The 255000-nt window shown below is 39.5% G+C and overlaps 8 protein-coding genes across 11 annotated transcripts; 4 read left to right on the forward strand and 4 right to left on the reverse strand.

Annotated features, from left to right (window-relative positions):
- Window positions 1–41746: 41746 nt before the first annotated feature.
- On the reverse strand, window positions 41747–75500 carry xylb (xylulokinase homolog (H. influenzae)). Its single transcript, XM_084398459.1, has 19 exons — window positions 75356–75500; window positions 74370–74452; window positions 73925–73994; window positions 73687–73767; window positions 72333–72419; window positions 71078–71206; window positions 70932–70997; window positions 70392–70464; window positions 69968–70086; window positions 69804–69885; window positions 68166–68206; window positions 67262–67377; window positions 65306–65421; window positions 64294–64367; window positions 63039–63135; window positions 56588–56646; window positions 56387–56474; window positions 51005–51099; window positions 41747–42576 (listed from the first exon to the last, which is right to left on the reverse strand). Exons 1-19 carry the CDS (start codon window positions 75407–75409, stop codon window positions 42520–42522), a joined length of 1587 nt encoding a protein of 528 aa, XP_084254585.1. The 5' UTR covers window positions 75410–75500; the 3' UTR covers window positions 41747–42519.
- A 1074-nt stretch (window positions 75501–76574) lies between these two features.
- LOC311284381 (uncharacterized protein) lies at window positions 76575–79549 on the forward strand. The gene is made up of 2 exons (XM_084399378.1): window positions 76575–76816; window positions 78341–79549. The coding sequence occupies exons 1-2, from the start codon at window positions 76654–76656 to the stop codon at window positions 78778–78780; spliced, it is 603 nt and encodes a 200-aa protein (XP_084255504.1). The 5' UTR covers window positions 76575–76653; the 3' UTR covers window positions 78781–79549.
- A 451-nt stretch (window positions 79550–80000) lies between these two features.
- On the forward strand, window positions 80001–113385 carry LOC311283989 (NEDD8 ultimate buster 1-like; the record flags this gene model as incomplete). The annotated part of the gene is made up of 15 exons (XM_084398802.1): window positions 80001–80015; window positions 80196–80305; window positions 80473–80680; window positions 80785–80949; window positions 81032–81087; window positions 83532–83596; window positions 83676–83843; window positions 84538–84626; window positions 84885–84991; window positions 108603–108780; window positions 109050–109157; window positions 110343–110495; window positions 110572–110718; window positions 110874–110928; window positions 112787–113385. 15 exons carry the CDS (start codon window positions 80001–80003, stop codon window positions 112945–112947), a joined length of 1785 nt encoding a protein of 594 aa, XP_084254928.1. The 3' UTR covers window positions 112948–113385.
- Window positions 113386–121340: 7955 nt separating this feature from the next.
- LOC311284074 (NEDD8 ultimate buster 1-like) lies at window positions 121341–131365 on the forward strand. 2 transcript variants are annotated; one of them, XM_084398906.1, is made up of 15 exons: window positions 121341–121416; window positions 121585–121800; window positions 122036–122203; window positions 122279–122343; window positions 123176–123240; window positions 123320–123487; window positions 124254–124342; window positions 124598–124704; window positions 125621–125807; window positions 125907–126014; window positions 127479–127631; window positions 127708–127854; window positions 128422–128490; window positions 128582–128768; window positions 130788–131365. In XM_084398906.1, the coding sequence occupies exons 2-15, from the start codon at window positions 121684–121686 to the stop codon at window positions 130946–130948; spliced, it is 1791 nt and encodes a 596-aa protein (XP_084255032.1). In that variant the 5' UTR covers window positions 121341–121416; window positions 121585–121683; the 3' UTR covers window positions 130949–131365. The 2 variants fall into 2 exon arrangements, with proteins under 2 accessions (XP_084255032.1, XP_084255033.1); XM_084398907.1 differs by having other exon boundaries at window positions 121345–121416; window positions 121620–121800.
- An 858-nt stretch (window positions 131366–132223) lies between these two features.
- crygn2 (crystallin, gamma N2) lies at window positions 132224–136018 on the reverse strand. Its single transcript, XM_084399398.1, has 4 exons — window positions 135210–136018; window positions 133885–134133; window positions 132718–132863; window positions 132224–132467 (listed from the first exon to the last, which is right to left on the reverse strand). The coding sequence occupies exons 1-4, from the start codon at window positions 135228–135230 to the stop codon at window positions 132332–132334; spliced, it is 552 nt and encodes a 183-aa protein (XP_084255524.1). The 5' UTR covers window positions 135231–136018; the 3' UTR covers window positions 132224–132331.
- Window positions 136019–140464: 4446 nt separating this feature from the next.
- Window positions 140465–158563, reverse strand: rheb (Ras homolog, mTORC1 binding). The gene is made up of 8 exons (XM_084399399.1): window positions 158287–158563; window positions 150768–150839; window positions 148816–148883; window positions 148077–148159; window positions 144841–144897; window positions 144479–144526; window positions 142172–142253; window positions 140465–141250 (listed from the first exon to the last, which is right to left on the reverse strand). Exons 1-8 carry the CDS (start codon window positions 158336–158338, stop codon window positions 141158–141160), a joined length of 555 nt encoding a protein of 184 aa, XP_084255525.1. The 5' UTR covers window positions 158339–158563; the 3' UTR covers window positions 140465–141157.
- Window positions 158564–173526: 14963 nt separating this feature from the next.
- Window positions 173527–176687, reverse strand: LOC311284311 (uncharacterized protein). Its single transcript, XM_084399288.1, has 3 exons — window positions 176636–176687; window positions 176293–176361; window positions 173527–175173 (listed from the first exon to the last, which is right to left on the reverse strand). The coding sequence occupies exons 2-3, from the start codon at window positions 176310–176312 to the stop codon at window positions 173592–173594; spliced, it is 1602 nt and encodes a 533-aa protein (XP_084255414.1). The 5' UTR covers window positions 176313–176361; window positions 176636–176687; the 3' UTR covers window positions 173527–173591.
- Window positions 176688–177365: 678 nt separating this feature from the next.
- Window positions 177366–192330, forward strand: LOC311284194 (uncharacterized protein). Of its 3 annotated transcripts, XM_084399094.1 has the most exons (4): window positions 177366–177409; window positions 177697–177763; window positions 182815–182886; window positions 190355–192330. In XM_084399094.1, exons 3-4 carry the CDS (start codon window positions 182840–182842, stop codon window positions 191952–191954), a joined length of 1647 nt encoding a protein of 548 aa, XP_084255220.1. In that variant the 5' UTR covers window positions 177366–177409; window positions 177697–177763; window positions 182815–182839; the 3' UTR covers window positions 191955–192330. The 3 variants fall into 3 exon arrangements, with proteins under 3 accessions (XP_084255220.1, XP_084255221.1, XP_084255222.1); XM_084399095.1 differs by lacking the exon at window positions 182815–182886 and having other exon boundaries at window positions 177366–177417; window positions 190355–192324; XM_084399096.1 differs by lacking the exon at window positions 182815–182886 and having other exon boundaries at window positions 177370–177409; window positions 190355–192324.
- The last annotated feature ends 62670 nt before the right edge of the window (window positions 192331–255000 follow it).

Here is a 255000-nt window from a genome sequence, read left to right on the forward strand (position 1 = left end):
TGATACGGCATTGATGCGCTTGATTCCACCACGTCTCTTATCAGTCAGGAAAAGTCATTTCATCAGGGCTGGATGCAGTCGATATGTGATTTACAGTCCAGAGAGAGGAGAGAAAGCAGGAATAAAGCGCCACAGTAAAAAAATTGGGTCAACTTAAAAAAATAAGGCAACTTATCGCAAGCTCTTTTTTGAGTAAACTCCACGAACAGTGACTGAAGTCCACACAACTCAAAAGATTACGTTAAAATCATAAGTTACCACAACATAAATAGTCATGTTTACCTAATGAATAACAGAACAAAGCATTTTTAGTTGGCTGAACACAAATAAGTTGATCGTTGAGTTGATGTTGTGTTTCCTCTGAGGTCTGACTGTGTTATAAATCGTGGAGCTGTTGACGGTGTTGTGCTGAAGATGAGACGCTTCGGGTCGAACATTAGAGAACAGAACATCGTCCCCTAAGGAGTGAACCGAGTGAACCGGGCCGTAAATCAGAGTTTCTGTCCTTCTCCGAGTCTGAGACAGCAGATGTGTGTGTAAAGTGTGCCTAAAGTATAATTGCAATAGTTTCTGGAAAAATTTAATTTCTGGAAAACTTCAGTACAAAATTAGTTGTTCCAATTAAGCAGACTTAAAGTATACCTATTTAGTTCACTAAAAGTACAATTGCAGGGTATTTATATTAAGTACATAAATGTAAATGTATTTGTAGTATACTTAGCATAAAATAAATGTATTTCAAATTCACTATAGGGTAGTTTGCCTTTTATTTTAATTGTGTCAGACAAATACCATAACCAAGTTTACTGTATTGTTCTTCCCAAATATTTCCTCATATTTTGATGGTATAATCAAACTAGCAAGGTCATCAAAAACAAATATCCCATCCAGATATCCCATCCCATCCACAATATATCACAATTTGAAATATTCAATAGCTGTAATTGTTTTGGGTGATTTGCTTGTTGGTTTTGGTTAAGGGTTAGTTGCATGTAATCATGCATGATTTACTGTTATTACTACGGTAAGTACATGAAACATGTAACAAGGACACTGTAAAATAAAGTGTAACCGTGAGTTATCATATAGTGATAATGACTGACTTAAACACCACTAAATAGCCTAGAATGTTTGAGGAAAATCAATACAGTGTTTAGTCAGCATTTGCTATAAAAAGGCACTATGTATATTTGGACTCTGAAGACTTGGAAACACTATATGAGCTTGAGCATTATTTTCGATTGCACTTGTTTGAGTAAACACCCCGTGGCTTTCACATCGAGCGTGCTTCTCAGTAAACACTCGTCCTCCGAGGTTTATTCTGGAAACAGATGCTATCAGAGGAGAAGATTCCCTCCAGAGACTCTGTGGCGTTAATGGATTTCATTGTACGACGGATCGCTGGGTGTTTTCGCTCAAATCCTTATCGGCTAATCAAAGTCAAGTTCATTAACCAATGGTGCTCCATCAATTAGTGGGAGATTGCTAAACAGATAAACAAGCTAATTAAACTTTAATTATTCGATAGTGGGTTTGTGCAAACAAAGTGAAGATTGTGTTGCTTCTTCTGGGCTGTTTTCTCTGTCGTGTGGTAAATAATATCCACTTACACAGATTTATGTGCCTTTCAAATAAAACAGATTTAATCAGTCTGATGTTTACGTCTAATAGAATTTCTCCAAAGTTATTCGCTTTGTGCGGAAATAAAGAGTGTTGATTTGTCGAATAAGCGTGAGCAAAATGAATCAGCATGGAAATGATCTCAGAACGTGCTTTTGTATGAATTCATTACAGAAATGATGAATATGTTTCCAGCAATCACACGATGAGCTCATTTAAAACATTCACAAATATGAAAAGCTGGCAAAACACCAAATGCGAGCAAGATAAACAAACAAACAAACATGAGGGCGAGTAAATGATGTACAATTTACATGTACAACAGGGAAATGATAAGAGAGAGAGAAAGACACCTGTAGAGTTTAAGAGCAGCAGATGGGTCAAAGTTCAGTGCAAAAATCCTGTGTTTTTCCTTCAAGAAACACGTAAGTGATTATGTTGCGGTGGGAATGAACTGAAGGTCTTAATGAAGGCATCTGAAGCTCATCAGCCCCTCAAACGAGTCTATCGTCTACTAATCGCCATCTCCAATGAGCCGAGGAAAACATAAATTGGTCGTTTTTTTTCTCATTATCATTTTCAGCGAGTTCGACGGTCCCACACACAGTTCTTCCTTTCATCGCGTGAACTTGAGAAGGCTAGACCTGCGAAACAGAAGCGGTTAATTAATCTACCGGCCTGAAATGAGTCTCATGCATAATTAATGCAGGTTTGTTCAAATGAACAAGGTGAAGTCATGGGTATCATTGTCATAAATGATGGAGGACGGGCGAAGATCTGGATTTTCTTCACTGAAAGGTAGGCTAGGCTACAGATTTGTGAAAAACATTTATATTTATCCGCGTCGTTCCGATGACCTTTTAATCAGCAGGACGGAGAAAAACACAGACATTAGAAATAGAAAACATCTTTTAATCGTATAATCTCGTCGTGTAACCACAATTTTTGAACTTCTCAAGCCCCGCCCACTGAGACAGAAAGAGAATGACTGACATGTAAAGTGACCAATCACAGTTCACTTTGTTTAAACATGGGATTTACTGGCTTCTTTATCTGAAATAGTTTGTTGCTTTATAATTGACCATCATAAACAAATTGAATGCAAACAATTGTACAAATCACTTAAAAAAAGAAATCCCAACAGATTATTTCTCAATAGCCTACTGTTTGACAAGATTTTGGTCAAATATTAAAATTATTTTTAATTTTATAAATTAATAATTTAATGAAAGGACGCACTAAATCGATTAAAAGTGACAGTGAAGACATTTATAATGTTACAAAGGATTTCTATTCATATAAATGCTGTTCCTTTGAACTTTCTTTTCATAAAAAAATCCTGGAAAAACAATTTATCACTGTTTTCACAGAAATATGACCTGTTTTCAACATTGCTAATAATCATAAATGCATCAAATCATCATATTAGAATGATTTGTGAAGGATCATGTGACACTGAAGACTGGAGTAGCCTAATGATGCTGAAAATTCAGCTTTGATCACAGGAATAAATTACACTAAATATTCACATAGAAAACATTTTAAATTGTAAAAATATTTCAATTTTTTTTCCTGTAGTTTTGATCAAATAAATGCAGCTTTGCTGAGCAGAAGTTTCCAGGCAGATTTGTAAAAACACCTAAACCTGCAGGTTTCTTGACTGATCGAGCTGTTTGATAATCCTCAGATGGACTGTTTTCTGAACCTGAGACTAATCGCTCCCTGAGAAAACCATCATCATCATCATCATCATCAGGGGTTTGTGTTTGGGGTTTGATTAGTCCATGATAAGCCTAACATAAATTGATTCAGCTGCTCATCGATACACAGACACACACCCTGAGGGCTCGATCGATCACAGAGTTTGACAAACACACAACCAGCCTGAGAAACTACAACGGACTCCATTTCCTTTCATCTGTTTCTCTGTGAATAATTCCTCAGTGCATGTCTTTATATTCTTTCATCTAAAACTTCACTGACAATATCGCACGAGAAAAAAAACTCAATTGACCTGAATAATTTACAAAGTCTTTTTAAAGCTGCTTTACGGCTGAAATTGTGTTTCATAATTGATGAATTTTGCAACATTATTGCTGTCATTTTCCTGTTTATTACCGTGAAGCTGCTTTGAAACAATCTGTTCTGTAAAGATGTTAAAAAATAAAGCGTCCAGAGGGGAAGAACAATTTGAAGAGCATTTTAATAATTTAAAGAACCCTTTTCCACTATAAAAGATTTCATGGATGTTTCATGTTAAAGGTTCTTTATGGAACCGTCAATGCCAATAAAGAACCTTTTATTTTTATTTATTTAATAAATGTGACTTGACTAATGACTCGCACAATGTCTGAAACTACTTTCCTTTTTAGCTGATGTCACTATATGTACAATAATGTTCTGTTTACTCATTGTTTAAGACTAGTTAACAATAATTTAATGCTAGTTACACTGTAAAAAAATTGCTGTAGTTATGAAGCTGTTTGCCAGTAACTTACTGTAGATTTAAATGTATGCTATTTACTGGCAACAGTTTGTTCAAAGTTAAATTAACATTAAACATTAACAAGTCTTTGTCTTTACAGAATAAAACTATAAAATAACAATCTAATGCAAAGCATTCTGGGAACCAGAAATCTACATCAACCTTTTTCTGTTTTATTTCCTTCAGATTTTGGTTCCCAGAATGCTTTGCATGAGGCTGTTATTTTAGTTTTATTCTGTAAAGATAAAGACTTGTTAATGTTTAATGTTCATTTAATTTTGAACAAATTGTTGCCAGTAAATAACATCAATTTAAATCTACAGTAAGTTACTGGCAAGTAGCTGCCAGTAATACTGTAATTTCTACAGATTTTTCTAACAGTGTATGTTACAGTAATAGTTCACGTTGGAAAGCTTATGCTGCAATCAAATGACATTGTTCTTGTTTGTGAAGTAGATCCACGTTTCAAGGTGCTTTAGTTTAAGAAGAAGAAGAAATTTCATCCAATAACTCCATTGAAGAGCTCAGCGGCTGCTAGAAGCGGCCAATTAACTCCTGCGGTACCTCCTCGTTTAACACGGTAAACCTAGAGGAGAACAGGATTGCTTTTCCTGATTGCACATGAAGGATTCTGCAAACCCACCCGACAAACGAGAGCTGAACGTGTTACAAAAAGAGTGTGAAAGAGCAGAGGACACCCATCTTTTGCAGTGAGTTATTCACTTTTATTTATTTATATAATTTTTCACAGAATATTCAAAATTTTGGAGAAAATCTGAAGGGATAGGCTAAATATATTAGTATAATTATTTATTTTATGAAATTTGTTAAATTGCAGAAAATGAAATGTTAATGTTTGAAATAAATAAATGTGAATGAATGAATATATGAATGAATAGGGTTGTGACAAAATCCGTGTTAAAAAAAAACTATTTATTTATTTATAAATGTTTAAAATAATTACCTCAGCTATACTGTGCAATTCACATCCCAATTTACTTACATAATGTGAAAAAAGTGAAAATAATACAGGAATAAGAGTTTGATTTTATCCATTGATTGGAATTGACTGGATGTGTCTCTAAAGTGTCTCTATTTCAAGGTGCACTGAAGAAGAAAAAAAAGAAAGAAAAAAAAAGTGAAATTTACGGTAAAAAAACGGTAACAACCGATTATGTTTTACGGGACTTAAATTTACGGTAAAACCCCTGATATCAATGAGATTGAGTTCAGCTGAAAAGAAAAGTCGTTTCAGACAAACATTTCTTTCTTTTGAATAACACCACTGTTGAATCATTCACCATCCCAGCCAACAGGGAACGTTCTCAGAACATTATAAACAAACATCCTTCCAGTAACCTACTTTTTTTTTTTTATGGTCAGAAAACATTCAAAAGTAACGTTCAGTAACGTGTTTGAAAAACTATAAAATGTAATGTTGCCTTTTAACGCTTGCAAAGGAAACCGTTTTTTAAACATTTAAAAAACTGGATGCTTTGCATGTTCAAAGAACTTAATATGAATATTAGCTAAACATTCTCAGAACATATGTTCGCTCGCTGAGATAAAACCAAAAACATGAATTAAAGTAAATCGAATCAAAGTCTGTCATGATGAATCTTCAATAATGCGACAGTGGAAAAGATTGTAAGCGAATAACATTAAAGTCTTTTCCTAAACTATCGGTAACACTTTATTTACTTGTTACATATGTTACATGTACTTACCATAGAAATAACAGTAAATTATGCATAATTAAATGCAACATAAGGATGTACAGTAGTGTAACGACGAATTATTATTTTTTCCGAAGTGTTGACAACTTAGTGTTAACTAATAATTGTTGCAAACTGGTACTACCAACAAAATATTAGTGCATTCCTGGAACTGGGCGTCGTTACACTCCATCCTTATGCATCGCTTTCTGCAGGACTTTTACAGGCTTTTCCCAAACCCCTGAAGTGACGTCGACGTCCGGGTTAGCGGTAGCATTAGCCGTCAGGCAAGTGTTATTTAAATAAACTCCTGATGTACTTACAAACTTTCCAATGCCTTGTTTTATGAGTACAGAACCTAGTTTGGTATCATTCTGGGCATTATTGGTGCGGTAATTTACCAGATACAGCAATTTACCAGAGCCACTCCATTAGCGCCTGCACTGAGCCATCCGGCTGATATCTCTAAATAAGCTCTAACTTTAATAATGTTCAACTAAGGGGAAAAGGCTTCTGGGGGGTGTTTGGCTCGAGGTCATGGTGCAAAGGACCCTAGGTTGATTTTACTCTGAACCATCCCTTTAATATTAAATATAGTTACACTGTAACAATGACACATTAAAACAAAGTGTAACCAAACTATCATATAGGCTAGACTTGTAATACAGCACATGAGTCATAAGGACTTCAGTTATGATATTTTAACGGTTTGACGGCCTTAGAAAAGAGCAGCATGAAGATCCTCCAACACTTCTGAAAGAAAGCCACACAGGGTTGAAATGACATGCAGGTGAGTAACTGAAATAAATAATTCATTTCCAGGTGAATTATTCCTTACCAAAGCAGTTCCAGTTCTCACATTTCTTCTCCTGTCGCTCTCAAATCTTGAGAATCCATCAGTTATTTCCAACGTTCATCTGCTGGAATATCAATAAATATCAATGCGTTCGTGCCATCACTAAATGGTATGACATTTCCCAAGGATGTTCGCTCTGCGGTGTTGCTTACAAGACAACGGAGGTCTGTGCTTCAGTCAATACTCGCGTCCGAGGACAGATCAACATGTTTCCTCCTACAGAGATGAAGGATGCTCTTGAACAGCACTATATATATATATATATATCTCGCTCTCTATATCTATATCTATATCTATATCAACAATAAAACTGCTTTCTGTGACTCACGGTTCATACACAGACATCTTTCTCCAACATGAACGTGGGCCTGATACAACAGATCTTATACTTTCTGTAGCTCTTTATACTTTCAGTTCTTAAAGATAAGAATCGTCAAGATGACCTTTCTGTCACAGAACGAGAGATTAGTAACGGTATATAACAATATATCATATATGCTGGAAGTCTGACAGATCAGTGAAAAACATTTTAGTGTTATGAAACCAAAAACTCAAGACTAAGAACAGCCAAACTAATAGTATAAAATGAACAGTTCTGGATGAGACGCATTCAAACAGAAACACCATCAGCTGGAATCAACATTAGTCAGGATTGTTATTAACCGCCGTCTTCGGTAAATGAAATAAACTTGAAATTAAATATAAATATTACATGAACAACTTAAACTTGGAAAACTAAAATAAATAAGTTGAAGTACTTAACTAAAACTAGAACTCAAATAAAAATAAATTAAAAATAGATATAAATATTTAATAATATTAATAATAAAGCTCATAACAAAATCACTACAACTGTAAACTGAAATTAAAATGAAAACTGAAAAAATATATAGAAATGAATATTATAATTACAAGTTATAATATAATTACAATAATTATAATTGCGATTAATCGCATCTAACATAAAAGTTTGTTTATATAATATACTGTATGTGTGTGTATATATATATATATATATATATATATATATTTGTATATATTTTGTATATGAGTGTGTGTACACACACACACACACACACACACACACATATATATATATATATATAGGCTATATATGCATAAATATGTGTGTGTACAAACAAACTTTTCGGTTAGATGTTAATAATCGCTATTAATCGATTTGATAGCACTAATAAATACATTAATATACTATATAAATATTAATCTAAAATAGTAGTACAATTAGTATACAAATAAAACATGACCTGAAGTGGCTTACTGCTTCATTTTAATATTAAACGCATTTCTACAGTCAACAGTTCAGTTTCTGTTTGATACTGACAGAATCAGAAGTATTATGGAAAATGCAATAACATGATTTAAATATGTTTGATAGTAATATCTGTTGCGTTTTTCCATTTCTCTGTGTGTTCAGGAGAACATCTTCAGTTCAGTCGTGACTTCAAAGCATCGCAGGATCTCTCAGATAAATAATCCCATCAAACGCTCTTAATTCGCCGCATTTGTAAACATGTCAAACTACATTTCTTGATGGAAAAACAGCATTCATTCTAAATTAATTCATTTACATTTGGCGGATGCTTATATCCAAAGCGACTTACATTGCATTTCAAGTACACATTTACTGTCTTATCAGTTCTTGCTTTTCCTGGGAATCGAACCCATGACCTTAGCGTTGTAAGCGCCAGCACTCCATTGGTTGAGCTACAGGAAAGCTATAATTCATACTCATAGTGATTAACATGAAAGTAGTGCTTTATGAACTGATTCATCACATCCGTGATTCGTTTCATATGTTTACATTTCCAGAATCCACTGGAGTGTGTCATGTGACCTCGACGTCTGGTTTCTCTTTCCCGAGGCAGTGATGCTTCTGTTGACGTTTCGCTCGAGCCGATGATGTACGCGTGACTCCAGGTGTCAGATATGTTGTCTGAGAATCTTCTACATCGGGGTTTCTCCTTTGTCAGACTGGCCTTGAGCAGATGAAGTTTATACTAAAGTAAGTTTTCATATGACATTTCTTCTGGAAGATAGATGTATTTATAGCATTTTTGTTGTTTGTTATTGGTCTGAAATGGTTGGCTACACTAGATATGATTATGTTTGATTAAATATTGCCTTTCCTGTGTGTAATATATGCTGTCTGTGAATGTAAAATGTCTGCAAAGTTTAAAACATCAAAGTTGCACGACAAATAAAATGATCGAATCGATTCTGAACTGCCTGAAGCGAGTCGTCTAATTCCACTCTTACTTCCTGTTCGAATCTATGTAGGTTTGTAACTCATTTGCATAATGCCAGTCTATGGTTTTCATTGGCTGCCGGCGAACAGCGTCTCTTTGCCCCTCAAACACTGTAGTTTATAGCCGCTTTCCGACTGGAGGAACCTTTTCACAGTTCCTAGAACTATTGGCTAAAGTACCCGGATGTCGGCGTGTTCGCACCGCAGGAACTAGGAACGATTTTAGTTCTAGGAACTCCATTTATAGGAACTAATTTGGGTCCTACTTCAGAGTAGGGTCTAAACCAGCACTATAGGAACTATCCGTGACGTTAGTGTACGCTGATGACCGAACGCACGCGGAACACCAGCACCCGCCATTTTTAAAACAGCTAGAATGTAAACACACAGATTATAGCCTATATATTTACTCCATAAACTAACTATACAAACATGGAAAACAGTGATAGATGGGCCTCTAAACCTTTATGCTGAAGAGAAAATCCAACGCAACTTTGAGGGGACCAAGCCAAACATGATTAAGTTATGTTTATCTGCCCAGCTAGCAACACTGGACATCAACCACATAGGCTAATAACCTTTTTTCATATACTGTCTACTTTCTATTACAGTTCTATCTAATAACATATTAAACTGTACTGTTAGACAGATTGCTAACTAATAAACACAGAGAATGCGAGCATTGTTTGCTCTGGCGTTCTCAGCGCCGCCAAAATAAAGGTCCGTCGCGCCGTCAAAATAAAAGTCACCGTGCCTGCGTCACTCCCTTACTCCTCCTACCAGTTCCTATGGCCACTTGGCCAGTGCGAACGCAAACAGCAAAACCGAGTTTAGGGGAAAGTAGTTCTTAGAACTGTTTAGAAGTGGACAGTTCCTAGAACTAAGTTCCTAGAACTACTTGGTCGGAAAGCGGCTTATCTGAGACTGGAAGAGTTTGGTTCGTGTTGTTCGTGTCGAGAAGACGCTGTTTTCTGCTGACAAAGCAAATCCACTTTGATGAGATTGATACGGTAAAACCCACGCCATCGTTACTGTTCGTATCACTGTGATCAAGAGCTGAGACTCAGATATGATCATGAGCGTTTGCTTTCATGAGCTGTAAGCGGTTGACCAATCACAACAGACTGGGCCATCTGACCAATCAGAGCAGAGTAGACCAATCACAACAGACTGGGCCATCTGACCAATCAGAGCAGAGTAAACTCTTAGAAGGGAGGGATTTAGAGAAACTGAATCTACGAACGAACTGTTTTTAGACTCTTTGAGAAATGAGAAGTTTATGAGAAAATTAAAATGAAAGTGCTTTTTGACCTTGGATGCATGTGAAGTTCACATCCATATTCATTGTGAACATATTGTAGGAGACTCCAAAACAACATTAGGAACATTTAAAATAGCATTATAGGGGGACTTTAAATGAGCGTTTAATTCATATATGATAATCTATAGCAGGGATAGGCAACTCCGGTCCTGGAGGGCCACTGTCCTGCAGAGTTTAGCTTCAGCCCTGATAAAAACTCACCTGCCTGTATCTATCTAGTAATCCTGAAAACACTGATTGCCTTGTTCAGGTGTGTTTAATTAGGGTTGGAGCTAAACTCTGCAGGACAGTGGCCCTCCAGGACCGGAGTTGCCTATCCCTGATCTATAGGGTGATCATACAGAAAAAAAAACTATATTAAATTCAAGTATTATTTTAGCTGGAAATAAAATATTTTTTAATTCTCTGTATATGAAGCAATATTATTTGTTAAAAAAAAAAGTCAAATTTGAATAAGTAGAGAAAATATGTTTTTGAAAAAACTGCCAAAATGTGATATTTTCTTTTCTATTTTCTTTATATATATCCAGGTTACCAGGATGAAGCAGAAGGAATTTCTTCCTCCATTAAGATCTTCCCTCCACCGCGCTCTTCAGATTTACGACTGGCTGTAAAAAAAAACTCCCTGTGAGGAAAAAACTCTGAATTTATGAGCCATTCTTTGAACTTCTGACTCTGCTAATGCTCCTGACGTGACCGTAATTTCAGCCCGGATAGATCTGACGGTGACGAGTGGGTCGTCTGTGTCGTCAGGCCTGAGAACATGTAGAGGTGAATTCAGGTTGACTGGGACACTTTTTCCAAGTCATCTCAATGGCCAAAAGTGTCCCATGAAATCACCTCTACACCCGATTAATCGTGCGTAATTAAGCCACACTGTAGATCAAACATGATTTTCAATGGAGAATCAAAGATGATCACATTGAAATATTCCTGCAGATGGAGATATGAAGACACGTAACCACGTCTAACTCTACAATTCGACTGAATAAGCGAAAGAATCATCATAGATTGATTTGGCGTGCTCACTGATGCATTACATGAACCGGCGGATATGTCACAAAAATGTGTGTGTAACTTTGAGCCGCCGCGTCTCAAGATCAGCTGACACACATTTGTGGATGATCTGTTGAAAGATCCAGGACGAGATTCATGTTAAAACTATTCAAAATGATGTAAATGGAAACCAGCGGCCTCTTGGCATGCGATAAAGAATCAGAGGAACATGCAGATCTTCTACGGGTTCTTCTGGTTTGGAGTCCACAGATAGTCTGATACCGGACGGGAAACGCTGTTAGAGGAGAGTCTCAACTCAAAGTTTGTGGTCAGCAATGATGAAAAAAATCCTGAAAAATAAAATGTATCACGGTTTCCACACAAATATGAACTGTTTTCAACATTGATAATAATCATAAATGTTTCTTGAGCATCAAATCATCATATTAGAATGATTTGTGAAGGATCATGTGACACTGAAGACTGGAGTAATGATGCTGAAAATTCAGCTTTGATCACAGGAATAAATTACACTTTACTATATATTCACATAGAAAACAGATATTTTAAAGTGCAATAATATATATATATATATATATTTTTTTTTTTACTGTATTTTTGCTTAAATAAATGCATCCTTGCAGAGCAGAAGAGACTTTAAAAAAAAATCTTACAGACCCCAACTTTTAAATAATATTGTTCTTGATGTGAAATATATATATGTAATATTATCTCATATTATCTGTAGAGTCTATATACATATAGTCTCTACTTGAGAAAATTATATAATGGTATATTATTTTTAAAATAATAGTATATTAATGTATTATAATATATCAGTATAAAATAGTATACCATAAGAAAATAAGCTTCACAAGAGAATGTTGGAGCGTCACAAACTCATTGCTGTGGATTTATTTATGTGCTTATTATTTATGGATATTGTATAAGAGATGCACATGCCCTGCAGAAGTTCCTCCGTTGAAGTTTCGTGTGCGATTGATGTGCGCCGCAGATCACATGACTGTCCCTGCTGTGTGAACTTACACACACAGATCCTGCTCTATGCATTATTTATGCGTACAGTCGCAACACATGCACTTTGCAGAGAACATGACTTGTACTGTTTGGCGGTGAGTTGTGAAGGACTTGATTTCCCAGGAGAGCCGTTTCGTCTCTGCTTGTGCGTTTGCTCGGAGAGGGAAAGGCTCCTGGAGAAATGGTTATATCCCTCCATAAAACGGCGTATTGTTATTTTCTCTTGAAGGCTATTAAAATAGACATCGTTTCAAATGCATAATTACAGTGCGGTGATTGACTACCACGCATTTAAAGCAGCTCTTTGCTCGTAAAAATCATTTTAGCTGCTATTTCACAGCAGGAATAATATTTGGCCTTCGACTTATTTTGTAAAAGCGTAAATCCAGCCTGATTAAAGGCTAAGTGAGCGCTGATGGGTTCAATCTCAGACGTCCCTTTACAAAACCTCTGAAAATCACAAGCTTCAAGCTATGGAACCTCATACTTTGGTAAATCATAATTATGATATTAAAAACTTTATGAGGTAAAATGTCAAAATTATGACATGCTAAGTTCAATGACAACCTTCTGAATGGTTTCAGTTATTGAATATGGCAATGTTAATGTATTCGGTCTTGCGGACCTGCTGCTGCTGATAGATACACAGACACACTGCTGTGAGTGTGTAACATGTGCTTCTGCTTCATAAACAGACATACATGAATCCTGTAGCAGATCTAGGCAGGTGGAGCTGGGGGAGGTGAAGGGGTTCAGAGGAAACACTGAAAACACTGAACCAGACTGTTTAAATGTTGAGCAAGCAATCTCTTAACACGCGCTGGCAGTATGTATCATTAGCATGTTGCTAGCATGATGCTTACATGATTAAAATGTTGCTAGCATGTTTGTAACAAGATCCTAACATGGTTAGCATTTTGATAACATGATGCTAACACAATTAGCATGTTGATATGTGTTTTTAGTGTAACAGGTACAGAAAGTGTTCTGTTAAAACATGTGTATTGATTGTTATAATTCTCACAAAATTGTTTTTCACATGCACCTGATATGATTGCCTAAGTGAGTTGAGTACGTTTCCCCTTTAATTGCTGTGATGTCACCATGAACCTACATAATTTCCTGTTTTGCCGCCGCCTCTTCCTCTTGACATTGTTAATGTATGGAAGAGGTGGGTTATTTTTGGCTCCTGCTAATCCTCATTAATCTTTATTTTAATCATTGCTTTTATGTCTATATCTTCATTGCAAATTATGTGTATTATGTTATTTTACTTACCTGTGTGGTTATTTTTGTCATTTTGCCCAATTTAAGTTATATTTGTGTCTTTGGCCTATATGTGGAGATGAAAAGCACATGGTAATTAAATCTACGTCACATTTGTTTTATAGAGCAAAATAAGGGTGATTGTACTCAGAGGCTGCTTTTATTTGTTTTATATCAGGTATGTTTCTCTGTATTGCTCTTGACATTGTTAATGTATGGAAGAGAGCAAAATAAGGGTGATTGTACTCAGAGGCTGCTTTTATTTGTTTTATATCAGATCTCAGAGTAAAACCCAGTGAAACCGCCGCCTGTTGTCCCGTGTCTGTCTTCACAACGCAGAGAAAAGTGATTTTATAACTGGTGTCGCGAGCCACCGGTTACACGTGGTGCCATAACCCTTCGGATTTCGCATGATCGTCTGATTACCGATCGCCGGAGCTGCTGCTTCAACAGACGACGGTGTGCCGTGAAAGATCGCTGGATGTGAGAGTGTTTCGCTGATCGCGGAGGCCGCAGCTCATTTCATCTCGTCCGATCTCGTCATCAGTGTTCTATCTTCTGTTGCGCATATCACAGACGGTAAAGGTTGAACGGTTGCCTTTTACGAGGTGTGATGAAAAACTGGTTTGATTTTTATTAATGACGATCGCCGTATGAGCTTTGATGTGTTAGAAAAAAAAAGGGAAAAAAAAAACGTTTATTTTTTTGCTGCTGCACGCTCCTCAATGACAGTGTTTTTGTGATCAAAACTGGATTTTTTTTTCTCTTTCTCCTCTTCTCCGTGCAAAGCTGTATTGAACTTTTTTTTTGCGCTGCTGCACACTCGATGACTGAGTGTTTGTGATCGTCATATACTTTGTTTTCCTCCGTGAAACGTCACACTGAACTGTTTTGAGAGTCTAAATGAGTATTTCTGCAAACTACACTTATCTGCATATTAAGTGATTTCAGTGTTTTGTTCTTATTTCTTTCTCATTTTCTGAAACTGTTATTACATTGATTTATTTTTATTTTTATTTTTTTCTCTATTCAAACTGAGTCATGTTTGAGGACACTGTTAGTCAGGATAATTATAGCCCTGTGCAACGGCCTAGTGCCATGTTCCCAGTAGGCAGGGGTAGTGGGGCTGTTCTTAATCGTCCTGACAATATGTCTGGAGTTTCACCTCGATGTTTTGGGAGAGGGAGGACATTCTTTAATGCAGAAATTGACAATGTACTTCCATCTGATTCAGCAATTGGTACCTCTGTGAGCCCCGCTGCTTGTTCTACCCCTTTTGCACGCCCCAACACTGATCATGCAGTTACCCCTGAGTCTTTGGGGAGTATTATTTCTGATTTGGCACAGAAAATTGGTGAAAGCATTTCAGCCAGTCTCAACTTAACGCAACAGCCCAGCCCAGTGCAATCTAAGTCAAATGTACAGCATTCAGGCGAATGTTTTGATGCTTCTAATTTGAAAGTCATTGTCCAACATGATGTTGCGCCTCCACCATTCTTTAGAGGTGATCAAAGTGATTCATTTACTGTACATGAATGGGAAGATTTGATGTACAGTTATTTGAACAGAAAGAAATGCACTGATGAAACTGCCTCTGATCTCATTTTGAGCAGGTTAGCTGGAAAAGCGAGAGATGTAGTCAAAGTGTCCTTGCGCAGCTTCCCTGGGCCGACTGCTGCAGTGCTCCCCACCACCGTGTTCGATATACTGAAGCGCAATTTCAGTGAGTTGATGTATTCAAATATGCCTATGTCTGACTTTTATAACACCCTGCCTAGGGCGGACGAGAGCCCAATGGACTACTGGATACGGCTCAATAAGGCGATTGATGTGGCTGATGAGTGTTTGCGTAGACGGAACAAGTGTGTTGAGGACCCTGCTACTGAAGCTGTTATGATGTTTATCTCACACTGTCCAGATCCTGGCCTTGCTTTGTCTTTTCAGTTCAAGCCTGCTGAACAGTGGAGTGCTGCTGAAGTTCAAGAGCGACTGGATAGTCATCGCAGGACTCTGAAGAGAGCTTTTGCTAGAACTTCACGCTCATTGCCTGTGTCTGCTTGCCATCAGAACACTGTAACTGTCTATGACGATTCTGTGTCAAGTTCTCCCAAACAGCCTGAACTCTCAAGTCAGATACCAAGTTTAACTGGTCAGTTGAACCCCAACGCTGCACCTTTTACTCCTGATGCTAGTATGCAGCAGTTGGTTGGCATGATGGACAAAGTCTTATCTCTCTGCACTGCCTCACTGTCCTCGTCCACCCCAAACTGTCCTGTCAGAACTTCAGACCCCAAGCCCAGTCTGAGCTCAGCATGTAGAGTATGTCAATCTAAAGAGCACACTACACATACTCATTGTATGCGCCAGAGGCTTTGTCGTAACTGCTTCAAACCTGGACACTTTAAGAGCAATTGTCCTAGGACGACAGGCCTTGAGCTGCCGCCTTCAGCCATTCAGTTAAACTAAATAGCCCATGTGCGGAGGGGGATAACATGGGCAGTGGCGTATTTCCCCTAAAAGATGAGTCAGACCCACATGAGATTTTTGTAAATAGTTGCAAATTGTTGCCACCCGACAAAACAGTGCTGTATGTGGGATCTCAGAAAATTGATGGAGCTGGTGAACTCTTTTATGCTCCTGTGACTGTCGGTGGCCAGTCCGTGCTGAATGGTATGCTAGATTCTGGCAGTATGGCTTGCACACTGAGTATGGAAAGTGAATCCAAGTTGCGTGCCGATGGAGTTCTCCCTCAACCCTCAGTGATTCCTGGTAATGTGGTCCTGGTGGGCTGCGGTGGTCTGACTACTCAGCCTAAGTGCGCATATGATCTGGAAATCGAAGTCTACGGGTTCAAGTTTGTCGTGCCAACCTTAGTAGTGCCTGGAGAGAAGGATGAGTTCATTATCGGCAGTAATGTAATCAAAAGTGTGCTTCAGAAGATGAAAGCCGAAAAGAGATACTGGGATCTAATTTCCTGCCAAAACAGCAACCCTGAGTGTGAAGAATTTCTTGAGCTCTTGAGCGGTGTTTCTCGTTGGTCTGGTCCCCAACAGCCCGCTAAGCTCGGCACAGTTAGGCTTCGTCAGGCCGTTACCTTGCTTCCCAGGTGTGAGCACCTTGTCTGGGGAAAACTACCAGCTAACACTAATGTCTCCCCAGGAAGCTCCGTCATCGTTGAGCCCACTACGTCACGTTCAGCGCCACGTCATGTTCTTGTTGGACGTGTGGTGACTCCTATGTGGGGTGATCGATGGGTGCCGATGAAGATCTTAAATCCCACCCAGTCTCCAATTACTCTTCGACGTAACGCTAAGCTGGCTGATGTGTCTCCTTGTTTAGCAGTGGAGGATGTTACAGTGTCACAAGATGTGTGCAAACCTCAAGTTTCTGATGCAGCTTTCCCCAAGTCTATTCCACCTGTTGACCCTGTGCGGTCACTGCATGAGTATGGTTTGGAGGACATTGATATCGAAAAGTGTGAGGTCTCAAAGTCATGGAAGGAGCAGTTGACGAGTCTTATCGTGTCCTATCAAGATGTTTTCTCCAGAGACAGACTCGATTGTGGAGAGGTGAAAGACTTTGTCCACCGAATTCATCTGAGCGATGAGCGTCCGTTTCGCCTGCCATATCGCCGAACCCCTCCTGCCCACTACCAGAAGTTGAGAGAGGTACTTTCTGAAATGGAAGAGAAAGGCATCATTAGCAAATCCGTCAGCGAGTATGCATCTCCTTTGGTAATGGTATGGAAGAAGGATGGATCTCTCAGAGTCTGTACGGACTTTCGCTGGCTTAATGCGAAGACCATTAAGGATGCTCATCCTTTGCCTCATCAGGCAGACTGCCTGGCTGCTCTAGGAGGCAATCTTTTCTTCAGCTCTGTTGATTTGACGTCAGGATTTTACAACGTCCCGCTCCATGTTTCTGATCGTCATTACACAGCATTCACAACACCAATGGGCTTGTACGAATACAACCGTCTTCCCCAAGGCCTGTGTAACAGCCCAGCATCCTTTATGCGCATGATGCTCAGTGTGTTTGGAGATCTAAATTTTTCTAGCCTCCTTTGCTATCTAGATGATTTGCTGGTTTTCGCCCGCTCTGAAGAGGAGGCTTTGAAACGCTTGGAAGTAGTGTTTTCACGGTTGAGAGCTAGTAATTTGAAGTTGGCTCCGAAAAAGTGTCACTTTCTCAGGCGCTCCATCAAATTTCTGGGCCATGTGATCAGCGGATCTGGAGTTTCCGTGGATGAAGACAAGGTAGCAGTCATTTCAGCCTTTCAAAAGAATGACCTGATGAAGGAAGATAATGTCACACCTTCGCCAAAGAAACTAAGATCATTTCTGGGCATGGTTTTATATTACCAGAGCTTCATCCCTGGCTGTACACGTGTCGCAAAACCATTGTTCAATTTGACGGCCGGTCAAAAACGTTTGGCGAAAGGCACAAGTAGCCGTAATCGATCTGGCACTTATCGGGAGTTGTCTCCCCAGGACTGGACTCCTGATTGTGATGTCGCCTTCGAGGAGTTAAAGAGAGCCCTTGTCGAGAGCGTGGTCCTGGCACACCCTGACTTTGAGCGTCCATTTATTCTCTGCACTGATGCATCATTGGACGGCCTAGGTGCAGTACTTTCTCAAGTTCCCAGTGGTGAGGACAAAGCACGTCCCATAGCCTTCGCCAGCAAGTCTTTGAGCCGCAGCCAAGCCAATTACCCTGCACACAGACTAGAATTCTTGGCCCTCAAGTGGGCAGTGTGCGACAAGTTCAGTCACTGGCTTAAAGGTCATGAGTTTACCGTGTGGACGGATAACAATCCCCTTACCTACATCTTGACAAAACCTAAACTGGATGCATGTGAGCAGCGCTGGGTTTCAAAACTTGCCCCGTACAACTTTAAGATCAAGTACGTTCCTGGAAGGTTGAATGTCGTGGCGGATGCACTCAGTCGTGACCCGTTCGTCTATCCAGTGAGTCAGCGACTCCTGTCCGAGCCTTACTCTGAACTTTTGAAGTATGTTCAGAGTGTGGAAGATGATTCTGTTCAGAAAACATTCCATCTCACGTGCCAGCCACAGACACTTGAAAATGGCCTCAATCTAAGCTCTGAGATAAACTCTTCCATGACTTCTGAGGATGTGTCGTCTATCTTGTCTGTCTGTGATGATTGGGATTCAGGAGCTGCATCCAGAGCAACATCCGTGGGTGATCATTTGACTTCTTTGATTCCCGACTGTCAAGATGTAATCCATGCCTTTCCATTGTCTGAACTGCAGTGTCAGCAGCACAAAGATGCAGTTATTTCGAGGGTGGCTTTCTATGTCAGCAGGAAGCGCAGACCTACCAGGCGTGAGCGTGCGAATGAGGATTTGCTAGTTTTGAGGATTTTGAGGCAGTGGGAAAAACTCTGTTTGCTTCATGGCATCCTGTATAGAGCTGTCAAAGATCCGCTCTCTAAGCATAAAAAGTTTCAATTCGTCCTGCCTGCCTCTATGAAACCGCAAGCACTCTCTGGTGTTCATGATCTGGCCGGTCACCAAGGTCAGACCCGTACCCTGTCTTTAGCCCGCCAGAGGTTCTATTGGCCGGGAATGGAACGTGATGTGCGTGATTATGTCAAGACTTGTGCCCGTTGTGTCCTGAGTAAAACTCCAGAGCCAGCAGCAAGAGCGCCCTTGGAGAGCATTAAGACCACTGCCCCATTGGAGCTTGTCTGTATTGATTTCTGGTCTGCTGAAGATAGGCAAAATAAATCTGTGGATGTCTTGGTAATTACAGATCACTTCACCAAGTTAGCTCCAGCTTTTCCTTGCCGGAATCAATGTGCTAAAAGTGTTGCCAAGAAACTGTGGGATGGCTTCTTCTGTATCTATGGATTTCCCCAGCGTATCCATTCAGACCAGGGTGCAAATTTTGAGAGCGAGCTGATAGGAGAGCTTCTTGATATTGCCGGCGTTGACAAGTCACGGACCTCACCGTACCACCCAATGGGGAATGGTGGGACTGAAAGGTTCAACAGAACGTTAGGTAACATGCTGAGATCGCTTCCACCCAGATCCAAGCAAAAGTGGCCACAGTTGGTACAAACAATGACATTCATGTATAACTGCACTGCCCATGAAACAACTGGGTTTGCCCCTTTTTACCTGATGTTCGGGAGGGTGCCGAGATTACCTGTTGACCTTATGTTTCAAAGCGTGCTTCGTGATGAGTCAATCTGTGATTACAATGACTATGTTCAATCTCTTGTCAGTGATCTAAAGTCTGCTATGGCGCTGGCCCAAAAGAACTCTACTGCAGAACAAAAACATCAGTCTGATCAGTACAATAAGAGAGTCAAAGGATTGCCTCTGTCAGTTGGTGATCATGTTCTTATTGCCAACAAAGGCTGTAGAGGTAAACGGAAGCTTGCCGATAAATGGGAACCCACCATGTATTCTGTTGTTGCTTCCAAACCTTCACTGCACATTTACAAGATCCGTGACAAATCTGGTCATGAGAAAGTGGTACATCGGAATCTATTGTTGCCAGTTAACTTTCTTCCTTTGCCTTCAACTGAGTTTTCTGTTGGTGAAAGTGCTAGTGGTGGTCCTTGTTCCACACCTTCTCAGTCTGTATGTGATGTGGTTGAGTCAACCTTACCTGTCACTGATGATTTGTCACATGCTGAGTCCATGTCTGTCATTTCTCACATTGCTGTTTGTGATGATGATCGTACTGCTTCTTGGGTCTCATCCCATTCTTCTCAAACTGTTTCTGAAGCACAAAATGAGTTTTCTGTTGACCTTGACACTGTAGCTAGTGCCTTTTCTACTGTTCCTGTTCCTGACAGTTCACGTGATCCTTTGGTTGACCATAACTCTGATGATCGTTACACTACCAGGTTTGGTAGAGTACTTAGACCTGTTCGTAGGCTGATTGAGTCAATGGTTCAACTCGAAACCTTACTTGGTGTGGAGTCTGTATCTCCTGTTATTCATGTATAGGTTTTTGTGTTTTGTGTTTATTAATCCTGTTTATGTACCTGGTCTGAGTTTTTCAAAGTGTAATGGGCACTTTGTGTATGCCTACAAAATGTGTAGAAGTTTGGCCAACTTTCTCCATATTTGTATCCCTTTTGGTTGGGTAACTTTCTATGTGGTGTCTTCACTGTTTTTAAAGTGTGGACCATGTAATTCAAGTGACCAGTGTTTTATTTGTTATACTCTGAGAATTTTGTGTGAATTCTGGGGGGTGAGTGTAACAGGTACAGAAAGTGTTCTGTTAAAACATGTGTATTGATTGTTATAATTCTCACAAAATTGTTTTTCACATGCACCTGATATGATTGCCTAAGTGAGTTGAGTACGTTTCCCCTTTAATTGCTGTGATGTCACCATGAACCTACATAATTTCCTGTTTTGCCGCCGCCTCTTCCTCTTGACATTGTTAATGTATGGAAGAGGTGGGTTATTTTTGGCTCCTGCTAATCCTCATTAATCTTTATTTTAATCATTGCTTTTATGTCTATATCTTCATTGCAAATTATGTGTATTATGTTATTTTACTTACCTGTGTGGTTATTTTTGTCATTTTGCCCAATTTAAGTTATATTTGTGTCTTTGGCCTATATGTGGAGATGAAAAGCACATGGTAATTAAATCTACGTCACATTTGTTTTATAGAGCAAAATAAGGGTGATTGTACTCAGAGGCTGCTTTTATTTGTTTTATATCAGGTATGTTTCTCTGTATTGCTCTTGACATTGTTAATGTATGGAAGAGAGCAAAATAAGGGTGATTGTACTCAGAGGCTGCTTTTATTTGTTTTATATCAGATCTCAGAGTAAAACCCAGTGAAACCGCCGCCTGTTGTCCCGTGTCTGTCTTCACAACGCAGAGAAAAGTGATTTTATAACTGGTGTCGCGAGCCACCGGTTACATTAGCAAATGCTAACACAATTAGTATGTTGTTCACATTGAGGCTAACATGATTATCATGTTGCTAGCATGATGCTAACAAGATTACCATGTAGTTAGCATGTTTTAACAAGATGCTAACATGATTACCATGTTGCTATTTGTTTTCAGTTAGATGCTAACACGATTAGCATTTTGCTAGCACATTTTAACATGTTTTATCATGTTTTAACCCTAAGCAAATTGCTGTTAACATTTAGCTATTCACTGTTGCCTTTGGCAATTAGAGTTTTTGAGTGTTAAAACAATAACTAAATTGTTAAATTTAGCTATTAATTAACATTACTGAACAACAACCTGTGCAGTTTCAGCCTAAAAATTAACTCGTTTCAGAGGCGAGCAATTTTTTTATAAAATATTTTTTTTTTTTTTTTTTTTTTTTGCTTTAATGTGCATTGAAGAATCTTTCAAAATAAGATCAGAAACATGCATTAAGAAAGAAAATCGAGTCACTTCTTTATTTCTAAAACTGGCAATAATGGCAAGGTGAATAAAAACCAGCCGGCAGCAGATGGTTCATATATTCAGTGGTTTGTTTCACATGCAGATTTGCATTTGTAACCTGTCGAAGTGGGCCACGCTCCTGTAGAGCTCCAGGAACACACAATCTCTCATTCTGCACATCTTAAACATGTTACATAAGCCACGCATCTGCGTTACATAAGCATTCTGAATAATAACACATCGGGGTGTAGACAGAACATGCAGATAGTGTCTGCAGTGACACCGCTGGAGTCTGAAGGGGGAAACACTACACATACACACACATACAGTCAACATAATAACTATCGTTAGGAATATTTCAAGATGAACACCTACTGCATTGAATCCACACGTACCGGATGTGGGCCGAGGCTATGTTTCTATCTGGCAGGGTATTATTTACCCTGATGATGAACACTGAAAGCTTTCCTTTCATAACTCATAAATAGAATAGCACTTCGATGTTTCTGCGAAAGCTTTAGCAGCTTCTGACTTTCACACACACTCTTGTGATGGAGCTTTTACAGTGAAGTAAACTTTTTTTTTTACAAGAAGTAAACTTTTAAAGTGTTTGAGCAAACATTCATCATTCATGTATGTGTGAAACGAGTGCTGAATATCTGAAAAATATTCCGTAAAATTTACGGTAAAACCGGCAGCTGTGGTTTCCAGAAATTTACTGTAAAAAATACGGTAGCAACATTTTAAGTTTTACAGACTTAACTTAAATTTACAGTAAAAAAAATCATTTTTCATATTCTGATATAATGTTAATTTACTGATCTATTGAAGTACTAATATGTGTTTTGTACTATCGTAATACACTGACAACCACCAATCACAGTGGTGATGACAGTCACATGATCAATCAAAGCTCATCACAAGCAGCTTTTCCACACGCTGAGAAAGATCATACTAATATACAGAAGCTGCATTCACACAAACACTAAACACCATCATGGTAAAACATGAAATTTAAAAAATACGATAAACATTAATTTAAAACCATTAAATTTAGCATAAAGCCTAGTGTACATAATTGTACTGTAGAAACAACTAAGAAAAATACATAAAATGTGAAGTGTCACGAAGGGAATTGTGGGTTTTTTACTGTAAATTATACAATGACTTGTTCTTTTTCACCTCCAAAAACTGTAAATTTAACAGTGTCTATTTTACTGTAAAATTACATTCAATGTACGGTTAGCTCTATCACAGTTATTCACCGTATATAGTACGGAAACTTTCTGTTAACCAATTAAAAGTTTTTCACCCTGGCATTTTTACAGTCTTTTACCGTTAAAATCACGACCTTTTTTTTTTTTTACACACTGACTATGAGCCACAAAAAGTGACACAAGTAAGAAGAAAAACAAGTAACTGGCACTTTATGAGAGCTTGTTCATGCTTTGTTGTTTTACAGCAGGAGGTTTTACACTTTACAGCCTCAAGAAGACAATCCTGCAACCCTTAATGTAATATAGACAGATCTATAGAGTGATATCGACAGAAACGGAACGAAACACAGTTCGGCGTCAGTGATCTTCATGAAGAGCTCGTCTAACTCGGACTGGTCAAACTGTCCTTTTGTCCTCGAGATTTTACAGCCTGTTTTATTGCCGGAGCATCCGTGTTTTTTAATGAGTTCTTTAAAATTACAGTAATAAAGAGATCACGCATGCAGAATTTCATGAGAATGGCATACACGTTTCATTGCTGGTTATTAAGTTTTGATGTGGAAATATAACACAGCTTTCATGTCACCCGACCTAAAGCCCACACTATGAATATTCATGCTTTTATTAATGAGGAAGACGAGCGTCTGACCTTTCTCATCTGATGGCCTCATGATGGTAAAAGATCAATTCTGTGTTTTAATGACGACAAATCGGAGTCGTTCGGCAGCATTAATTTATTATTTACTTACAGAAAGCTTTCTCAATAATCGTGATGCAAAGATGTATGTAAAATAATCCTGCTGTACAGCATTAGAGGACTAGTTAATGTTACACAGGATTTCTCTGCTCTTCTGAAGCATTAACGGGTCATTCAAAAGCAATTACCTTTTTCGTGTGAACTTTAAAATGAAATGTCAAGATCCGGTGTACATTAGGCTAATGTGGCGTCATTATAATCTCATCCGTGTTCTTGATGGGAAAGAACAGAAAGTCAGAAACTTTAAACAGTTTGACCTCCAGCAGCACCTCGAACACTGAGAGCTGTTAATCTGAGCCCGAACGCTGTTCATCATGCTTCTATCAGCACTCGTCTGTTCATGTGTGTGTACATGCTCACATATAATGGCAATGTAGCACAGATATTAAAACCACATGCTTTAGAACTTTAGTGATATAAAAATGTTAACAAACTCGCACACACACACACACACACAAATCGTAGAAAATTCTTCAGATTGTTCACATGCACAGAAATATTTGCAGACACACACACATGCTGTTGAAACATTTATTTTTTACCAAACAAGTCAATGCAACATATGCACAGCAGATATATATACACTGGACTGAACACAAATATGCTCACAAAAAAAACAGTAAACTGAAAAAGATTAAAGTGTTAACAGTTAATCATTGAGGTGTTTGGTCAGGTGACACGTGTCGGCCAATCAGATCATGGAGTGTCATTTTGAGTGGCAGTGTTTTGAAATGGCAATCATGTGACTTTATGTCAGATTGTGTGTGTTACGCAGATAACCGTGTTCAGTGTGTTTAAAAAGTGTCATTTTGAATTGCAAAATGTGTGTAAAGCAGAAAATGTGTTTATTAGACTTTTGGAGACTTGAGAAGAGGTTTTGCTCTCTGTGTGTGTCAGTGTAAATAACTGTGCTGTGCATGTCAGTTTAGAGTGTTAGCAATTGGAAAAAAACCCTGTAATTATGACACAAACAGTAAAAACAATCAAGGTGTGATTGGTTGTTTAACCGTAACACGTCAGTCAGGCGTAACTTTTATACCTAAATGTCCAGTTTTATCCAGAATAAGCTGTAATACGCCACATCTGTGGATGTGAGATGGAGAATTTGTGTCAAACGGTGGTTTTTAACACTATAATAGGCTGATTCCTAAAACTAGAGCAGAACCTCCATTTCTCCGTGTGGAGATAAAGCATGTCGTCCACATGAAGCGAAAGGAGGACAGCTTTATCTCTCAGATTGATGAACAGGCGTCCGGCCGGAGGAGAGCAACACACTCCATGTGGAAATCATAAAAGTGCCGGAAATCTCTGAGGAAACCCATCTTTATCAAGGTCACGGCTGATATCAGGGGTCAGAGGATGACAGTGTGTGTACAGCGTCCCGGCAAAGGTCACATGTTGTTAAAGAGAGTTTTAGAGAGAAAGAAATGTGAGATTTCAGCTGTAGAACACATATAAAACACTATTTTCTGAGGAGAACGTGAGTGATGAAATGTCTGAGTGTGTTTTAGTGCAGTTATCATTGACTGCTTACACACTAAATCAGACAACACAATTTCACAACCAGAAACACACACACCGAATCTGCAAAACCATACACTAATTCTCGGCCTTCGATTCGGTTTTCAATTTCATAAAACACTTTTTGCAAACCAGTTCTCTACGTAACACACACAAATCTAACTCGAAGTCTCTTGATTTCCTTTTTTCAAAGACAACCTATCAAAAACACCACAGTAATTCATCAGAGCCTCACACACACTCCTGTCATGTGCACACACTCATTGCTTTACTGAACACAAACCAATCATGGCTTTAGAATAGGCCAAAGGTCAAGTTATAGGTTTTTCGGACTGTGTAATACCGTATTCATAACCACAAATGCTTACAGTAAAAAAAAAAAGATAGTTTGGTTTCAATCTTGCTTTTGTGTTTACCGTGAATTGTTCAACATCTCTCTGACAATTACAGTTTTTTCCAATTGCTAACACTCTAAAATGTCATGCACAGCACAGTTATTTACACTGACACACACACAGAGCAAAACCTCTTCAAGTCTCCAAAAGTCTAAACACATTTTCTGCTTTACACACATTTTGCAATTCAAAATGGCACTTCTTAAACACACTGAACACGGTTCTCTGCGTAACACACAACAATCTGACATAAAGTCACATGATTGCCATTTCAAAACACTGCCACTCAAAATGACACTCCATGATCTGATTGGCCGATACATGTCACCTGACCAAACACCTCAATGATTAACTGTTAACACTTCAATCTTTTTCAGTTTACTGTTTTTTTGTGAGCATATTTGTGTTCAGTCCAGTGTAAATATTTCTGCTGTGCATATGTTGCACTGACTTGTTTGGTAAAAAATTAATGTTTCAACAGCATGTGTGTGTATCTGCAAATATTTCTGTGCATGTGAACAATCTGAAGAGTTTTCTATAATTTGAACTATTTTTATATTATGGCAAAGCATACTGAAGATGAGAGTGCTGTTCATTATGACCAACAGTGTGTAGTTGGTTAGACAAGAATAATGAAGTGTGTGCCATTTCATGCAAAAGTTTGATTTTGATAATGCTATGTGTAGTTTTGTTGCAGGATATATTCGGTATTTTGCAGTTTGGGTGTGTGGTTTTGTGAATTGTGTTCAGTATTTTGATAAAACCAGCCTAGTTTGCAAAATTGTGTGTTAGCAATTGGAAAAAAACTAATTTCAGTCTTGTACAGAAATGTACAGAGGAGCTCATGAAAGAAGAGCTTTAAGAAAGAAGAACTTGCCTTGCCTTTAGGTTTTGAATAACTCTGTGAATATGATATATCCAAAAATACAATATTATGGCAAAGATGTTTGCAACGTAAGACAAATGTTTGCTTTTGCGGTGTGTTTGTGATATTTTGAATGTAGTGCTTCATTTTTGCATTTTGTGTGTGCAATTCTTGGATTTGTGTGTAAAGTTTGAAAAAAAAGAGGGCAAAGTTTGGAAAATGTGTGTAAGCAGTTGAACAAAACTGTAGTAAACATCTCTGATACACAGACGAAACCCGTACAGTCTCACACACACTGAACACAGCGGCACACGCGCGTCTCCTCTGATAATGCTCTTCTGTGTCATCGGGAACTCTTTCTGCTCACGTATGAGCCAGACGAAGGTTATGGCGGAGTATTAATTGTGTTAATGTGCTGACCTGTGATGATATGGACCGGGTAACTCGAGGTAAGTCAAAGATTCTCACACACTCGGCACACGGTAATGGCCGTCATTATGACACAGCAATCTACGACCATTCATCATCACTGGAATCCAGAGCGCACGTCCTCGTATCCTCGTATCACCCCAGTCCGGGAACACACTGACGACAGTGGCGCTGATCCGTCTTGATGGATGTTCGCAGTCCGGATAGTTGACGGGCCAGCGCTGCATCATCACGAAAACTTTACATTTAAATATTCAAGATCAAGAAGATGCGAAAGGAAACTCAATAACTCAATTATTATTCAGTATTAGCGCGCATATCCTGAATTTAACTCTCTTTCACGTCGTCTTGTGCTTGAACAGACATATTCAAAGAAAATCATGTTAAACGCCAAGTTTCGTCTTAACTGAACATAAACAGTTGAGAGATAAAACGCATGCGTATCAGTATATTGGATCCGTGCATTCGCTCTTAAAGTGACAGCAGCCTAATAAACCTGCTGTTGTCTATGTTTTAATGTTAATCAAACAACAAGACAAAGAACAATCACTCACTGCTCTAGGCTGAATAACTTCTGTAACTTTGATAAGGATTAACCTGTGTTTCATGGCTTGTAAAAAATATTTATGTCCAGTAAAGTTTAAGCCACCAGCCATTGGCAGAAAAGTTAGTTTTAGGCCCAGTTTGAAGTGATGTGTTCAAGCACGACGAAACAAAAGGAGGTTTGTGCGCTTAAAGCAACACCAAATAACTTTTCCTCTTCGGTCCCCTACAGGTTGGAAGCGGAATTGTCCATTACCGCTGTCGTAAATATTTTCGCCGCCCACAGCCTACCGTCACACACTCGCTGTTTATCCGGCGCTGGCTTTGGAATGAACGATGTCCACAGACAAGGTAGAGTATGTTGCATGATTTCATGAAAGTATGATGTATTGCGACATCAGAAACGAAGAAAAACAAAATAATGACTATTGTAACGCTTGCCGTAAAGCAAGTCAGATTTGTAGTTTCTTATGTCTCATTCGAACTACAGAAACGTGACCCGATCTGGCAAACTTAGACAGTGTGGTTATAGCAGATATAGGGCCGCAAAGCGAATCCAGAAGTGCCTTTCACCCTGTAACGACTTGATGAACCACTGAAACCATTTTGGAAACATTATTTAAAGGTAAAAAATTATCTTTAGTGTTACTTTAAAGCAGTCGTCAAAATGTATTCACCCTTGTGTCGTTTGTTCCTTCGTGAAACATAAATGCAGATGTTTAGCAGAATGTTCATGCTGTTCTTTTATATAAAATTCATATAGATCAGATACAGTAGAGCGTCAGTCATGCACTGTAAAGTGTGATTTTCCTCCTCAGTATTTTCGTCTTGTTTTCCCGGACAAATATCTAAACATTCTTAAATCAAGACACAAAAATGTATCAAAATTAAGTGTTTCTATGCTTCTTAAACAAGAAAAATATTGCAACATGGTTAGAAAAATAATCTTGTTTTCCCTCTGAATTAAGTTAATTTTTCTTGTTTTAAGCACAAACTCACCAAATTTGGATGCATTTTTCATAAACCAAGACTTATTATTGCAACATGGTAAAAAATAATAAAAATAATCTTGTTTTCCCTCTGAATTAAGTTTATTTTTCTTGGTTTAAGCACAAACTCACCAAATTTGGATGCATTTTTCATAAAACAAGACTTACTATCTTAAGTAATTTAGGCTATCTTGATTTAAGATAGATATTTGGAAACCAAGACAAAAATATAGATTTTTGCAGTGTGGGATTGATTCACAGTGAACGCGTGAACTGATAACATGTAAAGGCAGGTTGCTTTGGATAAAAGCATCTGTCAAAGTCATCTAGAATGCAAATAAATGAGGACAGATGCTGTTGGACAGAAAAAAGAAAAGAAAAAGACCCCTTAAAATAGCATAAAAGTAGTGAATATAGCAGTTTTCTCTAAAGACTCTTCTCTAAAGTCACACAGGTTTGAAACAACACAAGGGTGGATAAATGACGACAGAATGATCATTTCTGAGTGAAATAACTCTTTTTTTTCCCCACTGTGAAACAATAAGCATTCCACAAAAATGCAAAGCAACTGCAAAAGCAATGAAAAGCACAATAAAGCTAGAAATACTCAACAAAGAGGAAAACAATGAGGCAGAAAGAGCATTACTGAGATCTGTGGTGGTCTGAAAGTGTGCGGCTTCTCCTCTAATTTTCAGGAACTGAACTCAAATTGAATGCCTCATTTCCCATTTCCACAGTGTCTGTTAATGAGCAATACTGAGTTTGCCATTTCTGTTCAATTACTGGCTAAAGCCAGGAACAGTTTTAGAAATGTGATTGGTTTATGAGATTTAACAGCGGCTTTGATTTGTTCTCAAGCAATGGGCAGCATGATGAGAGATCAACCAAACTGTATATTTCCATTGGGGTGCATTCAGCCTTTGAATGACAAAAGCTGTGTGTTAATGTTTGTGTACCTGAATATGAGTGTGAATGGCTTATTTATGCTCTCGTTTAACTTCTCCTGATATCAAAACGACCCTATGAAAGTCAACATGGAATTAAAAGTGACTCAATTCATGTTCATGTCGGACTGTGAGTTGATTCATACACTCTAAAAAATGCTGGGTTGTTTTAACCCAGGTTTGGGTCAAATAAAAACCCAAAAGTTGGGTTAAAAATGTAATGAAAAATGTAAAATGTAATTCTTTGTCCATATTTGACCTGACAACCCAGCATTTTTTTAGTGTAAATCCACCTCTAAAACAATTCTCACCATCCAGTTCACCTCCAAAATGAGTTTATAATGTCACTGAGAGGTTTGATGAATATCCGCATTCGGTTTGCCAGCTTACATCGGTCTGCCGTAATCTCGACACGGTTCTGTCTGAAAATACAGGTGGACTATAAATTATATAACAGAATAAATATGAAATGAACCTAAAACAGATGCAAACACACAGACAGAAACACCAGCAGACAGTATTTGTTTCTGAAAGCGTTTTTTGATCTGCTAACATGCAAATCTTTGAAGTCTGTTTTCTGAGGCTTTTCCTTTATAGTTATACATAGAAAATGATGACAGGTTTCATCTCTTCCTCTCTCACACCAACGAGGATATTCCCGATCCTCTCCGTTCAAGCATTAATCCAGAGTCGCATCAGTTCCTCTAAAATGAATCCAGAAACGCTGAAGTTTGTCACCAAATGCTAAACTTTAGAGTTATTATAAGGGCCATTAGTGGACGTCTCTGACATCCGCAGAAATGAAGATCAGTCCGTGATTTACAGCTCTCAGCCAGAGGGAAAGTCTTTTTCATCTGTTAATTTGACATCCTCTGGGAAAGCGATCAGGCCAACAAAATAAAAGTTCATGCATCAAGGAATTATTTGGCATGAATCTGTTCATCACGTGTGCAACTCCAAATAGAGTCAGTTTTCCTGTCAAGGTCAAGGTTTATCTGGTTAATTAATTAATTAATTAATTATTATAATTAATCAATTAATATTTGCTATTAAAGACATACTATTTATTAATGAATGTAAATGTTAAAAATCACACACCGGTAAAGAATCTTTAATATTAATATTAAACATTAATTAGTATTACATACTACGATTTTTTTTTTTTTTTAATTAGCCTAAATATGTTTCACTAATAATTCATTTTAATGTTAAGAAATGCCCACTGGTAAATAATTTTTATATTAAAATATGAATATCAAATAATTTTTACTATTAAAGATGTACTATTAATTAATTAATATTAATGTCAAAATCCCCCACTGGTAAATCATCTGTAATATTAAATATTAATATAATAATCAAATAATATTCAACTATTCATATTTAATAATCCCCCCATCTGTGGTGCTCAGTCTTTAAACACACACAGATCTGTTTGTTCTCGTGTCTCTCGCTGTCACTTCTCTTCCTCTCTCTCTTCCCCTCTCTCTCTCTTCCCCTCTCTCTCTCTCTCTCTCTCTCTCGCCTCTCGCTCTCTTCTCACTCCCGCCAACAGTGATGATAAACAAACAGTAGCAGCGTTTCAGAGTCTCTGTGTGTGTGTGTGTGTGTGTGTGTGTGTGTGTGTGTGTGTGTGTGTGTGTGTGTGTGTGTGTGTGTGAGAAAGAGAGCTGAAGTCTCTCAGCGGGTCACCGATCTGTTCTTACCATCTTTAAGGTCACAAAACTCTGGTAGTTCCTATAGGATAAATCCACTAAAGGAGGGAGAGCGTTTTTCACATTTGGCTCCTAAACTCTGGAATAGCCTTCCTGATAATGTCCGGGGCTCAGACTCACTCTTTTATCTATATACACACACACAGAAATGAGTCTGAGACGCAGGAGAACGTTCATTTGCTCTCTGATTGCTGTTTAGGAGACACAGTTGAGACATTACAGAATCTCATGCAGGATTGTTCTCTCCTATGGGAGAAGCTTGCGTAATAAACCTGGAAAGCGATTTTCTCGTTCTCTTCCACTTCAAAGATGAAGTTCACTGCACACGCTCTGAATTCCTGTCAGGAATCTGTGCTTTTCTACATTGTTTGCAGCAGCAGAGCGGATGAATCTCCCTCAAGACGCCGCCTGCCATTACAGCACCAGTTACTGCAGTCGCTTTCATTCTTCTTATACGTCTCACTCCCTTTCCCCCACGCTCTCTTGGGTCATTCCTGCTATTCAGAGCCATGAATTATCATTTCAACTCTGTAACTTTAAACATGAATATGCATGAGATGAAATTAAAGGAAGCATTTCTATGAAAGGGTTTAAAAATGTTAATAAATCAGCTCTGGTCAAGATCAGACACTTCAAGCTTAATAACTTGATTATTTAAAGTAGCCTATGGCATGAAAATGATCGAGATGAAGTTAGTCATTGCTTTATGAGAATAAGTTCAATTACATGTACAGTAAGTACAACAAGACACATGACACATGAAGTTTCATTCATGTACTGGAAAAAATAATTTAAGTAATTTAAGTCATAGCAACATAATTCATCAACTTATGTCAAAAAGACTTTGTCAGTGCTTTGAATACATTTTGTATGAACTTCAAAAGGAAACGGACTCGTTACTGTTCATATCACTGTTTGTATTGCCTGACCAATCAGAGCAGAGTAGACCAATCACAACAGACTGAGCCATCTGACCAATCAGAGCAGAGTAGACCAATCACAACAGACTGAGCCATCTGACCAATCAGAGCAGAGCAGACCAATCACAACAGACTGAGCCATCTGACCAATCAGAGCAGAGCAGACCAATCACAACAGACTGGGCCGTTTGACCAATCAGAGCAGAGTAGACCAATCACAACAGACTGAGCCATCTGACCAATCAGAGCAGAGTAGACCAATCACAACAGACTGAGCCATCTGACCAATCAGAGCAGAGTAGACCAATCACAAGTGGGCTGCGAAACGTTGCACAACGTTTTTTAAACAGAAACGGTGATGCGTTGAACACACTGTTCTGATGACGCAAGAGTTGCAACTATGGCAGCTGAGAAGGCCATTCTTTGTGAAGAATTTTCTGAGCCTGATGAAGTCGGTATAAATATGTGTTTAATACTACAAAATATGCCCGATGTCACAGTTACTGCACTTGCCGCCCAGAACAAAAGAGAACATCCCAATCGAGTGAAGGGATTGCTGAAACTGAAATGGAAGCACACATCTTACCTAATTCAGACTAAAACACATCTATTTAGCCTCACATACTGACTTTATTTGTAGTTCATACTTGTCACGGTTGGTAAACCCGCTGTCTCATTCTAGTCTAGTGTGTGTGTGTGTGTGTGTGTGGGTGTGTCTCGTTACGTTCATTGTTTCGGGTGGGCGTGGCCGCCAATCATCCTGATCAGCGGCAGCTGAATGTCATCTAGCAGCCTATTTAAAGCCCTCTCTCCTGTCTCATGTTGTCAGATCGTGGTTTGAGTATTCCTGTCTTCGTGCCTGTTCCCTGTGTACTGGATTCTGGATTACTTCACCTCTGATCTCACCGTGGATTCACCATCACCATCACTCTGCACCATAGGATTTGCCTGTCTCAGTCCCTGCGTCACGCTCTCCTGCTGTTGTGTTCCTGATCATCGATCTTCCCCTTTGAGAGACTGCATTCAGCGCTGGAGTTATTATTGCATCGATCTGTCTTTACCATTGAGTATTTGTTATCGAATAAATACATCTTTGCACTTGCATTTGCTTCCGTCCAGTTTATCGTTACAATACTGTTTTAATACCCTGTATTTTCTTTCTCATTTTTAGGAAAAGCACTTAATTACCATTGTTTATTTCTATGCCAAATGTCATACACTTGCAATGAAGCTAAAAATATATACAACTACATCATTATGTCGATATCCTATATTTTTACAATAAAACTTTCGACAAACGTGTCTTCTAATATCCTCAGTTGTTGCGTATACCGAGCTGCATCGAACACATTTGTAAATGACTTTCCTTGAACCCATTGTGCGAGTTCACTTTAATACCGCCTGCTTTATATAGCCTACATGTTGCTGCTGATTGGACTGCAGTTCTGACACACCCACCAAACAAGAGAAAACGTATCTCAAACCCTGTTGCACACCGGTGCGCGCCGTCTCCAGGAAACATGACGTTCAACCCGGAAACCGTAGCAAAACGTTGCGCACCGTTTTGAACTTGAACGTGCCCCAGACTGAGCCATCTGACCAATCAGAGCAGAGCAATTGTAGACCAAATCATTGCACAAACAGTCGGTCCCAATCTTATTATTTAGTGTTAAAAGGTTTGTTCAAATCACTAACATCAAGTGTGTGTAAAAGTGATGCATTACTCAAACACAGCTAATTACTTAATCAGTGCATAGAAAACAAAAAGCGAAAGTGTGTGTTTATTCAACACCATACAGCACTGATGCTAATCAGATGGAGTCACATGACCGGTCCTGCAGATGATGGACTGAAGATGAAACACGGGCGGATGTGTTTTGAGAGCGAGTCATGATGGGTATTTCTGTCTGTCGGGAAGGTCCTGACACACTCTGACACACTCGATGAAGTCAAAGAACCCTGGTCATCAGTGTTTCAGTGATCGGATGAGCTGACACACACACTCCTGCACTGAGCACACTGTTTCTGAAGAGGAGCACTTCAGAAGGGAATACTACTCAGTGAATACTCATTTTGAATACTGTGCAGTTCACTGGAAAACAATTAGTGTAGAGACAATTTCACAAATAATTGCAAAAAAATGTAATTTTGAAGTAGAAAGTATTGTCTTGTAAAACGTACTCTAACGAACTTTGAAAAACAATTTTGTTTAAAAATTTTTTTTTTACAATATATATATATATATCGCATACTACAGTGAGTTATGGAGAACATATTATTATACAGTAAACTAGTATGCACCATTGTCACATGACCTCATCATGTTTAATTTAGCGAATGGCATTCAGTTATCATCTTTAAAATAAATATAAATATAACACATCTTCTAACCCTAACACATTTTATGATGTATTATGTATTACTTTATGTATATTGTATATTATGTATAATGTATTAATGATTTAATTAAAAAAATAACGTATGTACATTATATATAATTGTCAATTATTAATTCAAGATAATTTTTTCACACTGGAAACAGAAGGTCAAACTGAGCATGATACAACATTCTATGCATTTGTAAACTGCATATTTCAATGCTAATGTAGTTGGTAATGCGGGTATTTGTGCATTCAGATTCAGAATACTGCAGAATTTACTATATCCTGATGAGCTGGATCAGTTATATCTTCCATACTACTCATACTCCAGTATGCAGACATGCATATCTACGCAGGACGGCTCATATAGCCTACGTTTGGAAACAAAGCAAGAGTGAATGATTACTGTAATTCATCTGTGCAATAGAAAACTCGCACTAGAAAGTCAACAGAGCAATTTCAAAGGTGAATTAGTTAATAACTGTTTTCCTGGCCAGATCTGAAGAGTTCGCAGGGTTTCCCCGCTGGAGCGAGTCCAGTAGAAACGTAATTCACTGAGAGAAGGAGAATAAGAGAAGTCTGAGTTTCAGTCGTGTGTCTCAGCGTGTGTTTCCGCGGTTCTGGAGCGAGAGTGTTTCTGCTGCATTATTCTTCAAACTGACACAATGACAATCCAATGTGCGGCGTCAGCTGACAGTGATTTATCCAGAATGGCACACCGCCTCGTCTCACGACATGCTAATGCATCGGAATCAAATCAAACCTGACACTTTAATTGATCTGGGAACGTATAATTGGGAAATGCAAGGACAGGCGTTATTTTCTGCAACACTTACATAAACTGCACTGCAGACACAGAACCAGAACCAGAGCCAGAACCAGAGAACCAGAACCAGAGAACCAGAACCAGAACCAGAACCAGAACCAGAACCAGAAAACCATAACCAGAAGCAGAACCAGAGAACCATAACCAGGAACCAGGAACCAGAACCAGAACCAGAACCAGGAACCAGAACCAGAGAAGCAGAACCAGAGAACCAGAACCAGAGAACCATTACCAGAGAACCAGAACCAGAACACCAGAACCAGAGAAGCAGAACCAGAGAACCAGAACCATGGAACCATAACCATATGTTGCACGTCACCACGTAGGCTCACTATTGGCCGACGCTGGTCATGTGTGTGATACGTGGTGACGTGCAACACAGACGCTACACTTAAACACTACGTGAAAAGACTCGAGGCCCAGTGAGAAGGAAATGAAAAGTGGAATAAAGTCGTTTTTTTTTTTGTGCACAAAAAGTATTCTCGTCGCTTTATAAACTTAAGATTGAGCCACTGGAGTCACTTGGACTATATTAACGATCTCTTTAATACATTTTCTGGGCCAGCAAGTTATAATGTCTTAGAAGCCTATGGAGGAGTGATCCAGCTCTCAGATTTAATCAAAAATATCTTAATTTGTGTTCCGAAGATGAACGAAAGACTTACGGGGTTGGAACAACATGAGGGTGAGTAATTACTGACAGAATTTTCATTTTTGGGTGAACTAACCCTTTAAGGAAAAATATAATAGCATCCAACGTTCTTATAATGTTTATAGAGTTAAAATACATTCTCGTAACGTTGAGAGAAAAACGTTCTTAGAACAAAGTTTTTAGAACGTGCTTGTGATGTTATTTGTTCTTGACTGATGTTCTCATACTATTAAGAGAAAACGTTCATAGAACAACATTCTCAGATACAAAAATATGTTCTTAGAATGTTTTTCTAACATTCCCACTAAGTTATGAAAACTTTATTTCTGAATGTTATGTTATGCAAACATATTTTTTTCATGTTTTCTAAACGTTCAAAACGTTTAAATGTTTTAGGAACGTTTTGTCTAAACATTTATACAGTACATAACTTTTAAAGAACGTTAGTGAATGTTATGGGAACGCTCTCTTTTGGTTATAAAAAAACTATAATGTGCAGGGAACGTTCTGGGAAGGTTTTCCTTATAAAATAAAACCTGCAGGGAACATTCTCAATTAAAAAAACTGGACGTTTTCAATGTTTAAAAAACATTCAGAAATAACGTTTTTCTAACCTAATGGGAATGTTACATCACACGTTTATAAAAACACTAAGCATGTCTTACTTTATAAAGTCAACATTATCTCTTAATTTAGAAACTTAAGATCTTGAATTCATCAGTACAGGTTATAAAAAGAAAAAAAAAACTACATTTTCTTCTAATCTGTTTCTTTCAGAAGTAAATGACTTGATTGGCATTTCATGTTGACTTGAAATCATAAAAGCAGAGATATTATGATATTTGTGCTCCGTACAGACAATAATATAATATTGGCTAAGCACATGAACTAGAATTCCCTCAAATCTACAGTGAAGATGTTAAATTGGCATCAGAAGTGTGTTTTGTACATTAATTAGGAGGCATATTAATTGTATGAAATGAATCTGCTGTGTCCACGGGGGAACACACGAAGACGAGAGCGAATCCAAACCAGATGAAGTCATTTCACACAATAACGCAGCAGATTAACCAGCAGATTGACGAGCCAAATGAAATATAACTCACTAATGAGCCGTTGGCGGGAATGAAGAGCGGATTAAACGAGTTCCTGCGGCGAGAGGAAGCATGTGACCATCGAGATCTTGTGTTGGGTGTTAAACACCTCTGATGTGTTACAGGACAGATTTAAACATGAAACAAACCAGATGAGAATCACATGTGTTAGTCACGTCAGGGTCAGCGTGCTTCATGCACGTGATGCGTTATGAATCTGCTCGGATATTAGAATATTAATTAGTTTGCCTGAAACACATCATCAGTTACGGCCAAAATCTTCCTGAATCAACATCAGGAAATACAACATTTTATTTTTTATGCATTTGGTAGACGCTTTTATCCAAAGTGACTTACATTGCATTTCAAGGTACACATTTTTTTTTTTTTTACATTCTTAACAGTTCTTAAATATTATATTACTGCAAATTTGAGGATGTTCCATAAGTCAACATTTTTGATTAAAACGTCAATGACGTCAGAAAAATAAATTGAATTAAGTTTATTTTTTCTTCTTTTAAAGCTGCAGTCTGTAGTTTTTCCTCTTTGTCGCCATCTCTGTTCGAAATCTGCAATTGCATTAATAAGTGGCGTTATCAACTTTACGTGGGTTGTGCCAGCGCGGATGAATCCAGTGTTTTGAGGAGAACGTGCAGCTGTCAGTCGCCGCCGGTGTGGATACTGGCATTCACAATCACAGATTATACTTTTGGGAAGTATGACCAACATAAGAATTTTCACCGGAAAATGTTCTGAACAAGTAACATCCACTTTTGTTCTGACCAACTAAGGGGAAAAAGCATTGCAATTAATCGCGCTGATTAAATCTAACGATCGCTTATCATATCATATCAAACCGTGCAAATTATACTTTGTTCTCAAATTGTTAATGTTAACAACATCAGCATTGCGTGACTACATTTAATGCCCTTCCGATATTATCCTTGTATTTGCACGGGCCGGTTGCAGTCTCTTTTTTCCTGTAGTCACTCTGAAGTCCGAAGTCTTTTGCGTTTTACAGCGGGTGAATCTCCAGTTGATGATTGTCGTTTGAACCTTTCTGGATCCGCCATCAAATTGCTAAGTTTAATTATATCAAGTGCTGTGAGAAAAGGCTATAAATCTCCTCTCGAATTTCCCGCTGAAATCCACCAGTAGGCCTACCACTGGAATTAAATACATTATTACAAGCTTACCGTGTTGAATCGAGCTACGGCAAGCAGAGAGTGTTGAACACGGCCAGTTATGTACTTGCTCAAAAAAAAAAAGTTGGATAATTTTTAACCCAAAAAAGTTACGGACTGCAGCTTTGAATTTAAACTCACTTAATTTTTTTTGTATATGCTGTATATATATGTATTTTTGCTTTAAATGTATGTTGACTTAAGAATGTTTCTATATTTGTACTGGAAAATAAGACAAAAATATTTTTAAAGTTATTAGTTATAAAGACTAGCATTAATTTCCATGCTGGTTAATACTGTTAAAAATAGTTGAGAAATAGACCAAAATGTGCATAAATGTCTTGTTGTGAAGCAAATGTTGGACCTGGAAACCATGAGAAGCGTCTTCAAAATAAAGCTAAGATTATTGCAGTAAAATACTATTTCAGTGTTTCTACTATGTTTTCATTTAATTCTATGCAGGGTTATTATCGTTACCTAAAACTCGTCTGGAAAAACTAAAACTGATACTAAAATAAAAAATAAATGAAACCTAAAAAAGTTCAAATTTAACAAGAAATCTAAAAATGAAAGATAATTGAAAATAATCAAAAGTAACACTGCTTCAGTGGTGTACTCGCTGTATGTCTGTACTTTACAGTGATCACTGAGTGTGAACGCGTGTTTTTCCCTGCATGTGTTTCTGAGGCTCATTAACATGCAGCTGCTTCTGTTCATTATCATGTTAATCTCACGTCTTCACTGTTGACTTCAGTCTGAAATCATAAAAACAGATCCTGGCTCATACACACATTACAGCCCAGCGTGAAGCTCTTTATTCACAGATCCACTCGGACATGCAGAACAGCATCAATAACTCAATCAGATCTCCACACTTCAGCATCAGCAGAATAACAGCGTTTTACACACACACACAAGCTTCACCAACACGTCACACACACTCACTGATCCTTTATATCAGACCAAAATGGAATATGACGATGGATATATACAGTCAAACCAAAAATTATTCAGACACCAGATAGCATTTTTGATATTGTTTCACTAGTGTGTGCAGGACACTATAGTTCATTTCTGTAAGTGAGGAGAGCAAAATAAAGTAAACTGTGACATATTATACCCAAACATTCTTCATTCAGTGACTACCAGTGACATTTATACAAATTTGGGAGCAAAAATGATTGGGACACTTTGAGCTGATCATGTTTTGCTGAAGTGTTTTGTCTTTAATTGCTAATGCTCTTTTTACACACAGACTGAACAAAATGAAGCATTGCTTGGTGATTGGTTGAGCTAAACTGGTATTATCTAATTGTGTAGTTAAATTTAACAGCTGACAGATATTCAACATAATTCATGTGTGAGACAGTCTAACAGAAGGACGGACAAAACCAGTCAAATATCAGCTGAGTTCTGCTCATATTTCATTACCATTTTCTAAACTATAGCGAATAAACTGATAATGTGAGAAATGTTGAAGGTGTCTGAATAAGTGTAGGTTTGACTGTAACTCACTTTTATGCTATATAGTAAATCTCAACTGTTTGATTCTTTATATCATTGCAAAATGTAACTATATCATCGTCCAGCTCTAACGCATGAAGATATGAAGATGTTCTAAACACTAACATCATGATTTTCTGCAAAGCTGCTGTGAAACGGATATAATCGGACAGGTCTGAGAGACGGTGTACCACATTAGTCCGAGGGTAAACGGTCAAACCTTCCTCAGATCTGTGTGACCCTAAACGCTGCGGGACAGTGTGACCCCTGTAGAACACACCATCTGTGTCCCTGCACTCAGACATTACACACACAACTGATGATCTTCACAACTGCAGGAGGACAGTGAGCTGTGCTGCACATTATTCAAACGTGTACTTTAGTCAGATATGAAAAATATGCTCTAAGAACGTTTGCAACAGTTTTTGTCTTGGTTACGCGAACATTCCGTTTTGTCGTTCTTCAAACGCTGTTGGAATGTTACTTTTGAATGTGCTCTGAACATTCCGAAACTAGTAACATTTAAAAACATTAAAGTCCTCCTGTGTGAAAATCCAGCTTTTAATGTTGTCTATGTGGTGTTTTTAATATGCTTTAAAACAAAGCATGTGTAGATTCATAAGTCGACACCATTGCTGAGTATTTCCTCCTTAAAACTGCAGTGAACCAAAGACAGTCTCAAAAACACGCTTTGAAATCGCTGGTGTTTCTGACGTCACAAACTACCTTGTAACCAATCAGATCAACGTGTGATCGTCAACCAGTGGATCTCTGAGCTGAGTGAGTGAGTGGAGGCGGGGCTCATTTGCATATTCATAGAACCACGCATACTAAATGAGGCGAGGGTGTCGAGTTACATTCAAGATATTTTAAGGAATTTTTTTTAAGGAAAAAACTTTTAAATATGTCATTTTGGTGATTAAAGATGAGTTTTAAGGGATAAAATAATTGACTACAGGGGGACTTTAAATGAACATCCATCTAAATAGTTCCATGAATGATGTATAAATAAATCATGTTTTTGCGCTAAGGTTTTGAGAGTTTTATAAAGACCAGATATTTGATGTTACTGGAAGAACGTTTGTTCCTAACTGTGAGAGAACGTTGGCAGTGAGCTGAGGATCTTCTTAATGCAGATGAAAGACAGAAACAGAAGTACATGGCTGTTGATTTGAGGACTCATGTTCGTCTGACGGTGTGTGTGTGTGTGTGTTGTTGAGTGTCTCAGTGTGGAAGCGTTTGATCAGATCTTCACACGGATGCATTCGTCACTATCACTCTGCATCTTTGAAGTTCAGCATCTTTGTTCGTGCGGTTGCAGCTCGTGTTGTTTTACATGAATATACGCCAGTGTACGAGACGTGTATAAACCACAGCAGATCCGAGGCTCCACAAACTCTGTCAGTTTGATGAATTTGAGTTTGACAAACTCAAAAGATTCACTGATTGTGGAAATGGAAATGTAACACATTTTTCATTTGTTAAATCCACAGACATCATACAGTACGATCATCTGGAGCTTCGAAAGTCCAGAAGGAGCACGAATCAACATTAAAGTCACCATGAAATCAAACTGGAATATTGCAGTGTTTTTTTCCTAAATGATTTATCCATGCATTGCACATCATTATTATTATTATTATTATTTTTAATCCTGTTTCTGGTAATCTTGAATCAGAATAACTTCATCTCTTCTCTTCTCTGATGACGAGGGCGGGGCTAGAACCTGTCACTCAAATGAGATCCACCAATAGCAAACCGTCCAATTACAAAATCAAGCCCCGCCCACATCTGTTCTCGTTCCAGAAGCGTTTCACTCGGGATATATACGGAACAATAGGGAATAAAAGGCTATCACAATTTCACATTTAATGTGTTCAATATGAGACTCTATGATCTACTGAACCAGGATAAACTATTCCTACCAGATCACATGATCAAAATAACCACAAAACTGGAAGAAAATGACATTAACATGTGCAAAGTTCACCAGTCTTCGAGTTCCTTGTTCTCGCAGAGATAAATCCAGCCAAACACACGTGAACATCTTCAAACAGTCTTTTATAATGACATCAAGTCCCTTTACAGAAGCTCATGAACAATGATCACATGATTCACGCGTTTATTGCCAGAATTAAGGTTTATTAAGGAATATGGAAAATCGCGTCTTCTGTAGTCGAGCTGCTGGTAACTGAACTGAACTCGTTGCATAATTGATGAAGTTTGAGCTGAGTTGAGCAGAATAATGCCACTATTGTCTGAAACTGAGGTGGTGTTGCAAAATTCATCACTTATGAAACTGTTATTGTCCTGTTTATTACTGTGAAGCTGCTCTGAAACACTGTATTGTGTAAAGCGCTTCAGAAATAAAGCGGTTCTCCTGATCTCTCTGTTGTTGTGGAACGTTTCAAACCTTTCAATGTTGCTAGAGTCATGTATTTTACACAGTCGGGTAAATGTTTTCATCTGTAGTTAAAGTGTTAATGCATTACTACAAAAATTTGTCATTGCAATTTATTATTTTAATAGTCTGGCATCCTTCATTTATTATGCAACTATGCATAATGCTAAATAATATTGGAATAGTTGTATAATCTAACTGTATTGTAGATGTTTCTGAGTTCACAGCAGAAGTTGATCTTCCAGCGCAGTGTATCTGAGCAGCAGCGGCGCATAAACCTGCAAACACAGAAAACACACGTCACACACTCACACACACCATCCAGAGCTTCAGCATCTGACCTCTCAATAACACTACAGATTAATGCATTAGTGTTTTACTCTCTCTCTCTGAGGTTGAGATGATGACGTCCACATCCAGCTCATATTTCTGTGATATCTAAAGCATAATCAGGTTTTGGATTTGATACGGCATCTTCAGTTCTCCTTTATGGTTGAGTTTATTACAACCATATGCTAATATCTCGTTGAGCAATAGGAAATATGATAAAAACACCAATGATCAATAAATAATTAAACTGGTTAATAATAATAATAATAATAGCATTAATAACAATTATTATATGCATGTTTGATTATTATTTATAATTATTATAGTTATTTTAATAATTATTTATTATTATTATTATGTTTTATGGTTATTTATTATAAATGTATTTACAATTATTGTATTTAAGTTGAATGAATATTAATTATTCTTGTTATTTTTCTTATTATAAGCATAATCATTATATTTAAGTTGAATGATTATTTATTATTATCATTAATATTATTATCCTTTAATCCATTAAAACATTTATAATTATATCATTTTTAATAATTATATGTATATTTATTATATTCATGATTATTTATCATTCACTTTTTATGTATTTAACCTTAATGATTATTACTATGATTATTTTATAATGATACTAATAATAATTATTATTGTATTTATGTTTAATTTTTTTTTCTATTATTATTTTTAATTTAATTTATTTATTGATATGTTATTAACACTTTTGGGCCTTGAATCAAACACGAACTGATTTATAATCAGCTTTTCTCTTCTGTCACATTCACCAGCGTGACGCCTGCAGTGCTGTCTATGTAGGGCGCCGCAGACTCTTCACTACACAGGGGTCCAGCTGACTTTATATCCCACTGAAGTGTGTCTGGATCAATACTAGACAAGTACAACGACTGGAAATAAAATGATCATCAGGATTTATGATCCATCAGATGATGGAGAAGAGCACTGGTCGTGTCGTGCACTCAGGGAAGGGTTTGTTAGACCGTCTCCATCATGTTTTCTCCCTCGGAAAATTGCTTTCCGGCCCTTGACATGATCCATTGATTTTGTGTGCGGGCAGGAGTGTGTGTAACATGTCAACAGCATTAACACGACAGTGTGACGCAACTGAGGATATGAGGAGAACAGGCCATTACAGTTCAAGAGCAAAAGACAATATTACTGAGTCAGCCAAAACTCTGAAGGTCACAGCAGAATCAGCGCTTCTGTAACACACGTCATCTTAATCAACAACAGCACTTGTTTTCTTTCAGCGCTTTATATACGGGGACTAAAACACTTTGGGGTCAGTAAGATTTTTAATTAACACTTTTATTCAGAAAGGTGACAGTAAAGACATTTATTATGTTACAAAAGATTCTATTTTAAATAAACACTGTTCTATTCATCACAGAATCCTGAATAAATGTATCAGTTTCCACACGGTTTTCAACACTGATAATAATCATAAATGAGCATCAGATCATCATATCAGAGTGATTTCTGAAGGATCATGTGACACTGAAGACTGGAGTAATGATGCTGAAAATTCAGCTTTGATCACAGGAATAAATTACACTTTACTATATATTCACATAGAAAACAGCAGATTTAAAGTGTAAAAATATTTGTACAATATTTTTGATGAATTAAATGCAGCATCGGTGAGCGAGAAGAAGCATTAAAACTTTTGAATGTTAACTGTGATTGGCTAATAATCAGGACTAAAAACTGATTCAAATTAAGAATGGATCTTGTGAATCAATTCTGTTGACAGACTCAGGAATCATCCGTCTACGTCTCGCAGTTTAACAAGGCAAGGCTAGTTTATTTACACAGCACATTTCATACACTATAGCAACTCAAAGTGCTTTACACAGAGAGGAATAAACATAATCACGAAATAAATGGAACGGCACACGTTTCTTTTTTTAAACGCATTATTGTTCAAAGCAATCATTCCCCCGTATGAGCCTCGCAAGCAGAGTGACTTCATCTGTTTCTGCTGCTTTAGGGCAGGTTACTGTCACACACACACACACACACACACACACACACTTCCCTACAGAAGTGCACATTCAAACACACTGAACGGTAATCCGCGTGATTGATCCCTCTCTGCCGATCTGATGTTTCCCACCGATCAGAACTGACACGATCCCACCGGAGTTTGAAGAGATACAGCACTAACTATCAGAGATGCACTTACAGACACGAGGAACTGAACAAAAGAAAAATAATAATAATAAAAATACAGCAATTTCTGCTTTTAAAGTAAAGCAAGTACTGCAAGATTTTCACAATAATTCACCTGAATAAAATGTTACATATCACATTCAAAGGACACTAAAGTCAACATGAAATCAACATTAACTCGTAATTAATTCATGTTCCTGGTCTTACTGTAAATGATTCGTCAGTCACATTATTCTAAAAATAATGTTTCCTCATAATCTTTCATCAAAATCTCTGAAACAGTTTGGCTGATGTCACTTCAGTTGTTTTTATGAATTATTGGTTAATGGGTAACACTTCACACTGAGGTTAACTCTAATTAACTGCACTAAACATGAACAAAACTAAAGTAGGCTATGTGTTAACCTTCGTTCATTTCAACATTTACTAATAAAATCCTAAATTGTATTTGTTAACTGCTGTATTTTCATATTTTGCCCTATTTTCCTGCAAATATTCGGCTTAGCAAAATAATTGGCTGTCAATGTCATTTCATGTTGACTTAAAAAAGTCACCTAACCATTAGTAGCGTTTACTGAAGCGTGAAAACAGAAAACAAAGAGACACAACTCCAGCTCTTCTTAAGGAATGAGATACATAAGCGATATTGGAGATATAATCAAGGTCCATTTGATTTGAATATGAAGTTGATGTAGGCGCTTCAGGTCAGAGCGAGTTATTACGGTTATAATAATCCAGAGCCCTGAGCACGACACACGCTAATATAATCAAAAGCATATCTGTAATTCATGTTCCTCGAGCTACTCCACACAGTCGACGGAAGCCCGTTTCAGTCACACAGGGACAATATGCTTTGGTGAATTCATTATTAGGAGATGAAGGGAATGTTTACATGACAGCGATGTATTAGAAGGGTAAAGTTTTTAAAAAGCTTTGTGTTCAGACATAACGCTCCCCGTTCACACGGATCCACGGAAACGACTGAAATCGCTGTATTCTGCTATCAGGCCAGTAGATGGCGATAAAGAAACCACGCACCTATTGACTGAACACGCGTGTGCATGACGTCACCGTTTTCACACATTTGCATGTTTGTAGATTACGATAACGGTATGGTGTTCAAAAACTTGCCCTTTGAAACCCGTTTTCAAAACGCAGTTGTCATGTAAATGAACGGACAAAATGCATCAAATGTTTTCCGTTTTTCGATGAAAACGCTGTTGTGTAAACGACCCATAAAAAGTCATAATTGGCTAATCAAAATTATGACATTAATTATGACATATTAAATACAAATTCATGACTTATGACATAAGTCATAACTATGAGATAAAAAGTGTCAATATTTGTATGACATACAAATGTCAAAAATAGAATATACAATAAAAATATTGTAAACATAATTACAATAAAAAGTGGAAAAGTCAATTATCTCTTGAGATAAAAGTTCAACTCTTAATATAGGTCAAAATTATGACATAAAAAGTCATAATTAAGATAAAAGTAGAAATGATGACAAACTAAGTAATAATTTATGACATAAAAAGTCACAAAAAAAAAGAGAAAAGAGAAATTAAGGCATTTAATTTCATTATTTTCATTATTCAGTCACAATTTTACTTTTTCTAACATAATTTCGAGTTTTTATTTCATAATTATGATTTAGAATAAGTCCAAATTATGACAAAAGTAAACTATGAGACATAAGTCAATTATGAGAAAAGTTAAAAATTCATAATTTCAACTTTGTATCACAATTTTGACATTTTATATCATAATTTTGACTTTTTATCTCCTAATCATGTCTTAGTATGCCATAATGTCAAGTTTTAATCACATATTTGTGATAATTGTGTCATAATTATGATTTACCAAAGCATGTATTTTTTCATGTGGCAGAAAAGGGCTTCCATACATTTCACATGCGTGAAGTGACTAAACAGTTTTGGAAGTTAGAATATGTTGCATTAAAGTACAATGAACTTTTTATGGAAATTTCCATATATTTCACTTTGTTTCTGGATATTAATATGTCAAAGACGTTAACAGAGTAATTGATCTGAAAATGATAATTCTGTCATCACTTACTCACTTAATATGACTATTTCATTTGTGTGGAGCTCCACCAGAACAGCAGGACTCTCTCGACTCTTTACTGCTAGTCTTCTGGAGTCCGAGGCTTTCAGTGGACAACGGCTTCAGTTTCAGTGTGCAATACAACACACAGCTCACATATAGATGATTGTATTCACATTCTGCTCAACATCTCCTTTTGTGTTCTGCAAAAGAATGTCTGATCTCTAATACACATATTCAACCTTCAGCAACAGCATTCAGAAAGAAAAACAGATCGTAACGTTTCCTGTTGAGCTGTCAAAGCCAAACTCATGCATAGTAATGAGGTTTAAGCCTGTCACCTCATTCACAGAGCATGATGGGAAATTTTTGTTCAATTTGCCTTTTGCTAAATAGAGCTGTCAATCTTAGCTGTAATTGGGAAGGTAGTTAAAACGCTTCTGACAAGTAAACCGGACCACCAAAAAACAAAATATAATATAAATGGTTCATAATAACAAATCATACTTGTACTTTGACATATTAATATCCAGAAACAAAGTGAAATATATGGAAATTTCCATAGAAAAGTTCACTGTAATTTGCAACATATTCTAACTTCCAGAACTCAAAACTTCCTCCCCTTCCTCTATTATTAAATAGAATAATTAATTCAAACATAATTATTTAAATAATATACTTAGAATAAAATTACTTGAATAATATAATTATAATAATATTATTTAAATATAATTATAATAAGCATTTTAAAATAAATACATATGTTTAAATGCAGTTAATAAATACATTCAATGCAATAAATATATAAATAAATAAACTATTTAAATACATTAAAATGCAATTAATATATAATTAAACTTAAAGGGCACCTATTATGCAAAATTCACTTTTACATGGTGTTTGAACATAAATGTGTGTTGGCAGTGTGTGAACACAACCACCCTATAATGCTAAAAATCCACCAAGTGCTTTTTTAAAAATCCCCATAAATCATAAGCACTGTCTCAGAACAAGCTGATCTCAGATTCTGGGCAATGTGACGACACTTTGCACAGGCCCCTCCCACGACTGTTGATTGACACTGCAGTTTGAGCACAGACCCGCCCTGAGTGAGCTGGACACAGTCCGCCATTGTTTCCACGCTGGAGCAGCTGTAGACAAGAATGTCTCCTAAGCGATTGAGGTGTGCTGTTGTTGGATGTAAGAATGAACATAGCAGTCTTCATTTACTCTCGCTGTTACTCGAGGATGGATCTGTACTGTTCGTGATTCAGCTTACAGTCTTCAGAGCGACAGGACTAACGTTACTGATCACGGCGTAAATGAAAGTGAGAGCGCGCACTTTATGACAGCTCATCCAGTCGTGGATATACAGTTTACCAGTTGATTAAGCACCCACTGAGAAGGTGTGTATATATTTGTTTACTGTTAGTTGTAACGAGTGTTTTGTGTACTTCGCTGTGTATGTTCCATGATAATGAAAGGGAGAGAGAGAGAGTTTATGGATAAGACTTTAATGCACACTTATATACTGTGTTTATTCAGCTCTTACAGTGATTTTCTGGAGTAAAACTAAGGCTTCATCTTTTGTGTGAGGTACAATAAACTTCACTGAACTCGTCAGTATATTTTGGTCATCATTCGGACGGGGTTTGCTACAGCAGGCTTGTGTTAATAGTGGATAAAAGCAGATGACAAATAACTGTAATTAAACTAAACTATACCTGTTCTATCTCCATACAGCATAATATTCTCTGGCTCTGTGGGCATTATTGTTCGACTCCGAGTCGAAATGAACACCACAACTGAGAGTTTCTGTTTTGATATTATCAGATGAGATTGTCCTAGCTCGTGAGGCTCCGCCCCCTGGGCCGGCAGCAGCAATTCATTTGCATTTAAAGGGATACACACTAAAACTGTGCGTTTTTCTGAGCCCCCAAAAAATGACAATTGAAACATGCTGTAAAAAATGATCTGTTGGGTATTTTGAGCTAAAACTTCACATACACACTCTGGGGACACCAGAGACTTATTTTACATCTTGTGAAAAGGGGCATAATAGGTGCCATTTAAATGCATTTAAACAAGTGCATTTAAATATATTTCAACAAATTACTTTAATAAAATTCAAATGCATTCAAGAAATACATTTAAATGCAATAAATTAATAATTAAATAATTAAATAAACAAACAGTTTCTGCAAAAATAAATATAAAGAAATGACCGATAGTGTGCATATGTTTGATGTTGAATTTTGAGAAATGAGGCAATTTGCACAACGACATCTGAATCCACATATGGGTTAGCATAATATACAGTAATGAGGAAACACACACACACACACACACATATATTTATATAAAGCGTTAAAAATTATATTAGGGTGAACTTCAATTCTCTTGACTTCTGTTGTTCAGGATCATGTTAACTCGACATCGATGCATCAGTCTTATATTTTCTGTTAAGTATGAGTGCTTTATTATTTTTCTCCTGCGGGTTCATGAAATCTAATAGTGTTTGTAAAGCTTTATAAGATCCAGCGCTCAATGAAAGAGTCCTTATCTAAAGTCAGCGCTGTTCGGCTCGTCCCGGACTGACCCTGCTGAACGAGCGGAGAGGAGAGCATGTCATTTCCTACACAACCCGTCTCTCTAAACGAGAAGAAGCGCTTAATGAAGACGCAGTGACTCATAACGCAGAGTTCAGCGGGTAAAAACACAGGAGACACGCAGCGTGAAGAGGTCACAGTGACTCCAGTTTCGCTAATAACAGCAGATAGTTCTTGTCAGGACTCAACAATAAAGAGACACTGTTATTACATTATATATGTGGATTTAAAGAGGTTGTTGTTTGAGCATGAAAAAGTTCTTCTCTATATCAATGTCAGTGTTTCTGAACTCCTGAAACGCCTCCATTGTAGTCTTGAGTTTCTTCCGGGAACGAACACGTCACAATATTCCTCATTATAATAATTCATACGCAGAATAAAGGGGCGGGGCCTGGTTGAGTTAGTTAGTAGTGTGTTAAACTGGCGGTTATGGTAAGGGGCGGGGCTTTCCCAAACACACTCGAAGCGCTCGACCAATCACAACACACTGCTCCAGCCGACCAATCAGAGCACAGTGTGCTTATCAGAAGGAGGGGCTTCATAGAGACAGGAAGTAAACAGAGCGTTACTGACAGACTGGGAAGAGAGGAGCCGCAACAATGGAGAATATGAGGAGAATAATCAACGTTCAAGCAGGAAAATCTGCTCTAGTAGAGACTAAAACAACATCACTCTGAATAAGGAATAATATGGATATTTAAATGAGTGGAATTTACAACAACAATGTCAATCCATTATGTCGAATTCATAAATGAATTATTCCTTTGAGTCGATGAATCAATCCCTGCGAACTGAATCGCTTAGGGTCCCAATCTCGGGTCAACGACTAAATGAATTTTAGTATTGTTAATGACAAATTATAGTTTGGTTCTGATAACTATGCATCATGTGCTGAATCACAGCTCAAACAAACTGGATTAAAACATCAAATTACAATAAACGCTATTGTTAATGCAACTAAATCGATATGTAATAAACAGCAGTGTGTTCCTATATCAATTTTTTTTCAGGAATGTCAGTGAAATAAAGTAATCACTAAAACATTTTTTAATTGATTCTTTGAAATGAACAGCTGAAAAGAACTGATTTGCAGACTTTCAAATATTACAATACATCACAGAAACACTAAGCGATTTATTGACCTTGAACATGTGCAATAACATCATCAGTGTAAGATTTTGTCAACATTGAGACTTTTTTATTTTATTATAGTCTTTATTTTATTTCATTATAGTTATTATAGACATGCAGTGATGGAAAGCTGCAAATATTCCAGCTAATATATGTTAAGAACCTGAGACGTTTGCGAGACGTCCACATCTTTCACTGCTTTATATCTGAATCAGTTCACAAATGACTTCACAGAACTGAAAGATTCTGAAAGCGATGACAATGCTGCTGTAATGCAACAGCACAGTGTGATCACTCCTGAAGAGAAAGACTGTGAAGTGTGTGTGTGTGTGTGTGTGTGTGTGTGTGTGTGTGTTTGTACCTCGAGAGCTCCTGGTTCGGGTCTCACGGCCAGCTGTGGATCCGGAGCGCTTCGGGTCGTCTCGGAGAACGATTGTCCTGTTTCTGCCATCAGGCCTGAGGAACACAGGAACACGTCACTGAACACACACCATCACTGAACACACACCATCACCGTCACTGAACACACACCATCACTGAACACACACCATCACTGAACACACACCATCACTGAACACACACCATCACTGAACACACACCATCACCATCACCATCACTGAACACACACCATCACCATCACTGAACACACACCATCACTGAACACACACCATCACCATCACCATCACTGAACACACACCATCACTGAACACACACCATCACCATCACTGAACACACACCGTCACTGAACACACCATCACCATCACCATCACTGAACACACACCGTCACTGAACACACACCATCACTGAACACACACCATCACTGAACACACTCCATCACTGAACACACACCATCACTGAACACACACCATCACTGAACACACACCATCACTGAACACACACCATCACCATCACTGAACACACACCGTCACTGAACACACACCATCACCATCACTGAACACACACCGTCACTGAACACACACCGTCACTGAACACACACCATCACTGAACACACACCATCACTGAACACACACCATCACTGAACACACACCGTCACTGAACACACACCATCACCATCACTGAACACACACCGTCACTGAACACACACCGTCACTGAACACACACCATCACTGAACACACACCATCACTGAACACACACCATCACTGAACACACACCATCACTGAACACACTCCATCACTGAACACACACCATCACTGAACACACACCATCACTGAACAGACACCGTCACTGAACACACACCATCACTGAACACACACCGTCACTGAACACACACCATCACCATCACTGAACACACACCGTCACTGAACACACACCGTCACTGAACACACACCATCACTGAACACACACCATCACTGAACACACACCATCACTGAACACACACCATCACTGAACACACACCATCACTGAACACACACCATCACTGAACACACACCATCACTGAACACACACCATCACTGAACACACTCCATCACTGAACACACACCATCACTGAACACACACCATCACTGAACACACACCGTCACTGAACACACACCGTCACTGAACACACACCGTCACTGAACACACACCATCAAACACTGAGGAGTGAATGACAGGATCACACTGGGCTATATTCAAAATATTGGGTTTGTATGTGTTTCATAAAGAGTTTAATGGAATAATATAAATCACAATCCAAATTTCATTCATTTTATGGAATAGAGCAGCTCAGACAAAAGCTAACTAACTAAATATATACAACTTTTATGGTGCTTTTTTATCCTTATTTTAGAGATTTTAACTATAAATCACAATAAGGAATAGAGCAACTCAGAAAAAACTAACTAACAAACTAAATAAATAAAGTTGCTTTTTATCCTTATTTTATAGATTTTAACCATAAATCATGATCCAAATTTAATTTTATGAAATAGGCATACAACTTTTACAGAACTTTTTTAGAGCTTTTAACAATAATCCCCATCTAAAGTTGATCTAAATTCACCCTCTAAATTCATACAAAGAAGTGTTCATGAAGTTTGCAATCTACATTTCACTTCTATTACCAGTTCATTTGTAAATATCACAAAAGCACGTTCTCAAGTTTTCATGTTGCCTGGAGAAAAGCATAATTTTCCGGTCGTTTTATATCATTAATAGCCGCTACTTTTTCCATTGGGAAAATTGACTGATATAAAAGAAAAAGCACTTTATATCTGAAATCAAAAATGTGTGACGGTTAAAATCTGTGGTTTCATGACATGTTGTCCACATCAAACATGAAAAGGTCTGTCACACAGTATTTTTTATACATTTTTGTTGGGTGTGATGATAATCAACAACTTTCAGACCCACAGTGATATTCATCTGATGTCTTCACGACACAATGCTCAAACTCCAGTGAATCACAGGCATTATGGCACTGAGAAGAGCAGAATAATGAAGGAGCCGTGAAGGCCTGATACCGCGACTTCATTTGAAAGGATTATTGAGCCGAGTGATTTGCTTCCGAGAGGATGCAATGAACCGTATCCAGGAGACGGGCGTCCATATGATGTCATGTGATATTAGAGGCAAGAGTTGCTTATTAAATCATAGACAAAAGCAAACAGACTCAAAATAAGGACCAGCACATCTTACAAAGCATCGCATCACTGACCTTTCGTAGGAGTGGACGGATCTATCGGCGTAATAGGCCTGAACTCTCTCTCTCACGCACACACACACACACACACACACACACACACACACACACACACAGTGACGGACAGGCGGTCAGTGTGTTAAAAGTGTGTAACGGTTTCTCAGAAGTTGCTTCATCTCGTGTGAAAGACTAATGAGGCTTTACAGCAACTAACACAGTTTCTCTTCCGGCTCGCAGTCGTTGCGTCATCATCTGAGACGCTGTACGGACGGTACACTCCATGCTCAATACACACCAGATTACATCTGACTTTCATACGTCCGATTTCAGACACTTTATCTTGACAGACAAGACTTGAAAAAAAGTGATTAAGCTTCAAACACACAATCATGTGAATACAACAATATAACATAATATTATGCACTTTGAATCTTTTATTTTTTTTCATTATATTATTTTAAATATTATATTAAATTACATAATTAAAATAAAATGGATTTAAATTATGTAATTGTAACAAAATTAAATAAATAAAATTATTATAATACAATTATTTGAATTATATTTTTTAGAATACATACAAATAAATTTAAAAAAGAATAAATAAATGCATTTATCCAAACAAACTTAAATGCAATTTAAATGCATTTAACCAAATAAATGGAAATGCATTTAAACATAAATGGTTTAATAAATAAACAAAGGCAAACTGATAAAGGCAAATAAATATAAATAAATAGCTCACGTGACTGGCTCATTTGTAAGGATTGCAGCATGCAGGTTGTGTATTAATCATATTAATATTATGCCAATCATACTAATGGCAATGCTAATGTCTCACTGCAGGTGTTACACACTCGCTGGTTTATTCTCCAGCATGTTCAGTTCCAGCAAACGCAGCAGAAACACTGTTCTCACTGCAGCGACTCTAACTGCCAGCAGCAAACACAATAAATCATGACAGGCGATTAAATCCAGCGGCAGACGGAATGAAAATGGACTTGTGTTGACGTGAGCGAGCGTTGACTGGAGTCAGAAGACCAGCGCTAACTAAAGGCCTTCAGTTACCACAGATCATCGGGTTCAACGCTCGAGGCTTCGTTTCTTTACTGACTCACCACAAGAACGCATGATTGAACGCATGATTAATCCGTCTAATGGATCATAATCTAACAGAGTTTGGGAAACTGATTCAGACCACATCCGTCATGAACTCAATCTCTTATCCTGATAAAAAGGTTCTTATGTTTCACACTGCAGGCAAACGTTTGTCTGAGAGGAAAAGCAAAAGCACTTCAGATCTGATCAGACCTTTGACTGTTCGCAACACGTTTTACTTCTGTAAAGATTTAATAAAAAAAAGCATGCATTCACACACATGCACTATCATGCATTCACACACATGCACTATCATGCATTCACACACATCCACTATCATGCATTCACACACATGCACTAGCATGCATTCACACACATCCAATATCATGCATTCACACACATCCACTAGCATGCATTCACACACATCCACTAGCATGCATTCACACACATCCACTATCATGCATTCACACACATCCACTATCATGCATTCACACACATCATGCATTCACACACATCCACTATCATGCATTCACACACATCCACTATCATGCATTCACACACATGCACTAGCATGCATTCACACACATGCACCAGCATGCATTCACACACATGCACTAGCATGCATTCACACACATCCAATATCATGCATTCACACACATCCACTAGCATGCATTCACACACATCCACTATAATGCATTCACACACATCCACTATCATGCATTCACACACATCCACTAACATGCATTTACAGGAATCCAATGAAGGAAGTCTCTCTCCATATGAAGTCTAACGTCTATTAAAGAAAGCGATGACCCAGGGTCATTAATGACTGTTAGTAAGAAGCAGAAAGTCTTCATCATCCAGACAGAGATTAAAGTCTCATCTGTGTGTGTTTGATTCTGGTAATGAAGCACTGAAGAGCGACTGGCTTTTAAACGACGCTCTCCATCACATCATATTAACATGATCAGACTGAAGCGTCTGTCTGAGTTTCGGCCCTCACACACTCAAAAGCAAAAGACATCATTAGTGGAGTAAAACGAGCTTCCTCTGTACGAGCAGATCGATGCGGGACGTCAAAGAGACGGAGACGGTGGAGGCTCAACTGATGGACACACAGTTGTTCAGATACTCTGCTCAGTTAGTGAAGCATCGCCCTGTTCCTTCAGTCCGAGGTGCCAAATATAACAATTGTGTCAGATTTACCTAAATACATATTTAATAAAACATTAAAATGTCTAATTTATCATATATATTACATATTATATAATGTATCATATTTTATAGTATGTATATTATATTATTATAGTATGCATATACTGTATATTATAAAGTATTTTCATGCATTAGTATTTATAAATTAAATAAAATAAATAATAAAAAATAAATAAAAGAAAAATAATAAAAGAAAAAAACTATTACCTATAAATATAAATCCTAAATCTATTTCTATTACATATAAAAAATATTTAAACAAATGCAAATGAGTGAAAACTTATATTTATATTTAACATTTAAATGAAAATATTAATTACGTTTATATTAAAATATTAAATACATTAATAATACAGCATTATCTTATAAAATGTGAATCTGGTACATCATCCTTCAACTAGCATATATAAAATAAAATAAAATAACATAAAATAAAAAATAATAAAAAATAAACTATTACATCTAAATGTAAATATTATTAAAATAATATTAATATATGTAAATAAATAAAAAATCTTGAATATTAATAAAAAAAATTTAAATGTTAATTACATTTAATGATAATGACTTGTATATTAATATAATTAATTAATTGATATATTCATATATTAATTAAAATACATTTGAACCGGCATTATCTTATAAAATGTAAATCTGGCAAATCACCCTTCAACTAGTAGATCTAGTGATGACATGTACACTAAGGTTAATAGTTGTGTACTGACCAATCAGACGACAGGACCAGAATGATCTGTGTTATAATAACTATAAGCACAATCAGTGTTTACCGTGCAGAGCTCTGTAAGCGCCGCCCAGACAGGCAGAGTTCGGCACGTCGATGGTGTAAACCGGAGCGTTGAAGACATCAGACAGAACCTGTAGAGTTGAGATGTGAACGAACATTACAAGTCCTGACATAATGATCAGATGCATCATGACGGGGATATTACGCTATAACTACACACTCATATTTGATCCTAAAATAATACCTGTAAAATGTCCTTGTTAGATGACGCTCCTCCAGTGGCCAGCACTCGAGTGCCCTGAACTACAGGAGAGAGAGAGAGTGATTTATAGTTATTTATCATCATAATCTATGTGACAACTAACTAGATTAACAGACAGATCATAACAGAAGAGCTGTGTGTGTGTGTGTGTGTGTGTGTGTGTGTGTGTGTGTGTGAAGCATGCCAGACATCAGTCATGTTAACACTGCCATCACAGGCTGAATGAGACATAAAACATTATGTTATGCTAATTAAAGCATAATTCAGCCTGCATAAAGCATATAAACAAACGTTATGCAATAAAATGGCACATAAAAAGGAAAATCACTGCAGATCCAAACCATAAAATTATTGCACCTGTAAAATTTGAGTACCATGAGGAACAGATCTGAGATCAACAAACTGCATCTTTATAGAGAACAAGAACCTGATAATCAGACAGAAAGTGATGGAGATAATAAATAATAGATATAAATATAAAACAACACATGCAGTGGATCGCGGTGTGATTCTTCATAAGCATGAGCAAAACAACACTGCAGGTGTTTTCTGGAGAAGTCTCTGGTTTGGCTTTTTCCCAGCATTCCTGCATTTCCTCCGCATAAAAAGACTGACGGAATGATTAAGATCAGCCTCATTTGCATTCATTAAATATTCATGAGACTCCTTCCTAAGAGCGTGTGTGTGTGTGTGCATGAGGAGAAATGCGCAGAAACACACACACGCTCAGATCTACAGGTGCTGCTGAAGACGGACACACACACACACACACACACACACACACACACACACACGACCTCGCTGTACAATCCAGACTCTATCAGCATCTATTGTGTTACTCCTACACATGAATATAACACCAATCATTAGAAAGAAAGAAACCCAGGGTATATTTACATAACATTTTAAAACCTGCACATCATTACCATAATAACAATAATAATAATTATACATTTTTATTTGGGGATACAAATAACAGTAATACTGTATAGTTTTGTTTTAATTCACTTTTATGCATTAGACCGGTTTAAAATTTCAAAAAGCAAGAGACAATTTCTAAATCTTAATTTTTAACACCTTTGAAAAGTGGATTAAAAACATTTTGATGCTAATTACGGCTTTATTTTTACATTAAGGCATTTTAAAACTTTAAGTATCCGTGGACACCCTGAAAGCAAGCAAGAAAGAAATGAATATTACAAGCAAAAATATATAAAAATAAATATAAATGCAACTAAAATATGCAATAAAGTTCTTTTAAATGTGAATGCCTTCCATTTGGATTTATAATTAACATCCGGATCATTAAAATTTACTTTCAGGTTTATATGAAAGACTTACACATTTTATTTTTATTTTTTAAAGAATAAATGTTTTTATACAACACAGATATTCCAGCCTCAGAGCATCAATATCCTCATTAATCACATCCAAAATAAAAGTTTGTGTTTACATATATATATATATATATATTGTATGTATTTTATATTTGCATGTATATATTGTATATATTTATATAATATATAAATATTTCATATATAAATACATTTTTCTTAAATATATACATGCATGTGTGTGTATTTATATATACAAAATAATTATACACAGTACACACACATATATTAGTAAACACAAACTTTTATTTTGGATGCGAAAAATCGCAATTTTAGTGAGATATGCTAATTTAGTGAGATCTCCATCCATATGAGTCAGAGTAAACTGTGAGGGGGTGTGGCCATCTTCATCATCTTCATCATCATCAATGCCTTCTCACAGGGATGCATTACAAAAGCACATATATATTCAGGACAGAGAGAGTCACACGGACGCACACAGAATGAATCACATGGTTATTTATTGATCAATAATGCAAATGCGCTCTGCATGCATCTCATATCCTGAGCCGGCGCCGTGCTTCTCAATCAACAAGCTTCTGATGTGGTGTTTTCATGCGCTGAAACGCACCCATGCGTCTGCAGTCTCATTGAGATGTTAGTGTTGACTACAGAGCCTGCATGTGCATTATTAATAACTATTGACAGACGTGTCCAGCGTGACTCTGGTTAAACCCTGGTCAGAACACCGCTGACCTGCGGATGAGAGCGCGCTCACATCACGCCATCGCCCTGCGGCAACAGCAAAAGTCAAAACACCTTCGGCACAAATCGACACGCAGCGTTCCTGTCTGATAAAAGACTAATCGAGAAACTCCCTCAGGTCTGGAAATATCAGTGTGTGGAAGAGATGCTGGCGCTTAGATTAAAACAACTGCAAAAATAAAATACAAATTGTAACTGAAGTAGATTATATATTTTTAATGCATTTAAAATTTAGATATACCTGCTATCTATTAGAATTAATTTAAGGCATGCATTTTATATTTTGGGTATTAATTTCTGTATTTTTGAATGTGTTAACTGTAGATTACATTGAGTAATCGGCAGCATGTAATTTTTCCACTTTTTTCTCTCTTGTTTGTTATTTAGTCTTTTTTCATCTTCTGTTGTATTGTTGTAAAAAAAAAAAAAACCTTCAAAAACCCTTTCCAATAAGATTTCATTTGTTAACATTAGTTAAAATGACCTAACAATGAACAATACTTCTACAGCATGTATTAATCTTAGTTAATATTAATCTCAACATTTAGTAATATTATTAAGATAAAAATTTGCTTCTATTATTATGAAAATTTTTATTCACCAACATTAAAGGGACAATGTGTAGCTTTTTAGGTATTTTATTATCTAAAATCAATATTTTTATTCATAAATATGCCCTCAATGGTGTACAAATACCTATGCCAATGATCAGACTAATCCTCGTAAACGAAGAATTTATTATCTTTATATACATGGGACGGGTAGGTCCACGGAGGCTTCCATGTAGTTCCGCCATCTTGAAAAACTATAATAGCAGAGAGGGACAAAAAGTACTAGGCCAACGCGTTTCCACAACTCGTTTCGTTCAGAGCCAGCGTCACGTGACTGAAGCCAGCAGAAGCGGAGGAGCAGAGCAGAGAGAGACGCTTGTCACTGTCGCGGCAAGTTTAAAAGGCTGCACTGCACGGTTATTTATACACCGTTCATTCATACATATGCTGAGTCACGAGTCCTCGTCGTCGAAAAAGTCCAAAATAGACCGTAAAAGGAAACGTGACCGGAGATTACAAAAACAAGGGTTAATGTCGGGATAGCTAATGCAGGAGAAAGCTTTCAAAAGAGACGCTGAAGTTGCCTGCTTTCTTCTCGACAGGTAAGTCAATGTTACGGTCTTAATTACAAGCTTTTTTTTTTTTCATTGCTTGGTTGTGTACTTTATTATATAGACAGAAGAACATTTATAGTTAAAAGTTAAACAGGCTCTTTGATGAATAGCAGCTATTGAGTAAAGTAACATTAGAGAAGGCACGGATGATGATGATATCTAACAATGCACGTACTTCAAAAAATATTACGAGTAAAGAAGGCATTACTACTAATTACCATAGTTAATGTTTTTCACAGTCAGTAATTCATACTATAACATTCTTTTTTTCGTTGTTTCAAGTTTCAGTTTGTTTTAAATAACAAACCTGTTCACCCGAAGGAAAACTCGAAGTGCTATTATAAGACATCCTGTCATAGCTTTTTGGTACATAACGTCTACCGTAGATGCAACGCGCATTTGAAAAAGTGAGGCGCTGGAGAGCATTATTCGTTTGAATGCAAAATACAATTTCACCACTAGATGGGAGAAATTCCTACACATTGTCCCTTTAAAAAATGTTAAAGGGATAGTTCACTTTGAAATTAATTTTTGATATGTTTTAGCTTACCTCAAGGGCATCCAAGATGTAGGTGTCTTTGTTTCCGCAGTAGTTTCAATTTTGATATTTTTAGGTCAAACCGTTCTAGTCTGTCAGTCATATAATGCAGGTAGATGGTCACTGTCTCAAAACACAAGCACAGAGTCCAAATTAAAACAATTCCCCATCGTCCAAATTAAACAATTCCCCATCATAAGTACACATTGATGGCCTAAGACACGAAACGAGCGGTTTGTGTGAGAAAACGAACAGTATTTATATCGTTGTTATCTCTTGAAAACAGCACACGTCCAAATGATCTGACGGCGCGGGCGGGTATAGATATATACATAGATGTCGCCTTGGCTACTGCAGTTCATTGGAACGAAACCGTAGCCAAGGCGACATCTAGTGTATATATCTATACCCGCCCGCGCCGTCAGATCATTTGGACGTGTGCTGTTTTCAAGAGATAACAACGATATAAATACTGTTCGTTTTCTCACACAAACCGCTCGTTTCGTGTCTTAGGCCATCAATGTGTACTTATGATGGGGAATTGTTTAATTTGGACGATGGGGAATTGTTTAATTTGGACGATGGGGAATTGTTTTAATTTGGACTCTGCGCTTGTGTTTTGAGCCAGTGACCATAGACCTGCATTATATGACTGACAGACAAGAACGGTTTGACCTAAAAATATAAAAAATTTAACTACTGCGGAAACAAAGACACCTACATCTTGGATGCCCTTGAGGTAAGCTAAAACATATCAAAAATTAATTTCAAAGTGAACTATCCCTTTAATTAATGCTGAAAAAAAGTTATTTCTCATTGTTAGTTAATGCATTAACTGAAGTTAACTAATGAGACTTTATTGTAAAGTGTTACCAAAATATTTCATTTAATGCAGCGAGATAAAAATGTAAATTCTTTTGAGACTAAACTTCAAAACACGAAGTGTCTGATGTCAGACAGTCAAACATCAAAACATGATGGTCTGCATTTACACATCAATGACGCCTAATGAGTGATCAGAAACCTTGATCTAATATTTATGCTGGATCGCAGGAAAAACATTAAATTCTAAAATGGTTAAAAAAATGCATGATGCCATGAAGAGTATTTATTTCATTTATATATAATATACACTATCAGTCAAAAAGTTTGGGGTCTGTACCATTTTTTAAATGTGTTTAAAACCTCTTCCGCTCAACAACGCTGCATTTATTTGACAAAAAATACGGTAAGAAATGTGAAATATTATTACACTTTAAATCAGCTGTTTTCTATGTGAATATTATAGGAAAATCTAATTTATTCCTGTGATCAAAGCTGAATTTACAGCATCATTACTCCAGTCAATTTAATGCTTCCTTGTTGTATAAAAGTATGAATTTTATTTATTTTTAAAATCTTACTGGCTTTAAACTTATGAATGGTTTAATATACAGCATAATAATGTTTAATCATTTTATTTCATATATGTTTAAAAACGATCCCTTCAAAATAATGCCAGGGACACATGAGACCTAAAAATGGTATTAATTATGTAGTATTGATGTGCAAACACACATCTGCATAAACATGAGAGAATATTAGCCATGATGATTGACAGGTAAGAGTTTAGCGTGGTGCAGCTCTGCTCCTGAGCGCTGGTCTTCTGCTAACAGTGAGCCGTGAGCGGGTCAGACAATAATCAGGGGAATTTCTTTCAGGCGAGGAGGACATTCCCCGTGCTCAGCGGCTGATGGGAGTTTAATTAAAGCGTGTTTGTTTCTGCAGCTCTTGGCAGCCAGAGTCTCGCTTCATCGTATAATCACCCGCGCCGCGCTCCCCGCCACATCGCTCCCCGCTCGCAGCGACACACACATGGGTGCGGAGATACTCAAATACAGTAGACACTCATTCAGCAGTGAAAAGAGCAAAGAATAAGAAGAACCCTGAATACATGTGTAAACTCCAACAAAAGCTAGTAAAGTTTTTTTTAGCACGTTACTATGTGGTTGCTAGGGTGTTGCTATGCAGTTGCTAAGATAATATAGGTGGTTTTAGCACGTTGCCATGTGGTTGCTAGGGTGTTGCTATGCAGATGCTAAAGTAATATAGGTGGTTTTAGCATGATGCCATGTGGTTGCTAGGGTGTTGCTATGCAGATGCTAAAGTAATATAGGTGGGTTTTAGCACATTGTCGTGTGGTCGCAAGGTTGTTGCTATGTAGTTGCTAAGGTTATATAGGTGAGTTTTAACACATTTTATTGTGGTTGCTAGGGTGTTGCTATGCAGTTGCTAAGGTAATACAGGTGGGTTTTAGCATTTTGCTGTCTGGTTGCAAGGGTGTTTCTATGCGGTTGCTAAGGATATATAGCTGGGTTTTAGCACAATGCCATATGGTTGCTAAGGTGTTGCTATGCGGTTGCTGCTGCAGTTTCAACATGTTGTTGTGAAGTTGCAAAGGTAATATAGGTAGGATTTAGCATGTTGCCATGCAATGTATAGGGGGTTGCGTTTTTAGCATGTTGCTATGCAGTTGCTAAGGTAATATTAATGACTGGCAAAGGAAACAGCACTGCAGTGTCAGGAGAGAGATAACTCAGTTTAAGACGAGCAGACAACAGCGAGAACATGAGATGGAGATCAGACACTTACTGATCTTGTAGCCCAGCTTTTCGGCATGAACTCGTTTGGCCAAGAACTGTCCTTCAACCAGGGCTCGGATTTCCACCTCACGGTCAAAGGCAGCTACCTGTGCAAGAGCGAACACAAAGACGGGCTTCAGGTAACCAGAGACCGCTCCTGCTCCCATAAAGCATTCTTTGAGTCTGACGCCAACATTCCCACAGATGAGCACTGAGCTGAACTCAACTGACACCGCGAGCTGTCAATCAAACTCAGGATGAGAACCGAGTTTGTGCTTTAACCGACCCATGCTGGAAAAATACAGATTCTGCTTAGAACAGAAAAGGTTTTATATACAAGAAATGATTATCTAGTTCTTTAGAAAATCTGTGTTCTGGTGCTTAAAACCAAACACATCAAGACCTTGTCTACACAACCATAAAATTCAAGAATCCTTAATTTCATGAACATGTCCGGGTCATAGTTTGCCTCAAAATCACAGAAATAATAAATATATATTAGATTTATAGTTAATAAAAAAAAAAAAAAAAAATCACAAGACATTATTTTCATGACAATTAAACAAAACCCCAAAATCGTCATTACTGCAATGCAATAAATAAATAAATACATGCTAACTTAATTTTTTTTTTTAATATCTGAGTCATATTAGAGGATATGTTAGGACGTCCATCAAAGATGCAGTATACCAATTTTCAACTTTATCGATCATATGGTTACAGAGCTACAATGTTTTTTTAGGTGCAATTTTCGTTAAGCTTGAAAAATGCATTCAGCAACTAATTGACTCAAGGATTCTGAGGGAGAAAAGAGAATTGTTTCTAAACCTTAGGGTTCCCAAATTATGATCCAAAATGCAAATAGCCTTATTATAGCGCCACCTAGTGTCGGATGTGTGTCTGTGTGCCTGAGGATCAATGCACCTGCCATTTTTTTCCAGAATTTTTGGTATCTGGACCCCTAAAAATCCTAAGACTTTAGGGTGAAATGTGACCAGCATGTTTTCATGAAAAATAGCTGTTCAGAGTAAAAACACTGTAAATTCCACAGAAAGAACAAACTCACAGTCGGTGCGACTGCTGGAGGGTTAATGAGCATCTTATTGCAGGTGAACTGAACTATGACCCAATTAGCACAAATTAAGCAATTATCTGATCAGTGGCAATATTTGCAAACCCGTTCAGCCGAAGTAAATGAAGCTGAAAAGGGCAGATCAATCTGTAGCGAGTGTGTGTTGTTTACAGCACACACACTCGTGACTCACCCTTTGACCTTCAGCATTAAACCTGTGAACGCCGACAGCGGGAGGCGTAATCTCCATCACGTCGAAATACATGCCTGAAAACACACAGACGGATCAGGACAAGGACAAACGGCTCGGCTTCATCAGGCCTCATTGATTAAACACCCACGTGAGACGGCAGGGTCGTGAGAGAAGCATATGGACCCGACATCACTAATGTCTCTGAACACAGACGATCCCGTCACTGGCTGAATGAGACGGTATCATTGAGATGCTGTTTTTTAATGTATTTTTAAAAATATATTTTACATATTATTTATATATATATATATATATACACACACATATATATATATATATATATATATATATATATATATATACACACATATATATACACATGACAAAATGACAAAAAAAGTATATATATATATATATATAAATAAATAAATATATTACTTTCTATTAATGTTACAATTTAATGTTACTGGAAGAATTCTTTTTTATTTTTGTATTTTATTTTTGTATTTTAAGAAAATGAATATTTAAAAAAACTTTTTCATTTCAGTTATCATTTATTTTATTTCATCACAACGAAAATGTTCTTTATGGTTTTAGTAATTTTGCTGTGTTTTTGTCATTTTTATTGTTTTTTAAATATGTATATTTGTTATAAATTTTATTTCAGTTTAAGTTTTAGTTATTTTAGTACATTAAGTTCATCTAAATGACAATGAGAAATGTTGCTCTGGAAAATGAGCTGAAATAAAATAAAATATAAAAAATGTTAACTGATTTTATTTACTTTTTTTTTTTTTTTTATCTGTATATATATATATATATATTATTCATTTTTATTTCAGTTTGAATTTTAGTTATTTTAATACATCAAACTAAACAAAATGAAAAATGTTGCTACGAGCAACGAGCTGAATGTATTTGATTTTATAATATTTTTTAATTCAAGTATCGCAAGTGTTTTTTACGGTTTTAGTTAGCTACAATAACCCTGGTATCTACAATATTTAATCACCTAAATTTCCATTGTTTCCCATCGGTGTGGACCTCAAAGCGCTGGAGAAAAGTTCCCATGATCCTCCAGCACATTCATTTCGGATCCTCTCTCGTGTGAAAGAGCCGTTTTTAAAGCTGTGAGAGACACAAGAGAAGAGTTTCAGATGAAACACAAATAACCAGTAACTGTGACGCTCTTCACATCTAACATTCAAACTAAAACGTTCTTCCTTTGAACGCTGTGAATGCGGCTCTTCTCCTCGTCTGACAGACTGACGTGAGTGAGGCTGTAAATGAGGTCAATCTTCATTACATCTAGAAGGAGAAGCGCAGCACTTATGCGAGCCGGATTCCTTTCAACTCAGGAAACAATTTCACATCTTCAGGAAAAAGCACATGACTAAAATCACTTTTTATACATTCAGCATTGAAAGGTAAACCACCACATCTCTCCCGTAAAGAAAAACACTCAAACGTCATTTAAAACACTGCAACAAGGTCAGTGGAGAGAGAGCTGTACAGAGAACACAGTATTTACATCCTCAAACACTGAAGTGAAGACAGTGTTCAGCTGCACACGAGGACCTGAGACTCGAGAGTTATTCCTCAAACACACTGAATTATAACACAACATCAGTTCTTCTGTCAAACACTTATAGACATACACTATTAAACGCATACACAGAATCATCCAAAAAGCCAAATCTCACTAAGAAATGTCATATTTCACCCCAAAATCTAGAGAAAAAAATAGGGATGTACCGATAGGAAAATTCTGGCCGATACCGATCACCGATATATTAGCCGATACATCTAAATCCAATTTTTTTTAATAGGGGTGGTTGATTATGATTTGACTTTTCTAACTTTAGTTAGTGTGTAATGTTGCTGTTTGATCATAAACAACATCTGCAAAGTTACGACGCTCAAAGTTCAGAGCAAAGGGAGATATTTGCTTTTACAGAAATCGCTTTTTAAGGACTACAACAAACGGCTGGTAGAGACTACACCACATTCCTCCCGGGTTAGTGACATTACCAACCCTAGAATTTACATAAACCCCGCCCCCTGAACACGATTTATAGATTATCATGACAGAATATGCTAATCAATGACTAGAAGATAACTACACATAAGCTACTAATCATTCAGAAATGTCCTGTTGCTTCTACATGTTGTCACTTCTTCTTGAGTCTCTCCATCATTGTCTGACTCCGGTTTGAACATAAAAGGCTAAAAGTTTTAGACATTTTCAGTGCATGTGTGTGTGAGGTAAAAGGACACGAGCTGTTGAAGCTCCGCCCCCTGTGCCGGGAGCAGCAGCTCATTTGCATTTAAAGGGACACACACAAAAACAGTGTGTTTTTGCTCACCCTCAAAAAGTGACAATTTTAACATGCTATAAAAATATCTGTGGGGTATTTTGAGCTCAAACTTCACACACACACTCTGGGGACATCAGAGACTTATTTCACATCTTGTGAAAAGGGCATTATACCACCACTTTAAATTTTTGAGAGCCTGATTACAAAAACAAATTATTTAAATTTAAATTTAAATTATTATACCATTAAAGCATGTCCCAATCACACAATCGTAATGTTCTCATTATAATTTTATGTAGCCGATATGACTGCACATGTTGCACTGAACCTTATTTTCCTTTTTGAAGTTATTTCAATCATATTTCAAGCAATTCAAAACCATCATGTTGAACATCTGAAGTGTCTCAGCTGAAGGAAATAATACATTATTTATCGGCTTTAATATATCCGCCAAATTACCGGGCCGATAACGATAACATTAAAAATGAGCATATATTGGCCGATACCGATATGGTGGCCGATATATCGTGCATCCCTAGAAAAAAATAGATGCAATTTTGTTGAGAAAATATATAATTGTATTATGATTGTATTATTTTGTCAGTCTGACGGTAACGTACGCCCTGTTTACCGCGGATTACATGTTTTACCATATCAAAGCCATGTACGCGCTGCAGTCCACCGGGTTGCAGAAGATGTGGCCCTCGACCGTGGGTTTGGGGTCCTGGATCCACAGGAACACCGTGTCACTGGTGCCCAAACTGACCTGGAGAGAATCCAGAACAACAGCACATCTCTAACAGAGTCTGAGAACGCTTTACTAACGTTCCTATGACGTTATGAAAACGTTTTTAATTATCAGGACATTTTAATTCTGAAGTGAACTAATCCTTTAAATGTTTTTTATTAATTTGTTTTGGTCACACTTTATTTTAATGTGTCAGTATTACAGTGTAATTATACATTTAAGCACTGAGTAATAATAATTAACTACATGTACTTACTCTAGGGTTAGGGTTTGGTTTAGGGTTAATTGCATGTAATTATGCATCATTTACAGTTATTACTAAAGCAATTACATGTAACAATGACACTGTAAAATAAAGTGTTACCATTTTTTTTAAATAGTTTATATAGTCGATATAGTTTTTATTCATTTTATTTCAGTTTTAGTTATTTTAGTAACTAAATATTAGTTCATAGTAAAATTTTTATTTTAGTTAAACTAAATGAAAATAAGTAAAGTAATGCTTTTTAATATTTTATTTTATGTCATTTAAAGTTTATTTTAAGCAACCAAAATGTAATAGCGAAAACAATAGATTTAAGATTTAACCCCAAATTACTAAAACGATATTATTCAAAAGCAATAAGCAGATATATACATGTTTATGTTGTGGGGTTGACCGAAAAGTGGCCAGTTGTGAATGTGTGCAAAATATCATAACTTTCCAGCATGTCTTAAAGTGTTCGCTAGGTTTCAGCACAGCACATTTGGTGTTTAGGCCCTAATAATGTTTAGTATTTTCATAAGTTTATTAGTAAAACACTCACCGCTAGATCTCCTTCTTGTAGCCTCATACCAGCCAGAGACCCTGGAACGACACAACATTTCTCATCCTTAAAGTGAACAAATAAAGCGTCTTCCCTAATCCCTAGATATCTGCTGTTTGAACACAGACGTCACAGAGCGGATGAAGAGTGTGATGGGGTTTTGCTAACACAGTTACACAGTCATGCTTTAATCTGGAGCGCAGAGAGAGGAAGAGGAGAACACTTCAGATTTAATCACAGGTGGTCAGCGTTATTCTTGGCGGTCTTGCAGAAACCAAAAGTTCAATAAATCACCCGAAACGTCAGGCTAACAGGAGCTTCAGCGCCCGAGAAAAATGATCCCGGAATTCTAATTTCAATACAACAGGAAAAAAACAAGGAAAAAAAAAAACATTTCAGCACTTTCTAGAAAAATGAAACTTATGCTGTCAATGCGCACTAACTGTACATCAAATTACATGCAGCTGTTGGATAAAACGACTTATAGTGCTATAGTATTATTGATATATTATTATAGTATTTATTAATATTTAATTTTTTATCTTCATTTTAGTTTGTTTTAGTCATTTTGCTATGTGCTAATAATTAATTAAATAATCATAATGTCAAATTAAAGTAAATAATGTTAAAATAAAAGCAATCAAAATAAAAGATGAGATATATCGTTTGTTTCCGTGCATGTGCCCATTAACCAGCGTCAGAGAACCCGTGAACATGCAAATGTGCTGTTCAATTATTGAAATATTAAATTAAAATCTCAGGGGGACTCCCAAGAAAATATTTGAGCTCAAAGGGGTTCGGCTGACAAAAACCGTTTGGGAAAAATTAATTAATATTAATTCACCTCAGCGGTCGTTCTAGGCACTTTTGTGCGAGGTATTAATTCCACAAAATTATCATGACCACGGGTTCAGAAGACACATATATTTGTAAATCCACCAAATTACAAACTATATTTCTAATATAATTTATATTCATTTAAAAAAATGCATATATGACTATATATGAATATATTGAATATATATTATTACATACATATATATATATTCAGTATATAGTAAAAATATATAAATTCATATTAATAATATTAGTAACATAAATTGTTACTTTAACAGTTATAGCTAAAGTATTTTAATATATATAAAATAATAATAAAATAATAATTTTATTATATACAAAATATTAATAAAAATGAAATAGTAATAAATATTCATATATATATATATATATATATGAATATTTATTACTATTTCATTTTTATTATTATTTTATATATAAATATATCTATTATTATTATTATTATATATATATATTTTTTTTTTTTATTACTTTTTTACAATCGCATTTTTTTTCTGTGTTCATTTTTAATTCAAGTCAATGTTTTAGTAATTATGTTTTTGTAATTTTTTATTAGTTTTAGTTTTTTTTACATACATCTATGTGATTTTTAATTTTGATTATTGTTTTATATATTATATACAGTATATGTGTGTGTGTGTGTCTCGGAATGGCTGCACATGGAGAGATGTATAGTGTGTTGCTGCTGCCATCTACAGTCAGGAAGAGCTCATCATTATTCTGATGCTGGTCCGTCTGTAACACACGATCACAGACACACAGAACATGAGCAGGCTTTACCAGGGTTGTCTCCAGTGAAGGCCACCACTTTACAGCTCTGAGGAAACCCGTAGCGTTCAGTGTAATACGGAGACACACAACCCTGTGAAAGAGACAAACTTCATCACTTCAGGCCTCAAAACATCAAAGTCAGACATCTTTACAGTAATATCAATCTAAATCACCAGAACATCTGTAGACGGCGCGAGATCACCGAGTCTTTCAGCCAACTCCGGCGCTGTGGCGTCCAAACACGCCTGAGACCAGCGCTTCTCACTAATGTCCATCAGATTCATCCCAGAACCTTCACGTGAAGAGAAACACACATGATCAGACTGTGTGAGATTCAATGCAGTTTAGTTATAAAGACTTCATGTCCAGAAAGATCCTTCTTAATAATTCACACTTTAATACTCCAGCTCAAGCTTCTTCATCTGATCACAGTTTTATATTCACAGCTGATTCAACTGGGACAATATTCTACAGGAAAGTCATCAGTGAGTTATTTATAATGCATCATTTCTTGACATAGCGTGAGCGATCAGAGGACAGAGGACAGAGAGGTCGGAGGTCAATCAAACACAGTTTCACAGTGAAGAACGAGCGTACCGTCGCTGTAGTCGATCGCCGCGTACTCGCCCAGGAACAGCGATGAGGCGAAACTGCTGATCAGTGATATCCTCTGAAAACATACACACATTTACATAAAGTCTATATATAATTATAATTACACACACACACATATATATCAATCATGAGAAACATTTATTAAATCATGATGGATATTTATTTATTACTGAAACAAATGTGTTTACAGCTGTTCACTTGAATATAATTAAATTACTATTTACATAATAAAAAATAAAAAATATATTTTATCAACAAAATAATTATTTTAAATTCTATAATAATTTTTTGATAAAAATATACTTTTCATATAAGATTTAATAATATAATTTTTTTTAATTTACATAAATTCTAAATAATTATAATTACACACACACATATATATTTATATCATAATTCATATTTAAAGTAGTTTGATGAGCAGTTTCTTTCCTGTGTTGATTTATTTCCTACTGAAACATACATTTTTATGTGATAAACAAACTTTTCCCTTTATATGTCATTCATTGATCAGAGTTTTACCTCCGACTCGCTGAACTCATTCGGCTTCAAGCGAGAAATCTTTGCGATCTGATTTCCAGTGAAGCGCTGTTTGACAAATACAGAAAATGTCAAGTAATTAATATTATTTATTATCATTATAGATAATCTATATAACACAGATTTACCTCATAGGCTCGTGAGCCAGTGATGTCAGCAAGCCTTTGAGCGCCTCCTACTGTCTCCTCCAGGAACTGACACTGAGCGGACGTGCTGGAGTCCATCCAAACCGGACTGTCCCGCAGCGCAAAACTGTCCTACAGCACACACACACAATACATATATGTGACCCTGGACCACAAAAACAGTCACATGGGTACATTTTTTGATTCATACATCATCTGAAAGCTGAATAAATACACTTTCACCATTGCTGTATGGTTTGTTAGGATATGACAATATTTGGCTGAGATACAACTATTGATAATCTGGAATCTGAGGGTGCAAAAAAATCGAAACATTGAGAAAATCTCCTTTAAAGTTGTGCATTTATGTTGGCGATTGTGCTGCATTCACTCACACAAATAAATGTACAAAATATCTTCATGGAACATGATCTTTACTTAATATCCTAATGATTTTAGGCATAAAAGAAAAATCGATAATTTTGACCCATACAATGTGCCACAGATATACCCGTGCGACATGTGACTGGTTGTGGTCCAGGGTCACATATACACACCCAGCAAGCAATTCTGCGTTTAACAGACATCTAATAGCCGTCCAAACACAGCCCTGACATCTAGGCTAAACAAGACGAAATTTGGGCTGTCAGTGAAAATGTAATAGACGTCTAACCATCGCCCTAGAATAGACTAGCTATCAGATAGATAACACAGAAATGAAATGAGTGAAGAAATGAAACCAAACGCCTTGTAATCTCTGTTTACTTTGCTTACATGATGGAATCTCATAAATCTTGCAAGTTATTTTGGCAAAAACGACATGTAACCAAATTCAAGGTTATTTTGGCTAGAAGCGGCCGGACTATATCGGGTCTAGTTGACCTTGATGGGGAAATGATGGCTATTGCTTGCTGGGTATACACTACTATACACACAAGCTCTAAATAAGCAATGCCACTATAAAACACTTCATATTTATGTGGACTGAGGGTGTTGTATCTCCCACTTCAACATGCAATGTAAGATTTTATACAGAACAAACACACTGTTCCACAACATCTGGCCTGTGCATCAGATAATCTCTGGAGGCTTGTGTCATCAGACATCAGGTGGAGTATTAACCATTACTGATGGACATTAGACCCGAAACAAACAGTGTGAGCGCGAGGACAGTGAGGAGAATCGCACAGTTCACCGTGTCTCAGTAATCCTCAGAGCAACACCAGTACGTGAGAGAAGGGAAACTGATGTTCGTCACCTGTAGAAGGACGTGTAGATGTTTCTGCGGGTCCAGATGATTGAGGGTTTGTCTCGTGCCCTTCCTCCAGAACACACTGCCGTGTTGCTGAAACATACATTAAAGAAATGAGATTAAACATCAGTCCAAACATGCAGTAAAATCCAGGCCTGAACTGAAATCAACAGAATTGTATATATATATTCTGTAAAAAATATTTAATGCAGCATCCGTTTTTAGCATTACTGCATATGATCACGAAAACAATAAAAACAATAACTAAATGTGACATTTATAATAATGGATTTATGTGAATATTGTTTTAAGTTTACTTAAATTAAAAGTTGTTATATTTTTAAAGCCAATTAAATAAGGCTTTCAATTATACTGTACTGTTGAATGGCAATAATTACTTAAAATTACATAAAAAAAAACGTCCTTATGCCTTTTCTACATTCATTTGGAGATTCAATGTGAATTTGTGCATTTCAATATAAAAAAAAATGTATTTTAGGAGTGATTAGATAGATGGATGGATAGATGGATGGATTTGCTAAACACGTCGTAAACATATGTTGCAGTCTTATATTGAATATAATATAATATGTAATATACTGTAATAAGTATAATATTTATATTAGTGCTATTTTTTTTTGAAAATATACCTGTTTTTTTGTTGTTGCTATGACTAAAATTTAGAAATGTCTGTCAATCACAAAGTTCATGAGTTTTCTTTTCTTTTCATGAGTGTCAGTTTAATAAATGTTAAATGTTTTACACATTTTACCATGTTCAAATACAGAGAATCCCGAAAATTCCCCCCAAATCAACACTGAAAATTCACATTTAAAAAATACTGATCATCATTATGAGGGACGATTTATTTCAGATAATCAAATAGTATATGTGTGACCCTGAATCACGTCTCCAGTCACATGTCGCACGGGTATATCTGTGGCAATAGCCAACAATACATTGTATGGGTCAAAATTATTGATTTTTGTTTTATGCCAAAAAATATTAGGATATTAAGTAAAGATCATGTTCCATGAAGATATTTTGTAAATTTTCTACAATAAATATATAAAACATGTATTTGTGTGAGTGAATGCAGCACAATCGCCAACATAAATGCACAACTTTAAAGGAGATTTTCTCAATGTTTAGATGTTTTTGCACCCTCAGATTCCAGATGTTCAATAGTTGTGTCTCGGCCAAATATTGTCCTATCATAACAAACTATACATCAATGGAAAGCGTATTTATTCAGCTTTCAGATTATGCATACATCGTCAATTTCATACAATTGACCCATGTGACTGGTTGAATGGTACAGGGTCATATTATACTACATAAATAACCCATTAAAAGTCACCTGTCCACTGCCTGAGACGGCCTTCACTCGAGAGAAGTCAAACCCAGCGTTCCTCATTTTCTCCAGGAGAATGTCAAGCGCCTGGAGTCCGAACACACAAACAGCACAACAGATGTCAACACAACACAACACACGAGGAATCACTGTAGGTTAGACATGTTCTTCGCCACTGTCATCATGTATTATACAGTATATCTAGCCCTCTTCTACATGTGTGTTGAAGGACCCGTCTGTTTACCTTCACCCACATGAGCGCTGGAGACGTGACCGTCAGCTGATCCGTGTGGATATGAACTCCTCCATGAGTCCTGCAGAAACACACAGGGAAAAATCAGGATCCTGAGGAAAACAACTGTGTTACTGGACACAAAAAGCATATCAGGAAATATAAAAATTGTGAATTCCAGGCCTGGAAAACTAATGGACATCATCATTGACATCACTATACCAAATATAATTGTGTGTATTTATGCTTATCTAAAAAACTTTATTGCTTATAAATTGTTCTTTATGAGTTTTTATATTGTTCTTTATTATAATAATTCCTTATCCAGTCATTAATAATAATTCCTTATCCAGTAATCATGGATCATGGGAACCCTGTACAACAGAAATTTGATATATAAAAGTATAATAAGCAGCACTTTGGCGCCTTCAAACCATGAAGTGAGTGAATGTGATACCTGAACTCCGGCAGCTCGCTGTCGAACTGAACACTGCTCTGATGAACAACCGCAAGCTTTCCATCAATCGCGACCACTTTCAGCTTAAAAGATCAAATCAGGACGTTACGTTTCAGTTTAAAACGGTCTGCATCAGTTTAATGTACAGTTATATTCATGCATTTGGCTGATGATTTTATTCAAAGCTATTTTCAGTGCATTCAAGGTATGCATTTTATCATGAACCCAAGTTTTATGATGTTATTAATTCAATTGCATGTGTCCTCTTGCCCACCCCAGGCTCATTTAATGATTTTGTTGTCAAATTCACACTTTTTGAGCTCTAGGTGATCTCTCATCCGGATCTGTGGGTCAACACAAATATCTGACCAAATATTCAAGATTCTGAGGGATCAAAGGTCACTGAAAAGCCACTGATTGACCATTAATCTTAGTGTCGGTGCACTGATTACACTCAGAGGCAGATTCTACTAAATGTGAATTTAAGAGTTCTTTCTAAGCATCTTCATGATGATTGTCGGCACTTTACTGTTCCTCATGTACATACATGTACATAAGGATAAGGCTACTTATTACAATAACTGGGTGGGTAATAATAACTAGGTACTAACCCTGAACCTACCTCTAAACCAATGTAGTTACCTTATATTAACCAGTACTTTCTAAGGTAATACACTGTAAGTATAACGAGTACAATGAAATATCATGGTACTTTTTTTTCTTTCTTTTTTTTTAACTTGTAGGCTACCATAGTTTTACCGTGATATTTTTAAAATAACTGTAAGTACCACGTAAATATCATGGTAAATCACTGTACTATAGTAGTACTACACTGCTTTTTGTAAGTGACTCATCATGCAATTATTTCTCCAGGACGTCTCTTATAAAAATCTAGACACTGACATGTTTATATATAAACACCCCTCTTCATTAAAAGCGTGCGTGCGTGTGTGTGTGTGCGTGCATGTGTCTGTGTGTGTTTCTACCTGTTGCGTGCTGAAATCAAACCCAAGAAAACACGAATCTGCTACTTCAGCCATTCAGATCACAAACATCCCGCCATCGAACGCTACAGTAGCGAAGGCTTACATCATTAATATTCATGAGGACGCTAACGCAAACTTCCTGGAGCGACAGTCATGTGACCTACTTAATATTCATAAGCTCAACCTTCACCATGGCTGGATTCGTCCATCCACCCGCTGACTAGAGTTCCACTCACCAATCACGTCGGCGAACTGCATGTAGCCTAATGAATATTCATGACCTGAGCGAGCATGTGATATTAACAGGTACAGGACGCTTAAAGGGACTGCGCATCTCCGAAATAACAAGTTGTGCAAAGTTTCATGAACTTTAACCTGTAGCCCAAGGCATGTCCGTTGTGTATTTAATGTCATGTGCTTTAGAAATATGTATTTAAAACAGCTCATTTACTATTTTTTTCAGCACATAATATTCAGAAACAGGAAACTAGCCTAATTAATGTCTGAGACAATTCATGGAAGTATCAGAGGAAGTGAACAGGAAAAAGAGAAGATTAAACATGCACGTGTAAAAATATTGATAACGTATTCACACCACAGTCATTTAAGTGTATGTGTGAAATAAAGCAGCCATGCAATTTGAGGTGAATTTAAATTACTGAAGTGTTAAATTGTATTTTGTCAAAGTGAGTTGGGTGTTGGATACTGTGTCATGTAAATGTATATTTTAGTTTAAATGAAACACATTTCAGCTGAGAGAAAGAGAGAATTTAAGGCATTTTCAAACGATATTTTTTTTGTGTGCAATGATATTCATGTCTCAGTTAATTACTAACCATATTGCATACATGATTTATTTCAATTTTGCACGCAATTCACCTAAACAAACTACAATCTTACTTGGCCAATACACTTCAACTTTAACACAAGTACGTGCTAAATGAGTTCACCTCACCCACTGCATCAACAATACTGTGCAAACATGCTGAGGAACTGGATGATTAATGAAATTATGAAGTTTAACCGCATAATTTTCTTTTTCTAATGTCATTCTTTTGCCTTATTTATTTGTCTCTCACACAGACTTTGCACATCATATGAATATTAATATATAAATATTGCACATGAATATAACATTGTCTTTGCAAACAGAACAACCTTGGATTGCCCTGGTTTGTTTGCACTTTGATGCAACTCTTGAAGGAAATGCCCACAAAGCACACATCCACACGAGATCTTCTGCTGAGGGAGATCAAGCTGCATTTATGATCATACTTCAATAAAAGTGTGTTATCAGGATGAAGCCTTGCTGTTGCTCATATTCAGATGTGTGGGGGGAGATGAGGACAGTTCACTCGGAGCACAGCAGCGTTAGGATGGACATCGCACTGTTAACAGAGCAATACAACTCCATCAGAGACGAGCAGAGACGGCAGACACGCGTGCTGTGCTTCAAAACAGGTACGAATGTTGTTTGGGTTTACTCAGCTAACAGAGAACGTTCTCAGAACGTTTAGAGAACGTTCAAAAGTAACGCTCTGTTCGAAGAATGATAAAAAATGGAACGTTAAATGTTAAAAGAAAAAACGGTTTTAAAACAGTTAAAAAATTCGACGTTATGTAGCCTATTCCAAAACACTAGAAATACAATAATATTAGTTGTATGAATTAATTATCCTATCGTGCGTGCATTTGTTGCATCTAAATGTTAAACACAGGAGAATGTCTTTTAAAGGTTATGTTTATGTACCTTATCACATAAACTTGTCCGGGGCAAGTTGTCACACACTTTACTTCATGGACTGAACATTTCTCGGGGTGGGCTATTATCAAAACTCAATAAATGCATGGACAGAAATGTTGATATATATATATATATATATATATATATATATATATATATATATATATATATATAGTGCTTTCACTATCATTACCCATGTAGGGAGGAAAAAATAAAACCAAAATGCATGAAGAAAAAAAAAAATCATGTGGCAGCCCCACCCTGGTCTTATGTGAAATCCTGTAGTGCAATCTTCTTTATTTACAGTAGCTTTTGTCCTAATGTTTGTCACTGTGGTTTTATTATTTTCACTCATTACTCAACGTACAAAACCACTGATAGAGAAAACAGACATTTGACCTTAAATACCCAGCGATCAAAATATGTTCTAAGATCGGTTTGCTAACGTTGTCATTTAGTTATGAAAATGTTATTTATATTATTTCTTTAATGCAACTCTTTCCAAGATTCCATTTCGTGATTTTGCAAACATTATGGGAACGTATTACTTTTGAATGTTCTCTGAATATTCTGAAACAAGTAGCCTATTAACATTTTTTTTTAAAACATGTCCAACTAAAATATTTCAGAAATAAAAACGCTCCATGAACAATGTATAAATAACGTTTTGAGAGCATAATTAAAGGCCAGATAACAAGTCATGATTTAGGCCTACATTCATATTTAACCCCTTATCTTTCCCTCGCGTTTTGTAACACACTTTCCCTCGCGGGTCACAATGTTTTTTTTTTTTGTCTGTCCAGAAAGCTTAATTTATTTCATTTTGATAATATGTTTTCTATTTTTAATGCAACATTTATTTATTTTTTCCATTTATTTACCATTAAATTACTAGATTTAAGCACATTCCTCACATTCTTTCAATCATTCATTCAAAATAACTCACAATTTCGTGCCTAAACCTTTTAATTCAGCTCTAAATATTGCATTGGGTGTCTTTGCCGACCTCTTGTGGGAAAATATTAACATAACATGATATTTCAGGACTCTTGCCACTTGATGGCGTTAAAGCTCTAAAGTGCGACAAAAGTCCTAAGGGTCTTGAATCACTCTGATAAACACTCAATTTTTATTTTATTTTTTCTTCAAAATTGATCTCCGGGTCATATGTCCCGAGGGAAGAATGATGATCATATGATGTTGTATATAATGACAAATGCTCTTCTTGTGTTCATCTACAGCACAAAACAGTGAAGAGATAAATGGTGAACATCTAGTCGACGTGCTTCCCGTGTTCCAGGTCAAGCGTTCTCCTTCAGTGCAAGCACCGGTCAGTGAGTTTGCAGTGGATTGCGCTGGCGGTCAGTGGCGCACACATCCGGACGCTCACCGCCTCACACACACCACATCTGGACATGCACACAGGAGTCACGTGTCTTCTGAAGCCTCCAGCACGAGCTCAGACTCAGAACGGCTCTCGGACTCTCTCGATCTGAGGATGAAGAACGCCAGTGCTCTGAACCCCAGGACGTGTTCTGCTCCAGCGGTTCTGACCCGTCAGATGAGCTTCGGGAGTTATCGCTCCACTCCTGCAGGATCCAAACACCAGCCGTTCCCTCAGAGGAAAAGCCTGAGGAAGTCTGAGGCCGCCAGGAGACTCGGCCTGTACGCGTCATTTTAACCAGGATAAACTGTGATGATACAAACCGACAGGAGCGTACATATCGCTTTACTGTATAATTAAGTAACCCTAATTTCTTAATTTATCTTTGTAAAGAAACCTCATTGATTAACTGGCTACTCTCTGCTGTCTCAGACGACGACATCACTTCCTGTCGGCCAGCGTAACTTCTGTTGGGTGCAATTCGCAACCTCACCACTATATCCACTAGAAAAATCACACACTGCACCTTTTAGAACATTCGTTCAAAGTTATCTGGTCTCTAATAATGCTCTCAAAATTCCATAATTCATCGAACTGTTCTGAAACGTTGTAGTTTGTTTGACATTTTTAAATGTTACTTGTTTCGGAATGTTCAGAAAACATTCAAAAGTAACAATCGAACGTTCTTAACTTCATGGGAACATTCTTAGAACATGCTTTTGGCAAAAAATGTGCAGAAAATATTTCATACTTTTATTTGCTATATACCAGTAGTATTTTGACAAAAATGGTCTGACAACAAAAACAGTGGCTTTATTTCATTGACTGAGTAGCTGGTTGATACTTATGTAGCTTGTGAAGAAAGCTCAAAACATTGTTACATATTGATATGCATTGGTTTATAACACATAAACATTGATATTACTCGAGTCAAGTTATGGAATGATGAGAGACACCATGATTTGCATCATATCATATGTTTCCTTTGAATAGTTTGCACTATCACTAATTGTCTAATCAATGTTTGATATACACTGTTATTTTTTTAAATAAAACAACAATACTATATCAGTCTTTCTACTTCAACATTTCATGTTTAATTCATTGTGTCACTTCTTGTTTCTTTGTAATTATTGGTGAAAAGTTTGCAAAGTAAGTTTCAGTGTAAATAATGCAAACACAATCAGTCTGTGTAACCTGACACTGATATTTATGTAATATAAACATTGATCATTTAAAAACATCTCTATTGAATAATATATATTAATTTATAATAATCAAATTGTAATATTAGAACAAAGTATACAATAGTATGCGAACATATTTTAAAAAACAGAATCTGTCACACACACACACACACACACACACACACACACACACACACACACACACACACACACACACACACACACACACACACACACACAGCCAGAGTACATAACAACTATTAATTTAATAAAAGCTCTATATTAATGACATATATTACATATAAATTGTTTCTCTTTTTTTTATTGACAATGTTCTCCAAACAGGTGCTTTATATCGAATGGAGTTAACTCATTTTTAGCTGGATATATTACAAATTAGTGAAGTAAGTCATGTGAACTCTCAGGAACAAGCATTTCCTCCTTTACGAGTGTTTTAAATAAATAAAAAGAATAAATAATATCATCATTATAAACATAAATCAAAAAATTAAAACTAACAAAAAGAGTTCATCCCCAGTCCAGCAGGAGGTGCTAAAAGCAACAACAACAAAAAAAGAAACCAGGAAGAAAACAACAACAACAACATATCACGTGTGCGCAGCGCAGCAGAGTGGGTGAGACGTCCTCAACATCTCGACAACTGATATATTTAATCACATTGACAACACATACACATACATATGAATAACATCTATATAAATCGTCTAAATGTGTCTACTCGCTGGTGTTATTTTATGCGTATAAATAGTGTATGACTTAATGGTATATTCTGGATTTCTAGGGGATTTCCATCCATTCAAGAGCTGCTGGTTTCAGTTTCAGTTCCAGACGCGTTTGATTCCGATCCTCTTCATCTCTGCTGGTTTGCAGCGTTGGATGAGCAGCACATCCAGGCCCGGCTGATCACTCTCCTCCGGCAGGACAACATCCGTCTGTGGCTCGAGCCCTTCACGACGGACACCGGAGACCCGGAGCTCCACAACTTACAGGTGAGCGAGCGGGTGTGAGGGAGAGAGAGAATGTGTGTGTGAGTGAAACACCTGCTGCTCGATCACCTGTTTCTCTTATAATTGCTTTCATCTCTTCTGCTCAGGAACTGGCTGTGAAATACGCTCCTGTCACTGGCTTCACTGTGGAGGAAGTGATGTCATCGCTGGAGGTCCTCAGATCAGACACCAGCAGGAAAGATGAAGGGAATAAAGAGTTTAAAGAGACGTCAGTGGCTTCGCTTAAGCTTCAATTGCCTGGAGGAGGAGAGGTGCGGGATCATGCGTTCAGATTCACTCTTACTCAACTGTTTACTGATTTAACTCTGTGTTTGTTGTTTCCTTCAAAAAAAGAAAAGTAAAGTTTTTAAAACCAAACTGGACATCACCACACAAGAGCTGAAGAACCGGTGAGTCGAGACATGTTACAATACAGACATATTACAGAAGAGGGAAAGAACAGAATAAATGATGCAAACTGCATTAGGGGGCGATCACACCTAACGGTGCACAGCACTTTACCATCACACAGAACGAGCAGTGCGCTGAGTTTTTTATGTTACTAGGCAACCACTGAAACAGCTGTCCTGTCAGTCAAGTAAACGTCAAATCAGCCTTTTATTATCTTTATTTACTTTCTGTTAACATTATGGTAGTTATGGTTCGTGAAGTCGTTAAGCTCCTGGTAACCTGCGAGAGCACCACAAGTTTATCCTCCATCCTCGCACTCTCCTGGCGTTCAAGCAACTGTAGCTTTCATCACTAAAACAGAAGGCCCGCCTCTCACTTAATTCGATTGAGGCAAACCTTCGGCCATCGCGTGGTCAGCGCGTCCCCCTCCCGGGGGGAACGAGACAGTGAGAAGAACATCCGACAATGCGTGTTCTCGCTCGTTGCAAAGAGGTCGACCTCCGCTCTGCCGAAACGCTTCCATATCAGCTGAACCGTCCCGGGGTGAAGCCTCCATTCCCCTTGAGGAATCCCGCTCCTCGAGAGCATGTCCGCCCCGCGGTTCAGAATACCGGGGATGTGAGCGTCGGGAAAACTCACCGGGGGTCGAACCTCGACTCCGCGATTGGGGGGGGGCCCACCAGCGGCTCGGTGGCGGCAGTGGGCCCGATCCCAGCTGCTGTGCGAGCTTCATCCCGCCTGGCCCTGAGAGCTCGTTAGGGTTAGACACATGTCTGCGCAGTGTTCGCAAGACCCGCCATCCTTGAGGGCTGACTCGGCATCGGCCAGCCCCATGCACTCGACGCAGAACAGGTGCGTGTCTGGGGGCACTATGGGGCCCGAGCATAAGTTACAAGTGGTCGCCATCGGATGCAGAAGACAGTAGAGGTATCTCCGCGAATATCCTTTTGTAAGTTGGAGTATCAGCTTTCTAGCACACGATTTGAGCGGAGAGGAGAGGAGTTCCCATATACGACGTCACATCTGTAATGTCGAAGTTCTGTAGCCTTGATAGGGAACGCGAGGCGCAGCAGGCGCATAAACAGTGCGCAGAACGCTCGCTGCCATAGGAAACCACTTGAAAAAAGGCACCTCTCACTGCAAAAAAACGCGACAGGTGTGATCGGCCCCTTAAAGGAGAAGTTCGGTATTTTACACATAAAGCCCTGTGTACAGATCGTTTCTGATGAAATATAACGGTTAAGATTAAAATTTGGACACATGCTGCTGTCCCGAGAATTTTAGGTTTCTTTTGCCCCCCCCCCCCCCCCCCCCCCCCCACGAGTGGTCAGGGGTGTTCACTGATATGCTCACACAAAAATCGCTGCAAAATATGCTTTCCAACAGATTTTATCGTAGTTTTTGTCCAACTCCATTGACTTGTATTGGATGTGCTGTGAGGTACGGTATTACTCCGCGCGGAAACTCAAATGGGGTTGTTTTCTTCTTCTTCTTCTTCTTGTTTTTTTTTTTTTTGCGGCGGATCGCAAACAAATATGAAAGATAGGCTAGATAAGACAAATATGAATATGTTACTACACAACGCTAATAAGAGATCCAGTAAAGACAGCATTTGAATTCGCCACATAAGTAATAACATCGCTGCGAGATCTAGTGAGAAACATTCACATTTCTCCGTTATTAACGGATCAAACAGCGCGTGGAAACCAGGAAGAAACATTGTGCCATGAATGAACTATCCAGTGTTAACTGTCCACAGATCAGCAACATTCACCATGGATTTACTGTAGTAACACACTACGTTAAGTGCAACCATGAAAGTTCGGCAGGAATAGTAGGCTATAATGCCTTCAAGTAACATTATGTCGGTTTTATTTTGACATTATGTTAATCTGAACTAAAATAAACCTTTGTTTATAACTACTACAATATTACATTTCATTTTTTCCAAGGAGCTGTTTTGTCTCTCAGTATATTTTCCTGCTTTTTTGTCCTTGGCCAATCACATGCCTGAGGATTGTTCCAGTGCACATATGCAGCCATTCTGGAGGTGGGGGGGAAAGCAAAATAAACCTAAAATTCTCGGGACAGCAGCATGTGTCCAAATTTTAATCTTAACCGTTCTATTTCATCAGAAACGATCTGTAAACAGGGCTTTAAGTGTAAAATACCGAATTTTTTTTTGTGTGTTGATTCAGTTCAATAACTGTAAAGTTCATAAATTATGAAACAAGATCAGTTCAGTTCAATTCTATTAGCAGTTCTACAGAGGACAATGGTGTCATTATTCAGTTCAGTTCATAACAGTGTTGCAAAATTAATAATTTCTGAAGTGTAAATGTTGATTTCTTGGTGAATCATTTCTGAAGTGATTCACTCATTTGAACGATTCTGTCTCATCCTCTGTGTCCTGTGTTTGATTATAAACCTCTTCTGCTTTAAGGATAAGCGAGGAATTTAAATTGAAACACTTCAAGCTGATTTTGGCTGGAAAGAAGCTGTCTCCAGGTAAACGACTGACGCCGATTTGAACATTTATTCATCCATTGATCAGCGCATGTTGTAAGACGAGCCGTGTGTGTTTAAGGGATGCGGCTGGATGAACAGAAGGTGAAGAACAACAGTAAGATCATGGTGCTGAAAGTGGCGTCGGATGAGGCGAAGAGAGAAATGCTGGAGGAAGAGGAGAAGAAGCACAGTCAGGATGAAGGAGTGCAGAGGACAGAGAAGGGTTTCCAGATCCTGTCAGAGAGAGGTGAACATCACAAAATGTGTTATATTCCAGATAATCTGGGCCTGGATTGGTCAGTCCACTGTTCCAAAATACACAAAATAATATAAGCTGTGACGTGAAACATAATAACTAATACCTTAATCATAATGCTTAAATTGCTAAACTTACATAGAAACTAACGTATGTGTGAGTGTGTGTATTTTTTTTTGTCAATTATATATGTTACATACATGTATATAAAATTTCTACATCTTTAAATAAATATATAAAAAAAATTAAAGTTGTCATAATTATAATTTTTTACATAATAGACATAGAAAATACATAAAAGAAATATGCTGATAAAAATGGTCAATTATACATATTACATGTATGTTATATGCATATAAAATAAATATATAATAAATAAATGAATAAACCTGCTGTTGTATGTTATGAATGTTGTTGGCCTCTTTTGTCAGTTACTTAGTATAAAATTGTCTGCAAAATGCATAAATTTGTGTGTATGTGTATATATATATATATATATATATATATAGTAGTGCTGTCAAATCGATGAATCACATCTAACATAAAAGTTTGTAATATGTTTGTGCATATATATATATATATATAATATATATATATATAGTAAATTATGTACTTTAAAGTTTTTGGTCAATAATAAATCATTTAAATAATAATAATAAATATTGTGCACTTGTGTGTCCCTCAGATTGGAGTGAGGATCCGACCACTACCCCGTTTTTAGAGATCGCAGATCAGAAAGGAAATCCACTCCAGATCCCTGACGAGGAGAGGAAGGTGATCGTCTTCATGATACTGTATCGATACATGTCCTGAAGATTATTCTAATGAATGTGTCATCCAGCCTCCTGAAACTCACAGATGAAATATGAGTGTATAATCCTTCAGAAGATTGGTTTAAAAGTGATCAGTGATACTCTGACACTGTTTTCCTCTCATGATCATTGCTTCAGCACATCATTATGAGTGTGTGTTCAGACAGACAGCAGTGCTTGCATTAATATCCCATCTCTTGAATTCCTCTCCCGATCTCAGGCTCTGATCCTGGCGATGGGTTTCCATGAGAAAGGCCGATCTCTGCTGAAGAAGAGAGATCACAGCGCCGCTCTGTGTCATCTCCTCCTCGCTGACGAACAGTTCAAGTACGGCTTCATCACACTGTACATTAATCATGACATCAATAATACATCAAGACCATTCACTGCAGTCACTTAATGTGTACGCAAAATATAATCTTTGCAGTGTATAAATTACTATTTATATGCATAAAGGCAAAGACCAGTAATAATACAATCAATAATGCTTAAAAAAGATCAATTCATGTTTAGAATGCAGCTATTACAATGACCGTTAGATTAGATGTTCAAGCTGTAATTTAGTAAAAAGCAGGGTTATTATCATTAATTAAAACTATTAAAAACATTTCTGTTAATTGATAAACAATAAAATATAAATATTAGTTTAAACTAAAACTTAAAGAAAATTAGAAATAAAAGAAATAAAAGAACATTTTAAACTGAAATAAGTTTGCATAAGTTGAAGCGCTAAAATTATTGACTGAAAATAAATAAAAACTCAAATAAAAATAAATTAAACCTTAATAGCAATATTTAAAATAAAATAAAAAACTAATAAAATGGCAAAAGCACATAATAAAATGACTACAAATTAAACTAAAATTAACATGAAAACTGAAAATATAAAAATAAAAGCTAATTCAAAATATTAATGAAAGAAAAATGAAAGCTAAAATAATACTGGTATAAAGCTTCATACAAATATAACATTTTGACATTAATGCCTGAGTAATTTTAACACACCACTGTCCTGCAAACTCTACAGTTATGATCTCTTAGGTTTATCATTATATAAAGAAATGCATGAAAAAGACCAATAACATTATGCAAATATTACAGTAACATCAGCGCTGTTCAATTTTGATGTTAAACATTCTGAGAAATCTGTATTTTTACAAGTATTAAACATTTTCCGCTTGAGGAATTTGAATAGGCTGCTCTCAGGCAACTCTGATGTAGATGTTCCTCCAGTAAGTGTGACTCTGATGTAGATGTTCCTCCAGTAAGTGTTACTCTGATGTTGATGTTCCTCCAGTAAGTGTTACTCTGATGTAGATGTTGATGTTCCTCCAGTGAGTGTAACTCTGATGTTGATGTTCCTCCAGTAAGTGTTACTCTGATGTAGATGTTCCTCCAGTAAGTGTAACTCTGATGTAGATGTTGATGTTCCTCCAGTAAGTGTAACTCTGATGTTGATGTTCCTCCAGTAAGTGTTACTCTGATGTAGATGTTCCTCCAGTAAGTGTTACTCTGATGTAGATGTTGATGTTCCTCCAGTAAGTGTAACTCTGATGTAGATGTTGATGTTCCTCCAGTAAGTGTAACTCTGATGTTGATGTTCCTCCAGTAAGTGTAACTCTGATGTAGATGTTGATGTTCCTCCAGTAAGTGTAACTCTGATGTTGATGTTCCTCCAGTAAGTGTTACTCTGATGTAGATGTTCCTCCAGTAAGTGTTACTCTGATGTTGATGTTCCTCCAGTAAGTGTTACTCTGATGTTGATGTTCCTCCAGTCAGTGTAACTCTGACGTAGATGTTGATGTTCCTCCAGTGAGTGTAACTCTGATGTTGATGTTCCTCCAGTAAGTGTAACTCTGATGTAGATGTTGATGTTCCTCCAGTGAGTGTAACTCTGATGTAGATGTTCCTCCAGTCAGTGTAACTCTGATGTAGATGTTCCTCCAGTAAGTGTAACTCTGATGTAGATGTTGATGTTCCTCCAGTAAGTGTTACTCTGATGTAGATGTTCCTCCAGTAAGTGTTACTCTGATGTTGATGTTCCTCCAGTAAGTGTTACTCTGATGTTGATGTTCCTCCAGTCAGTGTAACTCTGATGTAGATGTTGATGTTCCTCCAGTGAGTGTAACTCTGATGTTGATGTTCCTCCAGTAAGTGTAACTCTGATGTAGATGTTGATGTTCCTCCAGTGAGTGTAACTCTGATGTAGATGTTGATGTTCCTCCAGTGAGTGTAACTCTGATGTTGATGTTCCTCCAGTAAGTGTAACTCTGATGTAGATGTTGATGTTCCTCCAGTGAGTGTAACTCTGATGTAGATGTTCCTCCAGTAAGTGTTACTCTGATGTAGATGTTCCTCCAGTAAGTGTAACTCTGATGTAGATGTTGATGTTCCTCCAGTAAGTGTTACTCTGATGTAGATGTTCCTCCAGTAAGTGTTACTCTGATGTAGATGTTCCTCCAGTAAGTGTAACTCTGATGTAGATGTTGATGTTCCTCCAGTAAGTGTTACTCTGATGTAGATGTTCCTCCAGTAAGTGTAACTCTGATGTTGATGTTCCTCCAGTGAGTGTAACTCTGATGTAGATGTTGATGTTCCTCCAGTAAGTGTTACTCTGATGTTGATGTTCCTCCAGTAAGTGTTACTCTGATGTTGATGTTCCTCCAGTAAGTGTAACTCTGATGTAGATGTTGATGTTCCTCCAGTAAGTGTTACTCTGATGTTGATGTTCCTCCAGTAAGTGTAACTCTGATGTTGATGTTCCTCCAGTCAGTGTAACTCTGATGTAGATGTTGATGTTCCTCCAGTAAGTGTAACTCTGATGTAGATGTTGATGTTCCTCCAGTAAGTGTAACTCTGATGTAGATGTTGATGTTCCTCCAGTAAGTGTTACTCTGATGTAGATGTTCCTCCAGTAAGTGTAACTCTGATGTAGATGTTCCTCCAGTAAGTGTTACTCTGATGTAGATGTAGATGTTCCTCCAGTAAGTGTTACTCTGATGTAGATGTTCCTCCAGTAAGTGTAACTCTGATGTTGATGTTCCTCCAGTAAGTGTAACTCTGATGTAGATGTTCCTCCAGTAAGTGTTACTCTGATGTAGATGTAGATGTTCCTCCAGTAAGTGTTACTCTGATGTAGATGTTCCTCCAGTAAGTGTAACTCTGATGTTGATGTTCCTCCAGTAAGTGTAACTCTGATGTAGATGTTGATGTTCCTCCAGTAAGTGTTACTCTGATGTAGATGTTCCTCCAGTAAGTGTAACTCTGATGTAGATGTTCCTCCAGTAAGTGTTACTCTGATGTAGATGTAGATGTTCCTCCAGTAAGTGTTACTCTGATGTTGATGTTCCTCCAGTAAGTGTAACTCTGATGTTGATGTTCCTCCAGTCAGTGTAACTCTGATGTAGATGTAGATGTTCCTCCAGTCAGTGTAACTCTGATGTTGATGTTCCTCCAGTCAGTGTAACTCTGATGTAGATGTTGATGTTCCTCCAGTAAGTGTAACTCTGATGTAGATGTTGATGTTCCTCCAGTAAGTGTTACTCTGATGTAGATGTTCCTCCAGTAAGTGTAACTCTGATGTAGATGTTCCTCCAGTAAGTGTTACTCTGATGTAGATGTAGATGTTCCTCCAGTAAGTGTTACTCTGATGTAGATGTTCCTCCAGTAAGTGTAACTCTGATGTAGATGTTCCTCCAGTAAGTGTAACTCTGATGTAGATGTTGATGTTCCTCCAGTAAGTGTAACTCTGATGTAGATGTTCCTCTAGTAAGTGTTACTCTGATGTAGATGTAGATGTTCCTCCAGTAAGTGTTACTCTGATGTAGATGTTCCTCCAGTAAGTGTAACTCTGATGTAGATGTTCCTCCAGTAAGTGTAACTCTGATGTAGATGTTGATGTTCCTCCAGTAAGTGTTACTCTGATGTAGATGTTCCTCCAGTAAGTGTTACTCTGATGTTGATGTTCCTCCAGTCAGTGTAACTCTGATGTAGATGTTGATGTTCCTCCAGTAAGTGTAACTCTGATGTAGATGTTGATGTTCCTCCAGTAAGTGTTACTCTGATGTAGATGTTCCTCCAGTAAGTGTAACTCTGATGTAGATGTTCCTCCAGTAAGTGTTACTCTGATGTAGATGTAGATGTTCCTCCAGTAAGTGTTACTCTGATGTAGATGTTCCTCCAGTAAGTGTAACTCTGATGTAGATGTTCCTCCAGTAAGTGTTACTCTGATGTAGATGTTGATGTTCCTCCAGTAAGTGTTACTCTGATGTAGATGTTCCTCCAGTAAGTGTAACTCTGATGTAGATGTTGATGTTCCTCCAGTAAGTGTAACTCTGATGTAGATGTAGATGTTCCTCCAGTAAGTGTTACTCTGATGTTGATGTTCCTCCAGTAAGTGTAACTCTGATGTAGATGTTGATGTTCCTCCAGTAAGTGTAACTCTGATGTAGATGTTGATGTTCCTCCAGTAAGTGTTACTCTGATGTAGATGTTCCTCCAGTCAGTGTAACTCTGATGTAGATGTTGATGTTCCTCCAGTAAGTGTAACTCTGATGTTGATGTTCCTCCAGTCAGTGTAACTCTGATGTAGATGTTGATGTTCCTCCAGTGAGTGTAACTCTGATGTTGATGTTCCTCCAGTAAGTGTTACTCTGATGTTGATGTTCCTCCAGTCAGTGTAACTCTGATGTAGATGTTGATGTTCCTCCAGTAAGTGTAACTCTGATGTAGATGTTGATGTTCCTCCAGTAAGTGTTACTCTGATGTAGATGTTCCTCCAGTAAGTGTAACTCTGATGTTGATGTTCCTCCAGTCAGTGTAACTCTGATGTAGATGTTGATGTTCCTCCAGTAAGTGTTACTCTGATGTTGATGTTCCTCCAGTAAGTGTTACTCTGATGTTGATGTTCCTCCAGTCAGTGTAACTCTGATGTAGATGTTGATGTTCCTCCAGTAAGTGTAACTCTGATGTAGATGTTGATGTTCCTCCAGTAAGTGTTACTCTGATGTAGATGTTCCTCCAGTAAGTGTAACTCTGATGTTGATGTTCCTCCAGTCAGTGTAACTCTGATGTAGATGTTGATGTTCCTCCAGTGAGTGTAACTCTGATGTTGATGTTCCTCCAGTAAGTGTAACTCTGATGTAGATGTTGATGTTCCTCCAGTGAGTGTTACTCTGATGTTGATGTTCCTCCAGTAAGTGTTACTCTGATGTTGATGTTCCTCCAGTCAGTGTAACTCTGATGTAGATGTTGATGTTCCTCCAGTGAGTGTAACTCTGATGTTGATGTTCCTCCAGTAAGTGTAACCGATGTAGATGTTGATGTTCCTCCAGTGAGTGTTACTCTGATGTTGATGTTCCTCCAGTAAGTGTTACTCTGATGTTGATGTTCCTCCAGTCAGTGTAACTCTGATGTAGATGTTGATGTTCCTCCAGTGAGTGTAACTCTGATGTTGATGTTCCTCCAGTAAGTGTAACTCTGATGTAGATGTTGATGTTCCTCCAGTCAGTGTAACTCTGATGTAGATGTTGATGTTCCTCCAGTGAGTGTAACTCTGATGTAGATGTTCCTCCAGTAAGTGTAACTCTGATGTAGATGTTGATGTTCCTCCAGTAAGTGTAACTCTGATGTAGATGTAGATGTTCCTCCAGTCAGTGTAACTCTGATGTAGATGTTGATGTTCCTCCAGTAAGTGTAACTCTGATGTAGATGTTCCTCCAGTCAGTGTAACTCTGATGTAGATGTTGATGTTCCTCCAGTAAGTGTAACTGATGTAGATGTTGATGTTCCTCCAGTAAGTGTTACTCTGATGTTGATGTTCCTCCAGTAAGTGTAACTCTGATGTAGATGTTCCTCCAGTCAGTGTAACTCTGATGTAGATGTTGATGTTCCTCCAGTAAGCGTAACTCTGATATAGATGTAGATGTTCCTCCAGTAAGTGTAACTCTGATGTTGATGTTCCTTCAGTCAGTGAAACTCTGATGTAGATGTTGATGTTCCTCCAGTAAGTGTTACTCTAATGTAGATGTTCCTCCAGTAAGTGTTACTCTGATGTTGATGTTCCTCCAGTAAGTGTAACTCTGATGTAGATGTAGATGTTCCTCCAGTAAGTGTTACTCTAATGTAGATGTTCCTCCAGTCAGTGTAACTCTGATGTTGATGTTCCTCCAGTAAGTGTAACTCTGATGTTGATGTTCCTCCAGTAAGTGTAACTCTGATGTTGATGTTCCTCCAGTAAGTGTTACTCTGATGTTAATGTTCCTCCAGTAAGTGTAACTCTGATGTTGATGTTCCTCCAGTAAGTGTAACTCTGATGTAGATGTAGATGTTCCTCCAGTAAGTGTTACTCTAATGTAGATGTTCCTCCAGTCAGTGTAACTCTGATGTTGATGTTCCTCCAGTCAGTGTTACTCTAATGTAGATGTTCCTCCAGTAAGTGTTACTCTAATGTAGATGTTCCTCCAGTAAGTGTTACTCTGATGTTGATGTTCCTCCAGTAAGTGTTACTCTAATGTAGATGTTCCTCCAGTCAGTGTAACTCTGATGTTGATGTTCCTCCAGTCAGTGTTACTCTAATGTAGATGTTCCTCCAGTAAGTGTTACTCTAATATAGATGTTCCTCCAGTAAGTGTTACTCTGATGTTGATGTTCCTCCAGTCAGTGTAACTCTGATGTTGATGTTCCTCCAGTAAGTGTTACTCTGATGTTGATGTTCCTCCAGTAAGTGTTACGCTAATGTAGATGTTCCTCCAGTAAGTGTTACTCTGATGTTGATGTTCCTCCAGTAAGTGTTACTCTGATGTTGATGTTCCTCCAGTAAGTGTTACTCTAATGTAGATGTTCCTCCAGTAAGTGTTACTCTGATGTTGATGTTCCTCCAGTCAGTGTTACTCTAATGTAGATGTTCCTCCAGTAAGTGTTACTCTGATGTTGATGTTCCTCCAGTAAGTGTTACGCTAATGTAGATGTTCCTCCAGTAAGTGTTACTCTAATGTAGATGTTCCTCCAGTAAGTGTTACTCTGATGTAGATGTTGATGTTCCTCCAGTAAGTGTAACTCTAATGTAGATGTAGATGTTCCTCCAGTAAGTGTAACTCTGATGTAGATGTAGATGTTCCTCCAGTAAGTGTAACTCTGATGTAGATGTTGATGTTCCTCCAGTAAGTGTAACTCTGATGTAGATGTAGATGTTCCTCCAGTAAGTGTAACTCTGATGTAGATGTAGATGTTCCTCCAGTAAGTGTAACTCTGATGTAGATGTAGATGTTCCTCCAGTAAGTGTTACTCTTATGTAGATGTTCCTCCAGTCAGTGTAACTCTTATGTAGATGTTGATGTTCCTCCAGTAAGTGTAACTCTGATGTAGATGTAGATGTTCCTCCAGTCAGTGTAACTCTGATGTAGATGTTCCTCCAGTCAGTGTAACTCTGATGTAGATGTTGATGTTCCTCCAGTAAGTGTAACTCTGATGTAGATGTTCCTCCAGTAAGTGTAACTCTGATGTAGATGTTGATGTTCCTCCAGTAAGTGTAACTCTGATGTAGATGTAGATGTTCCTCCAGTAAGTGTAACTCTGATGTAGATGTAGATGTTCCTCCAGTAAGTGTTACTCTTATGTAGATGTTCCTCCAGTCAGTGTAACTCTGATGTAGATGTTCCTCCAGTAAGTGTAACTCTGATGTAGATGTTGATGTTCCTCCAGTAAGTGTAACTCTGATGTAGATGTTGATGTTCCTCCAGTAAGTGTAACTCTGATGTAGATGTAGATGTTCCTCCAGTCAGTGTAACTCTGATGTAGATGTTCCTCCAGTCAGTGTAACTCTGATGTAGATGTTGATGTTCCTCCAGTAAGTGTAACTCTGATGTTGATGTTCCTCCAGTCAGTGTAACTCTGATGTTGATGTTCCTCCAGTCAGTGTAACTCTGATGTAGATGTTGATGTTCCTCCAGTAAGTGTAACTCTGATGTAGATGTAGATGTTCCTCCAGTAAGTGTAACTCTGATGTTGATGTTCCTCCAGTAAGTGTAACTCTGATGTTGATGTTCCTCCAGTAAGTGTTACTCTGATGTTGATGTTCCTCCAGTAAGTGTAACTCTGATGTTGATGTAGATGTTCCTCCAGTAAGTGTAACTCTGATGTTGATGTAGATGTTCCTCCAGTAAGTGTAACTCTGATGTAGATGTAGATGTTCCCCCAGTAAGTGTTACTCTGATGTTGATGTTCCTCCAGTAAGTGTAACTCTGATGTAGATGTAGATGTTCCTCCAGTAAGTGTAACTCTGATGTAGATGTAGATGTTCCTCCAGTAAGTGTTACTCTAATGTAGATGTTCCTCCAGTAAGTGTTACTCTAATATAGATGTTCCTCCAGTAAGTGTTACTCTGATGTTGATGTTCCTCCAGTCAGTGTAACTCTGATGTTGATGTTCCTCCAGTAAGTGTAACTCAGATGTAGATGTTGATGTTCCTCCAGTAAGTGTAACTCTGATGTAGATGTAGATGTTCCTCCAGTAAGTGTTACTCTGATGTTGATGTTCCTCCAGTAAGTGTAACTCAGATGTAGATGTTGATGTTCCTCCAGTAAGTGTAACTCTGATGTAGATGTAGATGTTCCTCCAGTAAGTGTAACTCTGATGTAGATGTTCCTTCAGCAAGTGTTACTCTGATGTAGATGTTGATGTTCCTCCAGTAAGTGTAACTCTGATGTTGATGTTGATGTTCCTCCAGCAAGTGTAACTCTGATGTTGATGTTCCTCCAGTAAGTGTAACTCTGATGTAGATGTTCCTCCAGTAAGTGTTACTCTAATGTAGATGTAGATGTTCCTCAAGTAAGTGTAACTCAGATGTTGATGTTCCTCCAGTAAGTGTAACTCTGATGTAGATGTTCCTTCAGCAAGTGTTACTCTGATGTTGATGTTCCTCCAGTAAGTGTAACTCTGATGTAGATGTTCCTCCAGTAAGTGTTACTCTGATGTAGATGTAGATGTTCCTCCAGTAAGTGTTACTCTGATGTAGATGTAGATGTTCCTCCAGTAAGTGTTACTCTGATGTAGATGTTCCTCCAGTAAGTGTTACTCTGATGTAGATGTAGATGTTCCTCCAGTAAGTGTTACTCTGATGTAGATGTTGATGTTCCTCCAGTAAGTGTAACTCTGATGTTGATGTTCCTCCAGTAAGTGTAACTCTGATGTAGATGTTCCTTCAGCAAGTGTTACTCTGATGTTGATGTTCCTCCAGTAAGTGTAACTCTGATGTTGATGTTCCTCCAGTAAGTGTAACTCTGATGTTGATGTTCCTCCAGTAAGTGTTACTCTGATGTAGATGTTGATGTTCCTCCAGTAAGTGTAACTCTGATGTTGATGTTCCTCCAGTAAGTGTAACTCTGATGTAGATGTTCCTTCAGCAAGTGTTACTCTGATGTTGATGTTCCTCCAGTAAGTGTAACTCTGATGTTGATGTTCTTCCAGTAAGTGTTACTCTGATGTAGATGTAGATGTTCCTCCAGTAAGTGTTACTCTGATGTAGATGTAGATGTTCCTCCAGTAAGTGTAACTCTGATGTAGATGTTGATGTTCCTCCAGTAAGTGTAACTCTGATGTAGATGTTCCTCCAGTAAGTGTAACTCTGATGTAGATGTTGATGTTCCTCCAGTAAGTGTAACTCTGATGTAGATGTAGATGTTCCTCCAGTAAGTGTAACTCTGATGTTGATGTTCCTCCAGTAAGTGTAACTCTGATGTAGATGTAGATGTTCCGCCAGTAAGTGTAACTCTGATGTAGATGTTGATGTTCCTCCAGTAAGTGTAACTCTGATGTTGATGTTCCTCCAGTAAGTGTTACTCTAATGTAGATGTTCCTCCAGTAAGTGTTACTCTGATGTTGATGTTCCTCCAGTAAGTGTTACGCTAATGTAGATGTTCCTCCAGTAAGTGTTACTCTAATGTAGATGTTCCTCCAGTAAGTGTTACTCTGATGTAGATGTTGATGTTCCTCCAGTAAGTGTAACTCTGATGTAGATGTAGATGTTCCTCCAGTAAGTGTAACTCTGATGTAGATGTAGATGTTCCTCCAGTAAGTGTTACTCTTATGTAGATGTTCCTCCAGTCAGTGTAACTCTGATGTAGATGTTGATGTTCCTCCAGTAAGTGTAACTCTGATGTAGATGTAGATGTTCCTCCAGTAAGTGTAACTCTGATGTAGATGTAGATGTTCCTCCAGTAAGTGTTACTCTGATGTTGATGTTCCTCCAGTAAGTGTAACTCAGATGTAGATGTTGATGTTCCTCCAGTAAGTGTAACTCTGATGTTGATGTAGATGTTCCTCCAGTAAGTGTTACTCTGATGTTGATGTTGATGTTCCTCCAGTAAGTGTTACTTTGATGTTGATGTTCCTCCAGTAAGTGTAACTCAGATGTAGATGTAGATGTTCCTCCAGTAAGTGTAACTCTGATGTAGATGTAGATGTTCCTCCAGTAAGTGTAACTCTGATGTAGATGTAGATGTTCCTTCAGCAAGTGTTACTCTGATGTAGATGTTGATGTTCCTCCAGTAAGTGTAACTCTGATGTTGATGTTGATGTTCCTCCAGTAAGTGTAACTCTGATGTTGATGTTCCTCCAGTAAGTGTAACTCTGATGTAGATGTTCCTCCAGTAAGTGTTACTCTAATGTAGATGTAGATGTTCCTCCAGTAAGTGTAACTCAGATGTTGATGTTCCTCCAGTAAGTGTAACTCTGATGTAGATGTTCCTTCAGCAAGTGTTACTCTGATGTTGATGTTCCTCCAGTAAGTGTAACTCTGATGTAGATGTTCCTCCAGTAAGTGTTACTCTGATGTAGATGTAGATGTTCCTCCAGTAAGTGTTACTCTGATGTAGATGTAGATGTTCCTCCAGTAAGTGTTACTCTGATGTAGATGTTCCTCCAGTAAGTGTTACTCTGATGTAGATGTAGATGTTCCTCCAGTAAGTGTTACTCTGATGTAGATGTTGATGTTCCTCCAGTAAGTGTAACTCTGATGTTGATGTTCCTCCAGTAAGTGTAACTCTGATGTAGATGTTCCTTCAGCAAGTGTTACTCTGATGTTGATGTTCCTCCAGTAAGTGTAACTCTGATGTTGATGTTCCTCCAGTAAGTGTAACTCTGATGTTGATGTTTCTCCAGTAAGTGTTACTCTGATGTAGATGTTGATGTTCCTCCAGTAAGTGTTACTCTGATGTAGATGTTGATGTTCCTCCAGTAAGTGTAACTCTGATGTTGATGTTCCTCCAGTAAGTGTAACTCTGATGTAGATGTTCCTTCAGCAAGTGTTACTCTGATGTTGATGTTCCTCCAGTAAGTGTAACTCTGATGTTGATGTTCCTCCAGTAAGTGTTACTCTGATGTAGATGTAGATGTTCCTCCAGTAAGTGTTACTCTGATGTAGATGTAGATGTTCCTCCAGTAAGTGTAACTCTGATGTAGATGTAGATGTTCCTCCAGTAAGTGTAACTCTGATGTTGATGTTCCTCCAGTAAGTGTAACTCTGATGTTGATGTTCCTCCAGTAAGTGTAACTCTGATGTAGATGTTCCTCCAGTAAGTGTAACTCTGATGTAGATGTTGATGTTCCTCCAGTAAGTGTAACTCTGATGTAGATGTTCCTCCAGTAAGTGTAACTCTGATGTAGATGTTGATGTTCCTCCAGTAAGTGTAGCTCTGATGTAGATGTAGATGTTCCTCCAGTAAGTGTAACTCTGATGTTGATGTTCCTCCAGTAAGTGTAACTCTGATGTAGATGTTCCTCCAGTAAGTGTAACTCTGATGTAGATGTTGATGTTCCTCCAGTAAGTGTAACTCTGATGTTGATGTTCCTCCAGTAAGTGTTACTCTGATGTTGATGTTCCTCCAGTAAGTGTAACTCTGATGTAGATGTAGATGTTCCTCCAGTAAGTGTAACTCTGATGTTGATGTTCCTCCAGTAAGTGTAACTCTGATGTAGATGTTGATGTTCCTCCAGTAAGTGTAACTCTGATGTAGATGTTGATGTTCCTCCAGTAAGTGTAACTCTGATGTTGATGTAGATGTTCCTCCAGTAAGTGTAACTCTGATGTAGATGTAGATGTTCCTCCAGTAAGTGTTACTCTGATGTTGATGTAGATGTTCCTCCAGTAAGTGTAACTCTGATGTTGATGTAGATGTTCCTCCAGTAAGTGTAACTCTGATGTAGATGTAGATGTTCCTCCAGTAAGTGTTACTCTGATGTTGATGTTCCTCCAGTCAGTGTTACTCTAATGTAGATGTTCCTCCAGTAAGTGTTACTCTGATGTTGATGTTCCTCCAGTAAGTGTTACGCTAATGTAGATGTTCCTCCAGTAAGTGTTACTCTAATGTAGATGTTCCTCCAGTAAGTGTTACTCTGATGTAGATGTTGATGTTCCTCCAGTAAGTGTAACTCTGATGTAGATGTAGATGTTCCTCCAGTAAGTGTAACTCTGATGTAGATGTAGATGTTCCTCCAGTAAGTGTTACTCTTATGTAGATGTTCCTCCAGTCAGTGTAACTCTGATGTAGATGTTGATGTTCCTCCAGTAAGTGTAACTCTGATGTAGATGTAGATGTTCCTCCAGTCAGTGTAACTCTGATGTAGATGTTCCTCCAGTCAGTGTAACTCTGATGTAGATGTTGATGTTCCTCCAGTAAGTGTAACTCTGATGTAGATGTTCCTCCAGTAAGTGTAACTCTGATGTAGATGTTGATGTTCCTCCAGTAAGTGTAACTCTGATGTAGATGTAGATGTTCCTCCAGTAAGTGTAACTCTGATGTAGATGTAGATGTTCCTCCAGTAAGTGTTACTCTTATGTAGATGTTCCTCCAGTCAGTGTAACTCTGATGTAGATGTTCCTCCAGTAAGTGTAACTCTGATGTAGATGTTGATGTTCCTCCAGTAAGTGTAACTCTGATGTAGATGTTGATGTTCCTCCAGTAAGTGTAACTCTGATGTAGATGTTCCTCCAGTCAGTGTAACTCTGATGTAGATGTTCCTCCAGTCAGTGTAACTCTGATGTAGATGTTGATGTTCCTCCAGTAAGTGTAACTCTGATGTTGATGTTCCTCCAGTCAGTGTAACTCTGATGTTGATGTTCCTCCAGTCAGTGTAACTCTGATGTAGATGTTGATGTTCCTCCAGTAAGTGTAACTCTGATGTAGATGTAGATGTTCCTCCAGTAAGTGTAACTCTGATGTTGATGTTCCTCCAGTAAGTGTAACTCTGATGTTGATGTTCCTCCAGTAAGTGTTACTCTGATGTTGATGTTGATGTTCCTCCAGTAAGTGTAACTCTGATGTTGATGTAGATGTTCCTCCAGTAAGTGTAACTCTGATGTTGATGTAGATGTTCCTCCAGTAAGTGTAACTCTGATGTAGATGTAGATGTTCCCCCAGTAAGTGTTACTCTGATGTTGATGTTCCTCCAGTAAGTGTAACTCTGATGTAGATGTAGATGTTCCTCCAGTAAGTGTAACTCTGATGTAGATGTAGATGTTCCTCCAGTAAGTGTTACTCTGATGTTGATGTTCCTCCAGTAAGTGTAACTCAGATGTAGATGTTGATGTTCCTCCAGTAAGTGTAACTCTGATGTAGATGTAGATGTTCCTCCAGTAAGTGTTACTCTGATGTTGATGTTCCTCCAGTAAGTGTAACTCAGATGTAGATGTTGATGTTCCTCCAGTAAGTGTAACTCTGATGTAGATGTAGATGTTCCTCCAGTAAGTGTAACTCTGATGTAGATGTTCCTTCAGCAAGTGTTACTCTGATGTAGATGTTGATGTTCCTCCAGTAAGTGTAACTCTGATGTTGATGTTGATGTTCCTCCAGCAAGTGTAACTCTGATGTTGATGTTCCTCCAGTAAGTGTAACTCTGATGTAGATGTTCCTCCAGTAAGTGTTACTCTAATGTAGATGTAGATGTTCCTCAAGTAAGTGTAACTCAGATGTTGATGTTCCTCCAGTAAGTGTAACTCTGATGTAGATGTTCCTTCAGCAAGTGTTACTCTGATGTTGATGTTCCTCCAGTAAGTGTAACTCTGATGTAGATGTTCCTCCAGTAAGTGTTACTCTGATGTAGATGTAGATGTTCCTCCAGTAAGTGTTACTCTGATGTAGATGTTCCTCCAGTAAGTGTTACTCTGATGTAGATGTTCCTCCAGTAAGTGTTACTCTGATGTAGATGTAGATGTTCCTCCAGTAAGTGTTACTCTGATGTAGATGTTGATGTTCCTCCAGTAAGTGTAACTCTGATGTTGATGTTCCTCCAGTAAGTGTAACTCTGATGTAGATGTTCCTTCAGGAAGTGTTACTCTGATGTTGATGTTCCTCCAGTAAGTGTAACTCTGATGTTGATGTTCCTCCAGTAAGTGTAACTCTGATGTTGATGTTCCTCCAGTAAGTGTTACTCTGATGTAGATGTTGATGTTCCTCCAGTAAGTGTAACTCTGATGTTGATGTTCCTCCAGTAAGTGTAACTCTGATGTAGATGTTCCTTCAGCAAGTGTTACTCTGATGTTGATGTTCCTCCAGTAAGTGTAACTCTGATGTTGATGTTCTTCCAGTAAGTGTTACTCTGATGTAGATGTAGATGTTCCTCCAGTAAGTGTTACTCTGATGTAGATGTAGATGTTCCTCCAGTAAGTGTAACTCTGATGTAGATGTTGATGTTCCTCCAGTAAGTGTAACTCTGATGTAGATGTAGATGTTCCTCCAGCAAGTGTTACTCTGATGTTGATGTTCCTCCAGTAAGTGTAACTCTGATGTTGATGTTCTTCCAGTAAGTGTTACTCTGATGTAGATGTAGATGTTCCTCCAGTAAGTGTTACTCTGATGTAGATGTAGATGTTCCTCCAGTAAGTGTAACTCTGATGTAGATGTTGATGTTCTTCCAGTAAGTGTTACTCTGATGTAGATGTAGATGTTCCTCCAGTAAGTGTTACTCTGATGTAGATGTAGATGTTCCTCCAGTAAGTGTAACTCTGATGTAGATGTTGATGTTCCTCCAGTAAGTGTAACTCTGATGTAGATGTAGATGTTCCTCCAGTAAGTGTAACTCTGATGTTGATGTTCCTCCAGTAAGTGTAACTCTGATGTTGATGTTCCTCCAGTAAGTGTAACTCTGATGTTGATGTTCCTCCAGTAAGTGTAACTCTGATGTTGATGTTCCTCCAGTAAGTGTAACTCTGATGTAGATGTTCCTCCAGTAAGTGTAACTCTGATGTAGATGTTGATGTTCCTCCAGTAAGTGTAACTCTGATGTAGATGTAGATGTTCCTCCAGTAAGTGTAACTCTGATGTTGATGTTCCTCCAGTAAGTGTAACTCTGATGTAGATGTAGATGTTCCTCCAGTAAGTGTAACTCTGATGTAGATGTTGATGTTCCTCCAGTAAGTGTAACTCTGATGTTGATGTTCCTCCAGTAAGTGTTACTCTAATGTAGATGTTCCTCCAGTAAGTGTTACTCTGATGTTGATGTTCCTCCAGTAAGTGTTACGCTAATGTAGATGTTCCTCCAGTAAGTGTTACTCTAATGTAGATGTTCCTCCAGTAAGTGTTACTCTGATGTAGATGTTGATGTTCCTCCAGTAAGTGTAACTCTGATGTAGATGTAGATGTTCCTCCAGTAAGTGTAACTCTGATGTAGATGTAGATGTTCCTCCAGTAAGTGTTACTCTTATGTAGATGTTCCTCCAGTCAGTGTAACTCTGATGTAGATGTTGATGTTCCTCCAGTAAGTGTAACTCTGATGTAGATGTAGATGTTCCTCCAGTAAGTGTAACTCTGATGTAGATGTAGATGTTCCTCCAGTAAGTGTTACTCTGATGTTGATGTTCCTCCAGTAAGTGTAACTCAGATGTAGATGTTGATGTTCCTCCAGTAAGTGTAACTCTGATGTTGATGTAGATGTTCCTCCAGTAAGTGTTACTCTGATGTTGATGTTGATGTTCCTCCAGTAAGTGTTACTTTGATGTTGATGTTCCTCCAGTAAGTGTAACTCAGATGTAGATGTAGATGTTCCTCCAGTAAGTGTAACTCTGATGTAGATGTAGATGTTCCTCCAGTAAGTGTAACTCTGATGTAGATGTAGATGTTCCTTCAGCAAGTGTTACTCTGATGTAGATGTTGATGTTCCTCCAGTAAGTGTAACTCTGATGTTGATGTTGATGTTCCTCCAGTAAGTGTAACTCTGATGTTGATGTTCCTCCAGTAAGTGTAACTCTGATGTAGATGTTCCTCCAGTAAGTGTTACTCTAATGTAGATGTAGATGTTCCTCCAGTAAGTGTAACTCAGATGTTGATGTTCCTCCAGTAAGTGTAACTCTGATGTAGATGTTCCTTCAGCAAGTGTTACTCTGATGTTGATGTTCCTCCAGTAAGTGTAACTCTGATGTAGATGTTCCTCCAGTAAGTGTTACTCTGATGTAGATGTAGATGTTCCTCCAGTAAGTGTTACTCTGATGTAGATGTTCCTCCAGTAAGTGTTACTCTGATGTAGATGTTCCTCCAGTAAGTGTTACTCTGATGTAGATGTAGATGTTCCTCCAGTAAGTGTTACTCTGATGTAGATGTTGATGTTCCTCCAGTAAGTGTAACTCTGATGTTGATGTTCCTCCAGTAAGTGTAACTCTGATGTAGATGTTCCTTCAGCAAGTGTTACTCTGATGTTGATGTTCCTCCAGTAAGTGTAACTCTGATGTTGATGTTCCTCCAGTAAGTGTAACTCTGATGTTGATGTTTCTCCAGTAAGTGTTACTCTGATGTAGATGTTGATGTTCCTCCAGTAAGTGTTACTCTGATGTAGATGTTGATGTTCCTCCAGTAAGTGTAACTCTGATGTTGATGTTCCTCCAGTAAGTGTAACTCTGATGTAGATGTTCCTTCAGCAAGTGTTACTCTGATGTTGATGTTCCTCCAGTAAGTGTAACTCTGATGTTGATGTTCCTCCAGTAAGTGTTACTCTGATGTAGATGTAGATGTTCCTCCAGTAAGTGTTACTCTGATGTAGATGTAGATGTTCCTCCAGTAAGTGTAACTCTGATGTAGATGTATATGTTCCTCCAGTAAGTGTAACTCTGATGTTGATGTTCCTCCAGTAAGTGTAACTCTGATGTTGATGTTCCTCCAGTAAGTGTAACTCTGATGTAGATGTTCCTCCAGTAAGTGTAACTCTGATGTAGATGTTGATGTTCCTCCAGTAAGTGTAACTCTGATGTAGATGTTGATGTTCCTCCAGTAAGTGTAGCTCTGATGTAGATGTAGATGTTCCTCCAGTAAGTGTAACTCTGATGTAGATGTTCCTTCAGCAAGTGTTACTCTGATGTTGATGTTCCTCCAGTAAGTGTAACTCTGATGTTGATGTTCCTCCAGTAAGTGTTACTCTGATGTAGATGTTCCTCCAGTAAGTGTTACTCTGATGTAGATGTAGATGTTCCTCCAGTAAGTGTAACTCTGATGTAGATGTAGATGTTCCTCCAGTAAGTGTAACTCTGATGTTGATGTTCCTCCAGTAAGTGTAACTCTGATGTTGATGTTCCTCCAGTAAGTGTAACTCTGATGTAGATGTTCCTCCAGTAAGTGTAACTCTGATGTAGATGTTCCTCCAGTAAGTGTAACTCTGATGTAGATGTTGATGTTCCTCCAGTAAGTGTAGCTCTGATGTAGATGTAGATGTTCCTCCAGTAAGTGTAACTCTGATGTTGATGTTCCTCCAGTAAGTGTAACTCTGATATAGATGTTCCTCCAGTAAGTGTAACTCTGATGTAGATGTTGATGTTCCTCCAGTAAGTGTAACTCTGATGTTGATGTTCCTCCAGTAAGTGTTACTCTGATGTTGATGTTCCTCCAGTAAGTGTAACTCTGATGTAGATGTAGATGTTCCTCCAGTAAGTGTAACTCTGATGTTGATGTTCCTCCAGTAAGTGTAACTCTGATGTAGATGTTGATGTTCCTCCAGTAAGTGTAACTCTGATGTAGATGTTGATGTTCCTCCAGTAAGTGTAACTCTGATGTTGATGTAGATGTTCCTCCAGTAAGTGTAACTCTGATGTAGATGTAGATGTTCCTCCAGTAAGTGTTACTCTGATGTTGATGTAGATGTTCCTCCAGTAAGTGTAACTCTGATGTTGATGTAGATGTTCCTCCAGTAAGTGTAACTCTGATGTAGATGTAGATGTTCCTCCAGTAAGTGTTACTCTGATGTTGATGTTCCTCCAGTAAGTGTAACTCTGATGTAGATGTAGATGTTCCTCCAGTAAGTGTAACTCTGATGTAGATGTAGATGTTCCTCCAGTAAGTGTTACTCTGATGTTGATGTTCCTCCAGTAAGTGTAACTCAGATGTAGATGTTGATGTTCCTCCAGTAAGTGTAACTCTGATGTTGATGTAGATGTTCCTCCAGTAAGTGTTACTCTGATGTTGATGTTGATGTTCCTCCAGTAAGTGTAACTCTGATGTTGATGTAGATGTTCCTCCAGTAAGTGTAACTCTGATGTTGATGTAGATGTTCCTCCAGTAAGTGTAACTCTGATGTAGATGTAGATGTTCCTCCAGTAAGTGTTACTCTGATGTTGATGTTCCTCCAGTAAGTGTAACTCTGATGTAGATGTAGATGTTCCTCCAGTAAGTGTAACTCTGATGTAGATGTAGATGTTCCTCCAGTAAGTGTTACTCTGATGTTGATGTTCCTCCAGTAAGTGTAACTCAGATGTAGATGTTGATGTTCCTCCAGTAAGTGTAACTCTGATGTTGATGTAGATGTTCCTCCAGTAAGTGTTACTCTGATGTTGATGTTGATGTTCCTCCAGTAAGTGTTACTCTGATGTTGATGTTCCTCCGATGTTGATGTTCCTCCAGTAAGTGTAACTCAGATGTAGATGTTCCTCCAGTAAGTGTAACTCTGATGTAGATGTAGATGTTCCTCCAGTAAGTGTTACTCTGATGTTGATGTTCCTCCAGTAAGTGTAACTCTGATGTAGATGTTGATGTTCCTCCAGTAAGTGTAACTCTGATGTTGATGTTGATGTTCCTCCAGTAAGTGTAACTCTGATGTTGATGTAGATGTTCCTCCAGTAAGTGTAACTCTGATGTTGATGTTCCTCCAGTAAGTGTAACTCTGATGTAGATGTAGATGTTCCTCCAGTAAGTGTTACTCTGATGTTGATGTTCCTCCAGTAAGTGTAACTCTGATGTAGATGTTCCTCCAGTAAGTGTTACTCTGATGTTGATGTTCCTCCAGTAAGTGTAACTCAGATGTTGATGTTCCTCCAGTAAGTGTAACTCTGATGTAGATGTAGATGTTCCTCCAGTAAGTGTAACTCAGATGTTGATGTTCCTCCAGTAAGTGTAACTCTGATGTAGATGTAGATGTTCCTCCAGTAAGTGTAACTCAGATGTTGATGTTCCTCCAGTAAGTGTAACTCTGATGTAGATGTTGATGTTCCTCCAGTAAGTGTTACTCTGATGTTGATGTTCCTCCAGTAAGTGTAACTCTGATGTAGATGTTGATGTTCCTCCAGTAAGTGTTACTCTGATGTTGATGTTCCTCCAGTAAGTGTAACTCAGATGTTGATGTTCCTCCAGTAAGTGTAACTCTGATGTAGATGTTGATGTTCCTCCAGTAAGTGTAACTCAGATGTTGATGTTCCTCCAGTAAGTGTTACTCTGATGTAGATGTTGATGTTCCTCCAGTAAGTGTTACTCTGATGTAGATGTTGCTCTGTACAAGATGGCGCCGCGGATGGCTGCCTCGGTGTGGAGCTCTCCAGTCATTGTGTTGTTTTTGTTCGTTTGTTCTGCGTTTAGTCATTCTTTTCCTATCAGTTTCACCAAAGACGAACTTCTGGACATTAGGAAACACACACCAGACAAGTTTTTTACAGATTTTGATTACTCAGACGTTTTACTGGACATTCTCGTTGGAGGGGCAGCGGTGTTGTTAAAACACGCGGTCAGACGCAAACGCGGGAAGCGCGCCGGCGCGCTGGTTAAACTCCGCGAGCGCGGCCTCCGCACTGCACTACCCAGTATTCATCTTGCGAATCTCCGATCTCTTCCTAACAAAATGGACGAACTTCTTCTCCTCACCCGCACTAACAAGGATTTTTTAAACTCCGCTGCTCTGTGCTTCACTGAAACCTGGCTGAGTGAAGCCATACCGGACAACGCACTACATCTGCCGGGCTTCCAGCTGTTCCGAGCGGATCGCATCGCGGAACTAACGGGGAAAACGAGAGGTGGTGGATTGTGTTTCTACATTAACGAAAGTTGGTGTTCAGATGTAACAACACTGAAGAAGATGTGCTCTCCTAATTTAGAGGCGCATTTCATAAACTGTAAACCTTTCTACTCGCCGCGGGAGTTTTCCTCATTCATTCTCGCGAATGTTTACATTCCTCCAGACGCGTGTGTGAGCGCGGCGCTTCAACAGCTGGCTGAACATATAGCTGAAATGGAACAAAGGTACCCAGACTCTCTTTTAATCATTCTTGGGGATTTTAACAAAGCAAATCTCTCCAGTGAACTGCCAAAATACAGACAGCATGTTACATGTCCTACCAGAGACAGTAATATATTGGACCACTGTTACACCACGATAAAGAATGCGTATCACTCCGTCCCACGGGCAGCTTTGGGGCTCTCTGATCACTGTTTGGTTCATCTTATACCGACCTACAGGCAGAAACTGAAATCAGCTAAACCTGTATTAAGGACTGTAAAAAGATGGACCAACGAAGCAGAGCAGGATCTACAGGCCTGCTTTGATTGCACTGATTGGACTGTTTTTGAAGCTGCAGCCACCGATCTGGATGAGCTCACAGATACTGTAACATCATATATCAGTTTCTGTGAGGATACATGCATTCCTACCAGGACATTCTTATCATTCACTAATGATAAACCATGGTTTACTGGGAAACTCAAACAGCTTCGTCATGCCAAAGAGGATGCTTACAGAAGTGGGGATAAAATCTTGTATAACCAGGCCAGAAACAAACTGACAAAGGAGATCAGAGTTGCTAAAAGAAGCTACTCTGAAAAGCTGAAAACAGACTGATCTCATGAAATGGCGTATGTATGACACGCCAATTCGTATTTCCATTTTTGGCGTGTTATCAACACGCATAATCGCTTTTCAGCGTGTTTATCAACGCCGTTGATTTACGTTACATTACTGTATATAAATATATATGACCTACCCCAACCGCGTACCTAAACCTGCCCATCACTCGGGTTAATACCATTTATGAGTGTTTCCCTACCATCCTAGGAAAAAAAATATTGCTCCCTAGATGTAGATATAGATTTTCCTCCGTTTCGCTCGGACATCTAACGGCGTACACATACACGCGGAATCACTCGGCCGTTTAACGGCGTACACATACACGCGCGTGGACATACACGCGGAAAGCTCAAAATGCGTATAAATAACACGCCACTTGACTTGAAAGTGGCGTGTATGTTTACGCAAAGTCATGATGTCATGTTGCTGAAAAACCAGTTTTCAGCCAACGACCCGGCATCAGTCTGGAGAGGCCTGAGGAACATCACCAACTACAAATCACCATCCCCCCCATCTGTGGAGAATCAACAACTGGCTGACACTCTCAATGCATTCTATTGCAGGTTTGAGAAGCCCAGACTCACACCTCACACCCGCCCTGATGTGCACTTCACACATCCACCATCACCTCCTGCAACCCCTCTCCTCCCCCCTTCTGCCATCCAACCTGAGCTTAAGGTCTGTGTGGAGGACGTGAGCAGAGTCTTCAAAAAACAGAAGACTAGGAAAGCTTCAGGCCCAGACGGCATCTCATCTGCTTGTCTAAAAGCCTGTGCTGACCAACTGGCCCCAGTCTTCACGCAGATCTTCAACAGATCATTGGAGCAGTGTGAAGTTTCCTGCTGCTTCAAACGCTCCACTATCATTCCGGTTCCCAAAAAAACTAAAATCACTGGACTTAATGACTACAGACCTGTCGCTCTCACGTCTGTGGTCATGAAGTCGTTTGAAAGACTGGTGTTGGCCTATCTGAAGGACATCACTGGACCCCTGATGGATCCCCTTCAGTTTGCTTACAGAGCAAACAGGTCTGTGGATGATGCAGTCAACATGGGACTGCACTATATCCTGCAACATCTTGACAGACCTGGGACTTATGCGAGGATCTTATTTGTGGACTTCAGTTCGGCCTTCAACACCATCATCCCTGATCTTCTCACAGCCAAACTGACTCAACTCTCCATGCCATCCACAATCTGTCAGTGGATCTCCAGCTTCCTGACGGACCGGCAGCAGCTAGTGAGACTGGGGAAACTCAGATCCAAGACCCTCACCATCAGCACTGGCGCCCCCCAAGGGTGTGTTCTCTCCCCACTGCTCTTCTCCCTGTACACTAATGACTGCACTTCTAAAGACCCCTCTGTCAAGCTCCTGAAATTTGCAGACGACACCACTGTCATCGGTCTCATCCAAAATGGTGACGAGTCTGCTTACAGACTGGGGGTTGAACAGCTGGCTGTCTGGTGCAGTTATAACAACCTTGAGCTGAACACGCTCAAAACAGTGGAGATGATCGTGGACTTCAGGAGAAACACCCCAGCACTCCCCCCTCTCACCATCATGAACAGCACTGTGGAAGCAGTGGAGTCATTCAGGTTCCTGGGCTCTACCATCTCCCAGGACCTGAAGTGGGCAAATCACATTGACTCCATTGTGAAAAAGGCCCAGCAGAGACTGTACTTCCTTCGCCAGCTGAAGAAGTTCAATCTGCCACAGGAGCTGCTGATCCAGTTCTACTCAGCCGTCATTGAGTCTGTTCTAAGCACTTCCATCAATGTCTGGTTTGGTTCAGCTACCAAATCGGACATCAGGAGACTACAACGGACAGTCCGGACTGCAGAGAGGATTATTGGTGCCCCCCTGCCAACCCTCCAGGACCTGTACTCTTCCAGAGTGAGGAAGAGAGCAGGTAAAATCATCACGGACTCCACTCACCCTGGACACCCCGTTTGAATTGTTACCGTCAGGACGGCGACACAGATCACTGGCCACAAGAACATCCAGGCACAGGAACAGTTTCTTCCCACAGGCCATTTCCCTTCTGAACACTTAACATGCCCCCCAAAGCATATGCCTGTAAGTGCAATACTCCCACTGTCTAGTGCAATAAACTCAGGTGATATTTATATCTATATTATTCATACTACTCAAAATACTGTAAATATGTTTATAATCTGTAACATGCGCTAGACTCCCACTGTCTAGTGTAATATTCTCTAATTCAGGTGATATTTATATTTATATTATTCATACTACTCAAAATACTGTAAATATGTTCATAATCTGTAAATGTTTATTCAGACTAAACCCAACTGTGACCCTACTTTTTTTACTTTTATACTATTTTTATTTATTTTTTATATATTTTTATTCTTAGAATTTGTATTACTATGTTCTTGTTGTATTTGTATTTGTATATGTGCACTGGAAGCTTCAGTACCAAGAAAAATTCCTTGTGGGTGCAAGCACACTTGGCAATAAAGCTCTTTCTGATGTTGATGTTCCTCCAGTAAGTGTTACTCTGATGTAGATGTTGATGTTCCTCCAGTAAGTGTTACTCTGATGTTGATGTTCCTCCAGTAAGTGTAACTCTGATGTTGATGTTCCTCCAGTAAGTGTTACTCTGATGTTGATGTTCCTCCAGTAAGTGTAACTCTGATGTAGATGTTGATGTTCCTCCAGTAAGTGTTACTCTGATGTAGATGTTGATGTTCCTCCAGTAAGTGTAACTCAGATGTTGATGTTCCTCCAGTAAGTGTAACTCTGATGTAGATGTTGATGTTCCTCCAGTAAGTGTAACTCAGATGTTGATGTTCCTCCAGTAAGTGTTACTCTGATGTAGATGTTGATGTTCCTCCAGTAAGTGTAACTCTGCGCTGCTGAACACGGTGGATAACTACGCCGTCCTGCAGCTGGATATCTTGTGGTGTTACCAGGCTCTGAAACAGCTGAACGACGCCAGACAGAGACTGTCCCGGGCCGAGGAGTGTTTCCAGAGGTGTTACGGAGAAGAGAAGAGCCGACTGAAGCACATCAAGGTCTGTGTGTGTGTGACACTGTGTGTGTGTGTGTGTGTGTGTGTTCACTGCATGATCCGTGTGTTTCTGGCTCTCAGGGCCACACTGGAGGAGAAGACGTGCTGTTTCTGAGGCTGGTGTGTGTGTGTGTGTGTGTGTGTGTGTTCACTGCATGATCTGTGTGTTTCTGGCTCTCAGGGCCACACCGGAGGAGAAGACGTGCTGTTTCTGAGGCTGGTTTGTGTGTGTGTGTGTGTTCACTGGTTGATCCGTGTGTTTCTGGCTCTCAGGGCCACACCGGAGGAGAAGACGTGCTGTTTCTGAGGCTGTATCTTCTTCAGAGTGTGCTGGCGTACCACGACGGAAACAAGAACCAAGCCTCCAAGAAGCTCAAAGAAGTAAATGCTCTGAGTTTTGATGATTGTGTCTCTATTATTGTGTCTGTTTACCTCTAAAAGAACCTGTACTACTAGCAGTGCTGATTGTGAATCATCCCAGTGATCTGAATCTTTTGATTCTTTTGACTGTTCAGTGATTCATTTGGTGACTCTTCCTGTAGGTCACCTGTAGATTGAAACCAGTGAAAGTCCAGTGAGAATTCTGAGTGAATCTTTGAATCATTTTCTCAAAACTCAGATCAAACCCCCTCATGTGTATTTTCACATTAGACTCATTTGATTTTTATAGAATACGACTCGTTTAATTTGATAGAATATGACTTGTGATTTTTAGTATATGGCTGGTTTTATTCTTATAGAATATGACTCATTTGTATACTTAGGCCGTGTGTCCACCAAAGCGTTTTTACTCGCGGCTGGCGTGTTTTTTCAATTGTTTTCAATGGGAGCGCCGCGTTTTTAAAACGCCATGAGCGTAACGAGGCGCTGAGCATCTATTTCACGCTGAAGCGCTGAGCGTTCGGCGTTTTTTACTGGTCGCCGAGAGTTGAAGAATGTTCAACTTTTGGTAAAACGCAGCGCTCATCACTGTCACTTTTTACCCAACCGTCCAATCACAGTGGAGGAGGGGCGGGACTAATACCACACCGACCAACCGCGTCCGCCCGCCACATGATTCTGCTTGTACAACGTCAACAGATGACAACAACAAGCATAATAACGGAACAAAATCAAGAGCCAGATAAAATACATTACATTGTATTGACATTTTAATATAGAATCAACACAGAAACAAAATATGTGTGAAATGAGATACTAGTAAGACTTTCGCGGATATTCCGTATCATAACAAGCAAAGTGTCTCGGTCTCAACCGTCTCAACTGAAAAAACGCTGCGCTGCCAAAACGCTCTCAAGCGCCCACAGCTGAGCGTTTTTAGCAGAGCGCCTAGCGTTTTCAGCTGGCTAAAAACGCTTTGGTGGACACACGGCCTTAGAATATAACTCGTTTGATTCTTCTTGACCATGACTCATTTGATTCTTCTAGACTAGAGTGATTAGTTTGATTCTTCTCGACCATGACTCGTTTGATTCTTCTTGACCATGACTCGTTTGATTCTACTTGACCATGACTCGTTTGATTCTTCTGGAGTATGACTCGTGATTGTGTCTCTGTGTCGGTCAGGTTGAGCGTCTGTTCGGTCAGTTGTGTCTGGACCCGGATAAGATCACACAGCTGATGAGTTTGGGTTTCTCTGAGCAGGACGCTCGTCTGGGTCTGAGAGCCTGTCGAGGAGATTTATCAGAGGCCGTGCTGCACATCACACAGAGGAAGAAGGTGTTACACTATAAACACGTAAAGCACATGTTCACTCATGACACCTCAGAATTAAACATGTGCTGATGTACATCAGGAGAGGAAGGAGATGAAGGAGAGAGAGCGAGAGAAGAGGAGACAACGTCTGCAGGACATCAACACACTGGCGGCGCTGAGCTTCAGTAAGAGAGATGCGGCCCGAGCCCTGCATCAGGCCAGAGGAGACGTGGACAAGGCCTATAACGTGAGCTCACACACACAAACACAGACTCATGATTAACGCTGAGATGTTCTTCTGCAGATTCTGCTGTATGGTGCTGAAGCTCAGACTCACACACACACACACACACACACACACACACACAGACTCATGATTAACGCTGAGATGTTCTTCTGCAGATTCTGCTGGACAGAGCTGATCCCCTGTCTCCTCCATCCTCCTCCGACAACACCGGTGAGAGCATCAGAGGAAACACACCATATCAGCAACAGGAAACATCAACAACAACAAAAGTGCATATTACAAACATCCAGAAATATGTAAAATGGCATTATTTATTCTTAATAAAATTGCATTCATAAGTCTAATGAATTTTTTTTATCCATAAAAAAGATATATTATATATATGCGTATGTACACTATGCATATATAAAAATAGAAAAATGCCATTGCTTATTATTAATAAAAACAAACAAACAAATAATATATATATATATATATATATATAACAATGACAATGCTTAATATTAATGACATTGAATACAAAAAATATATATCTACATTAAGCATGTAAAACATATAATAAAAATAAATAAATATGTATATATAACTGCACCCATAAGCATTTCTGTTATACTAAATAGATATACTAATTGATATAAAAATAATGACAATGCTTTGCATCAGTTAAAATTAATAAAAAAATGCATATTATAAATATGCATATTTACAATATGCATATATATTAAATGCCATTCTTTATTAATAAAAATAAATAAATATGCATATGCAACTGCATTCACAAACACACACACACACACACACACACACACACACACACATACATACACTCACCTAAAGGATAATAAGGAACACCATACTAATACTGTGTTTGACCCCCTTTCGCCTTCAGAACTGCCTTAATTCTACGTGGCATTGATTCAACAAGGTGCTGAAAGCATTCTTTAGAAATGTTGGCCCATATTGATAGGATAGCATCTTGCAGTTGATGGAGATTTGTGGGATTCACATCCAGGGCACGAAGCTCCCGTTCCACCACATCGCAAAGATGCTCTATTGGGTTGAGATCTGGTGACTGTGGGGGCCATTTTAGTACAGTGAACTCATTGTCATGTTCAAGAAACCAATTAGAAACGATTCGAGCTTTGTGACATGGTGCATTATCCTGCTGGAAGTAGCCATCAGAGGATGGGTACATGGTGGTCATAAAGGGATGGACATGGTCAGAAACAATGCTCAGGTAGGCCGTGGCATTTAAACGATGCCCAATTGGCACTAAGGGGCCTAAAGTGTGCCAAGAAAACATCCCCCACACCATTACACCACCACCACCAGCCTGCACAGTGGGAACAAGGCATGATGGATCCATGTTCTCATTCTGTTTACGCCAAATTCTGACTCTACCATCAGAATGTCTCAACAGAAATCGAGACTCATCAGACCAGGCAACATTTTTCCAGTCTTCATCTGTCCAATTTTGGTGAGCTCGTGCAAATTGTAGCCTCTTTTTCCTATTTGTAGTGGAGATGAGTGGTACCCGGTGGGGTCTTCTGCTGTTGTAGCCCATCCGCCTCAAGGTTGTGCGTGTTGTGGCTTCACAAATGCTTTGCTGCATACTTCGGTTGTAACGAGTGGTTATTTCAGTCAAAGTTGCTCTTCAATCAGCTTGAATCAGTCGGCCCATTCTCCTCTGACCTCTAGCATCAACAAGGCACTTTCCCATTCTGACATTCAGTTTGGAGTTCAGGAGATTGTCTTGACCAGGACCACACCCCTAAATGCATTGAAGCAACTGCCATGTGATTGGTTGATTAGATAATATCATTAATGAGAAATTGAACAGGTGTTCCTAATAATCCTTTAGGTGAGTGTATATATATATACAGTATACACACATAGATATAAAAAGGACAATAATTTGTATCAGTGACAATGAATAACATGACAGTGAATTTTGTTATTAATATTATAAATATGCATATTTGTTATATTATGCATGTGTATAAAAGGCCATTATTTATAATGAATGAAGTCTCAGTGATGCAGATGTTGAGGAGCTGTGTGTGTTCAGCTTCAGCTTCTAGTACTCTGGATGAGGAGTTAGTGAACGAGGCTCTGGAGGACATTCCCCGACACGAGGAAGACTATCTGGACCTCACGCTGGATGAAGAGCAGGAGCTCATGACCTTCATCAGATCCTGTCTGGACAAACAGCCCTCGTCCTCCGGATGAGGAGAAGAGATCCAGCGGATGAGGAGAGGAGATCCAGCGGATGAGGAGAGGAGTTCTAGCGGATCCGGAGTTCAAAGTTTAGTTTCTCCTCCACATTCATGTTTCACACGTGTGTTTGAGTTCAAAACGTTTGATGCTTTTCTGTTTTCAAATATCATTGAATCTTAAAAGGACTTTAGATTTATATAATAATAATGTTGATTTCAGTCAAATAATTTTAGTTTCTACATGAATGATGACATGTATAAAAAGAAAGAGAGCTTTATTTAAAGATCAGGGGAACTTTAGTTTGATTGATGGTGATTTTAGACACCAATTTCACGATCCTGTTGAATGTAAGAGCTTTTAGTTTGACTCTGTTCTGATTCTTCTGTTCATGTTCATACGGTTCATCTTAAGATGTCAATAAAGATTCACTCATTGTGAACATTTAGTGTCTGTGGTGTCGATCTCATTTCTCATTCAAATCCACTGAAATAATGTTAAACTGTTAACCTTTAGTTTTTATAAGCATATCTAGTCCCTTATGAGTCACACAGTGATGATCACCTAATGATACTGTGGTACTTTGACACATATTTTGTGGTTTTACTTATTTAACTTTTTTCTGAGCTCCAATTAAGACAAAATAAAATATTTGTGCTTTAATGTATTTTTCACACTAAAGGACCATTTAAAATGAACCAGTGTTAACATGTTTAAAAGAACTCTCTTCTGCTTATTTATTTAATTAAAAATGTTAAGAATTATTAAACTTCAAATCATCTGTTTTCTATGTGAATATATAGTAAAGTGTAATTTATTCCTGTGATCAAAGCATCATTACTCCAGTCTTCAGTGTCACATGATCCTTCAGAAATCACTCTAATATGATGATCTGATGCTCAAGAAACATTTATGATTATTATCAATGTTTAAAAGTTTTATTAAATTATTATTATTTAATTAAACCGTGATTAATTTTATGTTTAATGTTTTTTAATTAATAGAAAGTTCAGAAGAACAGCATTTATTTGAAGTAGAAATCCTATTATAAATGCATTTACTGTCACTTTTGATCAATTTAATGCGTCCTCGCTGAAAGACCTCTTGTGGGAAAAAGTTAACATAACACGATATTTCACTAGATGGCGTTATAGCTCTATATGCAGCAAATGAGCTGTTCCTCTCTGGGTCCTAAAGTCAGTTCTGTTCTGTTCTGTATGCAGATACACATGTAGTCAGACATTATATAATCAATTTTTTCGTAAAGTTTTAGCATTTTAAGTTTATTCCTTTTTATTTTTTGTATAAACGTGTATTTGAGGGTCCAAGTATGTTTGGACGACACAAATTTCGTCACCTGAACCGCCTGATTTTTGTAACTGCGTATACGTCGCACATGCGCATTGAATTTGTTTTGCACTAATCAGTTGTTCCACAATGTGGCTACACTGGCCCAGGTTGTTGTTGTTTCACAGTAAAAAAAAAAGGAACTGAAGAAATGTAACAACTAGGGCTGTCACGATTCCTCGATTAAATTAGAGTATTCAATTTTAAAATTCCTGAATTGCAATTTACCTGTGTCGAGTAACACAGAGCGGATCTGTTCACAGTAAATGCTGCTCCACACAAACTGTTATCATTTACATGCGCATATGCTGAGAGTTTGGGTTGCATATAACTTTCGTTTGGGAACGCAGTGTGCGCCATTTCATCAAATTTGTAAGGTGAAGCATTTATAAACCTGCACCAACACAGGAGAATACATTAATAAGTTACAAAATATGCAGACTGTTTGTTGTGAATTCAAAATGAGTTTAAACCCTCGCTCTGATTTTGCATGTTGTGATGTCCACATATTCTACAGTGGCTGTAGCATTTCTATCGTAAAGAAGTCGCCAAATAATTTTGAGCCTTTTTAGATTTTCTATGTGTACTGAAGCATTCCTCGTATTCCATTAATTCCTAAGGAGGTCAAATTGACCCACAAGGGAAGGATTTGTTACCTTTTTTTAAATTTCAACCACAAAACTCCTGCAATGCATTCACATTTTTTGGTGTATTCATGGTTCAATTGTGACAAAAGTCCTAAGGGTCTTGAATCACTCTGATAAACACTCAATTTTTATTTATTTTTTTCTTCAAAATTGATCTCCGGGTCATATGTCCCGAGGGAAGAATGATGATCATGTGATGTTGTATATAATGACAAATGCTCTTGTGTTCATCTACAGCACAAAACAGTGAAGAGATAAATGGTGAACATCTAGTCGACGTGCTTCCCGTGTTCCAGGTCAAACGTTCTCCTTCAACGCAAGCTCCGGTCAGTGAGTCTGCAGTGGATTGTGCTGGCGGTCAGTGGCGCACACATCTGGACGCTCACCGCCTCACACACACCACATCTGGACATGCTCACAGGGGTCACGTGTCTTCTGAAGCCTCCAGCACGAGCTCAGACTCAGAACGGCTCTCGGACTCTCTCGATCTGAGGATGAAGAACGCCAGTGCTCTGAACCCCAGGACGTGTTCTGCTCCAGCGGTTCTAACCCGTCAGATGAGCTTCGGGAGTTATCGCTCCACTCCTGCGGGATCCAAACACCAGCCGTTCCCTCAGAGGAAAAGCCTGAGGAAGTCTGAGGCCGCCAGGAGACTCGGCCTGTACACGTCATTTTAACCAGGATAAACTGTGATGATACAAACCGACAGGAGCGTACATATCGCTTTACTGTATAATTAAGTAACCCTAATTTCTTAATTTATCTTTGTAAAGAAACCTCATTGATTAACTGGCTACTCTTTGCTGTCTCAGACGACGACATCACTTCCTGTCGGCCAGCGTAACTTCTGTTGGGTGCAATTCGCAACCTCACCACTATATCCACTAGAAAAATCACACACTGCACCTTTAATAGAACATTCGTTCAAAGTTATCTGGGGCCTCATTTATAAACGTTGCGTACGCACAAAAGAAGGCGTACACCCCTCTCTACGCAATAATTGGTATTTATAAAAAGCAAACTTGACGGGAAAATGTGCGGTCCTTCAAGCAAGCTCTGACCCAGGCGTACACACAAAAACGGGTGAAATGAGACATGGCGACACCGTCGGCAGAGGGAAGAAACACGTGAAAGTGTGTGAAACTGTCGACCGTTGTGTAAAAGAAATGGCAATACTGCCTCTCATAAATAACATGAAGACTTCACAAAGCAAGTCTTACAATTAACAGTCTACACAAACACCCGTTTGATCGATCTGCAGTGTAAAACAAACAAAATCAAACGAAGATTACAACAGAAATGCAATTTAACACATATTTGCAAAAAGATATAAATATGTTCTGCAATAATATTAGCATGCTATGCAATTCATCCTCATAACACATCTGAAGCTTGTCAGATGCAATCAAATGGATGGTAATAAAATGCCATGATGCCATCACAATGCGTAATGACGCACAATTGCTGATCATGCGCTTCACGCTTGCGCGTGAGTGAAGTTACGTTTCTTGGTTTTCCCTTTCTGTGTTTTGCCATGATTTCGAAATCGATTAATATTAAAGGTGCTGTATTTAGGATCCAGCGGCCTCTAGCGGTGATGTTTCAGATTGCAACAACAGCGCTCGTGCTCGTGAAAAGCAATAAAGTTACAACTGTAGTCTTTCACATTAGATAACGTTAACAAATGGTCGGCGTTAGCTGGCGAACTAATGATGTCTAACTTGAGCCAACTAAAGCACAAAATCACAATATATTTTACATGCTTTGAAGTATTGTTAGCTTACCTGTCCAAAAGGATGAAAGCCAACTCAGGCCTGTTTTTATACCTAAAACAAAGCGGAGGTCTCTCCATAATTCAAACGCTCTGCCAATGTTGATCCGTGTTTTCGTCCTGAGTCGATCCGATTGACGTTTGGCCTGACGAGCTTCAGCAGATAAATTTTTTTATTTTTATTTTTTTATTTTTTTGGAGTTTGTGTTGGAGTCTGTGTTGTGCTGGAGGCAGGTCGTTTTTTGGTGTTATCAGACTCCATGTCGTTAGCTGCAGTGCCGTCCAGTGTTGCCAACTATTTTCAATGGAAAGTAGCTAACGCCTCCCCTAAAAGTAGCTAAATGTCGCTAGATGATGTCAAACGACAATTAGCATATTCATGACGTCATCGCGGCGTACTTGCGTTCCGCCTGCCTAATGTTTTTTCTCATTAAAATCATGCTCACATACTGTATTTTAATATAACATAACATAATATAATATAATATAATATAATATAATATAATATAATATAATATAATATAATATAATATAATATAATATAATAGGCTATATAGCCGAATGTCCAATAAAGCTGTTCTCATTTACTAAATTTTTTTGTCAGACCGAGTAGCTATGAATGACTATTTTTTATCATCATCATCATAGACTTTATTGCAGACTCATGGTCCATACTTCATAAAAAACAACAGACGGCACAAAATTAAAACACATCACATTAAATACATATTATATTAAAAAAAAAAAAAAAAAAAAAAAAAAAAAAAGATTCTATCCTTTCAGAAGACAGTCATACCAGTGTCTCCAAAGTTTAGATGTGTAGCGTATGACGCTATATTCAGTGTTAGTCAGTATCATGATGACACTATTTCCAGACTCATTAAGTCGACAAATGAAATTGTACATTGTGTTTCTCAAAACAGCCTTCAATGTGTTAACTCGAGCAGACACAAACAAGTCACTGGCACTAGTCCATCTCGGCTTTTTTAACAAAAGTCTTAGTGCATCATTATAAGCCACTTGTAGTTTCTGAAGGCTGGCTTTTTTGTAGTTCCACCAGAGATTTGCTGTGTACAGTGAAGTACAATATGCTTTAAATAAAGTTAATTTAACTTCATCAGAACAGTAACCAAATTTCCGAAGGAGTACATTAGCTTGTGCATATAACATACGACACTGACGATAAATGTCCTCATCATCAGACAGACGGTCAGTGATCACATGACCAAGATATTTGACTTCATCACAGACCTTAAGGACATTACCAGACAACTTAAAGTCAGGGAATGTCATACGTTTGTCCTCTTTCGTTCGGCAGATCATGATTACACTTTTAGAAGGATTAAATTTGACATCATGTTGTTCTCCAAACTCAGAACACAGTTTGAGAAGATGCTGGAAACCAGCTGTACTGGGACTAAACACTACCAAGTCATCAGCATACATTAGATGGTTTACTACTGAACTTCCAACCATACAGCCCGTTCTGCACTGGTTTAACCGCTTAGACAGGTCATTCATAAAAAAATTAAACAAAACAGGGGATAAAATGCTTCCTTGTCTGACCCCATTGCAGACCTGAAAAGGAGCAGACACACAGTTTCCCCACTTGACCTGCATAGTCTGGTTTGCGTACCAGTATGACAAGCATCTAACTATATACCTAGGCACACCCGCTTGACATAGTTTATAAAATAATTTTCGATGATTCACACGATCAAACGCCTTAGAGGCATCTAAAAAACATATAAAAACAGATGAATTCTTGCTCTTATATGTGTAAAATCATCTGAATTGAGAGTTCGGGAACTGGGTGAACTAAAGCACTGTGATAGTGAGTATTATAAGTAATAAGCAAAAGAAAAGAAAGGAAAATAAAATGGTCAAACTAAATTCTTTAAATATATATATTTTTTAAAAGTCCGGCCGTGGAAACTGCTCATTCACGTCTGTAGCTGCCGTCCTCAGCCATTCACAGAACAGGGTAGACACAGAGAGAGGTGTGTGACCGCAAGGAGAAAGCAAATCTCGCGCTCGCAGGACTCATGCTGGCAACATTTGGAGGTTACCGAGGTTTGTTCAAAAAGTAGCTAGATAGTCGCTAGTCGCTTTTTTGAAAATTTGTCGCTAAAGGGGTCTGAAAAGTCGCTAAAAATAGCGACAAACGCGCTAAGTTGGCAACACTAGTGCCGTCGCAATAGACTGTATATATAAAACGGAGAGGCTCGGGAGCGCGCACGCACGTCACATCAGCATGAGACTTGTGAGACTTCACATAAAAATAGGAATACTGGCCTTCAGAGGTAATAGCAAAACGCGAAAAGTGGATCATTGTAATGTGTGATTACAACCCCTTCACAGACGGGCAATAAAAAAGATTCATTTTATAAAAAAAGTTACATACAGCACCTTTAACTTGTGGGCGTTAAACGGTCTATTTATGGGCAACTATGGGCGTGACAAAGCCGCAAAAGCTGCGCTACATTTAGAATTGATTGTGATTTATTAAGGGAAAACTGCGTAGGATGTGCGTGAGCACGGTTTTATAAACCCGAATATTTCTGTGCGTACGCACGTCCTATGATTCATCCGTACGCCACTTCTGACGTAAATCCTACGCAAAGTTTTATAAATGAGGCCCCTGGTCTCTAATAATGCTCTCAAAATTACATAATTCATGGAACTGTTCTGAAACGTTTCAGTTTGTTTGACATTTTTAAATGTTACTTGTTTCGGAATGTTCTTACGTTCTTAACCTCATGGGAACGTTCTTAGAACATGCTTTTGGCAAAAAAATGTGCAGTAAATATTTCATACTTTTTATTTGTTATAAAGGCCACCATAGTATTTTTACAGAAATTAGTTGACAGCAAAAACTGGCTATTTATCATTGAGTAGTTGGTTGATACTCATGTAGCTTGTGAAGAAAGCTCATATGCACTTGAAATATTGTTATACAGTATATTGATATGCAACGGTTTATAACACATAAACATGGATATTACAGGACTCAAGTTATGGAATGATGAGAGACACCATGATTTGCATCATATGTTTCCTTTGCATAGTTTGCACTATCACTAATTGTCTAATCAATGTTTGATATACACTGTAAACAATATTGTAAATAAAACAATACTATATCAGTCTTTCTACTTCAACATTTCATGTTTAATTCATTGTGTCACTTGTTTCTTTGTAATTATTGGTGAAAATTGTCTGCAAAGTAAGTTTCAGTGTAAATAATGCAAACACAATCAGTCTGTGTGTGATGGCCGCACTAGCAGCCACACATGGAAACAACTACTAACTTACAGTGGTAACTTTCATTTGTTTTGAGCACATTATATAGGCTACTATACAAAATAAATAACTGGACACACACTTTAGTTTAAAAACAGTTTTATTTGTTAACTTTGTTAATTTAGCTAATTTCAGATTCATTAAGTTTAAGTTACGTTCTATGAAATTAATACCTCTTTCTTTGAGTTACAGTTCTTGGGGAGTTGCTGCTGGGGGTCTCTGGCTGGCTGACAGGCAAAAGGACTTTCAACTGACTCTCAGCTGTTTAAATAGGGGATTGGATAATTGGACTGCGCCATGTTTTCCCGTATCATGGGGGTGGCAGAGTATTCCCTTTTTGAGATGTGTTCGTTTCTTTGTTAGGTATATTATCTTGTTATGATTATTTAATTGATTTATCTTTGGTCCATATCAGGTAGCATTGGTTTAACATGTTTTAGTTATTGTGGTTTGTTTATATATTATGTGTTTTGTTTACCCCCTTTTGTGTCAGAATGGCCTGATCAGCCACTATATAAGTTTTCCCCATGTCTCAGTCTAGTAGGCCTGTTGGTTTGTTCAGGTTTTGGGTTGTTCTGCCTATGTTATGGTTATGTTACCTGAGTTAAGTTCTGTTTAGTTGACCTCTTTTATGGGCCCAGCATTTTCTGTTATTCTTTAAATTAGTTTTTTTTTTTTTAAATAAATCTATTTTTTCTTGAAACCCTATTTTCTGACTCCTCATGCCTACCAGCTTGGTCTCTCACACTGTGTAACCTGACATATTTATGTAATATAAACATTGATGATTTAAAAACATCTCTATTGAATTATATATTAGGATTTATAATAATCAAATTGTATTATTAGAACAAAGTATGCTAACATATTTTTAAAAAATTATACACACACAGAATCTGTCACACACACACACACACACACACACACACACACACACACACACACACACACACACACACACACACACACACACACACACACACACACACACACACACAGAGAGAGAGAGTACATAACTATTAATATGACATATATTACATATAAATTGTTTCTCTATTTTTATTGACAATGTTCTCCAAACAGGTCCTTTATATCGAATGGAGTTAACACATTTTTAGCTGGATATATTACAAATTAGTGAAGTAAGTCATGTGAACTCTCAGGAACAAGTATTTGCATTTCCTCCTTTACGAGTGGCTTTAGATAAAATAGTGTTCTGATTAAATAAAAATATTAAATATTATTATATACATAAATCAAACATTTTTCAATAACAGTTCATCCCCAGTCCAGCAGGAGGTGCTAAAAGCAGCAACAAACAAAAAAAAGAAAAAAGAATCAGATGACGAGTGCGACCGGAAGTGACTGAACCAGGAAGAAAACAACAACAACATCACGTGTGCGCAGCGCAGCAGAGTGAGTGAGACGTCCTCAACATCTCGACAACTGATATATTTAATCACATTAACACATACACGACATGCACATATAAGTATATCATCTATATAAACCGTCTAAATGTGTCTAATCGCTGGTGTTGTTTTAAGCAGATATAGCGTATAATGGTTTATTCTGGATTTCTAGGGGATTTCCATCCATTCAAGAGCTGCTGGTTTCAGTTTCAGTTCCAGACGCGTTTGATTCCGATCCTCTTCATCTCCTCATCTCTGCTGGACTCGAGCGATGGACGAGCAGCACATCCAGAACCGGCTGATCGCTCTCCTCCGGCAGGACAACATCCGCCTGTGGCTCGAGCCCTTCACCACGGACACCGGGGACCCGGAGCTCCACAACTTACAGGTGAGCGAGCGGGTGTGTGTGTGTGAGTGAGTGTGTGTGAGTGAGTGAGTGAGTGAAGGAGATAGTGTGTGAGTGAGTGAGTGAGTGTGAGTGTGTAAGTGAGTGAGTGAAACACTTGTTCGATCACTTGTTTCACCTGTTAAATAAGCTCCTGTCACTGGTTTCAGTGTGTGTGTGAGTGAGTGAGTGAAACACCTGTTCGATCTCCTGTTTCTCCTTCATCTCTTCTGCTCAGGAACTGGCTGTGAAATACGCTCCTGTCACTGGCTTCACTGTGGAGGAAGTGATGTCATCGCTGGAGATCCTCAGGTCAGACACCAGCAGGAAAGATGAAGGGAATAAAGAGTTCAAAGAGACTTCAGTGGCTTCGCTTGAGCTCCACCTGCCCAGAGAAGAAGGAGAGGTGTGGGATCGTGCATTCAGATTCACTCTTACTCCACTGTTCACTGATTTAACTCTGTGTTTGTGTTTCCTTTAGAAAAAGAAACGGAAAGTTCATTTGAAAACCAAACTGGACATCACCACACAAGAGCTGAAGAACCAGTGAGTCCAGACGTGTTACAGTACAGACACTCTCAAAGAGATGAACAGCGAAATAACAATACAGGTGAAACTCCAAAATATGAATATTGTGCAAAAGTTCATTTATTTCAGTAATTCAACTTAAAAGGTGAAACTAATATATTATATAGACTCATTACATGCAAAGTGAGATATTTCAAGCCTTTATTTGTTATAATTTTGATGATTATGGTTTATGAAAACCCCAAATTCAAAATCTCAGAAATTTTGAAAATGTTCATAAGCTGAAAAATTATAAAATTATAACAAATAAAGGCTATTTCTATATAATATTATTAGTTTCACCTTTTAAGTTGAATTGCTGAAATAAATGAACTTTTGCAACAATATTTAAATTTTTCAAGTTTCACCTACAAATGATACAAACTGCATTAAATATGAAACTAAGTCAATTCTGATGTAAAGTTTAGTGTTGATTCAGTTCAGTTCAATAACTGTAAAGTTAATCAGTTATGTAACAAATTCAATTCAGTTCAATTCTATTAGCAGCTCTACAGAAGATTCAGGGTTGATTCGATTTAGTTCAGGGCTGATTCGACTCAGTTCAGGGTTGATTCGATTCAGTTCAATAATAGTGAAGTTAATCAATTATGAAACAAGTTCAGTGCAGCTCGACAGAAGACAATTGTGTCATTATTCAGTTCAGTTCATAACAGTGTTGCAGAATTGATCATTTATGAAGTATAAATGTTGATTCTTGGTGAATCATTTCTGAAGTGATTCACTCATTTGAACAGTTCTGTCTCATCCTCTGATTCCTGTGTTTGATTATAAACTTCTTCTGCTTTTTAAGGATAAGTGAGGAGTTTAAATGCAAATACTTCAATCTGATTTTGTCTGGAAAGAAGCTGTCTCCAGGTAAACGACTGACGCCGATTTGAACATTTATTCATCCATTGATCAGCGCATGTTGTAAGACGAGCCGTGTGTGTTTAAGGGATGCGGCTGGATGAACAGAACGTGAAGAACAACAGTAAGATCATGGTGCTGAACGTGACGTCGGATGAGGTGAAGAGTGTAATGCTGGAGGAAGAGGAGAAGAAGCGCAGTCAGGATGAAGGAGTGCAGAGGACACAGAAGGGCTTCCAGATCCTGTCAGAGAGAGGTGAACATCACACACGTTCACACACATGTTCTACACCAGATCATCTGGGCCTTGATTGGTCAACCCAGTGTTGATAATATAAGCTGTGACGTTAAACATAATACCTAATACCTTAATCATAATGTTTAAATTAATATTAAATTAATAAATAAACATTTTTTTATCAATTATATATGTTACATACATGTTATATACATATGTAAAAGATATACATTTTAAAATAAATATTTTTAAAAAATTAAATAAATATCCTAATTATCACATAAAAGAAATATGTACATACAAATGGTCAATTATACTTATTACACGTATGTTATATGCATATAAAAAAATATTAATTTTAAAATAAATAATTAAAATCTAACAAAAATGATTTCTTCTTTAACTTGCAACCTAATCTAATAAACCTGCTGTTGATAAAAACCGGCCACTTGATAAATTGCTTTTGTTTCTCTTTTGTAAGTTACTTAGTATAAAAGTGTCTGCAAAATGCATAAATTTGTGTGTGTGTGTATATATATATATATATATATATATATATATATATATATATATATATATATTTAAATATATTTGTATACTAATAAATACATACTATTGCTGTCAAATAGATTAATCGCATCTAACATAAAAGTTTGTAAATATATATGTTTTTACATATACGTGTGTGTATATATATATATATATAGTAAATTATGTACTAGTTGGTCAATAGTAAATCATTTTAATAATAATAATAAATATTGTGCACTTGTGTGTCCCTCAGATGGGAGTGAGGATCCGACCACTACCCCGTTTTTAGAGATCGCAGATCAGAAAGGAAATCCACTCCAGATCCCTGACGAGGAGAGGAAGGTGATCGTCTTCATGTTACTGTATCGATACATGTCCTGAAGATTATTCTGAATGTGTCATCCAGCCTCCTGAAACTCACAGATGAAATATGAGTCTAGAATCCTTCAGAAGATTGGTTTAAAAGTGATCAGTGATACTCTGACACTGTTTTCCTCTCATGATCATTGCTCCAGCACATCATTACGAGTGTGTGTTCAGACAGACAGCAGTGCTTGCATTAATATCCCATCTCTTGAATTCCTCTCCCGATCTCAGGCTCTGATCCTGGCGATGGGTTTCCATGAGAAAGGCCGATCTCTGCTGAAGAAGAGAGATCACAGCGCCGCTCTGTGTCATCTACTCCTCGCTGACGAACAGTTCAAGTACGGCTTCATCACACTTTACATTAATCATGACATCAATAATTCATCATGACTATTCACTGCAGTCACTTAATGTGTATGCAAAATATAATCTTTGCAGTGGATAAATTACTATTTATATGCATAAAGGCAAAGACCAGTAATAATACAATCAATAATGCTTAAAAAAGATCAATTTATGTTTAGAATGCAGATATTACAGCAACATCAGTGCGGTTAGATTAGATGTTCAAGCTGTAATTTAGTATAAAGCAGGGTTATTATCATTAATTGAAACTATTAAAAACATTTCTGTTAATCAAAATATATTAAAATATAAATATTAGTTTAAACTAAAACTTAAACTAAAAGAAAATGAGAAAATGTTGGCTTTTGGAAATAAGTTTGCATAAGTTGAAGCACTAAAATTATTGACTGGAAATAAATAAAAATAAAAATAAATTAAACCTTAATAGCAATATTTAAAATAAAATAAAAAACGAATAAAATGACTAAAAATTTAACTAAAATTAACATGAAACCTGAAAATATAAAAATAAAAGCTAATTCAAAATATTAATGAAAGAAAAATGAAAGCTAAAATAACACTGGCATCAAGCTTCATACAAATATAAAATTTTGACATTTAATGCCTGAGTAATTTTAACACACCGCTGTCCTGCAAACTCTACAGTTATGATCTCTTAGGTTTATCATTATATAAAGAAATGCATGAAAAAGACCAATAATAGTTCAGTATGCAAATATTACAATGACATCAGCGCTGTTCAATTTTGATGTTAAACATTCTGAGAAATCTGTAATTTTACAAGTATAAAATGTTTTCCACTTGAGGAATTTGAATGCGATGCTCTCATGCAACTCTGATGTTGATGTTCCTCCAGTAAGTGTAACTCTGATGTTGATGTTCCTCCAGTAAGTGTAACTCTGCGCTGCTGAACACGGTGGATAACTACGCCGTCCTGCAGCTGGATATCGTGTGGTGTTACCAGGCTCTGGGACAGCTGGACTGCCTGAACGACGCCAGACAGAGACTGTCCCGGGCCGAGGAGTGTTTCCAGAGGTGTTACGGAGAACAGCAGAACCGACTGAGGCAGATCAAGGTCTGTGAGCGTGTGTGTGACACTGTTCTTCACCTCACATGCGTGTGTGTGTGTCTCTGTGTGTGTTTACTGCTTGATCTGTGTGTTTCTGGCTCTCAGGGCCACACTGGAGGAGAAGACGTGCTGTTTCTGAGGCTGTATCTTCTTCAGAGTGTGCTGGCGTACCACGAAGGAAACAAGAACCAAGCCTCGTACAAGCTCAAAGAAGTAAATGCTCTGAGATTTGATGATTGTGTCTCTATTATTGTGTCTATTTACCTCTAAAAGAACCTGTACTACTAGCAGTGCTGATTGTGAATCATCCCAGAGATCTGAATCTTTTGATTCTTTTGACTGTTCAGTGATTCATTTGGTGACTCTTCCTGTAAGTCACCTGTAGATTGAAACCAGTGAAAGTCCAGTGAGAATTCTGAGTGAATCTTTTAATCATTTGCTCAACACGTTTGTTTTAAAACTCAGATCAAACCCTCATTCGTGTATTCTCACATTAATGCTCTAGATAGTGGCAAATATATTTCCTTATTATGGGAGTTTATGTTTTTAATTCAATTTCCATCTTTTCTGTGGTGAACGTTTAGAATTGACTCCACAGATTATAAAAAAAATTGATTTAAAATTTTTTTTTATTGTAAATATTCTGGATTAAAATCAAGCCCTCGTGAACGTCGGAAGATATCCAAGTCATATTTAACACCAAAATCAATATATAAAATGATAAATAATAAAAATGCTATGAATACATTTTGCATTGCAACATTTAAATACATTTAATAGACCATATAGAAATCATAAAGGAGTCACTTTTGAAGCATTTTATTGTTATTACTGTATAACAACAATAACATAATTCATAATTGACTCCTTTGATTCATGTGGAATGTGACTGTTTTGATTCATATGGAATATGATGACTCATTTGATTCTTATAGAATACAACGTGTTTGATTCTTATAGAAAACATGTTTAATTTTTATAGAATACGACTCATTTAATTTTATAGAATATGACTTGTTTTGATTTTTAGTATATGGCTGGTGTTATTCTTATACAATATGACTCATTTGTTTACTTAGAACAGTGGTTCTCAACTCCAGTCCTCGGGACCCGTTGCTCTGCACATTTTGTATCTTTTTATTGTAAAGATATATCTTTTTATTGTATATTTTGTCTGTCTTATCTGACACACTCAGTTCAGTTCATGGAGTCTCTCTTAATGAGCTGATGATCTGATTCAGGTGTGTTAAATAAGGGAGACATACAAAATGTGCAGAGCAGCGAGTCCAGAGGACTGGAGTTGAGAACCACTGACTTAGAATATAACTTGTTTGATTCGTCTGGAGAGTGATTAGTTTGATTCTTCTAGACCATGGGTCATTTGATTCTTCTTGACCATGACTCATTTGATTCTTCTAGAGTGATTAGTTTGATTGTTCTAGACCTCGTTTGATTCTTCTAGACCATGAGTCATTTGATTCTTCTAGAGTGATTAGTTTGATTCTTCTTGACCATGACTCATTTGATTCTTCTAGAGTGATTAGTTTGATTGTTCTAGACCTCGTTTAGACCATGAGTCATTTGATTCTTCTAGAGTGATTAGTTTGATTGTTCTTGACCATGACTCGTTTGATTCTTCTGGAGAATGACTTGTGATTGTGTCTCTGTGTCGGTCAGGTTGAGCGTCTGTTCGGTCAGTTGTGTCTGGACCCGGATAAGATCACACAGCTGATGAGTTTGGGTTTCTCTGAGCAGGACGCTCGTCTGGGTCTGAGAGCCTGTCGAGGAGATTTATCAGAGGCCGTGCTGCACATCACACAGAGGAAGAAGGTGTTACACTATAAACACGTAAAGCACATGTTCACTCGTGACACCTCAGAATTAAACGTGTGCTAATGCCCATCAGGAGAGGAAGGAGATGAAGGAGAGAGAGCGAGAGAAGAGGAGACGACGTCTGCAGGACATCAACACACTGGTGGAGCTGAGCTTCAGTAAGAGAGACGCGGCCCGAGCCCTGCATCAGGCCAGAGGAGACGTGGACAAGGCCTATAACGTGAGCTCACACACACACCAACACACACACTCACACACACACACACACACACACACTGGTGGAGCTGAGCTTCAGTAAGAGAGACGCGGCCCGAGCCCTGCATCAGGCCAGAGGAGACGTGGACAAGGCCTATAACGTGAGCTCACACACACACCAACACACACACTCACACACACACACACACACACACACACACACACACACACACACACACACACACTGGTGGAGCTGAGCTTCAGTAAGAGAGACGCGGCCCGAGCCCTGCATCAGGCCAGAGGAGACGTGGACAAGGCCTATAACGTGAGCACACACACACACACACACACACTCATGATTAACGCTGAGATGTTCTTCTACAGATTCTGCTGGACGGCGCTGAAGCTCAGACTCACACACACACACAGACACACACACACAGACACACTCTCATGATTAACGCTGAGATGTTCTTCTACAGATTCTGCTGGACGGCGCTGAAGCTCAGACTCACACACACACACACACACACACACACACACACACACACACACACACACACATGATTAACGCTGAGATGTTCTTCTACAGATTCTGCTGGACGGCGCTGAAGCTCAGACTCAGAATCAGAGATCAGAGCGACAGATCAAGCTGGATCAGGTGTGTGTTCCTGTGATTTACATACAGACTTCAGCTGTGAGATCATGAGCGTGACGTGTGTGTGTGTGTGTGTGTGTGTGTGTGCGTGCAGCTGGTGTCGCTCGGCTTCCAGCTGGATATCGCAGACTCAATGCTGAGGCTCATGGGAGATGATCTGGAGTTGGCCACACAGATGCTGCTGGATAATCAGGGTGTCGTTCCTCCTGAACTCCTGTCTCCTTCTCCTCCATCCTCTTCCTCAGAGGAGCCCAGCACCTCCTCCTCCTCCGACAACACCGGTGAGATCCACAGAGAAAACACACGATATCAGCAACAGGAAACATCAACAACAACAAAAATGCATATTACAAACATGCATAAATATGTAAAATGCCATTATTTTTTCTTAATAAAATTGCATTCATAAGTCCACCTACAAACATACACATATATATATACACTCACCTAAAGGATTATTAGGAGCACCTGTTCAATTTCTCATTAATGCAATTATCTAATCAACCAATCACATGGCAGTTGCTTCAATGCATTTAGGGGTGTGGTCCTGGTCAAGACAATCTCCTGAACTCCAAACTGAATGTCAGAATGGGAAAGAAAGGTGATTCAAGCAATTTTGAGCGTGGCATGGTTGTTGGTGCCAGACGGGCCGGTCTGAGTATTTCACAATCTGCTCAGTTACTGGGATTTTCACGCACAACCATTTCTAGGGTTTACAAAGAATGGTGTGAAAAGGGAAACACATCCAGTATGCGGCAGTCCTGTGGGCGAAAATGCCTTGTTGATGCTAGAGGTCAGAGGAGAATGGGCCGACTGATTCAAGCTGATAGAAGAGCAACTTTGACTGAAATAACCACTCGTTACAACCGAGGTATGCAGCAAAGCCTTTGTCAAGCCACAACACGCACAACCTTGAGGCGGATGGGCTACAACAGCAGAAGACCCCACCGGGTACCACTCATCTCCATTACAAATAGGAAAAAGAGGCTACAATTTGCACGAGCTCACCAAAATTGGACAGTTGAAGACTGGAAAAATGTTGCCTGGTCTGATGAGTCTCGATTTCTGTTGAGACATTCAGATGGTAGAGTCAGAATTTGGCGTAAATAGAATGAGAACATGGATCCATCATGCCTTGTTCCCACTGTGCAGGCTGGTGGTGGTGGTGTAATGGTGTGGGGGATGTTTTCTTGGCACACTTTAGGCCCCTTAGTGCCAATTGGGCATCGTTTAAATGCCACGGCCTACCTGAGCATTGTTTCTGACCATGTCCATCCCTTTATGACCACCATGTACCCATCCTCTGATGGCTACTTTCAGCAGGATAATGCACCATGTCACAAAGCTCGAATCATTTCAAATTGGTTTCTTGAACATGACAATGAGTTCACTGTACTAAAATGGCCCCCACAGTCACCAGATCTCAACCCAATAGAGCATCTTTGGGATGTGGTGGAACGGGAGCTTCGTGCCCTGGATGTGCATCCCACAAATCTCCATCAACTGCAAGATGCTATCCTATCAATATGGGCCAACATTTCTAAAGAATGCTTTCAGCACCTTGTTGAATCAATGCCACGTAGTAGAAGGCAGTTCTGAAGGTGAAAGGGGGTCAAACACAGCATTAGTATGGTGTTCCTAATAATCCTTTAGGTGAGTGTATGTTTGTAGGTGGACTTATGAATGCAATTTCATTCTGTAAAAAATATATATTATAAATATGCATATGTACACTATGCATATATAAAAATGTAAAAAATGCCATTGTTTATTATTAATAAAAAAATGCATCTATATATATACACATACAAAAATAACAATAACAATGCTTTATATTAATGACATTGAATACAAAAAAGATACATGTATATTAAGCATATAAAAAATATATACATTATGTATTATTAATAAAAATAAATAAATATGTATATATAACTGCACCCACAAGCATTTCTGTTATACATAAATATAGATATAAAAATAATAATGCCATTCTTTATTATTAATAAAAATAAATAAATATGCATATACAACTGCATTCACAAACACACATATACGTACATTCATATGCACACACACACATATATATATATATATATATATATATATATATATACACACACTTAGATATAAAAAGGACAGTAATTTGTATCAGTGACAATGAATAACATGACAAATTAATTTTGTTATTAATATTATAAATATGCATATTTGTTATATTATGCATGTGTATAAAAGGCCATTATTTATAATGAATGAAGTCTCAGTGATGCAGATGTTGAGGAGCTGTGTGTGTTCAGCTTCAGCTTCTAGTACTCTGGATGAGGAGTTAGTGAACGAGGCTCTGGAGGACATTCCCCGACACGAGGAAGACTATCTGGACCTCACGCTGGATGAAGAGCAGGAGCTCATGACCCGCATCAGATCCTGTCTGGACAAACAGCCCTCGTCCTCCGGATGAGGAGAGGAGATCCAGCGGATGAGGAGAGGAGTTCATCCAGAGTTCAAACGTTTAGTTTCTCCTCCACATTCATGTTTCACACGTGTGTTTGAGTTCAAAACGTTTGATGCTTTTCCGTTTTCAAATAACAGTGAATCTTAAAAGGACTTTAGATTTATATAAATAATAATGTTGATTTCAGTAAAAATTATTTTAGTTTCTACATGAATGACGACATGTATAAAAAGAAAGAGAGCTTTATTTAAAGATCAGGGGAACTTGAGTTTGTTTGATTGATGGTGATTTTAGACACTAATTTCACGATCCTGTTGAATGTAAGAGCTTTTAGTTTTACTCCGTTCTGATTCTTCTGTTCATGTTCATACGGTTCATCTTAAGAAGATGTTAATAAAGATTCACTCGTGAACATTTACAGTGTGTGTGGTGTCGATCTCATTTTTCATTCTGCAGTCTTCATCTCATCAGGAGCTGAACGCTGCTCTACTGATCTCAGATATGTGTACAGTCATTTCTCATTCAATACCACTGAAATAATGTTCAGCTGTTAACCTTTTGTTTTTATAAGCATATCTAGTCCCTTATAAGTCATATAGTGCTGATGACCTAATGATACTGTGTTACTTTGACAAATATTTTGTGGTTTTATTTATATAACTTTTTTATGAGCTCCAAATAAGACAAAATAAAATATTTGTACTTTTATAAATGTATTTTTTCACACTAAAGGACCATTTAAAATGAACAAGTGAAGATAAATGGGTGACTAAAAAGTTAAGATATTTTTTAAACATTTTTAATAATCTATTCTGCTCATTTATTTGATTTAAAAGTTGAAAAAATATTACACTTTAAATCAGCTGTTTTCTATGTGAATATATAGTAAAGTGTAATTTATTCCTGTGATCAAAGCTGAATTTACAGCATCATTACTCCAGTCTTCAGTGTCACATGATCCTTCACAAATCACTCACTCAAATATGATGATTTCATGATCTCAGTGTTGAAAACAGTTTTGCTGCTTTAACTGTGATAAATTTTGTTAAATGAATAGAAAGTTCAAAAGAACAGCATTTATTTGAAGTAGAAATCCCATTATAAATGCCTTTACTGTCACTTTTGATCAATTTAATGCGTCCTCGCAGAATAAAAGTATTAATGTCTTTCAAAAACACTTGGTTTGATCTTTGAATCTGACCCTAAAAATAATGATAAAGATGTGCATCAGCGATGAGCTGGAGAGATGCTGTAGTCAGTGACAGACACAGAGACTGGTGTGTGATAAAATACCGTGTTGGTTTTGGTTCTCAGTGTTTATTTTACATGTTCAGAGAGAAAGGGAGAGGGAGGACTGGAGTGGAGGAGAGCAGCGTGTCTGTGGAGGGTTTAGAAGTAGTTGACGATCCTGCGGATGGACTGGATGTTGGGGTTCTGGGCCTGCCACTCGTTATGGCTGCAGTAGTTTCCTCTTTCCACAATATACATGCGACCACGGAAGTTTGGCTCTTCATACATCACCCACCTAAAGAGAAGAAGAGGATGAAGATGATGATGAGAAGACCAGATCAAACTAAAGATGAAACTTCACTTTCGGGTAATTGAAATAAAGCAAGAATAAATACATTTTTCATGAAAAACAAGTTAAACGTTTAAAGGTTTTTCAACATCTAAACATATAGATACAATGCAAACTTAGCAATAGTTCTATAATAATATAGAATATCCAGTGACAGGTGTGGATGGAGGGATAACTCTGTGGGAATTGAACTCACGCTCCGTCACCGAACACTCTGATAGAGTTGACGCAGTTCGTGTTGAATCCGCGGCTCTGGAGGAAGGGACAGTCGTCACAGAACTCCATACACTGACCGGTGTAGTTACAGCCCTCGAACATCTCCATCCTGTAGTGTTCTCCGTGCTGAGAGACAAGCACAAGCACACTTATGACTCAAGCTCACTTCTATAGAGGTCTCATGACATTTTACAGCTGGAATTACATGCAATTCTTCCTATTTCTGCAGTATGAGGCATGCATATCGAGCACAGTGTGCAGATTCCCTGTGTGCATGGATAACATTCTACATTTTTTTAAAATATACATGCAGCACACAATAAAATTACAGCTCTTACTATTTCTGAAGTATAAAGAATGCATACTATGCACATTTCCTGTATGCATGGAATAACACTGTGCATTTTATAAAATATGCAGTATACAGCAAAATTACAACTCTATTACTGCAGTATGAAGTATATTATATTTTATATCTGGAATTGCATGCAACTCTATTTCTGCAGAATGAAGCATGCATATTATGCACAGTATGCACATGTCCTGTATGCATGGAATAACATTTTACATTTGCTAAAATATGTAGCGTGAGATGCTTCATCCCATAATGCAATGCTCTCAACTTACAAATGTAATGAGGTTATGTGACAACAGAACATGTATCATTGCATAATGAGTCTTTTTCACGCAATGCTAAAAAAATCATACTGTAATATTGTTGATATATTGGAATTATGTTTTCATGCATGGCCTCATAAATGTGTTGCATGTAATCGCGTCATGTTTAAAGCATTAAAGCCCTTGCTAGTGTGTTATATTTAGGGTGTAGACTGATTTTGAGTTCGCAAATCTCCTGAATGCATGGAATAACATATTTCTAAAATATGCATTAAACAACAGAGCATATCACGTGAGATGATGCATCCCATAATGCAATGCTCTTCAAATGAAGTGAGGTCATTTATTGCATTGATGGTTCCACGAAGAACCTTTAACCTCCACTGCATATTAAGTTCTTTCGATTATTAAAATGTTCTTTACACTAAGAAAATGTGACTTTTTTCTGATCTTCCTGAAGAAATGATCACTGAAAGGTTCTTTAGGGAACCAGAAATGTTCCTTCTATGAAGAGCAGTGAATGCCTCACCATCCTGATGGGTTTGCAGGAGCCCATGTGATCGTTGTGGGAGTTCCAGCGCTGGAACTCGGGATATTCCCCGCGCTCCAGGATATACTGCTGTCCCTTGAAGTCGGGATGATCGAAGCAGATCCAGGCGCCGCTCTCCACACGGATGGAGTTCACCCTGTTCATGAAACCACGATCCTGGAAGTTATCGCAGTCGCCGTACACCTCCAGCCTCCTGCCGGTGAAGCAGCGGCCCTCGTAGAACACGATCTGAGGACCAGAGGAAGATTCAGATCAACACATCATGAGGAACAAAGCATGTTTCGCATTATGATAACGCTAGCCAAAACCTTCATGTTACAGGCCGGAAAAAATCCTTTCCATTCCTGTGAAACATCTACGAGAAACTGATGTCAAGCTAAATATAAAATAATGTTACTAAAGGTAAAAAATAATGCCAGAAACTCTTAAAAACTAAAACCATAAAAAACATTTTCATTACTTAAAAATAAATAAATAAATAAAATAAAATATAAAAAACATTCAAACTTATTTTATTTCAACTAGTTGCTAAAGCAATGTTTCTCGTTTTCATTTAGTTTAAGTTGAAGTACCAAAATAACTAAACAAAACAAAAAATTAAATATATAGACAAAATAACAATTTCTAAAATTTCAACTAAAATTAAAATGAACTAATTCAAAATATGAATAAAATAAAACTAAATAAAAAATATATAGACTTAAAAATGACAAAAACCGACAAAAAAAACTCAACTCAAAATATTAACAAAAACTTAATAAAAAACTATATAGATATAAAAAACTATTAATAAATGACAAAATATTTACAAAATAACAAAAAATTTACTAAAATAAAAATGAAAAATATAAAAATAAAATTTCTAATTCAGAATATTACCAAAAACTAAAACTTAAAAAAATTATATAGACATAAAAAAGACAAAAACACGCAACAAAATATCTAAAATTTAATATACAATTAAAATAAAAAAAATAAAAATATAGTCTAATTTAAAATATTAACAAAAAAAAACAACAAAAATAGACAAAAACACACATTACTAAAACTCTAACTAAAATTTAAATGAAAGCAGAAAATACCAAAACTGAAATCTATTTTAAAATATTAACAAAAATCACACAGCTCATCGTGTGCAGGGGCCTAAAAACATCGGCCTAAATATTAACAGAGTAAATGCATAAAACTTCACAAGGAAAGGGATTTTATGAAGATCCATGCGTGCTGAATATGTTTTCAGCTAAAGGCTGGTTTCTGTGAGAAAGATGGTGGTTCTCTTGACTCGTGACCAATCAGACCCTTACCTTTCCAGAATACTGCGACATTTTCCACTGGATACTGTCCAAACTGACCCACACGTGAGAAAGTGTGACACTGGAAAAGTTGGACAGCCCAATATATACAGCCGGTCGCGTGCGGGCCGCTATCGCGAGAGCCGCTCTACAAAGGTCCCACAATGGAGGGCTTTAGCTTCTGCTGATGGGACGCTTTCCCCTCGCTCACTGCTGATGCTGGGCTTTGACTCCAGGCCTTCAGTCCACGCCACAATAGATTTTGCTTCGCTCGACTTTGTGGGGCCATTTTACAAAAGCGAGGCTTGTGTTCAGTCGGACTGCTCTCGTGTCCCAGTGAAAATGCACTCGTACAATCCAGATGACATGAAATTATTCTTTAGCGTCTGCTCATATCTGAGGGTTTGAGGCGAGACCTTCTGAATATCTGGAGAGTTTTAGATGGAAAACAAACCAGCATCACTCACATAATCCAATCAAATTCAAAATATGAATCATTCAGTCATCAGTCAGAACAGATTTTGTGTTTGTTAATGAATCCTGAGATACATTAAAGAGCTCCTCAAGCTGCTTGTCCTCTGAGTAAATAAGTTTAAAACCCGAAACCGCGTCTGCCATTGTGTGACTGATTCACGGCTCAATGGGGTTTTAATGAAACAGCTTCTGCTGTCGTTTCTGATTCATTACTGCATGTGTAATTAGTTTTTAATCAGATTATCCTGTCCGGTCTTTATTAGTATCATAAAGAGACACAAAACATCCCAGAATTACAGGGTTGCCAACTCTCACGCATCTGGCGTGACACTCACGCTTTCAGCATCAATCTCAAGCTCTCACGCACACGCAAGAAATGTCACGCCAAAATCCATGTTTCTCCCCTCTCAATCCGTTAATTTTCTGTTGATGACTAGACCACAGCGTATTAATGACAGGAGAGGAGTTTAAAGGGGGGGTGAATTGCTGTCTCATGCATACTGAGTTTTTTACACTGTTAAAGAGTTGGATTCCCATGCTAAACATGGACAAAGTTTCAAAAGTTAAGTTGTACGTTTGAAGGAGTATTTTTGTTCCAAAAATTGTCCTTCCGGTTTGTCACAAGTTTCGGGAAGTTTTTTTCGAGTATGGCTCTCTCTCACGTAAGAGAGGGCGGAATTTCCTTATATGGGTCCAAAGGGCACTTCCCTCGGAAAGACGCACGCGCGCACGCACTCAGAGCAAGAGAGTGAAAGCAGTTCGCCATCAAAGCGCCCTGCCCGGCTTTTGGGAAGCCAGTGTCACCAAAGAAGTGTGTTTTTGGTTGCCAGGGCAAGACAAACCTGCACAGATTCCCAAAGAACCCAGCGTTAAGGCACCCGTGGATGGAGTTTGTTTTTCCTGAGCATAAACGGAGGTGTAGACTGTTTGTTCCCTGCATTTCGACGATGATTGTGTTATAAACAAAGCCCAGATCGTCTAATGCTTAAGGATCGAGCAGTCGCAATAAAGGTTCACGGTCGTGCGTTGGAACCGGACGGTGAGTAACTGTTGAACAAATAATGTCTCTGTGTGTTGTCACTAGCTTGGCGCGTTAGCACAGCTTTAGCTTCGCCCACACGGCCCGCCCCCAGCCGCTCGTTTTTTTCCGGAAAGACTCGGTACACCCTATCTTTCTTTGATTAATATAATAAAACAAAAGACTTTTTGGAGATATGAAGGATGCAATATTACTCTGTAGGTACTCAAGATTAACAGGAGATTGAGTGAAAATGAGCATTTCACCCCCCCTTTAAGGCCCACATATGTCTACAGCGTTCTCACGGCAGTGTTCTCTGATCGTTGATTCGCTGAAAACCTTGCACCGATACGTCAGTTGCGTGTGAATAGTTGAGAGAGTTCAGAGCACAGGTTCGGAGTCGGAGCCACTGATGCGCGTTTGAAAGTTTGGATGACAATCAAGGTAAGCAGATGATAAAATGGTTTGCCTTTCACTCACGGGCGTAATTTCCTATGGGGACATGTCCCCCCCCCCCTCTTTTCGAAATCCCGTTCGTTTCCCCCCCACTTTCAAATAGTTTGTTATGATTTTTTAACCGCAACGCCGTAATCGCCAGAGAGGAGCAGGACCGAGCAGGACACAGAGCGCCTGCCTGCGTCAATGCGCGCAGAGGAACGTCGCTTGCACACACAAAAATACCTCACTGAAAGTTATAATGACCAGGTATCGCGCTGTCTGTGAATGTCCTGACGCACACACTCACACACACGACGCACAGAAAGACTCGCGCCAGTATCGAGCGCACAGACAGCGCGTCAGAATCAGTTTTGCTGGGCAGTTCTCTTTCGCGCTTGAACGAACAATAACACATGCCAAAATGTCCGTTTTGTCGAGTATCCTCATAACAGAAAAGCAGTCTTAAATTAGTTACATAAAGTCTTAAATGAACAAGAGTACATTAGAAAATGAGATGCGTGAGAGCCTGTCAGCAGCGGCAGATCTTAAAGTGACAGCAGCCACTAATCCTGTAGTCAGTAAAGTTAACCAAAGAACAAAGGGAACAGAGAAAATCACTCACTGCTCTTGACTAAAGAAGGCTTGCAGCTTTAATAAGGATTAATCTAATTTAATTAATAATTTATGCAGTGCGGACTGTTTGATAACCTAATTCAATTTCTGTATATTTCATACCTGTTAGACAGGAAGGGCACATGTAAATATTACATTTATTTTTGAGTTTATGTGAGGATAGTTTTAAGTTCACTTATATTAAAAGTTGTTATAATTTTCAAAAGTAAAAAATAATTTTCATGGAGACATCAGTAGCTACAGTGATACTGGCCTTCATTCATAAAAAAATGGCATTAAACAATTGTTTAAAATATACTGTCTTTATGTTGTTTCTATATTACAGTGGAAATTGAGTCTAACATTATTTAAATTTTATTTGCACACAAAACATTAATGGTGAACATTTTTGACTTTATAAAATGATTCTCTGAAGTCTTGGCAATTGGCCCCTATTAAACAATAAAGAAAGTAAGTCATATTTTTCTTATACATAGTTTAGTAGCCTACTATATTCTTTTTGGCAGAATTTATCATTATAATATATATTAACAACTTAATTATTTCCTGGATTTTGTATCACCATAGTCCCTAAAGGTATGTAAATGCAGGAAATGTGATTAAAATTGTGAAAAACATTGACACCCCCCCCCCCCCCCCCCCCGCACACTGATGTTTTACAGAGTCTCACTCCAGCCAAAGTCCCAAAGTTGGCAACCCTGGAATTAATCAAATCCATTCATAACTCATCATCCTGCTGTTTTCCCTCCAAAGTGATGTCACTTCCTGGAGGATAGTGTCATTCAGGAAGTGGTTTGCTAATTCCATAGACAGTATATAAACGGCTAATTCAAGGGATTTTACTTTTCTTTTACTGTCTATGGATTTTACAAAAGACTAACAGGATGGCAACAGTGTGTGTGTAGCCTATATACATTATAGGCTACATATGATTTATATAGTATAGGCTATATTATAATTATGTATATAAATCATATGTAGCCTATACTATACCGTCACTGAATATTTTCAGAACAAATCACAAAACTTAAATCATAATTCATTGCTTCTAATCTCCCTTCGAATTTCGGAATCATCATAACTTTTAATGTTGTGCTTCTTCACCCATTTAAAAGTTTATTGCATGAACATGAATCAAAGCCCCGGTAATGGTATACTCACGGTTCTCTTTCGTTCAAAAACTTCTTCCTTAAAGGTATAGCGGAGGATTTTCTTTTTCCGGTGGGTAGTGTAAACTATTGGTCCACCTAAGTGTCAATCATTCTGGTGATATGTTTACGTAAGGCCGTCGTACGTGCTCGTCCCTTAGTTTTCGCTTTCTGCGCATGCGCACTTTCAGGTGTTTATGTGTGGTGAGCTAGAGCTCAGCCATTCATTAAAGCTCGCCGTTTCACCGGGTCCTTTGAAAATGTCTGAGGGTCGCAAGAGAAAAAGTTTGTACGAACTGTATGAGAAGAAGAGAAAGGCCTCAGAAGAGAGAAACAAGATCAGAGTGTTTTTGGGAGATTGTTTCACACGATGGCGTGCGCTGAAAACACAGGTTGGGCTTCCCACTGATGCCTCAGTCGCGAAGTTTCTACTCGACAGGTAAAGTTTGGCATGCTATTTGGAGAAAAAGTGCAAATCTTCTTTTGGAAAGTAATCTTGTATGAGCGATGCCGACAGCAACTTGTAAACAGAGCGTGCACGAGGAGAACCTCGCACACGTTTAATAGGCGTTCCCTCTCGGGAGCAGGTAGTGTGTTGCGCATGTGCATTTTTTCAAAAAGTGGAGAGGGCGGTTCTTATCTAAAATTCGGAAAGATCCTCCGCTATACCTTTAAAATAAGTTGGAAATACCTTCTCAGAGTCGTCCATGCTGTCGAGTGATGTTTAGATGACTTTTTGTTTGCATCAGGTCTGCAACTCACAGGCATCATGTCGACAGATGAGGTGAAATCACACTATGACAGTTTGATTATATATTTGAGACTAGCCTAGACTAGATCTGATTACAGTTTGAATGAATCCCATTTCTTTGCATTACACACTGACAATACAGTACAGAACGGTTCTTTCGGTATTATCCTGAACATTCGTGTCTCCATGTGTAGGCTACTTGCAATAGCGCGCGTAAACGTCTTTTGATTTTCCCGGCAAAAACGTCCCGAATCCTTCACATAAAAATCAGTCTACAGGCTTTCATAGGCAACCTAGGAAGTCAGACTCGGAGAAGGTCTTATTGTTAAGTTTCGTTACAAACTGTTCACACTTTGGCAATAAAAAGCGATTAACATCGAAAATAAAATTAATTAAATCGAAAATTCTTATGTATTCTTACAAATAGCATCTTTAAACATCATTTCACCTGATTTATTCCCTCCATTACTCTGGTTTACTGAACAAACACTGCATTTGCACCTTTATTTAACCAATTACTGCATCAGCCTAATGATGACTTTTTTTTTTTTTTTTGCATTGTGACATTTTCCCCTCTACAAACATTTTCCCTCACCAAATTTTTATTACTGATATATTTTATTTAAACTGTAAAGGATAAAATATTAAATATATATGTTGCACTGTTTTAATTTCAACAATATTTGGCATCTAAAAAGTCTCTTGTGTATTAATGATTAAGAAAATAAATACTAATTTGAAACTGCATACTCATTTGTGTTATTAATTGTGTTATTGTGTAAATCACAGCAAGCGACTCCAGTGATAGTGAAACAAAATGCTGCGTTTAATGATTACAATCAAAAAAAGTCCAACAACATTCACTACTGAATGAATGCTGCCAACTTTATTGGCCATAATTACCGTTTAAGAAACACGATATACAAATTCCAAAGGGTTTGGGACAGAGAGGAACATGAGAGGTAGAGAAGAGCTGAATGAAAACATAAGGCTGAAGACGCAAAATGGACATGAAGCAGAGGGTGTGTGTGTGTGTGTGTGTTATTCATGTATGTCACAGAAAGATTCAGAATAAATAAAAAGAAAAAATATCACAACTTAAAAAAATAAAATTAAATGAAGTATAAAAAAGAAAATGTCAATGCAGGAAAACAGGCAGTTAGCCACTTCAAGTAGAGGGATATCCCAGTGTCCAGTGCTGTGGTGCAGGCCGGGGCAGGAGGGCTCTATAAACAGACTTTTCTAGCAAACATTTCTTATTAAGAGTCTTTAACCCTGTTCAAATCAGTTAATCCTACAGCTAACCGCGTCTTAACCGTAAACTAGACCAAAACACAAAAGCACAGCTGCTCAGTGACGCCCAAACACCAGCCTGAAACAAACATGCTTTGCTAGAAAAGTTTGTGCTCGTTCTCCGGTGGGCGGGGCAGACTGAGGGAGAGGGGGCGGGGCCAGGCGGGGAGGGGGCGGGGCCGGTGTGGGAAGAGGGCGGGGTTCTCTACATCATCGAGCAGGGCGTCCGGCCCTGTGGAGCGCCACCATCCATCTTCTCTGCTTCCAGAATTATCCTCTTGAACACCTCCACCGCCGTCTGCACACACACACACACACACACACACACACACACACACACACACACACACACACACACACACACACACACACACACAAGAGATCTTCGTTCAGTATCCTGCTTCACCAATAGCCCTACAAATTAATTTAAAATTCATAAAACAGCAACAAATTTTTAAGCAAAATATCTTAAAGGAAAAAAATAGCATAAAAGCAAATATAAATGTAGCAATATAATAAAACAGCAGCAATCAATGACATGATTATTTAACTGAAACTCATGTTCTGAATCATAATTTGTCTGTTTTCTGCAATCACGGCATAGTTTATTAACTATTTGCATCTTTAGATTTAACGAAATTTAGAAACATTTAGAAATGCATTTATTAAAATATGTTTATTGTGAAAACATTTAAGTTTATAAGTTCCAAAGTATGAACATGGCTAAAATATGTCTAGCTGTGGAATACGCAATATTCTGTTGGATTTATTGATGATAATATATTATTAACCTGGTTATTGTGTATTTAAAACACATCATGTTTATTAAAACTATTGTAGAAATATGACCCGTTTCATTTATGTATGACTGACAAATATGCATTGCAGTAAGTTTATTAGTTTGTTCGTAATGCAAATGGAATTTTCAATTAAATATAGGTCTAAATAATGTGTTTTCAGGTACAAAACTACTGGAAGAGCATCTTCAGACCTGACAGACGACAGGAGACTGAATAATAAGAGACTGACGTCAGCTGAAGGAGAATGGATCAGAGATGGAGCGAGTAATTTAGTAATGCATGCAGACTGACGGCTGGATAAACTTTATTGAGCATTAGAGAGAGTGGAGATCGATGATGGTCTTCTGAGAGTAACGCTGAAGTCATCAGCAGATACAGCACTTCCTCAGGAAACACGAGGACAGGAAACGCATCATTACCTGATTCTCTTTGGCTGAGGACTCCATGAACGCTGCGTTCCACGATTCTGCCAAAGCTTTGCCTTCTTCACAGCTGATGACACTGAGAGACACATGACCACATGTACAGCTTCAGATACATGTTAGACATTACAGTGCACACGCAAATCTGCACTCATTTTACCAAGTTTTTAGTTTTTTCTCTCAGATTACAAAATAGGGCTGCATCGCATCCAAAATAAAAGTTTGTTTACATAATAAATGTGTGTGTACTGTGTATAATTATTTTGTATATATAAATACACAAGCATGCATGTATATATTTAAGAAATAAATGTTATTTATACATAAAATATTTATATTTAGATATAATATAAATGATGTATAAATATATATATATACACATGCAAATATTTCTTAAATATTATATGTATACATGTGATTTCTTAAATACATGCATATGTGTGTGTTTATGTGTATTTATTATATACACACAGTACACACACATATATTATGTAAACAAAACATTTTATTTTGAATGCGATTAATTGACATTAATCATTGCACAGCCCTATTAAAAAAAGGTGTTTTCATTAATCAGACGTGAACATGAATGATTGCCGGATCAGTGAGAGTTAAACCGGATCCCTGACGCTCACAGGATCGATACGCCACAGATCACGCACGAAACACGAGATTCACACGGAAGCTGAATCATCATCAGGCGTTTCATTTCTTCCTCTCATGTGTGTGTAGCGTTAGGATTCACTGCAGGAATAACTGTCCCATCATTCCTCCCGAGGCTCAGATTACGCTCGCGTTTTGAGGGAAACGCTAGTGAAGGATGTTGACAGCGGGTTATTCCTCCGCCTCAACGAGGGGAATATACACGGATTACATCACATCCTGCAAACCCTTTCCTCTCTATTCCCAGTCAACTATTGTCTGAAATACTGTTCACAAGAGATCATATTAGTGGAAAAGTTGAATACTTCATCACATCAATATGAGCACTAGCACTAGTGATGACTGACTGAGCGAATATCATGAAGAAAATAAAGTCATCATTCATGTTTAAAGGGGTCATATAATGGTACATGCACTTTTACAAGTTGATTGTACTGAAGTGTGTGTTGGCACTGCCTGTACACAACCATCATATAATGATAAAAATCCATCCAGTGTTTTTTTTTTATCTTCTTATATGTTTTCCCCCGTCTCAAATCAAGCCGTTCGATTTTGTGACGTCACACGGTCGGACGCCCCTCCCACGATTGTTGATTGACAGCAGCGGAGTCTAAGCGATTGTGGTGTTCTGTTCTTGGGTGTAATAATGAACACAGCATCATTTTGATGTTCCTAAATCCGAACCGCTGAAGACACAGTGGCTGAGTTTTGTTTTCGAAGGGAATATTCCCCACGATCAACGTCAATGCTTTCATGTTTGCGTGAATCATTTCTCACCAGACTGCTTTACAAACAAGGTCAGTATAAAGCTGTTTTTGCTAAGAAGCTGCTCCTGAAAAAGGATCAGTACCAACTATTCGTGTTCCTGCTGCACCTCCAGAAGAACTGAAGTGAGTGTAACGTTTTATTAACCTTTATATTAATCTTTGCAAATCACTTGCTGCACGCTTCCCGATGAATGCGGCTGTTTACACTCAGGTACATTACGGCATGTTTTCTATGTATGACGTTCTCAATATAATTCATAATCCCACGTTTATAATGAACAACGCGTTATGGTTATTGTGTTATTATTACAAACGGTGTACGCACAGAACAGAGGGGCGGGGCGAGCAAAGCTCATCATTTAAAGACACATGCACTGGCGTGCTGAAAACAGAGCTGTTTTTGACCAGGTAAAATGAGTGTTTTCTTACAATACTAATGAGAATTTTTAATTAAAGTATATTACAAACTTTTAATTTAGACCCTAAAGAATCATATTAGCTTGTACAAAAATGGTATTATATGACCCCTTTAAAACATCAAAACTGGGAAAATTGAGAAAGAGTCGAGATATGCTTGAGATCTGATTATATTCTTTTAAAGTACATTATTTCCATACTCTTTTAAAAAGTATGCTGGAGTGTCTCTCTTCTGACGGCATCTTTACTTCAGGGTTATAATAGTTTTTCGCAGAAAGATTAATTTGCCTTTAATTTAGGTCAGAGCATCTGCGTCTGCACTGCAGAACACGTGAAAGTGCTGAAGCACATCATCATCATCTTCATCATCATCATCATGTGACGTATCAGGAACAGAGCATCACATGCTTTCATTAATCAAACGCTCTTCATGCAAAAATAGCCTGAGGTGACGTACCGTTCCATGTGAAGGTCTTTCTTATTGCCCACCAGCATTATGGGTACTCTAGGAAGAGGACATTGCGGCATTAATGTTGAACATTTATAACACACAGTTTAACACATGCAAATGTTGTTTATTCTGCTGATAATTCATCATTACAGTCAAAACTGACCTCATTGATATTCTTAATACAGCTTTATTATGAATGATTCATCAAGATTAATCACTCCCATAACATCTTTCTTATTAAATATCATGTTTTCAACACATTATGGAGGTAAAATGACTCATGTTGACTTTAATATTACTAGCCTTAATTATCAACACAACTCCAGTCTCATTAATTACATGAAGTTTGCTTATATATAAATACTTACTGTACTTTTCCCACCATATCCAACAATTTTTCATGGATAACTTTTACTACTTCAAAACTGCAGAGAAAAGGGAGAGACGGATCAGAATTGGGAATTTAGCAGATGATTATAACCAACTTAAAAATGAGAGACAGGCAGAGGTGATTAATCACAATAAATTCACTAAATTATCTAGTGGTTTATTGCATTATTCATAGATAGTGGCACAAACCCCATCATCCTCCTAAAACATTATTCATAAAAACACTCGTGGAACGACTCTTGATTACAGTCACATCATGTCCTTGGGCTTTAAACCTCCCGGCGACTGAATTTAAACACTTTATAATGAAGGACTTATGGAAACACACTCATTTACATATTCAGATTTAAAAACGCAGTCAGACCGTCTGCACTGCTTCACGATTTAACGGCTGGATGGTTATATTTAATAACTGGTTATGGGGTGTAAGTCAAAGAGAGAGTGACATTATTTAATTAACATCATCTAATATCCGGAGACGAAGATAATCATGAACAAACACTGACATGGGTTGTTGTTTCCGCTTTACAATCTTCACCAAAAATAAAACCTCACGTCTGGCATTAAGCGCTAGTTGAAACAGTTCATCAAGTACAGTACGTTATGCTTTAATAATCACTGTGAGAGTCTGAGGAGATTAGAGCAACTAAATGACAACTCAATCAGACACAATGTTTTATTCATACACTGGATTCTGACGGACATCAGACACATTTCAGCAGCTGAAGACTTTCACAATGACTTCATCTTCACATTAAAGAGACTATGGGCCCTATCATACACCCGGCGCAATACAGCGTCAAGCGCAACGTGTTTTTTGCTAGTTTCAGCCTGACGCAGTTATCATTTTCACGTCCTGCGCCACGTTGTTTGAATAGCAAATTAATTTGTGGCCATTTGTGACCCATGGGCTGCTGGTCTGAAAACGAACAGGCAACAGAAATAGACTGCGCCATTGACAGATTGAACCCTGGTCTAAAGTCAATGGCGCAATATTTTTCTTGTTATTTAAAGAGCGCATTAGTAATGTGCACCTATAGACGGGTCCACAACGCGCGTACACTCTGCTTATTAAACACACAGGGACGCACAGCAGCACACAAACATGGCAAATATTAAAAATAAAAGGATTAAAATGTAAAAGATTAATATTGTGTACTAGGGCTGTCAAAATTGCTCAAAAATTACGTTCGAATATTCCCTCTAAAAAACACACGAATATTCGAACTATTCGAACATCTGGTTGCGCATTTTGTCAATGACGTACATTACGTCAATAACAGGACAAATTAATACAAAGAGACATAACTACTTGTATAGGTAGTTTATTTAAGTTTAAACATATTTGACAACGTATTACATACACAAAAACAAACAAGTAAATCCCCTAATGGCCAAGACCGCAGACCTCACTCACTCTTGCTCGCTCACTCGCAAGCACTCTTTCTCTCTCTCGCCCTCACCCGCTGCGTTCACACACCAAACGCGAATAGAGCGTCTGCTGGCGCGAGTGATTTCAATGTTAAGTCAATGTAAAGACGCGTTTACGCGCGTCTGGAGGTCTTGTGGCGCGAATGAGGCGTCACGCTCTCCGAGCATCAAACTTTTGCTTTTGACGCGCAAATTCAAAATGTTTAAGAGTCCAACTAGACGCGAATCCGACATTGAACGCTCCGAGCGAGCTGTGCTGTGGTAAAAATTTAACTTTTCCTTGACATGAAACGGTAAATAATCAAACCAGTGGAAGCCTGCAGTGCATGAAACTGCTGTATCTAACCTACCTTATTCATGCTGCGCAATATCTATTTAGTCAGTACTCTTTAGTAATGTTTCTGTTTACCGTTAACGTTTCTTCCTGTTACCTGTCCCTGACCCCTCAGGCAGCGCGCCCACTCGCAAAGCTGACAGCCGCGCCTCTGCTACCGCGGGCGTTTTTCCACATTCGAATATTAATTTTCACATTCGAATTTCTGTTTTTTAAAACTATTCGAATATATATTCGAATTTAGAATATTCGTTGACAGCCCTATTGTGTACATAAAGATATGGTGGAATCCGACTTGTCCCGTAGATGGTCTGCTTGCGCACTTTAACCTCACGCACGAACAGTTCGGTTTCCTTGTTAGAGAAGCGTTCAGTTTTTCCACCATGTATATAGTGAATCCGCCATGGCGCGAGCGCACCTGGCATTTAAAGGGAATGGGATATGAGTCTCTGGTTGGTTTATTTCACGTTACGCCCAAAACACACTCATTACTCATTAAGAGAATAGGGATAACCCTTTTAGATCATGCGCGCCGACCATTTTCCCGTCGTTAAACTAGCAAAAGTGGTGTCGGACATGCCCTAAGTGCACTTGCGCCTTGCGTTTTACACAATGCGCTTAGATCGTTAAAATAGGGCCCTATATACAGAATTCAGAAAGTTGTGAAGTGAACTGCAGCCAGCAGCACTCGTGCACAGTAACGTACAATTCAAAGCCCCAATATACTCACGGCCAAGGTATTTTTCCTTCTTTGCTTAGAAGTAAATAGAAGTTACAGCGATATACTGTTCATGAACATCCAGACGCTGCCGAAACCAGCGTTTAAATGAATATGTAAATATGAACTGTGTGCTTTCCTCTAAATAACAAAATAAACAACAGAAATGCCAGCGGTGAGAAAACAGACGTTCAGAAAGCATCTGATCATAGAGATGTGGATGTTTTTCTCCAGCTCTGCGATTCACCGGCATCATGCTGACAGATGAGGTCAAATCACACTGTGACAGTTTTATTATTAAGTATATTTGAGACTATATAGATCTGAATATTTGAGACTATATAGATCTGAGTATTTGAGACTATATAGATCTGAATATTTGAGACTATATAGATCTGAATATTTGAGACTATATAGATCTGAGTATTTAGATCTGAATATTTGAGACTATATAGATCTGAGTATTTGAGACTATAGAGCGTTGATCCCAGAAAATGGCCATGAACTTGCTAGAGAACCTTCTGTGTGAACGCAAACGTATCCCGGGATTGGGACCCAGTAACATTTCTGGGAAGCTGTTCGCACATTGGCAATAAAAAGTGATTACTATACAAACGCATAGCGTCTTTAAGCAATGACACATCCTTTAGGAATCAGTCTAAAAGATGACTTGTTGTTCATCTCAGTGGAGAGTGTATAAAACCATCAGGAGTAATCATCTGCACATTTACCTTTTATTTGACGTGACTGAATACACCAGAATGTAACCGTTGATATCTATGGAGTAGGTCTGAGGGAAAATTGAGTATTCGTCCTGAAAGAGGGAGATTCAAAACACTTCAGAGATGATGCATTCAAAAATTTAATTATTCATGCCATAATGTTTTTATTACAACTTTTTGAAGAAAAAAATAATTCATGGCATGTTTTCATTACAACTTAAAAATAAAAATAAACAAAACATTTTGAAAATAATAAATGTAAATGTTTTGTTAGCCTGGGAAAACCCTGTCGAACTTCCAGCAAATTTGAGATTTGCTCTGCAAGTCCGTCTGGCCAAGAGGCCATTCAAGCCCATTTCCAATTTCTCTAAATTCAAGGCACCAATAACAAAAATTGAGACGGGCTTTACCCGATGACGATCGCTCTGATTGGTTTTAGGTCTATCCAAATGCACCCAGAGGCATTTGAGTGACGTCCGTTGGTGACGCCCCTTTGGAAATGGGCTGTGAATGAAGCTTCCCCAGACCCACTGTCAGTTACAGCTGAGAAGGGTCTGGTGTCAACCTGGCTAATGTTCTGTAGTACTTCAACTTAAACTTTTTTATTTCAGTTAGTTTCCAAGGCAACATTTATAATTTTCATTTACTTTAAGTGGTATCAAAATGTGTATTGAGATTCCTGCAGTTTTCCTGGTGTTGGTCAACTGAACTGGTTTATTGTAAAGAAGTGTGAGTAAAGCGCTCTCACCTGTCCTGCCGTGTCGACCAGCTGCAGGTGATACTCCTGACCGTTCACTGTGATCATTTTCGTAAATGCTGCGGAGAGAAATAAATCACCAGATGAGAGTTTGCAGACATCAGCAGCTGCAATCAATACGCCAACATTAATCACACACACCGTATAAATATACACAAACTACTGTCTCTTCTGCTCACCAAGGCTGCCTTTACATGATCAAAAATACAGGAAAATATATGAAATATTATTACAGTTTAAAATAGATGTGTTCTCTGTGATCAAAGCTGAATTTTCAGCATCATTACTCCAGTCTTCAGTGTCACATGATCCTTCACAAATCATTCTAATATGATGATTTGATGCTCAAGAAACATTTATGATTATTATCAATGTTGAAAATGTATACAAATATTAATATCTTTTAAAAACACTTTTGAATGTTGGCAAAAACGTTATTTTAGATAAATATTACATAATGTATTTATATAAAAGGGCAGTTGATGTATATAATGTTATTATGATACAAGGGAAGGTGTATTTTATGTGATTTAAAACTATTGATAAAAATAATTAAAATGATAGAAAATTAAACATGCACAAAATCATATAAAGTAGAAAAGGTTTTATTTTACAAATTATGCAAAATATTTATAAAAGAAAGGGAACATATACTTCTGTTAATTAGCAATAAGTTTATGATTATTGGTTCAGAAATGCCTGAAAATGTAGTTATTAGATACACCCTGCTGAAAATATTCCACAGAAACACTGTTTTTGCAATTAAAATAATCAGGAGTCGATGCGTTAGAGACCCTTAAAAACACAGGCAAAGAATACTGAGGGGGTGGAGTCACCTCAGAGGAAGCCACACCCACACGACTCAAGCCCCGCCCCTGTGAGTCAGCTCACTGCTCCACTGAAGGACATCTGCGTTATGAACCGCCCCTTTAAAAATATCTCATCATAATCTAATCAGACAACATCTGGTCTACTTAAGCGGCTCCTCAATGTCACAGTGACGAGAGCAGAAGCAGTTCAAGCTGGTGTGTATCTTCACTGAGTCTGGAATCAGCAGCAGAAACGCTGAAGCTGCTCGAGAGTCACATGCATTTACATCTATACAGCCCGCCATTCACATACCACACAACTAAACAAGACACACACACACACACACACACACACACACACACACACACACACACACACACATGGCTTTCCTCCAGAGTTTACATCATCCTGCCAACAGCTCTGTGTCATACAGCCAGATGAAGAGGAGAATAAAGAAAACCAGCGTTCACACACACACACACCAGGAGGACAACATACGGTCAATATATTCAAGCAAACAGACAATGTCCAAACTCGACTGGATGCAACAAGCCATAAAAGGCAAATCTTAGTTTTAATCCAAATCAACCACAATGTGAAACATATATGTAACATAACTTCGCATAACTTAAACTAAATGCTGAGTCATGTCAACAACTCAGTTACAATTCTTTAGTGCACACATATTGAGTCAGACGTGCGGTTCAGTGAGTCAGATGTTGTGTAATCAGCCAGAATGATTCAGTGAGTGAATCGTTTTAGAATCATCTGAGTCATTATGAAGAACTGATTCATGAGTCATGTGTAGTAGAGCAGGACTCGCAACCAATGCAACGTGTGGCGACAGGATCATCACTGGCACGTGACAATAACTAAAGAGGTGTATGCATTTCATTTAAATAAAGTTCCTCAAACTTGCATACAGACGTACATTTTGAGGTAATCCTTATAGCCTGTTTTATTAAGTTAGTGCTATAAATACTATTAAATTGAGATTGTCATGAAGGCAATAGAAATATACTGTATATCATCTATGGTCATTTATCACTTCACAGACTGAATTTCAATTCCCAACCCAACCCTACATTATTATTATCATTATCATGCAGTCGGTGGTGATGTGATTGACTTACTGTTTTCAATAGTGGGGTCGTAGGAGTCGACAAACTGGCCTTCCACAAACTGTATTGTCAAGGAGGATTTCCCTGAAACACAGAAACACGAGAACAGAGTCAGAGAGCGTGAAAGATGATCTTTACCTTCAGATCACGAGACAACGTCAACTTCACACTATAACATGCATTAACACATTACATAATGTAGAGTGTAGTTTTCTTCAGTTATATAATGCATGATCAGCCTACAGCTCACAGAATATACAGTATATATATATATATATATAGTTAAATGCATATGTTAGATTCATACCTAAGAGATCGACACAATGATGCAGAAATCATTATCATAATGCCAAATGAAACAATTCATATCTCACAAACAAAATGACAAATATCTTAATAGATCAAGAAAATGTCAATCCCAAACATCTATTTTAGATTTCTTTATGAAGAATATGATTTCTTCATTATTTCTTCTTTTGATTTTGGGGTGAAACGTGATCTAGACGGGTTCTGGACTGGTTTCATGAGATTGGCTCTCCGGATCTCTGCATGTGAATGCATCACGATTAAACACACTCCCATTCAACAGAGCGTTTGTGATGAAACTGCCATAGTGGTAGTAACGCAGGACATTCACATTCACACACACACACACAGAATGAGTGTGTGGGCAGATTTGCCCTGGAGCCTGTTGCTATAACAACGGCGAGTTCCTCTCCGCATCCAGCATTTGTAAATGCGAGCTCTCATTCACTGGGAAAAGCCCACAGGAACATCGGGACATTCCGGAATGGAAGTGCAGCTCTTTGAAGGACAGAAGTGTGTTTGATCATTCAAAAGGAACATCCAAAACATGTTCAGACTAGAGATGCGGGAGAACAGGAGAATCTTCAATGAAAACAAAGAAATAAATATTTTACCCATCAGGAATAAACTGGATTGTGAAAAGTAGGCGTTCCTAAAGTCATTCCACTCAACAGCTTATGGGAATGACTCCAAAAATGTAACAAGTTTGTCAATGTTACAGTTAAATAACATTCCAAATCAGAAATAAAATGCAACAACTGTAGCAACTGTGTCTCTTCAGCTCAAATGATACAAAATAACAGCCTCTCACACTCTAAAGGTGATTGGCTCTTTTAAATGTAAGGCGGGGCTACAGCCGCCATATTGGGTGTTGTGACTTCTCCTATCAATATATTTACAAGTGAATGGTTGTATTTAAATTAGGGCTGTCAACAATAATGCATGTTATTAATTCAAAATCATATGCAAATAAATTACTGAAGCAAGTGAAATGCAAACCAGCACCTCGCTAGTAAAGTTTTGATGGATGAGGATTGTGATCAAGGTAAAGATGATTGCGGTGACGAACAGGAGTCGTACAGTAAGCACACACACGAGTCACAACAATCAAGAGGAAACAAACCGTATGTGTGCTCTGGACGTACTGATCACACAGTGTATTTATGCAGACATATTTCACTACATTCATGTTGTTTCAACACACACTCAGGATAATGTTTTTATCTGCCGTGTGTGTGTTGCTGTGTTTAGTAATTCTGAATGGATCTGTGAACTGTAGTAGGTAAATGCAGTCGGGTCATGGCGGTTGGTTAGGTTTGTTTTTTTGCCATCTCCGTGTGTATTCCTTATATCATTTGGTTATTTGGTGAACTTTTGGAGTCTCCAAGTGTCCATTTTTGGAAAGATACCTAAGTTTACCTTGAAAAAAGCTTACAGAAAATTCAGTTCTGTGAGAATCACCCTTCAATCTGATAGTTTACTTTGCTGGAAACAGCAAATGATGACAAAATGAATGCGTTAAAGGATTAGTTTACTTTCAAAAAATTTGTTGCTGATAATTTACTCCTCCCGATGTCATCCAAGATATCCATGTCTTTCTTTCTTCAGTTGAAAAGAAATGAAGGTTTTTGAGGAAAACATTCCAGGATTTTTCTACACAGAATGGACTTCAATTGCAACCAACTATACCAATGTTCAAAGAAGGTTCAAATTTCTGTCTCAGTGCAGCTTTAAAGTCTCGACACAATCCCAGTCGAGAAACAAGAGTCTTATCTAGCGAAATGATCGGTCATTTTCTAAAAAAAATAGAAAAAGGAAAGAACATTTTTTCTAAAAAAATACTTTTTAACCACAAATGCTCGTCGTGTACCATCTCTGAGATGTGATCACTTTAATTTCTTTTCAACTGAAGAAAGACATGGATATCTTGGATGACATCGGGGCGAGTAAATTATCAGCAAAAAATGTTTTGAAAGTCAACTAATCCTTTAAACAAGATAAATGGTGTATGCTTAATTTCACAAGTGATGATTAAGAATTTTAATTTATTGACAGCCCTAATTTAAATGTATTGCTATGACAGTTTCACAGGTAAGCACACAAACAACAAACACAACACAATAAATACAAACATATTAGTCTAAAAAAATGTTGTATATACAACTAGGGGTGCAACGGTACAGATAGCCCACGGTACGGTCCGTACCTCGGTTTTTGGGGCACGGTCTCGGTTCGGTTTCGGTACATGTTTTGTGCAGAAAGAGACCACTATTTCATCCCAAAAATATGTTTTATTTTTCTTATGAGCATAAACAGAATGTCACAGTAGGAAGAACATCAATGTATGGAATAAATTAACACTCTAGTCTGTACTGTACAACAGTAAGTAATACAACCTCTTCAACTATCTATACTATAAATATTTATATGAAATACAAAATGTAAACAAACACACTTCAAAATATTCAAGTGGATCCCAATTCCAAACCTTGATAACTGGTATATGAAGTGATCAATGTGAAAGAAAAAGTGCACTTTTACCTTTAACAAACATAAATTAGCTTGTGCTTTGAATAAAAAAAAGCAGAGCAAAATAATATAATAAAAAAATACTGCATTCAGGATACAAAGTGCAATGTTATTTACTCATCCACTATTGAGAGATTCTTGTGCAAAAAGATGAGTCTATCAACACTGTCTGGTGCAAGGCGAGACCGGTTGGCACTAACGATGTCCCCAGCAGAAAATTCTCAACTTTTCAGAATGCCGCAAGTGCACCGTAGGTCACGTGACAAGAACCAACCAGAGCGCAGCTGATGGTTGCTTTAGCAACGACAGACGCCTCCGGAGCGCAACCGTCCTAGCGCTTTGGAAAAAGGAGAACGCGGCGCGCCTAGCGTTTTCTACGCGTTTTTAGGCGCGATATGTGAACGGCGCCTAAAGCAAAAACTAAAAGGATCAGCGCGAACTCAATGGCAAAACCGAAGTCCCGCGGGACTCGAGGGTAGATTGTCCCGTGCAGGGCTGACCGAACGGTCCGGGATTTTACCGTGTACCGTTGCATCCCTATATACAACTCTATGAAATATTCTTTAAAGGAACACTCCACCGTTTTTTGAAATAGGGCTTATTCACCTTCTTTCCTTCATTTAGATAGATGGGCAAATGCATTTTTGTCTCAGTGCATGCATTGTTTTAGTTTGACAGGGTCGGCGCTAGCTTAGCTTAGCATAATGAATGGAATCCTTTGTTGCCAGCTAACATGGCCTGAGTAAAAGTGATATAATTTTTTTTAAAAACCCACCTAATTACTTCTTGTGGCCTGCGTATTCACAACAAGTACAAATAGCGATGCAGATTAACACTAGGCGATTTCCTAGGCAGATATTGACTTGGGACTATATTAGGGGGAAGCACAGGCGAAGCACTGCTACTTGGGCGCAGAGATATCACGCCCAAGTAGCAGTGCTTCGCCTGTGCTTCCCCCTAATATAGTCCTTAATATATAAGTCAATATCTGCCTAGGAAATCGCCTAGTGTTAATCTGCATCACTATTTGTACTTCTTGTGAATATGCAGACCACAAGAAGTAATTAGGTGGGTTTTTAAAAAATTTTATATTACTTTTACTCAGGACATGCTAGCTGGCAACAAAGGATTCCATTCATTATGCTAAGCTAAGCTAGCGCCGACCCTGTCAAACTAAAACAATGCATGCACTGAGACAAAAATGCATTTGCCCACCTATCTAAATGTAGGAAAGAAAGTGAATAAGCCCTATTTCAAAAAACGGTGGAGTGTTCCTTTAAATGTTCTTGATCAATTTTTTGGGGGTCCATCTAATAAAGTAGGCCAAGTCCTTAAAAATTTGTCCTTATGCCATAAAACATCTCTGGCAGAATGGAAAGAAAAGGTTGGAGGGTTGTAAAAGTAAGCGATTGATGACATCAACAGAAAAAACAAAGTCGATCCAGAGACGAATATTGTTTTTTGTTAGAATAACGTCACTGATGAATCATTCACAATAAGACCAGGAATATGAATTCACTTTTCATATTGAAAAACAGTCTAAAGCCACATGTATTCCATTGGTCACTTTTCAGTTGTTCATTACAAGCATTTCCCGATGGTAGAGCCATTAGAGAGCTTCAGTCCTGATTCCCTCCATTTTAATGGAAGCGCATCAGATTTCAAGCATCCTTCCTCATCAGCTCTATAAATAGACCCTGAAACAGGAGCAAACGCATCAGGAACATATAGTTCTGATCGGCCGGCGCGTGACCCCGCAAACCGAGCAGAGATGTGGGCGGACGGCGTTTAGTCAGTGACCAGTGAAGTGGACACCAGAGATCCTCCAACGCACAGAGCTGAGTCTGTGATGAGAGAGGAATACTGTACAACTCCAACACCAGACGGATTAAAGACTTTCTGCTCGAAAAGAAATTCAATTGCTTTTGGAAATCAAGAAATAGAGTTTATGGATGGTTTATTTAATCAAACTGAAAAGACTTGAGTGCATCATTAGAATAAAACGCAAAGGTTTTCATTAGCATTGACTAGTGAAGGTTACGGCATTGCCATATACTGAGCTGAAAACCAGAAATGTCACGAACGCAGAACTGGAGGTCAAAACATACGCCATGTTATATAAAGTTCACATGCATCTGCCATATTGAGGCCTGAGATGAACCTTATGAGAGCTGACAGCTTCATTAAATCATCAAACATAAAACATACATTTATTTCTCCTGCATGCTTTCATGAAACATTTACACTACAGGTCCAAATCTACATCAGACAGATTTTATTTCTGCATTTTTTGGCGAATCAGACTCAAAAACAGTTTGAGATAATGAATGGATTGATGGATGGATGGATGAGTGGATGGATAGATGGATGGGTGGATGAATAGGTGGATTGATGATGAATGGATAGATGGATGGGTGGATGAATAGGTGGATTGATGATGAATGGATAGATGAATGGATAGATGGATAGAATGGGTGGATGAATAGGTGGATGGATGGATGAATGGGTGGATGGATAGATGGATGGATGGATAGATGAATGGGTGGGTGGATGGATGGATGGATGGATAGATGAATGGGTGGATGGATGGGTGGATGAATAGGTGGATTGATGATGAATGGATAGATGAATGGATAGATGGATGGGTGGATGAATAGGTGGATTGATGATGAATGGATAGATGAATGGGTGGATGGATGGATAGATGAATGGGTAGATGAATGGGTGGATGGATGGATAGATGAATGGGTGGATGGATGGATAGATGAATGGATGGGTGGATGGATAGATGAATGGGTGGGTGGATGGATGGATAGATGAATGGATAGATGAATGGGTGGATGGATGGATAGATGAATGGGTGGATGGATGGATAGATGAATGGATGGGTGGATGGATGGGTGGATGGATGGATAAAGCACCAAAATTCTGGCTACCAAAAATATTTGTATGAAAATAAAATAATGAAACAGTAACGTTTAATTAGCGCATCTTCGAACAAAAATTATGTTGTAATTATTTAATTTATTACCTGAGAAAACAACATTCTGAACAACATCAAGAGTTCAATTACCCACATTTTATTACAAAACTTCACTAATCACTAATTTTTTATATCTCACTGAAAATGATTTAAAAGTTGAAACTGAGTGCAGTGCATATGCATGCTGAGGTTTGGTTATGATTTCATGAAACCAGCATGAATGTATGAGGAGGAACAGTTCCCAAAGCCTGAAGGAACTCAAGTGTGTCCTGATGTGATGCTGGCATGTTCTCTCAGCTGTGATCTGCAAGGGATCGTCACACACACATCAGCACACACGTGTTCTGTGTAAACGCTTTATTGCAGAGAGAATACATGTGCTCTAAATGTCCACTGACACAATACAATCCACCAGATCACGATCCAACTCCAGTGGGGAGAAACAGAGTTTGATATTTTGAGTCAGATGTTGCATGAGCATCAGCACATCCAGGCCAGAACTATAATGAATGTCAAGCTCCAAACTAAGTCTTCTGAACTCATATAATAACTTACAAGTTATCAAGCTGTACTGAACCTTCCCTTCTAATTCAACTCTTAATCCCCAATTGAGAGTTCACATATTCAATTGATTGGATACTCGAGATTGGATAGTCAAGAGAATTAAAACAATGCAAAAACTCTCATTTTATTCAATCTGAACATCAAATCAAATGAGATCTGCTGAGGAAGGTCAAATTTTCTGAGTAATAAAAAAAGTGTTATTTTCAGACACTGATTTTTAGGTGAATTATTACTCTGACACTCACTGAACAGTGAATACATTAATTACACAACGCTCATGTTTGAAATCATATCTGTGTCCTATCCATGAATTCATAATAAATGAGCTTTTTATATAGCAACTGAGATATAGACACAAACTGAAATCAAACATGTTGACACTTTACTGAAAATCATCAAAAATAACTAAAAACAAGCATCATTCATTGACATAGCATGTTAGCAGGAGCTGATATAAGGAGAGCCAAAGCATGTCAGTTATTGGCCGATAATCTCGAAACGATCAAATATCGGCTGATATATATCGGCTGCGGTGAGGAAAAACCTGCAGCATCCAAACTCATTCACAACATCACACCACAATCACTGAATGACTCAGAAATAATGTAATAACTAATTATATTAAAATACCAATTTAAATATGTATAAATTGAGTTTCCACATGAAAATATATCCGCCTTTTAATGTTAGGATGAGGGTTACTGATCATATTTAGTGGTCTATGGCATCTATATAGATGTCATGAAACTACTATCTATGAATACAGGCCTCTATAAGGTGTTAACATATGTATTCATGATATGAAGAATGAAAATGCATGAACCATAATGAATATACAGGCAGTATAAGCACTTTGACACTGGACCGAGGCCTGCATGCATCTGCAGAACAGCATCACACTGCATTAATAGTAAAGAAAAGGCTAATTAAGTTTGGGGTTAAATGCATGAGGGTGTATTACAATATGTTAAATGTCACAAAGCATGCATACATCAGCTCGTGCTTAAATGATGCGGATGCATCACGCGCATGGGGTGACATTCAGCTCACGCGACACGCACGACTCTCATGCATGCGGGGAAATATAAAGAGCTGATGTAAACGCTACATAAGACGCAACGCACTACGCAACGAGCAACGCGCACTTACCGACGGATCTGTAGCCCAGGACGGCGATCTTGCGCGATTTCGGCTGCGGCATCTTTATTTATTTCCTACCACATCAATATCCACGTGTAAGAGGGCTTGTGCTGTCTGGAAGAAACGAAATCACATGGATTTGGTCCAGTATAGAGTTACAGCGTCGTGAAGCTTGAATGAGATAAAGTAATTACTCCGTTCCGGCGAATGAAGCGATTTTTTAGATAAATTACGAGGAAAGTCTCAGACTCTGCGTCACTGCCCACCGCAAGCCTGCGTTAATTATGCAAGAATGAGCGCGCTGGATTGGTTGAGCCCGCCCTGAGAGGCGGGACGTGTCGCTCTTAATAGCACAACCATTGGCTCAGCGGGTCTCAACGGTTCTATATTTGTGAATGTGATTGGATGACTACAGTTGTCAATGATGAAACGCCAAATTAAACACATTGACATGCGTTTTACAATTTTCTGACTTCCAGAAGTGCAGAACTACTTTCAAATTATATTATAAGGACTTTACGTGCCACTGGTGTTTGGTCGTTTTAACTATACATTACATGTCCATTATTATAAATCTGAATCTATAGGTCAAATGATCAAACTTTAAAAAAAGATGCAAATCATACATCCACGACCACAATATCACAATTAACTGAACACAGGGCCTAATAATTTCTCACTTTGAGTTGATGTTATTTTTTATCTGCACTTCTAACATAAAGTAGCCTATGTCCATTTAAATTTTTTCTTTCTAAAACCAAAATCTAAAACAAAACATGTTTACTTTGGAATATCGTTTTAACTGGTAATTAATTTACTTTGCATCATTCAATCCCTTTAGAAAAATCCAGTTTTGTAATGACATCATCCTGCAGGAAGTGGTATCATTTTTGGCAGGAAAACAACAGCACAAACATCAGTAAGGATCAGTATTACCAATAGATGAATTTTGTTTTTAGCGGTTCTTTAGGTTGATGTCCTCATATAAGATAACTACTTTATTGAGACCCACTTTAACTCTTTATGAACATCCCGTTACTTTTCTTGTCATTAAATACAAGCATTAGCCTACATGTGGATTAAAAAACCTTAATAAAGTTGAAATGTCTGACCTTGACCAGATCAGATTTGTCTGAAGCCTGTTATAAACTATAATGCAAAATCTTCAGTTTTTCCAAGTTACAGAGTTGAAAAAAATCAGGAATGAGTCAGTTTTCTCAAAAGTTCATTATCATGTTAATAAGATTTTGATCACCATCATCAGTCTCTGCTGCCCTCTTCTGGTCAGAGAAATATTTTTTTCAATTACAAAATTGAGAGGAACATAATGACTGATAATCAATCACCATTTCTGTTTTGTTTGTCTATCTTTCCGTTAATATAAGTATATATAACAAATATATAACACATAAATCTGCATAGGCCTGCACAAAATAACAAATAAACAATATAACAGAAACAGGCTTTAAATTAAAAAGATTCAGAAATGTTGACATCTGGAAATGAAGTGGAAACAAGGTTCTCAGTCAGTTCTAATAGTTTCAAGGAAACATTTTCACTAATTTCCTCCACTTCTGCAGTTATCTTTCTCTAGTTGCTTTCACTCAAGTAATCGTCTCAGGTTACGTATGTAACCATGGTTCCCTGAGAGGGAACTCGCGCTGTGTCAAGCGCTGCGGGAACGCCCTGCGTGATTGCGTCGTGAAGCTCATGTGTAATCAGTCCAATGGAAAGACGAGACGTCATAGGCGGGTGACATACATTATCGACCAGGAAACTATAGAGCATCACAGTCCCGCCCACAGCCGGTGCCGGAAGTAAAAATTCAATACAATTTCTCCATTGACAGTTGGGGTATAAGCCATAAAAACGTAACCATACATGGTAGACTTAAAACCAGCTACGGCAGTACTAAGCGATTGTATATGCTCATATAACCGCCAAAAGTTCATGGGGCACTAACCTTGTTTTGAGATAAATGCCTTTTATTCGCGATGTCTTGGAGAAGTACTTCATTACCCACAATCCTAAACAATCCCACAATCCCACAGTGATGCATCTGGTTGGTGGAGCTCGTGTAAACCCCGCGAAAGTTCGTGAAGACTCAAGATAAATAGAAAGAAAAAAAAAAACTGTTGCGTTTTTTTGCACGGTATCACTGATGTGACATTTGAACCGAGGAGTCTTCATATATGGTATGAGTCATATCAAGCATTTTATGATGCCACTGTCAAAACAATATTTAGCTTAGGCATACCCAGAGCCATAGAGAGCTCTTCATGCATTTACTGAACATTTGTGTAATAATTCATGGCAAGTTAATAAACTGAATATGATGCACTTTCTGGTTTGCTGACCTTCACTTTTTAATTTTCACTTGTTGTTATTAAGAAAATACATTAAATGTTATTAAAATTAAGGATGAACTATAACTTCATGAATAAAATGAGCATGGACCACAAGTGGGAAATTGTTGAGGCATTTGTCAGCAACCTGCCCGTGGGCCGCTGAAACTGATGAGCAGAACGCCGCGGACCGCCAGATCTCTGCACCCGTGAGCCGCGGACTGCCAGCCATGCTTTCCAGTCTATTTACACAATTACTACTGAAAGAACTGCTATAAACGGCACAAGAAAAAGTTCGCGTGGCTGTCGTCCAATTTTTAAAGTCACTCTAAAGGCTCTTTCGCGGTTGTGGCTTCAGTCAACTTAAGTGAGGTGCGGTGGTTTATGGGATGAGTAGTTCCTTCGCTCGGAAATGAAAATATGTACACAGTCTTGTACCTTTGACTTTTTTTGGATTTTCTCGCCGTTTTTTCACTCGAAATGATATGTTGTATGCCTATGAGTTCAGCCGTAGCTGGTTATCCTCAGACATGCTCTAAAACTCTTTAGATACGGATTTTCGAAAACGTCAATGGGAAAAATGAATGGGAAATTTACTTCCGGCACCGAAGCGCTCTCGGGCTGTGGGCGGGACTGTGATGCTCTATAAAGCACCCCTGAGACAGACCGTGACAGCTTCTGAAAAGCCGAAGCAAGTCGATCACAGGCATGCAGGGAGTATGGCAAAGCGACGCAGCGTCTCGTTCCCTCTCAGGGAACCATGGTTACATACGTAACCTGAGACGTTCCCTTTCAAGGGAACTCGCGCTGCGTCAAGCGCTGCGGGAACCCTATACCCACGACGCCATATGACAAATGCCTGTTCTGTATGAAGACCATGCGCACACTAGGAACAAGCACCCTAGACCCTGGAGTGGAGCCTAGGTCCAAGTCATAAGATCTAACAAATGTATGCGTGAGGACCAGCCTGCCGCATTACAGATGTCAGAGTGAAACTCCTGATAATAAAGCCTTAAAGGCACCATACTCCTGGTAGAATGGGCCGGGACAGCCAAAGGTGAAGGGAACAACCAAACTGACCGTTCTACGCCCCTCCTCGGAGGATCGTATGGGGACGCTGACACCTCGGTGCCCTGAACGGAGAACCGGCAGGGAACAACCGAACTGGCAGCGCTGCAACCCTCCTCAGAGAGTCGCACCCCAGAGGGTGCCGAGGAGAAATGGTTTCTCAAAACCGTCCCTGGAACCTTCAGAAGCCTGATAGCCTCAGCGTCACGACTTCTTGTCTGTTTTATTAGAGATAATGACTCTAAATAGCTTTGTTCCTACGACCCTCCTCAGAGGATCGTTGGAAAAAGCAGGCACCTCAGTGCCCTGAAACGGCGAACCGGCAGGGAAACCGAACTGACTGCGTTGCGACCCTCCTCAGAGAGTCGCACCCCAGAGGGCGCCGAGGAGAAACGTTTTTTCAAAACTGTCCCTACCCCGGAGGGGACCGCCCTCAGAAGCCTGCAGCCTCGGCGTCAGGGCTTCTTCTTCCAGCGATTTTAGAGAAAAACAGTCCTCAAATCTCGCATATCTCTAACTGGCTAGACTGCGATCGCCACCCAGGTCCCCTTCGATTGTGGATGAGCCCAAATGGCAACGCTCTGTTTTGCTGCATTTTATTTATGCTGCGAGGAGCTTTGGTAGGCTAAGGCCCCGATCACACCTGACGCGTTTTTCAGGTTCGAAAACGAGAGGTGCACTGTTTTTACCATCACACAGAACGAGCAGTGCGCTGCGTTTTTTATGTTGCTAGGCAACTACTGAAACAGCTGTCCTGTCAGTCAAGTAAACGTCAAATCAGCCTTTTATTAACTTTATTTTCTTTCTGTTAACATTGTGGTAGTTACGGTTCGTGAAGTCGTTAAGCTCCTGGTAACCCGCGAGAGCACCACTAGTTTATCCTCCATCATCGCACTCTCCGGGCGTTCAAGCAACTGTAGCGTTCATCACTACAACGGAAGGCCCGCCTCTCCATTCACTCGATTGGACAGTGGAAAAAAACGCGATGACGTCGGGCGCCTTTTCCGCTCGGAGTTGCTTTTTTTTCAACTTCAAAAACGCGAGGCGCAGCAGGCGGTAAAACGCGAGGCGCAGCAGGCGGTAAAACGCGAGGCGCAGCAGGCGCATAAACAGCGCGCAGAACGCTCGCTGCCATAGGAAACCAATTGAAAACAGGCGCCTCTCACTGCAAAAAACGCGTCAGGTGTGATCGGAGCCTTAGGCCGTGTGTCCACCAAAGCGTTTTTACTCGCGGCTGGCGTGTTTTTTCAATTGTTTTCAATGGGAGCGCCGCGTTTTTAAAACGCCATGAGCGTAAGGCCGTGTGTCCACCAAAGCGTTATTAGCCAGCTGAAAACGCTAGGCGCTCTGCTAAAAACGCTCAGCTGTGGGCGCTTGAGAGCGTTTTGGCAGCGCAGCGTTTTTTCAGTTGAGACGGTTGAGACCGAGACACTTTGCTTGTTATGATACGGAATATCCGCGAAAGTCTTACTAGTATCTCATTTCACACATATTTTGTTTCTGTGTTGATTCTATATTAAAATGTCAATACAATGTAATGTATTTTATCTGGCTCTTGATTTTGTTCCGTTATTATGCTTGTTGTTGTCATCTGTTGACGTTGTACAAGCAGAATCATGTGGCGGACGCGGTTGGTCGGTGTGGTATTAGTCCCGCCCCTCCTCCACTGTGATTGGACGGTTGGGTAAAAAGTGACAGTGATGAGCGCTGCGTTTTACCAAAAGTTGAACATTCTTCAACTCTCGGCGACCAGTAAAAAACGCCGAACGCTCAGCGCTTCAGCGTGAAAAAGACGCTCAGCGCCTCGTTACGCTCATGGCGTTTTAAAAACGCGGCGCTCCCATTGAAAACAATTGAAAAAACACGCCGGCCGCGAGTAAAAACGCTTTGGTGGACACACGGCCTTACGGTGCGTTTCCACTGGCGCGTTGCGAGCGGAGCGAAGCGAGCGTTTTCAATTCATTCCTATGGAAGTTGAGCTTCACGCTCGCGCAGTGCATTTTGGGATTGCCAGCGGACCGGAGAAAGCGTTGAGAGCGACCGAGAGCGTCAAAAAGGTTGGGCAGTTTTTGACTTTATGCAAATATCAAGCGAAAAACGCGGTCGGCAGCCAATTGCTGTGAGGTTCGTGATGTGACATCTGTTTTGAGAGTTTAAAATTATGCAAATTTTGCTGGAGTTTATGCTGGATTTAGTGCGTAAATCATTTTGTTTACAAATTAGACGCTTTGCAGTTGTTATATATATGTTAAAGATTTTATTTTGGATGTGTTCATTGTGATTATATTGGCTGGGTTTATAAAAGTTTATAAAATTGAAAGGATCTTTGCTTGATGCATTTGGAAACAAAGCTTGTCTATTTGTAAATGTAATCGCGTGCATTTCTGGTGATTATACTGTCCGTGTGTTGAAAAAAACTTCGATTAAACACACTCGCAATGACACACCCCAAAGCGGAGGCGTTATAGCGTTACCAGCGGCACTGAGCGGACTTTTGCCGCTGTAGTGGAAACGCACCGTTAGACTGCTCCCGCCCAGCAGTGTCAGGAACATTAGATCGATGAGGAAGAAACCTCTGGAACGCCGCTGACGAGTTTATTTTTCTTCGTCCAGAAGAACAGACATATTTTATCTTAATTTTCCTTTACATCAGAAAAACTATATATATATATATATCACTCCGTGGCCACCAGCAGGAAACAACCGAACTGGCAGCACTGCGACCCTCCTCAGAGAAGTGGTATTTTTTTACAGTCTATGATCGCCACCCAGAGGACGCCGAGGAGAAACGATTTCTCGAAACCGTCCCTCTCCGGTATAGTTTATCTGTTGCGCGACGCAATTCTCGAATAGCGTCAGTGCTGTTCTCTTACGAGAGGTCTCTTGTATTGCGTAAGGTTAGCTTACGCATCGGGAAAGTCTTCTTTCTTCGAGATCTGAAGCCAAAAAATTATCCTTAATTTTGTATACATTGTCAACGCAGTGCAGCAGCCGACAGACCTAGGCAGGCTGTATAAGCGTGCTCATTGGCTGCTCGGCGGCAACTGCTTAAGCCTATCGGTGAGCGCTCTGAATGCGGCAACCAATGAGGGCGCTTCGCGCCCTCCACACCCTTCTAACCGTCAGAATGGGTGTGGCCAGCGTGTATATATTCAGCGCTCATAGGCTAAAATTCTGATTTTCTTGTCTTCAGCGACGCTCTTCGCATCGCTGGATCTTGAGAGCCGCCGCCGTTGAAACCAGCGACCAGCAAGCTTAGGACAGCGCCTGAGGAAGCCGGCCGTCTTCGCCGCCTTCAGCCATCCGTGCCTGCTACGCTATCCGGCGACATATCCTTTACTTTATTACTGTTCTGTGTGTATTCTAAAAGGCCAGTTTTTCTTACATACAGAAAACAAGCCCGCTCTCTCCCTCGTTGGGCCGCGCAGATTGCGCCGTTCAAGGGATGACAAAGTGGACGGTCACGAGCAGCGTTCAGCGTGCGCGCCTCACTCACCGGCGAAAAGAGAAGAGAGTGTGTTAGTCTCGCTACGGCTGGACAACCGCCAATCCTCACACATTTCTCAGTCCCCTCTTAAGTTCAGGCGACTGGAAATATTACTATTGCAGTAAACGAGCCTGTTTTAAACACGCACGCCTGCAAACAAACGCCGACGCGACACATGAGGTCGCTTTTTATATGCTCGCGCTAACTGAAAGCTAATGTGTTTTCCCCTGTGGCTCAGTGGCAGAATCATACGCTTTCATGTGGGAGATCCGCGTTCGATCCCAGCTCTCGGGGCAGATAAAAATTTATGCTGCTTGCTTCTCCGAGCTCGCGGCCAGTCTTTCTTACTTACAGAAAGCGAACCCGCCTCTCGCACCACACCTTCTCAGGGTGCTCGAGTATTTTTGAGCGTCTAAACACGAGAGAAGAAAAGACGGTTAAATCCCGCAGCCCTGCGACTGGACCACCGTCGAAGCTTAACGCTCTGTCAGTCCCCGTTGCCACAGCTACTGCAGCTGTTTACCTCGCAGTCAACGAGCCGGTATCTACCCGCTCGCCTGCGCGCATCCGCCGTTCTCACGGCAACCCAGAGAAATTTCAAAAGAGCATAATGTCTGGTTGCACGGCTGACGCCGTATGTGTTTCTAGTACAGTGAATGTGCCCACTTTCTGTGCTCACCCCTGTACACAAGCACTATACATCCCGTGTCTCTCACAGAGCCCACTCTCATGAAGCAGGCAAAAGCCGCTTTAGTGTTAAAAGTAGGTCACGTGTCCACTTCTCCGTGCCCACACCTACTCACTGCCCGCTCTGTCACACGGCCTCGCACGACCGGTTTTAAATGTAAGTCCTGTGCCCGCCCTCGAGCGCTCACACATACTAACTAACATTTTCGCCCCGACGCCGACATCGCGCGTCGCGCCTCACACTCCCCGTCCAAAACCACCGGGACACTGTGTGTAAAACGGCCAGCTTTCGCTACGTGCGATCCGCCGTATCTAAGCACCAAGAGCGCGCGCGCCGCGCCCGCCCCTGAATGTAAGTCCTGTGCCCGCCCTCGAGCGCTCACACATACTAACGAACATTTTCGCCCCCGACGCCGCCATCGCGCGTCGCGCCTCACACTTTATGTTCCCCGTCTAAAGCCACCGGGACACTGTGTGTAAAACGGCCAGCTATCGCTGCGTGCGATCCGCCGTATCTAAGCACCAAGAGCGCGCGCGCCGCGCCCGCCCCTCCGTTTCGAGCTCTCGAGCCCGCGATGCGCGGCGATCGGAGCCCGGAGGCCATTCTGCCCCTGGCTGCACACGCAAAAGCGTGGGAAGCTATTCCAGGCGCATCAGAACGGGTGCTAAGCACAGTAAAACAGGGCTATACTCTGCAGTTCGCTCGCCGCCCTCCGCGCTTTCAAGCGCGTATCGAGACCAGAGTGAATGGGGAAGTAGCACATCTACTTCGAGCAGAAATAGCTACGCTTCTGTGCAAAAGGGCTATAGAACCGGTTTCCCCTTCCATGAGCGAGTCGGGCTTTTACAGCCGTTATTTCCTCGTTCCCAAGAAGGACGGAGCTCTCAGACCAATTTTGGATCTGAGACGTTTGAACAAGGCTCTTATGAGAAGACCGTTCAAAATGCTCACAACCAGACAAATTCTCGCGCAAATTCGCCCGAGGGACTGGTTTATATCTCTCGATCTAAAAGACGCGTGCTTTTCAGATCCAGATAATACCCCGTCACAGGCCATTCTTGAGATTCGCCTTCGACGGTCAGGTATATCAGTACACGGCCCGCCTGTCGACACAGCGCGCGCGCTGCATTCGACGCCTGGCCGCGTTCCTCCAGCCGGGCAGCACCGTACCTCTCAAAACATTTCAGAGGTTACTGGGTTGTATGGCCTCAGCCGCAGCAGTGCTTCGGCTGGGTCTTTTATGAATGCGCCCGCTACAACGCTGGCTGATTGCCCGAGTGCCTCACAGAGCATGGGCTTCCGGCGGTATTCGCATCAGAGTGACTCAGAGCTGCGTTTCAGCTCTGAAGCCCTGGTTAGCGGCCGACTGGTACCAGCGGGGAGTGACAATGGGAGCTATCTCACACCGCAAAGTTATCTCGACGGACGCTTCCACCTCAGGCTGGGGCGCTCTGTTCGAGGGCAAACCGGCTTTTGGCCTATGGTCAGACCGGGAAAAATGCCTCCACATAAACTGTTTGGAGATGATAGCGGTCGAGAACGCGCTCAGGCGCTTCCTCCCATTCATACGGGATCACCATGTGCTAGTCCGCTCGGACAACACGTCCGTGGTATCCTATGTGAACCGACAGGGCGGTGTCAGATCCAGGAATCTGTGCAGGCTGACAGAACGCCTTCTCATGTGGGCTTACCGCTCGCTGCGCTCGCTGAGAGCCGCGCACGTGCCGGGCCACCTGAATGTCGGTCCAGACAGACTGTCCAGGGACAACATTCCCCCGGGAGAATGGTCTCTGCACCCCCAGACAGTCCAGTTTCTCTGGCGCCTATTCGGCAGAGCGGAAATCGACCTCTTTGCGTCGAAAGACAATGCTCAATGCCCGAAGTTTTATTCGAAGAGCGAGGACGCGCTGTCCCAGACATGGCCCAGCCTCCCGCTGTATGCTTTTCCTCCGATCTCCCTGTTGCCACAGGTCATTTCGAGGATCAGAGAAACGCACCACTCAGTGCTGCTTATAGCCCCGCAATGGGAAAACCAAACTTGGTACCCAGAGCTAGTGAGGCTGTCGCACTCACCCCCATGGCCAATCCCGGTGAGAAAGGATCTCCTCTCCCAAGCCGGTGGATCGATCTGGCATCCCCATCCAGAGCGCTTGTCGCTGCATGCATGGGTGATCAACGGATACCCGTTGACCTGTCAGAAGGGGTCGTGAACACGATCACACAGTCGAGAGCCCCCTCCACGAGACGGCTCTACGCGTCTAAATGGTTGGTGTTTTCTAAATGGTGCGCTACTAAAAACTTGGATCCGCGCGCATGCGGGGTCCCGCGGGTGCTCTCCTTCTTACAAGAGCTGTTGGAACAGGGCAGATCCCCTTCCACGCTCAAAGTATATGTGGCCGCTATTGCAGCGTTCGCTGAGACGACGCGCGGCCGGGCAATGGGAAGGAATGAGCTCATTATCCGCTTCCTCAGAGGAGCTAGACGGATGAATCCCCCGCGGCCCCCCTCGGTTCCCTTGTGGGATCTGTCCTTGGTCCTAGCGGCCCTAGAGGCTTTTCCCTTTGAACCGCTTGAATCCGCGGATCTAAAGTATCTGTCGCTTAAAAACGTTTTTCTGATAGCTCTGTCTTCAGTCAAACGAGTGGGTGATTTGCACGCTCTATCTGTTAGCCCTGCATGTCTTGAGTTCGGGCCGAATGACTCGAAAGTCATTCTCAGACCGAGACACGGTTACATCCCCAAAGCGATTGGAACCCCGTTTAGGGCACAAGTTATGTCCCTCTCGGCTCTGCCAGCATCCGAAAGTGGGGACAGTGATAACCTCCTATGCCCTGTCCGGGCGCTGAGAGTTTACATCACGCGCTCCGCCGCTTTCAGGCGTTCAGAGCAGCTCTTTGTTTCCTTCGGCGGACGCACCAAGGGTCTTGCCGCCTCGAAGCAGAGCTTGTCCAGGTGGATAGTGGACGCGATAGCAGCAGCTTATGCCTCCAGACACCTGCAGTGCCCTCTGGGCATCAGAGCCCACTCCACTAGAGGCATGGCCTCGTCGTGGGCCTGGTCCAGCGGAATTTCTAATCACGGTATTTGTATGGCGGCGGGCTGGGCCTCCCCGTCAACATTCGTGAGGTTTTATAACCTGGAAGTTCCTGCCCTACTGGCAAAAATACTGTCAGCATAAGTGACATGTATGCTCTGCCCATTTCTCGTGTGCAGACTACGTTCATATGCTGGCGCTATTCTGGTACTATACTCAGGGTGAAGTGTTTGACTCAGACCGGCTGATCCGCTCTGTTTCCTATTTCCCGTTACGCGCTGTTGTCGGTGATGGCCCGCGCTGCTGGCCGCCCGTATTATTCTCTGTCGCGCGGGAATTTTTCCCTTCATGTGAGACCGACTATGTCGTTTTTCTCCTACCCTTATGAGTGCTTATGTACTGTATGGGCTCGCTCTGCCGGCCCTACTGTTTGTACTGTTATATGTTTATAGACCGGCCGCGCCGCTCTATTTCATATGCTGCATGAAGTGCCTGTACTGCGCTGGCCCGTCTCTCCGACCGGCCACATTTCCCAGCAGAGTGTTTTCCCCGGTTTCCCTGGGATTCATGGGCTGGATGCTCGGCGCACACGGCGTTGACAAAGGGTTCCCGATGCGTAAGCTAACCTTACGCAATACAAGAGACCTCTCGTAAGAGAACGTACTCGGTTACTAATGTAACCTCGGTTCTCTCTAGAAGAGGGAACGAGTATTGCGTAACCTGCCGTGTCGCGCCACGAGCTTTTGCGCTTCAGACTGTGAAAACCAGAATTTTAGCCTATGAGCGCTGAATATATACACGCTGGCCACACCCATTCTGACGGTTAGAAGGGTGTGGAGGGCGCGAAGCGCCCTCATTGGTTGCCGCATTCAGAGCGCTCACCGATAGGCTTAAGCAGTTGCCGCCGAGCAGCCAATGAGCACGCTTATACAGCCTGCCTAGGTCTGTCGGCTGCTGCACTGCGTTGACAATGTATACAAAATTAAGGATAATTTTTTGGCTTCAGATCTCGAAGAAAGAAGACTTTCCCGATGCGTAAGCTAACCTTACGCAATACTCGTTCCCTCTTCTAGAGAGAACCGAGGTTACATTAGTAACCGAGTACGTTATATCCTCACATTCATCCATGTCCTTATATACTTTACTTTACCTACCAGTGCTGCCTAATAATATTGATCTATTATTTATGATGGCTGGTGGGTAACGTCGGGGTTATGATGACGCCGACCCAGAAGAGACAGAGAGATTCCTCTTAAGCGTCTCTTTATCCCGATGCACTGTCATACCATGATACTTAATACCCATAACACTACTATAGTAGAAGTTTAGGGAAAGAATTTCACATAAATAGAAAACCGGTTTATTCCACGATCTCTACACCTCAGTGTGGAGATAGGGAAAACACGGCACTCCCCGACGAGGAGGCTGAGATATAGAGTTTTCCTTATAAAAATATATATATTTTTATATATTTTTCCTTTCACTCTCATATATGTTCGGCTGGCCAGTAATATTTAGCAACAGCACTAGATAAAACCTCCTTTTATAAGCTCCTCTTTTCATTCAACAGAGTTATGAGCTGACTTATTTATTTATTGAAAACTCATACACATCTGCCTTATTTTATTTTTTAAACAACAAACACTAATACCAATTCCTCGGAACTGGAAATCACAACATGAGTGCCTCATCACGGGGAGGAGAAACCGCGGAGCGTGCTTCTCCCCGAGATAAAGCACTGGATCTAACAGGTGAAGGCAGAGATAGGGGTCCGTCCGTCTCAAACCCCGCTGTTAGAACCATTTGCGATCCCCAAGATGCGCGTCGACGCCGTGCCTCGGCAGCAGCGGGACCTGCGCCTCGGGGAGCGCGCACCTAACCGTCCTCCTCGAAGAACGGCCGGCGGGAGCGGAGCGTCCTCACGGACAGCTTCTCGCAATGCTCACAGTCAGCCCACTCGAGAACTGACTGTTGGCAACTTGGCATGCTCCACTCCCAAACAAGCAACACAAAGCTGAAGTGTGTGTCCCCACCCGTGATATAACGTCGGCAGGGAACAACATAACGCTTGCTTGCTCTCTTTTGCCATAATATATATATATATATATTGCAACTTTGACAGACAACAATAAATATGACAAGGACAGAATACACAGATCGCTTTGCTGAAGGCACAGAAGCTGTCACAGTCTGTCTCAGGGGTGCTTTATAGTTTCCTGGTCGATAATGTATGTCACCCGCCTATGACGTCTCGTCTTTCCATTGGACTGATTACACATGAGCTTCACGACGCAATCACGCAGGGCGTTCCCGCAGCGCTTGACGCAGCGCGAGTTCCCTTGAAAGGGAACTTGAATTTTTTTCAAAATCAACTGAAAATGTTGTTTTGTTTTGTAAAGAAAAATGGTAAAATCACAAGTTGACTTCATAAATTCATGCTGAATCCCAAAAATGTCAAATAAAATAAAACTTTTGATAGATAGAACTTTTGCCTATTAAATATCATCAACTATTCAAAACGAGGTAATAAAATGTGAAACTAAATGTTTTTGCAATCATGTAGACATGAATGAAAATGCATATTTTTCAATTAACTTAGATAACCTAGAACTTAGTATGGGCTGCTTTTGGTCCATAAGACTTTATTGAGCTCATTTTTTTGTAAATTTGGAGTGCTGTCAATACAAAGAACAACGACAAAAATCAGTGTTGCCTACTTGATGTGTCCTTGATGTGTCATTACAAGTGCACAGCTAATGTGAGTGATTCCTTCAGAGTGAACACGGGTGAATTACCACACTAAGCCCCGAACACCACCCCCACATCTTGTTATGTTTCGTGCTGTGGGTCGCTCTGTTTGTTGCTCAGTTTGTTTTTGTTGCAGTTTGTGGAGCCTGGGCTGTCTGCAGAGACTGTGTTTTTTTACAGTTTGTTCAGGGGACAGGCAGCTAGCGGATAGTGAGGAGATGTTTGCGGTATGTGAAAAAAAAATGTTTTGGCCTAAAAAACGCGTGAGATGCCTTATAGCACCTTTAAAATTCAACGGGAGCACATTTACACTACAGTTGCGGTTCCAAAAGCAGCGCAAAACCGCGCCATCTAGTGGCCACTGAGATTTTGCACGAGACGGAGTGTTTGTGGTAGGCTATGTGTGCGTCCATTCAAGAAAAGTGAGTTGGATATTATTTTAAAGTACTGTACGACAGTAATGAAAGATCTGCTTCATATACAGTTGTTCCACATACTTAGTTTGCACAGACTGTATTTAGCATGTCTTGGAAATATTCTGATTGTGTTTTCTTCATTGGGAATTAAGCAATATGAAGTTTATTCATCTCTCTCCAAGCTCATTAAAACATATTTAAAAAGAGACCCTTTAATTTTGTGAATCAGTTTTGTATGTTAGTTCCTCTGCTTATTCTCACACAGCAGACGTTCAGCAGTAGGCTACTTGAGGCAGGTGTATTGGACTATATGTGATTTTATTATGTGACCCCTTGGTGGCGCTGTTTAACAGCAAATTTTCTGTGAGAAAGATAACTGTACCCATATAACTTGTGTAAATTAATTTTTAACTGTTGTCTGATTTATTGTCAAGTAACGCTATCAGGATGATACCTCATGTCATATGGACCCCAAAGTGGACGTTAAAATAAAGGCAAATGCCTCTAAAACTTTTTTTTAACCAAAATAGAAAAATACATGTTTATAGAAATGCATAAAATTATTGTTTGAATATTTCTATAGCTTAAACACACTGACTGCACTATTCAGCGTATCAGAATCACACCAGGCCATATTATTTGTTGAGTATGATATTCTGTGAAGTAAAACAATAATTTACCAAAGAGATAAGAACTTGTCAGGACCTAAGTGCAGATTTATTAAACAAGGACAAAAAAGTCCAATATAAAGTACAGGAAAAATATTAGAACTATATGACTAATAACTAACAAGGGACTAATGAACACAACAAACACAACAAGATGCAGTAAAAGCAACTAAAATCTTCAAATATTTTTATATTTATATATCATCCCAAGAGACTAAATAAGGCATATATATATATATATATACTGTATGAAGAGTTCAGATGCAAAAGCCTCTAAGTGCCATCTGAAATTTTCTTCTAGAATGATTATTTTTATAAAGCTTGTATATTTAAGTTCAATAATTTCACTTAAATGGCAATGCAAATTACCTATGAATTGTCATTTAAGTGAAATTACTCAACTTAAATATACAAGCTTTATAAAAAGATCATTCTAGAATTTATTTTATATATAAAAGAGAGAGAGAGAGAGGCAAATAAGGATGTATATATATATTTATATTTTGTCTGCACAGATATTCTCAAAACAACAAATTTTTTTGGCTAAATTGCAATATTTAGCAAGGCTTTTGTCAAACTCACATATTGTAACAATATGCAAGTGTGTGTGTGTGTGTGTGTGTGTGTGTTGTGAGTGTGTGAAGAGCAGGACAACGTTATTTAGCAATATCTCTCCCGAATAATGACTGAACAGCATCAAATATGCTGTAATCACCAGACACACTGCATGTTTCATTGATCCCTTCTGCAGATTTACATAAACTACACAAACTCTTAGCGACGAACACATTATTACTTCAAACACGATGATTATATTTGTAGCACTATATCACAGAAGGACACTTTCAGAGTCCACTTTTCTAATTTTCTGATTTAACACAGCTTTTCATGTATTTCAGCACTCTGTTTTTTTCTTCTCCTGCTCTCTTCTTGATGTTTTCCAGTGTTCTGGCCTTTTCACACTCATTGATTTCCTTCAGTTTCGCAATCAGAAAATCAACATGCTGAAGTGTGATCAGAGAATCAGTGTTGAGTGCGATCATCTCCAGACTATCCACACAATGAAAAGCATCCATCACCAGCTTTATTTTCTCTTTCTCTAATTCCTGCAGTTCTTCTTCCAGCTTCTGGACCAAAGACTCACCGTTCCTAACTTCTATTAAATTATCATCATATTTCTTCTTTAACTCTTCATTTGTCCTCTTCTCCTTCTTTGTCTTTGTTACATATATTTTTGCTTCTTTGACATGTGTGCTGTACTGGCATTTATTTGTGCACACTGTACAGTGATAATCTTTCATCACGCTCCATGAGAGAGGTCTAATCCACCAGCTTCCTGGATAATGACAGTTCTCCTCACAGACGCTGCAGCACATCGCCTCTTCGGCTTTAGAGAGATCAATATTAACCTTCTCTCTATAGGACACTTCAACTTCATACTCAAAGATCTTATTTTCTTCAACAGCTTTTTTGTGTTGCTCCAGATCTTCTTGAGTTTGTTTCAGCTCATTTTGCTTTTGGTCCATCTTTTGAGCACATTCTTTTAGATTAGAGATCTTTGTCTCCAACTGCTTCCGTTTCTGTAAAACATCTTGAGTCATCTTCAGGGATTTTGGTTTTATGCTTTTAAGAAATTTGAAAAATTCAGTAATTTCTTCAAAACTGAGATTCCATGATTGTTTCAGCATTATATTTTCTTCATCAGCAGTTTCTGACTGACAGTTGTCAAACAGGAAAAACACTGGCTGATTCTTGTCATTCACTGCACACTTGATTTTATCCTCTTTAACAGCCGTCAGGGCAGATTTAGGGATAGCGCCACGTGAGTGTGTGAAGAGCAAGACAATGTTTTCATCAATATTAGTTCCAAACAATGACTGAACAGCATCAAATATGTACATTAGTCTGTCAGAGAGTCGAGTCTGTGTTGCTTTAATCACCAGACACACTGCATGTACTTCATGAATCTCTTCTGCAGATTTACTTAAACTAAGCAAACTCTCAGCGATCTGTTTATCAAGATCAACTCCACGAGTGTCTCCATATCCTGGTGTGTCGATGATTGTTAAATGGATTGGACTCTCTTGTGGATAAAACCCATAAACAGTGATGCTGGAGGTCTGACTGTAAACTGATGTTAGGTCACTCTGATCATCTGTGATCTCAAACCAAACCTTGTCTTCTCTCTTCACATCTAAATTGTAGTTGATCATAGTGTTGATTAGTTTTGTTTTTCCTATGCCTGTTTCCCCCACCATCAGAATGGTTTTATGGGGTTTGTTTTTGTCTCTCTCTCCAAAGGTAATTCTTTTATATGGCTCAGATTGATCATGAGAGTCTGTTGTAGATGTCAGATGGTATCGAATGGGAATCCCCTCCTCAATTACACTACTTTGCTTGATGATTGCATTAAATTTGTGCATTTCGTGTCCTATTATTTGTCTGTGCATAAAACAACATAACATAAAGACAGACATTTAGTAATGTAGCCTATAACAAATAAATAGTACTAGTTCATTTGTTTTTCTGATATACTGTAAGGTAAATGTACACATCACTTCATTATTAACATCAACATCCTACATAAATTTGAAAATGAATGCATTTTAAAAGTAGAGTGAAAAGGCAATAAACTTAAATTTTCCCAATATAATGGCCACATAAAAAGTTTTTTCATGAAAAAAGCTTTAGTTCAGGAATCACTGTCACTGCAAAATGTGATAAACACAAAAGATAACAGATATTATTAACATTCACCTGATATGTTCAACCAAGTGATGGTTGGAAATATTTCTAAATGAAAGGGCTTTTTGAATTATTGATTGCATCTATATTTAATTGTGAATAACACTGACATATTCTTTAAAGGAGAACTCCGGTCAATTTTAACATTGAGCTAATTTTTTTTGTCAATTTGGAGTGCTGTCAGTACAGAGAACAACGATGTGAAAGATATGGATAAAAATGATGTTATTTAAGCCAGCGCACATACCTGTGTTTACATCCTGTTTTCGGTCTAAGTCCAGAGTAATCGATTATCGAGTTCACGCGCGTGATCATAGTACTAAACCAATGCGCGTGAACTCGACAATCGACTACTCTGGACTTCGACCGAAAACAGGTTGTAAATACAGGTATGAGCGCTGGCTGAAATAACATCATTTTTATTCATATCTTTCACATCTACTGCAGTCAGACTCACTCGTGTTCACTCTGAAGGAATCACTCACATGACCTGTGCACTTGTAATGACACATCAAGGATGTTAAGAGGCTAAAAGCAGGTTTAAAACTTGCCCCATTGAAGTCAACAGGGTGCAAATTTTAAAAATAGAATAACTCGGTGTAGGCAACACCGATTTTTGTCGTTGTTCTCTGTACTGACAGCACTCCAAATGTACAAAAAAATGAGCTCAATGTTAAAATTGACCGGAGTTCTCATTTAATCTTAGTAGATTTTTAACAAAAATATTCAAATTGTAGTTAATTGGTAAAATGTGATTTAAAAGCCTTATTAACAATAAGACCTAAAGACTAAAATGAGAGTGGCTTGTAGTAATACCTTTCAGTAGAATCTGCCATGACTCTGGATTCAAGGTTTGTAGTCTTCAAGGCAAGGTGCAGTATGTTGCTAAGCAAAGCATATACACATTCAATTATTTTTCAAAAACAGAAAGACATAGGCCAGTAAACTACACAGAATTTATATTGTAAAAAATCTATGTAAACATCCAGTCTATCATTTTCTTTGTTCCCATTTTTGTATTAAGCACTATTAGCAAATATCTACAATCATATAGAGTAGCAGTATGTCAATATACAGTATGTCAATCTGAGATACTAAAAAATATTATCAATATTACTAAGTCCCAGAGCCTACAGAAGAGCAAAACACATTTACTTACAATATTAGCTGTTTGTTCAAGTGCTTCTTTGTCTAACTCACCTCAGGTACTTGCAGACAGGAAGAAACAGTTGTATTTATACACTTGTCAACGCCCATGTTTTGAAGGTCACATGATTGGCAAGAGAGTGTAAAATCACTCCTGGCATTTTCAATATATCCCCACAATTTTCTGTTAAATAAGAGAAGATATGATGGTTCATATATGATGGTTATGGTTATGATGATATGATGGTTCAGTTGTTCACCACAAGACGAGTGATCTGACTGCACTGATACTATTGTATGAGAACTGAACTAAGCTGGATGATGACATCACTATTTTATCCAGAACTGCTTTATAGATGAAATGAACTAATTTAATAAATGATGATCTTTACAACAGAACTGAGTCAACACTGAATTGACCTCTGCGGAACAATGATTTTCTTCTAGAGCTGCTGTACGGCTGAAATGAACTCTGGTTGCTTGGAAATCTGGATTGTGTTCCTGAAGGTCGAGAGTAGAGTAGAGTGCTTGCAAACCAGAGCCTGGTTTTGTTTTCAAATTCATGAATTTGATCAAATGTATATACCACATTTAATTGAATGCCATCATATCTTCTCTTATTCAACAGAAAATTGTGGGGATATATTGCCTATGCCAGGAGTGATTTTACACTTGCAAATCATGTGACCTTCAAAACATGGGCGTTGACAAGTGTATAAATACAACTGTTTCTTCCTGTCTGCAAGTACCTGAGGTGAGATAGACAGGGAAGCACTTGAACACACAGGTAATATTGTAAGTAAATGTGTATTACCCTTCAATAGATGATGTATCTCAGTGTAGTAATGTTACAATAATATTTAGTATCTCAAATTTTGAGTACTGTATGTATTGTAGATATTTGTTAATACATAGTGCTTATAAATACAGGAATAGGATGAAAGATATATATATATATATATATATATATATATATATATATATAATGTTCCCAATAAATTTTACTGTTTAATTTATGTCTTTGTGAACTGTTGATTGTTGTAAAAAAATGTTACGTGTATTTACTTTCTTTAGCAATAACTTGCTTGGGAACTTGAAGGACTTCGAACCTGGGACAAGTCAAGACAAATTCTAATGAAAAGTAAGAATACTGTCACTGTCATTTTATGTGTGCAGACTTTAAGGCAGATAAAAGTAAAGTCACAATACCCAAAAAGCAGACAATTATTCCAAATGGCTGTAGCTTTCCAAGTCTTCTTTGTGCGAGGAACAGACTAAAATTTGATCATTGTCCCTATTTTCCATCATGTTAAAATAACTGCATACGCATTATAACAGCTTTGATGTCAAATGTCATTGGCTTTTACATGTGTCATGACTGATTTTGACATGTTAAAGTTTAGATTTATCTTTTGAAAGATATGACCAACAGAGAGATTTTCAGCTGATTTCAGCAAAGTTTTACTCTTCACATAAAGCTATCATGCACTGCATTTCATGTATTCTGAAGCAACAAGTCATTTGGAATACCTTTATAGTGACTTTAAAAAAAAAGTCATTTTGTGGAATAAATTGTTGTGACTGTAAATCTGTCAGTTTTAGCACAAAGAGCTCTTGGACAAGTCACCGTACTCTCACCTTGGGAGTGAGAGCAGGTTGTTTATATTGCTGAAAGTATAGCATCTAATATAATCATATAGATCACTGTTGACTGGACTGCAAATACGTATGTCAAATCTGATATTGAAACAAATGCACAGTTGTCAGGTCAGCAAACTACAATTCACAGCATGCATCTCAGCCTTCAAACATGGCTGCCTCAGACTCAGCTCTCTAAATCACCGGACTTCTGATTACACACACACATATTCTGACATACTCTGAAAATTTTTTGCTTTTGTAACTCTGATATCATGTTTTTGTGTATACATTATGTGAGAATATTTAGAAATATTCTGACAGTGTGATCTTATATGGCAGGGTCGGGATATATTATTATTGTTGTATTTCTAAAAACAACAATCTTAAATAAATGTCTGGATTAAAAATAAAAGGTAAACGTAATTTGGATGGAATTAAATGAGTACTTAAGTAAGCTAGGCACTGAAGTTCGAGGGTTAGGGAGGAGATAGGATGGCATGGTACAACATGATGGATTCCAGTGCAAAGTTAGTTTTTTTTTAACAATAGTAGTGCAATCTGTTCAAAGTACTACTTAACAACAACAACAAAAATAATAAATAAATAAACAATGAAAAAAAAGTACATACACAGTGTTAGAGACAGCACATTCACTTTGCGGGCCAAACACATAGGAAAAGAGCAGCCAAAATGGTACAGCTTAAAAACTTTTGGACTCTTGTAACAGAACAGCCTCCCCACTCACCTTAACCACATGAACACTTTGGTTAAATAAGTCATTTTCCAGACAGACAGATATGGGGACAACATATTTAACAGGGTAACCTTATTCCAACAATGCACATTATATCAGTGACATTAAAACAATCACTTCTTTTTATCTAGCCAAATAAACACACTAAATACAGTAATAAGTAAACTATTACAATAATAAACATACATTAAACAAACAAACAAACAAACAAACAAACATCAAAACTACAACATGTGAAGCACTAGGGTTGCCTAAAATGGTATGACCACTGCTATCATTACCGCGTTCCAGGTTACGTGCGCTACCAAAACGAACTATAGGACACAGCAGAATCAACAGTAAAACCCTACATCATAAATGACCAATAAACACTCTGTAAAAACTAGTGATGGTGAAATGAAGCGTTGCAATACACAACTGTATCATAAAATGGTTCATTACTTGAAGCTTTTCAACATGGTGCACACTAACAACATCTTGTGGTCAAAAGGTGGAAAATCTGAATTTTTTGATTGTTTCAAATAATAATTCAGATTGTGTTACGAAAACCATATAAGGCAAGGGAAATATTGAATCTATAATAGTCTTCCATGTGTCATTACTTATGTCTTACATTACTAATAGTCTTACAATACATTACTGTATTAATAAAAGTGAGTCTGTTTGTGAATAAATGTATGAAAAAAATACATTTAAAAATTAATAAAGTAACCAATTGTGTACTGTAGAGTTGTACAGTAGGCTACTGTAGCAGTTTTTAGGGATCTACTTCGATCAACACAGACAGTCTTATTTACATAAACTTTTTCCTAAGCCCTAAACCTATGAGTTAATAGACAAGGCTCATCTAAGAATATTATGATAAAAATAAATTAAGATTATTGTTGAATAATCTTAATTCAGTTAAAGTGCTTGCGAAATGGGGATTAATACTGAAATTGAACATGAACAAAACTACTCATGCAAATATTTGTATTATAAGTACATTTTTATCAAAGAAGCAAATGACAGGGGTTCGTACTGACGTAACCTCGGTTCCCTGAGATAACGGGGACGAGCATTGCGTCAATGTTTTGACGCATATGGGGAAACTCCGTTTTCTTTAAATACTTAATCTTGATTGGTTCACGTCTGTGCACCTGCACAGACAAATGGCTTTTCAACACACCAAAACAGACAGAGCCAACTGCCCATTTAAGTCGCTTGGGACAAGAGCCAGTGTGTATGATATCTCCTAGAAAAACCTCTGAGGGTGGAGACTGATTAGGCAGAAAGAATCTGTGCCTAAAGGGATGTCTAGGTTATAGAACCTGATAAAGGTGGACGCCGAGGACCAGCCAGCCACCACACAGATGTCAACAATGGATATTCCACTAGACCAGGCCCAAGAGGAGGCCATTCCCCTGTTGGAGTAGACCCTCACCCCAATAGGACACTGCAAGTCCAGGGACTTGTAAGCTAGTGCTATCGCATCCACTATCCAATAGCACAGTCTTTGCTTCTTGACTGGCAGCCCTATAGAAAATGGGTGTGGTGTCTGTTCACCCTTAGCAGAGGGGAAAGCAGAGAGTGAGATGACTTGTGTCCTAAAGGGTGTGTAAAGTGTAAAGGCACCTGGTAGAAGGTAGGGAGGCGTGAAGGCTCCTGTAGAGAGGCCATAGGTGGAGGCTCCACAACATGGATTAGGAATGCCAGATTGACCCCTCCGCTTTGGAAAGGAGGTCCCTTCTCAGCGGGATTAGACAAGGTTCTGCAAACCACTGCTGGTTCTGCCAGAGTGGTGCCACGAGTAAGACTGAGCATCTGTCCTCCCTGATTCGGCTGATGACCTGAGGGAGCAGTGCTACCAGAGGGAAGGCATAAGAGCGCAGAGTGGGCCACCTGTGGGCTAATGTGTCCTTTTCCCTCGAAAAGAATATCGGCCAGTGGGTGTTCTCTTTCGAAGTAAAGAGATCCGCTCCAAATCATGCAGACTGTCTGGGGGTGGAGTCTCCATTCCCCTGGAGGCAGTCAGCTCCAGGACAGAATATCTGCTCCCGTAATTAGGGAGCCTGTCACATGTATTGCTCTACTGAGTGGAGATTGTCCTGAGGTGGCACACCAAACAGCTCGGAAGACAGGACCTGAGACCCCCCTGGTGATTTATATTGGCTACCACTGTCATGTTGTCCGACAGGACCAGGACGCAGTGCCCTCTGAGTTTCAACTGGAATTCTCGAAAGGCCAGAAGCACTGCTATCATGTCCAGACAGTTAATGTGCCAACCCGACAAAGGTCGGCCTGCCGTCGCAGTGTGCTCCAACTAGTCATTGAGGCGTCTGTCACGACTACCTTCCTTCTGGAAACCAAGCCCACTTCCACTCACATCCTATACAGATGAGGCGATTTCCAGCTGACCAGGGCTCTGGCGAAGTCATGGGTCACCCTGATAGAAATAGGGGAAAAGGTAACTACTGAGGAGGCTACTGACATGAGGCCCAGTATATTCTGAGATGTTTTTAAGGGTAGGTTTCTCCCCATTTTGAATGCCAATATTAACTTCTGAATTTTCAGGGAGTGTTCCAGCGAAATCCAGGCCCGCATTTGGTACGGAACGAATACTCTCCCTAGGAACGTGATGTGTTGGCTGGGGGACAGTGAGCTCTTGCTCAAGTTGATACTGAACCCCATGGTAGGACTGTATAGTGATAAGCCAACGTGTATCTCAAGAATGGTCTGTGATGGGGAGCTATCTGGATATGAAAATATGCATTTTTCAGATCCACTGAAAAAAAAACCCAAAAAACCCAATCCCCTGGTCATATCCACGAGGGTGATTTGTTTCAAAGTAAACATTCTGAAGGACCATTCTATCGAAGCGTGGTTCAGACATCACAAGTCATCACTTCTTGTGGACTAGGAAGTAGAGGCTGTAAAAGCCTGACTCCCTGTGGGCTGCGGGGACCTTCTCTACTGCATCCTTTGCTAGCAGAACCTGTACTTCGGCTTGGTCGACGTGAGCATTGGCGTCCGAAACCAAAGTGTTAGTCACACCCCTGAAGCGGGGGGAGGGTATGCAGGCGAAATAAAGCGGGTCAGTGAGTGACCCCTTTTATTGTTTCTAAAACCCAATTGACATGTACATCCATAAGGGGGCTAGTAGGGGGCGTGCCACAACTGTTAAGTACATCATGAACGAATGGGGTAGGTTCCTGAGAGTGAGGCATGCGGGATATGGACCGGTGTGAGCTCACGTAGTCCCGTCCGCTCAGCCCTGCGTTTCTTCTTCTTTGGCTCCTGAGAGGGAGAGAACAGTGGAGAACGAGGGCCGGTCTTTTATTTAGAGAAAGCGGTCCGCTAGTGCAGTTAGAGTGTCAGTCTTTGATGAATGCAGCTTGGAATCGGCAGTGTTTTGAAACAAATGCTGGCAGAAATATGCTCTTTTAGTGTGAAATGTGAAGTGCACTGGAGAAGCGGCATTCTCAGCTGTTGAGTTATCAGCGCTGTTCTCAGCTGCAGTGCTCTTCAGCGCCGTTCTCTTTCCTGCAGTGCAGTCACAGCGTTGGTGAGTCAGACAAACAATGCTCTCTGTGAGCTCGCCGAGCTACAATCTGTTAAAGTTGGGAATTGTTTCTCCCCTCATGCTCCAATCCCTTATGGTGTACCCAAAGGTTCCATTTTGTGTCCTCTTCTTTTTGCTCTATATATATGCTTTCACTAGGTTATATTATTCAGAGACACAATTTATCATACCACTTCTATGCCAATGACACTCAGCTCTATTTTCCTGTCTAAAATACTAACTGTTCTGTGTTTAGCCTGTCTGACTGTCTGCGTGGCAAAATGTTGGGTGGATATCATGGAAGCATCAAGGAAGTGACAATCATTCTGTAAGTCTGATCGCAACTCCACAAAACACTATTCTTAACTTGAATGGCTGTAAAGAACATTTAAATAGAATGACGACTAAAAGGAAGTTTGAACTTTTTCAACCAGTAAACCAGTTTAAAGTATTGTGGGATAAAAGACTAAAACCCAAAGGCCTGCTCGGCGGACATCTGAATATAAGAAGTATTGTATCAAAGACAGAGCAAATTGAGGGTCTGCTGATGGATTCGAATTTGGACTTTCTTTTTCTCTCGGAATCATGGCTAACTGAGTTATCATCAAAGACTGCTTTTGCTGTACAGGAATATCATGTTTTTAGGAAGGATAGAAAATCAGGTAGAGGAGGAGGAGTCCTTCTGTATGTTCGTAATCATTTTAAATGTGTGGAGGTTCATCTTAATTCAACGCAAGATCTAGAATGTATTATTGTTACTATTGTCTTATCTCCTCAAATGTCTTTTACTGGGGTTGGATTATACAGACCCCCTAATTTTACAAAGACATTTTATGATAAATTGAAATCTGTACTTAAGGAAATTGGTACAAAAAAGAAATTAATTGTTTTAGGTGATTTTAATATAAACTGGGCGGAAAAAGCTAAGAGATATCAACTTAAAAGTATATCAGATCAGTTGAATCTTACACAAATGATCCTTGGCCCATCTAGGATTACTCAATCAACACAAACTCAGATAGATTTTTATACAGACAAGAAGGCAAAAGCTTTTTTAATATTATACCAAAATCCCTAATTGGCCAATTTGAGGAGAAATTAAAGCACCTGGACTGGAATGATGTTATGCAGTCTGGTGATATAGAACAAGCATTTATCTGTATGATGGATAGAGTTAATACGACTAAAAATGAATTTAGTAAAAATATATCTTGCTCGAGTAAAGTACATCTGCCATGGTTAAATGAACAGCTCTGGAAGCTAATGAAGCAGAGAGACTTGGCATTAACGGCTGCTCTTAAATCTAAATTACCACATGATAAGAGAAAATTCCAGAATTTGCAAAATAAAGTAGTAAAAGAATTAAGACAGGCCAAAGCTAATTATTTTATTAAATTAATTGAGGATTCTAAAGGAAATAGTAAATTAATTTGGAAAAATATTGATAAAATTACAAAGAAGGAGAATAAATCAGTTCAAAATTGGATTATACGGGACCAATCGAAATTAATAGAAGATAAAGAAAAAATAGCTACAATTCTTAATGCCTTCTTCTTGTACAGTGTCTGGCTAGGAAATTTGGTGCTAGATCTGGAGTACTAGAACCCATAAACAATGAAATGCCTGTCTTCACTATTGAAAATGTCTCAGAATCTATTGTATTGAAAATAATTGATAATTTAAAAGGATCTAGGTCTAAAGATGTTTATGATACTGATGCATGATTTTTTAAAACTTATAAATCAATTCTTTGCAAACCTCTAACACACTTGACAAATCTGTCAATAACAAACTCCTATTTTCCAAATGGCTGGAAGGCGGCAGTAGTGACACCTATTTTTAAAGCAGGTGATAGGACTCAAATTATAGACCCATAAGTATCCTTCCAATAGCATAAAAAAATGCAGAAAGAGTAGTTTGTGATCAATTATTTTCTTATTTAAATGAAAGTGAAGTGAATCTACACCCAATGCAATTTGGCTTTCGAAAAAATTATTCTACTGAAACTGCTAATTGTTATTTTGTCGAACAAATTAGAAGTCAACTTGACAAAGGTGGTGTTGTTGGAGCTGTGTTTTTAGACTTAGCAAAGGCATTTGACACAGTGAATCATAACTGTTTAATGTCAAAACTTCAGAATTTTAATTTATCAGATGCTGCCTTGATATGGATGAAATCATACCTCAGTAATAGAAGTCAATGCACAAGAGTGGCTGATAAATGCTCTTCGTTTGCTAGCTGTCCTACAGGGGTTCCTCAGGGGTCAATTTTAGGACCGATTTTATTTAGTATTTATATTAATGATCTGCCTCAAGTATGTCCAGGTGTAAATGTTATAATGTATGCAGATGATACTGTGCTTTTTACTCATGCAAAAACTAAAGAACTAGTTGCAAACAAACTGTCATCTGCAATGGTGAAAGTCTCAAATTGGTTGAATGAGTCTTGTTTGTCTCTAAATGTAAGTAAAACTGTATGCACGTATTTCACTGCACGAAAACAAAACTCTGTGAATCCAGATATCATATTTAATGGTGAAGCAATCAAATTTGTGACACATGTTAAATATTTAGGAATAATAATAGACCAACACCTGTCTTTTAAAAAGCAAGTAAAAAGGGTTATAAATAATGTTAAATTCAATTTGAATAATTTTAAAAACATCAGGCACCAGCTCTCTGAATCAGCTGCACTTCTTTTAGTACATACTCTGATTCTTCCTCACTTGTCGTATTGTATAACAACTTGGTCACAAGCAGATGCAACCACACTTAAGCCCATGTACTCCCTTTATAAACAAATCATGAAAGTGTTAGATAAAAAACCAAGGGACTACCATCATTGTACTATTTTGAAAAGGTTACATTTTTTAAGTTTTAATCATTTTGTATTTTATACTGATGTGTGCCTGATGTACAAAATTATTCATAATCTTGCTCCACCCCCTCTTCAGGGATGCGTGACCCATAACGGAAGTGCAGGTAGGACTAGAGCATCTGCCAGGGGAGATTTGGTACCGCAGTACAGAAAAACAGCCTTTGGGCAAAAAGCTTTTTCAGTTAGAGTAGTGGGGTTGTGGAATTCCTTACCTACAAATATTCGAAGCCTCAATAGCTTCTCAATTTTTAAAAATAAGCTTAAGTACTGGCTACTATCACAACAGATCTGCAACCACTAATGACTGTGTGACTGTACATTATCTGTTTTATATTCTGGTTTTAAATTTTATATTCCTGGACCTGTATGTATTGTGATGTTTTATGTGGTGTATATGTAATGTATATTATTTTATTTGTTTACCTGCCCAGGGACAGCAGATGTAAACTAGCTATTAGCTAATTCTGGTGCAATTACTTTTAATTGTGCATTGTCCCTGTAAAAATAAACAATAAAATGAAATGAAATTAAATGAAATATGAACTTCTTACAGCTAAACAACAATAAAACTGAAATTATTATTTTTGCCCTGTCAGCTATGACCTCTGACAGTCAATCGGCTTAGTTCACTCTCTTCAAATGTTTACGACTGTGTCAAAAAACTTGGTGTCAATTTGATTCTACTTTGAGTTTTGATAAGCAAATTAGTGCTGTTGTAAAAAGCAGTTTCTTTCAGCTAAGATCTATTGCCAAAATCAAGATGATGCTTTCTAAAGCCCTATTCGGACGGGACTACAGGGGGACGTTAGAGAAATTTCTGTTTCACAGACGTACTTTGAGATTTTAATCCTGTCCCAATCTGCCATGTCTGTCTTTTTCTCACACGACCTCTGTAAAAATTCCAGAGCAAATTACCTACTGTTTTTCGTCAAACTCGGTGGTCCTCAGAGAAATCTAATCCCATCCGAATGAGATGTCTGTGATTGCCGAAAATGTTTTTTTTCCAAAACGCTTTTTCTTGTGTGTTTTGGTCAACGTGAACTACCGTACAATCTCTCGCTATCGCGCCGGCATTCAAGTTTCTGCTTTTTGCGCACCGATAATGGATGTAGATGTGTTCAGTACACTGCGAAGAAATAAAAAAGTTAAATCAACAAGAAGAGCCAAAAGAACCCAGTTCTATAAAATCATGATGATAAATGTGTGTTTAGTTTTTTTATACTATGACTGTACAAAACCAACAGCGATTAATAATGCGTCTTATGGTATCCTAGGAATCCAGGAAACCTCGATGAGGTTGATATCAGTAGGCTATGCAATGAACACTGATCGAATGCATTATTCTCCACTTTTAATTTCGACTTTTTTTCTCGAAACACAACGACTTTATTCTCGAAATTTAATGAGTTTATTCTCCCGATTACTTCGACTTTTTTTCTCGAAATTTAACGAGATTTTTCTCGAAACACAACGACTTTATTCTCGAAATTTAATGAGTTTATTCTCAAGATTATCGTGCATTATAATGACTTTAATCTCGAGATGGTTTTATTTTTTATTATTGCTTGACCCTAATCCTCTTCTGTACGAGTAGGCTACAGGATGGGAGAAAAAAAATTGCGAGAATTCCCCCCATGTTCAAATGCAAGTGGTTGGACTATTATAACTGGAGTTAGGTACCGAAACCAGGCACCGAAATGTAACCGGTACCCAAGTAACCGGTATGTAACCGGACCGAATCAAAACACAGATTTCGGTGCCTCATGATGGTGTTCTTCTTCCATGAGGGGTTTCGCGTCAGACATTTAAAGGGATAGTTCACTTTGAAATTAAATTTTGGTATGTTTTAGCTTACCTCAAGGGCATCCAAGATGTAGGTGTCTTTTTTTCCGCAGTAGTTTCAATTTTGATATTTTTAGGTCAAACCGTTCTTGTCTGCCAGTCGTATAATGCAGGTCTATGGTCACTGTCACAAAGAGCATGCACAGAGTCCAAATTAAACAATTCCCCATCGTAAGTACACATTGAAGGCCTAAGACACGAAACGAGCGGTTTGTGTGAGAAAACGAACAGTATTTATATCGTTTTTACCTCTTATACACAGCCACGTCCAAGTGATCTGAGGGCGCGCGCGCATCCTGCTGTGTGACGTGTGTGCAGACTGGTGCATAGAAATATACACTAGATGTCGCCTTGTCTACGGCAGTTCATTGGAACGAATGTCTTTAAGGCGACATCTAGTGTATATATCTATGCACCAGTCTGCGCACACTTCACACAGCAGGATGCGCGCGTGCCCTCAGATCACTTGGACGTGGCTGTGTTATAAGAGGTAAAAACGATATAAATACTGTTCTTTTTCTCACACAAACCGCTCGTTTCGTGTCTTAGGCCATCAATGTGTACTTACGATGGGGAATTGTTTAATTTGGAAGATGGGGAATTGTTTTAATTTGGACTCTGTGCATGCTCTTTGAGACAGTGACCATAGACCTGCATTATACGACTGGCAGACAAGAACGGTTTGACCTAAAAATATCAAAATTGAAACTACTTCTAGTTATGCATTTGTAAAGACACTTTTGGAGATTTTTAACAACAGAGTTTTATTTTGTGCAAGAAACGCATGCTTGTTAGGAAGATGAAAAGTTCTGGAGAAGTCAATGGGTACCCCTTTTCCACCAGCAAGAACCGGGTGCTAGTTCAGAGCCAGAGCTATTGCCAGTTCGGAGTTGGTTCGACTGACGAGCTTTCTAAGAACCGGTTTGCCTTTCCACAGGCCAGAGAGCCACCACAGAGCCAGATCTTATGCCACTGTATACAGCAACGCTGGCGTGGCAGCGCCAAACACAAACACATTATCAGGCTTGTTCATCAAAGCACTGCGAAAGCGATCCAAAAGCACGAGTCGAATGCTCTCAAAACACTCCTGCAGCTCCTATCGGTCCGCAACGCTCCGATGCATCTCGAACAAACCTTCCATCAACAATGGCGGTCGTTGAGTAACTATTGATGCTCATGGCTTTGTAAACCTACACTAGCATCCAAACATGCAGAATCCAAAGCGTTCGTGCAGCTCGCTCGCCATAACTTGCATAGACGGAGATTACAATCGAGCTGCTATTAGCTCGATTAGCTGCTATTTAAAAAATGGCGGTCACAAGTTTCTGTTCGTCTTGTTGGTCACGGTAACCCCAGCCCCTGACACAAGCGGATAAAGCGGTTAACAGATCTGCAGGGGTCGCTAGACTAAAATAAAATTCAGGTCAGGTTCTTAGCCACGAAATCGATAGTTTGGGAAGAATGGTAATATTGCAAGACTACCTTTAGCTTTTTACTTCTGGTAACTGCATTTAGGCTTCAAAATTCATAAAAGTTGTGTTCATTAGTAAAAAAATTATCTTGACGGACAAAATGTCAATCATTTGACTTGTTGATCACAGAGCTTGTTTTTTGTGATAATCCAAAAGCCAATGGGAGAATTCTATTGAGTTTTTGTTGAGGGAACCAGTGTGATGCTACTGTAACTGCCGGTTGGCCTACTAAGTGATGTCATACCTGCACCATTCTATTGCCTGAAGCACAGGGCTCCGCCGTGACCGCAGTAGTTTAAAAAAGTGGCTGTCAAATGCCAGCTCACCCTATCCACTTTATTTTGCAACGCAGAAGTAAATCTGATGACGTTTCACTAGTCGGAGGGTAGGGAGGAATATTGTGGGAGCACACACAAAACACAATGAAACACTGTGATGGTAAATATGTACCACACCCGCAGTTTGTAACACAGTGGGGGGATGAAATGAAGAAGTGCCCTGACATCTTATGAGAAAAGTTGTCCCTCAGAGACTGGTCTTTGATGCGCGTCATTTAACAAACGCCATCTCTGCATATGCTGTGAGTTTGGGTTGCTTATAACGTTCATATGGGAACTCAATGTACACCATTTCTTTAGATTTGTTACGCAAATCATCTATAATCCTATGCCAACACAGGAGAATACATAAATATATTTCTAAATATGCAAACTGTTCATTCATCGCAATTTCAAAATAAAAGTTTAAATCCTGACTCTTAGTCTGCATGTTTTGATGTCTACAGGTTATTAAGAAATTACAGAGACTGTAGCATTCCTATCGTTAAGATGTGGCCAAAAATAAAAGGGATGATCTTCCGTGGGTCTGCCATTAACGAAGTGGAAAGAGCAAACGTAGCCTACAGAAATTTGGCTATATAATCAAATATTTCTTAAATATTAGAAAATAAATCTACAAGAAGTGAAAACTGTCCTTCTTGACAGCACTTATTTCACTCATCCTCTCACTGCAGCTGCATACTCGTCACTTTCATTTGAGGCGAGGCACATCTCAGGCCCTGTCCCAAATGGAACCCTAAGCACTCGCGGTCTTCCTCTGAGTCCGCACTTTTGTGACGTAATGCCGCTTTGACTGTCAGGAAGAAGTCTGCTGCGGAGTCCGCATCAGTGCGGGCTCGGCAAAAGTGCATGGGGGCGCTCGTGAGCACCCTTCTGAGATCTAAAAATGAGAAATGGGACACACTGCGGTCTCGCGGACTTAACGGACACGCGCACGCGGCAGCCATTGTAAGTCCACAAGACCGAAAGTGGGACAGGGCCTCAGATGGTGATTGAGTCCGGGGTGACCATGTTTGAAGGCTGAGGTGCATGCTGTGAATTGTAGTTTGCTGACCTGACACAGAGCACTTTTACTCTTCTTTCAAAATTTCTTTTAAGACTTATTCTGGTGAAGATATTGATGAAGACATTGATGTTATTGATGATGAGATGCATAATTTTGCCTCATTAAATAGAAATAAATAACTAGTAGCCTATACTTTATTATTATTATTTAAATTTTTCAAATGTCTGTTTTTGTGTTATATTTTTCTTCTTTATATTACAGACAAAAAATGGACCGTTTAGAACCAGGATTACAAAAATTTCATGCAGTCATCAACCAATGTAGTGTAATTGAAGAGGGGATTCCCACTCGATACCATCTGACACCAACAACAGACTCTCATGATCAATCTGAGCCATATAAAAGAATTACCTTTGGAGAGAGAGACAAAAACAAACCCCATAAAACCATTCTGATGGTGGGAGAAACAGGAGCAGGAAAAACAAAACTAATCAACACTATGATCAACTACATGTTGGGTGTGAAGAGAGAAGACAAGGTTTGGTTTGAGATCACAGATGATCAGAGTGACCGAACATCAGCTCACAGTCAGACCTCCAGTATCACTGTTTATGGGTTTTATCTACAAGAGAGTCTAATCGATCTAACAATCATCGACACACCAGGATATGGAGACACACGTGGAATTGAGAAAGATAAAGAGATTGCCATGAATTTACTTGGTTTATGTAAATCTGCAGAAGGGATTCATGAAATAGATGCAGTGTGTCTGGTGATTAAAGCAACAGAGAGTCGACTCTCTGACAGACTAATATACATCTTTGATGCTGTTCAGTCATTGTTTGGAACTAATATTGATGAAAACATTGTCTTGCTCTTCACACACTCACGTGGAGCTATCCCTAAATCTGCCCTGACGGCTGTTGAAGAGGCTAAAATCAAGTGTGCTAAAAATGACAAGAATCAGCCGGTGTATTTCCTGTTTGACAACTGTCAAGGAGAGACATTTCAACCAAAATACCAGATGGTCCAGGAACAATCATGGAATCTCAGTTTTGAAGAATGTACAGGATTTTTCACATTTCTTAAAAAGATAAAACCAAAAAACGTGAAGATGACCCAAGATGTGTTGCAACAACGGGAGCAGTTGGAGGCAAAAATCTCCAATATAAAATCACATATTCAGAAGATGGACCAAAAGCAAAATGAGCTGAAACAAACTCAAAAAGCTCTGGAGCAACACAAAAAAGCTGTTGAAAAAAATAAGATCTTTGAGTATGAAGTTGAAGTGTCCTACAAAGAGAAGGTTTATATTGATCCTTCTGTAGCCAAAGTGGCGATGTGCTGCAGCGTCTGTGAGGAGAACTGTCATTATCCAGGATGCTGGTGGGTCAAAGATCTCTCATGGTGCAGTGTGATGAAAGATTATCACTGTACAGTGTGCACAAATAAATGCCACTACAGCAAACACGTCAAAGAAGCAAAAATATATGAAACAAAGACAAAGAAAGAGCAGAGGATAGATGAAGATTTAAAGAAGAAATATGATGACAATATTATTAAAGTTAGGGCTAGTGAGTTTTTGGTCAAGAATCTGAAAGAAGAACTTCAAAAATTAGAGATGGAGAAAGTAAAGCTAGCGATGGATGCTTTTCACTGTGTGGATATTCTGCAGATGATCGCACTCAACACTGATTCACTGATCATACTCCTACATGTTGATTTTCTGATTGAGAAGCTGAAGGAAATAAATGAGCCTGACAAGGCAAAAAAACTGGAAAACATCAAGAAGAGAGCAGGAGAAGAAAAAAACAGAGCACTGGAATTCATAAAAAAGAAACTAGGTAAAGAAAAATCATAAAAGTGCACTCTGAAAGTGAAAATATGTGTGATCATGCTATTATCATTGTATTCATTGAATTTGACAAGAATCTTGGTACACACTGTCACTTATACAATTTTTTGTGTTGTCTAGAGAATATTTGTGCAGAGACAATAAAATTCATTTACATATCAATAATGCATATTAATATTTAGTCCTCTGTAAGGTAAGGCCACATTTGCCTCTTGAATAGTGAAAGTCTTTTTTGGGATGCTGTTACACAAATAATGATCAGAGTGCTGTTCTCCAGTATTCCCAGGATAGTATACATAGTTTATTTGTCTTTTTGTCTTTGGTTTTCTGCCTTGTTGTTTTAAATAATGTTGTATATAATAAATGTTGCAATAAATGTTGTAAAAAAATAAAGATTTATAGTCATTATTTTTTTATTCTCAGAGGATTCTGATTATGGAGGATGTCTTTTTGGTATAGGCTATTGGCTTTTGAGTGTTTTAGTTTGGTTAATATTATTTGGTTAATATCACTTTTGGTGTATTGTCCAACTTCTTTGATTAATAAATCTGACTTGAGAACTGCCTTCTGGTGAACTAAACCATTAATTAATGATTACTGCATCAGCAACTAATAAAGATTCTAAATGATTAATATAGTATTATATGAATTGTTATTAATTAAATGTGTCAATGTATCAATTCTTTAATAACATATTTTATTAACTAATAGTTTATGCGGCATATTAACACCCTGCGTCGTATACATGTGTCAACAGTTTACTTAGTAAAATAACTACACTTATGTAAATCTAGGACACAGCACAGAATAAGTTCTATGTGCCTGTACATTTTTTCAAGTTATATGACTGGAAGATGGGGCTTATGCTAATAAACATAAGCTACAGAATGGATTTATGAATGTTTAAAATTGTATTTTGTGAGAGTTATTAGAACTCTAAACTGTGGGAATACAAATTTAAGAATCTGTTTAAGATCTGCTGATCTTACATCTTTACATAATATCACATGAAAAACTAAGGGCAAGTACATTGTATTTAGCATTTGAGGTAAAGATGATGACATCAGATGAATGATTTGGTTAAGCAAAGATTTTAGCAAGAGGTTCCTGCCAGTCCTGTTCTCTTTATTGTAAATCAAATGAGTCAGATTACTGAGACTCTCCCCCTTTGTCTTTGATTAGTTATGCTGATTGGATTCGGAATGGAAACACTCTAGTGTCTGGGGCAGGTTCCTGGAAACTTAATTTGCATGCTTTGTTTAATGTCGTCACCCAGCTGCCCTTACGGAACCGGAATATACTGCAAAATATAATTTTCAATATACTGTACTGCAATATATGCATTGACTTGTTGATTGATATGCCAGGTTCCTGGTGTGTTCTAATCACACTACACACAAGCAAGTGCTGATACAAAGCCTTTAATCAAAACTCAGGAAATAACAGGAGAATCAAAATGAGCATGAACTCACTCTACCACACAAAGACAAACTGAAAACGTGACAGTATGTCTACATTAATACATATAAAATATTTATAAATGAAGACAAAAATAGGATTACATTTGTAATATTTACAAAGTGTTATCTTAAAGATGTAGAAGAAATTGAGTATGAAGTTGTAGTGAAGTAAAGGGTTGATATTGATCGTAATAAGGCCAGCATGACGCTGTGTTGCAGCGTCTGTGAGGAGAACGGTCATTATCCAGGATGCTGGTGGGTCAGAAATCTCTCATGGTGCAGAAAAATGAAAGATGATCACTGTACAGTGTGCACAAATGCCACTACAGCAAACACAACAAAGAAGCAAAAATACATGTAACAAAGACAAAGAAAGAGAAGAGGTCATATTAAAATGTAAAGAATAATTATGGAAAGATTGGAAACAGTAGCTACGATTACATGGACACCTTTTGGTTCAATCGGAATGAAATCCATCCGACTGATGAATCCGAACATGGTGTTTACATGAACGATAAATAACGGCTGATGTGCGCCTTTATATGCCACAAGCTTCAATTTGGAATTAATGTTTTGACATGCACACTCAGCACAAATATACAGTTTTTTGTCCACTGTTTGCGGACAGTCCGCTGTTCGCGCATAACTATTCTCCTACATTGGTTCTTTATTTGTTTTAAACAGCAGACTTAATGTCCGTCTCTGGTCATGATTTGGAGACAACAAGCATTTGAACCGTTTTGCCGTGCTACTTGTATTTATCACGCAGTAAAAATGCTTGCACATGGGTCAGATCGATTGAAGTGTTTACATGAAGGTTTTTCAGTCCGATTGAGCAGTCAATCCGATTATAAGGGTTCATCTAAACGAAGCTACTGTCTCTTTGGTCAAGAAGCTGGAACAAGAGCTGCAAAAATTAGAGAAAGAGAAAATAAAGCTTTTAAATGAAGCTTTTCACTGTGTGGAAACTCTGGAGTCAATCACACTCAACACTGATTCTGTGTTCACACTTCTGCACATTGATTCTCTGATTGAAAAGCTGAAGGAAGTAAATGAGCCATAAAAGGCAAAACACTGGGAAACATCAAGAAGTAGAGCAGAAGAAAAAAAAACAAGGAGTTCTGAGATCAACATCCCAGGAAAAAAATCATAAATAAAATGTTTTAGTCAGTTTTAGTGATCCACATAGCAAGCAAACGACTGAATCATCATATGTTATGCTTTGAGATTATACTGTAGATATAAATATTAGTTTAATGCTTTGATTTTTACACAAATTAAATTAGAACAATACATAGAAGTAAGTGTGTAAGCCCAGCTAACAGGGAATGTTCTCATAACTTTGGCTAATGTTCAGGCAGGGTTCTTTCAAAGTTATGAACAAACGTTCTTCCAGTATCATTAATGGAGTGTTTGCTCAATGTTATCTGGTCTTCAATAATGCTCTCAAAAATGTAGCACAAAACATTATACATTGTTTGTAGAAGGCTTTTTAAAGACCCACTGTGGTGAAAACCAAGCTTTTAATGTTGTTTATTTGTATATGTGGTGTTTTAATATGGTTTAAGACAAACCATGTACAAGGTCAACACCATTGCTGAGTATTTTCTCCTTAAAAAATACTTTAGCATATTATTAACTATGACCGCTCTGTAGCATTAGTCTCAAGAACTAATCTATCTAATCTTTTATCATCCTTGTGTCGGATATGCAGTAATGCACTATGAAATTATTTAGGGCAAATTAATTGTAATATAATTTATAATAAAAATAATAATAATAAAATAATAATAATAATAATAATAATAATTTAATACATAAATTGTAAATGCTAAATCCTCTTGATGTCAATAGTTAATGCTTTTGACGATATCTCTGGATACACGATATCATGGTCTATCGGCGCAACCCGACATGGTGATTTATTGTGCATATTTCAGTCATTTGAGCAGTCAAATCGCAGCTCGATGATCGGACCATATAGTGTGAGCACATAAATCATGAGCTTTGGCTTTACATCGCATGCGATCTACTCATACAGTGTGAGTTGGGGTGCAAGGGTGTAGAGTTACATTCAAGCTATTTTAAGGCATGAATAAAAAACAATTCACAGGAAAAAACTTTGAAATATTGGAGATCAAAGATGAGTTTTTAGGGATACATTTATTTACTACAGGGTGACTTTAAATGTTCTCATGTTTGGAGAAAATGTTATTTTAACAACGTTCTTAGAACATCCTTTAAACATTACAAATGACTGTCTTCACAAAAGTCGTAGAGGCGGCCATTGCTCCCATGTGCGAGCGTGGTGTTCACATTCTCAACTACCTCAACGACTGGCTCTTTCTGGCGCAGTCGAGAGAGCAGTTGTGTGAACACAGGGACATGGTGCTCAGTTACCTCAGCCACCTAGGGCTTCGGGTCAACTGGGAAAAGAGCAAACTCACCCCCGGGCAGAGGATCTCTTTTCTGGGTATGGAGCTGGACTCGATCAACTTGACAGCGCGCCTCATGGAGGCCCGTGTCCAGTCAGTGTTGGACTGCGTGAGCTTGCTCAGACGCAGAACTGTGGCACCACTGAAACTATTTCAGAGGCTCCTGGGGCATATGGCATCTGCAGCCGTGATGACGCCGCTCGGATTGCTTCATATGAGGCAGCTCCAACACTTGCTCCACGATCGAGTCCCAAGATGGGCGTGGGAGAGCTGCTCGTGCCGGGTTCCTATCACTCTGCACTCTCAGCCCGTGGTCAGACCCTTCGTTTCTTCGGGCAGGTGTTCCCCTAGAAAAGGTGTCCAGACATGTTGTGGTCACCCGGATGCCTCTGCCACCAGCTTGGGGGCCACGTACAATGGGCATGCAGCTTCAGGTCTGTGGACAGGGCCTCAACTGCATTGGCACCTCAACTGCCTCAAGTTGTTAGCAGCACACCTTGCACTGGACCGCTTCAAAATGCCGCTACTAGGCAAGCATGTACTGATCCGTATGGACAGCACTGCGGCCATTGCGAACATCAACCGCCAGGGTGGTCTACGCTCCTGCCACATGTCACAACTCGCCCACCATCTATGGCAGGGGTTCTCAAACTATGTGGAGATAGGGACCCCTCATAGGGCAGAAAAAATTCCAAGGACCCCCTCATAACCGCAACACAAATGTAATAGCTAAATCATATGTGTGTGTGTGTGTGAGTGAGAGAGAGAGAGAGAGAGAGAGAGAGAGAGAGAGAGAGAGAGAGAGAGAGAGAGAGAGAGGGAGAGAGAGAGAGAGAGAGAAAGATGGGAAAGGTGCAGGGGCGTTTCTAGGTTTTAAAAACATCAGGCTAAGCCCGAAACATCAGGGGCTGGGGGTGGGTTACAAGATAACATAATTCGATAGAGAGAATAATGTATATTGTAGGTCTATATGCAGTGGGCAGCCACACCAGCCCACATTACCCCACAGACACGTACGCGAATTCAAATGTGAAGTAGTTAGGGGGGTTCGGGGGCATGCTCCCCCGAGAAAATTTGGATTTCTCGGACCTACATATGTGCATTTTAAGGTGTTTGAAGGCCAAAAAAATTGGATAACAATAGCTTTAAAAGCATGTCAGTGGGCAGTAGCATAAATTATTTGTCAAGCAGATAACAGATTCTTAAACATGAGAATGAGGATAAATGTTGAAATGAATGATCCACAGTACAAAAATGTAAATGCAGAATGTTTCTGCTTATTGTTGACAATACACAATCACATATTCCAAACAGGAATGGCCTTAAATGAGAAATCTTTTAAGGATTATTTTGCAGATGTTACATTTCAATCAAACACCAGTGCAATCTTTTGTTTGTTTATTTTATAAATATATATTTATACTTATATTTTGCTTATAGTTTCTGTAATTAGCAAAGAACATCTGTGTTGAATACATTGTAATAATGTTAATCAAGCTGACTAAATCACGACTGTGCAGCAGTTCACACTCACAATAAAAATACAATATAATTTAAAACAAAGACAAGCTCATTATACAAAGGAAATAATATTAAAGATCTAGACAAATTGGGTTGCTTATAGTTAAAAGAATGTCAAGAACGATCATTTAGGCTAGATGTATTTTTTGGTCACAAAATATTTTTTTTTATGACACGAGTTTTGATGGCTTTGCAATATTGATAAAATGTTAGAATATTAATAATGAAAAATTAATCTATAAAAAAAATTGTAATCTCCCTTTTGGTTATTTCAATTCTTAATTGACGACAGAACACGACGTACATGCTCGTAGTAGTTTCTTTTGCGTGATACAGGGCGTGCTGCATTTGCGCTTGGTATTGAAGAGTGCACGCTGCGAGCACACGGCTGATATGACAGGAAAGTTTTACTGACATATAGCCTGACAACATCTGGTCTGACAGAGGACTGTGCGGCGGTGCTGACTGCGTTATTTATTCTTTTTTTTTTAATTGCTGTGAGATTGTTTGCTGTTGCGCAAATCCTGGAGATATTCTAGGATAGGCTGAAATCACTCACATGGTGCGTCTGCAGAGACATTTCAACAATCACTAGTCAGAGACATCAGCAAAGCCAAAGCACAATGAAATAAGGCAACTTATGATTTCGGGGGTTTACATAGGCTATTGTCCAGTTTCATTTTTGTCAGTCAACTTTTCAAAAAACATTCGGGGCTACACTCAAAACATTCGGGGCTGAAGCCCCGGCAAAATCGTTAACGCATGTGCTGAGGGGGTGCTAGATCATTGACAGGAGATGCATGATTATTGTCTGTTATATTTGCTTCAGTTCTTATTCATTAAATACAGGCAATTGGTTGATGAAAAATGTATTAAAATTAAGATACAAAACGAAATTCACTTTAAAGAAAGGCTTTCTACAATACAAAACTTAATGAAGTGGTCAAAATCATGTCTGACCCGCTTCATGTCTCTCGCTATATTGCGCATCCTATCTTACTCATGCTGTTCACTTTTCATAATCAACTTAGATGGAAACAAAATAACATCATAATATTTTAACAAATATTAAACTAAAAGTGCTTATTTAATGGCTACAACAGTAGGCCTACAGACTCTCTACAAATTGCTGCACATTCATTTAATTCTGAATTTTGCACAAACAACTTGAAAGGCATTTGTTCAAATCAAGTTCACGGATAATTGTGCGTGCATTTATTAATCATTATGATACTAAAATCATAACAAAGTAGGCTATGCTATGTAAATCAGATGAGCCCAGAATATGAACGCAACGTTTAATTACACGTTAAGCATTTTCCTCCCATTTTCCTCCCATAGAAAACCATTATAAGAATGCTTAATGTGGCTTAATGCAGATTAGAATGTCCCCTTATTATGTCGAAATTACAAGATATTATGTCGAAATAACGACTTTTGTAACAACAGAGTTTCTATTGGCCCAAAGTTAAAGCGGGGGGAGTGCTGAACACAATGCGCCTGTTTAATTGGCTTTCATTTATTCATTCTTTAGCTGTGAGACGTGAAGTTAAAGCCTGAGGGAAATGTTTTGGTAGATTGACGTAATGTAAAAGCCGAATGTTCATTGGTCTAACGTTACACACGCGGGAGTAATGAATGACGATGGGCCCTGCAATTTCTCCGGGTATGTTTACATTTTATAGCAAACTTTCCGCGGACACCCAGGCAGTGCGCCGCGGACCCCACTTTGAGAACCACTGATCTATGGAGCCTTCTATGGAGTCAGAAGCATCTGAGGTTTCTTCGTTCTGTTTATATTTCCGGGCCTGCTCAACCGTGCAGCCGACGAGCTCAGGTGCTTCTGGGAGAATGGAGGCTCCCTCCCCAGGTGGTCCAGTTGATTTGGAAGCACTTCGGGACCGCAAAGGTAGATCTGTTTGCCACCCTGACACGTCCCACTGCCAGTTGTTCTACACCCTGAAAGAGGACACCCTTGGCATGAACGCACTGGCAGACAGCTGGCAAGTATACGCAAGTATGCATTTCCCCCAGTCAGCCTTCTTGCACAGACACTGTGCAAAGTCAGGGAGGACGAGGAGCAGGTCTTGCTCGTTGCGCCGTATTGGCCCAACCAGACCTGGTTCTCCAAACTAGTGCTCCTCGCGACAGCCCCTCCCTGGCCCATTCCTCTGAGAGAGGACCTGCTCTCTCAGAGATGGGGCACCCTATGGCACCCGTGTCCAGACCTTGGGAAACTCCATGTCTGGTCCCTGGAAGGGACGCAGAGCAGAGGTTCTAGGTGACCAACACCAGGTGGTAGTTGACACCATCACTTCCACTAGAGCCCCCTCTACGAGGTGCCTCTATGCATTGAAGTGGAACCTGTTCGTTGAATGGTGTTCTTCTCACCAGGAGAACCCCCGAACTTGCTCGATCAGAGCACTGCTTTCCTTCCTACAAGAATCTCTGGAGGGAAGGCTGTCTCCTTCCACCCTTAAAGTGTATGTTGCTGCTATCGCTGCACATCACGATGCAGTTGAGGGTAAATCGCTGGGAAAGCACGACCTGATCGTCAGGTTCCTGAGGGGAGCGAGGAGACTAAATCCGCCGCCTTGCCCACTCTCTGTACCCTCTTCGGATTTGTCTCTGGTCCTTTCGGCACTTCAGAGACCACCCTTTGAGCCTCTGCAATCAGCTGAGTTACAAATTCTGTCCTGTAAGACAGTACTCCTGGTTGCATTAGCCTCCATCAGGAGGGTAGGGGACCTGCATGCATTTTTGGTCAACGAATCATGCCTAGAATTCGGCCCAGCTAACTTTCACGTGATCCTGAAACCCCGGCCTGGATACATGCCCAAAGTTCCTACCACTCTCTTTCGGGACCAGGTGGTGAACCTGCAAGTGCTGCCCTTGGAGGAGGCAGACCCAACCCTGGCTATTCTCTGTCCCGTTCGCGCTTTGCGCCTATACGTGGACAGAAAGTAAAGCCTCAAGGCCTTAGACCAGCTCTTTGTTTGTTACGGAGGCCAGCAGAAGGGAAAGGCTGTCTCCAAGTAGAGGATGGCCCACTGGATAGTGCCTTGCCCGGTCGGGTTGACAGCCCACTCCACGAGGAGTGTTACTTCTTCCTGTGCGCTGGCACACGGCACCTCGCTGACAGTTATCTGTAGAGCTGCGGGCTGGGCGACACCAAACACGTTCGCTAGGTTTTATAGCCTACGTGTTGAGGTGGTTTCTTCCCCTGAGCTCGCTTCAACCAGCCAGTAACACCAAAGTTCCCACTCTAGTGTTGGCTTGCTGTATTCTTCCACGATCAGCTCCCTGCGGTTAGCCCTTGTCTTTCCCTTGGCAGAGTCCGCTCTGCTGTCACTGTCCGGTGTTGTCTCCCCCTTCTCAGGCTGGAGCCACCCCAGTGGCATTCCATGTGTTGTACTGCCCAACCAGCCAGTCCACATGTGTATTCTCCACATGTTACCTCCTTTCGGGCAGGATGTGGCTTCCGCAGCTAGAAATGCGCTTTCCCAGTGTTATCCAAGAGTTCCACTCTGTGGGTTATATCGGAACAACAGTTTGAACTCCCTCTACGCAGGCCTTCTGCCCCAGTCAGTTGGGGGTCTGAGAGTCTTGCGTAAGGCACTGGACATGGCAGCAACCGTGGCTTTTTCCATAAGGATCCCAATTACATCAGCGTAATGTCGAACGTAACCGACTGAAAGGGAACGTCTCGGTTACGTATGTAACCCTCGTTCCCTGAAAGAAGGGAACAGGAGACGTCGCCACGGTTCCTGACCATTGCTGTACGGCCGTCACGATCTCGGCTCCCGTTCCCTCCTTCAGGGAACGAGGGTTACATATGTAACTAGGGGTGTAAATATTAATCGATTCGTATCGATGCATCGATTATACAGCCGACAATTCGATGCATCGATGCGTCCGCAAGAGTATCGATTAATGTGTTTATTTTGCCTCCTGTCTATTTTCAGCATCTGCTCCGACATATGCATACAACCTACTAAGCTGCGGGTGGCGCTAACCTCATTATTGTCTTCTACTTCACACCGCTTCACACGCGTTACTTACGTTTCACAGTCTATCTATGTTCACACACATTGTTGACTCTGACTTTCAAGAGCGATGAATCCGTCAGAGCGAGCTGGCAATGACAGTGAAATGTTACACACTCCAGTCGGCGTCAAGTCATGGGTGTGGTCGTGTGGATGTATTTTGGCTTCAGGAAAACAGATGGAGCAGTGGTAAGAGTTGCCGTTTGTCTGATTGCGCCCGTTTCACTCATACTCCGTTTGCAGTGTGTATTTTTTTCAGTACCCATGTTAACAGGTCAGAGCTTTCACACTGCACGCGGTTGCGGTCCGTTTATCCGTTCCAGTTGCGGTGCATAGGCTATACAGCAGTGCAGAGATCGTTTCTGCACCGAGTCTATTTCTGCTGTGCTGCACGCGCTGAATTAAAGTGACAGTGCATGTTTCGTAGTCAAAATGAACACAGATTGACATAAAAATTGAGTAATTTCACCATAAATGCATTTAATTAAATAAATTGTAGTAATCTCACCATAAATGTATTTAATTTAATTGTACTATTTTTCACAGTCATCTTTTTTTACTTTAAGACCGGGGTAAAGCAAGAAAAACTACAATTTACCTCAACAAGGCGAAATAATGAACAACACTTGTCTCATTCGTTGAGGTGGAAAAACAATTTCTTTGTGACATGCAATTGTATTCTGTATTCTCAATAAAAGACAGAAAAACAAATTCTCAATGACACATGATATCAGCGATTTCTGCTGGTATGAAGAGGTAATGGTTAATGAGGACAAGATTGAAATGAAGCTAGATACAGGAGCAGATACTAACTGTATGCCACTGTCACAGTTTAAACAGCTAACAGGATACACCAGCATCCCTGTTTACAAGTCTACAGCCAGACTGTCAGGATATGGAAAGCACAGCATAGAGCATATAGGAAAAGTTAATTTAAAATGTGCGACGCGCAAGGGTGCTCAAGCAAGCTATGACTTTTTCCTCACTACTGAAGATGGACCAACCATCTTAGGTCGTCAAGCATGCTCTGGTCTAAGACTCGTTCAAAGAATGGACAACATTGAAAAATCACTAACTCAAGAAGATCTGATTGCACAGTACCCTGATGTGTTTAGTGGTCTAGGAAAATTCACTGAACCATATGACATTAAGTTGAAGCCCAATGTGACGCCAGTAATTCACCCGCCGCGCAGAGTGCCCTTGAGTCTTCATACTCGTCTTAAAGAAAAGCTTGATGATATGGAAGCAGTTGGCGTTATCTGTAAAACATCAAAACCCACAGACTGGGTCAACAGTCTTGTAGTAGTGGAAAAGAAAGATGGCTCACTTCGGTTATGCCTTGACCCTAAAGATCTGAATTGAGCCATTAGAAGAGAACACTTCATGATCCCAACCAGCTCTGATGTGATCAGCCAGATGTCAAGGAAAATAATGTTCACTGTGCTTGATCAGACAAGTTCATACTGGCAAGTTCCACTCACTGAAGCCAGTGCTGACCTGTGCACATACTCCCTTTGGGAGATATTCCTTTCAGCTGATGCTATTTGGAATATCAAGTGCCAGCGAAGTCCTACAGCGGAGAAACCAGATGGTTTTCGGGGACATCCCAGATGTGCATATTATAGCAGATGATTTGATTGTCGCCTCACTAGATGAGAAACAACATGACAACCCTTACGAAAAAAAAAGTATACTTCAAGTTCATTTTATGAAGTATACTTGAGTAATGTTCAAGTATATTTTTAAGTATACTTTATGTAGTAAGTATACTAATGTCAATATGTACTAGCAGTAAACTTGTAAGTGTACTATTTTAATACCGCTTGGGACTAAATTAGCCTACTTGAAGTATATAAAAGTATATGTTTAAGTGTACTATAAGTGTAACAGTAGTAAACTTTAAGTGCACAACTAGTTCATAATTGTTTCATATTTGTACTGCAAGTGAACTTATGAGTATACTAGTAGTTTACTATTTTAATACTTGTAGCAACTTTGAAGTATACTCTCAGTAAACTACTAGTTTAGTAGTTTTATACTACAAGTTTTCTTTTAATGTACTCTCAGTAAACTACTAGTTTAGTAGTTTTATACTACAAGTTTTCTTTAAGTGAACTTAACTTTATAATTATAGTTTACTATTTATATACAATTTTTGCAGTTGCAGTAGGCCTACAGTATACTACTATGTTCAAATGTTATTTTTATACTTGAAAAATACCTTTAACTCTACTTTAATTTTAAAAACATTTTATTAGCTTCATGCATCCTTTTTTATCAACACTTGAATGTCACTAAGTTTCATAAAGAAAGGCAACATTTTGTTAAAATGTTGAGAAAATAGTTGAGAAAATCACATTTTTGTCAAAGACTACGCCTTGATCAGATCCAGAACGATGATCAAAACACAGGTGGAGTAGATCGAGTCCAACACCCCCAAAGCTTCACAGTCGTTTTCTCTTCATGGGTTAGGCCTACGCTTCATTTCATTTGGAAACATTAAGCAGTTTGATTTACAAGCTGTTTAATGTTTGATGATCACATTATTTTACATTTGAGTGAGCAATCTTCTATCACATGGTTCAGCTTCTTCTTCTCCTGTGTTTTGATCCAGAGATTCTGTACTAGAAGATGTGTCATAGCGCCCCCTACCGTATACCAGTGAAAACATGGATAGCTGAAAAATTCAGTCAATGGTGGGGAAAAGTTTAATTAAAGTAAATATGTACACTACCAGTGGACTAGCCTACACAAAAATTCAGATACGCAGAATTAGAAACATATCTGTTTTATATCAACATTTTAATCAATATTTTGTAAAATATTTTATGTAAAAAAAGTTTTTAATAGGCTACTCGATCAAAAGAGTTAACACAACTACAAGTATACTTTGAATAATTAAAATTTTAAGTATATCTCGATCAAAAGATTGAGTACAAGTATAGGCCAAATATACTTGGACTTAAGTCAAGTACACTTAAGTGTAATAGTATTTATTAATTAAGAATTTTTGAGAAGTATATAAAATGTAGACTGAAAGTATGCTTTCTTCTTTTTAGTTGAAAAGAAGTATAGTAATAGAACACTTGAATAAACTTATTTTCCATGCTTATTTTATTTACTCTATAAGCTATTCCACCCGAAAGTTTGTTACTATATAAAGCTAAAAATGTTAGTTTATGAGACGGTATGTAATATTATGTTTTTAAAAAAGTATTTAATAAGCTACTCAATCAAATCAAAATAGTAAACACAAGTACAAACCAAGAATACTTAGAATACTTAATTATACTTTAAAGTATATCTCCCCTAGTGGAAAAAAAGTATGCTAAGTATACTTGCAGCCAGACTAATTGTCAGTATACTTCAAGTGTGTTAATGATTAGTTAACTTGAAGTGTGCTAAATTGGATAATTTTTTTTGTACTAAAGTATAACTTTAAGTGTATTTAGTGTACTTTTTGATGTAAATTGAGACAATTTCAAGTATACTTGGTACACTTTAAGTACATGCGTATTTTCATGCTTGATTATATTAAAGCATACTTTTTTGCATTACAAGTACATTACAAATTAATTAAGAGTGTCTTCCAAACAAACAAGAAATATACCATAAATATATTATTTTTGAGTAAAAATATACTTTCTTCCCCAAAGCTGAATGCACTTGTCAGGGTCATTACAATAAATAACATGTAACTTCAATACCACACAGATACACATAATGAACTCAAACAGTGTTTATTAAATCCTCACAAAGTTTTAGCATTGAAAAACAGAACAAAATGCACCATGTAATATTTGGTTTATTTACCGTGAGACACAAAAGGCGTTTTCTCCTATAGACCCATAATACACTAAAACACAACATAAATTCACAAAATACGTCAATTTTATTAGCTTGATGTAATCCAAATCTTTAGAATCCATACGTTGTTTACAAGAAACAGATCCAAATTCAGCCCTTTATCCAGTGATCTTCATCTCCACTTCTCAGCAGAGACCGTAAACGTCAATCCCGCGCTCGTGGTGAATGAGTTCAAATTCAAAAATTGCGCCCGAACATGCGTTACGACATGTTTTACGTCAGTGATATCAAACGCTCATTGGCTCTCGCATGCTTCGTCACAGATTGCGACATGCCGTGTTTAAGATGGTGTACTAGATTTGAAATAGTCTCAGCCTCGGACGTAACGCCCACGGACCGTTGGCTGAACGTCTGATGCATATGGCACACTTTTCTGGAAACACTTCAGGAGTTTCGAAGTCGCGACCTGATTGGTTGAATTCTACAGGATGTCCGCAAGACGTGTGTGTCGCGTTCTTTAACGGTCCGTCTGGAAACAAATGCCGTGACGCCAAAACCCCTCGTGGAAGAAGAAAGCTGTTGTGTTTACAACTGAGACAAATGAGCGCTTACCAGGATCAACTAAACGCTGGATTTTCAAAAGTATGTGAAGTTTGCGGCTCCATTGTTGCCGTAAACTTGCACAACGTTCTTGAATGAATAATTTATTAGATGCACGCCAGTCTGTTATTGTAGGGACATCAACATTATATTGGCACGCCCCTAAACATGACGCGGAACAAAATGAAATGTGATTGGTTGCGTTATATGTCAGCCAAATGTCCTCTTGGCCAAGAAAAGCTGTGATAGAGTCCAGACCTTCTGCCGTCAGTCTGAAGGTCTGGCTACTCGAGACTAGATTTGAAATGGAGAAGCGCGCGCGCCTTCACAGAGCGAACAACGAACAGTGTTGCCAGATTGGGCAATTGGGCGGTTTTGAATTTGATTGTGCGGGTAAAAAAGGGTTTGGGCGGGTGGACAAAATTTGGGCTGGTTTGGGGTCAGTTCGGCGGTTTTCAAACATCTACATTTTAAAGTCTAATTGGTTAAAAAACTAAACTAAAGTGTGCATGTAGTCCATAAAATCAGTCATCATCATGACATTACTGTACACAGACGCCCATGCAGAGTCAGCTGGCGTTAGTGTTGACATCACCGACGAGCACGCACTTTTAGCCAATCAGCGATCCGCAGGCAGATGCGATTGAGCGCGATAAATTGTAGCTGTATATTCAAGTGATCGCTAATGCCAAAGTGATAAAGCCTTATAGCTAGTGATATAGCTAATGCCAAAGTGATAAGTTGTATCTACACAGTAAAGAGTGAGATAGTGAGCAGCTCTAAAAACGTACACCTGGTGGGAGATATCGATGGTGAATATAACTCTGAGGAGAGCACAGTTGAATGACTTGAAATTAAATTAAATATGGGACGTGAAATATGTCCATGGTCATGTGCACACTAGCCTAACCTTACCAGACATCGGCAACTTTTACACCGTCCAGATTGCACAATACTCGACCCTGACAGCTGCTGAAAAAGGTTTGAATCAACGATGAATGAGTTTGACTGCTAAATTCTGCGTTATGTTCTGCAATGTGTACTTCCGAGGGTTAAAGTCATCGGTTCATTTCTTGATTGCCGTTTTGACAGTGTCCATCTGGACATTTTAGTCATATTGGCTAATTCTCCTTAAAGGGGGGGGTGAAATGCTATTTCATGCATACTGAGTTTTTTACACTGGTAAAGAGTTGGATTCCCATGCTAAACATGGACAAAGTTTCAAAAACTAAGTTGTACGTTTGAAGGAGTATTTTTGTTCCAAAAATACTCCTTCCGGTTTGTCACAAGTTTCGGAAAGTTTTTTTTCGAGTATGGGTATGTGTGACGTCAGATGTAACGGAATTTCCTTAAATGGGTTCTAAGGGCACTTCTCCGGTAAGATCGCGGCCGAGCGCACTCGTAGACCAGAGCAAGAGAGTGAAAGCAGTTCGCCATCAAAGCGCCCTGCACGGCTTTTGGGAAGTCAATGTCACCAAAGAAGTGTGTTTTTGGTTGCCAGGGCAAGACAACCCTGCACAGATTCCCAAAGATTCCCAGCGTTAAGGAACCCGTGGATGGAGTTTGTTTTCCTGAGCATCAACGGAGTTGTGTAGACTGTTTGTTCCCTGCATTTCGACGATGCTTGTTTTATAAACAAAGCCCAGATCGACGGATTTGCAGATCGTCTAATGCTTAAGGATCGAGCAGTCGCAATGATAAAGGTTCGCCGTCGTGCGTTGGAACCGGACGGTGAGTAACTGTTGAACAAATAATGTCTCTGTGTGTTGTTAGCTCGGCGCGTTAGCACAGCTAAGCTTCGCCCACACGGCCCGCCCCCAGCCGCTCGTTTTTTTCCGGAAAGACTCGGTACACCCTATCTTTCTTTAATAAATATAATAAAACAAAAGACTTTTTGGAGATATGAAGGATGCAATATTACTCTATAGGTACTCAAGATTAACAGGAGATTGAGTGAAAATGAGCATTTCACCCCCCCTTTAATTATTGCCCTGTTTTGATCTGTTTTCCTGGAATTTTATTTTATTTTTTATTTTATTTTATTATTGTTATTTTGTTTTAAGGAGATACAAATTGTGCTTATCAACCTTGAATGACATGGTAATGAAATTATATCATATTATTTTGGCAGTAAAATTTTGGGCAGTTTTTTCTTGTAGTGGGCGGGTTTTGGTGAGATTTTGGGCTGGAAATCACCGTCCCAATCTGGCAACACTGACAACGAACCGAAACCGGATTAACATTTTCATGGATTAAATTCTGCTCTGTAACGTTACCTCATACAAAACTATTATATACTGCCAGAGAGGACTGCGACACATCGTCATGTGAACGGCTTTTGGTACCGGTTTTGGCATTTTCTCAATAAATAAATGATTGTGATTGTACGTGTCTGTCGTATTTTTTACAGTCTATGATTAATACCTAACAATGAAACCAGGCTGGATGGCCGCTCGCACTTCCGACGGAATTGTGTGTGGCCTTTCAACGCATTAATCATATGTTTTATTACTTTCTGAAAGTAGCAATTAAAGGGTTACTTCAGGATTTAGCATTAAGCTTTGTATTAGTAGAAAACCTGTAGTATTTTCGAATTACCATGCTTTCCCCCCTCATATCCCCCTGAGAGGAGAGATTTATGTATTTTTTGTCTGGAAAAAATCCTCCGATGACGCAAAAATCGTCATTTTGCGTCATCGGAGGATTTTCTGTCCAGAGGCTAAAGACTACAGCCAGTAGATGGCGTTGTTCCGCATGTTTACAGACCGCCCATAGAGGGTTGGATCTCACTCACAGAATGTACACAGTATCAGCCGTCTTTCTTTGGAAGCTAAGCTAGCATGCTCTTGTTTTGTGGAGAAAGCTGAATAATAGGAGAAAGCTGAGTAAGTAGGGGTTACCATCTTCCTTTTCCCGGACTTGTCCGGCGGGCGAGACTGTTAAAAATGTACGGGATTCGGCTTTTGCGTTCTGCGGTCGCCATTCATTGTTTACATGCACACCTCTCGTTTCAATCTAACTGAATTAATTCCGATCGGTGAATCTGACTGTAGTGTTTACATGAACGCTAAACAAGTTATCGGTTGATGTGCGTTTTACCCTTGCTACGAAAATTTCCGCTCCTCCGTGACAGATGCGAGACCCGGCGCGTCTCAGTAATGAAGCCACCGGCCTCGCGCCGTTCTCCCGCGGCCGTCAGCCTCGTCCTGCTCGCCACAGTAAACATGATGAATGGCGACTGTAGAACGCAAAAGCCGAATCCCGGACATTTTGGGTCTCTAAATCCCTGGCAAACTCATCACTTACTTAGGCTAGCCTTGTTGTTTTCAACTGTGCTCTCTAACCGGTAGGCGTGGCCTCCTAAGGCAGCGAAGCAAGTGCATTCTGGGAGTTGTTGTCTTTCATCCACATAAGCCAAAAATACATTTTCTGGCTTTTCTCAGTCTAGAAAGCTCCAAATTCAAAAATTTCTCCACATTTCTTCTACTTAAATGACCTATTTTAAATACACATTCATCTTCCCAGAGGTGAAGTATCCCTTTAAGTGAATTGCAAGCATGAAGAAATACACTTAAAAAATTCCGTAATTTAACAAAGTATAATTACTCTCAAATTGAAAAGGAGTTGCTGACGATCTGTTTCGCAACTGAAAAATTCAACCAGTACGTGTATGGCAGACCTGTGACAGTACAGTCCGACCACCGCCCGTTCGAGATGATCACCAAAAAGCCACTGCACAAGGCTTCACCAAGGCTCCAGCAAATGTTGTTACGCCTGTTAAAATACAACATAGATGTGAAGTACCACCCTGGAAAACATATGTACATTGCAGATACCTTAAGCCGAGCGTATCAGACCTGCGATGCTCCATCTGACAACATAGAGAATGCACAACAGCTACGGGTACACAGCGTCACTGAAGTACTATGAGTAGCCAAAGAATTGAAAAGATTCAGCAAGCATCAGCCAGTGACCCGACTCTCCAGGCAGTAAGATCAGTGAGTCAGAGAGGTTGGCCGTCTCACAAGGCAAGTGTAACTCCCCTAGCACAACAGTTTTGGCAGGTGAGAGATGAAGTATATAGCGAGCATGGACTTGTTTTTGTAGGAGACAGAGTAGTAATCCCAGAATCTTTGTGACAGGAGATTATTTCTGCCTTAGATGACACTCATATAGGCATTGAGAAGTGCAAAAACAGAGCCAGAGCTATCATGTATTGGCCAGGGATGTCTAGGGACATTCAAGATGCAATTGCTTGTTGCAGTGTATGTGCAAAATTTTAAAGAAGCAACACCCAGGAGCCAATGTTGACACATGAAGTGCCAGACCGTCCATGGGCTAAGTTTGGCTCTGACATATTTACATTTAATGGAACTACTTGTCGTTGATTACTTCTCCAAGTACCCTAAAGTGGTGAGTCTGAGAACCAAGACAGCACAAGAGATCATCAACAAGCTGAAGTCCCTTTTTTGCCAGGCATGGAGTGCCGGACACATTGGTGAGTGACAATATGCCATATGCCAGTCATGCTTTTCGTCAGTTTGCCGCAGATTGGAACTTTAACCTGGTGAGGTCCAGTCCCACATATCCACAGTCCAATGGACAAAGTGAGAGGTTTGTGCAAACAATAAAACAGCTAATGAGAAAAGAAGCAGAGGATGGCAAGGACATCTACAAGTGCCTGCTTGATTTCCGAGACAGCCCTATCAGCGGACTCCAAGTCACTCCAGCACAATTGCTTATGGGTCGCCGTCTCAAGTCTATATTACCTGTAACCTAACGTAAACTGATGCCTCAAGCCACAGTGCAGGGTAGAGATGAGTTGGTGGCTCGACAACAACAGATGGCACGCTACTATAACCGGGGAAAAAGAGAACTGCCTTCCCTCCAACCTGGTGAAAGCTGCCGTATTAGACAAGGCCGCGTATGGAACCGAGCAGTTGTGGTACAACCTCATACCACCCCTCGATCATACACTGTCATGACAGAAAATGGAGCCACTTACCGTCGCAACAGAATTCACTTGTCTGTGGATCCTGACAAATCAGCATTTCAAGTGACACCGGACATTGTGGACTCAGACTGTACACCTATGGTGCTGAAGGAGACACATCCGTCCCCTATAAATGTTGAGTTCACTAAGCCATCATTACAGCTGCCAGGGTCCGTCTGTGAGCGCCCAGCCAGGGCAAGATGTTTGCCAAAGAGATTTGATGACTACGTTATGTACAAGTAAAGTTTAAATGTTGTACATGTGTTAGTAGCCAGTTAAGCTACCTTTATACCTAACTTTTGACTGAAAAGATATTGACTTCACGCAAGATCTGAGGTTAGGGTTTTGCTAAGAGATATTTTGGTTCATTATGTTTATTGAACAGGTTTGATGAATAGTATGCACTATACGTTAATACTGTAAGTACAGTGAGAATGCAATTGCGAATAAGCATATGCAAGTTAGTAATGTTGACAAATAATACTTGCTGTGAAATATGTTGAAAAACGTTATAAGTTGTGTGATGTCTTTAAAAGGGGAGATGTCACATGTTGATCTAAACAATACCATTGCTATGCATACTTGACCTGTAGTGCTGAACCGGAAATAAAGTAATTGAGTTCCTCCCCAGTGCTATGTCTGTTGTGTATATGACAGTGTCTCTTCAAGATATCTGAGAATCCTCTCCTCTCCCCCGAAACCAGGTTTTTGTGTAGTATATATTTACAACCATTTTGTTCTGGTCTGGGTATTTATGGGTAAGTGGCAAGAGCAGTCTTTGGGGATCTGTAACCAGAAAACCCCCATGCAGTGCTGTGTCAGTGTCTTCACGAGTCTTACACTCAGAACACACTCACACACAACTGCATGTCTCTGTCAGGTGCATTTCTTACTCTTAGAGTCATCTTTAAGCAATTGATGTTAGTTATTATTTCTGAATTACCTTTTAATTGTTTACTTGTGTTAATTGGCATGATGCTGTTTTACCTGACAAATAAAATGTAAATCTTGATTTAAAATCATTTCTGATTTTTTTATTCTTTTTTCAGATTCAGATTTGAATGATTCTGAAATTATTATTTCTAGTATAGATTAATGTGGAGTCTGGTGTTACCTCAAATCTTTGTCCAGGATAGATCAAACCGAAGGCACTAATGAATGCAGCAGGGAGCACATCATAGGGAGACCTTCCGATTTATGACTATCACTGATTTAGCAAGTTGCAGTTTGGCAACTATAAAAAAATTACACTTTTTTTGTTATGAGTCAGCAGAAAATGGCTACTTAAAGGTAAAACAGTTCACACTGCATCCTCTGACTAATTCAGAACTGGTTTGTGTCCGTGAGCTCACGATTCCTGATGTGCCGTCTCAAAGCGACACTGGGTCCCTTAATGAACAAATAATGAATGTATGGGATACCCAGAATAATCAAAGATCTAAATAAAATCATAATCAATATTTATGATTATATTCTAATATGAAACACAATCTAAATTTGATAATCATTTGAAATTGGAGTCAGATTAAGGGCAGAGCTAAAGTAAAATTGAAACTAAATTCTAAAAATTAAGTGAACTTCACAGAACTCTGAAAAGACATAAACGCATTGTACTTTCGTTCACACTTTTAGATTCCGTCATTGGGCAAGGGGTGGCCCTCACACTTGCTATGTGGGTGGTTACTATTTTGATTTTTTTATTTTAAAATCATAATTGTTTCTCTGATACCAACTGCATTAATAATAATTATAAAAGAATTGGTGAAATTCTGTTTAAAAATAGTTTCAGATGGCATATAGCATGTCGCATCACAGGACATGTCAATTGCTTAAGAGTATTTCATGTAAATAAACTCCCATTTTTTCCAACTAATATCTCCTTGTCATGTATGCATTTACACGTTTGCAGTTTGCATTGTAAAAGTAGAAAAGCAACAATTCATTTTGCTGTGTGCGTGTACTGGTATAACAATAAACAGAACTGAAATTCACTTTGTATGCAGGTTGTTCAATTTATCAGCACGTGTGTCACGCGAACTGAAGAACCTTCTGTGTGGAGATTTTGTGGGGCACATTCTTCAAAAAAGGGAAATGTGATCCTAAATCTAACAAACACCCTTGTCATCACTTTCTGACAACCCACATCAGTAAAAACCACCTCTAATACAGACTGACTGTCAGGAAAACACATATAAGAAGAAGAATGATACAAACAGTGAGCATACCCAGTGGTGTTGGAATAAATATCAAAACTCTTCAATGTGTAATTGTTATATACACTCTAAAAAGTTTAACTATTATTTACTCTTTTTTTTTTGGTGAAACATTTCTACATTAAAAAAAAAAGAAGTAAATTTTAAAGCTGTGAAATACTGTATGAATTGAGTAAATGCAAGTAAAATAATTAAGTAAATCTGAGTAACTGCATTTGGTACATTAAAGGGGTCATATAATGGTACATGCACTTTTAAAAGTTGATTGTACTGAAATGTGTGTTGGCAGTGCCTGTACACAACCATCATAAAATGATAAAAATCCATTCAGTGTTTTTGTTTTAATCTTCTTATATTTTTCCCCCAAGGGGCAACATTATAATCTGAAAAATGAAGCCTACCCGGAAGTGCGAAAAACTACAATATATTGAAAATCCGCTAGAGGGAGGTCCCAAAAGGGAGCAAATGTCCATAGACCCCATGTTAAAATGTCCGTTTTCACAGCATAAAATCATGTTTTTACAGGTTGGTCCCATGGACTTTTACTGTATTTTTCCGATAGGTTCCGAGTGCCTGACAACTGTGAGGGGGGTGATTTTTTTCTAACTCGTTAGTTTAGATCGTATTTAGATGTATGACAAATAAGGGTGTGGTTAAGTTTGATTGACAGCTTGATTGACAGCTGATAACGAGCATAGGCAGCGCCAAGGAGAATGACAACATAAGAAGCGCCATTTTTTAACACAGTTGAAATATAATACTACTGTTTCTGTATCATGAAATGTAGTTTTAAGAGTTTTTCACGTGAGAATGTAGTTGTTTAAAGCTCAAATCTGTGGTTTATTTATAAAGATTTATGAAAATTTTATCCAGGTTGTGAGATGCAGGCGATCACCGGGCGCTCGGCGTTCATGTACCCCGCCTGGTACAGCCTTTCCTCGGCTAGTCGTTCTGACATTTGCCGCTGACTCTGGCGTCTCTGTAGTGGTTAAATATGAGATATAATTCATCTTGTGTATATCTAACAGGCGATTTTTGGTCTCGTGAATCTATAATTTGTTCCCTGGCCAATCGTTTTGGCTGAGGGCTAAGTGAAGTTTCATAACTTTATAAGCTATTTAACTTTACCGTTGTATGGTTGACTAGAGCGCTGACTTTGTATGTTTGACTGAATTGTTTGCTTTATTTGTATAGCTTCTTGTACCATTTACTTGTACTTTTATAATGGCTAATATTGATAAAACTGAAATTTAACAAAAAGAGACTGGGTTGAGTTTTGTCATTTTAAATTTTAATACAACGAAGATGATCTGTAATGTTGTTTACTGCAACATCTGTTGTTTACAAATGCACATATTGCCTGGACCATATTAAAATGTTTAATATTTTTATATTATATTTAAACGAAAAGAGGCAGGTTTGTGTTTTATATTTCGTTTGTTATAAAGGCAAATATATATATAGGCAAACGTTATATGCAGTGAATATAATCAATACGCGTTGCCTGAACCACATTTGTGTGGCTATAATGTTTAAGATTTCTTTAAATGAAAACGAAAAGAGTTAGTATGGTGTTTTATAACATATTCCGTTGCCTAAAATATACATACAGAGATAACCGGAGTAGCAGAGCAAGCTGAGTGACGCGCGCTGTTCTGTGCTTGGAATAACCGGACTCGCGTCCTTTACCCATATATGGATTGGCCAGAAGGTGGGCGGGGTTAAGATTTTCCAAGATGGCGCCGCCCATACCCCCCATAAACGGCTTCAAAACCGTTCTTCAGAAAGTCTATGGGTGACGTCACAGACGCTTTGTCCATATTTTTTACAGTCTATGGTTCCTCCCTGTTTCAAATCAAGCCGTTCGACCTTGTAAGAACAATGGGTTGTACATTAATATTAATATTAGCTCAAATGATCTATAGGGAATTTTAATAATTAATCATGAATATGATTAATATTTTGTATGTTACAGTTACATTAATTTATCGCAGCTGAACTAGATTGATATATGAACGATTACCATAACGGGTTATGGTTCGTCATTAATACATCAATTGTTCTTATTTCAGCTCGAAGTTATGGGATAACTTTAATGGAATTAATTTAGTTATCAAACAATCTGTTTGTCCAGCAAACATTGAACGTAAGATTAACTTAACTCTCAAGGAAAATTATCCTTCTTACAAACACGAGAAAGAGTATCTTTTCCAGGCCTTGAAAAGACACTCTCGGTGTTTGTAGACTAAAATTAGGTTACTTAAATCGTAGCCTACCAAGATAAAGCATATAGCTAAGATCGAACATTTCAGGGAATAAGTAACATGGGCAATTAAATCAGAGTCAGTCAATGGCATATGGAATTTAATAATTGGACCAATACATCGAACTAAGGAATATATCAAACTACACAATACACACGGATTATATGTCTATGTACATAAAATACAGTTAAACAATACAAGATAACGAATAACGAAAATGAGAGAGAGAGAGATAGATAGATAGAGAGAGAGAGATCGGAAGATGCGAGAGATGGAGAGAAGGATGGGGGAACGAGATCGGAAGTGAAAGCAAAAATCTGCGATCAGAGATCGCAGTTGGCTATGGCAAAATCACAGACAGTAACCCTTAAGACACAACAAAGAAATCACATCATAAGTTCAATTCAATAATCGATACTTGCATGGCATATGGTTCTCTTTGTATGAGGTGTGTAGGACCGCAGGGTTCTGCGTGTCTTTAAAAGCAGCGCGAGTCGTCTGAGGGGAGGCGTGCGCGTGCTGTCTTCCGGCGCGCGTGCGAGCGCGGGGGCTTCAAAGAGTCTCTTTCTTTGTGGTGAAGTTGCCGGGAATGATTCAGGCTAAGTTCATTCAGCTCGTGAATGAACAGAGGCGAAGAGGAAAACGAAACTAGACTATAGAAAAACATAAAAGAAATAAATAAAAAGAAAAGAGAAGCAGGCCGAAGCCGGTCCGGACTTGGGTTTTGGAGGAGGAAGGAGAGCGTAGGAATGAGTTTCTGAGTCGGTCTTTTATGGACAATATGGGTTGACGCCTCTGTTCGCGCGAACAACCAATGAACGTCCAAAGGTCTGAAGCGGGAAAAATGTCTTTGTCTCTGGGGCCACGCCCACTCGGATGAGTCATGAGGAGATGAGCTTTGAGCTGTTCGGCTCCCGAAATATGAAAAAGTGTAAAATAATGTACATTACTTCATTCTGCTATCGAAATTCGACTCTGTTAGATTGAGAGAATTTCAACGATATCACACACGTCATATGAAGATTAAGAAAATCAAGTTACATAAAATATGCATATTTACAAGCATTTTAAAGTTCGTTACATGTCTAGAAATAAGATTTACCCAAAATGTGTTGTACCCTATAGGGTACAAATGGATATGAAGCTTGAGGAACTAAACACGGTACACACCTGATTTGTCTAACCTTATTACCAAAGTTTACCAGAATACACAAACTACACCACGTAAAAGAAAAATTATGAGATGGGAAATTACATCCATGTTTACATTTCTTCGGTGGTTATGCATATAGAAAATTTAGGATTTAAGTAGAAAATGTAGGATTTAAGTAGGAGTAAAGATTACCACGTTAATTCTGCTCCACTCCTAAAAACCCAGTTGACATTCCATTAGGCAATAAAACAGCAAAGTGGGGGGAAGGCAATTGCCAGAGAATATTGTTGAACATTCTCTAACTAAAACACTATTGATTAAAGAATACATTTCAAAACCACACCTCTATTATAAAGCCAAACTAAATCACACATGCCTAATGTAATTGTACATAAATTAAAGTATATTCTATCCTAATTTAAACACAAAGGGATGTTTGTGTGTGTTTGTGTGTGTGTAGAAAGTTTCAAGTTTCGTTATCTCTCTGTGGTCCAGAGAGGGGAAGGGGGGGTTTTGGAATGCAGAACTTATCCTCCAAGGTGCAATTTAGGTCGTAAAAGTCAATTTGTTCCAGTCTTTATGGAGCCTGGCGTATGATTTGTAATTTCGAAGTCAGGAGGTTACAAGCTCTGATAAGCTTAGCAAAGAACGTTTTGGGCAGGAATGTGCTTAGAAAACACAGAGAGTCCGAATTTGTTAATTCAGAATCAAATGAACGAATGATTCAAATAGCCCAGTCGCTACAACCTAGTGACGTCACACGGTCGGACGCCCCTTCCACTTTTGTTGATTGACAGCAGCGTTTCAACACAGACCCGCCCTCGCTCGTGAGCGTTTATCATTTGCATGTGTTTTTAAGTCCTGACCAGTTTAACAGGGCGCACTTGACAGGGCATATATAAGAACGAGCAGAGAAAGAGAGCGCCGGCCGTGCTCGCACACTCACTATTATTAATAATAATAATAATAGCTAATAATTCTTTTTTTCCCGACCAAATGTGACCAAAACAGTTATACAAATGCTGTCATTATAATACATTTTATTTATAATGCGCTTTTCTCAGACCCAAAGCGCATACAGTAAAATAAACAAATACAGCAGGCTGATGTAATAAGAGGGAGTTTGCAGAACGGAGAGAACGTGATGGAGTATAAGGGCTAATAAGATCACGTAGGTACTCTGGAGCGATCCCATGTAGTGCCTTGTATGTATGTTAGAATGAGCTTGAATTTTAAAATCAATTCTCGCCTTTACGGGAAGCCAGTGCAGCTGTGAAAGGACCGGTGTGATGTGCTCACGAGGAGAGGTACGAGTGAGCACACGAGCAGCAGAGTTCTGTATATACTGTTGCCTGTTTAATGATTTTGCTGGAAGGCCAGAGAACAGGGCATTACAGTAGTCTAGCCTAGTTGTGATGAAGGCATGTATGAGCCTTTCTGTGTCTACAAAGGAGAGAAATGGTCTAAGTCGAGCAATATTTCTCAGATGGTAGAAAGCAGTTTTAGAGACCTGTTTTATATGTGCTTCAAAACTCAACTGTGGGTCAAAAATTACACCAAGATTCCGCACCTGTGGAGAGGGGGTTACCCTGCTAGAGTCAACAATCAGACTAACCTGATCAGCCTTACGAATAGCCACCACTGTACCAATCAGCATCAGTTCTGTTTTAGAGCCGGTGAAAGGACCGGTGTGATTTGAGAGAATTGAAATAGGCCTATAGTTAGACAGATCAGAGACATCACAACCAGGCTTCTTAGGGACTGGTGTAATGGCAGCTATTTTTAATTCTGGAGGAATGATTCCAGAACTCAATGATAAATTCAGAATAGAAAGCATATGAGGGCAAATGTGATCGGGGGATGTAAAGGCAGTGTATCAATTAACTCAACTGTGGTGATGGCAGTAAGGGAGCTGTATATATCACCAATCTTACCAGTGAAATAATGTAGAAACGAATTACACTGGTCAGCAGAGGAGTGAACAATGGCCTTAGTTGGTTTAATAAGATTGTCAAAAGTCTTAAATAGAGCTTTAGTTGCAGCATTTCCAATGATGTTAGAATAGTAATTTTTACGTGCAATGTTTAGAGCAGAGTGGTATTCAGACTGTTGTTGAATATAACGAAGCCTATGTACCGTCAGGTCAGATTTCTTATACTGCCGTTCTAATTGCCTTCCAGCAGCTTTCATTAAGCGTAACTCTGGGGTATACCATGGACATGGTTTCCTAAATCTAACAACCCATTCCCACACAGGTGCAAACTCAAAGTGCAGAAAGCATGGAATTATAGTGCTCCACGGAGTTAGTGATAGGAAGCCCAGAGAGAGAGGCAGAAAAGAACAAGAAGTCCATGTGCTTGATGTTACGAAATTTTATAGTGCGTTCAGAAGTGGCTCGTGAAGACATGACATTCATATCAAAAGTAATGAGTCTATGGTCACTTATACTCATGTCTATACCATTCAGAGATCTAATGTCAACACCAGCAGAGCAAACTACATCCAATGTGTGGCCCAGCTTATGGGTCGGAATAGTGACATGCTGTGGAAAATCAAAGCCATCCAAAATGTTCATGAAAGTAGCAGTATTTCCACAGTTAGGATTATCAATATGAAGATTGACATCACCAGTCAGCACCATAGCAGGACAGAGTGGACTAAGAAGTGTCAACAACTCAGTAAACTCAGAGGAAAATGCAGGATTAGGTTTTGGTGGACGGTAAATGAGCAGCATAAGAACATGTGAAACACAATTGATTTTACAAACCAGACATTAAAATGATGAAACACTAGGTGCATCAATAACATTAACTGAGACATAAGGTCCAAATATCACAGCCAGGCCACCACCTTTTACTACAAGCACGAGGCACGTCAGTGTATTTATATCCAGGTGGGGCACATATGTTCAGATTAAGTTCTTTGTGCCATGTTTCACTGAGACACAGAATGTCGATTTTCCTATCTAAAATAGTATCAGTGATAAGTGCCGTTTTGTTGTTTATGGACCTCGTGTTTAAATGAGCAATTCGCATATTGCTGCAGAGCACATTCACCACAGTGTTTTGAGAAAAAGTCTCTGGATAGCGTAGATTTCCATAACAAATTCCTCGAGGTACAGAAGTACGACGCAGCACACTACAATTCGACCAAAACACTGAGATTCCAGCACCGACAACAGAACGACTCTGACGTGAGCCTCTATGAGAGTAACAAGGCCGACGGAGGAGGTGCGAGGAGCGCAGAGATTTTAAAACGCTATAAATTGGGCGGCCAAGGTGATCCAGAGATAAAAGTTCAGATAGAGAGTACCTCAGCATGGTGATGTCCAAAAGTTCAGTCCTCTGCTTAGCGCTGGTTCCTGATGTAATGAAAACGGCGATAATCCAAGTGATTAAATGAAGTCGCATGATGCCATTCAGAATTATTCAGCCATTACGTGAAGAGCCTGAAACCTGCTGGGTATCAGGCTAATACAGCACCAGGGATCCGTCTGAACTCACACGGACACAACAGCAGGCAGCGGATAGGTAGCAGGGACAGTGCAGGAGAAACACGGCAGCAGATGAGATCGGCGTGCAGCAGACAGACCAGAACAAACACTTCGAAAGGCTGGTTCAGACACGTTAGTGCAAAACCGGCAACAGAAAAACTCATAAAAGTATAGAGTTAAAATAATTTAGGAGAATTAAAAATAATGCATAAAAATAGTTAAACTAAAATTAAAATAAAATATGGCAGGAGAAGCAGCAGCCTAACATGCGCCAGCGTCCTCTCCAAAACCGGAAGAAGATTTAACTCAAACAATCAAAGTAAACGATATTCAGAGACTTTATTAAAGGAGAACTCGGCAACTCTAGCGAACTCTACTCACTTCTTCGCTGATTTTCCCTTTTGTTGTCGCATGTTTTCCCCATGAGCTCCCCCTACAGCTGTGGGGGGGCGTATATGTCACAACACGGTCGTAAAAAACTCACTTGAGGCGGCCTCCTCCCCCTCTCAACCGCTGCTCATGTGCGTTTGTTTTGATCAGAGCCAGCCAGACATCGTGTGGAGCTATGTCTATCGAGGTGGGTAATCTGGTAATACATCATACATGCATGTGTGTTTATGTCGAATTGCCGTAAAGCAATTCGTGTTTCGCACTCGTTCTCGTTCTCGCTTCTCACGAGACTTCCAATTTCTATCTTGCCGGGATGGTAGTCCCCAAGTTGCAAGGTTGGTTTTCCGCCTGGGAACGCTGGGGGGAGCGGGGAAAGTCACCAATATCACCAGAACAGGTTGTTTAACCATCCAAATGATTTCTAGACAGTTTTATTAAGTTAAAAAAGTTACCAAGTTCTCCTTTAAGTTAATAAAGTTAAATATAACTGTAATATTTACTAAGCCACAGATTTTTTCAAGTGTATATAGTAATATAAGTAATATTGTTATATACTTTTCTTCAAAAAGTATGTTCTACAAGTTTCCAATATACAAAAAATTATATTTCGCTTTACCCACAATTGCCATTTTGCTGTACTCCCGTGTATTAGGACTATATCTTCCATCCATCCATTTCTTCTGCTAATTCGGGGCTGGGTCGCTGAGGCAGCAGTCTAAGAAGGGATGCCCAGACTTCCCTCTCCCTAGACACTTCCTCCAGCTCTTCCAGGGGGACACCGAGGCGTTCCCAGGCCAGCCGGGAGACATAGTCCCTCCAGCGTGTCCTAGGTCTTCCCCGGGGCCTCCTCCCGTTGGGACATGCCCGGAACACCTTCCCGGGAAGGCGTCCAGGAGGCATCCGGAAAAGATGCCCGAGCCACCTCAGCTGGCCCCTCTCGATGTGGAGCAGCAGCGGCTCTACTCTGAGCTCCTCCCGAGTGACCGAGCTTCTCACCCTATCTCTAAGGGATCGCCCAGCCAGCCTGCTGAGAAAGCTCATTTCGGTCGCCTGTATTTGGGATCTTGTCCTTTCGGTCATGACCCACAGCTCATGACCATAGGTGAGGGTAGGAACGTAGATTGACCGGTAAATCGAGAGCTTCGCCTTGCAGCTCAGCTCTTTCTTCACCACGACAGACCGTTACATCGACTGCATTACTGCAGAAGCTGCACCGATCCGTCTGTCAATCTCCCATTCTATCCTTCCCTCACTCGTGAACAAGACCCCAAGATGCTTGAACTTCTCCACTTGAGGAAGGAACTCTCCACCAACCTGAAGTGGGCAAGCCACCCTTTTCCGACTGAGAACCATGGCCTCGCATTTGGAGGTGCTGATTCTCATCCCAGCCGCTTCACACTCAGCTGCAAACCTTCCCAGTGCATGCTGGAGGTCCTGGACTGATGGGGCCAGCATGACAACATCATCCGCAAAGAGCAGAGATGAAATCGTGTGGTCCCCAAACCTGACACCCTCCGGCCCCTGGCTGCACCTAGAAATTCTGTCTATAACAATTATGAACAGAATCGGCAATAAAGGGCAGCCCTGCCGGAGTCCAACATGCCACGGGAACAAGTCTGACTTACTTCCGGCAATGCGAACCAAGCTCCTGCTCCGGTCGTACATGGACCGGATAGCCCTTAGCAAAGGGCCCCTGACCCAATACTCCCAGAGCACCCTCCACAAGATGCTGCGAGGGACGAATGTCGAATGCCTTCTCCAAATCCACAAAGCACATGTGGATTGGTTAGGCAAACTCCCATGAACCCTCCAGCACCCTGGAGAGGGTATGGAGCTGGTCCAGTGTTCCACGACAGGGACGAAAACCGCACTGTTCCTCCTGAATCCGAGGTTCTACTATTGGCTGTGTTCTCCTCTCCAGTACCCTGGCATAGACTTTCCTTGGGAGGCTGAGAAGTGTTATCCTCCTAGAGTTGGAGCACACCCTCCGGTCCCCCTTCTTAAAAAGAGGGACCACTACCCCAGTCTTCCAGTCCAAAGGTACTGTCCCTGACTGGCATGCCATGTTGCAAAGGCGTGTCAGCCAAGATGTGTCAGCCAAGACAGCCCCACAACATCCAGAGACTTGAGGTACTCGGGGCGGATTTCATCCACCCCCGGTGCCTTTGCCACCGAGGAGTTTCTTGACTACCTCAGTGACTTCAGCTTGGGTGATGGACGAGTCCACCTCTGAGCTCTCAGCCTCTGCTTCCTCAATGGAAGGCGTGTCGGTGGGATTAAGGAGATCCTCTAAGTATTCCTTCCACCGTCCGATGACATCCCCAGTCGAGGTCAACAGCTGCCTACTCCACTGTAAACAGTAAACTGTACAGTTTTGGGAAGTCTTCACTTCCCAATAATCTTCTCGAAGAGCAGGGATGCGCTGGCCCACGAGTGGCCCAGCCGCCCCCTTTAAGCATTCCCTCTGGTCTCGATGCTCCCTCAGATCATTGAACGTATCAGGGACACCAAGTGTGCAGTCCTTCTTGTAGCCCCCCTCTGGCAGACACAGATCTGGTTCCCAGAGCTGATACAGCTGTCAGCGACAGCTCCATGGCCTATCCCCCTGAGGAAGGATCTCCTCACCCAAGCAAACAGGACAATTTGGCACCCTCATCCCGACTTGTGGGCCCTCCACGCATGGCCCCCCAGGACCTCCCTGAGGGAGTCCTGAACACCATAATGGAGACTAGAGCGCCATCTACCAAACGCCTCTACCATCTCAAGTGGTCAGTGTTTACCAGCTGGTGTTCAGCTCGGAACCTGGACCCACATAACTGTGATGTACCAATGGTACTTATGTTTCTCCAAGAGTTGCTGGACGCAGGCCGTTCCCCCTCCATGCTCAAAGTGTATGTGGCAGCTATAGCAGCTTTCCCCTTCCCGTTGGCTGGTTCCTCCCAGGGTAAAAGCGACCTGATTGTTTGCTTCCTAAGAGGAGCCAGAAGGCTTAACCCGCCTTGGTCACCTTCGGTGCCGGCTTGGGACCTGTCCACGGTCCTTCGGGGCCTCAAGGGACCTCCCTTCGAGACACTCCAGTCGGCTGATCTGAAGCCCCTCTCTCTCAAAACCAGAGGTGGCACTAGCCGATTTTGCCGGGGCTTCACCCCCGAATGTTTTGAGTGTAGCCCCGAATGTATTTTGAAAAGTTGACTGACAAATATGAAACCGGACAATAGATGTAAACCATGTAAATCATAAGTTGCCTTTTCATTGTGCTTTTGCTTTGCTGCTGTCTCTGACTGGTGATTGTTGAAATCTGTCTCACACAGAGACACACCACGTGAGTGATTTCAGCCTAGAATATCTTCAGGATTTGCGCACAACAGCGAACAATCTCGCAGCAATTTTTTTATTTATAAATAACGCAGTCAGCAGCGCCGCACAGTCCTCTGTCAGATGAGATGTTGTCACAGTATTTGTCAGAATATAAAACTCAGGAAAACGAACTTTCCTGTCGTGTCAGCCGTGTGCTCGAGGTGCGCACTCTTCAATATCACGTAATGCAATCAATACATCAAGCCTAATTGATTGTTCATGACATTTTTTTTTAACTATAAGCAACTCAATTTGTCTAGAACTGTAATATTATTTCCTTTGTATAATGCTCAGTAAAGTCGGTTCCTTGATTAGTAGTAAATTGCCATCACCTGCTTTCAGATGGAGCGGCATTTACAACACAGTGCCGTAGTTAACTGACAAGCTGAGCCATATCGCATTTATTATCGCGGACGTATCGCCTGCGATAATTAATGCGATATGGCTCAGCTTGTCAGTTAACTACGGCAATGTGTTGTAAATGCCGCTCCATTTGAAAGCAGGTGATGGCGATTTACTACTAATCAAGGAACCAGCTTTACTGACGAGATGCGCCTAACAATGTCATGCGATGTATCGCCCAGCCCTAGTTCAGGGGGTTGGTGAATGAGTTACATGTTGTGGTCACTGTGTCTCAAGTACCGGTATTTGTGTGTAAACAATTGAGAAAAACTGTAACACAAATGTTCTTTGCTAATTACAGAAACTATAAGCAAAATTCATGAGTATAAATATATATTTATAAGTTATATATAAGTTATATTTGTATGGTCCTCGAATGTGTTTGAATATTTCACCTGTCAAATGCTTGACAAATAATTTATGCTACTGCCCACTGACATGCTTTTAAAGCTATTGTTATCCAATTTTTTTGGCCTTCAAACACCTTAAAATGCACAATCCAAATTTTCTCGGGGGAGCATGCCCCCGAACCCCCCTAACTCGTCACATTTGAATGTGCGTGTCTGTGAGGTAATGTGGGCTGGTGTGGCTACAGTGGCAGGGCTGAATTTTTAAACCAGTCTGCCCCTCGCATATAGGCCTACAATATATATTATTCTCTGTATCGAATCATGTTATCTAATTACCCACCCCCAGCCCCTGATGTTTTGGGCTCAGCCCCTGATGTTTTTAAAACCTAGAAACGCCCCTGCTCAAAACCGCTCTGCTGCTAGCACTAGCGCCAGTTAAAAGAGTTGGGGACTGAAGACTAAAAATTTACTGTTTAATGTTATGTATTTGTATTATTTTTCTTTATTCATAATTTCATAATGTATTTTGTCAAGCCAGAGTTATGCATGTGTTCAGTGCATGATGAGACTATAGATAGCATGAACCATGTGAAGATCATGTCACATGAGACAGGTGGATGAGCTATATTTTGTAGAGGGTGTGTACAATGTAACATGTTTTCAACTGATGCAGATGTAAATGTCACAGGTCGGGGTGGAGCGCCAGCGGGCCGCCCACCCCTTCGCTTGCCGCCCCTGAGGAGCCGGCCGTGGACGCAAAGGAAATGGCGGACACAGCATTCAAAATAAATATACTCTTTATTAAATAATAAAAACAATGTTAAAAGTCTCTTCAGTTCAGGTTCTCTTCATGTATCTCAGCACCTTCAGACAGAGAGAGGAATGAACATAATTCACAGCTTCCGCATTCTCTTCTTCAGCGTTCTCTTCGCGTTTCTCAGCACCTTCAGACAGAGAGAGGAATGAACATAATTCACAGCTTCCGCATTCTCTTCTTCAGCGTTCTCTTCGCGTTTCTCAGCACCTTCAGACAGAGAGAGGAATGAACCTAATTCACAGCTTCCGCATTCTCTTCTTCAGCGTTCTCTTCGCGTTTCTCAGCACCTTCAGACAGAAAGAGGAATGGACATAATCCACAGCTTCCGCATTCTCTTCTTCAGCGTTCTCTTCGCGTTTCTCAGCACCTTCAGACAGAGAGAGGAATGGACATAATCCACAGCTTCCGCATTCTCTTCTTCAGCGTTCTCTTCGCGTTTCTCAGCACAGCATTAGCCGGCTCTTCACTGGACTCAGACAGAGGGAGGAATAGACACGTGTAACTCACAGCATTAGCAGGCTCTTCCAGCATTAGCAGGCTCCTCAAGCATTAGCAGGCTCCTCACTGGACTCAGACAGAGGGAGGAACAGACACGTGTAACTCACAGCATCAGCAGGCTCTTCACTGGACTCAGACAGAGGGAGGAACAGACACGTGTAACTCACAGCATTAGCAGGCTCTTCACTGGACTCAGACAGAGAGAGGAATAGACACGTGTAACTCACAGCATCAGCAGGCTCTTCACTGGACTCAGACAGAGGGAGGAATAGACACGTGTAACTCACAGCATTAGCAAGCTCCTCCAGCATCAGCAGGCTCCTCAAGCATTAGCAGGCTCTTCACTGGACTCAGACAGAGGGAGGAATAGACACGTGTAACTCACAGCATTAGCAGGCTCTTCACTGGACTCAGACAGAGGGAGGAACAGACACGTGCAACCCACAGCATTAGCAGGCTCCTCAAGCATTAGCAGGCTCTTCACTGAACTCGGACAGAGAGAGGAATAGACACGTGTAACTCACAGCATTAGCAGGCTCTTCACTGGACTCAGACAGAGAGAGGAATAGACACGTGTAACCCACAGCATTAGCAGGCTCCTCAAGCATTAGCAGGCTCTTCACTGGACTCAGACAGAGAGAGGAGAATATGTATAACTCACAGCATTAGCAGGCTCTTCATTGAGCTCAGGCAGAGAGAGGAATGGACAGCTGTGATTGCGAGTGAACAGCAGAAACAAATCCCACACTCACATTTCCACCACACACTGCAAGGTTTCACTCGTGCTCATTTCCACAATAAAACTTTAACTCAACAGACCCACAGTGCACCAAGGCCTCCGCCCGCCATCCAGCCGAAGTTCTCTCTGGCTCTCTCATCTGTCTCTCTCTGGCTCTCTCATCTGTCTCTCTCGTCCTCTCTCTCCCGCGGCCTCCCGCCGCGACCGCGACCGCTCACGTGCTGCGCGCTCCCTCTGCTCGTCCCGGGGAAGAACCACACTCACTTTCTCTTCCTCTGACTTTTTATACTCTCATGAGCTAGTGTGGCCCCATTCAAACGCTCAGCGCAAATTACCCACACCTGCTGTCAATCTGCCACTAGGTTACCATAGCGACAGGCACTCACCCAGGCTTTGGGACGAGGACACTTCTCTAGCAGGGATAGTCCCGGGCTTATTTGTCACCCCGTGACATAAACAACAGGGATAGTTTCTTAATATGGAAGTGAATTGTGCCATGTGTTCGTATGACATATACGTTCCATTTTTAAAAGCTTAAGCAACATACTTTGTTACCTTAAATGGAAGCTGCTCTGTAATGTATACTGTATAAGCTCTATCTTATTGTACCACCTTAGAGAAACAGAGGCATAGAGAAACAGAGGCATAGAGAAACAGAGGCATAGAGAAACAGAGGCATAGGTTAAACAAATGCATGAGGCATGAGAAACTTCATGGCATGAGAAACAAAGGCATGGAAAACTGGGAAACAGAGGCATGAGGCCAGAGAAACCATTTACATCTAACATGATGGGATGGGAAGATAAAGGAATGGGGAACAGAGAAATCTGGAATGAAGACCTCTCATGTAGCCTTATTCTTATATGCTTGTTTCTCTCTGTCTGACACATGATACATAATAAATTCCTATCTCTTGGCAAAGGTAACTGGTGTAGCTTCCGTGATTCAACCATAAAGAGGAAACCATGATTTTAAAACCACAGGGACTTACAAGCTCTCTCCACGAGCGGGCCTTGAGTTCGGGCCTAATGACTCCAGGGTCATCCTTAAACCAAGACATGGATATGTACCTAAAGTGCTCTTAACTCCATTCAGAGCCCAGGTTATCTCCCTATCTGCTCTTCCCTATTCAGAAGACGCTAGTGATGCATACATGCTCTGCCTTGTTAGGGCTTTGTGAAAATCTGGAACGTTCTGCCCCGTTCATGCAGTCAGAACAGCTCTTTGTCCGTTTCACTGGCCGCACCAAGGGTTTTCCGGTCACGAAACAGACTGTCAAGATGGATAGTTGATGCTATCTCTCTGGCCTACGCTTCTATGGGCCTTCCGTGCCCCATAGGTGTAAGAACCCACTCCACAAGAGGTATTCCCTTCCTCTTGGGCATGGTCCAGTGGAGTTCCTATAGAAGACATTTGTGCGGCAGCCGGCTGGTCTGCTCCGTCCACATTTGCAAAATTCTACAATTTAGTGGTTCCTGCTTTGCAGGCACGAGTCCTTTCCATCTATGACCCTGGCCCCTATGGGTCCAGACATATATATCTGAGGCTCCCCACGGTGGCCCTCTGCACTTATCACTATATGCAGTATATAACATCCTGGGACCCGACACTTCTGGTCTACGATGGTTCGGACTACTCTGAAGATGTCCAGGGAGGCCCGGGACTTATAACAGAGTAGTCATCTGCTAATAGCATTTTAAAATGCGTTTTAAAATGGGTTCCCATAGCTTTTTTAAATGAGTTCCCATAGCGTTTGCAATGCAATACGAGTGAACCGTTCTCGAAAGGGATCGTACTCGGTTACTTACGTAACCTCGGTTTCCTGAAAGATAAGGGAACGAGTATTGCATTGCCAGCCGTGCTATGTCAGGCTCATGTCAGGTGCTTCGCTTCAGTCGATTTAACCTGTCTCTATGGCGATATTCTGCGTAATTTATACCCTTCAGCCACGCCCATATTGGTGCGCTCAAGGCGAGCAAGGCGGCAAGCACTCTGATTGGATCACGCATCCTTTGTTTCGCCATAGGTTTGTGCAGTTGCCGCAGCACAGCCAATCAGCATGCTTCAGCCAGCTATGATGTGCTCGCTGTGCAGTTGCACTGTGTTTTAAAATAAAGGCAATAGGATGTATCGTATCTTCCTCTAGCTAGCTGATTTGACGGAGACGACCGCCAACGCGTATGAGTTGGGTGTCCTCATCAAATTCTGGAGCTAAGCACAGCAAGTGACTATTTTTTGGTAAAATTTACCTGCTCTTAGGAAGAACAGTTCATCTGGAAATGAGTCAGTTTGGCTCTGACGAAGTACTGCAAGTTCTGCCTCTTTGTGGTCATCTGCTGTTGGGATATCAGTGGCCGCCCCGTTGACATACTGAATGTAAGCCTTCAGTAGCTCTGAAAGCGTATGGTATTTCTGTGGATCGGGAGGAGGTGGAGTGGAGATTGACAGACCAATGAAAATCTGCTTTCTCAGTTCACTGCCCTGATCAATGGTCGTAAGTGGTCGCATCTCTGGCCAATGGTCAATTGTCTGTGTGAGGAATTTTGGCCCCCTTTATTCCATCTGCCATCTGGACAGTTGTGGAGTCAGACCACAGAGTAACACTATGTATGGGCAAAGTTAGCTCTGTCTTCAGAACTTTTGCGAGTTGTGCACCTGGGAGTGCTGCACATAACTCCAGCCGTGGAATGGTTTGCTGCTTTTTTGGTGCTACCCGAGATCTACCTGTTACAAAGGAAACTTCCACACTACCTTCAGGATTTTCAGTTCGTAAGTAGGCCACAGAACCGTAGGCTCGCTCTGAAGCGTCGCAGAAAATGTGGATCTGCCTCATGCTGGTAGGCTGATCCAGTTCTTTACTGCAGTAAGACCTCGGCAAAACAATGTGCTGTAAACCATCCAGCACACTCTCCCATGCTTTCCACAAATTCAACAGGTTCTCAGGCAGACGGGGATCATCCCACTCTCTTTTCTTGTCCCATAACTGCTGTACGATCACCTTGGCCCGTGTTGTGAATGGCACAATATGACCTATGGGGTCATACTGTCTAGCAAGGATATGGTATATGCTCCGCATAGTTGGAAGTGGGTGGTCTGTCTGCCGCTGCTTATAGGAGAGAGTGTCTGATGAGCTTGGTGGAACATCCCACGAATGTCACAACTAATAGCGATGGAATGTTCGCGGGTTCGCAGAAGAACTGACAGAAGAGAAGGACTGAGTGTTGGACCAGGGAGTAAGTACTCGTTCAGGTTGTGGCTTTGGTAAACAAACGAACAGTTGAAGACAACCCTTTTCTTCCCATTATGCTCCACCAAATGATGTGGAATGTACCAGCTCTCTTTGGAACAGTCCACCTGAGTTTCGTGATGTAGCCAGCTTGTTGTAACCTGACTATCTCCTCTTGGTAGGCCGCTGCTTTTTCCGGATTCTTGTTCAGACGATTCTCTATTCCCCTTAATTGTGGCAGGGCAGCTTCTTTGGGTGCATGTAGACATGGCATACTTTTGGCAAGTAGAAGAAGGGTTGCATAGCGCTGGATTCTGTTAACGTCCACTCTCACGGTTTTGTCCTGGAGAAGTTGGATGGACTCTTGGTCTTGTCTAGACCTTGTCAGTACCTTTTCATTTCGATATGGAAGAATGTCCATTTTCCACAGTTTCTCCACATTTGTATAAAGGTCGTTACTGGGCTGTAAGCTGGTGAAAAGACATTGCTGTGGGGAAAGACTGCTGGTTAGTTCTTGTGCTGGGCCCTGTAGTGTCCACCCTAGGCGTGTTCTCACAGCAGCAGGGCCACCAGGTGGACCCAGTCTGACTGGTTCTATGGGTGTGATGAGATGAGGGCAGTCAGAACCAATAAGAACTACTGGTTTCACTTTGTGAAGGTGCTGTAGTGGCAGGCCTGCAAGGTGCTTGTACTTCTTCTGGAGTACCTTGACGGGATGCGTGTGCTCTGCTAAACCCAGGCTGCTGGCTGCAAATGCGCTCCGTATCCTGAAAGCCTTACGAGGGTTAGCCACTGAAGACACAGTGAAGGTCACAGCTGCCCCATTAATGGTCTGTGTATCTTTCCTGACTGTACGGAGAACCAAGTCCTCTGGCTGTCCCTTCAGATTCAACTTCTGCACAGCTTCATGTAAGATGATGGTCCGCTCTGACCCATCATCGAGAATTGCATATGCCTCCATTGATTTGTTGCCATTTCGGAGCAGAACTTTAGCCACCTTCAGCAGAATTTTATTGTCACAGGTTGGACGATCCACATACAATACTGCACTGGCTGGAACCGATTCTTCTGTGGCTCTGCTCTGGTCATTTACATCATGTAAGGCCAGCAAGTGCTTTCTGTTACAAGATGGACAGAGGGCTTTCAGTGTGCAATTGGCAACATGCATCTATTTTGGCCTTTAATCCAATTCACCTTCTGCTCTTTGTTGAGTAACTTAAAGTTCTTACAGCCATTCAGGAAATGTCTGTTGTTGTCGCAGTATGGACAGTAAACATTCACCCCTTCTCTCTTAGCAGCAGTTGGTTTGGGTGGATAAACTGGTGATGCTGAGCTGGCCTTTGGTTTCTCTGTACCAAGGAGGATGGTAGTGGGTTTGCAGGGCTGCCTAGAGTTTCTCCTCAGCTCACTCCTCTGCACTGTCGAAACTCTAGACTGACTGATAGTCAGTGTGGTCATCCTGAACTTGTAGCTCGTACTCAAGCCAGTCCGCTAAGTCCAATAATGTGGGGATAGTGACATGAAGAGGATGTGTGTACCTCTTGAAAATGGACCTGAGATCATGTGGCAGTTTGCTCATCAGTCTGGACACATGTGATCCGCACTCCAACTAGACGTTGCCTTTCTGACCCAGCTGTTCCAACATACTGACCAAGGAACGCACTTGGAGTCCGAACATGCGAAAAGTTTTCATATCTCCACTGCGAATGTTTGGTCCATCCATCAGTTCTGCAATGCGTTGTAAAGCTAGCTGATGGGGCTGGCCATACATTTTATTGAGGGCTCTCATGGTGTTTGTGAAAGGAAAGCTTGAGTTACTGTATGAGTCTGCCACGAGTAGGGCTTCTTCCAACTTAAGATGGTCAGTGAGGATCTGATACTTGAATCGCTCTGTTGCATCCTCAGGCAAAATGTTCTCCAATGCTATTCTCAGTCTAGAAAACTCTCTAGGATCAGGGGATGTTAGGAAGGGAATTGTTGGAGAAGGGCCTCAGTACATTTCCTCCTGCATTGATGGAGGCTGATAATACGCTTGTCTGTAGCCTGGTTGCGGAGGTGGCATACGCTCATATGCTTGGGTCTCAAACTCTGACTGATAAGCTGGAATGTGTTGGGAGGAACGAGAGTACCTGGGTTGAGGTGGGTCACTGTAACGCACTTGTGGTGGTACTCTATCATGTATTGAGGAAGAAATGTCCATGTTTCTGAAATCCTCAGCTAATCCAGGATGCTCATCCATTGTAGCTGGGCACAGTTCTCTCATGGTTGTAGGTGGAGTTGGTGGGTTTGTCCGTGGGGCTGGAGTAGGACGGAACCGTTGTGGAGTCTCAGGGCTCACCACTGGAGAAAAGGGACCTGGAGATAGCACTGGTAAAGTCAATGGCCTGGAGGGGGCTCCCCTTTCTGCCTTAAGACTTTGAAGTTCCTGATGTAACATGGCATTCTGTTGTCGCATCTCCTGTAATGCTGAAATAATCTCTGGAAGCTGGCTGGTTTGTTGCCGCAAGTTGGCGTTCTCGCGTTTCATCACCTGCAGCATGGCTGTAAGCTCTACTTCCTCTTCTCCTCGCCCATCGGATCTTTCACTTCTCGCCATTCATCTCTCAGTGTCCACTTATCATAATCTAACTCTTGACTGATAGGAGAAGTCGATTGGGTCCGTCCTACCATACTTGGTGACTGGACTCTGCTATGGCTGAAGTCTGGGAGTGGCTGTCGATGTGGCAATGGCTCACCAAGCTCGTAGTCCACTAAATGAGTTGGTGGGTTGATCTGTCTTCGTGGACGCACAACAAGCGCTTCTCTCTCGGGATGAGACATCTCTGTAGCAATTCACCAATCCGGCTCGAAGGACCATGAAAAATCTTGTGAGTATTCACTCTAATTGCTCTAATCACTCTAATTAAACACTTTCTACAAGATGGGTTAAATAGAGAGATTAAAAAATACACAATTTCTCTCCAAAACAGTACCTCACCTAATGCACTGAAAAAGGCTAAGATAGTGAGCTAACACTAATTACACTGTAATTCCATGCCATTAAATATGTTACAATCTAAATGTAAATGCAAATTGATCTAGAAGGGTGGCATCATCCCTTACATTTTACATGGTTACATTTACTCACATTGTAATGCTGATAATATGATTTTTTGTAAGGAAAACTGTGCATTAAATATGGAAGTTATATCCGGGAAACTTTTACATAAGAAACAAACACATACACACACACACACACACACACACACACAAACAAACGCATGTCTCTTTGTAGTCTGCAGTGCACAGTTCAAGTTAACGCCATGGTTCATAAGGTGCACTGCATACTGAATCTGTCGGCATGGTAAGCGCGAGACGAGGCAGTGCACAGATCGCGACGCGCGTCTCTCTATATGTGATTGTGAAGTAAATGGGAGCGGGAATTCACCGCATTATGAACTCGTCACTCAATACCCCCAACCTCACACAAAATGTCAGGCCCTGTTGATAAGCCAGCCTATATAAATATAATAGTAATCAGAAATGTGAAATGTACCTTAGAATATTAGAGGAAGACGCTGATATCTGGATTGAATTGATGCTTGAAGAATGCACTTCCACAGCAGTCACACGTAACAGCAGGAATAGGCGGTTAAAGTTTTCTATGCTTAATTTGATTTGATGACAGTCACGAGACCGATTACTTGATCCAATCACATTAATGGATAAAAATAAAATTAAAACAAGCATGTAACGAGGAACAACCACAAACAAAAAGAAAATAGCGGAGTAAAAGTATCGATATATCACTTAAAATGTACTCAAGTAAAAGTAAAATTACTTTAAACAATTAGACAAAACAATTTAAACAAAGTAAATAATTTTTAAACTACTCAAAAAAGTACAATTTCTGAAAAAAACTACTTAATTATAGTAACGTGAGTATTTGTAATTCGTTACTTCACAACCCTGCAAGTGACATAGTCAAATTACCTGTCCGGCCTGCATAATATAGAATTTTCTTAGTCGGAGGCCTTCACAGGGGAGATTCTAGTTGACACTTCAAGGGTGCGTTGTCGTCGTGTCTAGGTGCCGCTCCTTCCTCAGATCTGGATACGGCCTGGATCCGGCGGACTACTGTAAACCTCGGGATAAACAGAGAGAGTAATATTAGCAGAGATGCCATTCTTCTTATGATGTAACAAATACATCAGGTGTTATGGGAAGTGTTGACTATCGCTGATTTAGCAAGTTGCAGTTTTGCAACTATAAAAAATTACACTTTTTTTGTTATGAGTCAGCAGAAAATGGCTACTTAAAGGTAAAACAGTTCACACTGCATCCTCTGACTAATTCAGAACTGGCTTGTTTGTGTCCGTGAGCTCACGATTCCTGATGTGCCGTCTCAAAGCGACACTGGGTCCCTTAATGAACAAATAATGAATGTATTATTTGATTATTATGTACCCATAATAATCAAAGATCTAAATAAAATCATAATCAATATTTATGATTATATTCTAATATGAAACACAATCTAAATTTGATAGTCATTTGAAATTGGAGTCAGATTAAGGGCAGAGCTAAAGTCAAATTAAAACTAAATTCTAAAAATTAAGTGAACTTCACAGAACGCTGAAAAGATAAACGCATTGTACCTTCGTCCACACTTTTGGATTCCGTCGTTAGGCAAGGGGTGGCACTCACACTTGCTATGTGGGTGGTTACTATTTTGAATTTTTTATTTTAAAATCATAATTGTTTCTCTGATATCAACTGCATAAATAATAATTATAAAAGAATTGGTGAAATTCTGTTTAAAAATAGTTTCAGATGGCATATAGCATGTCGCATCACAGGACATGTCAATTGCTTAAAGGAACACTCCACCGTTTTTTGAAATAGGGCTTATTCACCTTCTTTCCTACATTTAGATAGGTGGGCAAATGCATTTTTGTGTCAGTGCATGCATTGTTTTAGTTTGACAGGGTCGTCGCTAGCTTAGCTTAGCACAATGAATGGAATCCTTTGTTGCCAGCTAGCATGTCCTGAGTAAAAGTGATATAAAAAATGTAAAAAACCCACCTAATTACTTCTTGTGGCCTGCGTATTCACAACAAGTACAAATAGCGATGCAGATTAACACTAGGCGATTTCCTAGGCAGATATTGACTTGGGACTATATTAGGGGGAAGCACAGGCGAAGCACTGCTACTTGGGCGCAGACATATCACGCCCAAGTAGCAGTGCTTCGCCTGTGCTTCCCCCTAATATAGTCCTTAAAATATAAGTCAATATCTGCCTAGGAAATCGTCTAGTGTTAATCTGCATCACTATTTGTTGTGAATACGCAGGCCACAAGAAGTAATTAGGTGGGTTTTTTACATTTTTTATATCACGTTTACTCAGGACATGCTAGCTGGCAACAAAGGATTCCATTCATTGTGCTAAGCTAAGCTAGCGACGACCGTCAAACTAAAACAATGCATGCACTGAGACAAAAATGCATTTGCCCACCTATCTAAATGTAGGAAAGAAGGTGAATAAGCCCTATTTCAAAAAACGGTGGAGTGTTCCTTTAAGAGTATTTCATGTAAATAAACTCCCATTTTTTCCAACTAATATCTCCTTGTCATGGTTTGCAGTTTGCATTGTAAAATTAGAAAAGCAACAATTCATTTTGCTGTGTGCGTGTACTGGTATAACAATAAACAGAACTGAAATTCACTTTGTATGCAGGTTGTTCAATTTATCAGCACGTGTGTCACGCGAACTGAAGAACCTTCTGTGTGGAGATTTTGTGGGGCACATTCTTCAAAAAAGGGAAATGTGATCCTAAATCTAACAAACACCCTTGTCATCACTTTCTGACAACCCACATCAGTAAAAACCACCTCTAATACAGACTGACTGTCAGGAAAACACATATAAGAAGAAGAATGATACAAACAGTGAACATACCCAGTGGTGTTGGAATAAATATCAAAACTCTTCAATGTGTAATTGTTATATATATAGTATACAAGTATATTTTTACATACTTTTCTTCAAAAAGTATGTTCTACAAGTTTCAAATATACAAAAAATAATATTTATCTTTACCCGCAGTTCCCATTTTACTCCTGTGTATTAGGACTATATCTTTAATATGGGGACTGCATGCTTGAAACCTTAAACTCTGAAATCTTAAATTTAGCACCATTAGAAATCAAATGGTTTTAAGCTTTCTTGCAAATCACATGATTTAGAAAAAAATTATTTTCCACTTGTATACTACCACAAATATGTAGCCTGCATGAACATGTATTGTATTGTTCTGTTTAAGTCAAGTCACCTTCATTTACATGGCGCGTTTTACAATACACATTGTTTCAAAGCAGCTTCACAGTGATAATAGGAAATTAATGGAACAGAGTTTGTTTTGGCTTTACAGCAGCTCTAGAAAAAAATTATTGTCCAGCTAAAATAAGTTTTTGATTGATTCACTTCCATAGTAAAAATCATTAGGCTACTTATTAAATTAGGGGCCGCTTACACAACGCCATTTTCAACAGGAAACCCTCCACGCACACCGGCCGCTCACCCGCACAACAGTGTTTGGTGGCTCGATAATGTAAACCTTGAAATAGGTTCCAAGGTGCAAGCTTAGATTTTTTTTTTTTTAGAAAACGGTATCCCCATGCATACCCCAAAAACGCGAGTCCGTGAAATGGCGTCCGTGTACTCACGCACATCATGCGTTCAGTCCACAGGTATGCACGTTTGAATATACATGTGCGCAGGCAGTCTACAAAGTGACATTGTCAAATCACCTGTCTGGCCTGCATAATATAGAATTTCCTTAGTCGTTTCCGCGGATCCATGCAAACCAGAACCGTTTTATCTGTTTTGAGGTAAAGGGAAGGGAGGCCTTCACAAGGGGGATTCTATTTTACACTTCTGCATTGTCTTCGTGTCTAGGTGCCGCTCTTCCTCAGATTTGGATACGGCCTGGATCTGGCGGACTACTGTAAACCTCGGGATAAACAGAGAGACTAATATTATCATAGATGCCATTCTTCTTATGATGTATACATCAGCTGTTATGGGAAGTGTTCCTGGTTCCAGCTGACCAAATTCTTCAGCTAACATTTTACATGTTTTACTTTTGAATGATCTTTTATTAACATAATTAAACACCTGTGGAGCACATTCGGTAATCAAACCTAATTAAACACGAGTGGAGCACACTCAGTTAATCAACCCAATCAATGAGTTAAGAGGCATATATATATATATATATATATATATTGTTGTGTGAAACATGCAATTGATTCTGTTAAGACTCATATAAACAGGCTTGTATTGGCTATAATAATGCCTTTATGTAAAGGAAAACACTGTAATAGATTTCTTATAAGGAAAATTTTTATGTAAAGGAAAACACTGTAATAGATTTCATATAAAGGAAATCTTTATGTAAAGGAAAACACTGTAATAGATTTCTTATAAGGAAAACCATTATTATTGGTTTATAGAAAAGACACTGAGACATGTTTTTATTTGAAATTGTTTTATTGGTTTATAGAAAAGACACTAAGACATGTTTTTATTTGGAATTGTTTTATTTGTTTAAAGAAAAAAGACACTGTAAACCATTGGTGGAAAAATCATTTATTGAAGTAAAACAATACTGAAATGACTGAAATGTATCCTGTGTAATAAGCATTTATTAAAGGAAGAAATAGGCTAGATAAAAATAATACTATGTATTAGAAAGCATATATTCAGTAAAATGAAAAAAAAAAAAAAAGTATTACCTGGTTGTTGTATTCTAGACCAAGAGAAGACGGCTGAGGGCCCGAGCTCGTAAGAGGAAAACAAGGCAAAGGAAGGCGTCTTTTATGGAAGTTGTAAAAAGACTGAAGGAGTTGACAATTGTTCCAGATCTGGGATTGGATAAATTGTCTATATGTGATTGAATATGTAATGAAGGGGTGTGATGAAATGAATTATAAAAAGTACAGTGAGACATTTGAGAGGCAGATGCTGTGAAGGAAGACGGCCTCTCCCTTGTTGGTCCAAGCCTGACACCTGCTGACGAAGCTTGTGAACTGACAACTTTTGAACTTTATTTTGATTTTTTATATTGTATGCAAAACAATTGTTATAGTAATAATAAACTACTAATAATTGATATAAAAAGAACCAACTTCCCACAAGTCTCTGCTTTATAAATGAGTTTTGCTGAACTAAACCACGGAGAAGTCTTTCTTTGTTACATTGACATGTCGTGCACAGTAAATTATTTAATCATAAAAAAAAACAGTGCAAAATAAAACATTGATTTTAATGTAAATTCGTTCAAATGGTAATTTCTTGTTTCATCCTACAAATAACTTAAACAGCCTCTTTAAGTATAAATAACATGTGTTCCCATAAATCACATGACCATCGGAAAATGGGTGTTGCCTTTAGTATAAATGCAGTCTCTGTTTTTGGTGTTGGCAGGTTGTCTGTGTCAGCCGAGGATTGTTTAAAGCAGATCATATTGTGAGTAGATCCACTTCACTAAATTATTAACTGAATTATGATTTTAAACTGAATTATGTTTTGTGACTGTCAAGACATTCTTCACAGTGCATGACTTAAGGATTAAAAACAAAGATTAAAAAAGAAAAGAAATAAGTTAATATGTACATTGTTAATAAACAATTTGTATTGCTTGTCATGTAGATTTTGCTACTGCATTGTCAAAGTGGTGCTGTGTGATGCATCACATATGAGCTATGGGTGGATATATGAAATATAGTGCAAGACATTTGCAAATAGTATACGCTATTAATATATAACAAAGGTGAGAAGGAGTTGTTATTATGAGTACTAATGAGTAATAATATTAGGCCCACAATAGTAATGTAGGGGAGACCGGGGATGGTTGTAACACGGGTCAGTTGTAACAATTCCAATCTGTCCAATCAGGAACTAGTTACAAATCACCTGATTCACTTCGCACATCCTCAGTTTAGTTCTTATTCCACATGTGATAAAGTAGAGCCCTGTGGCAGACACAGCACATGTTAGAGTGGAAAAAACAATTTTGAGATAAGAAAGTTACTTTTTTTACTTTTTTTGTTTTTGTTATGGGAATTTCTGCTTTGTAGTTAAACTCCTCAAACTTTTATTATGGTTATTGTGTGTCTGTGTAGATATTTTCCATGCAAGTTGTTAGTGCTAATGTTTTGCCTGTTAGCTGTAAGGTGAGCTAGTTCATGGCTACATGACTCTGGGTTAGTTGTAACAACAAGACTCTGGGTTAGTTGTAACAACAATGAAACAAAATTTTATTATGGCCAATACTATAGACTTACAGTAACAACCATGCTTACACAAATAGAATGTTCAAGTGTTCAAGTTCATTTTATTATGGTCAATTACTATGACAGAGAAACAACAGAATCACACATGCACTCACACACACACACACACACACACACACACACACACACACACACACACACACACACACACACACACACACACACACACACAAACACACACACACACACACACAATGTTCAAGTGTTAAATTTTATTATGGCCAATACTAACACTGGCCAATACTAACATGCTTACAAACAAGCAATGTTTGTGTTCAAGTTCAATTTATAATGGTCAATTACTATGATTGAGAGTGACAAACACACTGAGACTAAGAGTGATACACACATCAGTTATATTGAAAAGTCAGTGTTGAATAAAAACCTTTCAAAATATTTTTTTTGTCAAAATCCTTATTTCATTATGTTACATATCACCCCGGTGGATATCATAATGTTACATCTCACCCCAGGGTATGTTACAACTAACCCTGACTATGGGGTGAATTGTAACATTTCACTCCTCGTGTTTGAAACTAAACCATGCATTTTCTGTTTGTGTTGCAAAGATAATAGCTATGTCATTTAATAGCAGACACTTGTAACTAGTTTGGATCACATTTTGAACACACTGACTTCAAAGTACTTCAAGCTATAGACAGAAAGGTCAAAATTGTTACAACCATCCCCGGTCTCCCCTATTCATGTCATCATTTCTTCTAAGGTTAGTTAAAGGGATAGTTCAGGATTTTAGACATGAATCTCTATAGCTTCCCCATAAGCAGTGTGGTGCATTGACCATGACTTACCCCCGACAGCGTCCTGTGAGCCGAGCTCCGGTCCAGTTTTGGTCAAGATGAAATTAGTCCGGCAAGTTTGCTGGGGTCACGGCAATAAAGCTTTTTTCTTCTCAAATCAATATGTGTTCAAAAGAGTGATATATTTGCGTCACTAAAACGTTGTCTATGGAGAGGTCAGACCTCGTAATGGCTTGGCACTATTTTCTCCCCTGTCATAACACTGCGCGCTGCCGCTATCTACAGCCAGCTGCGAGCTGCGCAGGCGCACACCACTTTTTCAGTTGTTCGGCAGTGTTTACAGCAGTGTTTACGTGCTCAGAACAGCTACACGAACGAGCTAACATAGCTACTCACCAAGAGCGATCAGTTTGTACAAGCTTTGTAGAAAATGGTGCGGAATTGTGACTATCCGGACTGTACAAACAAAGATGTGGCGCTTTCTCCTCACACATTTCAAAGATTTCCTGTGGCAGATGTTGCTCTGAGGCGACTTTGGCTCATTGCTCTGGGCTTCAATGTGAACTCCAAACTGGCGAAGATAAAGAAGCTATCCTTTTGATATCCCAAAAGATATCCTTTTGGCTGTGTGTCGAAGTCAATGTTGTCATCGTCGCTGCTGTAGTCAGACATGTTATCGTTCTCTTTACGAGCTGTAAACAAAGTGACACGTGCGCGGCTCCCAGCTGGCTGTAGGTAGCGGCAGCGCGCAGTGATATGACGGGGGAGAAAATAGTGCCAAGCCATTACGAGGTCTGACCTCTCCATAGACAGCGGTTTTGTGATGCAAATATATCACTCTTTTGAACACATATTGATTTGAGAAGAAAAAAGCTTTATTGCCGTGACCCCAGCAAACTTGCCGGACTAATTTCATCTTGACCAAAACTGGACCGGAGCTCGGCTCACAGGACGCTGTCGGGGGTAAGTCATGGTCAATGCACCACACTGCTTATGGGGAAGCTATAGAGATTCATGTCTAAAATCCTGAACTATCCCTTTAAACCAAACTTTTATTTTGATGGTAGTGATTTTGTTGTAGTGAAGTCCTGTTTCAGAGTGTATTTGACAAGGTTTTTCTCAAACTAAATTATGAAAAGGCTCACTAGGCGTACTCTCAGAGCAGCTCTGGAGATGTTATGTTTTTATGTCCTCATATTGTTTTGTGAGATGCCGAAAACACCATGAGCGTGTCGCGTAGCCTACTTGAGTAGTAGACGGAACGGCTCGTCTCATTCGCACTGATTCACACAGACTATGTAATTTATATAGCAGTCTCTTGTGATTTAATACAGACCATGTCGCAAGCAGTCTCTTGTGCTTTAATGCAGACCATGTCGCAATTTGATTAATTGCACAGCGTTACTTTCGTGTGTTTTACGTGACATCTGCGTTAGCCTACTGTAAATTCCATTTTCATGATAATGAAACTCCGGGATTCCCTCTGCATCACAGAAATCCTTCGGCCTTAACTTATAAACGGAACATATCTTAATCTGCACGGAGGGATGGTGTTCCCGAACATGTTCAATGTGTTTCCTCCGTTTGCAGCCACTTTCCGTCCACAATTTTTGCAAATTGAATATGCTCGAGCCTCGAGGACAACCACGGGTTCGTTTTTCTATATCCAAAGTATTCCCATACTGACCAGGGTTTCGCCTCACGTGTGTCTGTGTAAAGAATCTATTTTGTCCGTCTCCCTTTTTTTTGTGATTTTCATCCACCCTTCGATCAATCAATGATGCAATTGCCGGAGCGCGATGTTTTACCCATAGTATTTAATTTTTATTTTTTATTTTTATTTTTTTTTACTCGGTAACAGATATGATTTTAAATGTAGCGAATTACAATACTTTAAACAAAACATACTTAATGTAAAATTACAGATTTTAAAAACTACTTAAAAAAGTAGAAATACACAAAAAAAAAAAACTATGGTGCGTTCAAGTCCTCCTGGGAAGTTCGTACGTACGAGGTGGGAAGTCTTGCTTATAACGGCATGTGCGTTCAAGTCACTTTCGTCTGAGAAAAATGGCGGAGTACTTTCTCTTAATTAATTACACAAAAATACAATAAGGTTCTTAAACTCTTGTTCTAGAAAATGAAGAACAAAGAAATGTGCATCAGGTGTACTTTGTATTTTTATGTTTTTAATTAATTTATGAAGCCACTGCCAACACATTGTTACATATGTTGCATTGTTATATATAATATTATTATATTCTGTGAAAAGCCTGACAATATCACAGCTACATACCTTTACGTATTGTGTATTCCGCCATGTTAATCACTGACACGCCCCCAACTCGTAAAGATCGGAGCTTAGAGAAAATCCCGAGCTCCCCACTGGTATTTACGACATTGCGGTGGCGTTCAACTCGTAAATACGATCTATACGAGATGACTTGAACGCACCATCAATTACAGTAACGTGGGTAAATGTAATTCGTTACTTTCCACCTCTGCCGCATACATGGAAGCTATGTACAACGGCACACAACAGAGTTAGCTTTCTGTACTTCAGCAAGCGCTCTCTGTTGTCTGTCTTATTTGGTGTTGTCTGTCACAAGAGATCTTACAATATATCCGTGTGTGTATATATATATATATATATATATATATATATATATATATATATATATATATATATATATATATATATATATATTTATTTATTTATTTATGTGAACATGGCGAGCCAGCTGTTCAAGAGATGTTTGCACACCTGTCCAAGATATGTACCGGATGGGGACACACATCAGTTGTGTGTACAATGCTTGGTAGTGCAGCACGCTCATGTAGCTCTCGAGGGAGCTGCCTTTGCGGATTGTGAAGCATTAATAATCCGAGTGCTGCTCTCCCGCCAGGCCATCTTCAATGACAATGGTCAGGCTCATGCTCCCCGTGGTTTGGGTCTCGCGTCCGCCGAGGAAGGGGCAAACCCTGCTGGAGAGCAGCTTCAGAGGATTCGGGAAATGAATCTCGAATAATACCTGAAATCAACCTTGAGAGGCTGGTTCCCTTAGTAGAATATTTCAAAGCATGGCAAAATCTGCCGAATATTTCTATTAGGGTTCTGCGTACAATAGAGAAGTGTCACAGGCTGCAGTTCGATTTCCACCCACCAAAATTTGCTTTCGGGGCTAAGCGTTCCAATATCGGGTTTTTGCGTTCGGCCTATAGCTCTCTCCCTTCGCACCTTCACCAAATGCATGGATGCGGGGCTCAATGACGGACTCAATGACAATGGGACTCAATGACGATGCAGGGCACAAATGTATCCTGCATGGATCGAGTCCACCCTGGCCACAGTGACCAGGATAAAGCTAGGTCAAGCCATCACTGTAAAACATTTTCAGAGAGTGTTAGGGCTCATGGCACCAGCATCCAACGTGATACCATTTGGCCTCCTGAACATGAGGGCCCTGCAGTGCTGGTTAAAAACCAAGGGGTTTTCCCCAAGGGGGAACCCGTTCCGCATGATCAGGGATACGTGCAGATGCCTTCGTTCCATTTCCATGTGGAAAAAATCTTGGTTTCTGTGCCACGCCAGGAAGCCGTTTTGAAAGACAAAACGAGCTGGGGCGCGGTCATGGACTGACGCTTTATGAGAGGTCTGTAGCAGGACCATCATTCTTCCTGGCACATAAATTGCCTGCAAATGCTGACGTTCTTCCGAGCTCTGAGGACCCTCCTGCCAGACCTCAAGGGTCACCTTGTTCTTGTGAAAACAAAAAACAAAGAAATGTCGGTGGTTTCCTATCTAAATTATCAGGGGGGGTCTGAAATCACTGACCCTTGCTGAGGTTGGCGTGGCCGAGGCGTCACCTGTACGCATTTCCCCCGATCACTCTGCTCCTGGAAGTTCTAGAGAGGTTCCATCACGACAGGGTCTGTCTACTGCTAGTAGCCCTGTTGTGGTCAGCCCGAGTATGGTTTAGACATAATATTGCTCCTGAACGGCCCTCCATGAGAAACGGCAGAAGATGAGAGACTTCATCTGCTCTGCCATGTCAGAGCTCTTAATATTTATGTTCAGAGGTCTTCTCAATGGCAGAAGTCGGACCAGTTTCTGGTGTGTTTCGGTTCACCCAAGAAAGGACTCCCCGCCTCCAAACAGACGATCCGCAACTGGATAGTTCAGGCTATTTCCCTGGCCTATCAGGTGCACAGTTTGCCTTCACCTTTGGCCGTGAGGGCTCACTCAACCAGAGGAATGGTGTCCTCTGGAGCCCTCCTCTCAAGGGCCCCTATCCAAGAAGTGTGTGATGCGACTGGATGGGCCCACATACATTTACAAGATTTTATAGTCTGATCCTTCCTTCTATGCCGGGTGCCTGAATGCTCTCATCCTAAGTTGTGCCTGAGACAGCTTTAAAATAGGACAGGTGGGGTTTGTTGTGGCATAGTGGGTATTCGTTCCCAAAAAGTGTCGTTCCGACGCAGTGCGAGTTCCCTTGAAAGGGAACGTCTCGGGTTACGATTGTAACCCTTGTACCCTGAGAAGGGAACGAGACACTGCATCCCTTTGCCATACCTCCCCCTGCCTGGGAGCTACTTGCTTCATTGCAAAAGCTAATTTTGATGTGTGCAGGCCAGTGTTAATTTTGACAGCAAATGTTGATTTACTTTTAGTCATAGTCTCTTGACTAAAATGCCATTTAGTTTTAGTCATATTGTAGTAATCTGAATTGTTTTATTTTTAGTCTAGTTTTAGTTGATGAAGTACAATATGATTTTAGTCGACTAAATCTACAGTAGATTTAGGAGACTAAAATCTAATGGGTTTAGTTAAAGGGTTAGTTCACCCAAAAATGAAAATTCTGTCAGTAATTACTCACCCTCATGTTGTTTCAACCCCGTAAGACTTTCGCTCATCTTCAGAACACAAATTAAGATATTTTTTATTAAATCTGAGAGGATCACTCCTCCATAGGCTTCCAAGGGATTGAAACTTGCTGGCCCAGAAAAGTTATTAAAGAGATCGTTAATATAGTCCAAGTGACTACAGTGGCTCAATCTTAAGTTTATCAAGCGACGAGAATACTTTTTGTGCACAAAAAAACAACAAAAATAACGACTTTATTCCACTATTCATTTCCTTCTCTCTGGGCCTCGAGTTAGTTCACGTAGTGTTTTTGCGCAGCGCGTCTGTGTTGTACGACACGCATCACACACATGACCAGCGTCAGCCAACACTCAAAAAAATTATCTGTTGAACGAACTTAATTAAATTAAGGAAAGGTTTTCCACGAAATTGAATTACATTTTTACAACAAAATCGAAATAGTTTGAAATAATTTGTTGTAATCTTGTTGTATGAATTTAAATTAATTTAGTCATTCCTGCTAGATAAAGTTTTGTCAGGTTAACTACATTTAGTTTTTGTCCTGCCTTAAATAACCAACATTATAATTTTAGTTAATTTGACTCTATGGTCACTTCTAATGAAAGACACTACTAGTGTTCAATTGAATTATTACTTGTGCAGGTCTGTGAGCGAGGTTTACACAGTGAATACTGAGTGCCCACAACCTGAACACGAGGTTTAATGCACATATAGCATAATACTGAGCCCACAGCCTAAACACAGTCGCCACTCTTCTGCAAAATGGTAACCACAAAATTCAAAAACATTACAGAAAGTCCTCTAAGTTTCTAACATAACTGAACATTAAACACTAACATTAACTAACAGCATCTTTCCATTTACTGAAAAACACATAAAATAACACTTTTTCCCTAAATTGACCCTCTTAATGCAGTCCCTTGCAAAGCATGCTGGGAACTACAGATCCACTGCCCAGTTAGATGTCAACAAAAATGATTCATGTAGTTTTCACACAAATGAATTAGGTTGATTGAACACATTTAAATTAAGTTGTGACAATATTAAACAATCGTGTTACTTTTGCTTATTGTAATTAATTATTTTAACAAGAGGCCAAAATTCTTTTTTTGAGTGAATAGTGAGCCTACGTGGTGACGGTCACGTCTCCTTGAACATCTTTCTGTTGCACACCAAAATGAAACATTGGCGCGCCTACTTTAGAAAGTCAACACTTAGATTATTTGATGTAAAATGCATTATATAGGCCTAAGTCACTTTAGGAATAAATCACAGGGTCCTTCATGATAAAAAAAACGTGACTTTACAATCCGTAAAATATAGGAAAATAGATAATTATTGCAAGGACCCCATGGCACTTGAGACTGTTGGTCTACACAGAAGAAAGCCCTGTAGGCTCTTCCCCGGTACGGGTTGTGCCATTCCTTAGTATGGTTGTTTGATGAGAAAATGATGAAATGTAATTGCAATAAACAAGTTAAGAATCCGTACAACTGCTGCAGCAGCAGAGGACTCTTATTCTGCTGTGCGGAACTGAGGAGGAACTGAGGAGGAACTGATGACGGAACAGTTTGATCTTCGGCTGACAAATCAGAGGAAAGGGGCGTTTCATTCGTTTCATTGCCCAAGTCATTCTACCTCTGAACGAAAAGCGAAAAATCAAACAAATTTCTGGGAAAAAATGAAACCTGCATAATAGAGAAGTGTTTTCTCTCTTGCTAGGGGGCGCTTGTCTGAAGTTTAAAATCATTGGTTACCCGTAAGCCAATCACATGGCGTTTGGTTATGGCGTGTGTTATGCGCATGCGCAGCCGCATCTAACTTCCACTGTAAACACATGTATGATGCGAAAACAAAACCATCGAGCGAAATACCGGAGTGAACATAGCTGTGCGCGACTTTTGCAGATTATGTGAAGTTAAAATCTACGCATCCACGGTACAATCAGTGTCTACGTCACGGCTCTCAGCCCGCCCTCTGTTCGTTGATTGGCCCGGCCGTTCGAAGGCCGGTGGAAAACTGAAAGATAAGCTGCTATCTCAGACTGACTACAGAAGCGAAATGAAATTGAGCGGAAGTAGGAAGTCTGACGTAGTCAGGCTAGGATCTGTGTGCTTGCAGTGTAAAAAATCGATCGATAAACGGATATCATGGCAAAGGAAGTGCATTTATATGGGAAGCCAAACAAAACAAAAGTGGGACGAGACAGTGGGGGTTTACAGAGCTCGCGCCGCGCTGACATGTCATCTGCGCGGTTCAATGGCCCGAGCCGCGCGGCCGATTCGTCAGCGCAGCGCGGACGTGTTTCCTAGCGACACCAAATGGGCAGCGCGGCGCGAACAATCCTCACCAGCGCTGCGCTGACCAATTTAAACAGCGCAGCGCAAACCATACATGCAAATGAATGTACAATAAAGAAACCCCTCCTTTCTTACAAAAAAAAAAAAAAAAAATGGTACTCTGCTGAAGTTTAAGAGTTTTTCCCTACAGAAGACAAAGAAGAAGAGAGACTAGATGAAATGAATACATATCTTATGTTTATTATGTTTAATAGTGTTAGTAAAGAGTAGTGTTGTGCGTCGATACTTTGAAGAACTGCACATATGTATGCTACGGAAAGAGCTGTATAAAGCAGAAACTTGACTTTAAATATCGTAGTCGTCTTGAGGAGCACGCCAACCTTCTGGTAATTATATCGGACAGTAATTAGGCTACATGTTCAGGTAATGTATTTTATTATTGTAGTAAGTTTTGCATTCAGCCATCATTTGTAGACTTTAAGCTTTTTATGTCTGAATTCCATAATCAAAACAATCATTTGTTAATTTTGAATAAAATGTTAAAACTAAAGATCGATTTTATGTTATTGATATTTTGTGATATTGATTTATAGGGTGAATTCAGTGTGATTTGGACACTTTCTGCCATTGAGAACACACACACACACACACACACACACACACACACACACACACACACACACACACACACACACACACACTATATATATATATATGTTTTAGAATGACCTTGACCTCATCACCACAATCAATGAACTGGCTATACAAGACGTATATGGTGTATGAAGGTAAAACAGTAGCAAAACTCGAGAGCATGTTAATGTGAATTTGAGAACTTGTACAATAAATATTCGTACTTGTATGTGAACATTTACACTCACAGCTCCAATGTGAAAACCTGTAAAATAAAAATCTGAAGTTGAATGTTGAAATTTGCACTCGCAGACAATAGTCACAAACCTGTATTCTGAATCTGAAGCTGCAGACAAGTAGACACAAATGTGTAAAATGCCATTCACAGAAATACAACGACAGACACAAACTTGTAATATATATTTTGCGTTTAATCTTACGTTCACATTCGCGGTATTTCCTCAATTAGGCACTTGCAACTTCTCAAATCTGTCACTGCAATTTCAAATTTCGCGCCTTGACTTTTGCTACTCTTTTCGCGATATATCAGGTGCAAAACTAACTTGTGCACTTGAAACTCAGAGGCGGTGAGAGGGAAAGGGGGGCGGGAGGAGGGGGGGTCAAAGGAGCCGTTTTATTGGTTGGCACCTAGCCAATGAAATGGGAGTTCGATGATGTCACGAAACCCACGTGCACTGAAACACTAACATGGCTTAATGATTAGACTGATATTAAAATAAATAAACGAAATTATCAAACTCAGTAGACACAATGCTAATGCATACTACAGAAAAGCAGATGAGCACAGAATATGACGTAAAACATATGACGTATGCCATATATATATATGCCCTAGACTGTAAAAGACACACACACACGTATATATATATATATATATATATATATATATATATATATATATATATATATATATATATATATATATATATATATATAATTTATTTATGTTTTGTTTGTTTTTGTGTGTCCAACAGTTAGGCTAGGGTGAATATTTAAAACATTTACATTTTTCCAAAGCGACTTACATTGCATATTAAGGTATACATTTTACATTCTTATCAGATAATTTAGGTGCATTTTCATATTGCAATGCAATTGACACATTTATATATATATATATATATATATATATATATATATGAAGAGTTCAGATGCAAAAGCCTCTAAATGCCATTTTAAAATTTTCTTATAGAATGATCATTTTTATCAAGCTTGTATTTTTAAGTTCAGTAATTTCACTTAAATGATAATTAATAGGTAATCTTCACTGCCATTTAAGTGAAATTATTGAATTTAAATATACGAGCATCTGAATCCTTGATATATATATATATATATATATATATATATATACATGTGTATATATATATATATATATATATATATATTATACATGTGTATATATATATATATATATATATATATATATGTAATGTATATATATATGTATATATATATATATAAGCAAATGTGTGTTCAGTGCAAATAAACTTGCTGCCTAGTGGTTTATTAATAAAGTAACAAATTATGTGTTTTTTTTTTATTGTTTTTAATTTTTATTTTATAACTGTTGGTCCATTAAGCCTCATTAAGCGTTTTCTTGGGTTTCGAGGAAAACGTACAATTAAACGCATTGCGTTCATATTCTGTGCTCAATTTTTTTCTGTATAGGCTATGCTTTATGGTGTTTCCTGTTTGGTCTTTTAATACCATTGTCTCAATTAAACGCGTTGCGTTCATATTCTGTAAAACTATTCCAGTAAAACTAATGATATTTCATAAAAATATTTTCCAAGCGTTTTAAAAAATAGCTGATACATATGCATACAAATGTTTGCATTGTGGCTGGCGTTGTTCATTGGTGAGGCATCGACCAATAAAATGACTTCATTCCGACCCCAGCCCCGCCCCCGACTCTGCTCTCTCAAGTCTGCATTTACAAGTGCACGAGTGAGTTTTGCTACAGGCATGTTGCAAAAAGAGTAGCAAAAGTCAAAGCGCTAGGATTTGAAGTTGTACTGCCAGATATGAGAGGTTGTGAGTGCCGACTTGTGGTTGTACAACGAAACTGAAATAAAGCACAAAGATAAATGTGTAGTACACAATTGTGCCTGTCATTTTGTTTATGTAAATGACACTTTACACATTTGTAACTATTAATCTGCAACTTCGAATTCAAAACACAGGTGTTCTGAGTATTGTCTGTGTGTGCAAATCGATAGATGCAGCTTTTCACATCAGAGCTGCAAGTATAAATTTCAACTTACAAATACAAATATTAATTTTACAAGTTCTCACATTCAAATTAGCAAGCTCTCGAGTTTTGCTACTGTTTTACCTTCATAATGGTGGACCATATTTTCAACCCTCATGTGAACCAGTGGGTAAGCGTTTCATATTACTTTGAAGGTACCCCCGGGAGCCGCCATTGGCTAACAAGCCTTCACCTGCTGTTAGCATCCCATTGACTCCCATTCATTTTGGCGTCACTTTGACAGCGAATAACTTTACATCTGAGGCGTTTAAAGACTCCATTTGTCCATGGTTTATTTCTAAAGAAACACGACAATGTATAAAAGGCTCCATTACCTTGTATCTTACGTTATGGCCCCGTAGAAGCAGTTTTTGTAAAAGTAGGCTAACGATTGCGTCATAACCACGCGACTCTCTGCAAATTACCGTAGAGACAGGAAGAGAAGCTCGCATGCAATCGGGGGGACGTGGAGGCATAAAGTCCGATAAAGTCAAGGGAGAAGGCCATAGAGAGTCATGACGTTGCTCCTGCTCCTAGCTCATGGACAGATCCTACTCACGCTTTCCATCTCTGCAAGATTCGGAAGGGAATGGTTCAGATTTCGTTTGGCACAGCTACTAGAAAACTTACAACTGTCAGGCAGGCTGCTCACGTCACATCCACGTTGTCAAGCTCAGTTTGAGTCTGCGCAGTACGCTTGGCAATCAGGAAACTAGATGCAAAAGTTCGTCGAGACAAACTTTAAGTTGGCTTGAGAAAGTTTGGACCAGAACGTTTTTTGCTAGGCGGTTGCTAGGGTGTTCTGGGTGGTTGCTAGGCGGTTGCTAGGGTATTCTGGGTGGTTGCTAGGCGGTGGCTAGGGTGTTCTGGGTGGTTGCTATGGTGTTGCTAGGCGGTTGCTAGGGTGTTCTGGTTGGTTGCTAGGCGGTTGCTAGGGTGTTGTTAGGCGGTTGCTAGGGTGTTCTGGGTGGTTGCTATGGTGTTGCTAGGCGGTTGCTAAGGTATTCTGGGTGGTTGCTAGGCGGTTGCTAGGTGGTTGCTAGGGTATTCTGGGTGGTTGCTATGGTGTTGCTAGGCGGTTGCTAGGGTGTTCTGGGTGGTTGTTATGGTGTTGCTAGGCGGTTGCTAGGGTGTTCTGGGTGGTTGCTAGGCGGTTGCTAGGGTGTTGTTAGGCGGTTGCTAGGGTGTTCTGGGTGGTTGCTATGGTGTTTCTAGGCGGTTGCTAAGGTATTCTGGGTGGTTGCTAGGCGGTTGCTAGGCGGTTGCTAGGGTATTCTGGGTGGTTGCTAGGCAGTTGCTAGGGTGTTCTGGGTGGTTGCTATGGTGTTGCTAGGCGGTTGCTAGGGTGTTCTGGGTGGTTGCTAGGCGGTTGCTAGGGTGTTCTGGGTGGTTGCTATGGTGTTGCTAGGCGGTTGCTAGGGTGTTCTGGGTGGTTGCTAGGGTGTTGCTAGGCGGTTGCTAGGGTGTTTTGGGTGGTTGCTAGGCGGTTGCTAGGGTGTTCTGGGTGGTTGCTATGGTGTTGCTAGGCGGTTGCTAGGGTGTTCTGGGTGGTTGCTATGGTGTTGCTAGGCGGTTGCTAGGGTATTCTAGGTGGTTGCTAGGCGGTTGCTAGGGTGTTTTGGGTGGTTGCTAGGCGGTTGCTAGGGTGTTCTGGGTGGTTGCTATGGTGTTGCTAGGCGGTTGCTAGGGTATTCTGGGTGGTTGCTAGGTGGTTGCTAGGGTGTTCTGGGTGGTTGCTATGGTGTTGCTAAGGTATTCTGGGTGGTTGCTATGGTGTTGCTAGGCGGTTGCTAGGGTATTCTGGGTGGTTGCTAGGCGGTTGCTAGGGTGTTCTGGGTGGTTGCTATGGTGTTGCTAGGCGGTTGCTAGGGTATTCTGGGTGGTTGCTAGGCGGTTGCTAGGGTGTTTTGGGTGGTTGCTATGCTGTTGCTAGGGTGTTCTGGGTGGTTGCTATGCTGTTGCTAGGCGGTTGCTAGGGTGTTTTGGTGGTTGCTATGCTGTTGCTAGGCGGTTGCTAGGGTGTTTTGGGTGGTTGCTATGGTGTTGCTAGGCGGTTGCTAGGGTATTCTGGGTGGTTGCTAGGCGGTTGCTAGGGTGTTCTGGGTGGTTGCTATGGTGTTGCTAGGCGGTTGCTAGGGTATTCTGGGTGGTTGCTAGGCGGTTGCTAGGGTGTTCTGGGTGGTTGCTATGCTGTTGCTAGGCGGTTGCTAGGGTATTCTGGGTGGTTGCTAGGCGGTTGCTAGGGTATTTTGGGTGGTTGCTAGGGTGTTCTGGTTGGTTGCTAGGCGGTTGCTAGGGTGTTCTGGGTGGTTACTAGGGTGTTCTGGGTGGTTGCTAGGCGGTTGCTAGGATATTTTGGGTGGTTGCTAGGGTCTTTTGGGTGGTTGCTAGGCGGTTGCTAGGGTATTTTGGGTGGTTGCTAGGGTGTTCTGGGTGGTTGCTATGGTGTTCTAAGGTATTTTGGGTGGTTGTTAGGGTGTTCTGAGTGGTTGCTATGGTGTTGCTAGGGTGTTCTAAGGTATTTTGGGTGGTTGCTAGGGTGTTCTGGGTGGTTGTTAGGCAGTTGCTAGGGTGTTCTGAGTGGTTGCTATGGTGTTGCTAGGCGGTTGCTAAGGTATTCTGGGTGGTTGCTAGGCGGTTGCTAGGGTATTCTGGGTGGTTGCTTTGGTGTTGCTAGGCGGTTGCTAGGGTGTTTTGGGTGGTTGCTAGGCGGTTGCTAGGGTATTCTGGGTGGTTGCTATGGTGTTGCTAGGTGGTTGCTAAGGTATTCTGGGTGGTTGCTAGGCGGTTGCTAGGGTGTTCTGGGTGGTTATTATGGTGTTGCTAGGGTGTTCGGGGTGGTTGCTAGGCGGTTGCTAGGGTGTTCTGGGTGGTTGCTATGGTGTTGCTAGGCAGTTGTTAGGGTGTTCTGGGTTGTTGCTAGGCAGTTGCTAGGTGTTCTGGGTGGTTGCTAGGCAGTTGCTAGGGTGTTCTGGCTGTTTGCTAGGTGTTCTGGGTGGTTGCTAGGTAGTTGCTAGGCAGTTGCTAGGGTGTTCTGGGTGGTTGCTAGGGTATATTTGGTGGTTACTAGAGCGTTTCTAGATGTTGCTAGGGTGTTCTGGCTGTTTGCTAGGTGTTCTGGGTGGTTGCTAGGGTGTTGCTAGGCGGTTGCTAGGGTATTCTAGGTGGTTGCTAGGGTGTTGCTAGGCGGTTGCTAGGTTGTTCTGGGTGGTTGCTATGGTGTTGCTAGGCGGTTGCTAGGGTGTTCTGGGTGGTTGCTATGATGTTGCTAGGTGGTTGCTAGGGTGTTTTGGTGGTTGCTATGCTGTTGCTAGGGTATTCTGGGTGGTTGCTAGGGTGTTGCTAGGCGGTTGCTAGGTTGTTCTGGGCGGTTGCTATGGTGTTACTAGGTGATTGGTAGTTGTCACAGATGGTTACTATGGAGTTTTTATAGTTCTTAGCATGATCTTGGCATGATTTAGCACTCAACTAATCGCTATTAGCATGTAGCTATTCACTGCTAGCATGTGTAGCATGTTGGAAGTGCTGTTTGCTAGCATGAGTCAAAAGAGCCAAACCTCATCTCTATACGATGTTCTGATACAGAGATATAGGTCTTGCAAAACGGTTGCTAGGGTACTCAAGTTTGGTTGCTATGGAGTTGCTTGGGAGCTGGAAGCTTTAAACTTAAGAAGTTTAAAGTGGTTTGAAGTTTAAAGTAGTTTACGAGTTTTGAGTTTATAAGTTTAAATGAGTTTAGAGTTTAAGTTTAAATGAGTTTAGTGTGTGTGTGTGTGTGTGTGTGTTCACACACACACACACACACACACACACACACACACACTCAGAGTTTATGAGTTTAGAGTTTATAAGTGTATAAATTGATGAGTTTATAAGTGTTAGAGTTTTTGAGTTTAGAGTTTATAAGTTTTAAATGAGTTTAGAGTTTATAAGTTTAAATGAGTTTAAGAGTTCAGAGTTTATTAATTTATGAGTTTAAGAGTTCATAAGTCTATGAATTCATGAGTTTATAAGTTAATTAGTTAATAAGTGTATGAGTTTAGAGTTCATTAGTTTAAATGAGTCTCAATGGCTAATATAGTATATAGAACGGCAGTTTGGTTTAGTCTTCAAGGTATTTTGATTTGAATTTTCGTCGGTTGGTCAGTTTGAATCTGGATTTGAATTTTTTAGAACTCCCCAATGCAAGTCAATGGGAGTTTTTCCGAGTTTTGATCGTCATTTTTAGGAAAACCGTAAGTCCGATCAGTCTGAAAAGATATAGCACACTTGGTCAGATCAGTTTGAGTGTCTGAGCCGAGTTTGGAGTATGTGGAGTTAAAGCTCTAGGAGGAGTTTCATATAGAAATTTTAGTCTCGGAATAATAATAATAACTAGATGCGAAAGTTCGTCGAGACAAACTTTAAGTTGGCTTGAGAAAGTTTGGACCACAACGTTTTTTTGCTAGGCGGTTGCTAGGGTCTTTTGGGTGGTTGCTAGGCGGTTGCTAGGGTCTTTTGGGTGGTTGCTATGCTGTTTCTAGGCGGTTGCTAAGGTATTCTGGGTGGTTGCTAGGCGGTTGCTAGGGTGTTTTGGGTGGTTGCTAGGCGGTTGCTAGGGTGTTCTGGGTGGTTGCTATGGTGTTGCTAGGCGGTTGCTAAGGTATTCTTGGTGGTTGCTAGGCGGTTGCTAGGGTGTTCTGGTTGGTTGCTATGGTGTTGCTAGGCGGTTGCTAGGATATTCTGGGTGGTTGCTAGGTGGTTGCTAGGGTGTTCTGGTTGGTTGCTATGGTGTTGCTAGGCGGTTGCTAGGGTATTCTGGGTGGTTGCTAGGCGGTTGCTAGGGTGTTCTGAGTGGTTGCTATGGTGTTGCTAGGCGGTTGCTAGGGTATTCTGGGTGGTTGCTAGGTGGTTGCTAGGGTGTTCTGGTTGGTTGCTATGGTGTTGCTAGGCGGTTGCTAGGGTATTCTGGGTCAGAGTTTATAAACACTCAGAGTTTATGAGTTTAGAGTTTATAAGTGTATAAATTGATGAGTTTATAAGTGTAAGAGTTTTTGAGTTTAGAGTTTATAAGTTTTAAATGAGTTTAGAGTTTATAAGTTTAAATGAGTTTAAGA

This window comes from Rutilus rutilus (assembly GCF_951802725.1).
Source record: "Rutilus rutilus genome assembly, chromosome: 24".
NCBI classification, from domain to species: Eukaryota; Metazoa; Chordata; class Actinopteri; order Cypriniformes; family Leuciscidae; genus Rutilus; species Rutilus rutilus.

What these genes read in the sequence shown, in the direction of transcription:
- xylb (XM_084398459.1), bottom strand. Translation starts at nt 75,409, where the DNA reads ATGGCTGAAGTAGCAGATTCGTGTTTTCTTGGGTTTGATTTCAGCACG. An exon ending in TTGATTTCAGCACGCAACAG is followed by an intron (nt 74,453 to 75,355) that starts GTAGAAACACAC and finishes TGATCTTTTAAG; the next exon opens with CTGAAAGTGGTCGCGATTGA. An exon ending in GCGTACATGGCTTTGATATG is followed by an intron (nt 65,422 to 67,261) that starts GTAAAACATGTA and finishes TGTCTCTCACAG; the next exon opens with CTTTAAAAACGGCTCTTTCA.
- LOC311284381 (XM_084399378.1), top strand. Translation starts at nt 76,654, where the DNA reads ATGAAGCCTTGCTGTTGCTCATATTCAGATGTGTGGGGGGAGATGAGG. An exon ending in CGTGCTGTGCTTCAAAACAG is followed by an intron (nt 76,817 to 78,340) that starts GTACGAATGTTG and finishes GTTCATCTACAG; the next exon opens with CACAAAACAGTGAAGAGATA.
- LOC311284074 (XM_084398906.1), top strand. Translation starts at nt 121,684, where the DNA reads ATGGACGAGCAGCACATCCAGAACCGGCTGATCGCTCTCCTCCGGCAG. An exon ending in ACCGACTGAGGCAGATCAAG is followed by an intron (nt 125,808 to 125,906) that starts GTCTGTGAGCGT and finishes TCTGGCTCTCAG; the next exon opens with GGCCACACTGGAGGAGAAGA. An exon ending in CTCCTCCTCCGACAACACCG is followed by an intron (nt 128,769 to 130,787) that starts GTGAGATCCACA and finishes GTGTGTGTTCAG; the next exon opens with CTTCAGCTTCTAGTACTCTG.
- crygn2 (XM_084399398.1), bottom strand. Translation starts at nt 135,230, where the DNA reads ATGTCGCAGTATTCTGGAAAG. An exon ending in TGTCGCAGTATTCTGGAAAG is followed by an intron (nt 134,134 to 135,209) that starts GTAAGGGTCTGA and finishes TCTGGTCCTCAG; the next exon opens with ATCGTGTTCTACGAGGGCCG. An exon ending in CCTGCAAACCCATCAGGATG is followed by an intron (nt 132,864 to 133,884) that starts GTGAGGCATTCA and finishes CTTGTCTCTCAG; the next exon opens with CACGGAGAACACTACAGGAT.
- rheb (XM_084399399.1), bottom strand. Translation starts at nt 158,338, where the DNA reads ATGCCGCAGCCGAAATCGCGCAAGATCGCCGTCCTGGGCTACAGATCC. An exon ending in GATATGGTGGGAAAAGTACA is followed by an intron (nt 144,527 to 144,840) that starts GTAAGTATTTAT and finishes TCCTCTTCCTAG; the next exon opens with AGTACCCATAATGCTGGTGG. An exon ending in AAAGACCTTCACATGGAACG is followed by an intron (nt 142,254 to 144,478) that starts GTACGTCACCTC and finishes TGTGTCTCTCAG; the next exon opens with TGTCATCAGCTGTGAAGAAG.
- LOC311284311 (XM_084399288.1), bottom strand. Translation starts at nt 176,312, where the DNA reads ATGGCAGATTCTACTGAAAG. An exon ending in ATGGCAGATTCTACTGAAAG is followed by an intron (nt 175,174 to 176,292) that starts GTATTACTACAA and finishes TTTTATGCACAG; the next exon opens with ACAAATAATAGGACACGAAA.
- LOC311284194 (XM_084399094.1), top strand. Translation starts at nt 182,840, where the DNA reads ATGTTGGGTGGATATCATGGAAGCATCAAGGAAGTGACAATCATTCT. An exon ending in AAGGAAGTGACAATCATTCT is followed by an intron (nt 182,887 to 190,354) that starts GTAAGTCTGATC and finishes TTTATATTACAG; the next exon opens with ACAAAAAATGGACCGTTTAG.